General features: G+C 37.5%; 1 protein-coding gene across 6 annotated transcripts; it reads left to right on the top strand.

The window, feature by feature from the left end:
- Positions 1 to 75065: 75065 nt before the first annotated feature.
- MBNL1 (muscleblind like splicing regulator 1) lies at positions 75066 to 232470 on the top strand. Of its 6 annotated transcripts, XM_068972155.1 has the most exons (10): positions 75066 to 76045; positions 190767 to 190937; positions 201745 to 201945; positions 212206 to 212463; positions 213650 to 213703; positions 214569 to 214722; positions 222481 to 222516; positions 223210 to 223304; positions 226338 to 226412; positions 229091 to 232470. In XM_068972155.1, the coding sequence occupies exons 1-9, from the start codon at positions 75872 to 75874 to the stop codon at positions 226392 to 226394; spliced, it is 1200 nt and encodes a 399-aa protein (XP_068828256.1). In that variant the 5' UTR covers positions 75066 to 75871; the 3' UTR covers positions 226395 to 226412; positions 229091 to 232470. The 6 variants fall into 6 exon arrangements, with proteins under 6 accessions (XP_068828256.1, XP_068828271.1, XP_068828263.1 ...); XM_068972170.1 differs by lacking the exon at positions 213650 to 213703; XM_068972162.1 differs by lacking the exon at positions 222481 to 222516.
- The last annotated feature ends 55888 nt before the right edge of the window (positions 232471 to 288358 follow it).

Below are 288358 nucleotides of genomic sequence, written 5' to 3'. Positions count from 1 at the left end.
TAAAGGAGATGGTAATCTTGGCTAACAGATTAAATAGACTTTTATGAACCAGTCAGGAGAGTTAACAACGAGTACAATCTTATAACTAGGGGGGAGCAAATTCGAACAACTAAGATGCAAGTTAATTTTTGGATCACATCCCAGTTAAATTTGGAATCTGTCTGTATTTCCAAAATTAATTGGCTAAAGAGTTATAATTAAATGACTGTGGAGACCAAATAACTTAGAACATGTTACATCATGTCATAGTCAACCTTCCTTCTTTGATGAGTCTCTGCAATTTTAAATAATTCCAACGAGTCATTTTTCTAAAGGTTTTTTGAGTGTGTGTCATGTATATTACATGACTTATATCTCCCTAAGGTGCTTTTCCCTTTCCAGTTTCTTTTATAATATCCCCAACACTTTAACAACCACTCCTTGTACTTCAAAGTTTGATTTTTTAAATGAACTATATGAAGAAAAACTACCTAACAAAAATATACCCAGGCATTAATAGTTTTTTTTATTCTGAGTCATCACATAATTTTTCATCATATTATTTTCTGAACTTACCTTTATTTTGAATTTTGCTTCCAAATTGAAAAGAAATTTGTCATTTCTAAATACATCTTATGCTGCTTCTAACAAAAAATCTTTTCCGAATTTTGATTTCTTGATCATCCTCTATACACTACTCAGAGGATATTTCTTCTGGATTTTGACCACACATCTCCCTTAAACCTTCATTTTCTCAAACAACTTCCTCAAATATTACAGCTCCTTCTTTAAAGATCTCTTCTAGATCTTCTCCTGTTTTAGGAGTCTTACCAGGTTTTGTGGAAAGAAATTATTAATACATCTCACTCCCCTTTAACCTAAGAACCACTAATGATTAATTCCTGAAGTCACATAATTACATAATCAGACAGGTTAATTCCCAAGACTGTCTCTTACAAGTTGAGGCCTATTCTGGTTTGTAGCAAATATTCCATGTGTGTTTCTTAACAATAACAGAAGCTATGGCAGGTGAACTTACTTTGAATGCAGAGCAATCAGCATTGCCATGCAAGGTTGGCTTGTTGTTAAACAATTTCAATGGTTCTATATGTGAGAGACATTTTTTATAAAACATCTCCAAACCATGCATCCACAGGTATTTCAGTAGTGTGGATATATATGGTCTGTAAGAATATGTGCTACTATTGTTCAAAGGTATGTAGGTGATGGTATGAATAAGAAGTGTTATTGAATGTATAAGAGTTTTTGTCATTAAGTATTTTCCCAGTTTATGAATAATAAATATAAAAAGGCAGTTATATAGGAGTCTGCTATATTTTTATGCAATCTATTTCTGAAAAATTTATGTATATATACGTGCTATGCTATGCTGTGCTAAGTTGCTTCAGTCATGTTTGACTCTTTGTGACACTATGGACTGTAGCCCACCAGGCTCCTCTGTTCATGGAATTTTCCAGGTAGGAATACTGGAGTGGGTAGCCATTCCCTTCTCCAGGGGATCTTCCTGACCCAGGGATCGAACCTGCATCTCTTACATCCCCTGCATCCTTAGGTGGGTTCTTTACCACTAGCACCACCTGGCAAGCCCCATATATATGAATCTGGAAGATTATATGTAAAAACTGAATAGTAAGATTCCCCAGTTGATTACTTTTATTACTACCATTCATCAAAAAATCCATTTATATCCATAGTATGTATGTGTACATATATTTTATCTATATCCCTATCTATGTAACTATCCATCCAAAAAAAAGTATTTTCAGGAAGCAAAAGTGCTTCATGTCCAACATTCTGAAAACACTGAAAACCACTGATTCAATTAAGAACACAGAATAAAGCATTTGAGCTTTGATATTTCTGTGAGTTTTCAGTCACTATGAAACATAAGTGACTTCATTTTAAGCCTTCTGAAAGCTGAGTAACTGCTGCTAATTGGCTTTTGGGCAAAACAGAATGCATTAAGGCTCATATAAATGTTTTCTAACAAAAGGCACATTGTAAAGCTTTATAAGATGACCACCAAGGGCTCAGTCAGTAGTGGCCAAATTGATTATTCATACTTGCCATCAAATGTCAGAACTCGTCTCCAAAAGCAAAAAATAGTTAACTTTATTGACAAAGACAGCCACTCCCAAGGAGCAGAGATTAAATCCCACTAAGAAATATTTCTTCTCTTTTAATGCTTACAGTCCTCAAACTGAATCCTCACAACATTCTTAAATGCATATCTCACCATTGCTTAAAACAAACAAACAAAACCAAAGAAATGATGCCAATGTATCATTTTTACGAGAGCTTCCAACATTCAGTTCAGTTCAGTTCAGTTGCTCAGTCGCGTCCAACTCTTTGCGACCCCATAAATCGCAGCATGCCAGGCCTCCGTGTCCATCACCAACTCCTGGAGTTCACTCAGACTCACGTCTATCGAGTCAGTGATGCCATCCAGCCATCTCATCCTCTGTCGTCCCCTTCTCCTCCTGCCCCCAATCCCTCCCAGCATCAGAGTCTTTTCCAATGAGTCAACTCTTCGCATGAAGTGGCCAAAGTACTGGAGTTTCAGCTTCAGTGTCATTCCCTCCAAAGAAATCCCAGGGCTGATCTCCTTCAGAATGGACTGGTGGGATCTCCTTGCAGTCCAAGGGACTCTCAAGAGTCTTCTCCAACACCACAGTTCAAAGGCATCAATTCTTCACTGCTCAGCTTTCTTCACAGTCCAACTCTCACATCCATACATGACCACAGGAAAAACCATAGCCTTGACTAGATGGACCTTTGTTGGCAAAGTAATGTCTCTGCTTCTAACATTACACAACACCATTGTTCACTGAAAGTCTTGTTATAAAAGGGGCTACAGCCATCTTACAGGGGCTGTGGTTTGCTGCAGCCACCATTAATAGCTGTTACATTGTTTTCTCCATTTTAGGTGTGACCTATTCTCACCAACCCTCCTCGGGGGACATTTTTTCTGACCTGATCCCTATTTTGAAACATATTCCTCTGCTGTAGTGGTTTTGTGCCACTAAAGAGGAACATATCCTTTCTTTGTTTCACCATAGAAATAACAAACATAGCTCTCTCCATTTGGCAGAAACAAAGTATTTCACTAACCATATAAAATGCCTCTACTCAGTAATCTGAAATATTCTTACAGAAAAATGTTTCTCACAAAAAAGTTTTTTGTTAATGTAATTCATCTGCCAGCAATGAAAACTCTCAGAATTCATATAATTATTTGATTAAAATCATAATGAATGTTCCAGGAATGAAAAGTAGTATATCTTTAAATCATTCTACATTTATGAAAAGATGGAAAGAAAATGGAATGTTGATCAGAAAAATTTAATTAAGAAGTTATTCAAATATGTTAAACAAATTAAAAATAGAAAAGTATTTTTAAAGTGTTCTGTTTTACTTTATATTACTTATCCAAGGATATTTGAAAGACTATTATTTATATTTTATAATTCCCTAGTTCCAAATATACTTTTTGAGAAACATTTATGGGCAAGAACCTGGGATGGGATCAAAGAAAAGTAAAGCACCTTTTCCCCGCTTTGGAATTGATAATATATAGCATATTTTTTTACTCTAGACTTTTACTATCTTCCTATTTGAGTAGGTCTCAAGTCAAGATACATTAGGAAAAAAATTTTAATTATTTGTTCATCATACATTTGATTCCATCACAGCATTGTACCTGATTATCTAGAAGCAATAATCAGAAATTGGCACAGCACATAAATGCCATGGGAATGTTCCAGATCTCATTTGGGAGAAAGGAACTGCATGGGCAACTTCTTGAAAGAGGTCTGTTCAACACCAAATTATTTCCCTGGCTGCCTTACTTTAAGTGAATAAATGTTTCTCCCCCTAGAGATTCTGACATATGTCCTTATGACTCCATACAAGAGGATTATAGAAAAAGGCATCATTAATTTGACTGGGAAATCAAGAAAGCTTTAAGAATGCTGTAGGTGCCAGATTATTTTTATTGAAGCATTGTTTTGCTTAAGTTATTTCCTGTTCAAAAATATGAACTATGACCCTGTTCTGAGACCTTAAACTTTGACTAAAGACTCAGTTTCAACTGGGCTTCTATTAACTCCTCCTGTACTCTAGGATCTGGTCTACAGTTGTGCTGTCCAATGTTACTGAACACTTGAAATGTGCTAATGTGACTGAAAACTGAATTTTTAACTGTTGTTTAATTTTAGTTATTTAAAAATTAAATGATATAATTTCTATATTGATTATGTATTGAAATGGTAATGTTTCTATATATTGTGTTAAATAACATACCTTATTAAAATTCATTTCACCCATTTCTCTTTAAAATAATAACTAGAAAATTTTAAGTGATAAACTTGGTTTATATTATGTTTCTGTTGCACAATCCTAGTCTTGGATAGTGAAAATGCTTTTGTTTATTGATGATATCTTATACTTCAAGAAAAGAAAACATGCTCCCTCCTCCAGCTTTTCCTTCCTGATGTAAAAGACTCTGTAGTTGCAAGTGACAGAAGTCTAAGAATGTTTTGGCTCAGTAAATGAAGAGAACAGAGACAACGGGGCAGACATAGCTGGAGTCAGCGACTCTGATGATGTCATCAGAGCTCAATCTTCTCACTAGCCAGTCTCAGCAAAAGCAGAGTTTGTAATGTCCAGAAATAAGTCTCACTGGCTGGCTTGAATCCCATGCCCATCTTTGAACCAATCACTGTAGCAAATGAAAAGGCTTAAAACTTGCTTGCCAGATCTTGGTCACATTACACCAACGTTAGAGTGTGAGGACAATCAGTGCCACTCACTTTATCTGGGCCGATATAAAGGATGAGCCTATTCCTCAGAGAAAAGCCATGAAACTTGTCTCCAGAAGGAAAAAAAAAAATCAGTAATGTAGGTACGAAAAAGTACAGATACCTGAAAGACCTGATCGTTCATGTTAAAGGCACTTTTTTAAAATTCTTCAGGATCAGGAGTCCCATTTCAAGACACCATTCCTTACACCATCTTGATTCCTCCTCTCTGGCTTCCTCACAAGCCCCTTTCCCAGCCCTGACTCACATCTCCCATATAGCATATCACATGCAACTCCAAGAATACAGTCCTCTTCCTCTGACTTCCACGACTTCTCCAACTGCAACCATTCCCTGAAATATCCGTAAAATACGAACTGTGATCCTTGATTCCCCTAGCCTAAGGTATCTTCTATAGTTTTTCACTTTTGTATTCCCTCTGAAGTGATACACCTTGTAATATGTCACTTTCAAAGTATCAGTAACATATATAATTTGATTCAATAACAGGACTAATGTAGATATTGAGGGTAAGTTCTGCCTGAGATGGTCCATTTTAAAGGATCAATTTCAGGTGAAAAGAAGAGAAATGAAAAGCAAAGGCGAAAAGGAGAAATACAAGCATCTGAATGCAGAATTCCAAACAATAGCAAGAAGAGATCAGAAAGCCTTCCTCAGCAACCAATGCAAAGAAATAGAGGAACACAACAGAATAGGAAAGACGAGAGATCTCTTAAAGAAAATTAGAGATACCAAGGGAACATTTCATGCAAAGATGGGCTTGATAAAGGAGAGAAATGGTATGGACCTAACAGAAGCAGAAAATATTAAGGAGAGGTGGCAAGAACACACAGAAGAACTATACGAAAAAGATCTTCATGACCAAGATAATCACAATGGTGTGATCACTCACCTAGAGCCAGACATCCTGGAATGTGAAGTCAGGTGGGCCTTAGAAAGCATCACTACGAACAAAGCTAGTGCAGGTGATGGAATTCCAGTGGAGCTATTTCAGATCCTGAAAGATGGTGCTGTGAAAGTGCTGCACTCAATATGTCAGCAAATTTGGAAAACTCAGCAGTGGCCACAGGACTGGAAAAGGTCAGTTTTCATTCCAATCCCAAAGAAAGGCAATGCCAAAGAACGCTTAAACTACTGCACAGTTGCACTCATCTCACACGCTAGTAAAGTAATGCTCAAAATCCTCCAAGCCAGGCTTCAGCAATTCATGAATCATGAACTTCCAGATGTTCAAGCTGGTTTTAGAAAAGGCAGAGGAACCAGAGATCAAATTGCCAACATCCGCTGGATCATCGAAAAAGCAAGAGAGTTCCAGAAAAACATCCATTTCTGCTCTCTTGACTATGCTAAAGCCTTTGACTGTGTGGATCACAATCAACTGTGGAAAATTCTGAAAGAGATGGGAATACCAGACCACCTGACCTGCCTCTTGAGAAACCGGTATGCAGGTCAGGAAGCAAAAGTTAGAACTGGACATGGAACAACAGACTGGTTCCAAATAGAAAAAGGAGTATGTTGAGGCTGTATATTGTCACCTTGCTTATTTAACTTATATGCAGAGTACATCATGAGAAACCCTGGTCTGGAAGAAGCACAAGCTGGAATCAAGATTGCCAAGAGAAATATCAATAACCTCAGATATGCAGATGACACCACCCTTATGACAGAAAGTGAAGAGGAACTAACAAGCCTCTTGATGAAAGTGAAAGAGGAGAGTGAAAAAGTTGGCTTAAAGCTCGACATTCAGAAAACAAAGATCATGGCATCTGGTCCCATCACTTCATGGGAAATAGATGGGGAAACAGTGGAAACAGTGTCAGACTTTATTTTTTGGGGCTCCAAAATCTCTGCAGATGGTGACTGCAGCCATGAAATTAAAAGACGCTTACTCCTTGGAAGAAAAGTTATGACCAACCTAGATAGCATATTCAAAAGCAGAGACATTACTTTGCCAACAAAGGTCCATCTAGTCAAGTCTGTGGTTTTTCCAGTGGTGATGTGTGGATGTGAGAGCTGGACTGTGAAGAAAGCTGAGCACCGAAGAATTGATGCTTTTGATCTGTGGTGTTGGAGAAGACTCTTGGAGTCCCTTGGACTGCAAGGAGATCCAACCAGTCCATTCTGAAGGAGATCAGCCCTGGGATTTCTTTGGAAGGAATGATGCTGAAGCTGAAACTCCAGTACTTTGGCCACCTCATGAGAAGAGTTGACTCATTAGAAAAGACCCTGATGCTGGGAGAGATGGGGGGTGGGAGGAGAAGGGGACGACTCCAATTATTCTTTTCATGTTCCTAGCCCCTAGTATATCTCCTTACACATCAGTTCAGTTCAGTTCAGTAGCTCAGTCACGTCTGACTCTTTGTGACCCCATGAACTGCAGCATGCCAGGCCTCCCTGTCCATCACCAACTCCAGGAGTTCACCCAAACCCATGTCCATCGAGTCAGTGATGCCATCCAGCCATCTCATCCTCTGTCATCCCCTTTTCCTCCTGCCCCCAATCCCTCCCAGCATCAAAGTCTTTTCCTTACATATAGCAGATAATTAATATTGAATAGAAGAATAAATGACTCTCTACAAATCTCCGATATTCCTGGCTGTTTTCATTCATTCATCCTTTTTAATGAATGCAATAAATGTAATATGAATGTGGACCTAGATGTGATTTAATTTGTAAACTTTCTGGGATGTTTTCCAATAAATAAATATACATCCAAAAATTAGAAGAAAAATTTTTGTCCAATTGTGTGTTCTCAAATTAGATCTGGAAATATCAGCATCATACTTATAAGGAAACTTATTTAGCTTCATCCTTTACCTGAGTATACAAATAATCCTCTCAGTCACTACTGAAGTTGATGTTCTCATTCCTTTTTTCAGATAAGGAACTGAAAGCTAAAGATATTTGAGAATAATCAGACAATGCTTTCCTCTTTGATTCTCTAGCTGCACAAACACAAAACAGAAAACATTATATGAATTCTTAAACATTAAGGACATTTCTACAAGTTAAAAAAAAAATCAGTGAATCAGAAGTACTTCTCTCACCATTGAAATCTGCAGAAAGCAACTGAAATATTGCTACTTCTGTACCTTTAAAGTGACCATGAAGATATATCTTAAGAAAAAAATAGTGGCTAAAATCATGGATACATTTATTTTGCTTTAATTAAAATCTATTTTCAGGGATATATGCACAGATGCTTTCTTACTTTTAAGTGGTAATTGTGTACTAGCAAGAAAAAATGAAGGAAACAGAGATTGAGAGTCTTATGATAACTGTGAATCAAAATAATGGAAAATATGAAAGCTGTATATTTCTCCAATCTGTATGATTTTTGACATTTCTTTGGAATAATATTTTGAATATTCTAAGTGCAAGCTATGACAGTTACTTATTACTACCTTTATCAAAATATACTTTCATAAGAAAATGATGTCCAATTTTTACTTTTAAAATATATTTTCTTATACCAGACACATTATTCCTATCTTATTTTTAATGCAAAATATGATGTAATATTGACTCATAAACCTCTAATACATATTTAAATATAGCTTGCAAGTGTGTGCTACTTGGCATGTAGAAAGACCAAACATTTTATTGACCAACTCTAAGGCTTGCGATAAGAGTTGCAATGAACTCTTGCAACATCAGTAGCAATGAACTCCAGTAGCAATGAACTCCAGTAGCAATGAACACCATTAAGGTCTCAATTGTGGTCTGAAAAAACCCTGTCCTACTAAAAGGAACCAGGGTCCTTTAGAGAAATGAGTAAGCTCAGACCTGTGGTAGGAAATGTACAAAATAAACCTGGGTCATCTCACTGTTCCAAAAAGCAAGCATATTATCAACAAATATTAGAGTCATCTCAAAAAGCTACAGTAGCCAATTACCGGAGCATTAAAAAGGAAGAATGATGACAATACATCGAAACAAGATAAATTCAACTCTACAAATCAATAAGAAGTTGACAGTTATCCAATAAAATGTCTAGGATGAAAGAACACACAATTTACAAAACAGGAATTAAAAAGTGAGATACAAACATTACAATACATTCAATCTCCATAGTAATTAGAGAATACAAATTAAAAATATTAAGACACCATTTTCTTGTCCATCAGATTGGCAAATTTTTAAACATTTAAGTATATCAAATACTAGAAAAAGAGCCGAAAACCAGGACATGTTGGAAGCTCAAATGGATAAAGCTTTTCTTGATTGGGCAATTTGGCAGTGATGATTAATATTTCAAATGTATATACATTCCAAAAATTCTACTTTCCCATATCTACCTTAAAGAAAGACTTGCACGAACTTTGAAAGAGGCATTTATAATGCTGCTGACTGGCTACGCTATTTTTAATTGTGAAGAATTTACACAAATTCTATCAACAGAGGGATTAGATATATATGAATCAGTTCAAAAGAATAACTTACAGATACTTTCAAGCTATAACAATAATAACAATTAATCGCACAGTCATGTCCAACTTTTTGCAGTCCCATGGAATGTAGCCTGCCCAGCTCCTCTGTCCATGGAATTTTCCAGGGAAGAGTACTGAAGTGGGTTGCCATTCCTTTCTCCAGGGGATCTTCCCAACTCAGGGATCAAACCTAAGTCTCCTGCATTGCAGACAGATTCTTTACCACCAAGCCTTTAGGGAAGCCCTATTTTCAAGCTGTATTTTTTATAATTTTGCTTATTCGTTTATGTATTTCTGGCTGTGCTGTGTCTTCATTGCTGTGTGTGCTTTCTCTAGCTGTGGGGAGTAGGGGCTACTCTCTAGCTGCAGTGTGTGGCCTTCTCATTGCAGTGACTTCTCTTGTTGCCGAGCAAGGGCTCTCGGTTGTGTGGACTTCAGTAGTTGCAGCACGTGGGCTCAGTAGTTGTAGCTCGAGGTCTCCAGAGCACAAGCTCAATAGTTTTGGTGCGTGGGCTTAATTGCTCAGCAGCATGTGGCATCTTCTTGGATCAGGGATTGAACTCGCGTCTCCTGCATTAGCAGGTGGATTCTTTACCACTGAGCCACTAGGAAAGCCCCAAGTTATATTTTCAAGTTAAAAACCGTCACAGTGAAAAGCATAAGTATGATGTTATGTACATTTAAAAACCCACAAAACTATTTAATTCCATATGTGATATAATATATATAATATACATATATATAATGGCACAGGAAGTAGATCTACAAAAAATATGTATCAAATTGATAGCACTGATTACCTCTGGGGAGAAGAATCATGTTAGAGGGAAATAGAATAGTCTTTTGATTTACCTATATTTTTTATACTATAAGTATAGTTAAGTATTTAATGTTTATTTCATAATTTTTATAATGTTAAGAAAATCATCTTTCAATAACTTTCTAAGGAGGTCATTTAAGGTCCCACTCTATGGGTGAGGAAAGACAGCTCAGAAATAATGTCTGGCATGCCCAAAGTTAAACAATAGAGGTGAAAATTAATTCAGGCTGATCTTACTGCCTCAAGGCAAAATCTTTTCCTCTAGAGCATAAGTAAAAATGATCTTCTATTTTTCCCTGGTCAAAACTTCTTTAGGGAGATACCTAGGTTGGAAACAGGTTTGGGAGCAATACACATTTGCCTATTGAAACCATGGATGTATACTAAGGAGATTTTGGGTAAAAATCTGGGCAGGCCCAGAACAGAATCCTGAGAAATTCCAACCTTTAGTGGATGAACACAGTTAAAGGAACCCTATACTACTACTAATACTACTACTACTAAGTCGTTTCAGTCGTGTCCGACTCTGTGCGACCCCATAGACGGCAGCCCACCAGGCTCCGCCGTCTCTGGGATTCTCTAGGCAAGAACACTGGAGTGGGTTGCCATTTCCTTCTCCAATGCATGAAAGTGAAAAGTGAAAGTGAAGTCGCTCAGTTGTGTCCGACTCTTAGCAACCCCATGGACTGCAGCCCACCAGGCTCCTCCATCCATGGGATTTCCCAAGCAAGAGTACTGTACGAAAATCAAAGAAGCAATTGCTACATAATCAGCACTTTTCACTTTCATGCATTGGAGAAGGAAATGGCAACCCACTCCAGTGTTCTTGCCTGGAGAATCCCAGAGACGGCAGAGCCTGGTGGGCTGCCATCTATGGGGTCGCACAAAGTCGGTCATGACTGAAGCGACTTAGCAGCAGCAGCAGCAGCAGGAGAGGGTGGAGTAAAGAACTCAAGCACAAAGAACACTTCTAGGAGGAGGAAGTGGTCAACAGTGGCACATGTTGCAAAGAGGTCAAATACCAGGGCTTTGAGTTGTCGTTTGGATTTGGTATCAAGATCATTCTATGACTTTGTCAAGAGTCTTGATACACAGCAGAGACAGAAACCAGAATGCAGAGGCATGACGAATAAGGAAGACAGGAAGATTTAACAGTATGGCAGTTTCTCAAAAATTTTTTAAAAAGAAAAGCACATAATCCAGCAACTTTACTTCTAGCTATATAAGAATCCACCTGCCAAAGCAGGAGACATCAGAGATGCAAGTTCTATCTATGGGTCAGGAAGTTCCCCTGGAGTAGGAAATGAAAACAGTCTCAAGTATTCTTGCCTGGAAAATCCCATGGACAGAGGACCTTGGTGGGCTACTGTACATGGGGTCGCAAAGAGTCAGAAACTATTGAGCATGCACACACATACATATACACAAAAGAATTGGAAGTAGAGACAGATATTTGTATGCTCATGTTCATAGCAGCATTATTCACAATAGCCAAAAGGTGAAAGTAACCCAAATATCCATTAGAGAATGACTGGATAAACAAAATATAGTATAGACAAATAATGGAATAATGGTGGTAGTGGTTTAGTCGATAAGTCATGTCCAACCCATGATCCCATGGACTGTAGCCTGCCAAGCTCCTCTGTCCATGGGATTTCCCAGGCAAGAATACTAGAGTGTGTTGCCATTTCCTTCTTCAGGGGATTCTTCCTGACCCAGTGATCAAACCCATGTCTGTCTCCTGCATTGACAAGAGGATTCTTTACCACTAGCGCCAACTGGGAAGCCTTATGGTTGTACAACAATGTGCAAACAATACCTCTGGGATATATGCTTTTAAAAAATGACAAAAGTAGGACTTCCCTGGTGACAATGGATAACAATCTGCCTGCCAGTGCAAGGGACATGGGTTCCATCTCTGGTCCTGGAAGATTTCACATGCTAAGCTCGTGAACCACAACAACTTAGCCCACGTGCTGCAACTACTGAGGCCTGTGAGCCCTAGAGCTCATGCTCTGCAACAAGAGAAGTCACTGCAATGAGAAGCCCATACACTGCAACTACAGAGGAGCCCCAACTCTAACTAGAGAAAGCCTGCACAAAGCAACAAAGACCCAGTGCAGCCAAAATTAAATAATTTTTTTTAAAATTTTAAATAATTGAAAGAAGTCAATGGTGACAACGTTTTCAAAAAGAAAAGTAATAGGGCAGTAAAGTCAGAGATTTTTTGAGATGGAGGAACCTTGAACATATTCACCAGCCTGGAAAGGATTTTTAGAGAAATAGTGATATACATCTACCACCCAGGTAAAAGGGACACAAATATTGAGCTAGCACATTAAAATCATCCGGAGATACTGAGCACTGTGCTTCCAGGAGTAAACCTGGGTCTTTGAGCAACAAATAGGCTTAATGTTTTATAATAACACTCACATACGTAATATTTAAAGTCTCTCAAAACACATAGAATCTAAGCAATGTTAATCACACCGATAATAACTTTTTCTTCAAAGTTTTTCTATAAGTATGTCACTTTTTATATCAAATTTCCTATTGGTGACTCTATGGTGGAGTTTTTATTTGGTTTGATTTCAGTTGGGGGGGGCGGAGGAGGGAGCTTTCTTAGTGTTGTTTATTCATTTATTTTCACTTACTGCAAATTTACATTAAGTATGACTTTAGGTGAAATGGAAAATGTTTCCATTTTTAATCATCCCCTAATTACTTTTTATTGCCTCTTTGAAAATAAGGTTAAGTAAAGCAGCGTGTGATACCCTGAGAGTATGGTAGTTTCTAAAGTTCAGAAAGCAGTTCTTGCAATGTGTGGAGGTCTGCATAATTACTTAATTATTCTTGCAATCCACCCCCTATCTCTTCCCCAACCAGCAAGGGAAGGTGGGAAGGACCGCCACATAAAAATTGCAGCTACCCGTTTGCTTCTATGACCCAGTAACCTGGGTGAAGTGTATACACGAGTATTTCCTTTTATTTGAAGTTAGCAATAGTATATGTGTTGCCCAACTGTTTTTATGTCCTTTTTCAAATATTGTCCCTACTGTCCCATAGATATTTTTAATTAATGCCTATCTTCTTAGAAAATTAACCAGTTAAATGCACAGCATTGCAGAATCTGCACCTGTTTTTTATTCTTGTGGCTGAAGTTGAGAGAGATCATAGCTCATGAATAAGGAACAGTTTCAGTTTTGCAATGCTTTATCTATATGAAACAGGCAACCATTCATGGGAAAGGAAGTTTAAAACTTTTAGGTAAAAAAACCACTATTCAGATTCCAGGAAAATGCCCGTTTACTGAACTTTTTTCTTTTTACAAAATGTCTGTAGTCAGGTTAGCATTTAGGTCATACTCCAAAGACTTTACATTAATTAGCCTTATGAAAAAGTAAGTTTATTCCTCACATATCAGCCTGACAATTTCTTCCACATAGAGCAATATTGTCTGTTTTTCTATGATTATCATTTAGCCACAGAGGAGATGTTTCCTCATGTAAATGAACATTACTTAAGTATAAATTTCTTTAACTTTTCTAAAATTTGCTTACACATATAACTATATACATTAATTTTGTATGTGTACACACCAGTTATAGGCTGTTACCATGATTTCAAGTGTAAGCTTTGTGAAAAATTTTCTGTTCTCTGTAGAATTTATAAAGCATAATGACTGTGGTGTTTCACAACTTCCTCTTTCAGTAGACTATCACTTTGCAGAGGGGGAAAAAAAAATGTGTCTAGAGAGGAGAGCAGAGCAGAGCAGAGAACAGAGTTCTTTGAGGTGCTGTTAGTTTAATTCAGTTCTCTAAGCAGCCCAACAAGCAACTGTAAATAAGACATAGAGGTAAGAACAAAGTATTACTTATTATTTTTTATTTTATTTGGGTTGTTACTTATAGAACAACAAATTTAAATATTGGCCAGATTACAAAGTAAGTTAAATTAAACCGGATATCTCTCTCAAGTGAGTAGTCAATATTTCAAATGAAAATGCTTAGTAAATTTACAATGTCTCAATTTCATACAATCTTTAAAAAGCTGGAAATGTTACAAGTTCTCATTGACCATTCAATTATTTTAACTGCAAAGTTAAATATACTCTTTCTTCATAAGTTTGTACACAGTTTACACGAAAAGAATTTTTATATTAATGATAAATTTTGAGAACTTTCTTCTTTCCCAGCTCCAGTAAATCCTTAATGTTTGTAAATTCTCCTACATATATTGGTTTGTTAATTTTGCATATTATTAGTTGAACATTTTCTGGGGAAAAGGTATTCTTGCATTTGTTTACTCAGTGTGAAAATGTATTATTCTAAAAGGACATTTCAGTGTTATTTTTCATATCATCACATTACAGTGATATTTAAATACTTTAGAAAAGCAATTTGTGGCGTATATGATATGATCTAAAAAAACTAATTCAAGTTTGTCTTCAGATCAGTTTACAGTTTAATGCTTAACAACAGAGCAAGAGCTAAAACAAAGACCATTTGGATTTGTAACTGGAGATCAAACTGAGCCGAAACTGATCTCACTAGGAAATTCTAAAGTAATCTAAATACAATGTAATTTTTTTCCAATTGTTTGTCCCAATTAGAGTAATGTTTACACATATTAACATGAATTAATTGTTTTTAATGCAATTGTATTCTTTATACAACAATTTTTAAATCTTCCTTTTAAAAGCAGTTGGTTTCCCTGTACTTTGGCCAAAATCATTACAATTTATCTCAATACATCTTTAAAAAGAAAAATGCACTTATACACGCATATATATAACATATATATATATTCAAATAATAATACAAACGTTTACTTGACTTGGTTTGCTTTTTCAGTTAGAATAATAGCATGGCTTCCAAAAGAGAAAGTCTATGCTGTTCAATCAATTAATGGATTTAATTTTTACTATTTTGGTAAACAGTACTTTCATGCTGGTTCTACTACATTACCTGGAAAAAAGCTTTTTTAAAAAAACCATTTTCACGTCAAGTGCGGTAACAAGAGTTGCTGTCTTTTGATTATAAGGAGAAAAAAAAGAAACAAAAACAGATTGATAGTGTTATAAATTCAGGAAGTAAACTGTTGACTAAAGTTTGACATTCTTAACTAATTAACATTTTTAAATTAAGCTGATGGTTGTGAGAAAACCAATAAAATGATGCACCTTCATCTTTATGTATCACACATCAATTAAATACAACTACTTCTTATGTTATTTGCAACAATATAATTTTTAATGCCCTTCTCTATTAAAAAAAATGATGGAAATATTATTAAGTGTCCAGAATTTTAAGTATGAGATATTTTGACATCATGAACTATTATGTGCTGTGTGTATGCTATACATAGTGCAGTGTTACACTGAATAGCTGATGACAACAAAGAGAAAACATAATCCAAGGAAATTAGAATCTAAATTGATCACTGCTGTAATTTAGAACGCAAATGAAGGCTAAATAAATAGAGAAAATGCTATCTTGCTGGCAAGACAGATGTGTTGATGTTGTTGTTGTTGAGAATTATTAAAGTCTCTGAACGAACAGCCGCGTCCTAGATTACGGAAAATAAGCTTAGAATATTTTCTGCCTTTGAGAAAATTATACCTACAGAAAAAAAATCAGTGCGTATCTGGCTGTGTTTGCATAAGTCATGCAGATAGTTGGAGGGGATATTCTTGGCATTGTTAGGAAAACAGCTGGATGCATTGCATAGGCTCTTTTTGTCATTAACTTTTAAAAAATATTTACGTATTTTTTATTTAGATTGCGTTGGGTCTTAGTTTCAGCACGTGGGATCTTTTTTTTTTTTGTTTTAGTGGTGGCATGTGGGATCTAATTCTTTGACCAGGGATTGAACCCCGGGTCCCCTGCATTGGGAGCATGGAGTCCTAGCCATTGGACCATCAGGGAATTTCCATTACATAGACTTTTTATTTCACAAACTGTCATTACATAAAACATTCAGACTTTGCCCCCACAGCCAAAGTCGCAAAGAACTGGACATGACTTGGCAACTAACCAATGAACAACCACATCCAAAATTTTTAAGTGAAAGTAGGTATCATACTGTAAATAATTTATTGCTGGGAAACATAAATTTTGACTTTTAAACTATAGACGCATATTTTACTATGTTTCATTAGAATTATATTCATGTGACATACTATACAAGGCATCAGTTTTCACTGAGTCGAATAAAAGTTAAAACTGAATGACTGCTGTATGGCATTGTGAAATTTTATATCTGTCTTAATAAGACACAGTTGACTATGTGACCTGTGGGTGATACTGCTGAGGACCTGTCAGTCGATTGAAACCCAGGGTTGATCCAGCTAATCTCATAACTCCCTGGCTATATCTCTCTTTCACACTATGAACATCCCAAAACTGCCCACCTGTAGAAGAGAATGACTTGCTAACAGAAGACTGTATCCCACCCTGAAGAATATATCATCTTTCATATAATAATTTTACTTTGACACATTATTTGTTTCTGATATAGATAACTGGATTTCCTAAAGGACTTTTGAAACACAGAAATATTTCTTTGTTGTTTGTTTTGCTTTCCCTTCTTTGGGCCATTTCCCCATTTGCAAAAAAAAGAAAAAAGAAAAATAGACACAAGAAAGCTTGTTGCCTGAAAGAGGTTTTGGTTTAAGTGCAAACTAAGAAGAATGGCATGTTTTAAATTCAGAAACAAAAATTCTCTAAATCTAGGTATTGTGAGTCAGCCTTTTAAAAGCAAATTTGTATCCACCTACATCTGTTGATCTTCTATTTATTTTTAACATATATGATTTCCAGAAAAGCATCACACGTAGTGCATTCATATTTATTTTTTTGTTAATAAAACTATGTGCTAAATAAGTTGGAAGATTCTTGATTTCCCAAAAATATGCACTGTGGTAGTCAGTATATTTTGTCTGTGAGATAGAATGTGTATCTCATTTCCATATCTACAAATATAAAGAATAAGGGCAAGCTGTTTTATATTTCTGAATACTCCCACTTAAAACGATATAGTAAATGCAGTCGACTATACACGTCTGCACTGAAATGTAGAAAATAAAAAACCACTAATTTATTGTAAGTCAACTATTACTCCAATAAACTTTTTTAAAACAGTGCTAATTTTTAAAATATTTAAAATGCAAATTATTTGTTATTTGAGCATTATTGTTGTATTTCCAACACTTACCTGCCATCATTGATAATTTTTATTATTTTACATGAACTAAAATCAGGCAGTTATATTTGATGTTTTCCAAATTGCTTCCAGTTTTATTTTTTCATTATTCTATGCATATACAAGAAATGTTTTAATGCTTCAGTATTATTGAGGAAAATGCTAAATTCGCATTTTAAAATCCAAATTTAAAGAAAAATATTCTACTTTACAGATATTTCATTGTAAGCTTTTAGTTTTTTATGTATGTAGTTGTTACCACATTCTCAGAATTCTTCTTTTCGATATAAGTAGTAATATGATCGTCAAAAACATCACCAGTTTGTTCTGATTCTCAAAAACAAAAATAGTAGAATGTTTCTTTAAGTATACCTTAGTTAAATTTAGTTTCACTTTTCATAAGAAAAAATTTAAGCAGATGCATTTATTCTTTTCCTGTTATAGTGAGAAAATCTGAATTAGTGAAGAGATAAAAACATTCTCAGTGCAATTAGGCGGCTTTCTCAGTAAAAATCACATGTCTTATCGCAATGGACTTTTTAAAATGCTCACTAGATACACTTGTTATACTTCATTTACTTAAAATGTATTTATTTAAAATAATTTCAAGCTCAAAAAATGTTATAAAAACAAAAGCAGTATACTGAACTTATTCCCTTATCTAGGTTTACTTAATATTTTACCCCATTTGCTTATAATTTGTTCTCATTCTTTCCATCTTTCTAAGTCTATTTTTTTCTTTCTGAACCACTTGAGGGCAAGTTACAAACAACATGGCCCTTTACTTCACTGTGTAATGACTAAAATTAGTTTCTTATTTAGCAGTTACATATAATTATCTACTTCACAAATTTACATGGATACAATATTTTAATCTCATATTTGTCCATATTCCAATTTTACTGGTTATCTAATAATAACTTTTATGATATTTCTCCTTCCAGTAAAGAATTCAGTCCAACGTCGCATATCACATTGAGTTGTAGTATCTTTTTAGCCTTCCTTAATTTGGAGCATTTCAACATTTCTTTGTATGGAATTGCAAATTTTAAAGAATACAGTTTATCCATATACTTTTTTTTTCTTTTCTTTTTAATAGTTCCTCATTTTACATATTTGGCATTTTTTTCATGATTACCTTGTGATTATGCATTTTCTGCTAGAATACAACACATACAGGTGCAATCAACATCTAGAGGCACGTGATGCTCATCTATGCCACGTGGAGGGTGTTAATTTTGGCTATCTAATCAAGGTGATGCCTAATTTCTCCATTTTATAAGGACGGCTCCGCGTGTTGGTTTAGCATTAACCAGTGCTATCTGATGCAATCTGTACTAAAATGGTTTCCAAATGATGATTTTTCAACTCCAGCACTTCCTGAACATTTGTATCAGTCTTGCACATTCTACTGTAAGCAAAAGAACTCTCTTTTCTCCCACTTATTTGATTATTAACTTATGTTTATCTGTCACTGGTGTGAACACATGGATTTCTGTATTTTCAATGGCTATAATTCATTGCCGCCTTAATAATTTTGGTGCTCAAATGGTCCACGTTTAGCCAATGGAGTCCTCTCTTTTTGACTTCTGATGCCTTGCAACATGCTCTCATCATTTGAGTAAGTATTCTCTTACTCTTTTGAATAAGATGTTCTAGGTTGATCTAGTACCCATCCTGTATCACCTCTGAAATCATTCATTTCTCATTTCCTTTAGTGGGGAATAGTGCTAGAAGCTAAGATTTGGTAGTTTAGTATACTCACTGCCACTGCAATATCTTTGCTTCTTGACTCTTTCTGGAGAAATATATTATTGCATATACATACATAGAGACATGAACACACAAATATGCATTCACAAATCATAGGCATTCATGAATAAAAACATTTGTATAGACACACCTCTGTTTTAGACATCATGAGTTCACCTGATAGCTCTAATTCTAATCTATTCCTTAGATTAGAGGGTTCTTTCTTGCCCTCCACAATTCCATATTTCTGTGCTCCTTCTTCTGCAATGTGAGCCCTGGATCTTAACAATATCAATATGCTTACTCATTTGCTCAATTCTATGATACATCTAAAATAATCTTTAAATTGCTTTACCCAAACCACTACTACAATAAGCAAACCTACTGAAATAGAAGGCAGAGTTTGTGTGTACTTCTCTCCCCCACACCCATATCCCACCAAATACAGTAGTTGTAAATTATTAGATGAATACATTTTCCTTCCTTCCTCTCTCACTCCATCCCTTACTCTCTCTTTTATTTTTCTATTCAGGTTATCATAATATTCATATAAAATAGAATTAGATTATTTGTTTCCATTTGTTTCTGGCTTTTAAGATTTTTCTCCTTTGCATTATTATTGCTTTAGTGTTTTATTTTTCCTAATTTATTTAATATTTTTTAAGTCATGAAGAGGAATTGCTACTTGCTTGGGACCAATTCTGTTAAATAAACCTGATACAACCTAATTGAAATTTTATGACACAATTCAGAAATACTTGTTTGAGTTACTAGTTGAACTTTTCCTTTATATTTCAATTTTATGCAGTCTCAGTTCAGTTCAGTCCAGTCGCTCAGCCGTGTCCAACTCTTTGCGACCCCATGAATTGCAGCACGCCAGACCTCCCTGTCCATCACCAACTCCCAGAGTTCACTCAGACTCACGCCCATCGAGTCGGTGATGCCATCCAGCCATCTCATCCTCTGTTGTCCCCTTTTCCTCCTGCCCCCAATCACTCCCAGCATTAGAGTCTTTTCCAATGAGTCAACTCTTCGCATGAGGTGGCCAGAATACTGGAGTTTCAGCTTTAGCATCATTCCTTCCAAAGAACACCCAGGGATGGTTGGATCTCCTTGCAGTCCAAGGGACTCTCAGGAGTCTTCTCCAACACCGCAATTCAAAAGCATCAATTCTTCAGCGCTCAGCTTTCTTCACAGTCCAATTCTCACATCCATACATGACCACTGGAAAAACCATAGCCTTGACTAGACGGACCTTTGTGGGCAAAGTAATGTCTCTGCTTTTGAATATGCTATCTAGGTTGGTCATAACTTTTCTTCCAAGGAGTAAGCGTCTTTTAATTTCATGGCTGCACTCACCATCTGCAGTGATTTTGGAGCCCCAAAAAATAAAGTCTGACACTGTTTCCACTGTTTCCCCACCTATTTCCCATGAAGTGATGGGACCAGATGCCATGATCTTTGTTTTCTGAATGTTGAGCTTTAAGCCAACTTTTTCACTCTCCTCTTTCACTTTCATCAAGAGGCTCTTTAGTTCCTCTTTACTTCATGCAGTCTACATCTGGTCTAAATTCAGTTACTTTCTTGGGTATTCCAGAAAATGACCATTTCAAATGAGAAAGGAGATAAGTATCTGTGGTACTTGGCCAACCTTATTTGTTTTTCATTCCAGAGATTTTTAAAAAGTTAATTGTGCAAATATCATCATATTTACAACAAATAATTAGATAAGGAAAGTAAGATAAGAAGTAACCATAAATTTGTATAGTCTATAAGCACTGAAAAAAATTCTCATCCTTCCATATAAGTTATTCTAGAATGTTCCTGCTCCCAGACCTCCCCCATATTCTACTCCAGTTGCTTATAACTATGAATACATCCTAATATTTGTGGTAACAAGAGAAAGTAGATTGATGTCAAAAGATTCATTTTCAGTTTCAATTGTCACTTACTGACTGTGGATCTTAAATATGCTATTTGTCTTCCCTCTCCAAATATCTAGTCCCATACAGTACAATTTTTAAAAATCCATACCTCCTTAACATCTGCCAACTTCTGGATTTATACCTCAAAGTTATTATTAAAGCTCTTCACTCAGATGCTAACAGATATGTCAAAGTCAACATGTCCAAAAAGAAAAAAAAATTCTACCTATCCCCTACTTTTCATTTCTCCATCCCCAATCTTCTTTGCTCAGTAAATGGCACCATCTTATACTTAGTTACGTAGGTCAAAGGCATCACTAATTTTTCTCTTTGCTTCATTTACACTCTAGTTATGAGCAAGTCTATTAAATATATTTTTCCAAAATATATCAAAACACTTATCAGGCTCACCCTTTCCACCGTCTTGAGTATCATGTGAGACACTGTCTCTGTACTTGGTGTATCCTCCTAAGAAATTTCTCTTTTTAACTACTCATGCATCCCAGTGCCAACATGACTCTTTAAAACATAAACCAAATTATATAACTCGCTGCTTGAAATTCTTCAGTGGCTTCCTATTTTAAGTATGATAAAATTCAAATTCTTCATGTCTTTTCCTTTACCTACATCTTCGCCTTCAAATCCGCTCTGTCTTCCCTTCATTCACTATGTTCTGACTCCACTCGTTATTTTGCTCCTAGAATATCTTAACTTTGCACATACTTTTCCTTCTCTTTTCTTAGCAAGCTCTTCCCACACATATTATTATGACACAAGCATTCTTTATTCAGATCTCTGCTCAAATGTTCCTCCAAAAAGATGTCTTCTATCACCAACTACATATTTTATTGTAGAGTTCCTACTCCAGTCATTCTCTGTCTTTTAATCTCATTTAATTTTTTTTCACTTTTTAATAAAAATTTTATTGGAGTATAGTTGCCCCTCATTGCTGTGCTGTCCTCCACTGTACAGCAGAGTGAATCAGCCATATGCCACACACATATCCCCTCATTTCCGGGTTTCCTCCCCATCTGGGTCACCACGGGGCACTGAGTAGAGCTCCCTGTGCTCCACAGTGGGTTCTCATTAGTTGCCTGTTTTATGCACATGTGCTCATGCATGCTCAGTTGCTAAGTCATGTCCAACTCTTTGCGACTCCATGGACTGTAGCCCGCTAGGCTCCTCTGCTCACAGGACTTCCCAGGCAAGAATATTGGAATGGGTTGCCCTTTCCTTCTCCAGGGGTTCTTCCTGACTCAAGGATCAAACCTGTATCTCCTGCACTGGCAGGCAGATTCTTTACCACTAAGCAACCAAGGAAGCCCTATTTTATACATAGCAGTGTGCGTGTGTGTGTGTGTGTGTGTGTGTGTGTGTGTGTGTATAATATATGTATACTTATGTGTGCGTATGTATACCAATGATATTTAATACTAAGTAAAATTTTAGTTTGGTTTTCTTTTAGTCAATTATTCACTGTCCATTCCTCCCATTAGAATATAAGTTCCATGAGGGCAGGTCTGTTTTGTTCATGTTATATCCACGGTATCTCAAACACTGCATGGAATACAGTATGTGCTAAAATAAATTATTAAGCAAAATGTTTCAACATTTCTAAGCCTATGCACACATAAAACAGGCATAATGAAAATAACAGCTATCTCCCAAGGCGGTCTGGAAGAGGCCATGGTTATGGTAGGACTCTAAACTGTCATGCAGTTGTCAGGTGGGGATACTTCTGTTACCACTGAGTGAAAGGAACTGAAACCAAAAAGTGGTCCCCGGAGGCAACAAATGGACCAAGAAGTTCTCTTTTTTGGTGTGTGTTGGCTTTTTTCCACTGAGCTGAAAAGAGATGAGCTCGTAGCGGCTGCCACTAGCCTCTTAGAATATGGAGGGGCAGTCTCTGTGCGTTGCCGCCTCACTGCTTCTACACTTTTCCTGTCCCTGCCCTCAACTCCAAGAAAAACACCTGTCCGTTCTTCTTTGGGCTTACCAGGTGGCGCTAGCAGTAAAGAACTCACCTACCAATGCAGGAGACATGAGAGGTGTGGGTTCGATTCCTGGGTCTGGAAGATTCCTGCAAAAAGAACCCACTCCAGTATTCTGTCTTGTGAAGTCCCATGGAGAGAAGATCCTGGTGGGCTACAGTCTGCAGAGTGGCAAAGATTTGCACATGACTGAAGCAGCTTAGTATGCATGTTCATCTTTGCGCTTAGGGTTCATTGCTTTCTTCAAGTCAGATATAGAGCAATCTGCTTCCAGAATACTTTCCCGATGAACCACCCTCATGGCTATGCATATAGTTCACATATTGTTTCGCAAATGTTTTCTGGATCTATTTTTGATCTTGAAGTGGATTATAAAGCTGCTCTAGGAAAATTGTTTTTGGCTTTGGTTTGGTTTTGGTCTGTGCAAAACGTCAAGATTAAGGTTATAAACATACAACTTGGTTCTTGAGACTTTCAGGCCCCAAAGAATAGTGATGATGATGATGATGATGATGATAATAGCTTTATTATACTCTTAGCATCAGTTTTTAGTACCGTTTCATATGACATGGTATGTCACTTTTTAGGACTATTTTTTAGTACCATTTAAAAATATTACTGTATGCCAAAGCCTTCCCACGAGTAATTTAATACCTCACCAACCCTGTGAAATATGTACTATTTTACAGATTTAAGAGAAAAAGGGAGAGAAGTTCAGAGAGAGGTAACTTGATAATGGTAACATAACTGATCATGGTGTGTTTTTCTCTAAGCTGGATTTTTATCATCATGTTGTATTGCTTCTACTATTTATTTATTGAGAAACAAGATAGGCAAAACTGTGGTTTAGATGGTATTAGAAATTTGTAGATTTACATGGTACAACCCCTGCCTGGGAAATCTTACCATCTAGTAGAGGAAATAGTAAAAGAAATGGATTTTGAGACACAATATGAAAAAATGGTATCACCCAAGACATCAAAATAATCAAAAGCTATACTTCTGGGTGAAGTGATGGCACAAGGCTTAGTAAAATAAGCAACTTTAAAATTGAACCATCCACATTTTATTACATGAAAAAGATAATAAATTTAGTGGAAATTTCAAAGAACTAAGGTTTTAAAATTTCAAAGAACTAAAAATATTAATATTTTATGGATTATGATTTATTAAAATGAATTTAATATTGTCATTTTCCCATTTTATGGCCTCACCACAGGAGGTAATTGGTGTCCCTGACTTTGTGGTTCTTCTCAGGAAGTGGGTTATGTGAGGATAAGAGTTTAATTCTTGTGAGAAGACTGTTTTCATTTTGAAGTGTGCTGTGTTCATGTGTTCATGTGTTCATACATTAAGCATCATGCTTTGAGCATTGTTCTAGATGCTGAGGGAACAGTGATGGACAAGACCAAGTTTCCACCCTCACGGAGCTGAACTTCTAGTCTAGTGAGAAAAGACAATGAGTACACCAGTAGACAAGTAAATTTTTTTAAAGGGAATTTCAGATAATGATAGCAGCATGAAGAAAATCCAGCAAAGCAGAAGGACAGAGAGACAGCTGGCCTCCCGAGGTGGCCTCTTTGAAAGTGTAGTACTTAAGCTAAGACTTAAATGCTGAGAAGACTAAGGCACCATGGACTCTGGGAAGAGTGACCTGGAAAGATTCAGGGGCAAGGGCAGAGACAGGAATGAGCTTAGCATATCTGAGAAGTAGAAGGGAGGAGTCTGGTCCTTTGAGGGAAATGAGGCATGAAACTGAGGTGAGGTTGACAAAGAGGCAGGTCACCTATGTTGGAAGTCAAGGAAAAGAGTTGTCCAAAGTGAGCAAATATTTGCAAGGATGTGTGCATGTGTGGATGGGGTGGAGGAATACAATGAATGACTCATTCATTATCTGTGTTTAACACAGGCCAAGGAGTAAACTGTTGTTTGAAGAGAAGCAGGAATTGCTACATAGGTCAAAAGTTTTTTAGGAGATAAATTATTATATTTAGATAAATTTCAGATAAGCTCAGTTTTACCTTCAGAGGTTAACTCCATTTTCTTGCCTTTTCATTTCCATAATAGGTGTGAGTCTGATGAAAGTGAAAAGGTGTCAAATATAATTTAAATTTATCAACTTGAGAGTTTTCAGCAAAATTGCTGTGGATTAATTGACCCCAATCATGGCCACTGAAAATAAATTCACTGATGTCTGGTAATGGGGTCATAAGGCGCTTCATTTCTGCATTGATATGAAGCAGAAAAGACTAGAGAAAAGGCTACATTAGAGTCTCTAAAGACAATAGATGTTCCTTTGTTTATTCTTCCTAAATCTCACTGTCAGTGATCATAGGGACCCTAGCAATATCAACCTGTTCCTCTTAGAAGTAGCAGTAACTTATACATTGCATTTTCTATGGTCATTATGAATTCCCTCTGATTTATTTTTCTCATCTCAAGAGCTTTAAATGACCCAATTAAATAACACTTATTATTACTATTAACATTATTATTAAAAACTTTTTGAGGGAGTTTGGAGGTGGGGTATAATTTGGGAAGGGAATATAAGCTAATTTACTGAGAAAGATATATATATATATTTTTAATGGAGTAAGTAGACACAATATGTAAGAGCAAATGGCCTCCCCCTACACTTAAAAAGTGAATTGCAACTAGTATGGTTGTTTCTATATCTGATTTGGGTTAAGAGCCTGAAAAGAAAATCTACTGTGACTTTGGTCTGAGTATGTGCTAGAAGATTGGCCATGGGTGGTGTGGAGAGGAACACAATGATAATTTCCCCAAGGCAGGCAGACATGATATTGTAGGAGTCAGAAGCTAACTTTTACATGCTCCTGACAGTAGCTAAGTAGAAAATCATTATGCTACTAGTATTGGGAAGTGTGGAGGGTGCAAACGACTTACGTGCTACTTAAGCAATGCATTCCATCCTATCACGTACATTTGTGGGCATGATGACTCACCATGTTATCGAATTAATGCAGTGTGAGATGGTGTGTGGTTTCTAAGTGCTGGTGTGTGAGAGAATAAATATATGCATATCCACAGTGTGTGAATGTTAAGAGACCAGTCCTGAAACATGAAGCCACTCTCTGACCTGTTGCTTACTATAGTTGGGTAACTTAACCAAGAAGCAAATCTACTATGGGAGTTAATGGGATTTCTGCCATAGAGTAGTACACGTTTGTTGACATGAACTAGGATCAAGAGGGGATCACAGAAAAAGCATGTGGGTTTGGGGTGTGACTCTGTTTAGTTAACTTGGGGCTAATAATTTCTCCAGCATTGGATACTAAGAATGCCTTCTCCTGGCCAAGCAGACTCTCCTGCCTTATTTGGCTTTGTTCTTCTGATGGTGACCCATCGTGTTGGAAAAGAATCTCTTTCAAAAGTGTAAATGTTCCTCTTTCTGTGGGTGACATCATCATTCCTGTGGCCCAAGTCTTTGTTACTAAATAGTACTTAGCAACATATAATCATTATTTTCTCCTCTTAGAGTTCTGAGCGTGTTTGTTCTGATGAAGTTGAAAGATACTCTTCCCCCCCCCCCCAGGAGGTAGGAGTAAAATCTGAAAAAGAGGAAGTTATGTCTGAAAGGATCTCTTGACTTGTGTTACTTAAAAGAAGCAAGTAGACAGCTAAAATTTGTACTGTGGCAACAGCTTTGACTGGGTTTAAAAAAAAAAAAATCTTAATTTCACGTATGGCTCCAAAGGAAGTGGTTTCCATGCAACTGTGCCCATAAACTGTTCTTTAAAGTGGTAGATAGATGCCTTTTGCTTGGCTTGGCTTGTCTTTCTTATGATTTTCCTTGCAAAGTGGGTAGGGAAAGTTGGACAAAAGGAAGCTGTTCACTGGCCAATTAAGGAAGATGTTTCTAAAGTGCCTGTTTATCATTCCAGGGAAGATCTGGGATTCCCTTTTAATTACATCCGACCTGTCTATTCAGGGAATCTGTCTTTTCATCTTGTAGAAAATAGCTGTAAATTTCTTAAGACTGTAGTTTGAGTCTAATCCTCATATTTTGAAGTCTAACATGAGTTTATTTTTCCCTGATCCATGTTAGGTTAATTCTTATGAAGTCACTCATGAGCACATTTTTATGAGGTAGGCATTTTAAGTTCACAGGAGACTGAGACTTGAAGAGATTGTCCAGAACCTCGCGTCTAATAACAGACTCCAAAGACTGTCTTTATCTCACAGGAGCCAAGGTCATGGGCAGAACAGCAGTTTTTGAAAAATTACCCCTGTGTTTTCTAACCTGATTCTTCTAAAAGAATGTGGTCCACACACAGGTCATTGCACAAGGTGGGAGAGAAGAGTTTGCCTCGCTTCAAAAGTGTTCAGCAACACAAGCAAAAGGGCAAAGTGGTAGCAGCCAGACTCTTGCCAATGGAAACTGGTGCATGTGTCATATTTGGCATGTGCGTACCTGTTGTCAAAAAACCCGAAGTGTTTTCCCTTTAGTCACCCAGTAAGTTAGTCATAAAAGAGGCAGACTTACTTCAGTTGTCTTCTTCTTCCATCATGGCAAGGAAAAATATCCAAAACTGTGTGAAGTATCATCCAAGCACTCCATTTTTCCTAATAGTCAATTTGTCTGCACCCCATAAATTGGATATTTGGTGCCAGATATGCCCTTTTCCACAAGTTCAAGTCTAATCTGTTAACACTTCCCAGGGCCCATGTAGAATTCTAAGTATTTAGGAACCCTGACAAACTATTTACAGATTCTTCCAACACAGACCTACCAGTATATTGTAAGAATAAACAGACTTCAAAGTCATCACAAGGAGAAAAACTGTTCTGGCGAAGTCTGTAATTTAGAGTATCTTTAGAGAAGAAAGGCTTTATGAAAAGAGAGGCTCAGAGTGGCCAGCCTCTCTTACACAGTTACCTTTTTCTTTATTTAATTGTAAAGACTAAATGACAGGTAGGAAAGTGCTTTTGCAGGACGTGGGCGTCTTGAAGCCATAGAAGGAAGTTACAGTGTGCATGGGAATAAGCCTGTGGGTAGGAGTTAGACAGTGCTGCTCTATTGCTGGTCTAGAATAATCATGCATAAACATCTTTGCGATGGCACCTGAACAGAATTAATAAAACCCTATTAAAGGCACTTGATACATTATTTAAAATAAGAACACATTGCTTTTTATATCCAGGAATAGAAAAAAATTTTTACATCAGGAACAAGGATTTTTAAAAAAGAGCCTGTAATTTTGACAAAACAAAAGATAGCACAAGTGGATTTTCATATGTTAATTCAAAAGTTGACATACTATACTCTAGAAGTGTGGGAGAAACACTAGCTTTGTCTGTAGATATCAGTCTTAAAAGATGAAACCTAGGAAGCGAATGAAAATAAACACCAAAGAACAGAGCAAGAGCAGAACGGTAATGATAAGTCACAGATTTCTTCAAACCTTGCCCTCAGGGGCTGTGTGGTGGACACGGTGCATCTTAACAGAAGTAAAGTCACTGTTGCATGCAAAAACAGTAACAGAATTCTATCTTTCAAATGAGGGATTCGAGCAGTGTAGACACGTAGTTTATACACTATGATGACTCTCACAAGGCAATGAGTCCAGATGTTTGAATTCAATGAAATAAAGGGGAGGTCATAAAGATAATAATTGTCTATCTTTGGAATTTAGAGTCACTTGTTCACATTCTTTTTTCTCTTTCACTACAATTTGCAAATGTGTACTGTTTACCTGTGTGTGTTAGTCTCTCAGTTGTGTCTGACTCTTTGTGACCCTGTGAACCGTAGCCCTCCCGGCTCCTCTGTCCATGGGATTCTCCAGGCAAGACTACTGGAGTGGGTTGCCATTCCCTTCTCCAGGGGATCTTTCTGCCCAGGGATCAAACCCAGGTCTTCTGCACTGCAGGTAGATTCTTTACCATCTGAGCTACCAGAGAGGTCCTATTGCTTACTTACCTGATTATAATTACTTACTATTTCATATCTGTTGCCCCAGTGGGACTGTATCTTTCAAGAGGCTTGGGGTCTAGTGTTGCTCACCCTGTAGCCTCAGATTCCAGGAAAGGCAGAATTATGTCAAGTGCTCAGTGACTATTCATGGACCAGGTAGGAAAGCCAACAGCAAAAAGAGTGAAAATGCCCCAGTTACTGGTGAGCTGATGGCCTATGTCGAGGGGAGTTTGAAACGGGAAAAGAATGTTCAACACTGTCCAAAAATACATGAATTACTGAGAAGGCTGGAGGGGATCAGGTCCTGTCAGCAATTACTCATTGCTAAGCCTCTGGCAGAAATAAGGACATTTGAGGCCAGCCAGGTGTGACCAGAAGGGTCCTTTGGGCTGACTGCACATTCACAAAGATGGTATATTATACCTAATAACACTACCTGCAAATGAGATTCAAATGAGAAATGTCCTGTTATTTATTTGTCTTTATGTTATAACCATGTTAGTTGGTGAGTGAATTCATAAAATATACTAAAATTTGCCGGACCTTTTATTTCTAAAAAAGTCACATATACAATCAAACATACATATATTTTCTTATATATACATGTACATATCTATATGTATTCTAGAACTTATATATCAGTTAAGTTCAGTACAGTTCATTTCAGTCACTCAGTCGTGTCTGACTCTTTGTAACCCCATGAATCGCAGCACACCAGGCCTCCCTGTCCATCACCATCTCCCGGAGTTCACTCAGACTCACCTCCATCGAGTCAGTGATGCCATCCAGCCATCTCATCCTCTGTCGTCCCTTTCTCCTCCTGCTCCCAATCCCTCCCAGCCTCAGGGTCTTGTCCAATGAGTCAGCTCTTCGCATGAGGTGGCCAAAGTACTGGAGTTTCAGCTTTAGCATAAGTCCTTCCAATGAACACCCAGGACTGATCTCCTTTAGGATGGACTGGTTGGATCTCCTTGCAGTCCAGGGGACTCTTAAGAGTCTTCTCCAACACCACAGTTCAAAAGCATCAGTTCTTTGGCACTCAGCTTTTTTCACAGTCCAACTCTCACATCCATACATGACCACTGGAAAAACCATAGCCTTGACTAGACGGACCTTTGTTGGCAAAGTAATTGTCTCTGCTTTTCAATATGCTATCTAGGTTGGTCATAACTTTCCTTCCAAGGAGTAGGTATCTTTTAATTTCATGGCTGCAACATATATATATATATATATATATATATATATATATATATGGATGTGAGAGTTGGACTGTGAGGAAGGCTGAGCACCAAAGAATTGATGCTTTTGAAATGTAGTGTTGGAGAAGACTCTTGAGAATCCCTTGGACTGCAAGGAGATCCAACCAGTCCATTCTGATGGAGATCAACCCTGGGATTTCTTTGGAAGGAATGATGCTAAAGCTGAAGCTCCAGTACTTCGGCCACCTCATGCGAAGAGTTGACTCATTGGAAAAGACTCTGATGCTGGGAGGGATTGGGGGCAGGAGGAGAAGGGGACGACCGAGGATGAAATTGCTGGATGGCATCACTGACTCGATGGAGGTGAGTCTGAGTGAACTCCTGGAGATGGTGATGGACAGGGAGGCCTGGCATGCTACGATTCATGGGGTGGCAAAGAGTCGGACACGACTGAGAGACTGAACTGAACTGATATACACACATATAATTATATTTTCTGTAATCTAATATAAATAAATCCCAAAGTGGATCAGGATACTCTGAAGCTTTGGTACTATTCTCAATTGTGCTCATGATTACAATTTCTTAGAAAGAAACAGGGTATAGAATTTTAAGCAAACAGCAACCTAAGCATTACAGAACATGTAGGATTATCCTCTGTGTGGGCTTGATTGTTTCTCTAGATAGTTTTTTAAGCCCAAACTTTACTGATGCTTATCTGGTATAAAGTATAGCCTGTTTTGATTGCCTAAGAAGCACCTCATCCAACCAGGTACACAACAAAAGGGCCGCGTCACCTTACTTCCTCACAACTAGTCTGACTCCCTCATTTCTACATGTGTATTGGCACCTGTTTACCCAAAAACCTAACTGGACTTGAGATAGAGTTTCCTGCAGATAACATTGCTTCTCTTGTGCCAACTAAACTTGCCAATGGGAGGAGACAGAGCAGGTCCATGCATTGCCACTGATTCTGAGTAATTCCATCGCATAAACTCTAGCTCTGCAGTAGGAAAACTTGACTGTACAGAGGAATCATCTGAGTAAAAATACTGATTTAATTGCAGCCCAGAAATAGATGTTGTATTCTATGGATCCAAAATGCGGCTGAAGTCAAGGGTCACTGCCCTGGTTTCGGTCTCCTCCTTTCTAGGATGGGCTCATAAATGCCATCTCACATGTCTCTCTTGAGGGTTCAAAGAGATAGTGTGGGTAACAGGAGTTCCCTAACATCTCTGAATGCACCAGTTTCCCTTCTTCCTTTATTTCAGGAAGGAAAATAGACAGGGAAGGACGAGGGGGTGGGGAGTCTGGGAAAGTGAGGAGGAGGGATCTTTTCCACAGAGCCCTCCAGTTCTGCCAATTAGCAGTTCATTAGGGTTAACAAGCTATCCTTTTGTCAAAGCAAACACTTTTGAAGGATTAAGCCTCATTCTCACCTTAGTGTGAATGACTTTAATCAGATAATCTCCTATCACCTAGATGGGAATTTGTTGTTAAAGGTCTGGGGGAAGCTCGGAGTGAGTTGCTGGGGCAGCCGGGTGTTCCCTCAGGGCAGGGTGAGGAAGTCTGGCTGTCTGGAGCCCCAGGGTCTGGGAACTAGACTTGACACTCTGTTGGCTTTACATAATGGCAGCATGAAAAATAAGAAAAGCAAACTTCTCCTCACTGTTGCTATTGTGTAATGATTTGTTAAAAGTGGTAGTAGCATCAAGTTGTTTGTCTAATGGCCCTTCAAGACTTTCTGTGTCTTTCTTTCTGCCATCAAACACTTAACACATATGTGCCAGGTAATTTTACCATTTGAAGCTGCTTAGGAGTCTATGAGGAGTGAGGCTTTGCCTAGCTCTACCCTCCTTGCCATCTGCTTAGCACATGGGTTTAATTGACTTATTTCACTTGCTACACTCTTTTTCCAAATGTGTCAGTTCAGTTCAGTCGCTCAGTCGTGTCCAACTCTTTGTGACCCCAAGAATTGCAGCACACCAGGTCTCCCTGTCCATCACCAATTCCCGGAGTTCACCCAACTCATGTCCAACAAGTCGGTGATGCCATCCAGCCATCTCATCCTCTTGTCCCCTTCTCCCCCTGCCCCTAATCCCTCCTAGCATCAGAGTCTTTTCCAAGGAGTCAACTCTTAGCATGAGGTGGCCAAAGTACTGGAGTTTCAGCTTCAACATCATTCCCTCCAAAAAATCCCAGAGCTGATCTCCTTCAGAATGGACTGGTTGGATCTCCTTGCAGTCCAAGGGACTCTCAAGAGTCTTCTCCAACACCACAGCTCGAAAGCATCAATTCTTTGCCGCTCAGCTTTCTTCACAGTCCGAGTCTCACATCCATACATGACCACGGGAAAAACCATAGCCTTGACTAGACAGACCTCTGTTGGCAAAATAATGTCTCTGCTTTTGAATATGCTATCTAGGTTGGTCATAACTTTCCTTCCAAGGAGTAAGTGTCTTTTCATTTCATGGCTGCAATCATCATCTGCAGTGATTTTGGAGCCCCAAAAAATAAAGTCTGATACTGTTTCCATTGTTTCCCCATCTATTTCCCATGAAGTGATGGGACCAGATGCCATGATCTTTGTTTTCTGAATGTTGAGCTTTAAGCCAACTTTTTCACTCTCCTCTTTCACTTTCGTCAAGAGGCTTTTTAGTTCCTCTTCACTTTCTGCCATAAAGATGGTATCATCTGCATTTCTGAGGTTATTGATATTTCTCTTGGCAATCTTGATTCCAGCTTGTGCTTCTTCCAGTCCAGTGTTTCTCATGATGTACTCTTCATAGAAGTTAAATAAGCAGGGTGACAATATACAGCCTTGACGTACTCCTTTTCCTATTTGGAACCAGTCTGTTGTTCCATGTCCAGTTCTAACTGTTGCTTCCTGACCTGCATACTGGTTTCTCAAAAGGCAGGTCAGGTGGTCTGGTATTCCCATCTCTTTCAGAATTTTCCACAGTTTATTGTGATCCACACAGTCAAAGGCTTTGGCATAGTCAATAAAGCAGAAATGGATGTTTTTCTGCAACTCTCTTGTCCGATGATCTCTTTTTTGATGATCCAGTGGATGTTGGCAATTTGATCTCTGGTTCCTCTGCCTTTTCTAAAACCAGCTTGAACATCTGGAAGTTCACAGTTCACGTACTGCTGAAGCCTGGTTTGGAGGATTTTGAGCATTACTTTACTAGCATGTGAGATGAGTGCAATTGTGCGGTAGTTTGAGCATTCTTTGGCATTGCCTTTCTTTGGGACTGGAATGAAAATTGACCTTTTCTAGTCCTGTGGCCAAAGCTGAGTTTTCCAAATTTGCTGACATATTGAGTACAGCACTTTCACAGCATCGTCTTCCAGAATTTGAAATAACTCAACTGGAATTCCATCACCTCCATTAGCTTTGTTCGTAGTGATGCTTTCTAATGCCCACTTGACTTCACATTCCAGGATATCTGGCTCTAGGTGAGTGATCACACCATCATGATTGTCTTGGTCGTGAAGATCTTTTTTGTATAGTTCTTCTGTGTATTCTTGCCACCTCTTCTTAATATCTTCTGCTTCTGTTAGGTCCATACCATTTCTGTCTTTTATCGAGCCCATCTTTGCATGAAATGTTCCCTTGGTATCTCAGATTTTCTTGAAGAGATCCTTAGTCTTTCCCATTCTGTTGTTTTCCTCCATTTCTTTGCATTGATCGCTGAGGAAGGCTTTCTTATCTCTCCTTGCTATTCTTTGGAACTCTGCATTCAGATGCTTATATCTTTCCTTTTCTCCTTTGCTTTTCGTTTCTCTTCTTTTCACAGTTATTTCCAAATGTGTAGGGTTTTTTCCCCCCCTTTATGTCTTCCCCCATACTAGAGTAGATTGTGAGCACCATGAAGAAGTCTTCATAATTTCTATATTTGGAGTGTAAGTATAACTCTCTGTGTGTGGTGCTTAATAAATATTTTTAAACGAATCAAGAAGCAGCAGGGAGCACCCTGATGTCTACCTTAAGACATTAGAATTAATTCATGACTGTATTGCTTAGTTCCCACACTACTAGACAAGGCAACAAGGGAAGAAGAGAAAAAAGATGTGTATACAATACTCCTATCATTTTCATGTGACAAAAGTTCTTATTCAGAAGTCCCTTTAGGACATTGCTTGAGACATGGTTTGAAAATAATTTCTGGAAACAGAAAAGAAAGAAGGAAATAGATGCGGAAAAGATCCAGAAAGAAATAACCCATTTAACGGAGTGAAAAGAGAGAAGAATGTGGAATATCATAGTAACCAAAAGAAAGGAACTTTAGAAATAAATGAGTAGATAGATACACTGGGCATTTAGGAAAAGAAAAATCAATCTTGCTATTGATGTTTAAGGTTTTTTTTTTTTTTTTTTTTTTTTTTTGCATTTAGGAACAAATAGTGCAATGGCCACATTTTCTCCAGATGCTTTTTTTTCTACATAGAACAGAATGAAAATGTAGACATATTTGGATTACAGTCCATGAGATAAATACAGTATAACATTTATACTGTTAGATCTAATAGATACTATTTTAAAATGATTACAAGAGGATTCTCTGCTTACCCACAGTACATCATTTTATGAGATGGTAGAAAGTATTTCATAATAGTACACTAATTATATAAGTATATGCTTATATAATAAGTATATATTATATACTATATTATAACATAATATAGGTAATATGTCACTTTGACACTCTAGCTACCAGTTTCATACTTATTCTTATAACTTTTTTGTTTATTAAAAGATCATTATTATATATATTTTTTCCCCTAATGACAGTCTGTATTAGGAGACATGTGTATATCCCAAACAGAGTGTGCTGCTGCTAAGTCGCTTCAGTCCTGTCCGACTCTGTGTGACCCCATAAACAGCAGCCCACCAGGCTCTGCCATCCCTGGGATTCTCCAGGCAAGAACACTGGAGTGGGTTGCCATTTCCTTCTCCAATGCATGAAAGTGAAAAGTGAAAAGTGAAAGTGAAGTCGCTCAGTCGTGTCTGACTCTTTGCGACCCCATGGACTGCAGCCTTCCAGGCTCCTCTGTCCATGGGATTTTCCAGGCAAGAGTACTGGAGTGGGGTGCCATTGCCTTAAGTACAATACACCTTAGACACATGACTTCAGGATCTGGGATGTAGGCTCAGAAATGCTGTACTATGGGGCAGGAGACTTGACTGCCTGCTGACTATGAGGTTTTGGTCAAGGGTCAGTTCTCCAGTCTTTGTTACCTTTTATGATAACTGAGGATTATAATGAATATGAATGACATGGGAGGTATTATGTTTTATAAAGTTATATTATGAGGTGAAGTGGGAAAAAAGGAGAACACAAAATTGCATTTGTAACACAATGTCAACTGTTTTAAAACATGCATTGAGGAAAACTTGGAAAGAAATAAACTGTAATAGTATCAGTAACAATTTCTGGGAACTGGAATCACTGCTGATTTTTATAATGTTCTATCTTCAGTAATATTGAGTGTTCTATCCTGTGTTTACGGGAGTAAATCTCCCCCCCCCCCCCTCCGCCCCCTACCCCCAACCCGGTCCTCTCTGCAATGGAAGATTCTAATGTTTACTGCATCTCACTGCTACGGACCCTCAAATCACTTTCTCTCAGGTCTTCAGCCATTTGCTGTCATTGCCATTCTGGCCACAGCCCACTCTTTTGACTTGCTTTCATTCTTAGCAGCAGTGTATTTCCTGCATTCTGTTTTGAGATTAGACTATCAGCCTTCTGCACATAGCAGTCAAATGTAATCTAGTCATCTTCATGAAAAGCAAATTCCAATCCTGTGCCAGTTATACCCACATCCCCACCTCTAACATAACCAAACATGCCAATGGTTCCTGCTGGCCAAAATTATCAGGATTGTAGCTATGTATCATGAGTGTGACCTATCTTATTAAGATTCATCAGTTTCTCACTGGACTCAAGGTCTTTGAAGTTAAGCAGCCCATTAGTTTTTAAAGATTTTTTTTTTTAATGTGGACCATTTTTAAGGTCTTTTTTGAATTTGTTACAATATTACTTCTGTTTTATGCTTTGGCTTTTTGGCCATAAGGCATGTGGGAGCTTAGCTCCCTTGACCAGGGACTGAACCTGCACCCCCTGCATTGGAAGGCGAAGTCTTAACCGCTGGACCAACAGGGAACTCTGGCCCATTAGTTTTTATGGGTGATTGGATTTCCAGTCCTAACAGACGCTGAAGATTCAAGGTGCTAGGCCTGCAGTTCCCACTGCTTTGAATGATTTTTTTCCCAGATAGTTTTCGCTGTCTTGAGGACTATGCCTACTTCTCACCATCTCAACCCTTTACCACTTGTCCTGTTTAACACATAGCCTCCCCTCCTTATCCCCTCGGCCTGCTAGCTTTCACTTTGTGTACTTACCTCCATCTGAAATTGCCTCAGAGGTTTATTTGTTCCTTTATTTTTTGTTTACTGCCTATCTCCTTCTAGCAGACTGTAAACTCCTTGAAGGAAGTGAGTGGGCTGTGTTGTTCATTTCTGTAAACCACACTGCCTAGAATAGGACTTAGCACAGTGGATGCTCCATGAACATTTGAACGGTGGCATTGTGTGCAAATGTTTTCTGTTATGGAAAGAAGGGAGGAAGAATGGAAAAATGGAAAGGAAAAAAAGAAAAGAGAAACAAAGAAGAAATAGGGAAGGAAAGACGTATACTCCTCAAAATCTAATGTGGCCCCTCTTCACATTAAACTTGGGGAGCAGTTATGCCTGTATGAGAGCTCAGTTGAACTCAGAGCTTCATATATGAGGCAACTATGTGTTGCCTCAGTGTCTTTAAGCAAAAATGATGAAAATAAATGGCCTGAGTTAGAAGACATTGATGCTAGTTCTTCTCTGACATTGTTCCAACTTATTTATACAATGCTCTGGTCTAATAAGGGAGACGGACTAGATAAGTCTCCAATGTTCCATTCTCTACTATAATTCTGTGGTTCTAAACCTTTAATTCTGAAATGTATTTGCTTTCTAATTCTTTTTTTCCATATGCCAAAATAATTATAATAAAGATTTAGATTCAAGTTTTAGATAAAATAGTCTAATTGAAAAATGCACAATTGGTTCATGCCTACTCAGGGGTGCCAAAAAAATGCACAATAAAATTAATATTTTAATTCAGTTTTAATATTTATATACATTGTAAGACAAGTATGTTGAATTTATATAATGTTTTTACATTTATGTGATTTGCATATTAAATGGTGTATATGTTATATAAGTGATATGTTCTATTACATAACATACTATATATACACAATATATAATATAATATATATATCATTAATATTTAAATACTAGGTATGATTTTAAAACTTACTTATATGTGAAATATATAAAAGTCCTAAACTAAATGTAGGTAAACTAAATTCATATAATTCTATCAAATATTCATATATTTATTCAGATGCCTAAACAGGTTAGAATCCAGGCTACAGAAAAATGCTTCAAACCTCTTCCCTGCTGTAAAACTGAATGGAGATACATTTAATGCATATACTTAAAATGGATTCACCATATGGGAGTGTTTCCAATTCTTCATTGCCTTCCAGCAGCTTGTCTTAACCATCTATATTTAAACATGGGTTAAAAATCACGGCGCCCGAATTTGAATCTTAGTTTTGACACTATCTCCCAATGGATTATTTTTACTTCAGAATAATACAAACAGCATTCCTAGATCTGTGATTCAAGACCTTTTCATATTTCAAGTTTAAAGAGCGTAACTTCTAAGGGTATTTTCATTTAGATGATGAGTTGAGGGGGACGATGCAGAAAAAGCAAATAATATTTAGACGGCTGTGAGAGCTTACTGAGCTATATATAAATGTAGTGTATATGACAACAAACATACAATTTGTACACATACATTTACACAGTGCCGTAAAGACTCCCACTTGAATGAAAAAGATAAATGCTACCGTTTCCTTTGTCTATTTTATTGGTAAACCAGGTAGTTGATGTTATCTCTAAAAACCATATTCCTTAACTATATTTCTACTGGGATTCATTGGTATAATTAAAACTTGAATGGTCTGAAATATTTCAGAAAACTGCAGTGAATATTCTTTCCTTTATCTTAACATGTAGTTTTATTTCATCTAAAATTGTTCTCTATAATTTCCCTCTCCACCCACAAATGACGTTCTTTTTATACTTATAGATGCATTCACTCATGAGCCTATGGACTATAACTACACTTCATAGACGTAAGAGGAACCATAATGCTATCCCAGCACTGAAGGAATATGATTGGTATTCTAAATGGGGAACTATTTACTTTTTATTACTATAATGATTTTTTAATAATTTTCACAATTTGAAATGTGGTTAGCACGCCACTGGTAGTGAAAGCTGACAATGTGATTTAATATTTTTAACATAGGATCCGGTGTTTGCTACAGTGCTTCGAAATGTTGAATGTCATTATTCATGTTATGGTATTATCAATGACAATAAATTAAGCTAAACCAGTGAGAATGAAGTTTTATATCACAATTTATTTGGACTCACTTTGAAGTCCTGGGTTGACCACTGCTTTGTATGAGTTTTCTTAGCCGCCCCTTTTTCCTTTACTAGTGTGAATAACATTTTTTCCCTCTTCTTTGTCATTTACTAGGATGTTTATTCTACTGTTCCTAACATTTAAGGGTCTTTCTTGTATTTCTTTGTACTCTGTGCAGTGGAGCAGAAAATTTGTCTCAGTTTCAATTTCTCTTTTGTTCCCAGAACTTCCCCCTCCTCCAGTGTTGAAGTGGAAAAATAGTTTCCCCTCTTGCACCATACACAGGTTCAAAGTCTTGTTTTTCATCATGTTGCTCCAAACAGCAAATTTTCTAACCCACATGAAGAAGAACACCAAAGCTCTGACTTAGAAGTCTGCAAGGGTCTGAGAACAATTGAAAAGAAGTTTCTGCAACTGGGATTAGCCCTTAAGCGGTTCACTGGTCATTCTGAGGAGGGGCGTGTGGAAGCCAACAAGGCCTCCAACCTGCTCGCACATGCACAGGTGGCCCAGCTCTGAAGTCAGTCTCTGTTGTCATGGAGAATGGAGGCAAAATTAAAAAGCAAGTAGCAAACAATCCAGTAGGGTAAGCCAGGGACTTGGGAGTCTCCCAAGGCTCCTCCCTTCCTCATTCCCTGCATGAGTCATTTTTCCAGTCTGTTCACACCCATTCACCCTTCTTCCATCAGCCTCCACCCCACACTCCCATTCACTCTCCACGCTGCAATACAAGTCCAAATTCAACCTATCTCTTTGCTGATTAAACTCATCTAGAGTATCACAGTTTTCAAAGTAAAGCTGAAACTCCTTGGGTGCACACAGACCTACTTTCAGCTCACTTGCTGCCACTCTCCTACAAGTATCCAGCTCACCTCTAACTCCAAGACTAGCAGTTCCACTGTATTTGCCAGGCTCTTTTCCCACAGAACCTGGATTCACCTCTCTACTCATCTTGATAATTTCTATACCCCCTTTAAGGCACCTGTTAAAACAACCCCTCCAGGAAGCCCTCTTGACTCTACTGGAAAGCACCTTGGTCTTGCCTCCCATCATTTTAGCATTTATCCTTCAGCCAGAATTAATTAGTTTATCTTTTCCCCAGTCCCTTCCCTAGTAGAGGTATTATTCTTGAGGGGAGCGACTGTATGTTGTTATCCATTCTTGAATCGCTACATAGCAGTCTATTGAGGTAGTTGTTGAAATGAATGCTGAATTAGAAGAAAAGAAGTCCTCATTGCTTGGGGTAGCTCCTAATTGGCAGATAGAAAATGCCCATCCCTGTCCTTTGAGAAAGTGTCGGTTTCGTTTTTAATTTGCTTCCACTGGGTGTGCACTTGGGTACTTTTTCATGATTAATACTGAGAAGCGGCACTATCTAATTAATTTATTTATTTGTTCTGGAAGGGAGCAGTGCACAATATTAACTCAGTGTTTTGTGGATGTAGCCAAGGGTAGAGAACTCAAGTCGTTATTAATACCTCTAGAAGTAGTTTTGTACTTCAGCACCTTTCACGATGCTTTTCCTTCTCCTCCTTAAGCCGTCTCCACCATCTTTAAAACAACCTAACAAACTTGTAGAAACATCACACGATAGGTAGCGTTTGCTCCTAAACTGTATTCAAAACATAGAAAAAAGTTTTAAAATTATAATCATCGTTGAATAAATTATTCCCTAAATCCTAAGTAAATTCTGCCCCCGCAATCTCTAAAACTTGATCACATCACAATAGTCCAGGATTCTTTCCGTTCAAAGTGAAGGCAAGTTAAATCTCATTAATACCCAGTGAATTATGATCTGGGGCTGTGTTTTCTTTTGTTCTAGCAATAATATGACTTATTTGCCTCGGACGATTCCAGTATTTCAGAAAATGAATATTGTATAACGAAGGAGGAGTCTCTATTTTCTATATATCATATAATGCAGAGTTGGGGTGAAAAGGGGTTTTACAGTCCAAATATTATTTACAAAGTAGATGGGAAGCTAGTATGTGAGTATTCGTGCTTGTGTGACAGTTTTACCGTAGAATTCCAAAACCGTGGACGCCCTGTTCCTGGAGAAAGATATACAGTAGCAGTCTTGCGGATGTTTTTCCCGTCTATGGGCCATCCAGGTTCGAAATCTGCGTGGTGCATTTTAAAGCGGCCAGCCCCACCAGCTCCTACTGTTTTATCCAGTTTTGGAGACTCACCTTCAGTCTAACCTTGCCGACGGCCTTACCAAGCCCCATCCTCCCGCCGCTTTCAAAAACGAACCTATCTGTCTGCCCAGCCAGTCTCAAGGATCAGAAAGTAGCAGGGGTGCGTCCCGTGGGCACTATAGCTCGGAGGTTACAGTGTTGAACGTATAAGATGGAAGATACCACCGGGAGGCGGCGGGGATGCACCGCGCCAGCGCCGGCTCGGATTTCCTTTTGCTTTCTGCGCCGATGGACGAGTGGCAACCGCCACCCCCGGCGGACTCTTGTTAGGTTGAGGGGCGGCGAGGTGGCGGGGGGCTAAGCCGCCGGGCGGCGGAAAGTTGAAGAGCATTTTTTTTTTTTTTTCCTGTCGCCGCGTGCGTTCCGGGGCTCGCGGAGTCCGCCCAGGGCTTCCTGGTGGGGCTGGGCCGGCGGGGGAGGGGCCGCGCAGCAGCAGCGGAAACCAGACCTCGGCGATAAGAGGCTGCACAGCGACATGCAACAGTCTTTTCACTGCAGCTGAATGAGTTGTGGCGCTCACAATGCTCCCGTGACCGGGAACTGACAAGTTCAATTTTAAATCGCGGGCCTCTTGGAATCATGACTCCCACAATGCCTTGGGCACTCGCTCGGCAGTCTGGCTGCCTCTGAGGGGGGAAAAAAATGTGAGAGGTAAGTTTCCATTTTCCCAGTTTGCTCGTGCTGCTCTGCTGCTCTGCATTGTTCGTACTCTTTCGGGACTGTACATGGCTGAAGGAGGAAGTGAAAGGAGGCTGGGGCCGGTTCACTGCGCTGGATGGTTTCCGATCACATACCATCTCGAGCTAGAGGGACAGCGGGAGGTTGCAGCTGCAGCCCAGCTCCGAGTAGCCCTTCCACGGGCTCTGCGGACACTGTCAGCCCTGCCAGCTTCCCACTTGGCAGCCTAAAACAAAGAAAGAGAAAGAAAGAAAAGGGGGGGAGGGCGGTAAAAGAAACAGGTGCGTGGAAGTGTACTTACAACTTAACGGCCTTTGTCGGGGGAGAGGGGGATGCGAGTCCATCAGACGCGAGCCACGGTTTCTCCCTAGAGGTCCCGCATCCCTGTTCCCGAGGCTGCCATCCAGCCCGGTTTTCATCTGGGCCAAGTATGTGCACGCAAAGGTTAATTCTCTGCTTGCTACCCATAAATTACGCATGACATGTTTAGCTGGCCTTCCTTATATGGAGAGTGCTGTATTTCAGTCCAGTTTGCCTTTTGCCAAGTTTTCAGGGCGGAAGACGCCCTGCATGAGAGGGCTCCTGTTTTTTTTTTTTTTCCATCGTTTTGTAGTGCGTCACTCAAAAACTGTAAGAAAAGTAAGTATAGACGCTCTCTGGGTGGAGCCGCAGTTGGTTGATTGAATTGCTTTCATGAAAGGTTGAAAAGAATGAAAAGTAGTTAAGACTTGGGTTCTGATTTTCTTTTTTTTTTTTTTTTAGACAAAAGCAGGATAAATATGTAGCGCGTCCCCTCCCTCCCCTTCTCTCTCTCTTTTTTAAACGGAGCCGGAATCTGTTATTGGTAGTAATGTGTCATGTGAGAATACTTCGATTCCGGAGCCTGTAAGGCGAGCAGGTATATGGTGGAGTTTATGCTTGCCCGTCTCACAGTACTTTACAACTAGCGTGGTGGAGCTAGAAGAGTAATTGTGTTTTTCAGTCTCTCCCGGGCCGGGGGGAATATGCGGCTGCTACGATTCTGTGGTGTATTTCCGAGGAGTGTGCTTCCCTAGGATTAAGATTGAGTAAGAAGCTGCCAGCAAGGTTATTGGCGCTGCCTTTACTTTGTGTATCTACCAGCCCCGGCACAAGCCCAGAGCAAATGGATGGCAAACTCTGCTATACTCGGAGGAATTTCTTAAGCAAATTAATCCACTGAGAGAGAAGTCATAATTAATGCCTTTGGATTTGCAGGCCCTCCGCAATGTGCTTTGAAATAGTACACCCGTGGACGCGGTGTTCCTCCCTCCTGGGTTTGAACACAGTGTCTGTTTATACACAGAGGGTATTTAGTACATAACTATTCTATACCAGGCTAAGTGATACACTCCCTGTTATCTCTTTGGATTGCTGAGAGCGTTGGTGTTTCTCCCTGTCTTGCTGTTGAGATAAAATATTATCACTGAGACAAGTTAAAATGAAAGTTCAAGGACTGTAAAACTCACCCTAGGAATGCTTAGCTCAATACTTAGAATGGCTCTGATGCGGTGCCCTAGCCAGAGACACTGAATAAAGTTATTTTGTAGGCAGTGAAAGCACAATGTTGTCACTTGTATTTTCGCTTTCTTAAACTTGGTGACAACTGCAGCTCAAAACTGTTTTTTTAGGAAGACTCCAGCATTCTGATCTTCATCAGTGTTGCATGGGGGTGAATTTTTTTTTTTTTAATTACTTACTGTGTTGTTAGGCCTTCTTTCAAAAAATAGACATAGCTTTTAGTTTTATTTAATGGGGGTTTCCTCACAAAAGTGGCCTTTTGTGTTTTAAGGAACAGGTTGGGTCAGCACCAGAAAACCTGTTCAACCATCTATAATTACAGTGTCACTTAAGACAGAATAATCAGGTTTTATTATGACGAAGAGACTCAGAAAACCTCACATATGCCTGGTTTAATTTTTTTTTTTCTCATGGAACTAAGATAAAATTTGTGTGCAGACACACATCTCGTGTGATACTCTTATGCAGCCATGCCAGCAGACTCCAAAGTGTTTTATCCTTTGAGATATTATTGCTTGTGTTTACATTTCCACATTTGGGGCAAACTCAGGCTCCAAGTTGAATTCATTAAATTTTTATTCCAACATTCTGTTCTTCCTCTGGGCACAGAATTCCTATGACATGAAACACTGGATTCTGTTCCAGAACAAGAACAGAGTATCCCAAAGTTTCTCCTGGGACGGGGGTGGGAAGGGAGTAAAATTGTATTTCTGACTGAAGATGAGTGTGTTATTTTGTTATATAAAATTTCCGATCTTTTTTGTAAACAGAAAAAATTGCCCTTGCATTTATCATTGTCGCCATACATTAGGCCTGTATTTGATATATCTATTTATGGAAACAGAATAGCCTTCCTGCACCTTCTGGCTTTCTGTTTGGTGATGGGAAGATGCGGAGGTAAGAGACTCTCAGATCTTGCTTAGAAGAAGCTGAAAAGAATAGGTGATTGGAGTTTCTTGTACTCTGAGGTGTCAGAGTGGCCAGTAGATATGAAGGTCAGGGAAGCAGATGAAGGAAATAAAATATAGTCATTTAAATATGTGGCTCAATAGAGAATCCCAACAGCAATAGCAATAACAGAGGATGTTACATAGGAAAATTTTAAAACGTGAACTTTTAGGCCACAAAGCTTCATGTTTTTGAAATCTAGAACGTGCTGTCCATACGTAGCCACTGGCCACATGTGACTATTGAGCCTTTGAAATGTGGTTATCTGGATTGAAGTTTGTTCTAACTGGATGTTGAACACTTTATACAAAGGAAAGAATGTAAAATACCTGGTAATATTTTTATAGTGATAATATATTATAGTGATAATATTTTGAATATATTAGTTTCAGTAGAATATGTTGTTAGATTAATTTTACCTGTTTCTTTTCATTTTCTTTTTTAAAAATATGGCCACTTGGGACTTTCCCGGTGGTCCAGGGGTTAGGGCTCTGTACTTCCACTGCAGGGCATGGGGGTTTGATCCCTGGTGAGGAGACTTAGGATCCCATGTGCTTTGCAGAGTGGTTAAAAAAAAAAAAAAGTAAAAAGAAAATATGGCTACTAGAAGCTTACAATAACAGATGTGGCATGCATTGTATTTCTATTGGACAGAGCTATTCTAGAGTAAAGCAAGAAAGCGGTATTCTGGGAGAAAGCCTAATAGAATTTACTGGACAAAACACAATAAAAGGGATTTTTATTTTCACAGGCTAAAAAAGTTTATTATACATAGGAATACTTCATCTTTCTTACCCATCGTAACTAAAATTTGAGAAAACACACCACCTAACATCTATTTTTATTTCCTCAAAACTACTGTTTAGTTTAGAGATTTAATGGTGAGGTAGTAATAGCAGAGAAAAGGCTTATAATTAGGGGATGAGTCTTAACACCTCTCAAAGGCCAGAATACAGTATGATTGCTAGTTAGGAACATTTTAGAGACTCTATAGTTATCATTGTCCCAAAGTTACCAAACACAAACGAGTCACTGAAATTTATTTTAAAATAGAGTTTTCAGTAAATAGCAATTATCTTCAAATGCTTAATATATATTTTCCTTTGCTATGACTTTCCTTCCTTAGAAAATAAAAACACCTAATAAATCCAAACAACTCTTGACCGTATGTTAATCAAAGATTAATAAATTCACAAGAAGGAAAGACTTTCACCTGTAGGGAAGTGGGCATTGTTTTGAATACTAGGAAAGGTAAGAATACAATTCTTTGGTAATGTTTTGGGCTTTGAAGAATTCCTATACACGGAGACATTGTCTTTATAATTTGAACACATTCTTGAGAAAGCATCTGACTGGTAAACAAAGCACAATGGCATAGGTCCTGGAAACATTCCTCTCAGATATTTTCATAACTGAAGTACATTTTGTCATACACAGTGAGTGTTAAACTGAAAAAAAAAATCCATATAACATAAGCATACTTTTATTTACTTGAAGGAAACTAAATATATGAGACAGGTTGGAGCCTATATGGGTTCTTCTTTGCTGGGGGAGAAGGGGCAGACTTTATGGAGAATCTCAGAAGAGTTACCTCCCTGCTTGGTGCCAATCTTGAATCTGTCTCCCACCACAAGAAGCATAACTGCCATTAGTGTCAATGCATGTGGAGCCTTTGGGGAACAATGATCCCCGTTAACTTTGTAGATCGTTTCTGATGAGTCATGGAGCAGATTCACTAATGCTTGGAGAATTAGTGATTGCAAAGCAGAGGATTTAAGAAGAGCTATTGACATAGGGCACTAAAAGTCTCTAGACATATTTTATATTTTTAGAGTTGAGGTAGGGAACTTGGGATTTATGTCATGCTTTCGTATTACAAAAAATATGCATTTATATAAACGTTACAGCTATATCCTTGAGAAAACCGTTAACAAATAGTGAGGTAATAGCTTTCTGCATATTATTATTAGTCTTTTAATGATTTCATTCCATTTCTTTCAAATAGCTACTCATATTTTCTAAAAGGCATCTTATTACCTCTGCCTATAACATATATAAAAATGAAAAACCTTTGAAGGATATATATTACAGTATGAGCATTATGTATTTGATACTTTTCCCACTATTTTTGAGATCTTATCCTCAGTTTCTGTGATGATCCTTTGTTAGAATTCAGGATATATTAACCTCAAGATGAAATGTAGCCATATTGGATAGAGTGGAAAATTACATTCCCACTGTGATCAATTATTTTTTTTAAAGTGAAGATGTTTCTGAAATAAGTGTCATGCTTCAAATAGTGCATATGCTCTAAAAGAAAATCTGTCATTTCTTTGGACAATTGTTTTAAGAAATTGAGAGTTGCATCTTTAAATATCCAAAGAGGTGAATAATAGCTAATAAGGTAAATAGTTCCATCAAGTGTGGGTACAATTTGTGTGTGAGTATATGTATATGAATATAAAACTGTTCCCAAGGCAACACCAATTTATTCAAATCTCGATATTAAGTAACATAATGTTATTAAAAAGGATTATAGTAAATACTATGTAATCCAAAGGCTATGTCCATGTGTATCAACTCCATTCCAGTCCCTCTCTAGCTGAGTTCACAAAATATTTCTTCTCCAAAGGATTCTTAAAAAAATCTGTCTTGACACTGGACCTTTACTATATTTTCCACTTTTAAAATAGTTGAACTATTATTTAATTCATAGTTCATATAATTATGAGTGAACTTGTTTTAAAGAGCTAACAAGATTCTTGGATTGTGGGAACACACTTAATCATGTGAAATAAACATTATATGCTGATTTGAGATGTTTTGTAAAGTTGATTCACGGGAAAATATATGTTGTGGCAAAAATAGCAAGCTAGGTTCAGTGAGCTCTACCAAACTTAATCAAGATGCATCTTGTCCTCAAAGAGGTGGCAGTCTTGTCAGGGAAGTTAAGAGTTTTGAAAATAACTGTAAAGTGCAAACCAGTATTTCATAAACGGTGGCTAGGTAACATTGTATGGAAGTTGAGATAAGGAAAGCTCTGACCAATACATGTAATAAATATAACAGTTCTAATGCATAAATAGTGGAAAACAAAAAATATTCTTCATTTTTTGATATTATAGAAATATTATTCTGTTAAAGCAGCATTAACTATATCTATTCAGTGATGTTTCCTTTTATCATGTGTTTATATTTAATATCTAGGCATGATTTTCATACATATACTAGTTCATTTGTTCAGTTCATTTTGCTGGTAGAAATACATATTTTTCAGATGTCCTATAGTAAAATATTGATAGCTTTGGCATTAGCACTACTGTTAAATACCATAAAGTACCAGCTTTTGAAGCTACCAAATAATTACAAATGTATCAGAAAACCACAGTGGGTAACCAGGGTAAACAGTGCATAGAAAATTTCTTCAAGGGAAAAGCTAGGTTGAAAATCTAGGTTAAAAGTAAACTGATAGTTACAAGGTCATTTGCTAAAAAAAAAAAAAAAAATCTGTATATTAAAGTTAAGCAGTGAAAATATTACTAAAATGTACCAAAAAAGTGATTTCATTTAGGGAAAGAGAATGTTTTATACTGAATGAAGCAATGAGAGAAATATATATTAGCAAGGAGATTTTAATCAGAGACAGCCAGAGTATCCAATTTAATGTGACATTGAATAGGAAAGTGAAGAAATAAAAACAAGATATAGATGATGATTTCAGGCACTGGTAGAAGTGTCACAATTGTGAATACAATTTTGTGGGTTTTTAAAAGTAGTTCATAAATATTTTAAGTATGTGGTTGTGGAAGACATGGTAACATTGTGTATACTTACTGTACTCAAAATTCCTCCTTACTAACATTTGTCTACAGTGATTATAACTGAATAGACTCTTCTAGAAAATTGGAAAAAGTGTGGTAACAATAGTATATGCAATGGGAGTGTGAGGAAATCGAAATGGTGAAAGACTTTACAGTTTAATAGTCAAAACATGTCAAAAGCAGGATAAATAACAAGAATGCCAAATGAGGCATTAAGAAGTCCATATTCATATTTAGAACATCATTAAGGATACTTCTTGAACTTAAAACTTAAAAACTATTCACAGCAAGTCAAATATCCAGCAATCTGTTTATCAGCGTTGTTGATCATAGTAATAATGATAGGTTAACATTTTATTTTCTGTCTTATCTGACTATGAGAAGAGAATTACCTTTACAATGACCTTTTAGCACTCTATGTGGATGGCTCCCCTTATCCTAGTAGAAAGATAGTCTGGGATGGGATGGTGATAATCAAGGTGACCACAGATAGAATAGGAAGGCAGATGGCCTGCTGAGGGGGAAAGTTGGTGGAAAAAGCTCTGAACCATTAAGTGACTTTGCAACTCAGTGTTTTCCTAACACCGACTCCCTCACTGATATTTCTGTTTACTAAATTTTAGTTTAAAAAAGCCATCCTATGAAATGATATATCAGTTTCTGTGAGCACTGTGTCTACATTTGTTTTGAAAGTCCAGTGTTTGTTGCAGTGCAGAGCCCACTTGTTTTGAAAAGTGATGCACTTTATAAATACAAGAGGTGATATTGATATTATTATTATCATTTACAAGTTATTACATTTTTATATATTTATTACACTTTGTCTATATCTTAAAAGGAGTAATAGACTTGGGAGATGGGGCACAAAAATCTCACAGTGTATGGATTTTATTTTACCAAACCAGATGTGACTAGGTATGTGGACTGGAAAAAAACATTTACTCTTTCTGTTGTTTAATTTCTACATCTGTACAATTATGAGCATATAACTAATAGTTAATAATATAAGTGCCATTTGCTATACATTTCTTTACAAAATATCTCATTTAATCTTTGTGACAGATGTAAAATGCCCCTTTTGACTTTTAAAGGTGACCAGCATGACTGCTAAACATTTTTGTCATTTTCAGAGTTGTGAGACTTTTTTTTTAACTCCAATTCCATATTTTTAACTTTTTTTTTTTTTTTGGTCTTGCTTGCCATCATTACAAAGAATGGTGATGAGGATAATAGCTTTAACAACGATCACTAACATCTTGGACTACTTACTTTGTGCCAGGGTAAGGTGTATGAGTTAATTTACATACTCCTCAGAACAACCCTATGAGATGGATGCTATCTCAGTTTCACAGGGGAAACTGAGGCACAAAATTAATTGCCCGTTGTTTCTTAACTAAGAAGTGGCACAACAGGGAGTTGAACCAAGGTAGTCCAGTTCTAGAGTTGTGAAAGAATAAAAACAAAATTTAAAAAGATACTTGGGTACTGATAGGAGATTGAGACTGTAGACATTTGGAATAATCCACAAGAGTAACCCTTGCTACAGCATTTGAGGAGATTCCGGAAGAATGGATAGGAAGTTAAGAGGAGAGAGATAAAGGGTCTGCGGAGGGGCAGGTGATAGGGTAGAAGAAATAAGGACTCAGTGGAGAAAGGGAGTTTGGGGCTCCACTCTGGAGGACAGTAGGGGACAGGTAGGAAGTTCATTAGGAGACATTTGCTTTAGCAAGTAATGTACAGGTGTTGTGTTTTAGTGACATTTTTTAGAGGAGAGTAGGACATACATAGGATGAAATGGAAATTGTTGGCTAGAGATGAGGGACTGGAAAAGGACAGTAACAAGGTAATGAAGGGACACGTGTTCTGGGGAAAAAGTCACAGGCTTCAGGTCCACAGGATGTAGCAACTAATTAGATGTGGATATTAAAGGTGATGGGAGATATTAAAGATGATTTAAAGAGTATAGTAAGAATTTTTAAAACTTTTCATCCAAAATCCCTTATTTAAAACTTTGTTAATGTCATCCCTGTTCATCATACTGTTCCTTGTGAGCTCTTTTCATATAAAGAACTATATTTTAAAACATCAGAGAAAAACACTTAAAATTATATTTTATCCGGGACCAACTTGGTTAGGTGGAAGATACCTGTTACATTCTTGAAAACAGTTCATTTCTGTGTCAAGCTCCTTTAAAACACAGGATCCAGTCAATTAAAGAATGGTATTTAAATTCTTTATCCCAAATTGGTCATTCTAAAGTAACCGTCATTTCATTTTAGGGGTATGTTGTTGTTTGCTGGGAAATGTCTTATTGAAGGCTAGGCAGGTCTGGTCCCTTTAAAGTTCATGCAGAACACGGGTGTAAATGATCCCCAGTGATAAACCAGGTGGCAGATAGATACATGATAAAACAAGTTTGCAATGTGCTCAATGTGGCTGACATTTATACTTCTCAGACCTTGCTATTTTAGGGAAGGTATCAATGATACTCTCTTTCCTGGAAATAAAGATCCTCAACAATCAGACACCCTTATAAACAAAATGATTTACATACGGAAATAAATAAGCAGTTGCATTGAGTTAGTAGTTACCTGGAGTTGGGAGGATAGTTATATTTCAAACAGAATAGAAAGCTTTACAGGAGTACTCGTAGGCTTTTTTATATAAGGCATTTATGTGCTTTTTACAAGTAAGTGGCTTAAGAGTTTAAGTTGAGCATGTCAGAGCAATGACTGTATTTAATATACATAGAGAAGTTCTCATGAAATCAAGAGTTTCCAAGAAAAAGATTCCATTTATAAATACTTATCACTTAATTTATTTAGATAGTCTATGTCCGCGGAAAATAATTTTTAAATTGCACTGTATATGTCTTTAAATACAACATGTAGAGCTAGAGAAAATAATGTTAACGGTGTTTCCATTTTGCCTTTTGTTTATATGCCTTTTAGTGTTATGTGAAAACCACACTTAGAATGTGTCTTTTTCTATTATTAGACTTTTTTTTTGCCCCATCTGGTTTTGGCTGTGTGCTATAAAGATCTGGTAAAAATCTATTTTTGTTGAATTATTAGATAATGCTTAGAAAATGTTCATTTCAAAGTAAATACGATTAAATAGTAAGATTAGAAATTCTTCTTTGCCTTCCCAACTCATGGGCCAATCTTAACTATTAAATTTACTCCAAATTATTTTGAGCTGTTATTTGAATTTCATTGCTCAAAAAGTTCAGGAAAACTGCATTGTCAACTTAGTGGCATTCAAATAAGGCAATTGGTCTTAAATAATTGGTATTACATGCCCCATCCAGAAGACTTTGAAAGATTAGATGAGCACAGCAAAAGTGAACAACTGGGAATACAAGCAGATCTTTAACCCAGCTGTGGAACCTCTCTGAGGTATTTCCAAACAGGACCTTTCTGAAAATTAATTAGAAGTAGCCAGAACAATAGTGGAGATTATTGAAAAAAAAATTGAATTCTGCATAATTCTTTCAGAAGGACCACATTTACTGAAAATTGCACATGGGAAATGACTCTCCCAAAGAAATATATTAATGGTTTGAGGACTGGGTTTTTAAAGTAAATATTGTTTTGGAAGCAGTTAATATAGAGACTGTTGTGTCTGTTTCTCAGTAATGGATTAAAGTTTACTCTGTGCTGAGGTCTTTTTCACTTAAAAGGCTATTTTTCTATGTTGATAATAAGGCAATATAGGGAACTCATTCTTTATGTTCTGAAAAATAATCAATTAACAAACATTTGCTGAGCACCTATTAGAAGTAAAGGATTATAGTAGGTCGGGAGAGAAGGTCCCAAAGGAGAAGCACATAGGTTTTATTCTTGTCTGACATATAATTGAGTTGGGGAGAAAGACATGAGAAGTTAACAGTACAGTCAGTATTGACACCGTACAATTGAATACCAAAGGAGGAAATGAAAAGGGGGAAGTCTTTGCGGAAATGAGCGTTTAGGGTGTAGAACCGCTACCCCCTCTGTGGAGGAGGGCACCTGACCCAGGGTAAGCTTAAGCAATCTTTTCAGAAAATGGAGGGAAAAGGTATGAAGAGAATGAGGCTAGCTTCCATATTCGAGCATCTTCTGTATATGAGGTGGTCTTTGCAGAAAAGAACCTGCTCACAGTGCTGCACAGTTAGGGAACGGACTTGTTTGCTAGGAACCACCATCCTCCTGATAGAGTTGAGGAAACTGAGGCTCAGAGAGGTTAACTTACATGCCAGAATTCACACAGCCTGATGAGTAGTTGAAATGAAGCCAGGTATTTCTACACTTCTGAGATAGCATTCCGTCTCCCCTTTATGATTCTGCTGAGAATGAATGTGATATAGTTATGATACAGTAATTTGAAACTTCACCCATAGAATTGACATGACTCAGGAAGGTATAAATTTAATTTAAAAGGCTGGCTAAAACATTTTGTTCTTTTGCTTTGACATTGGATTATTAATACACATGGCGTAGAGTTTGCCCAATTGTTTGTAATCATTGCTTTTTAGGTTTGTAAAAACCAAAGCAAAGCAAAACACATCAGGCCTCCTGTCTTTAGCAGATATGGTAAAGGCATGCAGTAGTGTGACCCATTATAACATTGCATTTGGGCCATCTGGGATCCTCCCAGAGGAAGCTTTGCAGAGATAATGTACTTTCACACCAGTAACATGATGCCATAAAATTTTCACCAAGAAGTGATAGGCCTAGCTCCAGAGTACATGCTAAATTTGTTTATCAAGCTGAAACTCTAATACTTGGGCCACCTGATGCGAAGATCCAACTCATTGGAAAAGACCCTGATGCTGGGAATGATTGAGGGCAGGAGAAGAAGGGGATGGCAGGATGAGATGGTTGGATGGCATCACCGACTCACGACATGAGTTTGAGCAAACTTCAGGAGATAGTGAAGAACAGGGAAGCCTGGTGTGCTGCAGTCCATGGGGTCCCAAAGAGTCGGACATAACTTAGTGACTAAACAACAAGATGGGCATTTTATGCTTTCATGTTGCATCATCTTCACACAATAATCTGCCCTCTCTGTCCCTATGTGGCAGAGCTTATGATACTAAAAAAAGATAAACGATTAATTGAAGACTTGTTGTCTTGGAGCTAGTCTCTTACTAAAAAATTCCTCTCTTCATGAGCTATTTTGAACATACACCAAATAAAATTATGTATTGTTCAGAGAAGGAACATGAAAGAACTCATGCTCTTGCTTTTGGCCTCAAAGGAAAGCACTTATATTAGAAACTATTTACTGAGTGTAGTTGTGCATGTACCACCTCTCATGCTTTATCCACCTATCAGAGGATAAAGGCGTGAGTAAGGTATGTCCTCTTCTCAGAGTAGTTTCAGTGTAGTGATGAAAATATTCACAAGTAATGTGCGGGCAAAACACAGTGGGCATGGAGGAGCCAAGAATAGGCTGCTTGTGGGCAGAGTGTGGAATTTGCCTAAAACCATCCAGTAGACACATTAACTCTTTACATACTTTGTATATTAAATAAAAGACAAAAAAATCAAATCATAATTTGTTAAAATTACATGATTCAGTACTTAAGCTATTTTTCTTTCTGTCTAAGTATTTGATAAATAAGCATGACCCAGATGTATGGTAGACAGATGACCAGACAGAAGAGATTAATTTATTTCAGGTGTCGGCATTTTTATAGAAAGGTGGGGACATATAATTCATCTGAAGCTTCTTCATACTAACTCCTGATTAGGAGATGAAGACACAGTATTGACCTTCAGGTTTCAGAGACTGAAACTTTTGTGTTAACAACAACAACAAAAAAATCCTTAAGAGAGAGATATGCTTTAGGTGTTAACTAATTTAACTTTAGTGACAGAAGGTTTTAGATATATGAGACTTTCTTCCCTTTGGCTTTTCTTTGTGTGCAGAAAATAAAGCTGTATTTTGTAGACTAGCTTCCCAACTCTCCAGTGGTGAAAGTGCAACTGTGCATGGGTTCTATAAGGCCCCATTCAGCTGTGAAGTATTTGTTACTTGTTTTCAGGATTTATTCTGTGTTCTAGGTTAGAAACCAGGATTTTTATTCTGTTGCTTGCCATTCTTCATTTGCAATCATAAACATTTATTTAAAGTCCCCTGCCGAAGAGCTTCATGATAAGATTTTTGGCTGAAATTTTTGAGAGAAATTAGATACGGGTTCTGCTTTTCTGAAGTTTATGGCCCAGAGGAAAAGCTCCATCCATTGCAAAATAATGAAAACACAACAAGAACTACCAAAGACCAGACCTTCAGCAGTTCTAATAGTTATAAAAATAGCTTCTTATTTCGTAGGCACTTACTCATTTTACTTATGTGACTATACGAAGTTGTTACACAGCACTGTGAGATTTATGCATGGCTGGCTGTCTCTGGTTCACAGGTGAGAAATGGAGGCTCAGCAAGGCTCAGGTCACATAATTTGCTCAGGGGCCATGTAGTAAGGTACTGTGTGTACTGAGCTCTCAGCCCAGTTCTGCTGTTGGTCTGTCTGTTTCCATCAAGATGGCACAACTTGAGTCAACAAGCACTCATGGCAGTGTACACTTGAGGCCCAGTCCAGGTTAGTTCTGCAGAGACTTCCTGAAGGAGGCAGGATGTGAAAGGCGGGTTTTGAATCATTATGGTCATAAAACGGCAGAGACCAGGGAGTGGACTCTGACGTTTCCCTGGCTTGGAAAGGAGGGCAGTATCGAATGGCCTAATCTGCCAGGGTGGCTCGCTCAGTATTAGTTCTACTCACACCTAATACCCTCTGCTCCAGCACTTGCCAAGATCAGCAAAATCTACTTTTAGACTCAAAATCATTACCACCTGTGAGTTTCAGGTGTCACTTCTGAATGACATAGCAGTCTGCCAATTGATCCTGTGGATGGCTTGCAGTGGCACAGTTTGAGAAGTGTCTTGAGTCCATAGAACAGTGTTACAAATGCTCTTATAATTTAGTCAACTACATTATTGAAGGCATTAGGGTAGTTCAGTTTATTTCTCCCATCATTTAAAAATAGAAATCTGTTACCAACATTAAAATAAACATTTCACTGAGAATGGTTATTCACTTGGAGATTTCGGTTGAACTTTTCTCACTTTCCCGCATCTCTGCTGCTGCTGCTGCTAAGTCGCTTCAGTCGTGTCCGACTCTGTGCAACCCCATAGATGGCAGCCCACCAGGCTCCCCCGTCCCTGGGATTCTCCAGGCAAGAACACTGGAGTGGGTTGCCATTTCCTTCTCCAATGCATGAAAGTGTAAAGATCCCTAGCAGAGTAATTAGAATATGTCTGTGAGTGTGTGATGTGTACAGACACATATGCTATATCCTATTTACATGTATATTTCATAAAGGACTATGAAGTAAGTAGTCCATAGGTTATAGCTGAAAATGAAACAAATTCATGAAACTAAGGGATGCATTCACCAATAGGGTCACCAAGTTTGTTCTGAAGTATATTTGATTGAAGGCAAAAGAAGAGAGTGGCAGAGGATGAGACAGTTATATACCATCACCAGCTCAATGGATATGAACTTGAGCAAACTCCAGGTGATAGTGGAGGACAGGGAAGCCTGGCGTGCTGCAGTCCATGGGGTCACAACGAATCAGGTGTGACTTAGCAACTGAACAATAGCAACCACACAACATCGTTGTGTGGTTCTTCGCACAGATTATAAGTAGGATTTGTGAAAATACAGTATGCCAAAGACAAAAGAAAAGATACTCTAACACACATGTGTAAATCTAAATTTATTATTACTAATAGTTGTTAAGGTTTGAGATCAAATAATTGATAGATATTGTTATTAAGAATCTTAGTCCCTCTGTCTTAGTGAATTGATTTCTATTGCTTTTTTCCCCTCCTGGTGTTAGACTTTATCCTGTTTGCACAGTAACAATTTTCTGTTGGTAAATGACCTGGCATTAATGGATTTTAAAAATATTTTCCCTTCATGTACCAGGAATTTTCAGGCAAATTTTTTAAGATAAATATTCTATGCTAATATACTAATTTTTTGGCAAGAAAATTAGCACCTATATTTCAGTTCAATAGTTCTGTGATAAATGAAGTGTAATTAAACATTCAGATTCTGCAACATGCACTTAAATATTAATTTGGATTCTTTAAGTTTTAGACACTGCGCTAGGCATTGAATACATAATGGTTAACATAAACAGATGCAGTTATAAAAGTGCAATTATAAAATTTAGACATCTCTCAAATTTCAAATTGGCCATTGCAGGAATAATGACGTATTATTATATTTCTTGTTGCCACAGAATTTAAATAATCTTGTTTATGGAATTAAATAATCTTTTCTGTAACTAAAAGTATTATTTGTAGATGGCAGTAAATATTTATTTTAAAGCCTCTATCAGTGTTAGGTTTACTGTGAGTAAGTAAAGTGTTCTGTTTTCATGTAAGGAAGGTACCATTTTATGCTTAGAATGACTGCTTTCCAAGTAAGCAAGAGAAGTAACATCACAAAGTAAGAAGACAAGGAAAACTCAATTTTGAGTGGCAGCATAATATTGTAGAGTTTAAAAGGTCAGGCTAGTACAGGAGGCTCCAGTTTTGCCACTTAATATCATGCAGAATGTTGTGACAGCCAGGGCTGATACAGCTGAAAATATCTGCAGCCTTGGAAGCCTTGTAAGTTTCAGAAGGTCATTTTGGCATCATAGTAGAAACACTGATTCACAGGGAAGGTCAAACTGGACAGCCAGGCAGGAAGATAGGTTGCTGAACTCAACAGCTGTAGATTTTAGAATTGTTGTCCACTGCAAAAACTGGGTATTCTAATTTGCTGTGGCCATTTATCATTGAAATATTTACAGAGTAACAAGTTTTACTTGATGGGAGGGTTCTGATTTCTCTTCTGTAAAACTTTTTAAGTGTTGCATCTACAGCTTTACCTGATACCAGGCATTTGTTAAAATAATTTTATTTATGTGTATTGTGGACTCCATCAAAAAAAAACAGGATGTTAGTTGCCTTACTATGATAAGCACACATCAAATTGGACTATGAAAAAGACAAATCAGAAGGAAAAGAAATGAAACAAGTACTTGAGATGAAATTGAGAACTGAATTTATCTCTTGGCTTTCTGGAGACTAAAGCGAAAGCTTTAGGAAGTAGAAAAATCCCAAGTTTATTTGTTAAGATCTGTTTATATCCCATGTACAGTCTTATTCTTAGCCCTTAGGGTATTTAGTTAAATATTCTGACTCTGCCCTTGAGTGAAATCTTGGAATGGATGGATTCCAAATAATTAAGAAATGAAGGCTGAATTCTTCATTCTGGCCTTCAAGGCCCTTACTGGTTTGGTTCCAGCCCCAGATTCCAACATTATCTCCTGCCAGCCCCATTGCACATGGTGCTCCACACCGACCAGTTCTTCCAGCGTTCACCTTCTGTGCTTTCTCCTGTCCCAGCCTTGTTCCTTGTATTCCTGCAGCCTGGAGTGCCATTCGTTTTTATATCCAACCAAATGAAACCCATCCTTCCAGGCCCATTTTAGATGTCTTATCCATCAAGAAACCACCCCTGACTCTCTTTTAATCACCAAGCCTTATTGTTATCTCTCAGCACTTTCTTTCTTATGTGCCGTTGTTTGTGTATTAATTTTATGTCCCCAATAAAGCAATAAACTCTTGAAAGTTGGATCCATATAGTCCCCCTAGATCCAGGCTACATATACAGGATCATCCATAAACTGTTTAATATAATCAGTGTGTATATACTGTTTCACCTATGTATTGTTTATCCTTAATATATTTATTTATTTAGTAAGGTTATTGTGTATGTTGGTTATATTTGGATTTCTTTAAAGAAAACATTTTTTTTTCCTAGGGTAGTAGAGAAGAAAGAAAGAAAACTAAAAAAGAGCACTATTAGAGGAGTAGATACCTGCAGTTTTTGTCAAAGGAGATAATTTTGAGGCAGTGGAGCTGAGACTGTAATTTTTAAAGTTGTTTTGATTTTGGATTTTCTTATTAGAAAACAACTTAATATATACCTTTTCTGTGTGTGTGCCGTAAGGTAACTAATTACTAGAGAACAGCTTTGTTAGATGTAAAGAGAAGTATCACTTATGCCATTTCAGACCTTCAATGCTTTCTCCCTAGTATACTTTTCTACCGTATTAACAGCTGTCAAAAAATCTGCTTCTGCATTGCTTAGAAGTGTTTCAGACAGTTATTCCATCTCCTTCACTGCTTTTCAAACACTGTTTTAGTGGCTGATACAGATCAGTCTTCCTGTAAGCATACTTGCTTTGCATATATTCAGTTGTGTTGCTTTCAGAGCAGTCTTCCTTTTTCCTTATGCAGAAGACTTCTGTTAATAGACTTAAGTCCTCGAAAGCTCTGAAGGAAAGGTATGCTCTTCTTGCCCAGAAAGCAGACAGATGAAAATAAAATCATGCCCAAAGATCCTTTTCCTTAATAACTCATCTTTCAATCATTTACTGAGTATTTAGAACCCTGTAATGTATTAATTTGGAGAAGGCAATGGCACCCCACTCCAGTACTCTTGCCTGGAAAATCCCATGGACAGAGGAGCCTGGTAGGCTGCAGTCCATGGGGTCGCCAAGAGTCGGACACGACTGAGTGACTTCACTTTCACTTTTCACTTTCATACATTGGAGAAGGAAATGGCAGCCCACTCCAGTGTTCTTGCTTGGAGAATCCCAGGGACGGGGGAGCTTGGTGGGCTGCCGTCTGTGGGGTCGCACAGAGTGGGACACGACTGAAGTGACTTAGCAGTAGTAGTAATGTATTAATTGGGCTTCCCTGGTGGCTCAGAGGTAGAGAATCCACCTGCAATGCAGGAGACTTTGGTTCAGTTCCTGGGGCAGGAAGTTCCCCTGGAGAACTTCAGTATCCTTGGGCTTCCCAGGTAGCTCAGACAGTTAAGAATCTGCTTGTAATGTGGGAGCCCTGGGTTCGATTCCTGGGTTGGGAAGATCCCGGGAAGAGAGCATGGCAGTCCGCTCCAGTATTCTTGCCTGGAGAATTCCCATGGATAGAGAAGTCTGGCAGGCTATAGTCCAGTTCAGTTCAGTTCAGTTGCTCAGTCGTGTCCGACTTTTTGCAGCCCCATGAATTGCAGCACACCAGGCCTCCCTGCCCATCACCAACTCCCAGAGTTCACTCAAACTCACGTCCATCGGGTCAGTGATGCCATCCAGCCATCTCATCCTCTGTCATCCCCTTTTCCTCCTGCGCCCAATGCCTCCCAGCATCAGAGTCTTTTCCAATGAGTCAACTCTTCGCATAATGTAGTCAAAGTACTGGAGTTTCAGCTTTAGCATCATTCCTTCCAAAGAAATCCCAGGGCTGATCTCCTTCAGAATGGACTGGTTGGATCTCCACGGGATTGCAAAAGAGTTGGACATGACTTAGCAACTAAACAACAATGTGTTAATTACTAGATTAATACTAAGTAGCAGTCCTAAGAAGAAACTGATAAGAGTTAGTGTGTAATTCTCACATTTCTAAGTATACATATTAGTGTCCAGTGTATACCCCATGGACATACAAGGAAAAGAGCATTTTTCTCTCAGCTCTGTGAAGGGGGCCATCTTATCTCCTTCAGACTACACACAGGGCTTGCTCCTTCACTTACCTCTCAGAGCAAATCACTAAGGATGTAGTCATGGCCACTGTACCATACCCAACTCTACACCCAATCTCTCTGTTTTTTTTTTTTTGGCTTCTATTGTATTTAAGGTTGTTGTCACTTCTACGAAGATAGGTATTAAATTGCCAGCATGTGTTGTGATTGGAATTTTAAGTTTTAAATCAGAAGACCTGATTTTGGATCCTGATTGTTCTGTTCAGTTAGCTTAGGAGGCTTGAGTGAGTCAGTCACTTAACCATGCCAGCCTTAATTTATTTGTTCACAAATAAACAAGATACTGTAACCATCCTTTAGAGTCATGGGGAACAAATAGCAAAATGTAGATGAAAGTAAATTGTATACTAGTGAATCAAATATTATCTACTATTGTTGAGTAATAATAGAATGTAAGAGTTCTGGGGGAAAAGTAAATTTTTCTAAGTGGCTTCTCCAGTCAAAACTTTTTATTAAAGAACAAGATAAACATCTTGCAGATATTATATTAAATCAAGAAGAAATGTAGCACAGGCCAACTTCTCAAGAAGTTAATCTCTCCAGGAGTTATTAATGAAGAAACATAGTTTGTAGTTTTGTTGAAGGAAGCTTAAAGTCTTATTTAAGTCTTTTTCCCTCTGTTAACTTTAATACAGAGGTTTTACTTGAATTTAAATAAAGAGCCAGGTATTAGTTATATATGAAGAGCATGATTTGACTACACACACATACATACAAACATACATGCATATCTACACTCCCATACATACATTTTATTTCTTATTTTTATTTTATCAGATTGTAGTAATTAAATGCTTAATTGTTTTTTCTTTTTGCAAGATAATTTTACTCTGTGGAGCCTAAATATCACTGTCTCTATTTATTTTATATATTTGTGTATATATGTATATATTTGTTTATGTATATACATATTTGACATTTTAATGATAGAAAGATATGGGAAGTTTTAAGATTACCAAGTGATTACTTTTTGAATTTATTCAATATACTCTTTCAGATATACTGGGGGACTTTTTATTTTTTTACAGATTAAGTAGCTTTTATATAGTGTGAACTCTTGAGCAGAACTGAAACGTAAGAGGTTTGTGACATAGTAGGATGATATGAGTAGTATCTTAGATGATGTGGAGGAGCATGTATGGTGCCTGATTTAAAATAATATTTAAAAAAATGAATGTAACAGTCCCTTATAAGCAGAATCTAAAAGGAAATGATACAACATTGGTCCATTTGGTGGTGTAACCTCAAAGGTCATTCTGTTGAGAGAAGGACAGACATCTGTGACTTGTGTATAAAAGTCTTTTATTTACTCTGATATAAAATCACCCTTGCATACAAGTTTCTAGTTACCAATGATCTGAAAATAATGAAATATTTAAAAATAAACCTTCAGTTATGACACTGAAAAAAATGAATAGAACAAAACTTTTGCATAACATTTTGCAGGCATGTTGATTTTCTAAAGTAGTTAATAGAATATAATCAAAAAGCATGTCAGCAAATCTCAAATAAGCCATCATTTCAGGGCAGATATTCTGGGAAATTACTGGGTAGAAATGCATTAAACAATTTCTGGTGGAAGTAGTCTTTTAACTTTAGTTGATTATGATTGCCAGAATTTAATGAGATTAAGGGTAGCCTGGGGAGTTTGCTTAAAATGTAGATTACTGGTCTTCTTCACCCTTAGTAGGGCTAAGGTAGGTCCCAGGAATATGTGTTTTTAAGTCACCCCTGGGTGACCGATACAGAGAGTTTGAGGATCTAACTGAATCTTTAATTTCCCAGACAGAACAGAAAGTGTTGCTGTTAATAAACTGTTGGCAGTTACGGGAGTTTATTAGCCAGTTACTGACGCAGTGTGATTTGCCATGGAAAGCCGGTCATTGGTTTTTAAGTGGATATGATGCTGGTAGAAGCACATACAGCTTTAATCACTGTCTCATTAGAAGGATGTAGTCAGCTTTTCAGATCTCCTCATGTGTTACAGCTTTTCTAGAATGCACAGAACCTTATGGGTGATTAAAATACTTAAGGGATTTTCTTTTTTTTTCTTCTGTTTGGCAGAGGAACCAAACCTCACGTTGCCATATTAGTTTGTTCAAAGTGCATTCAGTACATACACTCTTTTGGAAAGTACAAAATCCTAGGAATAGAATCTTGCTCTTATCTCCTGAGAAGTTGTGACTGTATTTATACTCTGACATGGTAAAAGCACATTGTCAAAAAGAGAATAAAAACATTAGAAATGCCCACATTTTGCCAACCAACCATCTTAAGTGTTTTGAAAATCCAGTTTCAGGTTCCTCTTTATTCTGTGAACTGTTATTTAATAACTGAGAAAGAGTTTGAGGAGGCTAAAAGGAGGGGAGAGTGTTTTGTTTTCTAATGGGACACATGCCCCTTCGCAAAATCATACAAGACTATATACCTACCTCAGTTTTTTAGACTGGAAATAATGCCTTCCACTTCAGAACACTCCAGTCCAGGGCAAGAGGCCCTCTGGCCTCAGGAGAAATTACCACACTGGGAAATGTGTCTGGGCCTACATGAGTTCACCAGAGTTCTATTGTGCCTTAGCTAGTTTGATAACGCCTTGCATTATTTATAGCACTTGTCAGAAACGATTTCCTTTAGTCAATTAGTGTCTAACGAAGAAGGGGGGGAAGCAGGATATTTTCTGACATTTGTAGAAATAACATGCAAAAAAAGCATTCCCTTAATCATATGACATTGTGCTGTCAGAGATTTTCCTAATATAACATGTCCCACAGAGTGTTAACTACATGTTTTGTTTTTATTAGGAAGCAAAGAATGGTAAGCTATATATTTGTTTTGATACTCTGTCAACTTAAACATTTATTCAAACCTCTGGCCCCTGTTCTTTGGCAAATAATTGTAAAATATAAATATAGTAATTGTCTTAGCAATAAGATGGTTTATTTTGAAATAACAGGAGTTGAACAACTGATTTTACAAATGTTTCCATCGATTAACTGCCATGTAAGTGCTAGCAACTAAAAATATTTAGCAAAACACAAAGACAAGGCTTCAAGTTCTATATAGGAAAAAGACATATAACTTTTACTCCTTTCTTACAATGGAAATTTACAATATGGTTTGAAGGATAATATCTTTTTTAGGGCCTTACATAGGTTTAATAAATGTATAAAAATGTGTTATTAATTGCTGGTAGAAGTATGTAATGATAAAATGTTTTCTTAGAATAAGTTTGATGTTTAGTTCAAAATTAATATTTGCATATACTTTGTGTCCAAAGTATTTGTATTATTACCAATCGAATGTATGCATAGTTTTGTATATATAATTGCAGTATTGCTTAACATAATGAAAAATTGGCATTTATTTAGGTGACCACTAGTATAGAAATTGATATATAGTAAAGTAATACATAATTGTTAAAAAAATATTTATGTGAATCTCTCTCTATTGATAAGGAAAGGTCATTAACATATTTTGTAGAAAGCAAGCTGAAGGATAATATGCTTAGTATGTTTTCATCATTACTGTAAAAAAATTAAAAAAAATATTGAAACTGTGTATGTGTGCTGTATGTGTAGATGTGTGTTTGTGTGTGATAATACATAGAAAAAGGACTGAACACACCACACTAATAATAGTGGTTGCTAATAATAGTGGCTTGGGGTTGGAGGGGGTTTGATTTGGCAGTAGAAAGATGAGAAATTCTCAATAACCCCTTCTGTATGATTTAAATTTATTAATAGTGAAAATCCATTCATTTGGCAATGTCTAAAACCAAAAACAAAAAGAAAGAAAAATATATGGAGTTAATGTATGTGAGAGTTTCCCAGGTGGTGCTAGTGGTAAAGAATGCACTTGGCCAGTACAGGAGATGTAAGAGACAAGAGTTTGATCCCTGGGTTGGAAAGATTACCTGGAGGAGGGCATGGCAACTCACTCCAGTATTTTTGCCTGAAGAATCCCATCCGACAGGGGATCCTGGCAGGCAATAGTCCATAGGGTCGCAGAGAGTCAGACATGACTGAAGGAACTTAGCATGCAGGCAATGTATGTGATTCATATAAACTAATTGCTAGAGATTTCTGTCTGTCATTTGAACTTATATGTTACTATCTCTTCTGGGTAATAGCCTTATCATTTATACCCATTGGAGGAGGAAATGGCAACCCACTCCAGTATTGTTTTTGGGATAATCCCATGCTTCGGAAGAGCCTGGTGGGCTGCAGTCCATGGGATTGGAAAGAGTTGGACACAGCTGAGCAATTGAGTACTTATACCCGTACTTCTAGATCACGAAAGAAGGCAGAACCATAGTTAACAGCATAAATTGTTAATTTTTTACTTTGAAATAATGTAGATTATAGTCTAAGTGTGGAGGGAGGAAAGCTCAAAATTTAGATAAACTGTTTATTTAACTTGTAATTTGCTTCTGAGCCTTTACATTTCTAGTTTGAGAATTCTTTATTTTCACTGTCTAACTTTTTGCCTTATTTTATTTTACATCTCTTTCTGAATGTGAACTTCATGGGACATGCATTTTGGTGTGTGTCTGCAAAGTTCCTCTGAATGAATGACTCATGATTCTAGATCTGCATTGCGCAAGTAATGAGATTTCAGTTCTTAAGTATGTTAGAAATTTAAGGAATTAGAGTTGTGGCACAAAAGTGTGGTAAATGATTTATGTACAAATATAAATTTAGTTATCAGGGAGACAAATTTTGTCTTTTTATCTGGTTAGTCTTATATTTCTAAGACTTGCAGAATCTTTCAGTGTTTTTCTTTTTTATAAATGAAGCCTTATAATTAATAAATGTTGAGGTAGGCACCAACAAAATATACCTCCCTGTTACCACTGTGGAGCTGCTTGTTTAAATCTTAGGCTTCTGCAAAATAAATTCTGAAGCTCTGGCTATACTGTATAGCAGTTGCAGTAAAACTAGCATAGTTTGTTGTTGTTCAGCATCTGAGAACTAGCTTAGTTAGTATATGTGTTATGTGGAACGTTCCCTAGAAGATACAGCTACATTGAAGTGAAAATATGAGTTATTAATGCATGTCTGTTTTGAAACATATCTTCCTCTTTTTTAAACCAGGGAAAAACAACTGGGTCTTGATTCACTGTTAGTCAGGGAAAGCCTAATTCTTATATGCATGTGAGTGTATGTGAATTTGTGATTTTTCTTTTTTTTAGGAAAGCTCAAATTAAACTGAAATTCTAATATTTTATTGTTTTTAGGAATAAATTCAGTTGGCATTGGTATATGATTAAATGTATATTTGTTCAAAAGGTAATCTTTAAGATCAAATATATAAATCAGTAGAAATATCCCTAGGATTATAACGTTAAACTATGTGGTACCTTTGTGGCTTGAGTATTTGTAAAGTTTGCAATAAAAGATGCATTTTTGATGTGATGGGGATTTTTACTGATTAAATGGAAAAAAGGGGATGTGTATGTATTGTGTTTTGTCATCAGAAGTCCATTAATTCATTTAATTAGGATGCATTCAAATAATGTCCATTAATTCATTTAATTAGGATGCATCTCATATGCATGTTTGATATCATTCATTATATTCTGAAGAATAATTATTTTTAGATCTTTTTGAAGTTGAAGAAATACATGCTCAGTTGTGTCCAACTCTTTGCAGCCCCATGGACTGTAGCCTGCCAGGCTCTTCTCTCCATGGGATTTCCCAGGCAGGAGTACTGGAGTGGGTTGCCATTTTCTCCTTTGGGGGTTTTCCCCACCCAGGGATTGAATCCACTGTTTCTTGGGTCTCCTACACTGACAGGCAGGATCTTTACCACTGGCGCCACCCTCTTTAATACACATAGATTTTACATATTTTTCTCATAATGATTAATAATTAAGCAACAGATTTTGGGCAGTCTTCAATAGAAATAAGCCAGTAAGATATCCCAGGTTGAGCTTACGAGGTTACATTCTAAATCATCTGTTAAGATCAAGTTAGTGTGCTCAGATAGAGTTGATAGTGGGCTTCCCAGGTGGCTCAGTGGTAAAGAATTCACTTGCCAGTGCAGGAGACACAGGAGATGTAGGTTCCATCCCTGGGTTGGGAAGTGTGATAGCTATGATTATTTGATTCTAATAGAGATATGCTTTATTTTTTGGCCAGATTTTTTAAAAATTGTTTTTGTCATTTCTTCACATATTGATTTTATAATTTAGCTAGATTGGACCTACTCAAATGGAAAATGGGCATAGGTTAATTATGGAAAATCTTTTAATGACCACTGGCTGTGAGAATGATTTCTGCCTTGTAAGGGAAGTTGAACATTGAGGCAAAGAGGTTCATATGCAGCAAATTTTCACTGACGTACAGGGTTATATGGGAATATTTCCTTAAGTCTCTCGTTAATCACCTCCACTAGCTTTGTTCGTAGTGATGCTTTCTAAGGCCCACTTGACTTCACATTCCAGGATGTCTGGCTCTAGGTGAGTGATCACACCATCGTGATTATCTTGGTCGTGAAGATCTTTTTTGTACAGTTCTTCTGTGTATTCTTGCCACCTCTTCTTAATATCTTCTGCTTCTGTTAGGTCCATACCATTTCTGTCCTTTATCGAGCCCATCTTTGCATGAAATGTTCCCTTGGTATCTCTAATTTTCTTGAAGAGATCTCTAGTCTTTCCCATTCTGTTGTTTTCCTCTATTTCTTTGCACTGATCGCTGAGGAAGGCTTTCTTATCTCTCTTTGCTATTCTTTGGAACTCTGCATTCAGATGCTTACCTCTTTCCTTTTCTCCTTTGCTTTTCGATTGTCTTCTTTTCACAGCTATTTGTAAGGCCTCCCCAGACAGCCATTTTGCTTTTTTGCATTTCTTTTCCATGGGGATGGTCTTGATCCCTGTTAGTCCTGGGTATTCTTTGGAAGGAATGATGCTAAAGCTGAAACTCCAGTACTTTGGCCACGTCATGCGAAGAGTTGACTCATTGGAAAAGACTGATGCTGGGAGGGACTTGGGGCAGGAGGAGAAGGGGATGACAGAGGATGAGATGGCTGGGTGGCATCACAGCCTCGATGGACGTGAGTCTGAGTGAACTCTGGGAGTTGGTGATGGACAGGGAGGCCTGGCGTGCTGCGATTCATGGGGTCTCAAAGAGTCGGACATGACTGAATGACTGAACTGAACTGAACTGAACTGAATCAACTTCATCCTTATTTTTAAGTTATATGATAATGTTATTAGGGAAGCACGGGTGACTTTGCTACCATTCCTCAAGCAATAAAGATCATATTGAAACATGTTTTAGATGAAGGTATCACCAGCCTCAATAAGAAGCTTGGTGATATTGTTCAGAAGGTATAGAGATGGAAAATTAAGATTTTGACCCCTAGTTACTATGGCCAATAAAATACAACTCATAAAAGTAAACTTTAAAATCAAAGTCCATAATCATAGTTTTGCTCTGGAAATAACAATATCACAATGTATCACATTGCATTTAATGTTCAGAGTTTTGTCATGCTTATTTCACATTGGTAGATTTCAGTTGGGTTAATGAACCATTCTTCCTGAAAACTGCCAGAATAGTTAGATTTTTCTGTCTTTCAGCACCTTGCACATATATCAACACTGTTGATTTTACTGTAGTGTTGTGTTCTGACTTCCTAGTTATTATTTTGAAATATTAAATGACATGGACGGATCAGAAATGACTACCTAAGGGTAACAAGATAACTTCATCTTTTTGTAATATATAGAGTAAATAAAACACTAAATAGGATTAGTATTTTATCTCAAAGAATGATAAAGTAGCATTCATAGTGTTGTTATACTTTCTTATGGAATAGAGGGAAAAGTTAAAAGACTGCCTGTTTGGAATCCTCAAAAAAAAAAAAAAAAAAGTAAATTTTCCTTCTTTAGCCAGAACTGAGGACTGATTCTGTCAGAAATGCATCGATAATTATTTACATGTTAAAAATTTGCAAAACCATGTGTATCTATTTCAGATTATTTCGTGGATTAAAAAGACTTCCATCAACTTCCCAATTAAGGAAGTATAAAAATGCTTTTATGTTAATTAACTTCCTTTCCTTATGCTTTCTTTCCAATAAGTGGTCTTTGATGCTGATTTCATTCAGTTATAAAGGTGACCTATCAGTGAATTAAACTGTGTATCTATTGTTTAGGCATTATAGCTTGTAGCAAATATTTGTAAACTAGTGTTCAGATGTACTAAGAAAAATATTATGCCACAAATGCTGATCCTTGGCTTAGTCTGGACCTTGTGCTGTGTTAGTGGTGGCTGTTTGGTGAAGAAACTAGCTGGCACCTGCCTGCTGTCACAGAGCTTACATTTTAATGGAAAAAATAGGTGATAAGCAGATAGTGAAATAGGTACATTGTAGTATGCCAAGTACTAACAAGTGTTGTGAAGAAGAATAAAGCAGGATAGGGGGCTGGCAAGTCTGCGCTGGTGTTAAGAGGAAGAGAGGTTTGCATACTTTTGACAGTGGGCTGAAAAAGCTTCTAGGAAGATAAACTTTGCTGTAGGGACTGGAGAGGGCACATTTAGGTACAAAACTGGTGGCTCAGGCTACAAAATGTAGCAAGACATCTTGATATCTCCTAATACCTTTTCATGTTTTATAATTTTGGCTTTTATAGGAATCATTTCAAAATTCACTTTTTAATCACTGTCTGCATAGAGGCTTCCTGTTTCGTTTTTGTCTTAAATATAAATCCTTAAAGGGACAGTAGTCATTTTCTAACTTGAAAGTTTATTTGCTTGCTTTTGGAATTCTAATCTTTAGCAACAATGCATCACTTAACTAACTTCCTTCAGTATCCTTCCAGTAAGAGACCACTGGATGATTAGGGAAGCAAACCTTATCACCATCTTAAAGGAATGCTTTGATAGATCTTAGATTACTTGTTTGAGTTGGTGAACATAATCGTCCTTTCCTTGCAGGCAACCTGTCACCCAAAACAATGCAGAGCATCAGACCAGTAGGCCACGTTGCCTATTGCTGTGCCATTCCAGAGGATTTGTGGTTGAAAATTATCTTTTTTCTCAGCAATTTATCTAAAACTTCAGTTATTTGCACATATTCTTTATGATTTTTACCAGTATATTTACTATTATTCCTTAAATTCTTTTTGTTATACTTTACCTTCTTCCTAAGTTACATATCCACACGCTTTGGCAAGCTTGTTTTAGCATTCTGATGCATCTATTAAAATTATGTTGTTTCTGCATCACTGAAAATCACCATGGGTGCTGCCACTAGGGTGCTTCCCCCTCACTGAGAAACACTGATCTTAGCTTTTTGTTATATGGAGTTGAATATTGGTGAAGATTCCATTAACCCATTCAGAACACAGTTTTTTTCCCATGTAATAAACGATTTTGTTACTCTATTTAGTCCCTTGTGAGTAGAGAAATAGCTGTATAGCCTCCAGAAATGCTTAGTTATTTGTTTACCAAAATCTCTGTTAATATTTGGGAAGAGCCATGGGCAAAATTGTGCTGTGAACTAACTTAGTTTACTGAAGTGATGCATTGCTAGTTACAGACTTGTCAACACCAGTGAACCAGGGAGAGAAGTTAACGGTTTTGGACAAGGCGGACAAGGCTCCTCTTCTCGTCAGCTCCAAGCACACTCAGCAAAGTTGGCCATCTCTTCCAGTTAGCTTGAAACTTTCTTAGTAAGTTAAAAAAAAAAAAAGAAACCTCAAATAATTACTAAGTTAACTTCCTCAATATGTAACATTTCATAATCAAAACTTATGAAAAAAGTCCCCCGAATTCCCAGCTAACTACTCTGGCATGTAGAACCAATCTGCCTATAATTGGTCCAGAAGAATTGAAATGATTAGTGAACATTTGTGACTAGGAAGTTTAACCTTGCTCATAGAGGCCAACCAGTTCTCCAAAACAGATTTTTAGTCTTATTCCTTGTGTCTGTTTATCCTGTATTGCACAATGTATGCAGCCCTTAAATAGATATTTATATGAATGCATGCACTGTTAAGGGCTTCCCAGGTGGCACTGAGGTAAGAATCTGCTTGTCAGTGCAGGAGTCTCAAGAGGCTCGAGTTTGATCCCTGAATTGGGAAGATCTCCGGTAGTAGGGAACGGCAACCCATTCTAGTGTTCTTGCCTGGAAAATCCCATGGACAGAGGAGCCTGGTGAGCTATAGTCCATAGGGACACAAAGAGTCAGACACCATTGGGCATGCACATGTAATAATCCACTGTTCAGTTCAGTTCAGTTACTCAGTCATGTCTGACACTTTGCCTCCCCATGGACTGAAGCACACCAGGCTTCCCTGTCCATCACCAACTCCCAGAGCTTACTCAAACTCATGTCTATCGAGTCTGTGATGCCATCCAACCATCGCATCTTCTAACGCCCCTTTCTCCCGTCGTCAATCTTCCCCAGCATCAGGGTCTTTTCTAGTGTGTCAGTTCTTTGCATCGTGGCCAAAGTATTGGAGTTTCAGCTTCAGCATCAGTCCTTCCAATGAATATTCAGGACTGATTTGCTTTAGGATGGACCGGTTGGATCTCCTTGCAGTCCAAGGGACTCTCAGGAATCTTTGTTTTGGACCACAGTTCAAAACCATCAATTCTATGGCGTTCAGCTTTCTTTATGATCCAACTCTCACATCCATACATGACTACGGGAAAAACCATAGCTTTGACTAGACGGACGTTTGCTGGCAAGGTAACGTCCCTGCTTTTTAACATGCTGTCTAGATTGCTCATAACTTTTCTTCCAGGGAGCAAATCCACTGTTAGTAAGAGTAATTATCTGTGCTTCCTCAGGCTTTTTCTTTCTATATTTTATCCTATTTTTGGTTTCTTTTCTTCTGTCTTTATATTTTATTCTTTCCTTTCTATTTACCTTAAAGTAGAAAATACATGTGAATTCTGATATCACTTAAGGAGAAACTGATCTTGGTTCTTGGGAGGACTATGCTTATTTGTATCAATAGACCGTGTCACATGCTTTAAGGAACTCTATAGTTTACTGTTTTGAATTTGATCAATAGGTAAAAGAAGGCTCTTACCTTAAAAACATATATAGGTTGTTAAATTTTGATTCTCACTGAAAACAGTTAAATTCTCCATTTCTTTGTCTTTGTTCAGGGAAGTTTATTATATATTGAAATATCAGTCAGAATTTTACCTCAGGAGACGTTTACCTGTTAGCTAATACCTTTACAGTAGCAGTGCTTCTTTCAATAATTATTTGCAAACAATGCATATTTTTAGGGTGATACATTTGCAAGAATTCCTACAGTCTGCACAATACCCATACACATTTAAATATTATCTCTATATAGAACAAAAAATCTATGACCACTGAAGTATTGGTCCAAATCCTATAAAATCTTAATTTATTAAAATTATGAAGATTTCTGGTCTTCCCTGAAATCATGTTTGAATAAAGGAAAAGATTACAAGATAGCATTCTGATATCAGCAGTTTACTCAAATACATTTTTTTCAAATAAGATATGAGTTCCTTACCCCCAGTTCCCTGTGTCGAAGGCTGAAACACATATTATCAGTGTAGCTGGAGTATTTCATAAAGGTCAGTGTACAATCTGATCGCTCACTTGTCCATGTCTGGCTAATTATAAATATTTTGATTATCACCTCGACTAATACATTTTATAATAGTATTTTCAGCTTAAAAATACGTAGCTATATTTTTTCAGTAATACTTTTTGACTTAAAAGAACTGCTGTGCTACAGAAAATATAATCAGAACACCCATTTGTAAGCATTTTAGTAATTAAGGTATATTTTGTTACCTGAGTACAACTAAGTCTGTAACATGGTAGAAGAGAAAAACAACACTAGAAATGGATTTTGTAGTTGTATTTAGACATAAATACAATACATAAACACTGCTTGGGGTGAAGTTATTCCTGTGTGTGCCATGCCATTGCCTTTCCTTATTGTTTGGATCTCATAGATTGTGATGAAACTTTCCTCAGGGTTGGACACGTCCTCATAAACATGTTTATTTCTAATAGGTTGAATAAAATTATTCTTAAACGTTTTAAAAAACATCATGTTCCAGGGACTGGGTTAAACAACAAAAAAAGTGGCAATAAACACCCTGTTGTTGTGAAATTTATAACCTGGGGGACAAAAGTTCCAAGAGATACAAAGTACTAAGAATATTGTAAAGGGTAGAATGTTTAGCAGAGTTAGCATAGCCTTCTTAGAGAAGAAGATGTTTGAATAGCAGTTTAAACAAGAAGGGATGAAGAAGTATGTGTCAATCCAAAGGTTTAGCATGTAACAAGTTTCAGGGGCTCCCACCTGGATGGTGTATGCTGAGAACCCACAGCCCCTCTCTCCCTGGGAAGGTGGAGGTGCAGGGTGGGGAGAGACCAAAAAAGATAAAATGTGTCGGTTTAAAACAAGGGAAGGGAGAAAGAGGGAGTTGTACAGCATGCTGTTAAGAGGTCAAGTAATGATAAGGACTCCAGTATTCTTGCCTGGAGAGTCCCAGGGACAGAGGAGCCTAGTGGGCTGCCGTCTATGGGGTCGCACAGAGTCGGACACAACTGAAGTGACTTAGAAGCAGCAGAAGCAGTGCAGTCTTTAGATTTGGCTTTGATGGGAGCATTGATGACTGTCGCTGAGCAGTAAGGTAATAGTTGTGCAGGTTACACGGATACATTTTTAAAAGTGAATGGAGGAGGAGGAAGCAAGAGCTCAGGTAGGTGACTCTTCAGACTTTTGTGTGGGAATGATGAATTAGGAACATTAGAGAGAGGTGATGTATAACTAGGCAAGGTCCTCTTCCTCCTGCCATGTCACCCCTTCCATTTTAGAGCTCCGTTAGCACTTTAAGAGCTAAGAGGAAAAGCAGGAATATATATAGCAGGAATTTAGAGAGGAAGAGGACTTAAGAAGGAGCCAGTCAAGGTAGCAGCTTAACCTTGGGCAGTAGAAGAGAAAACTGGGAGACTGAGAAGAAAGATACAAAAAGATAGTTTAAAGATGGGTGGTAGGAAGGCGAGAGAGAGTTCATGCCTGAGAGCTGCTATTTTTATTGTGAAATATTTGTGACATGTAAGATCGTATCCATTATTGATAGTGAGAGGAACACAAAGGAGGAGGGACTTGATAGTAAGGAAATTTTAGAAAAGCTGGTGTCAGAGGGGGCGGTCCAGGCCACGGGGAGGATTCCTAGGCAGTGAGGAAGCCTGAGTGACCCTAGAACCTAGTAACTTATGGAGGCAATAATGGGTATGTGTGTGTTTTCAAGTTTGTGTTTGTGCGTGTTCGTATGTGTTTATAGGGGTGTGTTCCTGCATGTATTTGTGTATTTTTGTGCTGTAAAGTTAATGGCAGTTCTGAAGTCGAAACTGATCTTTTAATTTACCAAAGTTTATACGGCTCCACCTGTTTTCCGTCGCTAAGCCAGACACTTAAGGTTTCTAAGATGTATAAGATTGTTTCTGGCCTTGGGAACATGCCATCTCATGGATCAGTCATGTCAATGCAAATCAGACAGATTGGGGAGCAGAGGTAATTGGGAGGAGGCAGTGTTAATATATGGGTGGGTGAGGATGAAGGAAGTGACGTCTTGATAGCGTCTTGGAGGAAGTGACATGTTGGTAGGCTTCCCAGGTGGCTCAGTGGTAAAGAATCTGCCTGCCATGCAGGAGATAGGGATTCAGTTTCTGGGCTGGGAAGATCCTCTGGAGGGGGAAATAGCAACCCACTCCAGTATTCTTACCAGGATGATTAGGTGGACAGAGGAGCCTGGCAGGCTACAGTCTGTGGGGTCCTAAAGAGTCGGACAGGACTGAGCATGACCCCGAAGAAAAGGAGGCAGTGGTTGCAGAGAGAGACAAAAGAGATGTCGACCACATCGGTGGTGCATACTGACCGCATGAGGCAGTCAAGAAGTTTTGATTGCAGAGCAGATATTAAGGAAGGTGGATAAGTCTTAGAGTTTGTGACTGACCTGGCTTCGTTTTTACGGAACCAGGAATTAGGACTAGAAAATTTTTTGAAAACAAAAATACTTCTGGAGCATCAGTATGAATTTTTTAAAAAATCTTTCTCAAAAGTTGTGGCTTTTTGTAAAAAAATACTTACAATATTTTCTAAACCTAGTATCTGGTAGTTTCTTAAAAAAATGTTAAAAATGGCAGTATTAATCTTAAATTTAAAAAAATTCTGCTATGTATCCATGTTTTATCTATATGTATGTGTATATCTATTCATATTCTGTATTTTAATTTCCAAGTTATACATATGTTATATACCCGTTGGCCATTTTTGGCCCTGGAAGAAGTAATCAGATACTATTTATTATACTGTCATTGCCTCTTTGGAGTGTGAAACTTCTCGAGTTATTGAAGCCTTGTTTCCTTTGGTAGCATTCAGAAGGGAAAAAATAATATGTATGCTGTTCTGTAACTACTAAGCATTTTTGGGAAAGTTTTCCCATTCTGATTGAAAGTAAGTTGTTAAAAGCAAAAATACCCTGCTGTATATAGGGAATGGTCTTGTAGTGCCGAGTTACTAGATCTTTAGGCAATAGGGGGTCCCTCACCCCCCAACCCCCACTCTCTGGCTTCATTTGTACCTCTGAAATGCATCATACTGCCCAAATCAAACTGCTCACTTAATATTTAATGTTTCTGCGATGGAATCACTTTCTCCCTTGAGGTTGACTTCAGATTTGCCAGACACACTGACAACACTGCACTCCTTATTTCCCCCACATGACCTCAGCTTCTGCTTAAAAAATGTTCAAAGAAAGGATGCTTTTGTTCATATCTCGCCTGCCTGTGATATATTGATAAAGTGTCTGCGGGCTGAATGGAATAGTTTTACAGTCGGAGTGCCACTTTCAGTGGAGGGGCAGGACTTAGGCTGGAGAAGGAAGTGAATTGGATAGGTCAGGAGAATGTACCATTTGTAAACACCCCTTTCCTTTTTTATTCACGTGTCAGGACAGCAGGAGCAGGCTGTTCAGTGCCTGTCCCTGTGCAGAGCCAGAGGGAAAGCAGCTTGGAAGTCGGCTGCAATTTTTAAACCTTGCTTTTTATTTCTTGGTAATGATTTCAAGTGCTTGGACTTGTTTGGGAAGCTGTTTTGAAACTAACATGGTTTAGTCCACTAACTGCATGTTGGGTAAATTCAAAACCCACATGCTCGTCCTCTTGCAGTGGAATAAGTCAGATCTGATGGACATTTTCTGTGCTTATAGCATAGTAATGAACGTCTGACAGGCGCGACCTTTCATAAGACAACCCACACTATTGGCTTTCTGCCCAGAATATTGCTGCAACACTATCTGTGATTGGTTATCTCTCTATCATGCATTGCTTCACAAGGGGAAACGGCCCCTTTTTTTAATAAATCTACGATGGCTGGCTGCAATATGCCTCACTGTAAGTAGTATATGTGTGTGTGTGTGTGTGTGTGTGTGTGTGTGAGAGAGAGAGGAGAGAGAGAGAGGGAGAGAGAGGAAGGCTGGCTTGAATATGACTTAGTCTGGTAGCACATGGCAAGGTTGTGATACTGTCTTAGGACATCAGTGAAGAGCTACTTAGTAAATCTTAACCTATCTCTTTTTTCTACAGGTTGGTACTAAGAAGTGCCTTTCCTGACGTCTCTGCTGCTTGGAACCGCTTCTAGAGCAGTCTCTGCTTTTGCCTTGCTTGCTGCCAGCTAGACTGTGACGACAGCACATCCACCCTCCACCTCTAGCCCAGACACCCCCATTTCTACTTATAATCAAGAAAAAAGCTCTAAGTATCTGGCATTGCCCTAGGCTGCTTTAGTTTTAAAAGAAAAGTTTGCTGAAAAAGTAAGATATCTTCTGCCAGGAAATCAAGAAGGAAAAACAAAATCATTTTCTCGATTTTGCTCTAAACTGCTGCATCTGTCTATGCCAAACTAATCAATACCGATTGCACCACCAGACTCCACTGCAAATTCAGCTGTGAGGAGATTCCCTTTCAGACAACTTTGCTGAAAGCAGCTTGGAAATTCGGTGTCAGAGGGTCTGCCACGTTTTCATGCTTGCATTTTGGGCTCCAAATTGGCACTGGGAAGGGGTTACTGAGAGCACAAGGCTGATTCGAGGCCCTACTTTTAAACGTTCATCTACTTACGATCCTAGTATTTCTCTAAAAACCAAAACCTCTTTGAATTAACAGTTTCATGCTGTGAATTTCTAGTGGGAGATCTTTTCCTTGATATTGAGAACACAATTTTCCATGTACTTTTAAAGCAGGGAGTGGGGGAAAAGTATTTTGGAGGGGACATTTTCATCATTTTACAGTTTTATCAGTTCAGTTTTTTTTTTTTTTTGGTTGTTACTTTTTTTTTTGAAGGGGGTTGGGTTTGTTGGTTTCACTGAAAATTTTAACTACCTGTAAAATCTAAACATGGCTGTTAGTGTCACACCAATTCGGGACACAAAATGGCTAACACTGGAAGTATGTAGAGAGTTCCAAAGGGGGACTTGCTCACGGCCAGACACGGAATGTAAATTTGCACATCCTTCGAAAAGCTGCCAAGTTGAAAATGGACGAGTAATCGCCTGCTTTGATTCATTGAAAGTGAGTAAATATTATATTATTTTAAGGATACGCAATAATTGAATAAAGGGAATATGGACATGCAGTCCACTGAGTTTGGAATTATGGATTGCTTTGTTAATAATTATACGGTGTCTTCTTGTTGATGATGTTGGGGTGGGAGACTTTATTGAGAAGCAATAGAGCCAAGTCTGGCCAAACTTTGTTATGATAACTTTTATCTGTCCTTTAATGCTGTGATTTTTTTTTTCTAGAGCAGAAAGTGTGAGCCTACTTTTTTTACTTAGTACTGGCTAAGTCAGTCTAGAGAAATAGTAAATATAGATACATGTATGTGTCAGCATATGCATAGACTGTATATGGGGCTATAGCAGTGGCTAGATGGGGATGGTTTGTTTTTGCTTGTTTGAAAACGTGCTGAACAGTTGTAAAAGAAAAGCAGATTTTGTCAGCTAAACTTGGATAGACTTTTTATATTAATATTTTGACATTATAGATTTCCTTTTTATTATATGAGCATATTATTTTAAGGCCAGGAGCAATGCATTTTGTGGAAAATATAACTAGAAGTAAGGTCTGAACTGCTTTTATAGTATACTATCAGAGGCATAAACTTGGTTGAATGTGAGTTTTATAAATCAGTGGAAACTCTATAAAAAGTATTATTATTAATTGGACCTTTTTGTTTCTAAAATTCAAATGTGAAGTAATTTAGCAGTTTTTTTTCTGTTAGGTCCTGATTAGTATTACTTATTTGTAACAGTATCAGCCAGACTGTAAAACATTAGCTATTGTGGGTACCATAATACTAGCACATTCAGTTTAGTATATTTTGACATTCAAAAATGTCATTGGATTCGTATTTCAGGTATCAAGTTTGAAAGTGAGTCTTTTAAAAGATAGCATACATGTCTTTATTTTGATGTGTAAGGTCAAGACTACATATGTGAAGATTCCTAGGTACTCTCTACATACTTGGTTTAATTGAATTGCCTTTGAATATTAATATGCAGGTGTAATTCACTCTGAAACTTTGAGAAGGAGGTTGTTATCATTTTGACAGATATATAGAAGTGAAGGTTTCGTAGACATATCTTGTCTGATGCAAAAAAAAAAGGTGCTATAAAAATTTTTCTTTAATACCATAGGGGAAAATTAACTGAAGTATTTAACATAGAAGTTAACTCATATCTCACCTCAGTGTTATGAGTTAAGTTGTGAGTTAACTATTTCAGTAGATTGCTTTTTGATCAGTTCGTCCTGCTCACTTTGCTAAAGTTTTCACCAAAGACTCAAGGATATTATCTTCAAAGTAGAATACAAAAGAAAGCATTAACAACAAGAAAAATATGTTAGGTTGTTCTTAATGACATAGTTCTAAAGATCAATAAGCAAAAGTTATAAATTACCCCTGGGCCTTTTTTTCCCTCTTGTTTTGAAAGGCATCCCTGAAGGGCACATAGTAGTTTGTACCATGTGAGTGTGTCATCCTAAATTCTGCCGACTGAATTTAGGTGTAATTAGAGACTGGGACCATAAAACGAGGGGCAAAAGGCTAATTATGCTTGTCAATAACCAGCTTTGTCCGTAAGTAACCCTGTTTTGACCCAATTACTACTAAATCCAATTTTTAATCCCACAGACAGTTGATAGTGTGCTGTTAGCTGAAAAACGAAGGACATTAAACTTAGCTGTGACATTGAGTGGTTTCACAGAAGACCTGCCTCCACGGAATTTGGAAGCATTGTGAAACATTAAAATTCAGTTGCTATTTTCCCCTCTCAAAATATTTTTTTAGTTGCTACTCACTTGTGGCCACAGAACAGTCCCCCTTTGAGCAGAGCGGCAGCATTGCTTAATGACATGCTGTGTGGTTAACAGGATTCGACTGCCACATCAAGGACTTTTTCAAATAACAATTTTAAGATTTTAAATTTACTTTTGAAATGAACTCGTTATAGCAGCTAATCAGTGCAAACGTTGTCCATACTCTTTGTTCTTTCTAAGAGAAATGGAAATTTAATTTATAGCGTCTAAAATGTAGTAAAATATTTCCATTTGAATAAGAAGAAGAAAAATAAACACAAATTTATTTCTGGTGGAGCTTCATCCCCAGAATGACAGCAGCTTCTTAAGTGTTAGTGAAATGACTCTGTTAAAAATTAATTTAAAATTTTTGGAATGTGTTAGTTAGGTATTCATGTTGCAAGAACCATGTTTCATCTATATGTGTGTATGTTTGTAACTAACACATGTGATTCTTGATACAGTATTTAGAATCCTACTTTTTAGGTAGTAGTCTTCCTGTGTTTGACTTTGTGGCTAAAATAGATCAAAAACATATTTTAAAACAGTTAAAGTAATTCTGTGACTCATGCCTGAAGTTCTGAAATTTGGGAGCATTATGAGGTTTCCATGCCAGTAACCGCTGGATCATTTGTTTTGTTTCAGAGAGTAAACGGAAGGAATTTAGAAAACTTGTAATATCCTGACTTCTTTAATAAAATGTGTTCTATGTATTGCTCCAATCCATAGTCTAGCCTTTTGTGAGTTCTTGAGCCCTGAGATGGAGGTAGCCTGTGTAATCTCCTATTTTTAGCAAGTTAGGAAAGCAAACCAAATACTCTCTGAGAGGACCCTGGGAAATGGCTGTACCCTTCAGCTGTGCTGTTTCAGACTTTGGCCAGGCTCCCAGGTGACTTAGGTTTATAGCAGACTTCTACAGAGAGGAGGAGAATTCATTTCATTAAAAACAGAAGTCAAACAGTTCAAGAAAGTATTTATGTGGAAGAAATCAAATTGGCATATTCTAAAGGGAATAGGAAGAAAATCAGCTATGGTAGCATTTTAGTTGCATAGTGGTGATTTTAAAGTTTAAATAATTAACTTAGATGCATTTACTACATGAAAACATAGAGTTCTGTATCCCAGTAAATGTGTTGCTAAATAAAATTGGAATATATAATAATGAGAAATATTGCACAGAAACAAGTCACGAAATAGAAAGATAGCAATAAATAGAACAAAAGCTATAATAATGAGTACTCATTTATAAATTAAATCATGTGTCTTAAGTGCTTAATTTTTCTCACTTAATTTTGCTTTTGCACTTGCAGTATTAATTTACAACAAAGTATATTCATGTTGAGAGTTAAATTTTGTACAAATTCGAGGTTTGAGTGTTTTATTGCTTTAGGTAGTCTGAACATCAGAAAACGTGTTTTATTTAATGCTGGAGAGGGTTTTTTTTCCCTTCCCCTTATGGCTTATAAAAGGGATATCAAAAGAGAAATATGTCAAAAGGAAAATGTCCACGCTGTATGCTGCTTTTAGAATATTATGTTTCAGAAATGATTCAGAGTAGTTAATGGCAAGTTACTTTTTTTCTTTGGTAATAATTTCTTAACTAAAATTAAATAGTCGATATAAAGAAGGCCTACAGGATGTATTTCAATGTGATGCCAAGTTTTTTATATTATCAAAAAAAGTAAGCTTTCACTCATCTGGTCAGCAGAAATACACTATAGCTTATGGAATTTTTGTTTGTTCAAATATCCATTTATCTTTCAGGTGTTAGGGTGAGGGGGAATATAACCTTTAGTTTTTATTTTCTAAAAATCTAGCAAGACTCTTTTACCTCTGAAAAGTTTAGTCCCTTGTTCTCTTATCAAATTAGGCAATTTTGTTTAGGATAATTCATTGTTCATTTTACACATGTTTGTGTGTACAGTTAGCCCAGCTGATCAAATTTATCATAGACACATCAGAGACCAGATTCTACTACGAAGTGCCATGGAATCAAGTGCCAGGTAGATGCGTTTAAGGTCCCTCTGAAGACATGGCATAATATATGAAATAATAAAATTAGCCATTAGAAGACACACAGATAGGTAAACATACAGGTAAATGAACAACTAGAAAACCCAAAGTTAGAAATACAAATAAACCAAGTTTCTGGATCAAGTTTCTAGATGGTTATGTGGGGACAGGCATGAATGGACCTAGTAAAGTGGTCTCAAGCTGTTGACAGATTTTAGAAATCTTCCATTGTTAGCACAGTTTTTATCTTCAGTTTAGCTCCAAATCCTTGTGTAATCTTTCTGTGTGTCTTTTAAACCTGACAAAATGATATCTGCAAGTTTTAGGCTAAACATCTACTTTTGACTTAAAACTTTGATCTAGTAGGCTGTTAATTGGAATAACTTTTACTTAGAATTTGTTGTCATTGTCTTTTGTTAAGGGCACCTGCCATGTGATATTACAACTTTGACAGAGTATTATATTGTGTGTACATGTAACTCTGTAGGTATATATTCAGTGTGTCTTTCAGTGGCAGGTTGACAGGACTTCCTTGTTACCCTCTAATGACTTAAGAGATGAACTGACTATGAGCATAATTTGTGTAGCAATGTGTAGCATGTTAAAGTTTAAGTTAAATTTTCTAAGCAGAAACTTCACAACTTTGTAAAGAACACCCTGTAAACGTGCCAAGTGTGATGTCATCAACTCTGACACGAACCTTTCTTTAATGAAATTCTCAATAGCTGCAGCTGCTTTGGTAATACTTAAAACTTTATTCATTTACCTATTTATATTCTATGGTTTGACTTTTTTTAGAGTAACATTTTTAAAGAGGTAAAGATTTTTAAACTTCTGGACAAATTTCAAGGCATGTTTTAAATCATGATATGTAAGGCACTAATTCTGGAGCTTCTTTTTTTTTCTTCATAAGATTTTGGTACGGTTCTGTTTTTTCTTTTTTGTATTTAATCTTGTTTCATTTTTTGTGTGCGGCAAAACTAAAAACAGTTTAAACCTAAAGCAGTGTGACACTGATAATCGAGTTCAAACTTTAATTGTACTTCAGAACGTACATAAAAGTCTGATTCCACAAATGGCCTCAAAATGATTCCATGTACAAACAGGGCTGTTACTGACTGCTGTTACTGACTTGAAAAAGCCTGTGCAGCATGGGGTAAATCTTGTATTCAGGAAGTGTGTGACATGCGCCCAGTTCACGCGAGAGGTGAGAAATTGAATGTTTCTCAGACTCAGCGCAGACACCTAGGGACCTAGTTTGGGAAGCTTAAATGCTGTCATTTTCCTTGCCAAGGATAAGTAGAGGATTTCAGCTATCAACATCGCTAATCTGTTACCTTTCATGCTGAGCAATGTCTCTGCCTTCCCACAGACTTAGACAAAGCTTCTTATTTTCTTACAAAGAGATCCTATTGAGCAAATTTTGAAGTGTTTTTTTTTTTTTTTAACTTTAGCAGAAACACATTTTGTGCTTGTAGATAGGGCAGCAATTTCTATGTTAACAAGGCCAAAAATTATGTCGGTGAAAATGGGTAACTAAGTAGACGGTCTTTAATTTAGCACTGATGCTGGTTATTTTTTTAAATTAATTTATTTTTTAATTGAAGGATAATTGCTTTACAGAATATTGTTGTTTTCTGTCAAAACCTCAATATGAATCAGCCATTGGTATACATATATTCCTTCCCTCTTGAACCTTCCTCCCATCTCCCTCCCCAGATGCTGGTTAATAATATGCCAAAGCTTCGGTAAAAGCAACTGAAAAGGCTTGTTAGAAATACTTAGTTGCTTAAAGTATAACAGATTGTTAGAGTAGTGATTTCTTGGCTAATTTCACTATAAACAAGAGTAATTTTGGTGAGGACATCTTATTCCAAAATTTATTTATGATAAACTATAGAGTTTTAATACTATTTTTCCTATATAAATAACATCAAGTGCACATCACCTACAGTGTTACTTATACTCTTGTGGCACATTTTTGACATATTTAAACTTTGCGAAAGCATTTGGTTTGTTGTTAGAGATAAAACTTTCTGTATTATAAGGACTTGTTTTGAAAAATTCTAATAGTTATAACTCAAACATTATTATCTGATTGAAAGGCCTTCTCTTGAATACCTTTCAGCCTTGGCCATGTCTGATCAGTATTATTCTTGTTTTATCCCCAGGTTCTTTACAGCTTCTTACATGCCCAACATAAGAACTGTTGGTGAGATCCCTTTTTACATTTTATCTCTAGAGTCATATAGAAATCATTTAGACATTTTGTCCATAAGGAACTACATTTAACATTGAGTAACAGAGAAACCTTTCCTCTATCATGTGATGGTGGTTTAGTCATTCAGTCTTGTTAGACTCTTTGGTACCCTATGGACTATACCCCACCATGCTCCTCTGTCCATGGGATATCCCAGGCAAGAGTACTGGAGTGGGTTGCCATTTCCTTCTCCAGGGGATCTTCCAACCCAGAAATTGAACCCAGGTCTCCTGCATTGCAGGCAGAGTCTTTACTGGCTAAGCCACCAGGGAAGCCCAAGGCATAAACAGATTAAGGATTTATATTTCAGTAGGTTGTCCAGGCCTATGTGATGACTCTGCAGTCATTGGAACTTAGATTTCTTCACCCTTAGGTCCCAAGGAGCACATGTCTTCCAACCATAGGTTTATTTAAAAATTGTAAGATGGCCATTGCAGCTCCAGCCATCATTTCTGCATTCTAGGAAGCAGGAAGAGCCATGGGCAAAAAAGCCACTGCCTGGTCCACTTAGGCTCTTTTTAGCAAAAGTCTTTTAAGCTCTGCCCAGTGATTTATCCTAGTTTCTTACTGGTAGCAGGGAGGGCTGGAAACTGTATTCTTAACTGTTGCCCTGATTGAAACCATGCCTCTGGGTAGTTTAGGTAGGAGGAGGGAAATGGATATTCAGGAGGCCAGTCACTGTGATGGAGAGTTAGAGAGATTTATTTTCCTCCCAGAAAACTTCCAGAATCAATTAACCCCTCTGAAAAGCACCTGGGTATGGGAATGGTTGAAGAGAGATCACTTCTGAAGAGAAACTTGTATCTTCTTATCTTGGTAAACCTGTCATCACTTTTCCTGTCCTAGCTAATGAGAGTTGTTTTTTCTTTTTTCCCTTTCAAATCATGATGTATTTAGTCAATAAAATCTAGCATATAATAATACAAATGGATTGATTTTTACTAATGCAGAATAAAAAATTGTTTGCTTTTTTATTTTTCCTATTGCCAGTACATATTTATATGCACAGTTAAATATTTATAACTGGAATATAACAAGAATGTAAGTCATAAAAAACAGGTCTCAAATGATTTTGACAAAAGAATCTGTATTTACTCTGATCCCTGTTTCTGCTGCTTCTGGAGATATATGTTACTCTCATTTACTCTGTATGAAGCAAGATAAAATCAGTCATTATTTATTAAGAATCATTCTATGATGGTTGGTATTTTCAGTGCTTTTAATTTTTTCATAGTATTAAGTCCTCACCAATACTCTTTGAAGAGTTACCAGTATCACAGCCATTCCTCTTATGGTCACACTGAAGTATAGAGGAGTTAAGTGATGTATGTGAAGTCATTCAACCAGTAAAAGGTGAACTCCAAGCCTGGTAACCTAATTTCACTGCCTATACTTTTAACAACTTTCCTGTAAAACATTACTTCTTAATTTATATATCCACATCCCAAAGATTCAGCAAAGAAAACACCTGAACAGCAGTGCTTTAGAATAAAAATTAATGTGTCAGACAGATTTGCAGCATTGGGCCTAAAGCAATAGATACTCAAAAGTAATTCTATTTTAAGTCAACAAATGAATCAATAAGTGAACACAAAATGGCAGCAAGAATGCTGCCACCAACTTTCAGATATGTTTCTTTTAAATGTATGGCCATGTAGGAAAACATTTTGAATTAATCATCTTAAGTAAGTGGTCACTGTGTAAACCATATAGCTATCCCCCAATGTATTTTTTAAAAAAAAGCCATATTCCAAAGTTTTAATCATTTAGAAAGCATTTTCTCACAGAAGCAGTGTGGTTAAGTCATTAGTCCAACCCTGGGAAGCCTAAGTAACCTATAGGATGCTTGAGTTATAGTCCGGTACAAATAGTACCCTGGAAATTCTGATTATTTATTAAACCCAGGAGGCTCCCCAGAAGCACTGTGAATACCATCTCATCATACATCTTAAGTAATATTAGTCTCATAGACCCCCAACTGCTTTTGTTAAACACTTTCAATGGGAAAAATATATTTCAAGTTTTAGTTTGGGGCCGTGCAAATTCACCAGGGCCTAGTCCAGGAGAAGTGGCCTTTCCCAAACTCCTGGACATATTCTGCAAGCCAGTGCAGTAGGTTTTCTCAGCTCCACATTTGGCCTGCTCTGCACCAGAGCTGGCTTTCAGTAAGGCAGTGGCTCAGAATCATAGGGACTACAGACAGAGTATGGAATGAGGGTTATTCAATATTTGGGAAATACTCAACCCTTAACATTCATTGGAAGGTCTGTTTTAGAAGCTGAAGCTCCAGTAATTTGGCCAACTCATTGGAAAAGACCCTGATGCTGGGAAAGATTGAGGGCAGAAGAAGGGGGAGGCAGAGGATGAGATGGTTAGATAGCATCACCGACTCAATGGACTTGTATTTGAGCAAACTCTGGGAGAAAGTGGAGGACAGAGGAGCCTGGCATGCTGCAATCCATGGGATTGCAAAGAATTGGACACAACTTGTGACTGAACAGCGACAATGTGGAATGAGGGGCTGTAGTCTAAAGTTTCCCCAGGGTGGGAAGACTTTTTTGATACATATCTTCCAGGTAACCTTTCTTTTTTCTAAGGACTCAACCGCTTTCTTTTCAAATGTAGAGGTTTTTGGTCCTGAGTCTTCTCCACTGTGGAACTTCATGTTAATGAACAAATTTCTCCCATTCTCTCTTTTTTTTTCAAAAATTATCAAAAGCATAACTTTGTTTTTAATACCATTTCTTTCTAATTACTAGTAAAAATAGGGAAAAATAGGTGGATAGCGAAAATATCAGATTAAAAAAACATTTTTTGGCCATTGTATCACAGGATATAGTCAAGGGATCAGCAATAAAGAAGCAGATATGACAACAAAGATGTTTAGGAGGTGATAGGGGATGGGAATTTCACAGTTCAAGGAGTGTAACTTAAACACTTGCTATGTCAGAGGAAGATACTAAAAACACAGCCCTCCAGGGACAGATTGCTAAAAGGGAGACCAGTGTATTAGGTGGTGGTGGTGGGGTTCAGAGGCGAACGTCTCAATAGCAATTGGAGGGTCAGTGGAAGAGAAACTTGTGGAAGAGAAACTTAAGGAAGAGAGAGAGAAATGTCTCCAGTGGTTTATCTTTCCTTTTTCCCTCTCTTCCTTCTCACAACTACTAATTCCAAGACCACAGTTGGGAAGAGAACTAGAGAGAATCCCCAATCAGCAAGCTCCCATAGCCACAGGCCACCAGCCTGGGCCAGCTGTTCCTGCATCACTGTTGGTCTATTGGAAACCACCTATATTTTAACACCAGATCACAATTTTAGGCCCAGAAGGATTCTTCTGATGCTTTCTCAGTTTGTTCAGCAATGCTTATATATTTTAACTTGTTCGATTGAGATTCACTATTCAGATCCAAAACTGTTTTCTCAAGACTCCATAGGACCCCAGGCATCTTAAGTTAGAATTTGTTTTGGGAACACATGTAAGAATTAAAGATTTTAAAATTTAATAAAAAAAATAAATAAATAAAAAATTTAAAAAAAAAAAAAAAAAAGAATTTGTCTCTCTGCATTAAATTCAGACATAGGGTAGAGGCTTCTGGTTTTCAGAATCACTTATACTTAAGTCCGGGCTGTTCTTTTTTTTTTTTTAATATAAATTTATTTATTTTAATTGGAGGCTAATTACTTTACAATATTTTATTGGGTTTGCCATACATTGACATGAATCTGCCATGGGTGTACATGTGTTCTCAGATAGGTAAGAAGCATCTGCTATTAATAATTGACAGTAAATTATGCATGCAAAGTAAAACATGAAAAATTACAGTTAGAAAAGCTGGGAAGCTTTTCTATCATTTTCAATTTTATGCACAAGTATGGACATAGTGTTTAGGATCTGCTAGTGACAGATAAATTACATCTGTAATTCATTCTTTTCCATGTTACAGCATTCAGATGATTATTTGCTTTCAAATATCTTTGCCCATCTAATGTTCTAAAATCGTTCATAGACTGCGGATAAGTCTAGTAACATCTTCTAATCCCAGGAAGTTAACTTACCAAATGGGCCAAGTTAAAAGAAAAAAGATTTTGGAGAAAAACAGAGCCAAATTTATCATGCCCAAAATAAGATTCCTTTTTGGTAGATAACATTGCCCTTCATAAAACAATTCTCCTTTAAGGGAGGCAACTGAGAAATAAACCGTGAAGAAAAAAATAACTCAAGAATTCATTTATTTATAAAGGATCCTGTTAAGAAAGATCTGTATTCTGAATGAACCATCTTTCTTCACATTATCTCATATCTCTTCGTGACTAAGTGGAAACTAATGAAATCTAAATCTAGCTATGAGAAAAAGATTATCATCATGGTGTTATTTATTAAATTTTTTCACTATTATGAAATTTCATTGCCAGGTATTGCCTTCCATGAATCATAGCACAGTAATAAATTGAATACAAATGTACACATAAAACACCAATATATTAAAAAAAACTACAAAAACAAAAAAAAACAAACTCATCTTAAACTCAGATAAACTAAACAGTCAGATCCACATTGAAGAAGAGTCATCTGCATTACAAGTTCTTGCATGGTAGAGTCTATTTAAGTAGCTTCTCCAAAACCTTTAAACTATGACTGACATACAGTAACGACATATAACATACACATGGTAGGTTAACTATACAGAACTATAGAGAAACTATATGCTTGTATTAGTAGAATGTGTTTACATTGTAAATGACTTGTACACGATTCATCATATTCCAAAATTCAGCAAGATAAACCTGAATTCGATTGATTCTTAGGTGAGATATGCAGAAATGGTTAATTTTACTCATATGCAGAAATGGCTAATTTTACTTGCCTGACTAGATAATCATCTGTTGATTATGTAAGATGCTGGGGCTTAGAATGATTAGGTAACCTGTGCAAATTTGCACCACCAGGAAGTGGCCAAACTGGGATCCAACACAGGCAAATCCATCTTTAGAGCCTATGCTTCAACCTTCACTCTGAGTTTTAACTCATTTAAGCTGACAGTGTTATGAAGCACTGCATAGCGACTTTCGCATACAAAAATATAGTATTAATTATTAGTGAGTCTGTATATTAGAGTGACAGACATATATACTTAGGCATATTTGTTGAGAAACTGTAGTTACCTGAATTTAAGACAACTATACTTTTAAAACATGCTCACTCCCATGTTTACTTAATTCAGAAAAAAAAAAATCCCTGAATAATTGCTAATAAGGTTTTTTTTTTTTAATTTAAAATGGGAAATTATACTAAATTTTAACTGGGAGTTTGACAGCATAGGAATCTAAAACTTAATCTAAAACTTAGATCAGGAAGAGTTTTAATAATCATGCCAGACTGGAAGCAGTTTAGAAAAGCAAAATCGGCTGCTTTGGGGAAAAAAACAAACAAAAATTTCAGTACTCTTAAGACAAAGCTTGGAAGTGAAGTACAGGGCACCAAATAAAGAGGATCTTTATGATTTTGTTTACATTAAGTATACTTTCTTATTCAAGAAGTTATAATTGATATTTTTCTAATTCATAGAACCATGTGACACTATTTTGTAAACGGGTGAGAGTTCCTTCTTCATATTTCATGAGTTTCAGTGGGCATTTTTAATAATACTAAAAAAAAACTGCTTAAACTTTTCTAAAGTCTTTTAAAATTGTACTATATGAAACTGAAATCTAGATTAAACCATTCACCCACCTCTTTGACAAATTCCTATTGTAGGTCACACTTAAGTGTTTGTGCTAACTTTTAATATTGTGTTTTAAAACTTAGCTTGGAATAATGTTTTAGTAGCTAATTTAATTCTTTGTATATTTGCATAGCACTAGTGTCCAGTAAGAGGAAAGTTTTTTCACATGAATAGTTAATTTTAAAGTCACTCACAACACTGGTTTTAAGGCTTTTGAGTTATTTTTAGTTTAAATAAAAATGTCTAAATATAAGAATCACTGTTTGCGTTTTGTTCATGATGTTGTAAAAAGAGCATGTTTACACTCAGAAAAAACATGGATTTAAAAATATCAAATTTCTGGGCTTCCTGAGTATTTAGTAATTGTTAGTTTACATTGAACTGTTGAAATAAGTATCTCAAATATTAATTTCATTATATGATTTAAAATGCTCTGTGAGAGATATATAATTATTCTCCTACAGCGTTTTGACAAAAGGGAAGAGAAAACCTTTAACATCAACAGCTGGTGTTACAAGGAAGCTTTCCTTAAATGACTAGAAGCTTAATGCCTTTTGGCCATTTTCTTGAATATATCAGCTTTTTCAAACAGTTAGATATGTTTTTACCAAAACTATTCTTGATATATAAAGGAAATCAGTCCTGAATAATCATTGGAAGGACTGATGCTGAAGCTGAAGCTCCAATAGTTTGGCCAACTGATGAGAAGAGCTGACTCATTGGAAAAGACCCTGATGCTGGGAAAGATTGAAGGTGGGAGGAGAAGGGGATGGCAGAGGTTGAGATGGTTGGATGGCATCACCAACTCAATGAACATGAGTTTGAGTAAACTCTGGGAGTTGGTGATGGACAGGGAAACCTGTTGTGCTTCAGTCCATGGGGTCGCTAAGAGTCAGACACAACTGAGCAACTGAACTGAATTGATATAAATTCGCACTTGGTATATAAGTCAAACTTATTTTGTGTTTAGAACCAAATTGATCACAGGGAAAGGTGAGTGGTTTTTCTTGTCCTTTGATTTAATTTCTCTGGGCATTTTCTTCATTAGTTTGCTTTAGTGACAGGTTTTTTTGTTTTTTGTTTTTTCTTTTTTTGGTGTTTTCTGAGTGTCTAGATTGGCCTCTGAGAAGGCAATGGCACCCCACTCCAGTACTCTTGCCTGGAAAATCCTATGGATGGAGGAGCCTGGTAGGCTGCAGTCATGGGGTTGTTAAGAGTCGGACACGACTGAGTGACTTCACTTTCGCTTTTCACTTTCATGCATTGGAGAAGGAAATGGCAACCCACTCCAGTGTTCTTGCCTGGAGAATCCCAGGGACGGGGGAGCCTGGTGGGCTGCTGGCTATGGGGTCGCACAGAGTCGGACACGGCTGAAGTGACTTAGCAGCAGCAGCAGATTGGCCTCTATACTCTTTCCCTTGGGATGAAATTTACAGTAATATTTTATAACAAATCAATATTGGTGCCAGGAGTAATGTTGCCACAGATAGTTTTTACTTGGTCCCGATGCTACCCTGGAATTTTTAATCAAAGTAGCATCTGTATAATAATTGCAAAAAACCATATGCAGAAGTATATAAGTAAAAAACTTTTCATGACAGAGTAAGACCAGGTTAAGTGCCAAAACCATAAAGGCAGCTGGGTCTGGGTTTGATTCTATCAGTTGCTTCCTAGTGACTTTATGCCAATCACTTTACCTCCCTAAGTTTCAGTTTCCTCCTCTATAAAACAAGACTAATGATTCCTTCTTTGAAAGTTTGTGAGGATTGAGGGAAATCACTTACATAATGTACATCACTCCATGCAGCATTTTGAGCAGTGTAAACACTCCATACCTAGTACCTGCTCATGATGTTCTTGTCTGAATGCTGGAATATGGTCACGTTATCATCCCCTTAAAAGAAGAACTTCCCTATGTCAGAAGAGACCTCTCATTATTTTGCATATTGTGCTATAGGTACTTACTCATTTTTTGATTTAAAAATTTAAAAGCGACTTTTATCTGCATGATCACATACTAGCTTATTCATTTACCTGTTATCAAGAGAAAACACCTCTTAACCTCTAGCATGTGTGCCCCTTGACTTTAAGCTGATTGTAGTTGTTGTAGCTTGGTCACTAAGTTGTGTCTGACTCTTTTGTGAACCCATGGACTGTAGCCCTCCAGGCTTCTCTATCCATTGGATTTCTCAGACAAGAATACTGGAGTAGGTTGTCATTTCCCTCTCCAGGGGATCTTCTGAACCCAGGGATTGAACCTACATCTCCTGCATTGGCAGATGGGTTCTTTACCATTGAGCCACCAGGGAAGCCCCTTTGGGGTAAGTCATTGTTTATATCATTGTGCCTGAAAAGCCATTTCCTAAATGCAGGTATCCATGAATGAAAAAGTAGTTGTAACCATCATTCCAAATTTAATTTCATTTGACACTAATGCCTCTTTAGCTCTGTGTTAGTCTAACATGAATAATTCACATTTGATATTTCAAATGTGTATTAGTTATGTAAATTACTTCCTAGAAGACTTACCTTGGACTTTTTTCAAAAATAAAATTGATGTTTATTTAGTAAAGTACCTGTGCAGACTAGAGGGTTAAGTATTAAAGTCTGTTTTTCATGATTTGCTCTATCCCTACTTTGTTCTTTTTATATTTGTATAAACTTACTTAGTTGGTGAAACATCTACCCCTTAACGTCCTAAAAGGTGTAAAGTGAAAGTGAAAGTGAAGTCGCTCAGTCATGTCCGACTCTGCGACCCTGTGGACTGTAGCCCGCCAGGCTCCTCTGTCCATGGGATTCTCCAGACAAGAGTGCTGGAGTGGGTTGCCATTTCCTTCTCCAGGGGATCTTCCCAACCCAAGGATTGAACCCGGGTCTCCTGCATTGCAGGCAGACGCTTTATCCTCTGAGCCACCAGGGAAGCCCCTAAGGCAGCATTTATATCCAAGATATTCCATTTATCACATCCTTGTTTTTCCCCCCTTTTATATTACTCAGAATTGATAGGAGTCCCATTCTAGTCCAGGAAAATGTTCTCTTTCGCTTCAAGATATTTAAAATGTGCTGGCCTAATTCACAAGTTTGAAATTTTTCACTTTGGTTAGAAATAAGGATATATACTTTTTGCAGCAAATGGAGAGAAGTACCCCAGCTCCCTGATATTATTGTCTTTTCTGGACTGGTATAGCTTAGTGGTTTCCTGTGACTAGCTCTGGGTTTTCCTTTGCAGTTGGTGTAAATTTTGTTATATTTGGTTTCAGAATATGAGTTGTGTATTTACTGTTTGATTTATTGAGCCATGCCACTTCCTTCTTGTTAAGGCTATTGATTATTGCCCATTCTTTATGCTGTGTATTGATTTGGTATGTGGCAATGAGTTAATTGCATTACTTGATGTTAAAAGGGGATCAGATATGTTTGAAAGAGATGCTTGTAGCCTGTTTAATTGAGTTGCCTATTTAGGCTTTCAACATGTTGTGAAACAATTAAGAAAAAGTACAGGAGGACCTCTGAGGGTAGAGATCATAAAATTTGTTTTCAGCTTTTAGATGATGCCAAAAATTGTGTAGTAAGTCATTCCTGGCATTAAATGGTCAATTATATTGAGTTAGCAGATGTGTAAGTGCTAGGATTTTCCCCCTGTATTTTGTTTAAAAATGAAAGGAGCTAACACCCTTGGATGCTCGCATTTTATTGAGAAAGGATCACGTCTTTCTAAGAATGCTTTCATATTGAAACCATGTGTTATTGGGTATATGTAGAAATAACAAATGGAATGTGTATGTGTGTGTAGGTGCTAAAATTTGGGGGATATTGCAGAGAGAAAATTAAGCTAAATGAGTAAGCTGGGAATCAACTGAGGTTTTTTTTATCTACTTGTTTATTTCATGTTTCTTAGCTAAAAAATATTTGTCTATGTAAACAATAACATTTAAAATGAGGTGATATTTACTTGTTTTCCTTGACATTAATTGTTTGAATTTTCTGAACTTCAGACAGTCTATACTTAATGTGAAAAAAATTAACCTTCAGAATGAGATCATAGTACCGTGGTCCTGTAATGAATGTTACCTTTTGTTTTAGCAGCTCAATTGGCTCTAATCCATGGAAAAGTTTTTATTTCCCATCAGCTCCAAGGTAGGAGCCAAACCAAAGTTAAAGAAACATTTTCCAGCAGACAAGTTTCTACAGATACTATCAACAGTCTAAGAGTAGGCGCTTGTGCATTCACTGACTCACTCACTCACACAGACACACACAGACATGTCTTACAGAAATATTAGATTGGAAAAATATTAAAATACTGATAATGATAGTAATTCCAGGTTAATAAAGGCATTCCATATTAATCCTTCCTAGTCATATTATAGCCTCAAATTTTAAGTGTGTTTACTTTTTCAAAATTTGTTTCCTTCAGGATGATTGAAAGAGGACCACTTTCTCCCCATGTTTTTTGATCTCTAACCTTTCTGATCTCTAACCTTTTGTCACTTCTGGTTTATTTGCCTAGCATATGATTTTTGAAAAATGAAGTAATGCAAACAATTACGACTGGATTTTTGGAAATGCCTATTAAAACCCTGACCTCAAAGGACCTGCCAGTTTGGAACTTTAACAGTAGAAATGTGAAACCTCAGCACTGAAAGTAGAGAGTGTGTAAGAGATGGTGCCAGCTGGACCATTTTGCTACAAATACCTGCTAGCCCCAAACCTTTCCCTTGCTTAGTGATCCACCAGGCTAACAGTGAGTGAATGAGTGAGTGAGTGAAGTCGCTCAGTCGTGTCTGACTCTTTGCGACCCCATGGACTGTAGCCTACAAGGCTCCTCTGTCCATGGGATTTTCCAGGCAAGAGTACTGGAGTGGGTTGCCATTTCCTTCTCCAGGGGATATTCCCGACCCAGGGATTGAACCTGGGTCTCAGGAACCACTTAATTCCATGTGAGTCAAAAGCTGACATGGCATGCCTGCTGTATGCCAGGTAGCATCTTAGGTACTTTCCCAGGCTTTCTGCACAAAGCAAAAAAGACCTGGAAAGTATATGTATATATTTCCCACCTCTGCTACTTGCCCCACCATCTATATCTACTCAGCTGGAATCTCTAAACCAGGAGACATGGCCAGATACATATTTTCCAAAGCTCTGCTCCTGGTTAACAGCTAGTCTTTTAATACTACTAAGAGGTTCAGGGAGTGTAGTATTTTTTCCACGACTTCTGAATCCATATAGAAGATATATTTTTCTTCCAACAGTAAAATCATCTGAAAGTCTGCACATACTGCAGACTCTGCATACAGAGCTGACTTTGCTTTCTGATTTAGTACTGTGGATTCATTTGAGAGGACTTCCCCAGTGGCTCAGTGATAAAGAATCCGCCTACCAAGGAGGAGATGTTGAGTTAGATCCCTGGTTTGGGAAGATCCCCTGGAGGAGAAAATGGCAACCCACTCTAGTGTTCTTGCCTGGCAAATTACATGGACAGAGGAGCCTGGAGGCTACGGTCTATGAGATCTCAAAGAGTTGGACACAACTCAGCAACTAAAAAACAATAATAAATTTGAAAACGTGACTTTAAAAAAGTGAAATAACCTCACCTACTTAATGTCTTATTCATGGTTAGAACGTGAAGTGGAGTCACTTTATTTCATTAATGTCCCTGCTAGCTTTTGGATACAAAAATATTTTTTTTCTCTCTAAATAACATTCTTTATCCCTAAAAAAAAAAAAAAAGAATTGTAATTAACAAGTTTCAGTTTTGATATGTATCTTCTATTTTGTTATATCTCTTCTATTAATTACATTAAAATAGTTTTTAAAAGAATGCTACTTTTAAGCTTCTTATAATATTTATCAACAAATGTGGAGTTTCAGTGATGACCTAGTTGACCTCATAATTATTTTATTTTTGTAAAATATTTTGTATTTTTGCATATTCTGTTTCATCTCATTATCTCCAAGTAATTGCAAATATAATAATCTTGAAGTAATTCTAATATCTTGTCTTTGAATTTCTAATTGATCAGGGATTAAATGAACAAAATTTTCTTACTTTAGAGGCAGTCCTTAGGCATAGCAAATGAATAGACTAGCCTGGTAGATATAGTTTTATAAACTATCAAGACATGAAAGTGATCCTGAAAGTCCAAATGCCATTTAGAACTTCATGCATAAATTGTATGTGTTGTTCTAGGAAGCAGGGAAAATTGATGGTCAGCCTTAGCCTGTAGTATATTTTGACAGCATGAATGAGTCAAGCAAGCAATTTTCCAGACTGTTTAATAGTACAAAGTAAAGGACTTCTAAGGAAGTCATTCTTATGAGTAGCTGAAAAATATTTTTCTTAGTAACTGTTCTCTAGAAAAACAGATCACCATTGGAAGAAAAATGAAATCTGAAGTTGCCAGCATTCTGAAAGTGATTTAAACACTAAAATGTGTTTACCTTATAACAAAACTCCTTAAAAGGATACTGCTTCATACATTTCCAATTATTTAATGAATGTTGTCTTAACTTCAATAGGAAATTATTTAACACCCTAATGCACATTAACTCCATCACCTTGGCAGATTATTGGTCATTGTATTTTTTTAAACTATTTTAAAAATAAATTTCCAGTAGCACAAATAAAACTGCATCATCATAAAATTAAAGATGAAATGTTTTAAGTTTACCAAGTTGCTTGAAGTGTCTTCCACTGTGTGGTTCTAAGCTGCATTTGAGTGAAAATAGGACTTGATCATAAAGAACCCACCTGCCAATGCAGGAGACATAAGAGATGAGGGTTCGATCCCTGGGTTAGAAAGAACCCCCTGGAGGAGGCCATGGCCACCCACTCCAATATTCTTGCCTGTAGAATCCCATGGACAAAAGGGATTGGCAGGCGACAGTCCATGGGATTACAGAGAGTTGAACATGACTGATGTGACTTAGCATGTAGGCACAGGACTCGACTGGTAGAAAATCATTCATTTGTGGATTTACAGATTCTATTCTCAGTGGTTTGAAAAGATGCATTGTCCAGCAGCAACTTTTGTACCAGTGACAGTGCTTCATGTGAACTTGATGGATTCCAATCACTGGGTTTGTCATTACTACATAGATATTTGGAAGGAAAAGCCTGTAAATCTCATTTCTAAGCCATGAGTAGCTATTATGTCAATTTGAAGAACAGAAATAAAATACAGTTTAAAAAAAAAGACACCAGTCATTCACAGATTCTAGCTAGTTAAGTACCCGTGATTATTATGATTTATTAGTATCAGGTTAATATTTAAAATTTGGAAAATAACCTACTAACCTTATTTTTAGTTGTACTGTTGGAAGTGTTTCTAGCTTTTTTCAAGTAGTAATCTGAAAGAAAATTGAGATTCATCTCGGGTTCCACTTTCATTTGTACTATAGTAACACTTGGCGGGGCAAATAACTCAATAGTCATGCCTCCACTACAATTAAACTTTGTAAACATTTCAAGAATAAAAACTTAAGGTGCTAAGTTTTTCCTTGAAAATACCTGACATTTTTCTAGCCTAAATTTAAGATTTGTTTTCTCTTTACATTTTAAAAGATTGTTCATGGAATGTTCAAGGGTTTTGCATGATATTTAGACAGAATTTCTTTTATCACTTTCAACATTGACCTCCAGTGATCCATAAATTCTTTGGATTGCAGTTAGAAGAGTTTTAGAAATGATGTCTTGCAATCCACTTGCTTTTCAGATTAGGAAACTGAGGAGCCACCAGTAGGGTTAGAGTTTAATCATATTCATAAAGATCCTGAGATTGCCAGGACTCTTAAATATGACTAGTCAATTAGTTATATCAAAAACTGGAATAAGCTGTCTTCATCTTGTGGAAATAGCCTATGATACACTTGGTTGATAACCACTATTAATTAAGGTTGAGTTGGTGCTGGTAACTGCCATCAAGGTGCATTCTTGACTAACACGATGCCTTGATTACTGGCAGTATTAAAGGTTTACATCGTTTTGCTGTTTAATAGTAGATTCTCCAAAAAAAAAAAAAAAAAGGATACCTAACTTTATACCAAAATTTACTAACAAAAGGATGTATTGGATATAATTTAATATCATAAAATACACAATATCCTGTATTTTATGTTCTATATAGCCAATTGATTTTTATAGAATGATTTTTTTAGTTAAACTTTTGCATCTGAAGTCAACCTGTGGTTACAATTGACAGATGAGTTATTAGTTCTCTTTCATTTCTCTTACTCATAAGAGGCCCTTATTATACAGTGATTATCAGATGAGACATACTTCATGAATAACTTTTCTTCTCTACGTTTTCCGACCATTTTATGTATTAAAGAATAAATCACTTTATGCCTGATTTTATAGTTGTTTTTCATGTTTCTTTTTGCCACAAGATGACAAACTCCTTAAGAAGGAGAAGCTTACATTCATCACCTCTCTATGTATAGTGATTTGAATGTCCTTGGCATTCGGTGTTCAGTGAATTGAAAGCAATGTTTCTTCCTGACCATGACTAACAATTGTGAGCAGATTTTATGTGCTTTCAAATTCATTAGAGAATTTTTTTTAAATGTACTAGGACTTTTGTTGGATAGTGACATATACCTCTTTTTAAACTATTTCTCTAAGGAATCTGGCACCTTTCATTATGATAGGGCTCATCCAGTTAAATTGCTCTGGTGCCCTAATAGACTGTTTATGTTCTGTTGATGTAAATCTCTTGAGCAGGCCTTTATTTGCACTTCTGCCATGTTTTGTATGTTATCTTGTGCAGGCAGCACTTGAGGACCCGGTTGGGCTTCCTGATAACGATTGTTGTATGGACAGCCCATGTCCCAGAGGGGAATGGTAATTGGTCAGAGCAGTGGCACAATACACAGTTATTCTTGTAACAATATTAACTCGCTGTTAGTAAGAGTGATTTGTTGGGAAAGTATCACATGTAGATAGAACAGTATTAATTTATTCTTCAGAGGTTACGTGGGGAGAAGCAATACCACCAGGATACCAATATCATCACTGTTTGTTTTTCCTTTTCCTTTCACTCTGCTGAGATACTGAGAAGAGCATTGATTAATGTCGGTGTTTCTTGTGTGGGGGAACATTCTGGGGTCCAGACTGCAGCTATAACTGTCGTTTTTATTGTAGACCTAATAATAATAACAAAGACACATGATATTGTCAGTAGATCATGTGACTCTGATGCTCTTAAAATTCTCCACACTTTAATTTTAGGGAAAACCAAAAGGTTTTGTCTTCCAAGTGTGAAACCTTTATGCTGTTACAAGTCTTCAACCCAAGCAGAACAGAGAATCCAAGCTTCCCCAAAGTATAAATGCCTAGGTCCTACCACTTGTTCACTTGCTCATTATTTCTTCCCTTTAACATTTCTTTTAGGAGCTGTATGACAGGAGCTACCTTAAAAAGAACTGAGAAGTTCTAGTGAGTCAGAAGTGATCCAGACTGTGTGTCGATGCCAGTAGTCCTAGCAATTAAGTATTCGATTGAGGGGAAACCTCCATTTATCCACTTTGAAGAGGATCATCAGGAGGGATTAAAAATTTAGTACTTCAGGCTCATTAAGGGTTAGAGTGGAGTAATTATGTAGCTGGTAACAAATGCTACAGTCTCCACTTGAACAGTAAGATATGTTATTTCTTGAGACTTACTGGCCCTCTTCAAGGAGCTTCACAATTTGTAAATGTTGTCTTCTTGGAGAATAAGTTCTGCTGACCCATTATTTTAGATTTGGTGTGCCTTTTTTTTTTTTTTTGCAAAGTGTGCTTTCAGAGAAGGTAATACTCTTAAAGGAATATGGGCTCTGTAGAGTGTTTCCCTGTGGCATAAGCAATGCTTGTTGTCTTCATCAGTGAGCCTCTTCATACAGGGCTCAAAAGAGAACACCCTCCTACTACATTTACTGTGTTTATTGATGATTATGCTGCTAGTTTAATTTCCTAATCTTGCAAGTTGAGAAGTAATTAAATGCTCTTGAGACATTCTGTTGAGCCTGGTTTGCCATTCTTCATCACCAGAATTTTAAGAAACTTTGTTTTTAAATCAGCAAATCTGTGTTTCTGTTTTTCAAGTCTTCTTATTTGTATAGCACACAGGAACATGTTAATTTCAAAAGAACACACAGTTGGATCTACTTTTAAATTATAATTGGAAGAGTTTGTGATAATTTGTTTTACCTTAAATTTTATTATTACTTTTTAATCTGAACATATTATCACCTAGGATAATCTCTTAATCCCTAACTTAAAATCTATCCATTCTGATTTTAGATATGATTCTAATAAAACAGGTAATATTGCCATAATTCAGAACTATAAAACATATACATTACTTACACATACACATTACTTACTCGGTGATTTTACTGCATAAAAATACAGTTCAGGAAAGAAACATTAGAACTCTGTGGTGCTCCTAGTGTAGACAGACCACTGTAGTTAAGTTTTTACTTCCATTCCTCTATCTGGAAGCTGTTTGAAAGCAGAGGCTGTGCCTTAGTCATTAGAATCTCCATTGCTCACCCATAGGCCCAGTACGTGGTAAGCTTCCAGTAAATACCACTTTACTTGTATTGACTTTGAAATGGAACAAAATGTGGAATACCAGCTATAATAGTAGCTCTTGATCCATGCCATAACCTTTCTTGCCCCCGCCCTTAAGGTTTACAAAAAGCAGTTAAACTAATTATAACCATTATAGTTGTAAATCAGACCACTCATTTTTTAAAAATTAATTTTTATTGGAATATAGTTGTTTTACAGAGTTGTGTTAGTCTCCTGTAAAGCAGTAGACCACACATTTCATTAAAAATTGACATAGACACCTCTTTGACAGGCCTGTTTCATTCAAAGAAATGAAAACTAGAATTGTATATAGAATAGCAAAATCACTTGAATTTTCACTTCTCAACTTAATATCACAAAGATAAAAATACACACCTGTAGTCTCATCCCAGTCTAGTAACTGGGCTGAAAAAAAGTCCATTTAGTTAAGTAGCCAAATTGGTTGTTGGAGTTATTTTATGTACTAGGTAGCAATATTGCTGATTGATTTTTTCATTTTTAATCATTTATTCTGTGAATTTTTCTCCCTAAGGCAGTGAACTGAAAAAGTGACATTTTTTTCTGCTGTTGATAAGCATTATGAGTAGAAATCAATAGTTAAATTGACCCAATAAAAGATGCCTGGGACCTACTATTGAGATGATAACATCAGAAAGCAACGTATATAGACTCTAACAAGGCCCAGAAGCATCCTTTGCTTTTGTTTTGCATATGTATTAAGTAGCATAAGGCTTCCCTGATAGCTCAGTTGGTAAAGAATCCGCCTGCAATGCAGGAAACCCTGGTTCGATTCCTGGGTTGGGAAGATCCCCTGGAGAAGGGGAATGCTACCCACTGCAGGGTTCTGGCCTGGAAAATTTCATGGACTGTATAGTCCATGGGGTCTCAAAGAGTTGGACACAACTGAGCGACTTTCACTTTCTTTCAAGTAGCATAAGACAGTGCTTATGAATTGCATTCCTTTTTCATAGAGAGTCTATATATGCCAGAATTCTGTTCATTAATAGATAGGCTGCAGTCCATACCATGTGCCAAAAACAGGTATATACTTGCTTAAAGTTTGCTAGACCTCTGTAACACATTAGTGTAGAATTTATCTTTTTTACCTTGCCAATCACCAGCTGCTTCTCTTTGACATTGTGTTCACATTCTGTGTGAAAAATAGATTTTATATTTCACTTATAATTTATCTAGGTATATTTATTTATTGGACACTTGTTAAGTGATAAAGAAACTTTATAAGGAGAAAGGATCAATATATTAATAATTCTAACTCCCTTTATATACAAATGCAAAATTCATCTAACTGTGCTTATTCAGTCAGTGCTGAAGGAATATTTTCAAATCAATGGTGTATATAACACTAATATTAATAATATGAACTCCTTTTCTACATATATCTGTATGTTCTTTAAATATAGATAGGATACATCTAGATCTGTGAGTAATTGGCTTTTTTTCCTCCTTTATTCTGATCAGTGTCATAGGTAATTTGTAAAGCACATGGTATGCAAAAACAATCCCCCTCTTCTCTTTTTGGTTGTCATGACTGTTGCTGACCAAAATCAAATAATTTCTCTAAACCATGCTTTCACTTTTCCGCTTCTCTAGTCAGAAATAAATCCTCTGTGTATTCCCTGAGGGAGGAATAATTTAGCAGGGAATCACTTAATAATCACTGTTCATTAATCACATAGAAAGAATCCTTTTTTAATGTCAACTCTGTCATTCATATAAAATGTATGTTTCCTTGAAGAATCTCTGTGAATTACTTGTTCATTCTCATTGCTTTTCATATATTTCATTATACTCCTTAGGAGCTCATTCGTTTCAATTATAAATTGAATGTTGCTTATGTACAGAGTCTGTGACTAACAAGAGATAGCAATGGCACCTTTTCTTTGATTTACTTGTTATCTTCTGGTCATATGAATAGCCTGTTGATTCAGCTCTCTCCCTGCATAGCTTGTTGAAGGCTGCAGGGAGTGGCATGGTGGAGATGGCTTCCTTAAGACCTCTTCCTTACTCCAGGTTAAGTGACGTCATATTGGCAGCTTAAACTTGGCCATGGTGGGAAGATTTACACTGTGGAAATTGGCAAATGCTACAACTCCCTCCTCAGAAAGCCACTTATTAAACACTTAGCAGCACCCACTAGTTATAGAATTATCTCTTCTTTTTTGAACAATTGTTTGACCATGTGGAATAGCCATGTAGAAATTTCCTTTCTTTCTGTCCCATTTGCCAGTGGAGTGACTGAGCAAATTACTTATGCTTCCTGTATCCTGGTGTCCTTATCTGTAAGAGAGGGATAATAATGGTACCTGCCTTGGGATGGATATGATGTTGAATAAGAAACATACTTTTATCAGTCTAATAGCAAAATGCTTGATGTACAATGAACACACAAGTAGTATTACTATTTACCTTTCTGTACTTTAATTAATAGGTATTTATTGATTCCTTACTAAGTGCCTCATATTTTTCTTAGTCCAGTGGGTCATTGATTGAGACTCAGTGCCTCTAACCATGAGTATGACCCACTGGTTAAAAGCCTTCCTTTTTTGCTGTCCCAACCTAATGTCTTCTCTTTTTTTTCTGTTTTTCTTCTTAGAGCTTTTTTCTCCCTGTATGAGTTTTGCAGACTTTCTTCATACGTAGATTTAGTTTATACATGATCTCTTCTAAGAAGCTTCTCCTCAAACCTGCCCTGGTCATGCTATTGTCCTGCCTTCTTGTTTCTGTAATGCACCCAGTTCATATCTCCATCACTGTCTTTGGCACATGAATTCTAATTACATGCATCTTCCTCCCTCTCTGGATTTCAGTGCATGACATGTGACCTACCACCTTCGTATTTTTGTCACTTAATGAAATACTTGTTACATAGTAGAGTCCATCGAAAAGAATGTCTGAATGGTTGTTGGTTGAGGAATACTAGACTTTGCTCCTAAAGACCTTATTACTTGGTTGAAGAGATGATAGTATACCCATGTGACATGAAGGTGAACAAGAAAGCATTTTATAATGATATCTGTATTTGTTTGAAAGTGAAAGTCACTCAGTCGTGTCTGACTCTTTGTGACCCTATGGATGCAAATTAAGTTTATAATTTATTTTCATATATACATTTTCCTGAAGTAGGAAAGGTCATTTATTTCCCTGTTACAGATTTTTATGTTCATAAATATAAATGAATTGAGTTAGGTCAGTCAGATCAAGTTTTAAGAAGCAGCACCTAGCTTGTCAACCAGGTTTTGCTTTTGTTCTATTTCTGAATCAGAAATACAGAAGAAAGTTTGGTTATTCTTATAAGCAATACTTTGTTTTCATTTTCTTTCCCTTCTTTGGGAAGCTTTAAGAAATTACTATGGTATTATCCTCCAATTAAACAAATAAAAACTAAAAAAAATTTAAAAACAAAAACAAAAAAATTTTTATAGTGATATTTAAGCATATACAGAATTAGAGAAATATTGTAACACCGCCTGTGTATATATCAATCAGCATTTTGCATGCATGCATCCATGTGAACATTTTCGGAATACTTTGTCTGTCTTTTTTCATTTATTACTTTCCATGTACCTTTTGTCCCTGGCATCTTGTTTTTTGTTCCCCTGGTATCTTTTGAAACAAGTCTCAGACATTCTTATCAGTTTACTTATAAGTATGTAGGAACTTTATGTATTTATAACTTGTTTTAAATATAACATATTTATGAATCTATCAATATTGATAATAATTTCATTGTATCACTTAATTCCCAGTTTACATTCAACATTTTTGCACATCACAGCAAATCTTTTATACAAATAGATTGCTCAGATGAGCATCTAAAAAATACGTATTTGGATTTTATGTCTTTCAAGATTCTTTTAATCTGTGATAATTCCTGCTCCTTTTCCCCTTCATGCTTTATTTGTTGAGAAAAATCAGGTCATTGTCCTAGAGAATATTTGAGATTCTGAATTTAGCTATTTGCTTCCCAGTAGTGTCATTTAGCTTGTTCCCCCATCACCCTTATTTTCTGTAGACTAGAAATTAAAACTAGAATTGAATTTGATTTTAATGCTACTACTTATTATTTGGTGAGAATATTTCCCAACTGGTGCTGTGTACTTCCAGTTACATCCCATCAGGAGGGAATAAATTCATCTCTCTCCACTTTTAATGATGTTGAAATCTACCAGTAAGTTCAGGTGAACTTGGTCCAGTTCCTATAAAGTTCTCCGTCACATCTGGATCCAGTGGTTTCACTCCACTGCTGAGCATTTTCATAGCACCATGATTTTGTTAGGGATTGTAAAGCAGTGACTTTTAATTATATTATTCTTGCTGCATTTATTACCTGAAATTTTTCTGTGAAGTGCTTTTCCATTGTATCTAATTGGCAATTCCATAATACAACTTATAGCATAAGATGATGGAGAAGGAAATGGCAACCCACTCCAGTATTCTTGCTTAGAGAATCCTGTGGACAGAGGAGCTTGGTGGGCTGCTGTCCATAGGGTCGCATGGAGTTGGACACAACTGAAGCAACTTAGCATGCATGCATGCATTGGAGAAGGAAATGGCAACCCACTCCAGTGTTCTTGCCTGGAGAATCCCAGGGACAGAGGAGCCTGGTGGGCTGCCATCTATGGGGTCACACAGAGTCAGACACGACTGAAGTGGCTTAACAGCAGCAGCAGCAAAAGATGGAGAAATGCATGATTTTTTATTTACCAGTATTCAGAATCAGATGTCTAATAAACATCTAATAAATAAATAAACATCTAATAAAAAAGTGAAATACAGTTATAGATATATTCAAAGTATTCTAAGATATTTTAACAAAATTTCCCTTAGGAAAATTCTTTGAATATTTTTTTCTTATTTTTGGATGAATGCATTTTGATAACATTACTTCTCATGGAAAGTTCCCCTCCCTTTCTTTTTGTTTACTGTAAATATACTGCTATCTGATTGAGGCTGTTCTCTCAGAAGTTATTTGTTGCTCATCTTTTTTCTTTGGTAAGCACCTGGTTAGGCTAGCTACTTAGGATGTAGACACTGGCCCAGCTTTTTCACAGAATATACACTTTGGGTTTGTTTCCTATTCATAATATGATGCTATTAAAAAAAAAATGTGTCTATGAATCTGTTTTTGCTTACTCTCATATTTGGTGTCTTATATTATACGTTTTTAACAAATAATATTTTTAGTTGATTTTAGAGACCCTGGCCCTAGTCTCTGAAATAAAAACAGTAAAGAGATTTGAAAGTTGTTACTGCTGACCCAAAGAAAAATTAAGTATCTGCATATAGGGCACTCTATGTGACAAATGAGGAAGTTTTTATTTTTATTGTTTGGAAAGGTAAGAAGAGGGGATAATGAGGACCTTAAGACAAAAGACAAAAGTAAATGCTTGAGATCCTGTGCTGTCTTAACTTAAGCAAGTATTTGAACTTAGTTTGACTTCTGTTTTCAGGAACTGAGGGTGACATTTTATGGATGTCTTTATCTCCTATAATTAAAATATGTTTTGTCAGGATTTTTTTAAACGTGTTTTAGATGTGAGAAAATATATATCTAAATCTTTGTGAACATCTTGTATGAATAGCCAGTGTAAATGGTACTAGTAAGACCCTCCTTTCTCTACAAGATTTGTGTTTCAGTTCAGTTCAGTTCAGTTCAGTCGCTCAGTTGTGTCCGACTCTTTGCAACCCCATGAATCGTAGCACGCCAGGCCTTCCTGTCCATCACCAACTCCCAGAGTTTACCCAAACTTATGTCCATCGAGTTGGTGATGCCATCCAGCCATCTCAGCCTCTGTCGTCCCTTCTCCTGCCCCCAATCCCTCCCAGCATCAGAGTCTTTTCCAATGAGTCAACTCTTCGCATGAAGTATTGGAGTTTCAGCTTCAGTATCAGTCCTTCCAATGAACACCCAGGACTGATCTCCTTTAGGATGGACTGGTGGGATCTCCTTGCAGTCCAAGGGACTCTCAAGAGTCTTCTCCAACACCACATTTCAAAACCATCATTTCTTCGGTGCTCAGCTTTCTTCACAGTCCAACTCTCACATCCATACATGACCACTGGAAAAACCATAGCCTTGACAAGACGGATCTTTGTTGGCAGAGTAATTGTCTCTGCTTTTTAATATGCTGTCTGAGTTGGTTATAACCAAGGAGTAAGTGTCGTTTAATTTCATGGCTGCATTCACCATCTGCTGTGATTTTGGAGCCCCCCAAAATAAAGTCTGACACTGTTTCCCCTGTTTCCCCATCTATTTGCCATGAAGTGATGGGACCAGATGCCATGATCTTCGTTTTCTGCATGTTGAGCTTTAAGCCAACTTTTTCACTCTCCTCTTTCACTTTCATCTAGAGGCATTTTAGTTCCTCTTTCCTTTCTGCCATAAGGGTGGTGTCATCTGCATATCTGAGGTTATTGATATATCTGCCGGCAACCTTGGTTACAGCTTGTGCTTCCTCTGGCCCAGCGTTTCTCATGATGTACTCTGCATAGAAGTTAAATAATCAGGGTGACAATATACAGCCTTGACGTACTCCTTTTTCTATTTGGAACCAGTCTGTTGTTCCATGTCCAGTTCTAACTGTTGCTTCCTGATCTGCATACAGGTTTAAGAGGCAGGTCAGGTGGTTTGGTATTCCCATCTCTTGAGTGCACAATTGCACTCATCTCACACGCTAGTAAAGTAATGCTCAAAATTCTCCAAGCCAGGCTTCAGCAATATGTGAACCATGAAATTCCAGATGTTCAGGCTGGTTTTAGAAAAGGCAGAGGAACCAGAGATCAAATTGCCAACATCCGCTGGATTTGTGTTTAGGAGACAGCAAATACAATATCATGTTGAATTCACCAGAAAAATATATTATGCATATCTGAGGTTATAATTTACATTGTTTTGCTAGACATGTGCTGTTAATGTTGTAAATTTTGGGTATTATTTAAATAACCATTGTAATTCAAAGGCTTCTCACATACTTTCTCTAGAACAGAAACTCTTTTTTCATGTTCAGATAGTATGAAATAGCTGTTATGATTACTTGAAATTAGGGTAAAAGGCAGATTCCTGGAATATCGTTGAAAATACTTTTTTGCAATTGAAAATCAGGAAGATAGAAAAATTTTAGAGTTGGCTTATAAGTCTATGCTAACATGTTTTATGATGTATGATGTTGCAGAGAAGTGCTGAGAGGCAAGAGATGTTTAAAAGCAGCAGTATTAGGTTTGCTTTGCTAGCACCTTATCCGGAAATTTGAAAGACAAAAGACTAAACCCTTTAATTGTGGTATCTGGTAACTGAGGATTAAGCTGAATTTAACTTTGAAGATAAGAATTGATATTTACATTATGTCGATGGAAACAATAGCTGTATTTTTGACTTGAGGAAATTGCTTAATCTAAATAGCATGAAAGTTGACCAAAAAGTGTACTCATCCATAAATATTGACTGTTTTAATCTGTTGAAAACGGAAGGCTAACGTCAAGTATACAGTAGTAAACTTCTAAAAGGAGTTGGTGAAAAGTAAATGTTATGCAGCACGAAAAGAATACCAGGGGGAAAATTGACAGAGAAGAATAACAGGAAGATTAGTCATTTCTGGAAGGAAAAAAAGGTGGGGAATGGGGAAAGAAGTATTTTAAACAGGAAGGGGGAACTGGAAGTACCAGTGCTAACAGACAGATAGGAGTTCATTACAGGGCAGAACTGGACTTTTAAAGAAAGGGATAGTACTGGTCACATTTAGTTACAACATATAGTGTTTATGTCAATAACAAACAAAAATAAAATGGAGACATTTTCTGTTAGGGATTCAGAGAAATAAAAGAAATGATGTTGAAATAAAAAAGCGATATTTACTCCTTGGCCAAACTGACCTGGCTTAAGTCACACAGCAATGTCCAACTGCATAAAGAAAATGGATTTCTTTTAAAACAGGCGAACATTCTACTGTTTTCAAGTGTTAGGTAAAACAAAAACATTCTGGATGTCTTAAAATAAGTGTGCTACTTGGTTTGAAATAATTTTCACTTATTGTTTACTTATCTGACAACTGAAGAGGTAACAATCTCCAAATACTTTAAGAATTGTTTCTATAAATTCTCAAAAATATAAATTTAACTCTATCTATCAGATGAAGTATATATGTATGTGTAGCAGTCCCTGTAACAGAAAACAAGAAAGTTAACATCACAAGTGGTGTGTGTGTTGGTAGAATCCTATTAATCCTTCATTTCTGTTAGGGTCATTCATGGAACAGCTTTTGCTGGACACGTTTTCCAGTCTCTCTGAATGTTCTCATCTGTCAAAGAGTAATAATAATATATCTGCCTCCAAGTTGTGTAATAAGAATTAGATGAATTGGTAGACACAGACCTGGAAGTGGCATTTTGTCTTTCTACTTTTAATCCGATATCCAGATATTGAAACACAGGCTTGTATGACATATTTCCAACTAACCAAGATGGGAAGATGGATAATTGTAGTAGAAGCTCTTACTGATGCCTTGATGCTTAAAATGTCATATGCTAGGTTATATATGTATCCGTACTTGGCATATAAAACTGTTACTTCTGTTGGTCATCCCTCAGTAACTGCAATAAACAGTAAATTATATAAAAAGTAGTTTTCAAGAAAGTAGATATCTCTAAGGTTGTATAATCACAGCATCAGGACAAAATTTGTGTATTCTCCTATTTAGAAAAAATATAAATGCAGAAAGTGCTTTTACATACAAATAAGCATTTACATATAAATGCTTGTGTATATTGAAATAAAGATATCAAATTTTAAAAGATTATCTAACTAATGTAACTTTAGAGACCCAAGACTACTGTTATTTTAGGTAACCACGTGGGACATATTCTCTATCACTTCATTTATAGAAATACGATATACAGTCAGGTAAGCATTTCCTGTTGATTTTATGATAAATTGCAATACTTTCATAACTCATGTACACACACTTCCTGAGATAAAGTCTGATTCCAGCCCAGAATAACCAGTTTGTACGAACACCAAATACTACTAAAAAGTTTTCTCTTTCTCCCTCTCGCTTTCTCCCCCTTTCTACCCTTACCCACATGCAGACAGATACTCTTTCCATATACACACACACCCAGCCTCCCAGGCATAATTTCGTAGGAAATGTTTATTTTCCCAACTACAGAAAACAAACCTTATCTCAAACACTGAAAGTCCTTCCTTTTCCTGGTTTGGAAACACTAAGTCATACTTGGAGATTTTCTTTAGCCAGCATTTAGGTTTATTTCAAGCTTAAAAAGTTGTGAGGATAAAATCACTCAGAAATTTCTAATGCACAATTAAAGCTTTTCACTTTTAGGTCACCAGTACATATCGAGCTGACTTGTGTTAGTTAAGGATTGATTACAGTTGGTACGTTGTTTAATTTCCAGAAGAAGCTGGGAAGCTCACTGCAGCTCTTCCTGTTTGGATCTGTGTACGGGCTAGAGTTGGTGGTTATTAATATATTTCTTTGCAGATAAAGCCAGGTTCACGGAATTAAAGAGAGTCGACCTAGTCAGAGTTGATGAATAAGAAGCTATTAATTTAGTCATCCACAAACATATATTTATTGTCTGACACCTTTCTAAAAGTAAAGTGTGTTAAAACGATCGGAATCATATTTCTGAGTTTTTAAGTGCAGTCATTGACAGCAAGAAGTAAGGACTGTAACTTCAATAGATAAGACAAAGAGTCAGAATGACTATATATATAAAAATATGTTTATTTATATTCATATGAAATTCAGATGACTGCATCAGTGAGTCATGATCTTCCTAGTCTGTCAGTAGTGCCAAAGTCATAAAATCATTTGTTATGTTCTGTCTTATGTAAAAGCCCATGGAATTATTTTATTTTTTCCACCCAGAAAATTCCAGAATCTATTTCTAAAAATCTTGAATAACTTGTTTTAATTCAATGTTAACATTGGACATTGAGATAAGTTTAAATCTTGTTGTCAGCAAAGAGAAAAATCAAGCTTATATGGATACAGTCTATAATTCCAATTCCTAAGGATTTCTGCAGAGAAGGTAGTTGTCTAGAAATATGGTAAAGAATTGTCATCTTCCTTCTGTGGAAACTTTTGATTGTAAAAATAATTGAGAGTAAATAGGCTCTAATGCATCACCCCAGGCTGTGACACATGGGTATGTAAATTTCTTCCTGCTAAATGCCACCAAATGGCTGCATTTCTTACAGCTGGTGGCTAAGTTCTGATAGAGGGTAGATACCTTTTCCATAACTGTATTTTCTCTCTGAAGTTTTCATGGATTCTTATGGAAATTTATATCAAGTTAAAGCCATAAAAAGCTAAAGTTGGCCAAAATTTGTCCAGAGAGTTAGACTTGCATCCAAATTAATTGCTTGGTCTCAATATTCTTATTGGTTTCTCAGACTTATACATGGCTCCCTAGCTGCTTGATTTGAGCTGTCTGACATTCCCCAGATGGCTCTGTGTCCTTAAGAGCTGATTCAGAGAAGGTCATTTCAGCTGCTGAATATTCAAGGAAGTATCCTGGTTGAAGGTTGGTTGCAGCCAGTGTCTCAAGGGATGAACCTTGGATTTCTGAAGCTTTCTCTGAGCTCACAGTTATTGTCTTGGCCCTACACATGATCACATTTATTTGCCAGCGAGGGACTAAAAATAAATATGACTCTCAGCAGTGGTAATCCCCCCAAAAAGAATGACTGACACTGTGTGGATAATAATGTAACTACTTTGTTATTGGCTCTGAAGATATGACACATTGGAATAAAGTATGAAGCTGAGTTTGTCCTTTTTAAAATCTGAGAATAAAACATTTGTAAATTCCTTAAATTAGTAAGCATCATTAAGAAAAATGATAGAATTGTATATTGTGTAAGCTTATCTACTTGTTAGTTGCTCAGTCATGTCTGACTCTTTGTGACCCTATGGGCTGTAGCCTGCCAGGCTCCTCTGTCCATGGAATTCTCCAGTCAAGAATACTGGATTGGGTATTGTCCATTCTCTTCTCCAGGGGATCTTCCCGACCCAGGCATCGAACCTGGGTCTCCTGCACTGCAGGCAGATTCTTTACCATCTGAGTCACCAGGGTATAGGACATTATGTACTTCATACCTACTTTTTTGAAAAGGAGCTGCGGTAGATGATCCTTCTCCCACCAGGGTTCTGGCCAGAGCTGACATTTCTTATCTCCTTTATTTAAGAATCTAACATGTAATCAGCTTTCAGGAGGCAATAGAGGGTAGGTGTAGGCACAGAACCACTTCAGGAACTACATTCCCTGAATCCAGAGTTTACATCTGCTGTTTACAATTCCTATGACCTTTGGCAATGTCCTTAACATTCATCCTCCGCTAAATAGGAACATATTTACCTTCTTGAGTTGTTTTGAGTCTTGAAGAAGTAAAGGACTTAATGAAATTCTAGGGTACCCAATAAGTACCATATACATATGCTCTGTTTACCTAAACTTTGTAAACCAGAGCTGATACTGCAGTTTTCACAACATGTTTAAGAGCTCCAGGCTGGAACTATCTATAACCTGGGTTCAGTGATCATTTTTGAGCCCTGTGACTTTAAACATGTGACATACTTGACTGAGCCTCAGTTTTCTCATTTGCAAAATGGGGCAGTAATAATACCTGATTTTGTTGCTGTGAAGATTAAATGGAATAACACATGTAAAGTAATGAGTACCTGGCACTTCTTGGGTATGCGGTATGTGTTAATTACTGTTCTGATGTTTACTTTGATGTTTAAGTGAACATGTGAAATACTGATACATGAGCAACATGTGATACTCAGAATCTGTATATGTAGAGTTTCAGTTTTGCTAATGAGAATTATTGTTATTTACTGTGCAGAGAATACATGTGTTGGTGTTTATAATTATTTTCTAATAAGTAAATAACATTTACTTATTAGGAGAATAATAATAAGGTGTTTTTCACTTACCCTTTGTTAGACTATTTAGATTTTTTTAAAAATTTTAATTTTTTTTTAATCTGTGAGATTTGAGCTCTGGATAAATTAGTTAAATAAAGTAAATGTTTTGTTAGTGATTTACCTTCTATGTCCTGACATATTCTAGCCACTCATTAAGTTGAGCGCCCCTGGGAGGAAAAGCAACTCATCAATAACATAATGGGAATGAAAGAGAGAAGCAGAGAAGACATTGCTTCTTCTGTAAAATAAAGTTCATGAGTCCTGATATTTCCCCATCTGTCGGGAGTGTTGTAAAGATTATGAAAACATTAGCGTTTGTAAAATGTAATTCTATGCCAGAAAGGCAAATAGAGTATTATGAAAGAAATGACCAAAGTTGCATGATGACATTTATTTCATATGGTAACATCCTTTTTTTCATTAACAGGAAATGTTAGGGCAAAGTACCTGCTTCTTAGGAGTGGGAAAGGTAAATGAAGATTGAACAAAGATTCGTCAAGTCTCCTTTATGATAAACCTTTAAGACTGTGTTTTCCATAGAATTAGAAACGTGGAATTTCATAGTAAAAGTATATTTATCACCTTGTTTGGGGAGCAGATTTTAAGCATGATCACAGGAAAACACCTGTTTTGACACTCTGTGGGGAAGGCGCAAACATACGGGCAAACTCTGTCTAGGTGTAGAGTAAACAAGAATGCTTTGGCTAGCATCCTGCAAGGAGTCGGGTCTAAATGGTCTGCTCCAGCTTCTGCTGCTGCTGCTGCTGCTAATATTGCTGGGAAGGACAAGTGGCTGACCTGGCATATCCTTTACTCTTGGTGCTGCCCCAGTCACTCAGGAAATGTTTAAGGGAACCTCCTGGATCCTTTTCATGGCACCATGGCAAGAAGAAGCAGTATCTTATCTATTGAAGATAAAGCATGGAATTGGCTAATGGACGCTGGTGAGTGAATAAGGCAAGTGGGGAGCCAGTTTACTAAGATACCTTTTGGGCAGACCCGCTCTCTTGAGGACTGAGGTGGCGTCCCTGGGAAAATGGCAGCTATAGTTGGAATCTCAGAACGTTGTTAGAAATAAATCATAGTTTTAACACTGGTGACCTGATCCATGATACCATATATGTTCCATTAATAAAATTCATATTTATTCCCAGCTTGACCACTTGAAAGTTCTAATCCTGAAGTTTGTTAGCTGTCTCAGTATATGGAGTAGATGTTATTTCTTAGGCCCTATTTAATCTTCATTCTTGTTTTTCACTTGACCCACAGTGATTTTTTTTTTAATAACTTTTCAGTATATGAAATAAATTATTTTTCCTTTCAAATCTAAATGAGCCACTCCTTTTCTCAACACAGTAAGAATATAGAATTTTAAATTAAGAGACTATATATTACATATAATTCTTGTCAGGAATATTCTTTTCAATTCAAGATAATTATGTAAGGAAATTAGTAAGATACTGTTCATATTAGTCAGATAGTTGCTCAGGATGAATCTTTGACATTAGCAATAAAGAAATTTCATTGCTAATGTATTTAATTGCCAATATAAGATAGTTTCCTTGAGTGAGTTTCTTGATTGGTAAAATGAATAATTTGAAAGAGCTAACCCACTCCAGACCTCTTGCCTGGAAAATTTCATGGATGGAGGCACCTGCTAGGCTATACAGTCTATGGGATCGCAAAGAGTCTCACACAACTAAGCAACTTCACTTCTCATCTCAGTTTTTCTCACTCTAAAATTTTCTCATGCTAAAATTTCCTTTCTCCAAAGCAGAGGCCCATTTTTGATAATCCTGCTATGAGATTCGAAATACATATATATCTCTTCCATCTTATAATTTACATCAAAAGTGAATATGTGCCATGTGCCAATTGATTAATAATTTGCCTGTATCTTTCATGAAAAGATTGGAAGATACAAGTGATACTTGGAAATATCAAGTTTTCATAGAGGTGTAGACCACGTTTTTCCAGAATAATTAATCTATGATTAATAGGTATTTAATAAAAAAAACTTTGACAATCAAATTTAGGAATTTATTCAGAGCATAGGAAAGACCCTGACAAGCCATGACTTTAATGTCATTTCAATTTTTAAGAACTCTATTTGACCATAACTGCCTTTTCACATGGGGCGGGACTATTCAGCCAATAAATGTATATTGAGTACCTACTGAAGGAACTAGCTGCCCACTCCAGTATTCTTGCCTGGAGAATTCCATGGATGGAGGAGCCTGGTGGGCTACAGACCATGGGATCATAAAGAGTTGTCAATGACTGAGTGACTAACACACACACTACACCTACTATGTTCCCAGGTTAACGAGGTGCAGGAATACAATTGTAAGCACCTTTGTCAAAAATTTTTTCCTTTGTGATGCTTATCAATAGGGAAACAAACATCGGTTTAGGTTATCTAATCATACTACTTTTAGAAAGATACTGTAATAGCAATATCATGTTTATTTTTAAAAAGCCACTCACTACCAATTTTTCTATTTTCACTAACAATCCTGACATACTGTTCTGTCTGAAGAGCTTATGATTGAATGGACTGTACTATTTTAATTGGCAACATTAATTCAGTTTCTTGTCTTCTCTTCCACATTTTTTATTTGTATTAGTTTTTGTTGTTTAGATTATTGAAATTGATTTTCATGAGAGGGATTGAGAAAAGAGGTCAGAAAACAAACTGTAATTGATTTTAAAATATTTTATTTAAAGTCAGACTTACTACATTGAAAAAAGTCAGCTTCCATTTGGTTTCCACCATAGGGACTCACTTCATCTTTTCTTATGCAGACCTATCATAGTGACATGATTGTGTCTTAAAAAATTAAGCGTTAGTTCAAACAAACATCTGTGTCCACTTAGGTACTGTTTATACAATAAAATTATTTTTAAAGGGAAATTCATACTCCTCATCCTCTTACACAATCTCAATTCTCTTAAATTTAAAATACTAGCTGCCTGGGCAGTACTTACTATTTTGTAGTATAAGATTATTTCATTTTATAAAAATATCTGACCCTCACACAACTGAGGGACTTCACTTTCACTTTTCACTTTCATGCATTGGAGAAGGAAATGGCAACCCACTCCAGTGTTCTTGCCTGGAGAATCCCAGGGACGGAGGAGTCTGGTGGGCTGCTGTCTATGGGGTCGCACAGAGTCGGACACGACTGAAGCGACTTAGCAGCAGCAGCAGTGACTTACTGGACATAAGTTTTGCCCAAGCACATGCTGCTTTTATTGCACATTATTAACATAATACATATGACATAACCACATGTATATGAGACTGGGGATGGAAGTCAGCCTTTCCCAACACACAATATTTGAGTTATTTGCCACCAAGTAAATAGATTACGAGTGAGCGACTGAGCTGAACTGAACTGAACTGAAATAGATTATTATTACTCTTATAGTTAACTTGGACTTAAAGATATATATATAAAAGCAAATATCCAAAGTCAAGATTGTACACACAAAACTTCCATTAGGCAGTAGTATTTCTTTTCACTTAATTCTAAAACAATATAAAATATTATGCATGGTTAATTTGCTTCCCATCTTGAAACAGTGACAGTTCCTAAATGAGTCTGATCATTTTAATTTTGATTCATATTAGGAATTATTGAAGTTCTATCAGAGTTTATATTTAGTTTCTAGCTTGATTTTATCCAGCTCATTAAAGCAAAATTGTCTTAAGGTCTATCTCCTGTAACTGTTTAATATTTAACATTCACTTGGCTCCTCAAGATAAGTTCCTGAAAGTTTGTGAGCAGTTGAAGAGCTGTGAATAGTGGTTAACAAGCTATAGATATCTCCATGAAAAATAGAATATTGTGAAGCCCAGATTTAGGAGAATCTCAGTGAGTAGTTATCCGACAAAGTTAAAAAACTACTGAGTTAAGCTCATTTTTCTTTCTGCCTCCTCTTTTTTCTCTTTTTTCCATCTCTGCCTCATCTCTGAACACTCTTGGTTCACTTCTTTTTATTCTTCTTATCTCATTGAATTCCTTCAGTCTCTCTCATCTGATCATAATAGAAAGAGATGTGTTTGATGAAACATGTATTTAAGAAGCAGTTTTAATGGTTTCTCAATTTAAAAAATCAACTGGGTTTAACCTTCATGCTGTCTTCTCATTTTCTCCTCTCATAGTGGATAACTTTGCCTTTTAATCTCTGTAAGCTTGTGGATCAGCACCCTGTGACTTTTTTGTATTTGTAAATTCCCTTATCTTAATATCAATGTTATAATAATGTGATTTAGGAATTGTATGCCACTTACTAGATTTTTAAGCTCAACTCCAGTAGACATACTGTAATGTGTCTTCCTTACTTTTCTTTCTAGACCTAGAGCTCCATCTCCCCCCTCAGCTGTGTTTTTGGCTGTATGTGGGATGCTAGAATGGCCTATCTTCGTGTATTTTGTTGCACTTCGCCATCGCTTCTTATGTTCTGTTGGTGGATTTTGGTGATTCTTTCCAAGCGCTTCTTGAGCTCTGTGCTAGTTGTTCCGTCCCCTTGTTCCCTTAGGGTCTTGTGCTGTGTGGCCATGTCTCCACTTCCTTGGCCCTGTCCATTGACAGACCCTTGGGTTCCCCGATGGCTGCCTCTGAACCCTTGTGAGGGTGGGAATATTCCTCCCCCTGCTGCTACAATTGAGCGCCCTGTGCTGGGTACCACGTTGCCCTCTACACCTGCTTTCAGTTGTTAAGGCTTCCCAAGCTTTGGCTGCGGCTCAGTGATCCTGCTGTCAAAACCCTCAAGCTTTCCTAGCCTCGACACTCAGTGGTAGCAGCAGGTGTTGGGATCTCTCCAAGCCCCTAAGACCCTGGGAGCAAGAGAATGGCCGTTTGACATAGACCTCAGGAGTTTTCAAAGCACCAAGAAACCTCTGCAGAAGATATGTAAAGGTAAGATTCCGATTTCTCCAGGAAGCTGCTCTAGATGCTAAGACAACCTACAGCCGTTAACTTAATGTAGACTCCATAGGTAGGCTATCCTTGGGCAGCTCTGTATCTGATGATAGAACCAAAGTAAAACACTTCTTTTAGGAATTTGGTGTGATAGTCACATTTCTATTTGATTTTATTTAGATGAAACTTGACGCTGAATAGATTTTTAAAAAATGCTTTTTCCATCCTTTGAAGTGGAATTTGTGAAGGACCTTTTGGCTTTGTGTATCTTGTCAGAGAATCTTGTTGAGAGTGGAAACAGTTAAAAATAAAATAGAAAGTGTCTATTTTTTAAATGCCTGTATTTTATTTACCTCTCCATTCATGTTGAAATCCAGAAACATGAAATGGTAATTTCCTCACAGTTTTCAAACTCAAATTCCAAAGTCCATAGTTAATTCAGAAGGAATGAGAAGGGCAGCTCAGTTCATGGCAGTGCCAGGATGCATTATTGTCCTTTGTCAAAAATTACTGCTTGTTGTTCTAAATGTAGCCGTCTCTTTTCTTTTAGAATTTAATTTCGTTTATTTTTTTTTAAAGAGATCATTTTCCTGCCGTTATTTCTTGGGGGAAGAGTTTGCTCCATTTACATGTAAAATTCTGGATTAAGAATACTGTGGGGGTGTGTGAGGGATGGGAGAGAGCACAGCAGCATGTTGGAGTGAATGGCACAAGTCATCTCTTCAGCATTATAGCTTTTTTAGCAGCTGTTACTTATTTATAAACTTTATTATTTATTTTGCCTCCATTCATGGACATTATTCTGGAAAGTGTCATTAAGACACTTCTAATATGAGGTCGTTGGCTGCCTTACTATCAATTCATGCCTTCTTTTTTCCTCCCTTTGTTTTCTTCTCAATAAGGACTTAATCTCTTAATTGATTCCCTGTAGTTGAAATCAAGGCTATTATTAGCTTACTGTCACACTGAAACACTTTAATCTCAATAATCAAAAATGTAACAGATTTTAAAAATCAAAAAGAAGTTTTGACCAATAGCTGTACAAAATGAAATAGAAGACTTATCTTGATGGTGCTTATTTTAGCATGTGTATTTTTAAAACTAAAAGATGTTCCACCAAATATTTTATTTACAATTGAAAATATTCAAGTTTTATTCCCTCTAGACTTTGAAGCATAAGGAAGTGGAATGTTCTGCTGTCTTCCAGTACTTCTGATTGAGTAATTGATTTCACATGTGAAAACAGAAGAGAAATTTTAATGCTTTGATTCTTAACGTTTATAATTTTGCAGTTTTAAAAAATGTATGGCACCGTAGAAGTTAGGAGTTTGCATTATTCTCAAGTTGGCTTGTAGAATGCTTTTTTCTGTTTTATTATCTAGAATACTTATATTCTACTGGGGCAAAAGATGAAACAGAATATACATATAAAATTATATATATGTATAAAATTTTAAAATGATCTAATTAAGTGAAGACAGAATGATAGATTGTACTTATGGCCATTTGTAAAATGTCCTTACAATTTTAAAATTACTTTAAAAGCATTTTTAGTGGAACATAATCAATTAGTGATGTTCATTGTGTTTAACGTTTTATGAAGAAAGTAACTGCATGTAAGCAGGACACAATCTAATAATATTTAGAATTTAGTGGTTGATTTTTAAGGCATACAGAAAAGACACAAGATATCCCAAATTAGTGGTGTCATTAAGATCTTAGCAGTTAGCTGAATAGAATAAATAATAGTAATAAATAAATTGAATAAATCATAGAATGACTGTTTTGGAGATAAGGAAACAAAGGACCAATAATTCATAATTTCTTAAGCTCAGAGACAAGACCAGAATTCAAGTCACTGAATTCTAATCAGTGCACTTGTTTGTATGTGATTCTGTTTCTTAAAGTTGCAGTACGTTTGAAGGGTCAGAGCAATGTCAGCAGAGCAATGAATGAATTCTAGGACTAGAAGAGATATTCTTCAGTATTTAGAATTTCTGAGCATGGCTTGTAAACCTGGTTTTAGTTCTCCAGTGTAGCATGATTGGGGCCTTTAGAATTTCTTTTTTATTTCTGTCTTGTTTAGTGTGGCTTTCATTATATTAAGAGTTTGAAAAGCACATTGGAAGGAAATCATTGAAATATTTTTGTTTAATGAGAGTGTAGACCTTCTCCCATCCCATTTATTTCAGTTTATGATTCTGTAAATTTGACAATCTTCCAAAAATTTCAATTCTTAAAGTTGAAAAGATCAGACCTGTATGCAGCTGTAGGCAGTATATTTTCTGTTTCTAAGCTGAAAGTTTAATTGACTTCCATTGTTTGCAAAATTAAAAAAATTATTCAATTTGCAACTTTCAAGATATCTATTTATGATATCATAAAGGTGGGGAGAATACTCATTCTCTGTAATACAGTAATTGTATTTGTGTGAAATTATTTGATATATTTATTAATTAAATGCATTCTGGTTGCCTGACTTGAAATTATTACTTCAAAATTCAAATTTCTCGCTGATTTTACCACACTGCTGTCAGCACATGGGGTTTACCAGGTGCCTCAGTGGTAAAGAATCCGCCTGCTGATGCAGGAGACATGGGTTTGATCCCTGAATCAGGAAGACCCCCCTGATAGAGGGCATGGCAACCCACTCCAGTATTCTTGCCTGAAGAATCCCATGGACAGAGGAGTCTGGCAGTCCATGGGGTTGCAAAGAGTTGGACATGACTGGGCACACACATAACACACAATATCATCACTTAATATGACCTTGCTTAGGCTCTTTTACTATGATTCTTGGGCAAGTATAATTGTAATCCAATCCTTTTCCAAGATGCTCACTATCCAAGACAGACCTAGGGGAAAAATGTGTGCAAAACTAAGAATATAAACTCTGAATACTCCTTTAAGAAGGTTCAGTTTGAAAAATACTGAAGTGCTAGAGTATTTTGGAACAGAAACTTATAATGCTTACTTTAGAAAAAAGTATGAAGTACGTATTCACTGAAAGTCTTAAAAGTCAGGCTAGTTCAAAAACTAAGGTCTATTTAATCCCAATCATAATGATCCCTGAGTATTTACACTGTCACTCAGCTCATAAGACTCACGCCTCTCAATTCCCACTGGTTTCTATTTCCCATCTATTCCTTGTGCCTTCTTGGAGAGTATGAGAGTTGTGCAGACTCTTGGGCTATGAGCAGAACATTTATAATTGACACTGAGAAGTGTCAAATGTATATAAGCCTTTTATGACATATTTCCTCAGTTGTAATAAATAAATCAAAGTCCCCAGTCTTGTTAGACATATCTGTGTAAAAAAGAAAGGAAAAAACAGAGCTGAACTTGGTTCAAGCAAATAAAAGAAAGGACAGATCTAGGGATGGTCCCAGATACTGACATTTTTGATACTTTAGGGGGGTTTTACGCTGTTCAATATCCTTTTTGTTGTGTGGAAATGAAAGCTTAATTATTGAAGGTTAAGATATGTCTTTAATTGTAATTTATTGACTACCTACTACTTCTAGTCATTACAATAATTATCTCATTTATTCTTCACAGAAACACCTGGAAGTGTGTAGTACTACTTTACCTTTACAAATGAGGAAACAGGCTAAGAGAAGTTGAATAATCTGTTCAGGATACCATAACTGGACCCAGGGATTCCAACTCAGGACATACAGCTCCAGTGTCCACACTCAGAGATCCTATTAATTGTAAATTCTGGCAGTGAGTGCTAGTTCCCAAATTCAGTCCTGCCCCTTTTTATGACCTAGTGCCACTAAGGTGTTCCTTTTTAAACCCCCTCCCAATTCAGTCTAGGCTGCCTATCATCACTGGCTATTTGACCTTGAACAGGTGACTTACTATCCTCTTTTAGACATAGTCCCACTTGCTCTGAAGTAGGAGTAATATTATCTCTTTGTCTTTTTATGAAAATTTAATTTAATGAGAGTGTATGCCAGGCACTCAGCACAGTGGCTAGCATATAGAAAATAGCTATTGAACTGTTGATGCTATTATGTAATTTTCTCAAGGTCACACAACTAAGAAGTGATTGAGTCAGAATTCAGATCCAAGTTTGTAATACTGAGAAACTAAACAAGAGCATGTACACACATACACACTTTCCACAAAGCAACAGCGATAACAACAGGATAACAACCGCAGAGCAAAAACTCATGCTTTCTTCAAACTCTGATGCTACCTCTTATGCCTAACCATACCTTTCATGATGATTGAATCATGATGTCATGAATGCTGTTGGGAAAAGTAGCATGGTTTAGTGGCTCAGGGGAACCTAGAGGTAAAGCTTTCAAAAAATTGGAATTCTAGCTCCATTGCTTGCAAATTATTTGGTATTGGGCAAATTACATAACCCATCTACAGCTCTTTATCTCAATATGAAGCTAATAATAGTACCTATTGTATTGGGTACAGTGACAAGTTTATGTAAATTAAAGAACTTTAATAAATGCCTTTCATTAATAATTAATTGAGATGTACATATTTCTTTTAAAATATGGCATGTTCACAGAATGAGATCATGGTTATAAAAATCTGAGATGGGTTGGATCTTGATAATTATATGATCTGCCATTTTCCCAAGAATCAGTATGTTTTCACTGTCAGTAGCAAGCCCGTAGAGAAAGATGGGGGAAAGTCATCAAAGATCAGAACTGACCCAAATATGGAGTGGTTTTGCCATCAGGAAGGTGGATGAACTGCTCTCAATTGGGTAATATTAGTGACTGGCATCATGGTCACCAGTTGGTGGGAATATGTGGGCACAGTCTGGTTAAGCAGATGGTAGGTAGTAACAGTGTTCTTTCCCTTTTGAAACAGAACAGAAACCACCAGGTGGGGTTAAGTCCTGGAGAGAGAGTATTAACTTGGACTGAGTGTCAGAGGTTAGCCTTGAACACTCGTCAGAGCAAGGACTTCTGCTCACATGTCTAACCTCCTTTACTAGATTCTCAACTTCTTGAGGTCAGAGAGGTTTATTATTTTTCTTTACAATGCCTTGTACAGGCTCTGGGAAATAGTGGACACTCTGTGCATGTTTGATAAGTAAAGGAAAGAATAGATGTTCTAGAAATGGGACAGAAGAACTCATTTAAGGGTATAGCAGCCATCAAAGGGCCTGGAATGGAAGACTGTAGTTGCAGAAGCCTAGCCTGCCCTGGGACAGTTGTTGTTATTTAGTTGCTGAGTCATGTATGACTCTCTTGCGACACATGGACTGCAACCTGCTGGCTGCCTCGTTCATGCAACCTGCCAGGCTCCTCTGTCCTTGGGATTTCCCAGGCAAGAATACTAGAATAGGTTGCCATTTCCTTCTCTAGGGGATCTTCCTGACCCAGGGATTGAACCCACATCTCCACTCCTGCATTGCAGGCGAATTCTTTATCATTGAGCTACCAGGGAAGCCTCACTCAGGGACAGAGAGAAGGGTTAAAGGCAGATCCTAGGGGTGCACCAGGGAGCTGAATGTATGTGATCTTTGTAATGACAGGTTTGGGGACCTAGTAGAATTGAGACTGTCATTGTAGCCTGATTAATGAATGCAGGAATAAAATATTCCCACTGTTTATAAAATTTTTCAAGCTGAGGACATATTTAAAAAATTAAAAGCTATTGGAATCAATTTATATTCATTTTTCAGACAGTTAAAGATGATATTTCTGGCATTAAAAAGCCAATTTTCATGCCAGATTTGAAGAAAAATACATCTGTAAATGTGTCATTAATGTATATGCCCTTATATAAAGAAGTTATCAAAATACAATTTTAGATATATAAAGTTGTAATTTGTAGTGTATGAGTAAAATGAACTTACGCAGATGATGTGGAAAGTCGGAGTATAATTATAAAAGTTGAAATATTTGTGGGAAATGGTCAGTAAAATTTTATTTAGTATAAAGTTTACTCCTTTTTTGATGTCTATTCTCCAAAATAATGATAAAAGCATCTTTCAATCAAAGTTTGTACTAAAAACATAGTGAAGTGAAGCAAAAGTCACTCCGTCGTGTCCGACTCTTTGTGACCACGTGGACTGTAGCCTGCCAGGCGCCTTTGTCCATGGAATTCTCCAGGCCAGAATACTGGAGTGGGTAGCTGTTCACTTCTCCAGGGGATCTTCCCGACCCAGGGATCAAACCCAGGTCTCCCTCACTGCAGACAGATTGTTTACTGTCTGAGCCACCAGGAAAGCCCAATTAAAGACATGAAACACGTTCAAAAGAAAAGTAACTCTTCTTTAGCATAACAATTTACGTTGATACTTAAATTGCCATGAAGGTGTTTTTAGGTAAACCAAACAGATAAGCCTATTATTTGGTATGTGTAGATCAGACACATTAAATTACATTCACACCCAGGATATTGTGTGCTACCACCTGGAGGATGGCTGTTTAGAAAACTTCCGCTGAGAGTTAAAATCGGGCCAAATGTTTCCTGGAACATTTGTGTCTCTTTAATTTGAAAAAGACCATATGTTTCAGTAGTGCTTCTATAATATTAAGATAGCTGGACCTTTCCAGGGTATCTCAACAGCAAACTCTTAAAGCAAGGGCAAACTTATTACACATTTAAAAAATTTTGCTTTGGGTCTGAAAGTGGAAAAATCATCACCAGCACAAGTACATTATTTTGTGGAAAGAAGGGTCCGTCCCTGCTTTTATTTTCAAATGTGCCTATAAACTCACCTCTTCCCAGTCTCTCTGTATACATAGAGATGTTTACAGAGATGTATGCATAGAGGTGGTATGCATACACACACCCACACCCACAGGTACTCGCACGTGCACATGAACACTTTGCTTATACCCTAAAGGATTTACACCAAAACAGAAATTGCAAGATGTTATCTCTATCATTCTCTTCAATCATTTGCTTGTATGACTGTGCATCCCTGAATTATATGTGGGCCTAGCATGCTATTTGTTTGAGGAAATACCCTGGCAGTGCTTTTTTTTTTTCCTGTTTCTCATTTCCTGATGGATGCTTTTAGTTGATTTGGTCAATTCATCAAAGTGAGTTTTAATTAGGTAGTAAGTTTGAGATATTACTGAAACTGTATGTAGTAACTAACAAAAGTTAAACTCATCATAAAATCTTTTACACAGGAAATAACTTAGATACCTGAGTGTCAGTTTCACTTCCCAACCGTTGCCCTGCATATGTTCTTGGTAGTTTAATCTGTTCTGTTTTATCTTTTTAATATTATAAGAGGGAGTGGTAGAAATAAAATTAGTGGGATCCCTCCCTGAGGAGGATTTTAAAATTGGAAATAAAAGTGTCAATGTTAAGGGAGAAAATGTAAATAAAGTGAGCGGCGCTCGATAATCATCACCAGTTGCTACTCTTGATTTCCTATCTGGCAGTTGGCCTTTGATATATGAATTTTTTTAAAGATATTTATAATTAAAAAAAAAAAAAAGAAGGATTTCCCTGATTGTCTGTTGGCTAGGATTCCGTACTTCCAATACAGGGGGCTTGGGTTCCATTTCTGGTTGAGTAACTAGATTCCACTTGCTGCAACTAAGACCTGGCACAGCCAAATAAATAAATATTTTTAAAAATGTGCTGCATGAAATAAGTCAAACAGGTACTAAAAAAAAAACACTTTTTATTTAGATGGACAGCTGTATAGTTAAACCACTGTGTATTAACATATGTGTATGTGTATCATTTATTAGATGTAATTTGTAGAAACTCCGCATTTCTACATAGAATTGCAAATATACTGGTACAGCTTGGCAGTTAGCAGCATTGACTCTGGAGCCAGATAAAGGTATAAACCTCACCTGCACCACTGACTTACTCTATGTGTTTCCTTGTGTAAGTTATTGGACCTATCTGAGTTTCAGTTATGTCATCTTTTTATAATAGATAATAGTGAAACTATAAGATTGTTTTGAGGATTAAATAAATTAATAAATAACTTAGAGCAGTGCATGGCATACACTGGATATTCAGTAAGTCGTTATCTTGCTTTTCTTTTGTTTTGTGATTTGTTTCTAACGAAACTGATTACTTAGCCTCCTATTTTATGAGGTAGGGGTGATGGGAACTGACAGTCTGAGAAAAGAGGTAAAACTGAAAGTTGTGAGAGTGTTTCTTAGCCAAGAGGTCAACTGTGTGTTAGTTGCTCAGCCATATCCGACTCTTTGTGACCCCATAGACTGTAGCCCGGCAGGCTACTCTGTTCATGGAATTCTCCAGGCGAGAATACTGGAGTGGGTTGCCATTTCCTTCTCCAAGAGGTCAATTGCCAGAAGCCAAATTCATGTGGTAGTGTGGAGTCCCAAACTGACAAAAGCTTATGAATGACTGATGGGAGGGAACTGCACTTAAAACATAAATAATCTGAAGTTATATCATTGGGAGACGGGGCTTAGCAATGCTGCCCTTTTGGACGATTTAGAAGGTATCCACATCAATTCTGCATTTCAGTGTCTTATAGTCAGAAAGTTTTACCAGTATCTGTTTAAACTGTTGTTTCCTTATTTTTTTAAAAATTCATACCTTTCACATAAATAGGTTAGACATTATTTTAAAGAAACTTTTGGTTATTTCCCTTCTTTTCTTCTTGCTTTTCTCCTTATTGTCCCGTCATTTTCCTGAGAAGAGTTTATTTTACCATGGATAAATGCAAGAGGTTATTTATTTGATGGAATAAACCTGATGACTCTCAGAATGATGCTGTACTGTGGGATAACCACACTTGCCTGGGATAGTTCCCATTTCGGCTTTTCTCCTAGACTTTGCTTTACTGCGCTGTGGTTAGGAAAGTAGAGTCTTGAGTTCTGTTTTCCGAGTTTGCCTAGGCTAATTAAAGCCACCATGGTCCTCTACAACAGTAAGTGAAGGTTGCCCAAGAGGAAAATACAGAGCACCTTCAATTAAAAGCATGAAAATAACAAAGGCTTTAGAAGCTGCTTTCATGATTCCTGACCCTGGGTAAGAAACTTACGACCCAGCTTCTACAAGGGTTGTGGGGACACCCTGTCCTGTGCCCCACATGAAATCCCTGGACAAAATCGCTTTAATTTAGAAAATATGTAGTCTGTATTACATTTTCAAAGATCAGGGTTGAGGGCTTGAACTTGTACTTTCTTATGTATTTAGAGTTTTGAAACTGTGTTGATTTATTTGCAAACCTGTAATGAACTGTCATATAACAAAGGACACCTAACTGTGCCTTATTAAGATTGCTACATGGAAATAGACCTCTTTAAAAAGGACATCTCAACTCGGAGGAAAGTTTAATTTTAGTTTCAATTTAGAACCTAAGTTATTTTGAAATGTCTTTACAGGGGTTGAAAAATGACATATTGAAAAATAAAGTTATTTTTAAAATGCTAATTCAGTTAATTATTTTTAGTAACAAAACCACAAATTAAATTAAAATTATCTTTTAATTATTTTTGTTATGAATTTCTATTCCAAAGACATTTTAAAATTAAATTTTCATGTTTAGGTCTTTCAGTAGACCATTTTCCCCCTGTAACTCAAATATACCAGTTCTTACGGAGTCAGGTCAGTTTTTGCTTTGTTTGTTAAGTTTTCGGCATCTTTTTACTGAAGTATAGTTGATTTACAGTGTTGTTTTAGTTTCAGGTGTATAGTTAAAGTGAAGTCGCTCAGTCGTGTCTGACTCTTTTGCGACCCTGTGGACTGTAGCCCATCAGGCTCCTCCATCCATGGGATTCTCCAGGCAAGAATACTGGAGTGGGTTGCCATTTCCTTCTCCAGGGGATCTTTCCAACTCAGGGATCGAACCCAGGTCTCCCGCATTGCAGGCAGACATGTGATTTGGTTACATATATGTTGTTCAGTCGCTAAGTTGTGTCCAACTCTTTGCGACTCCATGGCCTGCAGTGCACCAGACTTCCCTGTCTTCCACTGTCTCCCGGAGTTTGCTTCAACTCATGTCCATTGAGTCGGTGATGTGGTCCAACCGTCTCATCCTCTTTTGCCCCCTTCTCCTCCTGCCCCCAGTCTCTCCCAGCATCAGGGTCTTTTCCAGTGGTAGTACATATATATGTATTTGTCTATGTTCTTTTTAAAATTTTTTTCATTACAGTTTACTGTAATATATATTTACTATAAGATATATATACTATAAGTTTCCTGTGCTGTACCATTAACCCTTGTTTATCTGTTTCATATATGGTAGTGTGCATCTGTTAATCCTATATTCCCCCTTCGGCATGATTCCCTCCCCCTTCATTTTGGTAAGCGTAAGTTGTTTTGTTTTTTGCATTTTTCAATGGAAGCCAGGAACTTTACAACAAAGAAGACTACGAATCATTTGAGACTGAGTTACAAAGCCCTGGATTCTGACTTGCTTATTTAGTGTATTGTGACGTTTCTATTTAATCACCATTTTGCCTTGTGTGTATCGTGTGTCCCTGGAAGCATACCCACCTTGCCTCCCTGGACCACATGAAATCTGATAGGGGTAATACATAGCACAGCATCTCTTGCAAACTCGACTTTCATCTTATTTGGGAAATAATTCATTTATCTGACAAGCAAAATAATTGCAAGTTCAAAAGTATTTACCATGATTAGTAAATCTTTGCCTAAATCCTGACCACTAATGGTACACTTGTATATTGCTCTCATGAAGATGAGTATTGAAAACATAATGATTTTTTTATAATTGGTAGTACAAATTTTAATCTATTGAAGAATTGTGAGATGGAGAAAAAATGAGTTCAAACTCTTCTTTTCCTTAAAGTTAAGTAATGTGAAAAAGTCAAGATCATATTTAAAATTTCTTTTACGGTTTTGAGACTTTTCCGTTGCCCAAAATAATTTTACAAAAGTGAAGGTGAATATGGTGGTAAGAAAGTTAAGGTTTAGAAAATAAGCATCTGCCCTTAAGGAGAAAATGGTTTTTTAACAAATGTAGATAATATAAAATTTGCTATATCAACAATATCTATTGTTTCCTCAAACAGCTGAATAAGCTAATGTGTATTTATTGAATAAATAAATGTGTTTAGTGGTAACACTCTCCTCTTCCTGTTTATTATTTTTAGAAAACAATGCTTATTTTAAGGTATCTTAAAGAATTCATTGAAAGAAAAAGGTGAAATTCCTCATTTTCTCTTGTGGTGGCAACAACCAGTTGTTACAGTATGATGAGAATGTCTTAGGTTATAAGATATTGCTTATGTAGGTTGAATTATCCTACCTGAATTTATAGGGTTTTTGGGAATCAGTAGAGGAGAAAACACAAATAAGCAAAAAGGCAGTTTGTCCTATTCTAAAAATAAATATTTGTCCATTTAATTACATCCTCAATAAGATAAATAGAAATGGATTAAGAAAATTACAGTAGTTTAGAAGAAGTTAATGTGTTCTCTATCCCTGTTTTTATTCGATTTTGACAATAATTGTGTTAAAAGGACACCATGCACTATGTATTTTTAAACATTTAGCCAGCCACAGTAACATCCAAAAGTATAGAATATTAAAAAAAAAAAAAAGCAGTGGACTTGATACTGTCATGGCAGGGTTTTAACTCTTGTAAATCAAGATAGGGGAAACAAATTAAATGTCAGTATGAAGTTAAGGCTTTTTGCAAGTCTTGGGACATTATGGAGAGCATAATAAATCTAATAAACTTTCCTACAACGTGGGAACAGAAAGAGTAGTTGCAGAAGTGCACTGAGGTGGGAATGTGAAAAGAAAGGAAGAGCCTCTGCTGATAAAGGAGCAAGCTCACATCAGCGTAAGCACTGGCTACGGTGCCTCTCCTGGGGCTCATTCTCCAGGAATGTATCCCTTGTGCTAAATAGAGCACTTATGTAAACACACTCTGTAGACATTTGAAAATACTGGAATAACAGTTCTTCAGGGGTTACTACGTAATTATTTCTAGCTGTTGTATTTATCTTAGTGCCAATTTATAGAGCTAGTCTTTGACGTATGTTACCTACTGTGTCTTGTTTCATCATTTGAAAAAGTACATAAACAACATTTAAGAAAAATGCAAACATCAGTGACTTTATTCAGTGAATAAAACAGCTGGAAACTTATTTCTTATTATTTTGTAAATGGATAGTTGAATGTAACATTATATCCATGGCATGTTGAAAAATAAAAAAGGAGAGAGAATAGAAACTTGGCCTTCTGAATGAACAGCTTTTTAAAACACCAGCTTTTGATTTTATCTGAGCTTTACTGGAGAAAGTTTTTACTATCTCTGCAAGGCCTAGAGGAAATCACTGAACTAGAAAAGCTGGATATCATTTCTGACTAATCTCTTAGTCATCCTAATAATAGGAAATTATTTAGTTCCTATTTTTCATAGTAGTCCATCTTGAACAATAAAAATCACATAGCCCACTCAGAGATATTTCAGGAAAATGGATGTGATGCTTTGAAGAAATACTTACTTAAAAAGAGGCACTGTGAATGTTTTGCATTATGCTACTGTTTATCACTTATTTCTCAAAGTGTATCCAGGGAAGTTAGCTGAAAATGACCTTGTTGTTTATAGTTTGGATGATTAGGGTTGAGGCATTGTCATTAGCCAAGTTAAGAAATAATAGGTGTGTTTGGTTTTTTTTCAGAGAGAATACACAGATAACTGATTTGGTTGGGGATGGTTTGAATTTACAAAAAAGCACCTGAAAGTCACTCACGTAGAATTGATAGTGTTGTGTTACAGAAGAGTGCTGTGTCATACTCAGAGGATGTACGATAGGCAGAAAGGATAGAAAAAAAATTTTTAATGCATCTCTCTATAATCTGCAGTCAGATGGGAGAAAAAGCAAGAAAGTGACAGAGAAAAAGCAAATTAATAAAATTTGGAGAAAGGAAAATGATACATTATCAAGAAATGCAAAAGACTAAAGAAGGAAGTAGTTAATGGCACCAGATGATAGAGAGGACAAGACATGAGAGAAGGACATTGATTCTGGCAGTTAGAAGGGCACCAGCAACTATTGAGAAGGCAGTTTGACTAGAGTTGGGAGGGGAAGAGGTAGAATCCTCATTGCAGACCAGATTCCAAGAAGATGAGTCACTCGTACGTTGGAAGATATGTATGAGAACAAGTTTAGACAACTCTATCAAGATAATCAGCAATAAAACAAAGAGAAGTGGGTGTTAGCTGGAGAGTTCAGAGCAGAGAAGATTCTTGTAGAATAGTGGAGGTTCCAATAGAAGCATGTTTTTCCCACTAAAGGAAGATATACGAGTCCATGGAGAAGAAAAGAATGCTCATTAAAATAAGGATAATGGAGGGTGCAAGAGATCAAAGAAGTTGAAAGAGTAAAAAAGTGGACAGGAAGGTTGATCTTAGAAAGGATCTTGAGCCAAGCAATTCCAGGTTCTGAAGGTTGTGTTGAAGGAGGTACTCAGCAAAGGAGACCTCCTATCACCTCGGTACCTTCGGTTCTATCTTGTTTGTTGTCTGGATGACTCGCAGCCTTGTTCACACTCACAGTTATGTATTGCTTTTTAAATCCTTTAGTTTAACTCGGCTTGCCTTGTAGTCTCACCATGACTGTAAATTTTGTGAGGACATGGACATGAATATATTGTTTAATAACCATATATGCATTGCTTAATAACTCCCTTTTCATGCAGTCCATAATGTATTTCAGTAATCCCAAAAGCCAGTGCTACCAGGGGATGTTTTGCAGCCTGGTCTGTCCATCATAATACAAGGTTGAAGGGTAATTAGCGATCTAGGTGAACCTTAAAAGCTGTTTCTAAAACCAATCCTCATTTTCAAATGAATGGGACAGATTATTAATATGGTACTTTTTCCGTCTTCTGGTTAAGAAAGTTACAGCATAGCAAAACATAACTAAGGTCTCAGAAATGGATACCTCCAAAGCCAGATAAAAATTTTAACCATAATTCATTGTAGAAACTGGAAATATCTAAGGATAATTATGAAAAAAAATTATGCAAAGTTAATGGTTGCTAAATGCTATGGTCTACACACTGTTATATCAACTAAAGATTAGATAGTGTCCTTCACTTTGGTCTGATCCACACTGTAGTCACAAATCCCTTGATTTGAATAGTTAAATTATGTTTTCTGATTGTTTCTTGGAAAAAACAATTTGATGCAAAAATTAAAAAGGAAAAGTTGTCTTTTCCCATTTAGATAACATATGGTAAATATGTTTCTATTTGTTTATACTAAGTATATTACTATTTGTTTCATGGCTGCTGTTTTTTACATAAATTAACAATGATTTTTTTTTTTAAGTAGAGCTTTATAGACACAGATTATGAACTGAGTACTATTTTCATGATTTTACACTAGCTACTGAAAATAAAATACCATATCCATTCAAATTGCTAAATTATATAAAGCTGTAAAGTTTATACTGAAAGCCACTTGATTTTATTCCTTCTGAAAATACTTGGTTTTATTTCTCTTCAGAATAAGTAGAGAAGGAAGAACTGAGGAGTGAATCAATAAATGAATAAACCATTGCCAGTGACAACTTTCATATACTCATTTTGCCGTGTTTTTATTAACATTACCCCAAATCGTATAAACACACTGATTGATGATGACTATTGTGCAGTTGCACAAACATCTTATTTTCTCCTGAAAGGGCCTAGAAAAACTTGAGAAGGTCCTTTAATTGCATTTGTATTTTGTTTTTTTTTCTCTTTTCTTTTTTAAATTATGAGTGTATAGTAGTAGTAATGTTAGTCGCTCAGTTGTGTCCAACTCTTTGCAACGCTACGGACTGTAGCATGCCAGGCTCCTCTGTCCATGGGATTCTCTAGGTGAGAATACTGAAGTGGATTGCCATTTCCACCTCCAGGGGATCTTCTCAACCCAGGTATCGAACCAGGGTGGGTCTCCTGCATTGCTGGCAGGTTTTTTACTGTCTGAGCTACAGGGACGTCCAGGAAACTTGGAAAATCCAGAACAAGGTTATATAGTTCCACTATATATTACAGTTATTGTTTCAAGTAGCTTAATTAAGATTTTTAGCTGGAGTTTTAATACCAAACTCTCAAAACTTAACTAGAATGAATATCCGGAAAAATAGAGGGTTATAGTAGATCTGAAAAGCATGATGAATCAATTCAATCAGTTCAGTTCATAATTAAGATTTATATGATTTTCACTCAATAGTAGGATACAAATTCTATTCAAGTTCCCATAGACTAGGAAACAATAGAACATATCCAGGGACATAAAACAAGGGGCAAAAATTTCATGGTCTTAAGGTATTGGAATCATACAGAATCTGTTCTCTTATTATTGTGGAATTGTGTTAGAAATCAATATCAAAAGAAATTTGAAAATAATCCACTTATTTTCAAGCGCACTGTGACATTTACCAAGAGAAAGCTTGAACTTAGCCATTGAAAACTTCAATAAAGTTAGACTGAAAAAACATAGAGGGTGACTGCAGAGAGGAAAGCATTTAAATGAGAAATTAATATCAAAGATACTTAAAAAAAGCAACAACCACCTGTATTTGGAAATTAAATATCCACTATTAAATGATGGGTGTATCTACAAAGCCCTAACAAAGAGAATTAGAAAGTACATGTAACAGAAAAAAAGTGAAAAGAGAATTTACTGGACTTTTTTGCATGTAGCTGAAGCTCCTCAGTGCAACTAAATGCATTTGTATTTTACACTCAAGCAGAGTTTCAGAGCTTTGCCCTGGCCTGTGTCTCTCAGGCCGCGTCAAACTGCCTTTCCATCTAGAGCTCCTCTCCAGCCTCCCTGCAGGTTTTTTTTTTTTTTTTTTTTTTCCCATCATACATCCAGTTATCTCACATTAGTGCTTTCTCATCATTCTGTTTTCTCATAAAAACCTCCTCACCCTTGTTTTCTTAGTTAATGACTTGTTCTTCTAGACTCAACTCCGGGGACAGTTCCTCTGGGGAGCCTCCCTTGGTTTTTCCATTCCCCCAGGCTCGAGTGGTGATCCCATAGCATCCGATACTGTTGCTCTTGTAATGTTTACTGATCTGCATCCTCTGGGAGGCAGCAGGGACTCTGGCCCTTAGCTTTGGATCTACAGTGGCCAGCACCACTGTGTAAATGCTCATTTTGTGTTGCTTGAATGCATGTACAAATAGCTGTTTTGTTTTGGACCTTAAGCTATGTTTTATCTTTATTTGTTTCGGGGTGAGGAGTGTGTGGGTATAAGCTTTTGGGATTATGCAGTATGTTACAAAATAAATTAGTGTAAGTTTGGTTTGTAGTGAGTAGTTTACAGGAATATAGAACTAGCACCTGCAGAAAACTCTGCCCCATTTAAAATTAACACATAGAGAGATTTAAACTTTGTCTGATAAACTTTTTATCTTTAATCTGAGGATGCGTAGATAGGCTGTGATTATCCACAGCAGCAGCAGCTACAGTAAACAGACCATCCCAATTTCAGTAGCTTATCTCAACCAAGAGCTGTTTTTCTTGCCCTGTAAAGTCAATGGTGCAGTCCTGTGTCCAGCAGCTCAGGAATTATGCTCCATTTTCCTCCCACATGTGGCTTCTGAGGTGCCTAAAGTTTTGGCAGAGAGAGTCTGGGAAAGAGCATTGCCTTCTGGTCATCACTTTTCAGAATTTATACCACTGTTTATGCTCAGGGTCTCTGGGCTAGAGTTGGTTACATGGCACAACTTAATTGCAAGAGAGGCTAGAAAATGTAGCCTTTTGGAGCACTTTGAGAAGAGAGGCTAGAAAATGTAGCCTTTTGGAGCACTTTGAGAAGACGGTGCACAGAAGTTTTGCTTTGTCCTTCATGTTCCTGTTCATGGGAGTGGGCAAGAAGAGACAGATAGATGAGTAGGAAGTAGATGCCCGTGGGTTAATTCAAGAGTAAGACAGTAATTCCACAGTTGTTTATTGAGCCCCTTGTTAAATCTCATGTGTATTATCTCTCAAAGAAGAGTGTCTCAGTAGAGCCTCATCTTTTTGGCTTGTGATCTGTTTGAGAATCTGATGAGAGTTGTAAAAGTGCACACCAGCACTTAACTCTGAAATCTGGGGGCTCATGAAACCTTCACAGCCCACCAATCATTGTCCTGTCAGTGTTGAGAATGCCCAGACAGCACTCCTGGATGGGTGAAGTATTACAGATTAGAAATCAGCACAAATGTAATCTTTTCCTGTCTTAGGTGAACACTAGGAACCTTTTAAAATTAAAGCTTGATCCCCTCAGATTGAATGGAGGAGGTAAAATAGTTGCAACTTGGATATAGAGTCATTCAAGGAGAGAGATGTGATAATAGACAAAATTGTTTATAAAAGCATATTTGAGAGTCAGGCAGCTGATGGGGACTGCAAATTCCTTTTATTCATGGTCTCGCTTGCCTGTCCATCCTATATGAGGCTTTAATGAAAAATGGATTAAAATTTTCAGTTTTTTATGACTGTATTACAGACAAGTCAGTGCTTTGCTATTAAAAGATATACTTGAGTTTAAGGATCATACAGATTAATGAAAATACTGAAAGGGATTGCCATAGCTGAAATCTCTACTCATGGTCCCTTTGTTCTTTAAAGTTATAATGCAAATCTGTTAAATTGGAGTTTTATATTCTCAATTCCTTCACTGTAAGTTTTATGTTTTTTTACCATATGAAAAGTAAATGCCCCCAAATTCTTCATTTATAGAGTGAAGCAGGGCATGTGTGTACTGAGTAAGTTAGCATCAAGTTGATACGTATTTAATCTGAAGTCCAGGCAGAAGATTTCAGTCAGTAAACTGCCAGACTCAGGGAGGAGACCTGCTGCTCTGAGTGAGTGCTGTCTCTTCACTCGTGTCCGATTCTTCGTGATCCTGTGGTCTGTAGCCTGCCAGGCTCCTCTGTCCATGGGATTTTCCAGGCAAGAATACTGGGGGTGGTTGCTATTTATTCCTCCAGGGGATCTTTCTGACCCAGGTTTCGAACCAGCATCTCTTGCGTTTCCTGCATTGCAGGCAGATTCTTTGTCGCTGAGCCACTGGGAAGCCCTGTATTTAATTAGGGGTTTAGAATGATTTCTTTTCAAAAAGTGATACTTGTTTATGCCCAGTTTTTCAGAGGAAAATACTGAGGTTCAAAATGTTTAAATGGTTCTCTCCAAGTTTGCATCTATAGAATTTCTTTACCTGTCATTTTAGCAGTCTTCTCAGTAGATTTTATTTATTCCATCAAAAGTCTAATTCCTGACAAACCAAGAGGCATAAATTCTGTGTCACGTATCATTGTTTCTCCAGAGCCTTGCACTTATCTGGGCACTCAGTCCATGTTTATGGAGTGAAGGAATGAGCAAATGACTAAATGAAAGTATTACAAATAAACAAAAAAGAATGACACCCCATCCAAGTCTGACTGTCTGAGAGGCAAAGTAGCATCGTAGAGACTTTCCTTGGTTTAAGTACTAGGTCGACCTGGTACTACATCAGGGAACTTGGCAATAACATTATCTACCTTACAGTGTGGATGTGAGGATTAAATGAGTTTATATATACAAATACCAGGAGCAAAGCCTATGTCCAGTTTAAATGTTGCTTTATAAATTTAAGCCCCAAGGGTTATGTTCTGCTGCTGCTAAGTCGCGTCAGTCGTGTTCGACTCTGTGCAACCCCACAGACAGCAGCCCGCCAGGCTCCCCTGTCCCTGGGATTCTCCAGGCAAGAACACTAGAGTGGGTTGCCATTTCCTTCTCCAAGGCGTAAAAGTGAAGTCACTCAGTCGTGTCCAACTCTTCGAGACACCGTGGACTATACCCTACCAGGCTCCTCCGTCCATGGGATTTTCCAGGCAAGAGTACTGGAGGGGGTTGCCATTGCCTTCTCCCAGGATTATGTGAGTAGGACATAAATATTTAAATTTTTGACTAAAATCAGACAGAGACAGTGAATAAAATTTGACATGGACTCAATAAAAGGAGGCAAAATATTTTAAACTTTGACTTATTACTGTGCATTTGATAGTTTTGGAAATTGAGACTAATTTCAGATTTTAGTTTTAGCATAAAATATTTAAGTGTAACTTATTTAAGATAAGTTGAAGTTTAAAAACAAGTTTTGTGAGACTATACAGTTAAACTTCTCTTGCAGATTTAATTTTCTTTCACTGTCAAGTGAGCATTCAGTTAGAAAGATGTGGTCATTAATTAGTGAGCAGAACATGAGGAACTGCTAGGCTAACTAAGTTATTAGATATAGTCCAGAACTTTGACTAATGTACTGAATATAAATATTCACCTATTGTTTTATGAAAGAATGTGTATTTTGAAGCCAATTTAAGATGAAAATTATTCACTAACTGTGGCTTTATTTCCAAGAGTTATTTAGTCTGCTTCCAGGCAACTTCATTATTCTGATTTGTTGTTCAGTCACTAAGTTCTGTCCAACTCTTTGTGATCCCATGGACTACACTGTCCTCTGTCCTCCACTATCTCCAGGAATTTGCTCAAATTCATGTCCGTTGTATCAGTGATGCTGTCTGACCATCTCATCCTCTGCCGCCCACTTCTTTTGCCTTCAGTTATTCTGATAGATTGAATCGAAAGCACAGAGAGGAGAAGCAGCACCAGATACTGTGTATTTTTGCCATGTGTTGGTTTAAGTCATCCCCAAATACGGGGGAGTGACTGTGGGGCTTGTTCGTTTAATATAGTACCTGTGCCCCTGTGAATTAATAAACAACAGTAACAGAAGTGGCCATCATGGCCACGCAGCTACCAGAGCCCAAAAAGAGCCTGCTTTTTTTAAAGAATATATTTAAAATTGCTTCTGGCTCCAATTTCATGACACTTTATGTGTCATGAGAAACAGCAAGAATTCCAGAATGGTGTGAAATGGAAAGACTGTTTTCAGTTGAATGATATTCCTTGTTATCTAGTACAGCAGAGCCGCCTGGGTTGGTGATAATCACGAGGCAGAGCATCAGTTTTCATGGTTTTATGAAACCATTTTCTGATTCATGAAAATGGGTGCTAAGAAAGACAACAGTCTCTGTGACTTATGCTTTATTACACTCAGAGGCAATTTTAATAGTCTCAAACTAAAATAAACCGATATCCCAGCACACTTTATATATAGACTGTCCAAAGAATTTATTACTGTGTTCTTTTCTGAGATGGATTAATGTCCTTCTCAGTTTTTGTGTGTCATCAGCAGCATTCAACTGTTGTGAGAGAAGCCTCTGATCTCTTTAAGATAACTTTTCCAGTATCTGCTTCTTAAAAGAGACAGTGGACTTCTAGAATATACATAGAAGATGTGCTAAGGAAGCTACTAGTAACCCAGGTTTAAAAGGACACTCGTAAAAGGTGGCATGGTTTCAGATATTACGCAGATACGTCTCCCCTTTTCTCTGTATTTCTTAAGGGTTAGAAGTTGAGCTGTTCATGATCCCTGTTCTAGTGGAAGAGGAGCCATCTGACAGGGCATGTGTCTTGAAGTGTATGCCTTCTAGAAAATTGAAATTAATTGTGTGGAATAAAATAAGATACTGTTCCCTTCAGAATATTAACTTTGTTGTAGAAATGATTTTCGTTTTAGTTTCTAAAAATTATAGAAATATAATTATTTTTGTTCTGTAGTCCCTAGAGATGTATATACGTATGCATGTATGTGGTGTATGTGTTTGTGTGTGTGCACATGTGTATGCTCTTACATTTCCCCCAGTATATTTTAATGCAGAGTCATACATTTTTCTTGGGATACTACCATGCTTATAACCTCAAATGTAGTGAGTCCTTTGGCAGGGAGATAGCTGAGGAATGAGAAGACCTGGTTCTGTCTCCAAATTCACCATGTACTTATTGATGTGGCTTTGAGGCTTCTCTTTACACATTTCCTAAACGAGGCTCGTGCAGTCCTGAACTGGGAAGTATGCCTTATCTGTCTCTGCAAGCTGCTAGGAGAGTGTGTTCGTAGAAAGCCCAGTACAGTACTTTGCTCATAGAGGCCCTCAGGAATGGTAGATGTGATTAGCAGTATTATCTTCTGTCCTTAAAAGTGATGCAGGGGAGGAGGTGGGCGAGCTTTCAAAAGCCCTGATTGTCATCAGGACCACTGCTGCTCACTAATTCTGTGATACTTGGCCAGACACGTCACATCTCAAAGCTGGTTTCCTTACCTCTACAATAAGGTTGTAGCACCTGCCTTGAGGATTTCAAATGACTGTTGTGAGGATTATAGGAAATAATAATTGCTATACAAACATAAACAGTGGTAGCTTTTATATATATCTTTGGTGCTAAGTTCCTGTCTCTGAGAAGGGAGCCTTGTAGGAGCAAGGAAGTCACCCAGAGAGTGAATGTGGGAGGGATCCTTAAAGACCACTTTTGTTTCAGTAATGTGATAATTAGGGTTCTCAGGGTATGAGTGGTGTGTTTTCTTGGCTCGGTGGTGGGGAGGGAGGTGAGGTGGTGTGGAACAGGAGAAAGGAAGCATATGTGGAAAACAGAGTTGGAGAAATTGAATCTCAAATGGTGCCTTTCCTTCCCCACCTTTTTTCTTGCTTCTGTATGAGCAATATTAATCAGGAAAGTCTAAGCTACCATGAGATAATATAGAATGAAGAAAGTGAGATGCAGAGTTAAAAATAAGGTTGGTCCGTGGTCAGTATGTCAAGATATGGGTGATGGCGAAGGAACAAGTAGAATTCATAGCGAAATTATGAAATGAGGGAAATTAGAAATGTGGAGGTCTCCAGGGCTCACAGAGCAGAATACACTTGAGAAATTAAAATTAAAGATAGAGGTGCGTGTGTGTATGTGTTAAGGAATGAGTATTTATGTAGGCTGTACTGAAGAAAAACAGGATTTGTTAACTTTAGAGTGTTAAATTTCATATGCCATACCAATGAGGATTGTTTTTGGCATCCCATGACCAGTCAACATGTGTATAAAGAATTATTAAACTTAAAAAAACAGTTATGATTCAGGGAGCTTTAAAGTCATATACAAGTTTATTCATGATGATGTATAAATGTATCACTATCTGATACATTTTATTAAAAACATTCTTATTCATTTGAATTTAAACAGAGGTATTGATGAAGATAGTAAGTGTAGTATTCAATCACAGGCATCTTAAAAATTCTATAAGCCCATTTTATTAAAAAAAAAAAAAGGAAAAAGACATGATTAAAGAGAAAAGTAGAGTTGAAAGTTACCTTTGGGATTTAAGTGACTTGTCAGAATAAAGAATAGAAAAGACAGCAAAAGCTATTTGAAAAAATACATATTTCATTCACTTTTAAATATTCAAGTTCAGTTAGTTTTCTTCTTAAATGGATGTCTTTCCTTTGCTTTCAGGAATGAAGAGAATTAATTGAGTTATCTAAGTGATGGCATTCTCTCTCTTTTTTTTTTTCTTTCATTTTTGCTTTTATCCATTTGATACAACATACTTTGCTTCTTTTATGTTTATGGATTGCATTTAAAAGTACTGGTTAGCTGTCTTTTCTGTAAAATGAATTGAGTGATCCATATTGGTTAATCTCTGAATTATAAAAGGTATCTCCTGCAGACATAAACTGCAGACATAATTTATGGAAGGGTATCAGTTGCTTAAGTGTTGTTGAATCACGAAGTCCTGTCAAACACTTTTACAACCCCATGGACTGTAGTCTGCCAGGCTGCTCTGTCCATGGGATTTCCCAGGCAAGAATACTGGAGTGGGTTGCCAAGGGATCTTACCGACCCAGGGATTGAACCTGCATCTCCTGTATTGGCAGGCGGATTCTTTACCACTGAGCCACCTGGGAAGCGTACATTAACAAATGTTATTTGTTAATTTTCCTTGAAGGGAAAACGTGTTGACTCTCTCAGAAATTACATTTAATACTTATAAACAAAGACTAATTATTCCCCTGGTGATTAAAACTTTATCTCCCCAGAATAACACAATTTAAATGTATCCACATGTTCTGTCATTTGACTTCAGCTACATGCTGGTTCAATTGGTGAAGAATCCACCTATAATGCAGGAGAGGCAGGAGACCTGGGTTTAATCCCTAGGTTGAAAAGATCCCCTGGAGGAGGACATGGCAACCCACTCTAGTATTCTTGCCTGGAGAATCCCATGGACTGAGGAGCCTGGCAGGCTACAGTCCATAGGGTTGCTTAGAGTCAGATATGACTGAAGCACCTGAACATACTCTCACATGCATAAACATGAAATGGTTGTTGCTTCCTTCTTAGTTGACATTAGTGGGAACCATATATATTTTTACCTTATCACTTGGGTAGGACAGATGACATTAAAAGTTTCAAATCATTTGTTTTATGAGATCAATTCAAGCTGATTTGCTTGCTAGCAGATTGCTGAACTGAATTATTCTCCATGTCTCATGTACTTTTTATTTAAAATAGTGTTCAGTTAATTTTTTTCAATTATTACTTATCATGAGATGCTTAATTGGATTCTGACTGCCTAGTTGGGATAGATGAATCCAGTGGTATCCTGGAAAATGTTTAATAACTTGCTTCCTCAAAGGGAAAGAAAAAGCAAACCCCCTTGATTTGTCACATTTACTGGTTTCTGTGGTTGAAATACTCACACCGTGACTGATTTCAGATTACCAATGTAAGGTCACTGAATATAGATTTAAGAAGAGATGTACATAGTCAGCTAAAGCCTGCCAGTGCAAGCAGGGGCCAGCTTACCCCTGGAAGGTGTAGTTGCACAAAACTAAAATTTCCATTCTACAACTTGAGGGAGGTATGAAGTGAAAGATAAAGGGTGGCTCTAGACATCTCTGGGGCCTCCCCGGTGACTCAGTGGTAAAGAATCTGCCTACAGTGCAGAAGACATGGGTTCGATCCCTGGGTCAGGAATATCCCCTGGAGGAGGGCATGGCAACCCACTCCAGTATTCTTGCCTCGAGAATCCTATGGACAGAGGAGCCTGATGGGCTACAGGCCATAGGATCACAGAGTTGGACATGACTGAAGTGGCTGAGCATGCATGCATCCTTGCTAGACATCTCTGTTGGTATTAGTGAATGTGATGCTCCACGTGAGCTTAGCTCTGTGCTCCAGCCTGTTTCTTTTATTCAGATAACAAGTTCCTCAAGTAATTCACAGTGAATTAAAAAAGCTAGAAGAAGGTTTGGACATTTAGTATATCCTGCCTGTACAGTACCTACCTACCTCAGATCCGACTCATACTATAAAACTCAGAGCAGAATAAAACTCAGAGCATGTTCCCAAGAGAGAGTTGGAAAATTATCATCTTATTGCCTCTGGAAAACATTGGCCTTTTCTCTCTTTGTTCAGCTTCTCCCAAGATACCTGCTTGTCAGATTTTCAGTTGATTCTTTTGGCTTTGTCATGGCAACCAAGTACCTTGGCCAGGGCCCTAATGATTTCCAAATGTTTTATTATCTCTAGTTTCTGATATGCTTATTCTGTCACTTTTTTTAGTATCTTTGCCCTAATGTTTCTTGAATAGGTCCTTGGCCTGTGCCTATAATCAGATTAGTATTCCATTACTTGTCTTCCCTACCCCAGTATATCTTCCGTATTTACTGGAAGTCAGTGCAGCTCCAACGTTATACCATAGCATGACAAACCACAACAAAAGTCCTGTACTCAAATCACAAACCCTGGTGATTATAATTAGGGATAGCTGAAAATCATACACCATCCAATAATTATGTGTGGTAATATTGATACAAACTTTAACTTTTGAAAATTGATAGGATCCAACATAATCCTTCCCTGCTTATTCACTCATCCTGGCCTATCCTTTCCTTATCACTCTCTGCCCTTCAAGATTCATCTCAGGAACCACCCTTTCTGTGAAGCCTTCTCTAATCCCCTCTGCTCCCAGACATAACTTGGACATCCTCTCATCTTCATTTCCTTGGGGCTTCCATAGTACTGTTTTGACCCTTCTGTGAGTACTCATGAATTTATTATAATTGCTGGTATTTTCCTCCCAAAATTTTATTCTGAAAAATTACAAACGGAGCAGAAATTGCTGTACCAGTGTCACGCTGCTGCTGCTGCTAAGTCGCTTCAGTCGTGTCTGACTCTGTGCGACCCCGTAGACAGCAGCCCACCAGGCTCCTCTGTCCCTGGGATTCTCCAGGCAAGAACACTGGAGTGGGCTGCCATTTCCTTCTCCAGTGCATGCACGCATGCTAAGTCTCTTCAGTCATGTCCGACTCTGTTCAACTCTGTGGACAGCAGCCCACCAGGCTCCTCTGTCCACAAGATTCTCTAGGCAAGAATACTGGAGTGGTTTGTCATTTCCTTCTCTAACCAGTGTCATAAATAGCCATATACCATTCAAATAGATTTCCCAAGTTGGTTTATGTATTCATACACATTTTCCCCTGAATCCATAAGGAAGTAAATTGCACATATCCACTTCTTTTGTTAGTCAACCCTTACTGAAATCCTCCTGTCCTTGGATTAATTTTGCTCAATAATTTTTAGAAATTTATTTCTCGATTTGTTCATTCATCTAGTATTTAGGAAATAGCTACTAGGTTGCAGACGCTGAAGGCGAACTTTGAAGATTTCAGTGAGGAGATAGTTTGACTACAGAAAATATCTAATTGAGGATGGCTAGGTTATAAGGAGAGCAGAAAATATTACCATTATCAGTGGAGAAAGGAACCCATTACCCACATCTGTGAATTTGCCATCATTCGTCCATTCACTGAACCAGCCACTGATACTTATTGTCTGTTTTATACCAGGCACTGCCAAGGGCTCTAAGTATTCACAGAGGAGGCTTCTTACCTTTGAAGAGTCCGGGCTCATAGCAGACAGAGAAGATCGTCTGATGCAGTGGATTATGCTCACTGATGGAGGTCCTCAGAGTACTTTGGAAACAGAGGAGAAGGGGGGCACATCAGGCTTCCTGAATGGTTCTAGCGATGCTTGAGTAGTCAGTTGAAGGATAAGGATAAGGAATCAATGAGGCAGATAAAAAGCACATTTGTGACTAAAACATCAGTATATTTCGTGTCAAAGAAGCACGAAAAAATATGGGATGTTCCAGGAACTGCCATCAGTTTGGTGTAATTGCTGTGGCAGTTGCCAAAGGGCAGTTATGAGAAAAGGGGAGGCACAGGGCTGGAGGCTAAAACCCAGGTTATGAAAGACTTTGTGAGTTCCACCAAAGAGCTGGATCTTTACTTAAAAGGTTGAGGCAGCTAGTGAATAACTCAGGTGGGATAGTGATGGTTACCAGATTTGTATTTTAGTAAACTTGTCCTGAAAACGATTATGAGGAGGACCGATCTTACTGTTTTTAATTTGGGGATCGTACTGTTTTAAATATTGCTGTAATAGGAGGTAACTCAAAGAGCAAAAGTGAATAAATGGCAGGATACATAATTATTGTGTATTTAAGAAATTAACTGAATAATGGATACCTCAACCAGTGTCTCTTAACCCAAGAGCCAATTTTATTTTCTTTCATACATTTTCTTCTAAGATAATGGGCATCTAAAAAAAATGCTTTTAAAATGTATTGCTTACAGCAAAGAGTTAGTAGTCTCTGCAGTTAATTTTGCTGCGTAACAGAGAGAGGGAGAGAGAGAGAAGGAAGGCATCACTATAATTAGACACCTGGGTTTGCGGGGACTGGATGTCATTTAAAGCATTTTATTCCTTGCTGCAAAACTCTTTTGGTTGAGTAAATGAGTAGGAATTAATCAATGAAAACATGACGGTAATTCTGGAGATTTTATAATTGATGTAATGTTTTTGTTTATTGGGCTAGTTCCCCCTGATTGACTTGCAGATTGCAGCAGCTCTGACAAGGCACCCGTCGCTCACATTTCAGGTCTCTGCACCCTGCACTGCGGATCTACAGCCAGATCGATGGGCCCCAAGATCATGTCTGAGATTGCATCAATAGGGATCACTCGTGCAGCTGTTTCAAATCTCTGACATAGATTCAAGAAACATAACCTAGCTGTATTCGCTTAAAATAGCACATCGCGTTTGTTTTAAACTCCTGCAGTCAGATAGCAGAGTTCTTTCTTTAAGGATAATGCTGCAAAAGAGTATATCAACTTGAGCTTTGAAGGGCATGTTGTTAAGACTTGAGTTCTGAAGGGAATCTTGTTAAATAGACTTTCAGGCAAATCAGAGTTTCTCTCCTCTGCGCTATCACCAGTGTGGATGTGATGAGTATTTGTAGTGGGGTCTGCCGCATGTATTGTGGGATGCTTAGCAGCAGTCTTGGACTCCACTCTCTAGATGCGAATAGCAGTTTCCCTCCAAAAACCAAACAGTTCTGACAACCAAACTTGTCTTCGTATATTGTCAAATGTCTCCTGGTAGACAAAATTGCCCCTGCTTCAGAACCACAGAGTAGACACTTAAGGATTAAAAAAAAAGAAGTAATTCAGTGAACCTTCTCATGGTCTAATTGTATTTATTCATTTCTCAAATATAGACTACTATACTTATATATAGATATAGATATGTAAAATATTTTGGTGTTTTGCTGAGTGCTAATTTAGAGAGCATTTCAGATGAACAAATCTGAAATATCTGTAGAATTGTCTAAATATGTGTGGTTTCCATATTTTAAAATTAATATAGAGAAAAATCAACCAACCACAGAAGTGTGTATCAAATTTGTAGATGAAGTTTGATAACAGGGTCTATATTTTTACATAATAATAGCAGGATTAGAATTAAATCTGTAAGAATATAACCAGAAAAGATAGTTCTTTTAAATCATGGTTTATAATATTGGAGTTATATGTTTGGGGATTTCATTTTTATGTACAAATTTAGTAAGTCTTCAATTTGAAATATGTTATTACTAGTATTTAGAAGTAGCATTGAGAGACATAAATTTAAGTTGCTATGGAAATGACACAAACCTAATACATTGAAAGCCTAATCTTCATTTAAATGTTAACAACTCAGTGTTAAGTTTATAGAATGAGCCATAGGATAACAGGGCAAAGGCTGTTGAGGGAAGGATTTGGTAGGGAGGCACTATTATCAATAAATTGAATAGAGGTATTAGAATTCTTCTAGCTACATTTATAGAAGACCAATAAGTTTCAAAGAAAAGGAGGATGAAGAAGTAGATGTAAGAATAAGCCCAATGAAATTAATTTCTGTCTTAGCCCAGTATTAAAATAATATTAAAGTATTTATAGAAGTTTTAAAAATAAGTTTTTACTGAGTGCTGACTATATATCAGGCTTTGTGGTGCCATGCTCGGTTGCCTGCACTAATATGATTCTGTTCATTCTGTAAAACAGCTCACTGAGGCAAGTATTGATAGTCCCATTTTAGAGATGAGAAAACTAAGAATTGCTAAGTATATTTCATATAGTTGGTTAATATCAGAACCAAAGATTGAGCCTAAATGCTACAACGCCTCTGCTCCCATTTTTTACTGAATGTGTTCAACGAGCAGCTAAACTGTGCCAGATACTTAACACTGAAGAAAACATATGTCGGATCCTGTCCTTTTACGGGTAATAGTCTTCATCAGATTGCCTTCATATTTCATTCTTTTTCATGCTTTTTCTGAATCATAATCAAGAATGAGATTCATCCATCACACAGCTGATGGCCCCAGGGAACATAACCTTTGCTGAGGCAGTAAATACATTCCATCAAAACTTTTTCTATGACGAGAATATCTGTCAGGTGAATATTTTGTTCCCACAATGTATTATAAACTAAAGATGCTGTTATTCTTCATGTCCTGAAAGAGTTCCTTCTTTTTCAAATTTGATCACTTAAGTTGTATAAGTGATAGAGACTGTAACATCTTTGTGTGCATACATCTTTTATATTTAAAATTCCTTCTAACAAGAGACATCTGTGTACAAGGTAGCTATAGTGTGACTTACAATAACTTTGTGTTTTTGTTATCTCAGTAAGAGATCACTTGCAAGGAAACAATGTACCTTTTGTGATTTCTAGTAAAACACTGCAGGCTTTTTACATGTCTAGCATATGTACTGGAGAAGGCAATGCCACCCCACTCCAGTACTCTTGCCTGGAAAATCCCATGGACGGAGGAGCCTGGTAGTCTGCAGTCCATGGGGTCACGAGGAGTCGGACACAACTGAGCGACTTCACTTTCTCTCTTCACTTTCATGCATTGGAGAAGGAAATGGCAACCCACTCCAGTGTTCTTGCCTGGAGAATCCCAGTAGCATATGTACAGCATGGCAGAGGTCAGGAAGGATAAATTCACTACATGCTTGCTGCCACTCGCCACTCCAGAAACTGGCTTCCACTCAGAACCAATGTGGAAGTTGAAATCTATCTGACATCGCAGATGATATATTAACCAGGTATGTCCACTAAAGTGTAAAACAGAAGCTTTAACTGCAGTATATATTTATGGTCCAAATGACTCATTAGTGAACAGACTTCAATGTAAAAATCTTAACTATCTTTAAAACATTTTATTCGGAACATATTTATAACTATTTTCCAAACCCAGTCCTGGCAATGTGATTTTGTTTCTTACAAAATATTTTAAATTTGTTACTTCTAGTTTTGATAAATCTTTCCAACTTGGGGGAGGGAGTCGGGGGGAGTCCAACAGGGTGAGAGAGATTGCCAAAGAACACAAAGTAGATCTGTCATTATAGTGATTAAAAGGAATCCAGTTCATTAGTTTGTATCATGTCCTGCCTTTTTCTTGGCATAACCACTTTTGAAGTTGTAAGTGAAGATCCAGGACAGACCGTGTTTGGAACTTGCCTCCAAGTATGCTAGCAGTTCCATGGAAGTGGACTGCTCTGTCTGAATGCTGAACTCTTTCATCACTCTTGAGTTCAGCCTTGTGTAACCCATGTTTCTTCTGGGAAGCTCCTTAGATGATGTCACTAAATCTGTACCACCAATCGTAGGATGATTGTGGCTTATTTAGAAAACATTTAACTATGCTGCTGCTGCTGCTGCTGCTAAGTCGCTTCAGTCATTTCCGACTCTGTGCTACCCCATAGACGGCAGCCTACCAGGCTCCCCCGTCCCTGGGATTCTCCAGGCAAGAACACTAGAGTGTGTTGCCATTTCCTTCTCCAATGGATGAAAGTGAAAAAGTGAAAGTGAAGTCGCTCAGTTGTGTCCAACTCTTCTCGACCCCATGGACCGCAACCCAGCAGGCTCCTCTGTCCATGGGATTTTCCAGGCAAGAGTATTGGAGTGGGGTGCCATTGCCTTTATCTATTCTAGAGATTTGAAATACATGCATGTCGTTTCTTTAGTTGTTTAGTCGCTAAGTTGTGTCTGACTCCTTTGCAACCCTGTGGACTATAGCCCACCAGGCTCCTGTGTCCATGGGATTTCCCAGGCAAGAGTACTGGAGCAAGTTGCTGTTTCCTTCTCTCCAGGGGATTTTTCTGACCTAGGGATCCAACCTGTGTCACCTGCATTGGCAGGGGAATTCTCTACCACTAAACACCTGGGAAGCCCAAGTCTGTGGTAGCTGTTCTGAAAAGTACTTTCCTACTCCAGTGGGTCTTCCCTACCCAGGGATCAAACCCGCATCTCCTGCATTGCAGGCAAATTCTTTACCACTGACCACCTGGGTGGGAAGATAACACCTATAAAATGTGTATTGTGATAAATTTTCTGAAGTCATCCAAAAACTGTGCTGTTCAGCGGTTTGTAAATTTTGAAAGTAAAATGGGTATGTAGCCCATACAATTTTCTGATAAATCTTATAGTTTTGTGGTTCTTTTCATGACTTGGTTAACTAGTGAAAAATTACTAGATGACTTAACTTTTCAAGTCTTAACAAACAAAGATGAAATGGCTGAAGGTTTACTATTCTCTCATTGCTTCAGGATGAGGCAAAATAATTCCTGTATTAATGCTGCCATCTTTCATTCTCCCTTTCATTTTCAATTTTTTTTACTTCACATTAGATGAATGTAATTGAGCCTTTAAGCTCATTTTATCTTCCCTAACTAATGTAAAGATTGTTAAAAGATATTTTGTGTGTGTGTGTTAGTCGCTCAGTCGTGTCTGACCTGTGACCCCATAGACTATAGCCCACCAGGCTCCTCTGTCCATGGAATTCTCTAGGCGAGAACACTGGAATGGGTTGCCATTTCCTTCTCCAAAGATATATTATTAGAGATTAAGTTGATGTTGTTAAGCAGTTATTTTTTTTGTTGTTGTTGTTCAAAAAATAGAAATAGAATTTGAAAATAGAGTTGAGAAAACTTCGCTTAATTTTACTTTTCCTTAAGAACATTTTGTGAACGACTAATAGAGCCTTGAGGTTGATATAACAGAGATACATCATTATAATGATACAATTTTGTGAAACATTTTTTAAAAGGCTGAAAATTAATGCAGTTTTGTTTTTCCCTGGAAATTTCAAGATAGTTTCAAGGGACTTCTGAGATATTCTGTTAGCTTAAAAGAGGAAGAAATCTTTATCACTTATATATGATTTTTGTGTATGTGTATATATAGGGGAGTCATTGGAGGAGGTGGGAAAGATGTAAAATTTTGGACTCAAAGATATATAAGAATCTTTCAAAAGCATAAACAAAGCATCCTGTATCAGAGCAAACATTTATTTAAAGAATGCTGAATTTGCTACCACTTAGGAAGGTAAGATCGACATTGTATGACCAAACCTTTGTTTCTTTATCTGCAATATTAGGCAGTTGACAAAGCTATTTCTAAATTCTATTCCAGCTGTGATTCCACAATTATTCATTAACTGCAAAGTTTTAAAAAAGGAAGGAGAAAAAGAAAAGTATTCTAGTGTTCACCATGGAGCATAAAAGCTGTTAACTAGGCTTATAATTCTAGCCAGAGGGTTTGTTGTTATTTGAATACTGAGTTAACAGCTTTCCAACCTTGAATTTAATTACCATCAGAAGCATCTTATTCTGGTCTTAAAAGACCAATGTATCTCTGATTTCAAGACATAATTTTTAGAGAAAGTACACATCTTTTATCACATGTACTTTATACCAGTTGATTTTTATAGCGCTTAATTTTATTCTACTTCAATCCGTTTTCCTTATTTTACCGTGTGAGTCATCTTGCTGAGCTCTGCCGAGTATAATGTAATATCCTCAGCACCTAATAAGCTGGCAGATACCTTTCCATTTGAATGTAGATGCTACGGAAAATCTTAACTGAATTTGGCTATAATGCTTCACTTACTTTTAAGTGGCCCATTTGGAGGATTAATGAAGGGCTCTTTCAGTTTATTATTGTATTATAGAAATGTAGCAATCTGATGCTTTGGGAGGATAGAATATGGCAGGTGCAAGACTGAAATTTAAATACGTAGGCATAATGAAGAAATAAATATTATAGCCAATTAGGAAGGTGAGCAAGCCTTCAAATGTCAGTCATCCCTTGTTGTTTTAGCATTCCTTATGAAAATAAGGGACATCAAAATAATTGCCTACTAATGTCAGTTATTTTGGATGATGAATTAAGACATTTTCTTTATAGATAATGTCATTTGTCCTTAATGATCAAGTAATAGCTTGAAGAATATTAGACATTAATAGTTCGAGGTAGCAAAGATAGACTTAAGTCATACTAAAGTGCTTTGGTTATTTAGGAAAAGAAGTGATTTAATGTAAAAGTCCATGAGTATCTGTTTCTAAGTTCTTTTAAATGATGATTTTCAAATACAGAAGTGGAGAGCATAATATTCTATAATCTAGTGTCAGCAGTTTTCAGTATTTGTTAATCTTGTTGCTTCTGTCCTTCCACTTGGGATGGTGGGAGTGGTCTTGAATATTTTAAAGCAAATCCTAAATGGCATATCATTTCTTGTGTAAATGCCTTAATATGCATCATTTACATATAAAGACTTTTTTAAAGATGAGGATCAATTTAATCTCTTCTTCTATGGAAACATTTAAGTTTAAAGTTGTTAAAGACAGCTGTGAATTAGAATAGTCCAGCTATAGAAAGAGTGCTTAGAAAAATCAGCTTTTATTTTAAATTTACTATGCACAGTGATTTATTTTTCAAAAATTATCCAATATTTTAAAATCAGTGAAAGACGATGTTTAGTTTTAGGTCTTTTTTTTTTTCCCTGGTGGAAGAGAGAATAGAATAGAATATCTTTGGGATAGAAACCTACCACTTCCATTTTTTATGGCCAATGAGCGCATGCAGTGATCTGATAGAAACAAAATACTCTGGAAGACATCTGTACCACTTTCTGTGATCGTGTCAGTCACCAGCGTCTCCCGGCAGCACTGCAAGTGAGTACTTCCCGGCTCTATTATAAATCATTAAGTAGCCACACTACGGTGGCTCTAACCCATAGAGCTGACAGATTTGCCTTGGCATTTCCCTTACGTGGCATGACCGTTCAAACCAGGGTGTCAAATTGGAGTCAAAGGAAGGCGGCTGAAAATAGGAAGGGTGTGACTGCCAGGAAAGTGAAGTTGATGTATTACTGGTGGAATAATCTACATAAAATTCACCAAACAAGAATGAAGTATTCAGTGTTTATCTGAACATGGAAAAATAGAGGAGGGCTTCAGGGATGTTGGAACTGTTAGTGAATCAGGTCATCATCACCCCATCATCTACTGCCCACCTCCCACAGATCCTTTGCATTGTATTAGGTCAGAGGAGGGCTTGTGAAGTGGGAGTAATTATATTTCCCGTGGACAAAGTAGAATTGGCTTCATCGTATTATCTGTTGGAACATGTCTATTATTCTTGTATCTTGTTTATACGACAAAGAAGATATCTTTTAGATATGTACGTTATAAAGAGTTGAGGTTATTAGCTCCTTTTGAGAATAGTTGTGTTCTGCAGTGAATACGTAATGAGTTTCCCCCAAAGGAATTGTTTTTTTCCCCTCAAGTAAAGCTTCAATGCTGAAAGGCTCCTCTTGGCAATCTGTTTATAGCTCTTCTCACAATGAAGTGTAGAGAATTGAAGATTAATTCCATTGAAATCAGAAATGCACTGCAGTCTGCGGATTATCAGTTAGTCAAGATAAACACCACTGATTACCCCTGAATTATGCATATAAATATTTACAACATCCTGGGTAATGAATTCATAAAAATAAATAATAATTATAATAATAGAGACCTAGTACTCAAATTTCCATATGTTTCTCAAATCCTGAAAGGAATATTTTTCAGTGAATTAATACTATGGTATAATTTAACAGGGAAGAGAAATATTTGCATTGCAGCATTAGCCACATTTATTTCTTTTTAGGCTTGAGAACATTTAAATTTAGATATCAACCATTTGTTTTCTAGAGAAATTTCCACATATTTTTATATCCTTGTTACAGGGCCCTTCAACATATTCAGAGAGTAATAGTTTGAAGTATACAGAATTATATTTTACAAATATTTTCTAAATTTCAGAAATCATTTTAAGTTAATGACTAAAATATTTACAATTAAAGATATATGTCCCCCCACCCCCCAATTAAGATTGTATCCTGTTAAACTGTTCAGATAAATAGAAATATTTGACTCAGATGCCTAAGAAAATATTCTCACATACTGTCTTGAAGGAATATAAATTGAACTGCACTTTATCTCTCCTGTTGCAATCTTTCATTTAATACAGTTCTAACTTTTCAGCTGGAATTTCTTAGAGATTCTATGAAAATGCCATTGTTACTTGTGGTTCACACCTGAAATATGAAGCTGTTTTCGAAGGAGAATGAGATGTTTATGGTAGATAAGACTTGCTGACTAATAGTTGTTGGAAACTTTCCATTTGTCAAATTGTTATGTAGATGATCATATATTAGATCTAGCTGAGAGGAGAGCCAAAACCCGAGGAATCTAAAATAACACTTCGTTGGCAAATGGTGTGTTTTTAGGAATAAGAGCTGGTTGTGAAGAATACAGAAACATCATATGATTTGTTCCAGTTACGTCGATTAGCAGTTGATCCAAGGGGTGCAGCCCTGTATGTCTTCATGGAGAATTCTGATTCTGCCACTTCACCGTGGGGTCTCAATGGTCAATGCCAGTCCATCTTCTCCTGGACATATTTCCCTGTCCTTCATGTCCTTTCCCCCTTATCCTCCCATTCCCTGTCTTTCCCCATACTCAAAATGTGATTTGGGGTAGGGGTTGTGGTGGGTGATTCATGTGCCAATTCCTGCTGCTTTAACACAAAACCCAAAAGCCACGGCAGTGAGAAAAATACAGCAAGAACAGTGAGGTTCCAAGATTTGCATTGTGAGTAAGAAGCTATTAATAATAGTTATATTTGTTCCGTTTGTCAAAGGTTTCTTCCTTTTTGATGACATTATGCCATTTTTAACAGGACTAAGCTTAGATATGATGCTTTTGAACATCAGATTGGCCAGTGTTTGTTCTTATATGGGCCTTTGAATCTTGATCGATTTAAAAGTACCTGCTCCTCTCCTGTTCGATAATGGCAAAAGACTGTCTGCAGAGACTTGACCTTGGAGCTGGTGTAGGAGAGACACTAGTTGGTACAGTAGTTAGAAAGCCCAAGTTAAGAAGTTCAGACCCTGGCACCTCCATTTCTCAGCCACATGACTGTTAGCTAATTACTTAACCTGTTTTTATTTCAGTTTCTTCATCTTTTATTTGGAGATGTTTAATGGTGCCTCCTGAATAGGATTGTAAGGGCCTAAAAGAGCAAATAGATGAGAAGCACTTAGAATAGTGCTTAGCATTACATTATCGGATAACAAATGTTAGTTGTCATTATGTGTCCAAAGTCAAATTATTGATGGAAATAAAATGTATCCTCTGATTATACATCAGTGTATTTGGAAGTCACATTCATGATTCAGAATTTTGGCAGTTACTTTAGAATTATTTAACATTGAGTAAATTATGTATCTTCTACAGTACCTTAGATTTCAAATCTGAAAATAACATTAGTTAATATTGTTTGATAAAATGTACAGCTATCAAATCCTGAGAACCAGGACAGAGTATTTTAAGAATATTTCTCCTGCTCTTGCTATTTAAATGAGATGTAGAAATGCAAGAGTTCCTATATTTATCAGTTTTGATTGTTCCGTTTTACGATAGCTAAACTCACATGTTACTACTAGGAAGTAGGTATAATATAATACTTGTTTTTAATGCTGCGACCGCTCCAAATGTATATAAATATTTAATAGTATATTCCTTCCTGAGTGAAAGTCGTTCAGTTGTGTCCGACTCTTTGTGACCCCATAGACTATACAGACCATGGAATTATCCAGGCTAGAATACTGGAGTGGGTAGCCTTTCCCTTCTCCAGGGGATCTTCTCAACCCGGGGATCGAGCCCAGGTCTTCCGCATTGCAGGCGGATCCTTTACCAGCTGAGCAATCAGGGAAGCCCAGTTCCTTCCTGATATTTACATAATTAGATAACTTTTGGCAAAACCATTTAAAATGTGCCTGTATCATTGCTATTTCCTGTGAAAGATTTCTTCCTTGAAAAATTTGGAAACTTCTTATAATTCTAATAATATTAAAAGATCATGCCCAATATTTTGTTATATCATTGTTTAACTAGTTTTAAAACTGTGTGTTGGTAGGCTGAATATCAAGTATATTTCGATTTATAATATCCTGCATGTTTAACACATACTGAAAAACTTAAAAGTAGTCTAGAAACAATGGTAATTAACTATAAAGATTTGTACAGGAGGGCGGCCACTGGCATTTCTGATTAACCTTGAGTTTTTCATTGAAGATGGTATCAAATTGATAGAACACTGGTGCAGGAAGTCCTGAACATGTAGCTCTCTCCTAACTATGAATATGGTTGTTTCTGAAAAATTTTATCAAAATGTCTCATTTTTCACCATGAATCATTAATATTGAATAATTACAGCATGTTCCCTTGCATTGAAATCAGCTGAAGATGCAGAGTGGCTTTTCTTGGATGCTTAAATATTAAAAATCATTTCAACTTTCCTTTCAAACTATTGTTTTGATGGTACTTTATATTTTTGGCAACATGTTGTTTCCTTTCCTGGGATCATTCCAGATTGCTCAGAATTGTCTTCATTAAATTTATTGGAACACAGATTTTTCTAAATGACATTTTAATAATTGCTGCAAATAAGCAGAGAAGAACCAGGAGGTTGTATTAGGGTTTTTGTGGGTTTTTTGTTTTTATGATTGTTTGTTGTGAGGTTTTAAAATTTTGTTTTGTTTTGGCTTTTTGTTTCTATTTTTTGGTCCAAGATTCAGATGAGAATGGTTTAATATATCCTGCCTTTTCTCCACCTAAATTGGTGAAGGACCCCCATTTCTTCGAGGTACATCTAGGCTAATGATATAGAATGCTTAGATTAGAAGATGTATACTTTCTAAATGTAAAATAACTTGAAACCACAGATGGCTGTTCCAGCTGGGATAAGTTTGTATTCTAGACCACAGAGGTCTCTTATTAAAGATTTCTGAGAATGAAGATTTTTATATTGTTCAGCCGTATATTTCAGATTGTATAACCTTGAGATCCAGAAATTTTCCTTTACCATTCATCACTTACTGTGTTTTCTGTGTTCGAGAAGGCTCCTTTTGTTACAAATCTGAAGTTTAAAAGATGCGTCAGAAAGTATAAAAATAGGAAGTGCCCACAAAATTCACATTAACAGTTGTAGAACATATTGGTCCTTGAATGCCTAAAATACAGTGCCTGAAATGGTGAGAGGAAGAAAGACAGTGGGATAATTTAAGAATCTGACACTCTTCTTACCTTCCACAAAGCTCAAATCAGACACTTTTCTTGGATCTAAATCCTTTAGGTCTTAGGGTCTAACTGGCACTGAGCCAGATAGAGAAGAAAGAGAAGATAAGGGGAATGGACAGGCAAGCAAGAATATAGATGAAAGAACATTCAGATTATTCGTTGTGATTACTAGGTATAAGCATCTAAGGAGGTTTTGCAAAAGGTCGTATAGCTTTTGCCTTATCATCCTTGCCCCGAAAGCCTTGGCTAAGTATATCCTGAGTATTGTAAGTCTGGATAAGTAATATTTCTGATGCCTTAGTACATTACATTAAGCCCTTCATATGGAACTTAATTCCCTGGTGCCTCAAGTGGTAAAGAATCTACGTGCAGTGCAGGTGACCTGGGTTCAATCCCTGGGTTGGGAATATCCCCTAGAGAAGGGAAGGGCCTGGAGAATTCCATGGACAGAGGAGGCTGATGGGCTACAGTCCATGGGGTTGCAAAGAGTCGGATACGACTGAACAGCTAATACATGGTACTTAATTACATTTTCACATGCTATATTTTATTTTTTTAATTTTATTTATTTATATTTAATCAGTGGAAAATTGCTTTACAATTTTCTGTTGGTTTCTGCTGTACAACAACATGAATCAGTCATAATTATATATATATATATCCCTTCCCTCCTGAGCCTCCCTCCCCTCCCCCATCCTACCCCTCTTAGGTCATCACAGCGCACCAGGCTGGGCTCCTTGTGTTATTTAGCAGCTTCCCACTACCTACCTGTTTTACACATGATAGTGTATCTATGTCAATGCCACTTTCTTAATTCGTCTCACCCTCACGTTCCCTGCTGTGCCCACAATCTGTTCTCTATGCGTATGCATTAATGTATGATATTTATTTTTTTCTTTTTGACTTATTTCACTCTTTATAAGAGGCTCTGGGTTCATTCACCTCATTGCAACTGACTCAGATTCATTCCTTTTTATGGCTACATAACATTTCACTATATAAATGTACCACAACTTCTTTATCCATTCGTCTGTGTCCATGGACATCTGGGTTGCATCTGTGTCCGGGCTATTGTAAATATTGCTGCAGTGAACACTGGGGTTTACGTGTCTTTTAGAATTGTGATTTTCTCAGGGTATATGCCCAGTAGTGGGATTGTTGGGTCATATGGTAGGCTTATTCCTAGTTTTTTAAGGAATCTCCATACTGTTTTCCATAATGGCCGTATCAGTTTACATTACCACCAACAGTGTAGGAGAGTTCCCTTTTTTCCACATTCTCTTCACCATTTATTGTCTGTAGAGTTTTTGATGATGGACATGCTGACTGGTGTGAAGTGGTACCTCACTGAAGTTTGGATTTGCATTTCTCTAGTAGTGAGTGATACTGAGCATCTCTTCATGTGTTTATTGGGCCATCTGAATGTCTTCGTTCGAGAAGTTTCTGCCCATTTTTTTGGCTGGGTTGTTTGTCTTTCTGCTACTGAGCTATATGAGCTGCTTATAGATTTTGGAGGTTAGTCCTTTGTCAGTTGCTTCATTTACAATTATTTTCTCCCGTTCTGAGAGTTGTCTTTTCATCTTGTTTATAGTTTCCTTTGCTGTGCAAAAGCTTTTAAGTTTTATGAGGTCCAGTTTGTTTATTTTTGTTTTCATTTCCATTAGAAGGTGGGTCAGAGAGAATCTGGCTGCGATTTATGTCAAAGCAGGAGTGTACTGCCTGTCATATGCCATATTTTAATATGGTTTTTACACATTTTCTTGGAATGGGTTTAATTTTTAAATGACTTATGAGTGTTTATGCAGTTTAAATGTGTGTACAACACTTCAAATATATTCCACTTCATATTTCTCTAAGCATTGAATCACTATTTTTTTCCTTCTGAATATTGATGTTTTTGTTTGACACTACTTAGGAAGATTCTGAATAATGAAGATATTCCTAAAACAATTCCAAGTTAAGATTTTACAAATATAGCAAGTTCTTACTCCATACCATTTGAGAGGTATATAGTAAATAAAACAAGGGGGTGGAGAGTGGCAAGGTACAATAAACTGGTTCATGTCAGAAAATAATTCCTTGTTTTTAGACAGATCCAGATGGCAAAAATCTTACTTCTTTCCCCAAACCAAGATTTTATACCAAATGTTTTTGTTATAACAAGTTTTATTCTTATATTACATTTAATTAAAAGGCATAAACTCTGCCCATATTCAAAATTGTCTGTGACAAAGCTGGGCTCGAAAGATGAACACATCTGGATTTGGGGAAATGTATGCAAATATGGCTATAGGTGGCAGAATTTTATAGGTTTCCTCCCTAGGATTATAGGTAGGTAGATAGATAGATAGATATACACCTTAAACTTCAGGCTGGACATAGAAAAATCCCATGGCATATTGAATTTGTATGTGACCTAACTTGTTATGAAATAAAAATAAAAGCACACTGTTTTCTTAAGAAACATTCCTGTTTATAGTTTGAATATTTAAAATTTTAATACAACAGAAAAAGATGAAGACATTTGATTTGTTCCTTACTTAAGTATTATAGCAGAATGTTCAGTGTTGTTTACTAGAGAATCACTTGTCAGAGAATTCACTTTGGAGACAATGTAGTTTATTATAGCAAAATTTAATTTGATTTAATTTTGCTGTTGCTCTTCAGTCACTAGTCGTGTCCTAGGCTCCACTGCCCTTCACTGTCTCCTGGAGTTTGCTCAGACTCCTGTCCATTGAGTCACTGATGCTATCTGTGCTCTAGTGCTTCAGTCATGTTTGACTCTTTGCAACGCCGTGGCTGTAGCCATGCTCCTCTGTCCGTGGGATTTTCCTGGCAAGGATTCTGGTGTGGTGTGCCATGCCCTCTTAGAAGGCATCCTCCTGACACAGGGATCGAACCCGTGTTTCTTGTGTCTCTGGAATTACAAGCAGATTTTTTGCCACTGAGCCACCGGGGAATCCCTGTGCTGTCTAACCATCTCATATCCGTATTTCTATGAAAATTGGCCTTCATTTAATATGCAAATAATTATTCTTTCCACTCATATCTGTTCATTCTCACATGTAGTTCTATGAAAGGTGTATTTTATATTCTCTGATTAAGTACTTAGTAAAGTGAGAAAAGACTAAAATTTGGCTTCCTCTAAAATGTTTAGGTTTGTTTCAAAATAATCAGCCCGGTCAAAGAGTTTGAAGGGGTTACTTATTTGATGTCAAATAATTGTTTGATTGACTTATTACCTTGTTTTTCAACTGCTCTTTTGACACCCTAATCTGCATCAGTACAGAGATCATATTTTCTGAGGCCAGGAACATATTTGGTGTTAAGTGTATTTGTGAATTGATTTAGGAACAACCTTAGTGTAACTCAAGCAGTCATAACACACTCCTTAGTTACCCCAAGGAAGGTATATTTAGACTTGTTTAGTAAGCAGAGGTGGTAATGTTTAATCAAGTAGGCAAATATAAGTATGAAATAGTTTGCCTTTAAACCCACTTGGCAATAGAAAGAGTCCAATGGAAAACTAGCTGACTGCTCTCACCCTGTTTGTCTTACGCACTAGTTAAGCGGAATGCCTCTCAGACAATGATTGATTAAAGGAAAAGAAACATTTTTCTTTCCTAAAGTCGTAATGGAGACTCTGAAGTATAAGAGTACATCATGAATCAGTGATAGAATCCTTGTCCCTTGCTGTGATATTTTAGGCCTCATAGCATTTTTAAGAAGGCACGAAACGTGGAGAAATCATACATTGTGTCAGTAAGAGGAAATAGATCATGGAAGTAAAACTTATCCTGCCCTTTCCCTAAAGCTTCAAGTCATTTGAAGCGGGAGACAGAAAATGAAACTTTGAAAATCCAAAGTAAATGGATTTTATTTTCTAGATGTTTTTGTAGAGGCTCTTTTTCATTTTTCTAGTATTTCTCCTGTCCATGAACTTTACTGGGTATGTCCTAGGCAAGTTGGCAGAGTGCATTATAGCTCCATATTTTACAATTTGAGGATACTTGGGAATTCCCTGGTAATCCAGTGGTTAGGATTCTTCTCTTTCACTGCTGTGGCTTTGGGTTCCATCTCTGGTCAGGGAACTAAGATCCTGAGAACTGTGTGGTGCAGCCAAAAAATTTTTTCTTAATTTTATTAAAAAGAGAAAGATACTTGTCCTTAATGACAAAATGTAAGTAGAAGTTGGATAGCTGTCCTGTTCTGTTCTCTCTTACTGCATCATGCTAAGTTACTTTAGTCGTGTCTGACTCTTTGTGACCCCTTGGACCCCTGCCAGGCTCCTCTGTCCATCAAATTCTCCAGGCAAGAATACTGGAGTGGGTTGCCATGGCAGGGGAGTCTCTTACTTTTCTTATTTTTTAAATTTAGTTTTTGTTATCCTAATACTTTCTGCAACTTTTCTTTTTCTTTTTTGGTCATAGCATTTTTAGTCCTGTAATGTTGCTTTACTTTGTATGCCAGTCCATACTTAATATGGGTATTTCCATGTATTATTAGTCTCACCGTATCATCTCTTTCAAGGAGTGATTCTCTCTTGAGAGAGTGGGACCATCCTTCCAGTCTCAAAGCTAGGAGAAGGGAGGATCTACCTTTCTGATTCCATCTCTGAACTCAAGGAGCCCAGAAGACAAGGGCTGTCCTGTAAGGTAGTATCAGCATGCATTTGTTTGTTTGTTTGATAGAAGTTTCTACCCAAATTTCTCTTAACATCTCCTCTTATTACCCATTTAAAGCCTCACAGGTAGACTGCTTGCAGAGAATGATTTTGTGCAAATGGACTTGCTTTGGATCCTTAGACGAGACCTGTTTTCTGTCATCTGTAACAGCTACTGTGACAGTGGAGCTTGGAATTCTACCTTAAACCGAAAAGTCTTATAGAGTTCACAGAACTCCTGAAGGAGTTCACAGTTTCAATGGGGGTATTCAAAGGCCCTAATAGTTTATGTTAATTCTACATGTGCAGTTTCCTGGAGAGTGAGTCCATAGCATACAGGGGTGTTTCTGACCCTCCACAGCTGAAGAATTGTTTATATGCCCTGTACAGAGCCAGAAAATACTCTGAAAATAGCAAAAAGATCTGAAAACTTTGGCTATAGAGAAATACTGTTTCATGAATAGAGAATACATTGAATTAGATGAGAAGAGCTGGTGTAAAGCAGCCATTGTAACAAGATCAACAGAAGTTCGTTATCCCTGTGGAATAGCTGCCTTGGAGCTAATTCCCAAGCGAGCACCCTCAGGTAGTTTTTGGAGGAATCCTCTGGGCTGTTTTGCACTGTATTGACACTGAGGCCGAGAGAAGAACACTTCTCAGAATGTAGATGTGTTATGGTATGTTTCCAGGTCCGTTTGCCTTGAAAACTATGTTGCTGTCATGTTGGAGAAATAACACCTAACAGAAATGATGAATTTGGAGAATGTACCTTTAATCTGTGACTAAGACAATTAGTCATGTCATCTTCACTCACCTCAGATTCCTGTTGTGTGTATTGGGCATTCAGCAGATCTCTAGCCTCTAAGTAAAATCCAGAGACTTAAGGGAGTTTGAGATTTACTGTTTATTAGATTTATTATATATTTAGATTAACCTATTATTTAAATGATTTCAGTAACAAAGTTACTAACATTTCAGTTATTTTGGTAACAAAGTGATGAATGGTTTCATGTTACTTTTTAAAATGTAAAATTTAAATAATTTGTATTCGAATGATTAAGGCCTCATATGCTTAGTGTACAACAGAAGTTTATAATGTTTAATTCTAAGAAAAGTGACTTTTGGGAGCCGATGGTGAAGGCTGTAGGCTATAGCAAAGTCTGCCTGGAAGAAGTATTTCTTGGAGACTCTGTACCAATCATTACACTTTCTATCCATTTTTAGAGCGTTTTAAAAACTTGTAAAACAGTCTTTTTCATGTATAAAATAACCCTTTATTCCCAAGGATGCTGTATTTTTGTCTTGCTACAGAATTATAGAAAAATAGAAAAAATGAAAGGTACAGTCTGAAAAGAATCCAAACTAAATTCAAATTGATTTTTAAAGTTACATTAAAAAGAATAACACTTCATGGTCAGTTGGAAAAACCTTAACATTTCATGTCATTACTCTCTAAACAACATATTTTAGAAACAGAAACCAAACAATAGATTACAGTCATAGGAATATAGCATCCTCTCAGGCAAGCCTGATACAGTGCTAGTTGCTAAACCAAATCAGAAAGGCACTGAAGCAGGTCATTTGCAATATTCACTGGCAGGTGAGGAGTTTGTTATGATACTTGCTTTCCAACTTTTTGTTTTCAAACTTGAAATCTAAATCTGCAAAGGACATTCTTGCTTGATCAAACATTCTTTTGCATTGCTTTGGAAATGTCTAATTGTAGAAATCAATGCTGTCAGGAGTTTGTAATTCCAAACTTTGAACCATTAGATAGGCTGTTGTCCTCAGTTGACTAGCTGTTTATCTTACAGATTTGACTCTTTACTGGGCATGTCCTCTTTGAACTTATTTAGATAATTATTATTTACTCTTTAGGCCTGACAAGAAGATCAAATAACAATGGTGTAATATTCAGGATTATTTATACTTCATGTAAAGCAAGAGAGGTTGCACATCTCTGGTAGAAATCTCAGAAAGAGAACTCTATTTGGTAACAATATAGAGTTTTGAGATGCAATCTGCATCTATGTTGTAATTTGGAAGACCAACAGCTTAAGGTTTTTAAAAAATGACTGTAGGATATTTATATATACATGCTTTTTTTCAAGAATGTATCTCCGTCTTGTATTTAGACCTTTCTTAGATTAAGTTCTTAAAGAGACGTTGCTGCCTTAAATAAGTTAAGACTTCCTCTAGTTCCCTTTGAGGGCAGAGAGAATGCCCATAGGGGAGGAAGAAAAGAATTGAGAGGGCTAGTACTCTTCATGTATTTTTCTCTTTTTCTTTTTTAAATTTTCTTGGCTGAACGTCATGGCATGTGGGATCTAGCTCCCTGACCAGGATTCGAAACGCCAAGTCTTAGGCATTGAACCTCCAGGGAAGTCCTTCTCATGTACTTTTTAATGTTTTAGTTCAGGTCTTTCATAATTAAAGTACCCTCCTCTTTCTTAGCAACTACTTTCTTTCATCTTAAGTATACTCAATTAAAATCTTCATCAACTTCCATGGTATGAAATCATACCAATTCTGGAAAATGGTAAACAGTATTAATGCATTAATTAAATAGTCTATTCAATGTCTTTTCTACTAATGAATGAATATATATTATATTTCAGAATTTTCATCAGTCATAGGATGATTTCATTTTATACATAATGAATCAAGTCACATCATGATAGACTGATCCTTTGGAAAAAAGACAAATTTTAAATGTCACTTGCTTTTTAGAGTGATACTGAAATGCATACATCTGGGAACTGCATGATAGAATTTCTACAAAACATTAATATTTATCTTGTGGGTCACCACCTGAAGACTAATAGCACTATGTCCTGAATTCTTGTCATGGACTGTGTTAGTAAAACAGTAATAAAAGTGATAGAGTAGTTCACTATTTTATATCCTGTGGCTGGTTATGGTCATCTGGCTAGAGTCTAACCCATATTAATCCCCTGAGTAAACAGTCAGGAACATTCAATGATGTACTTAAAATACTTTTTAACATGTGGTATGTAGAGTGTTTAGAATGTCAAAGGATCCTTTGTAATGATCTTCCCCTTGAGTAGTTCAAAAGATATTTTTAAAGTTATGTTTCAAAGAGCACAGTGTTTGAAGACTTTCAGAAAATATAAATCTAGTAGAGTACTTGTCGGGGGAGGGGGGGAAGCTCCATTCTCGGAAAAAAAAAAAAATCATCCTGCACACTAAAATGATATATTAGTCAAATAACCTATGAAAAACTCAAGAAAACAGAGTATGTGTTCATTTTTGCTTAAGAAAAAGAACTTTTATTTTTTCACGAACAAGAGAATGCATTTGGTGCTCCCTTAGGGAGCTACATTCTTCTGTATAATTGTGTTTTTCACATTTTATGTTCAAATGGAAATGACTGAAGAGAAAGCATAACATGTTCATTTTTTTTTCATAGAACATATTAAGTCCTGTTTCTATGGCAACAACTTTTAATTGGTGAATCCCATTCTGTCAGTACTCTCAAGCTTATTTTTCTTGGGTACATTGAATTGTTAAAAGTGCTTCACAAAGTAAAAGTTAGATTTGGCATTGTTCTTTGGCATGAAAGATGCTCATGGTCAAGATTTATTTTATTAAAAGATTTAGCTGTAATATACGTGAGCTTCCCTGGTGGCTCAGTGGTAACGAATCTGTCTGCCATGCGGGAAACACGGGTTCAAGCCCTGGGTCAGGAAGATTCCCTGGAGAAGGAAATGACAACCCACTCCAGTATTCTTGCCTGGAACATCCCATGGATAGAGGAGTCTGGCGGGCTACAGTCCGTAGGGTTGCAAAGAGTTGGACAAGACTTAGTGACTAAACAGCAGCAACAATACTTGCATAGTAGGTTGCTGTAGAGATAATAAAATTTATCTCAACACTCTGTTGCATGTCAAAAAACCTGCCAAGGATTGGTACAGACACACAGGCTTACAAACTAAGACTAGCAACTTGTGTTATTTCACATGGCTGAAGTAGTCAGCTATCTTACCTGATTGAACAAACAAAGTTTGAAAAAAAATATTTAAATCCTTTTGGGTTAGTTTCAAACTTTTAAAACTGTGTATCTGTGGTTCCTTATGGCCTTGACTTGAATAGTATGGAGTAGATTGATTTATTAGAAACAAACATAGTTTGCAGCTTGCTTCTCATAAATGTTATCTCTTGAATCAATGTGGTACAGAATTTTGAAGCAGGTATTTGCTAAGTTGGATTCGACTGCTGCAGTGTTATAAAAATAGATTAAGTAAACAGACACAGCAGGCCAATGCAGCTTGGATTGTGAACTCTTCTGAGACCCAGTATAACTTGAATAGTTTATACGTCTAGAGAGAAAGAAATATGAATCCCTAAGGTAATTTTAATATTATATAATAAAGGAAGAACTATTTTATAGCAAAGGATCAGGTGCTGTATCTATTATAATTATTTCAGGGAGATTTATCCAAAAAGCTTCAATTTTTAAAGCTATTCTAGTCTGCTGTGTATTTTTTTTTTTTTTGGCTTTGCTATTTTTATATCACTGCAGTAGCATAACCCTGCACCAAGCACAAGACACCAGTGCAGTTGGTGTTGACTGTGAAAACTGTTATTAAACGAAAGCTAGCAAAAGCAAATCCTTGGAAAGAAAGTTGTCTACATTGAAGACTCGCAGTATTAAATTTGTCTTCTAAATATTAAAATTTGTAAAGAGTAAATGATACTGTGTAACCCCTCCTTCAAAGCTGTGACTTCATATAGTTAAGAACTAAAATATGTTTAGTCATTCTTTTTAATTATTCTCCACTATTGCAGATTTTCTGTAAAAGTGTTCCTTTCTCATACACCATCTTTGTCTCTTAAATTTGTTCTTATTGCATTCTTGGTTAACAAATGACTTTGTTCTTTTCTTCAGAAGTCTCAGAAAGCATTTATGTCTGAATGGTTCAACCTTATCTTGTTAAAGTGCCAGTCTGCCCTTCTAATCTCTGTATGTTCCCTGAGCATTGTGAGTCTCGTAATGTAATATAAATTACATTTATATAGGAAACAAATTAGGAATGTTTGCTATCTGTCTTTATGTATAGTCAGTTCAGTTCAGTCACTCAGTTGTGTCCAAACCGCAGCACACCAGGCCTTCCTGTCCATCACCAACTCCCAGAGTCCACCCAAACTCAAGTCCATTGAGTTGGTGATGCCGTCCAACCATCTCATCCTCTGTCGTCCCCTTCTCCTCCTGCCCTCAATCTTTCCCAGCATCAGGGTCTTTTCAAATGAGTCAGCTCTTTGCATGAGATGGCCAAAGTATTGATTTTTCAGCTTCAACATCAGTCCTTCCAATGAACACCCAGGACTGATCTCCTTTAGGATAGACTGCTTGGATGTCCTTGCAGTCCAAGGGACTCTCAAGAGTCTTCTCCAACACCACAGTTCAAAAGCATCAATTCTTTGGCGCTCAGCTTTCTTTATAGTCCAACTCTCACATCCATATATGACCACTAGAAAAACCATAGCCTTGACTAGACGGACCTTTGTTGAAAAAGTAACGTCTCTGCTTTTTAATATGCTGTCTAGGTTGATCACGACTTTCCTTCCAAGGAGTAAGTGTCTTCTAATTTCATGGTTGCAGTCACCATCTGCAGTGATTTTGGAGCCCAGAAAAATAAAGTCAGCCACCGTTTCCACTGTTTCCCCATTTGCCATGAAGTGATGGGACCGGATGCCATGATCTTAGTTTTCTGAATGTTGAGCTTTAAGCCAGCTTTTTCACTCTCCTCTTTCACTTTCATCAAGAGGCTCATTAGTTCTTCGCTTTCTGCCATAAGGATGATGTCATCTGCATATCCGGGGTTATTGATATTTCTCCCGGCAGTCTTGATTCCAGCTTGTGCTTCTTCCAGCCCAGTGTTTCTCATGATATACTCAGCATATAAATTAAATAAGCAGGGTGACAATATGTGTGTAAATATACACATACATGCTTTGTGTAGATTTGACTTTATCACATTTGTCTCTAGTAACTTAGGAAAAGTGAAAAGGTATTATTAATTTATATAAAGAGTGATAAATCAGCTACCAAGGCCATTCCATAAATGGAAAAATAGATATTAGGTGGCTTACAGCTCCTTCTATGATGCCAAGTTCTTTGAACCACAAGCCTTGAACACTGTTTTATGGGCCAACTGGATTTCAGTAGACCCTATATGTTCTTACAGTGTTTGAGTATTTGGGAATAGTCCCAAAGATTGATGACATGTAATTGTTGGTGTTCATGCTTGGGAGGAACTGTAAGTCACTGTGCTCTAAGTGGGCTTGATGCCTCAGCTGGAGAGGATACCCAGTTGGCTACCCACCTTAGTATGTCCCTGTTGACTTCACATACAGAGTGGCTCTGATGAAGTGGGGCATTTCTATGTTTGGGGATTTACAGTGGTCTAGAGGACACAGTTGTGCTTTGGAGTATCAAAGGTCTTTTCTTATCAGGGATGTACAAATAGAATTTTTAAAGTGGAAAAAATCTAACAAAGATTAGTTATCATTTTCAGGTCTTCAGCTCTTTTAATTCTGAAAGTCTCAGTCTCATAATTGAATGAAGGAATATTCTTCTTTTATTGCCTTTCAATTGCTATACTAAGAGCATCTGTCTTGGTCATGAGTGCTTCTGATTTGCAGTTCATTTCTTATATCTGTCTATTTGCAGCCAGTCCAGGGTTTATGACTTTGAAGATATATAACTAGATACGCTATGCGAAATGGTAGGACAGAGGAGACGCAGAATTTTGTGGGAAAACACCAATGATTCTGCTTCTAGGGCCTACCAGTTGAAAGTTAGAATTCCTGGAATTCCTGGGTCGGGAAGATCCCCTGGGAAAGGGAATGGCTACCTACTCCAATATTTTTGCCTGGAGAATTCTATGGACAGAGGAGGCTGGCGGGCTACAGTCCTTGCAGTCACAAAGACTGGACACGACTAAACGACTTAACACTTTCGTTGTTGTTTAGAGACTAATTCACTTTCATTCAATCCTTCCAAGTTCACTATTTCATAGATCTTGAAGGGATTTTACAGATCTTGAAAGGGATTTTAATCTCCATGTATGCTGTTTTGTATATGTGGATATGGATCTCCCTGTATATACACATACCCATATACATATATATATATATATATATATATATATATCTTCACTTCTCTTATATATATCTCTTTCTAGACACACTCAAACACACAAATGTTAATCAGTTTGAGATCATGTTTTTGGAAATAAAATGCCATGCCTTCTTTCTTGTAGTGGAGAAGCACCCCCAAGTATCAGGAACATGAATACTGGGATACTTGATTTGGGAAGGGGATGTCCATAGGACACAGACAAGAATGCTCTTGTCCTGTAGTTTGGAGAGGCAGAGCACTTTGTAGAATGGCTCTCCTTACCAAAACAATGAACTGAGGCCCACTCCCACTTTTAAACACTGTCTGTCTCCTTTATCATTTTTAAAGGAACTTCACCATATAATATTATACATAAAGGTGATCTTTCTTAGAGAAATTTAAGTCTTTCCTAGAATGGATAATGACAGCCCTAAGTTTGAAGTGTGAAGTCTTCACAGCTAGGAGCAGATGCGTTATGTAACTGCTTCAGCTACCCTTCACAGATTTCTGACATTGCCCTTCACATTCCTGACCGTCCCACATTTCCATTTTTTCTTCCAGTTTCTCATACCTGTACACCTTCCTTCTTCTGACCTTGTCATTAGGATTTGCAAACTTGGTTCACACAACTTGCCGGAAAATCACATGGGGAAGTCAAATGCCTCTTACAGCTCCAGAAGACTTTTGGAGGAGGAAAGCTGACCATGTTGAGGGGCTTAATTTTGTATATTTCCTTATCCTTGGTGCATCTACCCTCTGCCAGCAATGGTTTTGTTTGCACAGCATTTTGCTAAACGTATGCCAGGCATTACTGCAGTGTTGCTTTCTATACCAAACACCTTGGCATAATTCAAGATGAAAAACAGAATGTATGTGAGAGATGAAAAAATCAGATTTGATTGCTGAAGTGCTGACATCCAAATTGGTAGCAGTGAGAAGTAACACATTTGCCTCAGGCATGCCTGTCTGTGTGTCTCTCCCCCTCCTACTCCAAGTCATAGGGAATCCCATTTAAACATTCTTAGGAATGCTTTCCAATTTTACTTTGGTGGGAAAGGCTGAGTTTTCAAGGAATTCGTAATAAAGTATTGACATTTTCTTAAGCTTCTGTTGTTTGAATTGCAAACTATTTTTGAGTTTCTTCTATTGAACATGGGTTATAAGTACAGGAAACATCATTGAGTCTTGTCATTTTGGAAAAGGAAATTTATATTATGGAGAGGCAGTTGAGATTTATAACTAGCAAGTACTGGCATAAAGACTTCTTTTTTCTTCATATGATGCAACATAAACAGAGATATCAACAAGAGGCTCCTAAAGATAGGCCTTAAATTTTTAAAATACTTGAATGATACTGTATTCATATGAATATGTAATTCACTTCTTATTGCTCTGTAATGCTTCTGTTAAAAATTTCAGAGCATCTTTCTGAGAGCTAAAATTGATATGAGACCCAATGCAGTGGTGTTAATGGGGACAGAGTTCAACAAATTGAGCCTTTTGTACATATTTACATTTCGTGTGCTATTTCAAAACTCCAAAAATGAATGGAATGCTTTTGAAAATTGGCATACTTCTACTTCTGCCTCTGAATAAACAACTGCCCCAGAATTTCTGTTTTTGTTAAGTAGCAACAAGAAATAAAAAAAAAAATTGAAGTGTTAATCTTTAATTTTTGAATAATATATCTTTTTTTAGCATTTCTTCTTAACTGATTCCCTTCTATTTGGGGCACAGTTATATAATAGCCTTAATTGGGTGAGCTGTCATCTCAGGGTGGGAAAAATACACACGAAGAAAGAACATGCATTATAAAAGTAGCCTTTCAGAATACCTCCGTGCTCTGCCAATACCGTCACATTCTTCTGAAAGGGATACTCTCACTTTTTTGCGGTAAAGTAAGGGAAACTTCTTAAAGATGCAAAAATATTCCTGAAATTCATCTGAGTAGAAAAACCCAAAGCCCCGGTTTTTTTCTGTTTTTAACAGGAAACATGCCTTCACAGATGGTCTGTTGAATTTTCTAGCATGTTAATGTGGTATATAATTTATTGTCTTAGTTCCTAAGTTCTAGACTGGTCCTATCTTATCTCTTTAATGATACCTCCCTCTTAAAAGGAATTTGCATCACTTGCTTAGATGCTGCAAGAAGATAATATAACTCCTCTATATAAACATTCCTGTCCTTCCCACCTAACACTTACTCGGCCATCTCCCCGTCTTAGATCATTGCTCCCTCAAATCCCTTCTCCACTTGTGCCTGCGTACCTCTGAGGTCTGAGAAGGGAGCAACATGCATTCCCACTAGAATTCACATGGAAGGTGCTTATGGCCCTTGCGTGGCTTTTAAATCTGTAATGCAGCTTAGAATCACAAATTATCTTGTGGCTACAATCTTATCTATCCTAGAGGAGTTTTTGATATCCAAAACTGATTCCAGGTTCCAGAGTGCTTTTCTGTTTCCGGTTTCCTTTTTTTTTTATTTTTTGAAATTATAGTTGATATACACTGCTTCCAGTATATAGCAGAGTGATTCAGTTTTATATATATATAAATATATATATGTATGTATTCTTTTTCAGATTGTTTACCATTATAGATTATTGCAAGATATTGAATATAGTTCCCTGTGTTGTAACAAGGAAGATCTTGTTTATTTCATTTATAGTAGTGTGTATCTGTTAATCCCTAGTTTCTAATTTAGTCCTTCACCCCTCCTCCTTTGGTAACCATGTTTGTTTTCTGCATCTGTGGGTCTGTTTCATAAAGAAGTTCATTTGTATCAATTTTTTTAGACTCCACATAGAAGTGATATCATATGATACTTTCCTTTGTCTGACTTCATGTAGTATGACAGTCTCTAGGTCCATCCTTGTTGCTGCACACCGCATTATTTCATTCTTTTTTATGGCCAAGTAATATTCCCATGTTTATGCATTGTATGTGTATTCACACATCTTCATCCATTCATCTCTTGTTGGACATTTGGGTTATATGCCAGTGTTCATAGCAGTGCTGCTTACAATGACCAAAACATGGAGACAATTCACTGTACTTTTAATGGGCACAGTAGTTATAGCCCTTTCATTTTCTAAGATTTGAACTGCCACAGAATGGCGGCAGTGAGCTAGAAGTCTCTGGAATCCTAGTGAACTAGTAGGTAAGAAAGCCACTGATGACTTACCTTTTCAAGAGAATGAATGGGGAGGTAGAGCATGCATCCTGTCAGGGTTGAGAGAATGTCCTTCAACCATTATTTATATCTCTTCTTAAGGATGCTGCCCATGAAATTAGCTTCCACTCATTTCTCCTCCATCCAGTTCTTTTTACTAATTAGAATTACATTTTGTCTTTCTTCTACTCTGTGTCATCCAGTATGATAAGTTAATAGACACCCAATGTATATTTATTAATACTATAAAAATAGTATATTAGCAAAATTGTGGATACAGTTTCCAATGTATGTGTAGTTGTTGGCATGGTGAATTTGAATATTAAATATAGCTCTTTTCTTAAAAGAGTCATTTCTTAGTCCTTATGGGTATTATCCCTTATAATAGGAGGTATGAAATTATTTAAAATCATTTTTCTAAGAATTTCAATGGAAAATGGTGTCTAATTTATAGAGCTTTTCTAACAGTTATTGAGAGTAACCAATTGAGTGTGAATCTGTTTTTAACACTGCCATTCAGGTCATCCTACATGTGTTTAGAAGATGAACCTACAGTTTTTAAAAACCAAGATTATCAGCTGGATTTTCTTCATAATTTTCTCCAAAGTGAGAACCACTGAGACCTTTGTAGTGGTAACACAAATACTTTGGAGCAAAATTGAGTTTTTCCCAAAGGTCAACAGAGACAGATTTGTTTATGATTTGCAAAGTGTCATATTAATTTGTGTGAAATTCATAGTGTAACTAAATACATACTGTGGTGACAGTTAGAAGAAATCTGTTTGACTGAACTTATATCCAGTGAAAAGAGTCCTCTAAAGATTGTTTTTTTCACTGCTTCATTTAAAATACCACTGACTATTTAAATTTGAACTTGATATTGTCTTAGTTCTAAACATAGCCTGCCAGATATGTTTATACAGTACATATGAATCAGGCAGATGAGTCTCTGTTGCTTTAATTGTTCTGTGACTTTGTACAAATTATTTAATATCACAGGATCTCTGAATCCTCATCAGCATGAAATCGGTGGTGGAGGTGGAGATTCCAGTACTCCCATCATAGAATTATGGGGAGGACTATGGGAGATCTAGTCTTTCCTTTATTCAACACTCTGTGACTCACTTCAGGCTCAGGGAAGCAAGGCCCTGCCCTCATGGATCTTATATCCCTAGTGTTGTTAGTCAGTGAATAAGGAAACACGTAAATAAGCAACCTGATTGCAGGTATGACTAGTGCTGTGAGGGAGCCTGGCTCTGGGAGGGCTTTAGTTGAGTTGGTTATGCCCACTGCCCTGTTTGTAAGAGCATAGACAATAAATGGCAAACTTTCTTCTCTTCATCATTTATTTAATTCCCTTACCTTGTATTTAACTCTTATGTTCATAATTTGTATAAAAAAAAATGTGGATAAGTAATAGTTTTTATTTTGTGAGAAATGTTTTTATTTTCATAAATCTAAGGTTGCAAAGCAGACTTCTTATTTCTTCAGGGTTAATAGAGTGACTTGGTCCAGTTTCATTTCTTCATAGGGTAATAAAAATTATTTTGAACTCAATTATCAAGTAATAGTCTTGATGATCATTTAAGTCTAGTTTCTATTCTTCGCCACCTTGGTGTGTACCGTCCTTCACATTTGTGTCCTAACTTGATGTTTTAGCCCACTTGAACAGTTTAGTGCAAATGTTTTGTCTTGTATTGTTAGGAACCATGTACCCATCAGTCATTACACTTGGACTTAATGAGTGCAGTCTTTCTATATCCTTAAGACGTAGGCCATTTTCACTATGCAGGGTCTTCCTGAAATTCAGGCAGTCTCAGCAAAGGCACTTGGTGGATGGGTTATCTTGGCTTTTTTGTAGATTTCTTAACCAGGCTTCCACTTAACTTTGTTAAGTTACTTCCGCTTAACTTTATTATTTCTACTTAACTTTGCCTTAACTCTCTCACCTTACCTCTTTTGAACAAAGCCTTCCTACCAGCCAGGTTAGTTTATCTACTGTCTTTGTAATGGCCTGAAGTTCCCACTTGTGTGGCATTGCTTGCTACTGTTTTACTTAGCAGAACCTCATGGCTTTTTGGATTCCTGAGAAGCCAGGTCTGCCATAAATCCTTAGACTTGGTAGCAGACCTGGATTTACATTTTATTTGCTCTTTCTATGATCTTGGGCAAGTCATGAAACTTTGGTGGACTTTAATTTCCACATCACACTAATGGAGTTAATGCCCACTACTCCTGTGGTCATTGTGAGTTGATTGAACCGCTCCCCAAAAGTGCTTCGCTCCTGGTCTTTTTTTTCCTCTGCACTTGGTCCCCCTTGGTATAACAGGACACTTCATAGTATTCATTATTTATTTTCTGACATATACTCTGTGTTACGATCTATGGTCAGTCCCATTCCACATTTTCTTTTCTTTTTTGATAGGCAAGGAGATGAAAGAAAGATGTAGGTTAAAATTCTCAGAAAGAAAGTTTGGGGATTACCTGCTTATTTTAATGAACTATGAACTATCTGTACGTTTGTGTGAGCAGTTTTTTATTTCTGAAAACTGGGGTATAAGAAATAGCTTACGGTGAATTAAGAAATGCATTTACATAGTGGACCCATAATAATTAAATGTTCAAGGAAAACACAGAAGGTATAACATGGTTTTGGCTATTACTGGAAATAACAAAAGGAGAAATAACAGAAAGTAAAGCTACAATAAGTCGTGGTTGGCAAGACTGTTCAAAATGAATGATGTCATCTGAAAGTTTCTTCACTTCAGAAAATCTTGGAGATAAGAACCTTGACATTCTGAGCAGTGCTCAGACTCATGATCGATAACGTGTTTTAGGCATAAACAGTAGGCCACTGATAATTTGTAAACTTTTGCTTGAATCTATTTAAAGTATTTCTTGGTCCTTACATAGTTCTCGGTTTAATCTTCCTTAAAATAAACTCGTTGACTAATACATGGTAAATCTTTTCCTGCTGTGTGTTCCACGTGCTCTGGTAACCTCATTGACTCACTTCTGTGGAGTCTGGGGCACCTGTCCCCCACCCCACATAAGCTAATATGCTTTAGCAAAACTCTGGCAGCTTATAACATAGAGTACTGATTTTAGAAGGATTACTTTTTGTTTGTATAATCAGTCCATTTGATTATCAGCTGCTTTTTTTTGCTATTCTAACAACTGTTAAAACAGTTGTGGGAAAAACCCACATTTTGTTTCATTTTATTAGTAATCCCGTGAGCAATGAATGCCTCAAAATGTTTGCCAAGCTACCCTGTCGGGCCTCCCAGGTGTTGCAGTGGTAAAGAATCCACCTGCCAATGCAGGAGACATGGGTTTCATCCCTGGAGAAAGAAATGGCATCCCACCCAGTATTATTGCCTGGAGAATTCCATGGACAGAGGAGCCTGGTGGGCTACAGTCCATGGGGTTGCAAAGAGTAGGACACAATGGAGTGACTGAGCATACCTAACTTCTTGACACTTCTAAGTAACATTTTCTAATCTGAGTAATTCTGATTTCGATTATTACTTACTCTTTTCTGATGTGACTGTAGTATGGAGTCTAGTTTTTATCTGGGAATGAAGGAAGCCATGAAATAAAGTAATGGCCTAATGATTGAATCTGAAATTTGCTACTAAGTAGCAAGAAATTGGAAAATAATCATGCTTAATGTGGCTGTTAATCAATAAATACATTTTCAAAACATTAATAGATTTTGAAAAAGCACTGTTCTAGCTGTGTTTTAGAAGTTAGACATACAGTTAACATATATGTATGTATATTACACGTCCAGTATATGTGTGTGTATATATATATGTATCATACATATATTGGGCTTCCCAGGCAGTTCAGTGGTAAGAATCCACCTACCAATGTAGGAGATGTGGGTTCAATCCCTAGGTCAGGAAAATCCCCTGGAGAAGGAAATGGCAACCTGTTCCAGCATTCTTGCCTAGAAAATCCCATGAACAGAGAAGGCTGGTGGGCTACAGTCCATGGGGTCTCAAGAAAGTTAAACATGATGGAGCGACTAAGCACACATGTATATTATTTAATATATATTCTACTTGATAAGACTCATGTATTTCTTTGCTCATTCAGTGAGTTAATACCTATTATGAGCCTGTCACTATCCTAGATGTTCTTATTTGGGGAGTACAGCTGAAAAATAGACAGTCGTGGTTTCTACCCTCATTCCTGGTCTAGTGAAAGACAAGGGCAACTGCCAGGCGATTATGATAAAGTGTAATGAATGCTCTGGAGCCAACTAAAAGAGCATTAAACAAAGACTTGAAGTTTATAGAACTTCCTGGAGGTGGTGACATTTAACAGGAGTCTAACTGACTGGAAATTAGCCAGGCCAAACAGAAGAGATGAGGGGAGGGTGAAGTATTTGAATAACTGGATCTACGTGGACAAAGTAACATCTTGCCCAAGGGACTGGATGTAGTTTAGTTTAATCCGGCTGGGAGAGAGAGGAGGAGGGAGAGAGAAAGAGTGTGCTTTAGGATGGTGTGGGGTGGGGGACTGTGGAAAAGATGGGATGCTGATCTGGAGAATGGGTAGGTCTGTGTTAGCTCTTGTCTGGACTATTAAAGTAATTACCTAATTTGGTCTTCTTTCCCTAGGCTCTCAGCCATATCAGTCCCCCTTAGCTCCTGTCTGATGAAATCATGAAACACAGTTTTGCCAACGTCGTCCTTGGTCCCCTTCAGAGACTCTGTCTAGCCTGTAGGAGGAAGTAGACAATCTTTAACTCAGTTTTTAAAAGGGTCCCCAAGCTGGACTCACTTTGCGAACTGTGTTTCCCGTGACTCTTACTACTGATCTATTACTTGTCACTGATGCTGCAGATTGTGCTCCTCCCTCTACCTGAATATCTTTTCTAACTCGTCATGTATAAAATTCTCTCTCTTGTTCAAAGCCATTATCTGACTTTTCTCAGTGGAATCTCTCTCGTTTTCCTTGAAATTGTAAGAACTCTTCATCTGAATGCCTGTTACCATGCTTTTTGTCTTCTTTCTGTATATTCGCGCTTTTTATGTGCCTGCTTTATTTCCCTGAGTAGACTGTGTGTCTCATTCATTTTCGGTCTCCTGTGCCCTGCAGCACTCGGTACATGAGTGGTTTCACCAAGCAGATAAATGGTGGATCAATCAATCAATAAATTAGTTTTTCTAGAAGATAGTAAGGCTTGGTATGAAGCATATTTTAGTCAAGGGCACTTATTTTACTTTTTTGCCTCATCCATTCATTGCCTATCTTCTAGCTTATTTTTCAGGTTGGATAGGAGACAATGAATCAGTTGCTCCATTGTGCTTTCTCTGTTGCCTGCGTGTGCGCCCAAGATGATATGCCCAAGGGAACACAAGGCAGTAGCTGTTTTTGTGTCCACCCTTGCCCTGAACACCCTTTCTCCCACTGTCTAGGAAAGGAGCCGCGAGGAGACAGTGTAGAAACACCAGTATCTGTTAACAGGCAGATAACATTAGCTGTTATCTTGAAGTCATTGGCAAACACTGGTTTTAAAAGACCTGCGGAAAGGGTTGTGATGGATGTGTAAATGAGAATGTATTAGTAGACAGAGGTTCACCAGTGGTCCTCAGAGTGGCAGCCATTAGAACTGTCTGAGAGCTTTCCTGGGACCCAGCCAAAATCAATTAAATCAGAATTTCTGGGGATAGAGGCTGGGCATAGGAATTTTTAATTTGTCATATACTGCCATGATTAAGGGCTTTCCAGGTGTTGCTAGTGGTAAAGAACCAGCCTGCCAATTCAGGAGACATAAGAGATGAAGGTTAGATCTCTAGGTGGAGAAGATCCCCTGGAGGAGGGCATGGCAACCCACTCTAGTATTCTTGCCTGGAGAGCCTCACGGACAGAGGAGCCTGGCGGACTGTGGTCCACAGTGTCACAAAGAGTCGAACACAACTGAAGTGACTTACCACGCACGCACACCATGATTAAGGACCATTGGCTTAAAACTTAAAATAGTGGTGTCTCAGTGGTGTGGTGACTTGGACACCGAAATGTCCTTCTTGTCTCCTAAATTTCTTATTCATTCTGCAAACGTACTGAAAATGCTTAGATTTCAGCCTGTCTTTAACAACTTCTTAATCTCGAGGGATAGACAGACTTGTAAAAATTACCTGTGATACAATTTGACAGGTGCTGAATTCACCACTGTGAGTTTATCCTACCTGGCAAGAAAGTGGCGAGGAGGCAGGAAGGGAAAAGGAAAGAGAAAATGTCCACGGAAAGGGACATTTGAAAAGGGTCGTCTCTCATCATCAGATTTAACCTAAGAAAATTATTCCATGTTTTTATCAATCCCTGTTAAAATAGTTTCCTGATGGTCAGAGAAATGAGCGTTGGTTGATTTGTCCTTGGGCATGGGCGAAGCTTTCTCACAGCCGCTTGGGAGTTAAGTTCCTTCGATGCAGTTTCACAGATGAAGGCACTGTGCAGGCTTGGAGGTGAGCACCTACCTGAGGCCAGCATTGGTGGCTGACAGAGCTGCACTGAAGCCAGGGCTCCCTGGCTCCTAAAGAAGTGGTTTTGTCCCCGCTGGACTGAACATTTGCCATCCTTAGCCACTGGAGGCTTGTGGGAGTTAGTTCATTCAAAGAGATTCTAACTTGACCATGAGCTGAAGGTCTTTGTCAAAACAGGGGTTGAAGGAAAAGGAGAAGGAATGCTTTCAAGCATGTGTGAGGGGAATTGGGGGTTGCACGATTCCAGGGATGTGCTGGGTGTGGGAAAGGGACTCAGGACTGTCCGGTCACCTAGTACCAGCACCTAATCAGAGGCTGTTACACTGTGCTCTTATCCATCAGTCACATCATCCCTAGGATGGTATTCTTCTGGTTTTATAAAAGAGGAAGTTTAAGTAGAGTGAGGTTGAGTAATTTACTCAGTCTTACTGCTAATAAATACCAAAGTTGGCTTTAGAACCAACAACCTTGTAATTCTAGTTCACATGATCGTAACCTTTGAGCCTGGGGCTCTACTCCTCTTTTAAATCACTGGTTCCTGGGATGGTTTCTGTGTGCAGATCACCAAGGCCTGCAGAGGAGGAGCTTTCACACTAAAGGCACAGAGAAGTCCGACAAATGGCCATATTGTTTCTTTGGGTTGGAGCAAAGTATAGACTTGTGTTTGGATGATGGTATTGTATTAATAGTAAGTTACTAGAAAATGGAGCAAATGAGACTAGGGGGAAAGGAGAATATAATTGAATTGAGAGAAAACAGGGCTATAGGGTATGAGTTGACTGGCTGAAGATGTAGAAGTTTGGGTGAAGATGCAGAGGAATGTTTTTGACAACTACTTTATTGGAAGAAGGTTTTTTATATAATTTTTTTTTTTTTAAGCTGAAGTATGGAGTTCCCTGATAGCTCAGATGGTAACGAATCTGCCTTCTATGCAGGAGACCCACTTTTTTCTTAATGGATTGATTTAGAGTGTTGATTTCTTTTTTTTGTTGTTGTTGTTGTTGTTTCTTTGTTTGTTTTTCCTTCCTTTTTTTGGTGTCTGAAGGATTTTTTAATGTAAACTTATTTATAGTTGATGAGCGACTTCACTTTCACTTTCATCCACTGGAAAAGGAAACGGCAACCCACTCCAGTGTTCTTGCCTAGAGAATCCCAGGGACGGGGGAGCCTGGTGGGCTGCCGTCTATGGGGTCTCACAGAGTCGGACACGACTGAAGTGACTTAGCAGCAGCAGCAATGTTGTGTTAGTTTCAGGTGTACAGCAAAGTGATTCAGTTCTACGCACATGTATCTGTTGTTTTTCAAATTCTTTTCCCATTTAGGTTGTTACATAATATTGAACAGCGTTGTGCTATATATAGTAGGTCCTTGTTGGTTATCCATTTAAAATATAGCAATGAGTACGTATCTATCCCAATCTCCCTAACCATCCCTTCCCCATCCTTCCCCTCTGGTAATTAGAAGTTCCTTCTCTAAGTCTGTTTAATAAATAAGTTCATTTGTATCTTAAAAATTTTTTTTTTAGCTTCCACTGTGTAAGTGATATCATATTATATTTCTCTACTCTGGACAGAATATATTCTGAAATAAAGTTGGCAAACGTTTCTTGGGCGTGTTGACCTGGACTGGGCTTGGGGCGCAAGGCTGAGGCACAGCCCCCTCCTGGAGGCGGTCAGCTTGGGAGAAAGACATGTAATTAGTTCACAGTAAAGCCCTCTGACCCTCTTGGGAGGAAGACAGACATGTGCAAAGTGCCAAGGAACGTGAAATGACTGTATCTACTAACAACCACCTGCTGTAGCCAGAGGTAGACAGTGTCAGATTCTCAGATAACGTTGCTTTACTCACTTAATGCACCCAAGCCCGGTGTTTAGAAGATCCAGGCTTTCAGCCTAAATGTTGATGATGTGATAGCAGGAGAAAAACATCATGTGACAGCCGCCTGTGCTTTTCCCTCTTACGTTCACATTCTGGCTTATTATAAAACAGTGTTGCCATGGCTGGCATTCCCGTGAGGCTCAATATCTCCGTACTTTTCATCTTAAATAAGCACTTCAGAATATCTCCGCAGCTTCTGATTGCTGTTTAGAACAAGCACCTTGTAATGATTAAGCTTTTCAAATGCCAAAGTTTAAGTCACGACTTCTGCCTTAGAAACTCATTTTACAGATGTCTTGAAAGAGTTCCATAGTTCATAGGCATCTCTTTTATTTATGTATTTATTGTTACAATGGATCATTTTCCAGAGAGCTATTTGAGGATAGTAGAAATATAATGAATGATTTCTCTAAATTCAGAGACTTTCCTGTTTTATTCCCATCAATAATTTTTAAGTAACTTTTGTTGATGGTTACTCTTTTAGATGTTTGGAAACCTGCCAGAGAAAGCCAGTGAAAGTCTCTAGGGGTGGGAGTGGGGGCAGAGGAGGAGAGAGGCTCAGATAACCTGTGTTGTAATACTGCTTTTTTACCTCAAGAGCTTTTTTTTTTCATCCTGCGGCCTGTGTTACTGCAGTCAGCATCCAATAGAGACGTATTCTGGGCCCAGGAGCCAACTGTCTTGCTCCTCGAAGCAGCCTGAAGTCTGAGGGAGAGCTGATGCTGTGCACAATTTTAGCAAATTGTCGTGGGGATGCTGGGCGGGGAGACGCGGGGTGGGTGGAGTGCTTTCCCCACGGGGACTGAGGCACTGGCATTGAGCACATTTTGTTCAAGTACAAAGGTGATCTGTCTGAAGGAGACAGTGGTCAGCAGCAGTGAGCACCTGTGTGACCTTACTTTTGCTCCATGCTCTGTCATTGTTTATGTGAAGCAGTAGCGTTTAATGGCTGGACTTGAGGCTGAATCTATGAGGTCAGGAAGCTAGTGACGTTTGTTTTCAGTTAGGGAATCCCAGAGTTTTTTATAATTTAAGGCTTATCGTAACTAAAAACAAATGTTATCATTTTAGAGATGTAAAAACAGGGTTTGCTTTCCTATATTTGTGGGGATATAGGATCTAGAATAAAACAAATAAATCTTTCATATAAATACAAAGTAATGGTGTGTTCTCCAACTGACTTCACCAAAAAGTTTTACCTCTTTGATTTCCTTTAGTTTCTTTAAATTGCTGGATGAAAATCTTACCCCTTAAAACCTCTTCCTATTATTATCTAACTTTATTTTTCACTTTTAATATATATATATATATCAGTTCAGTTCAGTCGCTCAGTCATGTCCGACTCTTTGCGACCCCATGAATCGCAGCACGCCAGGCCTCCCTGTTCATCACCATCTCCCGGAGTTCACTCAGCGTCCATTGAGTCAGTGATGCCATCCAGCCATCTCATCCTCTGTCGTCCCCTTCTCTTCCTGCCCCCAATCCCTCCCAGCATCAGAGTCTTTTCCAGTGAGTCAACTCTTCTCATGAGGTGGCCAAAGTACTGGAGTTTCAGCTTCAGCATCATTCCCTCCAAAGAAAGCCCAGGGTTGATCTCCTTCAGAATGGACTGGTTGGATCTCCTTGCAGTCCAAGGGACTCTCAAGAGTCTTCTCCAACACCACAGTTCAAAAGCATCAATTCTTCGGCGCTCAGCCTTCTTCACAGTCCAACTCTCACATCCATACATGACCACAGGAAAAACCATAGCCTTGACTAGACAGACCTTAGTCGTCAAAGTAATGTCTCTGCTTTTGAATATGCTATCTAGGTTGGTCATAACTTTTCTTCCAAGGAGTAAGCGTCTTTTAATTTCATGGCTGCAGTCACCATCTGCGGTGATTTTGGAGCCCCCAAAAATAGAGTCTGACACTGTTTCCCCATCTATTTCCCATGAAGTGATGGGACCGGATGCCATGATCTTTGTTTTCTGAATGTTGAGCTTTAAGCCAACTTTTTCATTTTCCTCTTTCACTTTCATCAAGAGGCTTTTTAGCTCCTCTTCACTTTCTGCCATAAGGGTGTTGTCATCTGCATATCTGAGGTTATTGATATTTCTCCTGGCAATCTTGATTCCAGCTTGTGCTTCCTCTGGCCCAGCGTTTCTCATGATGTACTCTGCATAGAAGTTAAATAAGCAGGGTGACAATATACAGCCTTGACGTACTCCTTCTCCTATTTGGAACCAGTCTGTTGTTCCATGTCCAGTTCTAACTGTTGCTTCCTGACCTGCATACAGATTTCTCAAGAGGCAGGTTAGGTGGTCTGGTATTCCCATCTCTTTCAGAATTTTCCACAGTTTATTGTGATCCACACAGTCAAAGGCTTTGGCATAGTCAATAAAGCAGAAATAGATGTTTTTCTGGAACTCTCTTGCTTTTTCCATGATCCAGCGGATGTTGGCAATTTGATCTCTGGTTCCTCTGCCTTTTCTAAAACCAGCTTGAACATCAGGAAGTTCACGGTTCACGTATTGCTGAAGCCTGGCTTGGAGGATTTTGAGCATTACTTTACTAGCGTGTGAGATGAGTGCAACTGTGCAATAGTTTGAGCATTCTTTGGCATTGCCTTTCTTTGGGATTGGAATGAAAACTGACCTTTTCCAGTCCTGTGGCCACTGCTGAGTCTTCCAAATTTGTTGGCATATTGAGTGCAGCACTTTCACAGCATCATCTTTCAGGATTTGAAATAGCTCCACTGGAATTCCATCACCTCCACTAGCTTTGTTCATAGTGATGCTTTCTAAGGCCCACTTGAGTTCACATTCCAGGATGTCTGGCTCTAGATGAGTGATCACACCATCATGATTATCTTTATATATATATAAAATGGGTCCTCTTTTCCTATAGAAAGTCACCTTTTCTTTACATGTGATCTGTCTAAATCACAGAGGCCAGGTTAGTGAAATCCATAGAAAGTCTTAGAACCTCTTGCCTCACTGGGACTCTTGTTGAAATGGATGATGTGAAGCAAGAGTTTAATTTTTTGGTGTTCAGTTGTTTTCTTTTTAGTTTTCAGAGAAAGTGAAATTTATAAGAAAGTGAAATTTATTTTTTTTCCATGACACATTGGAAATATAGGTATACCTATGGCTGATTCACGTTGATGTTTGACAGAAACCAACACAATATTGTAGAGCAATTATTCTTCAATTAAAAATAAATTTAACTATAAAGGTAAAATTAGTTTCTTGTATTGCAGAACATCTTTTCCTTTTCCAGAATTCAAGGGGGCTGAAGCTTTCATTGGTGCTGACCTCTTCTGGATAAAGTCATATATGTTTTTAGTGTGAGCAATGTTTAGAAAAGCAGGCACATGGAACAGTGATCAAGTGGTCATTGGTACAAAAACACGCCTCTAACGTAATGGTCAAGAGTACTGACTTTGTAGTTAGACTGTCTGTGTTTAGTTATGTGTCCTTGAGCGAGAACCTCTGTCCTTCCCATTTGAAAAGGTGTTTAAAGATGGAGAGCTTTTGCTTTATCAGTGCACTAGAACTCTCAAATAGGTCTATAAAGAACTGCTTAAACAAGTCTTCCAAGGGATTGTTAAGGAAAAAATTATGTGTGTTTGACTCAAGAAGTTTACCTCTTTTTTACCCTCAGGAAAGCCCTAGAAATATAATAGAGACAACCATGCTGTAATCCACCTAATCATGGTAGGATGATGAATCGGGTACTATTTGTAAAACATTTTGTATTTCTCAATTGAAAGGCATGCGCTACAAATAGAGCTCTAAATTTTATTATGTAAATGTTCGTGCTTTTAATTATTAGCCAAGATTGAAGAGTGTCTGATTTGGATGCCATAAAACTTCAGGATTGTTTCTGCTACAAACAGTTTAGAAGTCTGGCAGTTGCTGTACCACAAAAATAATGAAGCGATTGAAAAAATAATAGAAACATAGTGATCTGGCATTTCCAACTTTATGATGCCATAAAAAAGCAGCCAACAAATGTTGGACTGTTTAATGATACTGGCACCTAGCAAATGTCACTGGGCTTTTACAAGGTCATGGAGACTCTGGTTTGGCTCAGGGATGCTGGCCAGACCCATCTTTGGAGCCCAGGAAGACTGTGGAATAGTGACAGACAATAGGTGCCAGCTAAACCCTTTATAGCACTTCATAGATGGCTGCACACTGTTGTGGGACTCTCTGGCATAGAGGAGGCCAGGAGTAGGAGGAAAAAGTGAGACTGTTTCTTCTTACAGCATCCTATCAGAAGCAACTCTAAATATAAGATCCTTGTGGGCCCTCTCTGAGGAGGCTAAGATTTCTTCAGATGACTATCAGCTGAAATTGTGCGCTGATACAACTGTTGCTGTCACAGTTGTATGTATATCTGATCTCTCATAGACAAAAGCTGCTGGAGAAAGGAGTGGTGCTTCGGTTACGAGAATGTGTGTGTGGTCTGTTGCCTTTTCCCCTTTCTCCTCCTCCTCAGAGGCAGCTAACTCGACTCTCATGAATTACATAATACTTATCTAGACGTGTAGAGTTTCAGTTATGCCGTATTCAAGATGATTAATGGGAGTTGTGCAATTAAAGCTCCTGAGTTCTCTGGGAAAAAAGTCATAGTATCCTGATGTTTGAGTTAAAGTGTGTTGCTGTTGCGTCAGCATTGAGGATATTTTGGGGTCTTGTAAATGTCACTATTGGTTTTCATGTCCAAGAGTCGTCGTCATCAAACTTAGGAATGTTCTACAAAATAGTGCCTAGAACATTTGAATGCTGGAGAGGCCTCTTGAAATAGCTAGAAAGTCTAACCTAGAATTGCTTCTCTAAAGTCAGATTAGACTTGGGTGAGAAAAATGTAATGCCCAAGAAACAGAGTCTGTTACATCCTTTTATGTCCTTTCAAACCATGGTAAAATTACAGATTTAAACTCAATAGATTGTGTATATGTACATGTATGTATGTTTATATATTTTTTGGTTTTGCTGACAGTCTTAGTAGTTTTTAAGTCACAGTGTATATACGAACATGAACGTTTTATGGGATCAGGAAAAGGAAGAAAAAAAAATTTGCGTTATTTTTTTGTTTGAAAATACTTTTGATCTGTAGTAATAAAGAAATTAGGAATATTTCAGTGAAAATACATTTATAGATTTTTGCTTCTTTTTTCTCTTACTGGTAGGAAAAAATTCTCCCAGCTCTTATATTGACCTAAAGCTCCAAGCACTTGTCCTTATGTTGATTGGAAGAAGAAATAGCAATTTACACCTAAAAAGTTAAGCTTTAAGTATTGATGTAGTGTTGCTGTATTTTACTTCATGTTAAGTGTAGGAGACTAGAGATTAATTTCCCAGAAAAATAAGAGGAGAAATGATTCCTTTCTTCATGTTCTGTGGGGATGCTAAGCATTTGTTCCTGGTGTTACCTGAAAGTCCAGTGAGGAAATTAAAATAGATATTGTGTTTGTTTTAAAGAATATTTGCTTGCCTTTTTAGATGGCAAAACTGAAATAAGTACAAGGGTGCACCTATAATATGGCTTAGAGGGTCATAATACTTGAGAATAAAAAATGAATAGAAAAATTCCTGTTAATATGTCAGTATTATCTATTTATCATGTAGTATATCATAGTATTTAAATATAGCAAATTGATGGTTCTGACTTACTAACAATGTATATACTGTAGTTGACTCTTGAACAACATAGCTTTGAATTGTGTAGGTGCACTTATACGTGGATTTTTTTCAATAAATACTGCTATAGTACCACAATATCCGCAGCTGCTTGAATTTGCAGATGCCAAACCACCCATAAAGAGGGCCAACTGTAAGATTATATTCAGATTTTCAACTATGTTAAGGGAGGGGTTGGTGTCCCTAACAACCACCCCTTTACCAGACTCCCTGTGTTGTTCAAGTGTCAACTCATTGAGATGTAGTATAGAATCCTATTTGTAAAACAAAAGAAAACAAATAAACGATAACATCAAATCAGTGAAATCCCCCTGGAAACTAACAAAAAAAAAATGAAGATATCTGCTTTGACTACTTTAGGAATTTCTTCAAAATGATAGTTCCGTGCCCCTTTAAGTTTTATTCCATAACTTCCTAAAAGTTCTCATGTGTTTTTTCAAATAAAGCATGAAATAAAAATTTTAGTCACATACTTAAGTTTCTTAAAATTGCTGCAAAAGCAAAGTTTGACTTTGTAATACATATACTGCTCTTGGAAATAGGTATACAATTGGGGTGAATATATATGTGTGTATATGCATAAGCACATTTGTACACATGTATTCATTTTCATCAGAGAAGGCAATGGCACCCCGCTCCAGTACTCTTGCCTGGAAAATCCCATGGACAGAGGAGCCTGGTAGGCTGCAATTCATGGGGTCACTAAGAGTCGGACATGACTGCGCGACTCCACTTTCACTTTTCACTTTCATGCATTGGAGAAGGAAATGGCAACCCACTCCAGTATTGTTGCCTGGAGAATCCCAGGGACGGGGGAGCCTGGTGGGCTGCCATCTATGGGGTTGCACAGAGTCAGACGTGACTGAAGCGACTTAGCAGCGGCCGTAGCAGCATTCATTTTCATATGATTAAAAACAACATTATGCAATGGGTCCTCCAGAATTCCAGGTGGCAGTCAGAAATACTTTTCTGGGTTCTTTGGCTACTTAATTTATCTTTCTCAATAGCTTCTTTTTCAAAGGAGAGAGTATGTGTCTAGCTTTCAGTTTTTCTGAAAAGACTTTGTAGGGAAATAAAATCAAGAAAATGTGGCTTGTCCTTAAAAAAAATAAGCATCTTCAGTATTTCAGTTAACAGGTGAATGGATTGATATGATTTATGTGATTTCAGAATGTATTTAGTTTCTGATATGCTATAGTCTTTGTTTTTATTTTAAATAAAATAATTTCATTTATGACCCAATCAAAATGTATTATTATACCCAAACAAAACTCACATATTCATACTTTGTTAATATTATACCCAAACAAAACTCACATATTCATACTTTGAAAATTTTTAGAAGCTGCAGCTACTAGAATTCGGCAAAATTAAAAGGAACATCACCCCTTTAGAGTCATGTGTTGGGATAGTATTCCTTTTAATTTTCCCAAATTCTAGTCATGTGTTATAGTACAAATCTGTTATCTTATGTTTGAGGAAATTTCCAGAATAAAGAATTCTACCATTTAAATTTAAGAATGAAAATATTTAAAGCTGCTGCTGCTGCTAAGTCGATTCAGTCATGTCCGACTCGGTGTGACACCATAGACGGCAGCCCACCAGGCTCCCCCGTCCCTGGGATTCTCCAGGCAAGAACGCTGGAATGGGTTGCCATTTCCTTCTCCAGTGCATGAAAGTGAAAAGTGAAAGGGAAGTCGCTCAGTCCGACTCTTTGCAACTTCATGGACTGCAGCCCACCAGGCTCCTCTGTCCATGGGATTTTCCAGGCAATAGTACTGGAGTGGGGTGCCATTCATTGCCTTCTCCATATTTAAAGCTACTAACACATAAATTTAGATTAGCTGTTTTAAAATTATCCTTGCCCCTTTTACTAACTGAATGCTCATCTCTCTCTAAAATCATATGTTGAAGCCCTGTCTCCGGTATGGCTATATTTGGAGATGAGACCAGGCCTCTAAACAAATAGTTAAAGTTAAGGTCCTAAATGTGGGGCCCTGATCTGAAAGGATTAATGTCTTAATAAGAGACACCAGTGAGAGTGCTCTCTATGCATACATGCACCAAGGAAAGGCTATGTGAGGAAATAATAAGGTGACTGCAAGCCAGGAATAGAACTCTCACTGAAAACTAAATTGTCCAGAACCTTGGTCTTGGACTTGTAGCTTCCAGAACTGTGACAAAATATGTTTGTGTTCTTTAAACCACCCAGTCTATGGTATTTTGTGTAGTAGCCTGAGCAGATTAATATAGCTTTCATTAAATTCCATTAGGTACAAAGCAGTGCTTAACTCTCAACTGAAGATGGTTTTACCTTCCCCTGGCTCCCAGGGGTGTTTGGGCAATATTGAGACAATTTTCGGCAATTATCAAGAGATAATTTTGATGGTCATAACTGAGGGCAGGAGTGCTAGAGGTGTCTAGTAGGCCAGGCCTGCTACTAACAGTCCCCATATCAAAGGCTTATCTGGTTTCCAGTGTCAGTAGTGCTGAGGTAGAGAAACCTTGAACTACTTTTTAGGATGCATGTATTTTTTCAGCTGACAGAGGTCCTTTATGGAAACAAGTGAATCATAAAGAGCTATACATAAGACCTATAATATCCTGTATTTTAGATGCAGTTAACTTATTTCTAATATTTGCAAAAACCAACAAACTAATTCCTAGAGCTAAACTTAAATTTTATTCACTTAAATGAAAAAAAAGCATTTAGCATATATATGTAAAATAAATTTAAAAATAAATATTATGTAAGTAAATTTACTCACCCTTGTCTTAGAATTGATCATTGAAAAGCATGACAGAACCATAAAAATCATCATTTTGGAAAAGTGTGAAACAGTATTTCTTGACTGCCACTTACTCTCCCACATTGGCAGAATTTTTCTGAATATTTGTGTTATCTTAGCTGGGAAAAAAAAAAGGTCAATCAAAAATCAGTAACAGTTTTTAGTAGGAAGCTACCAAATTCTTTTGCCAGTGTTTCTGGCCAATATCTGAGCAATGAATATCTTTAGAAAGTGCTTCAAAACATTTGCATATCTCAGCTGTTGCAAAGAAAATATTACTTTTAACAATTGAAATATCAGAAAACCAGTATTTCCAATGAAAGTTGGAAAAGATTTTTGAGTGTTAGCTGGTATCCTTACAATTTTTTCATTGATCCTTTCTTTTCAGAGTCAGCCCAAATATGACTGAGTAATTTTAATTCTAAAACATAGTCACCATTTGGTAACTTAATGAGATGTCTTTTTGTATTCTGACCTCATAAGTCACTGTATTTCTTTTATTTTAGGTGGAAGAAGTGAAATTAAAAACAGGAAATTTGTTTCTCTAGTTTTCAAATATAATTTTGATTTTTTTGTTTTGTTTTATTACATTTGGCCAAGTTCCAAGTAAGATGTTTTATTTTTGATTGTTAGCAGGTTCTTAAATATTGAAAATAGCTAACAAATAGTTTTCTTATGTCTCTAAATCACCACCTCTGTTTTATTCAGTTTTCTCTTTATTCTACAATTTATACTTCATTGTATGCATCATATATCATTTTTAGATATGTATTATATATGCTCATACTATGTATGTAATTATTTTAAAGTATACTTTATTAGTGGAGAAGGGAATGGCAAGCCACTCCAGTATTCTTGCCTGGAGAATCCTATGGAGAGAGGAGCCTGTAGGGCCACAGGCTGTGGGGTTGCAAAGAGTTGGACACGACTGAGCAACTAACATACATACATACATACACTTTATTAGACTATAATGTTTAAAGATTAACTAGACATTTATTTTGAGGCTCAAACAGTAGTGTATATCTTCTTTTGGAATCACACTGTTTGTACTGATTTCAAAAGCTAATAAGAAAACTCTTCAATTCACAATTTAATAATTTGTGACTTCAGAAATTGAGGATTTGATGATTTGATCTCTCTGTTGGCCTCAAATGATCTGTGATGACCATTATTGCTGTATATAAGCTTTTAAGACAAAGGGGACATTTTTTACTTTTCTTGAACAGGTTACTTTTATTTCAAGATGTAGAAAAATTATTAGAGGAAAATAGACTCATTCTGGATCAATATTTTATTGAACTTCCTTCATTTCCTTAAAATATACAGCATATGCATTACAAGGATATCTTTGGAATCTGTATTGTTAACTTATAAAAAGTCTCCTTGAATGGAGTCTAAGGTATTTACGATATAAGCTGAATAGCATCAGCTGGCCAGCTCACTGAGAGTAAGATTTCAGTGCAGTCAACAAAAGTAAACCACAGAAACGTAGCGTTGTGAGAAATGTATCAGAATGGCATTTTTTCTTAGTGGATATGCCAATATAGAATGATGATTAAGGGCAAATTTATATTATAGTTTGGATGTATGTCATGCACTGTCATGGAGTTTTGCTCCTCATATTATTTATAGTACTTTTAACCGATAGGGTGCTGGATTAGGCAACCGCTTATTATTGGGCTTCCGTTGTGGGTCAGCTAGTAAAGAATTTGCCTGCAGTGCGGGAGACGTGGGTTCTATCCCTGGATTGGAAAGATCCCCCGGAGAAAGGAAAGGCTACCTGCTCCAATATTCTGGCCTGGAGAGTCCCATGGACAGAGTAGCCTTGGTCTATACAGTCGCAAAGAATCTGACACAACTGAAGCATCTTAGTTCCATTCTATCTGTAGCAATCATAACTTTACAAAAACTTATGCATGTTTTTGCAGTAATGCTGCAAGTCAATTTATTGTATCTTGGAGTAAAATCTCTAATGATTTAGAGCTGTAGCTCCTATACGAAAATTTGTGTATGTGAGCAGAAGATACTGATTGACTTTCTGTTTTTAGATGGTTTAGAATATATTCTCAGCACTGTACAGAGTTTAGGATGCCAAGTGCATTGAATCTCTACACAGATCTTCTTTCCTCAGTGAAACTTGGAGGCCTCCTATTACCTTTTCTTCTTTTATTGTGGCAAGCTGTATTTATTGTGTGTTCAAATTGCTGGCCTCTGAATAAAAGCATCACTAGGTTAGTACAACTCAGAGTCAAACTCATTGGAAAAGACCCTGATGCTGGGAGGGATTGGGGGCAGGAGAAGGGGACGACAGAGGATGAGATGGCTGGATGGCATCACCAACTCAATGCACGTGAGTTTGGGTGAACTCTGGGAGTTGGTAATGGACAGGGAGGCCTGACATGCTGCGATTCATGGGGTCGCAAAGAGTCAGACACGATTGAGCGACTGAACTGAACTGAACTAGTTTTTATTCTATTATCTTCATTGTCTCCATAATGGAGTTACAGTAGAATTCATCTTTAAGCATTTAGTTAGAAATGTTCTTCATTCATTCTGCAAATGCTTATTGAGGTACAGGCCTGGGAACTTGGAGATGGATGAACCTGGAGAAGTACCAATGTCATATTTACCTTAACTCTCCTTCGAAGAGTTGCCACTCATGGTTTTCCTCAGGGCTTAGGCAATTCTGTAGAAGAGGATGTTTATTTTAACTTACTTTTGACCTTTTTATTTGTCAAACCACAATTATTCAGCAGCACAGTCAGCATTAAACAAGTTTTGACCTTCTTAAGGAGCTAAGTTTATCTAATATCCATTGCGGAGGCTACTTTGTTATTTTTTCCACAGATGTCAATGAAAAATTCACATGGCTTTGCAGAATTGTAGTTTATAATGTTTCCTGCTATATCAGAATAACCTGGAGTACTGTTAAAATGTAGATCCCTGGAACCCCAGGTCTGTTGCCACAAACTGTGTGAAAGAGGCTAGTTAGTGTGCATACCTTCTCCACAAAATGTCCTCAGTTGATTCTTTGGGCCATACATAGCTTTTTGAGAGTAAAGCTCCAGTGCACTCAAATCAAGCTGAGCATGGAACGGGAGCTATGTAAGAAATGTAGTAGAATGACATTTTTCCTGAGTACATGTAGTGAAGACAAAAGGAAAACCAAAGGGCCTGAGTTTTTATTAAAAGTTTTGAAATGCAGTAATACAAAATATATGGTGATTTGTACGTGATTTCTTTCCTTTATTGTTTCAATATAGGCTGTGTTTGTAGGTTGGAGGGCCCTAGAGGTTTGTGTTCCAGGGAGGCCTTAGGATGAAGAGAGGGGAAGACCAGTGTTCATGTTCACAAGGCTGCTTTCAGTGCCCAGGGCTGTCTCTGTGTTATTTATGTAATTTGTGAAACTATAGAAAGTGATCTGAGTGAACTGACATTAACTGAATCCTCAGAGTGGATATAACCCAGCTTATCTGTACTTAAATAAGTCCAATCTTAGTAAGAAATATGATGTGGAGATATTGATAAGCAGAATTTTTCTTAGAACCAAGTTATTCTTTGTACTGAAAAAGTAGATTTTCTCTAAAATACCCAAACTCGGATATTTCTGATATTAGACCATGTGTCATCCATGGTTAGCCAGTCATTCACCATGGTTTGTCTTGTGACTTGAAGTGTTGTTTTTGTGAAGGCTGTTTTGCATTCAGATGCTTTTAAGCTAATAACGTGCTCATGATCTCAACAGGTATCAGGCATGGATTTCCTATGGAATAAATCAGAGAGATGTACATGTTACTTTACTTGTGAATGTATCGATAGCTGTGATTAATGGTATAAAATTTACTTTCATGCCAATATTTTGTTTTTCTGCTAATGTGTATACAATTTAAAATGTGCTGGGGGGGGGGGCGGTAACAGCAGTTTTTGACCTTCCCCTTGTTCCTCTGAGAGTGCTGGACAGCGCCGAGGGTGTGACATATACATTATCTTTTTTAATCTTCAAAATAAACTTACAGTGTAGGTTATATAGGGGTTCCCGCATAGGTTATATAGAGTTTCCCTATATAGCATAGATTATATAGGGTTTCCCTGTATAGCGTAGGTTATATAGAGTTTCCCTGTATAGCGTAGATTGTATAGGGTTTCCCTGTATAGTGTAGGTTGTATAGGGGTTCCCTATATAGCGTAGGTTATATAGAGTTTCCCTGTATGGCGTAGATTATATAGGGTTTCCCTGTATAGCGTAGATGATACAGGGGTTCCCTGTATAGCGTAGGTGATACAGGGGTTCCCTGTATAGCATAGGTGATACAGGGGTTCCCTCTATAGCGTAGGTGATACAGGGGTTCCCTGTATAGCGTAGGTGATACAGGGGTTCCCTGTATAGCCTAGGTGATACAGGGGTTCCCTCTATAGCGTAGGTGATACAGGGGTTCGCCCTATAGCGTAGGTTATATAGGGCCAATGCAGAAGACATGAGGGACTGGGGTTCTATCCCTGGGTAGGGAAGATCGCCTGGAACCAGTGTTCTTGCCTGGAGAACCCCATGGACAGAGGAGCCTGGTGGGCCACAGTCCATAGCGTTGCAGAAGTTGGACACTACTGAAGCGACTTAGCACACATGCACGTAGGTTATATAGCAATTTTAAAATGAATGAAAAGCCTGAGGCTTACAGATGTTAGTTTTTTATGCAGCTCATGTAGCTGATTAGTGATAGAGCTCAACCTCTGCCCCATGTGCTGACACCTGTAATGTCCTTGCTCTTGTCCACGGTTCTCTACTGCCTCCTAACTTGAAATATTATTAGTAATGCTTTATTACATAACGCTTGTTAACAGAGCAGGTAGTATCCTATGATATTAGCCTGTGGATAAACTTATTCCAAAAAACTTAATCAACATAAGCCAGAAATAGGTCATTAAAATTAGAATTCTGACAGATTTTCTCACAAACGTCAGTTTTCTGAGTCAGTTTACAGTATAAGGTCAAATTATGGTAAACAGGTAGATTTTTCTTAGAAAAATCAAAGAAAGCTCAAGAAAGTGGTTGATGACTTCAGTTAAGTCCTTTTTTACCCTCACAAACAGTTCTAACTAAATTTATTGGTGAAAGAGATTATGAGGTAATAATTAATGAGATAAGTTGCTATCAATATGACTTGACAATACTGTATTGAAATAAATGGGTCTGTCCCTGACAATATTTCATAATACAGCCTTTTATATATATTTTGATGAGAAGAATCATCCCAAAACAAACTTACATTCATATTTATTAGTTCATGGTAACTTATTTTGTTTCTCCATTTTATGCTATAAGTTTCTGAAGGGTAAACATATCTCTTCCTGTTGTTTTATAATTCTTAATGGAGACTAGATTTATTGCTGAAAGGTTAAAGGCTGCATTTTTTCACCAATATTTCATTGTACTTACTGATCTCTGTATTCAGCAGGAAATATGTAGGAATTTCCTCCCTTTCATCTATACATTTCTTAATATTTAGACTCATAAAGCTTAGTAGTAATTTTAACTTCTTATGAGATATGTGTAAAGGTGTTTTACTGAAGATACAGTGTGCCTTGAGTCCTGTAAGTTTGTTTCCTTACAATTCAGTACAAGTAAAAATAGATGGTAAAACTTCATGATTCTTTTGGGTTCATTAAAGTTGGCCAGGAGACATTAAGGAAGGAGCCTGAGATTTTTATTTGATATTCTGTGCTTATATTACCCTAGCAGTTTGTAGATTTTTAAACTTGGATTTAGAAATATTAAAGCTAATATTTTAATACAGGAACTTCTCTAAGCTTGAAACTTTTTTGAAATGTCTTAATACTTCATTCTGATAGAATTTATTACTTACTCAAATCTGTTTTAAAGTCATTGGATAATACACTGTGTGAAAGACTCGTGGTAGATTCAAGATAGGTTTATATTATTATGATTTTTTTTTTTAAGATTTGTGGATTTTATGTTTTTAAGATGATGTTTTCTGCTTTCATTACTTAGGGTCGTTGCTCCAGGGAGAACTGCAAATATCTTCATCCACCCCCACACTTAAAAACACAATTGGAGATAAATGGGCGCAATAACTTGATTCAGCAGAAGAACATGGCCATGTTGGCCCAGCAAATGCAACTAGCCAATGCCATGATGCCTGGTGCCCCATTACAGCCCGTGGTAAGTATGTTCTTAGTTCTCATTCCTGAAGTTTGTCTTGCTGAGTGCTCAGGTTCAGTGTTAAATTGGTGATTACACTAGATCAAGTGAACACAGGTAACAATATCAGTTACCTAGCATTTTCCAGCAAAAATATCAGTCAAACCTTGGAAACAATTTCCCTAGGAACAATTTTTACACGATGAAGTTATTCATCTTCTGGCTAAATCATGTGAAAATTCACATGACAGAATGTTTAACCCCTCAAATTCTCTTCAAATTAAATCCTGTGACTTGCAGATGTGTAATGGTCTTTTTTTTAAAATGACCATTAAACTCATCAGTATACTCTAGGTGCATTTTCGGGCTACCTTTTAAACACTAATAGTCATTTTGAAAATCGGTGTAAATCATCTTTAATTTTGAGTAAGTGTTTCCCTTCCCTCTCTCATTAAAGAGAGTCTGTATAGTTCTTTCTTGAAAAGGAGCCTTCATTATTCTTTTAAACTTACTATGAATTGAAACTATTTGGTAGTTACAGATGCTAGGAAAATTCTGACAGTGGTGAATCCATATCATAGATCTGGAAGTCTCATCAGAGAACTAATCAGGAGAGGCAGAAACTCCATGGACTTTTTAGGGAAAAAAGCTAAATTTTATAAACTCTAGGTGGTCACACAGATTTAATGTTTACTGAACAGTGTAGATAGATAACCTATGATTCTGAGCATATTTATTTATTTTTTTGTTTGAATTTGGGGGGGAGGGTGTATGTGACATATGACTTTTATAACCTTTACTCACACTTATCCACAAAAATGTTAAGAGATTAATATCATAACTAAGTTGCAAAAGATGTTTTGGTATTAATTTTGATATAGTAATTTTGTATTTAAATGCATGTTGAAATTTGCAATAATTGGAATATTGCTGTCACTGACTTAATATGCAATATTATGGGGTCCTAGAAACATGAAGACCCACGTTTTTCTGATATGGCAACTGTAGCATGTGTGCTAACTAATTTTTTTTCCTAATAAATTTTAACACCTGAACTCAATGTAATTATTATTCTCTCTTAGAACTTAATGAACCAATCATTCCAAAAAAGAGGGGGGGATTGCATTTCGAGGTGGGAGGGATCTCCAAATCCAATCGGCAGTGATACCAATTATCAATACTATACAGTTGAGGTGAGAGAATGTTATAATTCTGTTTTCACTTGATATATTTTTTTCCATTATTGGGAAGTCAGTTAACAATATGATATCTTAAATTTGCTTTTGTGACATCTGTTAATTTCACATGTCTGTGTGGGGATAGCATGAAGATTTCCATTTGGTTTAAAAAAAAGTCTTCTCTTTCTCTGTAGCATAAAATATAGGACAAGAGTTCTCTTATACTTGACTCTCACATGGTTCCAAAGATGTGATAAATCCTTGGCGTGGCTGCTGCTTTAATTGATATAGGATCTTTCCTTGGTGTGAGATACTTTGTTCTACTTAAACGTTTAAAGTGTGCTTACTGGCAGGCTCCTCCCTGTCAGTGTCCTGTAGCACCTCTGACATCAGCAAGTGTGGTTCCCAAACGACAAGGACAGGTCGTGGCAGGGAGCCCCTCACTGTGAAGGATTGGCTCGTCTCCTGATGCAGTCCTTGAGTTTTACTCTCAAGGCCGTTTCAGGGTCATTATATGCGTAATCCTGTGACAAACTCTAAACAGAATTTCTGCTCCTGTCTTTGAAATACTGTTAACAAAATATGTGTTGTTTATGAGATCACTAAATTGCAGATTTCTGAAACCAGAAAAATTACCTCATTTTGTGGTGTTTTTGTTGGAAAATTCTCTGCTTAGACAAAGCATTTATTTTTATTAGTTGTGAGCCCATTCAGATTTTATGTTAGTTTTCCTTGATATGACTAGATTTGAATGTGGAATTATCCTTCTGCTAAAGGCATCCTGAGATCATAGTCTAAAATAGACTCCATTTAGAGTGACATTTTTGTAATGAGTATAGAAGTCATTTTAATTATTCAATTTTGAAACATTTGGGCTTTTAATGACTGTAGAGAAGGCTTTACTCCAGGAAATTTGCTTTCAAAACCCCACCTGAGACTCTTTGATCGTTCTTGTAGCAAGCCATGTTTTGATGAAGATAATGATACGGAGATTCAGAAATAATGAGAGGGTCATAACCAGTTGCTTTCTGGAATTTTAGTGCTGAGCCTACAAACAGGAATTACAACAGGGCTGGAAGGTTAGGAAATATGGAAAAAGGTTGCCACTCAAAAGAAGATGGCCATTAGAATAGATGGTGGTGTACAAAGATATGGTATCAATTTGGATCCAACCCACAGAGTGGTAATATCAGGAGATAATACTGTGAGCAGATTTGTAACCTAGGCAGTATCAGGAATATCTTAAGTAGTGGCAGGGTTTTTAGTCAATTAGGTAAAGCATCTTAGTTCTCTATGGCCAACCAGTGTGAGCCCCAAACCATAACTGGAGGAAACATGAAAAGAGGAGGGAGCTATGAAGGTCTAATCAATTTCATAAGCATTTAGTGTTACTCCTGACGTGTAGCAGAGATTTAAAAAGATTGCTAATAAGTGAAAGGACTAGTGAAGGAATGAGTTTCCCAAACATGGGAAAAACAGAAATTCACAGTAGTTTACCTACCCCAGACGCCAAAGGAACTGTAACTGGGAACCAGAACACAGTCCAGTTATAGAGACTGTAGCATAGAATGGGGTAGTCAGGGACTTCATGAGAGTACTGTGGGGACCAGGAAATAGCTAGCATGCCTCTGAGTTTAGTTTCTCATTTTCTCACAAAGTTTGCGAGAACTAGGTCTATAAATTTAAGATCTCCAGGACACGACACGATCTTGGAAATGGTGGGATTTATAGGAGAGTTTCTTGTTTTCATGGACTTGATTATGTTGTAGTGAAATGTGCCAAACCATGAATCAGAAAGAGAATATAACATTGGGGGAGGGGGTAGTAATTACAGTACTCTGAGGGCATTTAAGGAGTTCAGCACTTTCTGTATCATCAATCCTCACAACCATACTGTAAGGTAGGGAATATTATCCAGCTTTAGAGATGAAGACTCAGGGGTTCAGAGATTTACTAGTTTGCCCAAGTTACATAGCTAGTGAGTCGGAGGGCCACGATTTTCACCCAGACTGTTCAGGTTCTGGCATCCCTGCTGTAGAAACACTAAGTGCAGACGTGAAACCAACTTTGGGTCTTTGGTTGATTCATTAAAAATCCCTGACTTTCTTCAAACATATAGTGAAAAGTTTAATAAGACATATTACTTGCAAAGTCCTACCAACTATATAATTATTCCCATTTCATAAGATAAGAAAATAAGTAGTTGAAAATAAGTAATTAAATCTGTGTGTCTACTTCCTTAAATTTATCATAGTAAATCATCCAATAATTGTATTGTCATTTCTCAATCACTAATACAAATGCAAATAGTTTGTTGTATGATTTTTGAAGATACATAGAGGACCTAGAGAATTTAATTATCCAAATTAAAAAATAATAATTTTGGATTTTTTTTTAAGTCTAAATAATACTTTTAAAGTAGATTTAAAAAGTGGACAGAGAAGCCTGGCAGGCTACAGTCCATAGAGTGACAAAGAGTTGAACATGACTGAGCAACTAACACACACACAGTACTTTAAAAAATACTATTACTTTGTCATGCACTCTCTGATACAAGGTAATCTAACAATAAATTGCTAAATAGCCAAAAATAGACTGCACCTAGGGTTTCACAACTTGGAAGCCTCTCTTATATTTCTTTGGTCCATCCCAGAGAGATGCTTTTCAGAAATTCTGTCAATTTCAGGTTCTTGGCATTGCCCTTGAAAAGGTCTGCGTCAGCAGTGTTTTGAGGGACTGTAACTGAGATCGGACATGACTGAGCGACTGAACTGAACTGAACTGAGCTCTAGAGGCCCTCTAGCCATGCCCGCTCTGATGCCTTTCCCTGTGTACCCAAAGGTTGGCCTTGACTATCCATAATTTCCTATGGTAGCTGCCCTGAAGGTACACACACTGGTCACTTAGAACTGCAAAACTCATGTCGAAATCCCTATGCATTTCATGAATTCAAAGTAATCTCAGTTCAGTTCAGTTTAGACACTCAGTCATGTCCAACTCCTTTTGACCCCATGGACTGCAGCACACCAGGCCTCCCTGTCCATCACCAACTCCCAGAACTTACTCAAATTCATATCCATCAAGTCAGTGATGCCATCCAACCATTTTATCTTCTGTCGTCCCGTTCTTCTCCTGCCTTCAATCTTGCCCAGCATCATGGTCTTTTCCAGTGAGTCAGTTCTTTGCATCAGATGGCCAGAGTATTGGAGTTTCAGCTTCAACATCAGTCCTTCCAATGAATGTTCAGAATTGATTTCTTTTAGGATTGGTTGGTTGGATCTCCCAAGAGTCTTCTCCAACACCACAGTTCAAAAGCATCAATTCTTCGGTGCTCAGCTTTATTTATAGTCCAACTCTCACATCCATACATGACTACTGGAAAAACCATAGCCTTGACTAGATGGACCTTTGTTGGCAAAGTAATGTCTCTGCTTTTTAATGTGCTGTCTAGGTTGGTCATAGCTTTTCCAAGGAGCAAGCATCTTTTAATTTCATCGCTGCAGTCACCATCTACAGTGATTTTGGAGCCCAAGAAAATAAAGTCTGTCACTGTTTCCATTGTTTCTCTGTTTGTCATGAAGTGATGGGGCCAGATGCCATGATCTTAGTTTTCTGAATGTTGAGTTTTAAGTCTGCCTTTTCACTCTCCTCTTTCACTTTCATCAAGAGCCTCTTTAGTTCTTCACTTTCTTCCATAAGGGTGGTATCACCTACATATCTGAGGTTATTGATATTTCTCCCAGCAATCTTGATTCCAGCTTTTGCTTCATTCAGCCTGGCATTTTGTGTGATGTACTCTGCATATACGTTGAATAAGCAGGGTGACAGTATACAGCCTTGATGTATTTCTTTTCCAATTTAGAACCAGTCTGTTGTTCCATGTTCAGTGCTAACTATTGCTTCTTAGGGACAGAAGAATTCAGAGTTACTTAATTTAGCTAAAGTCTTAGAAGCTCCTGTGCTGCTCCTGACAGCAAAACTTTGCCTTTGCTGTCACTTCATGTCCAAGCATTTTTTGTCAGTTGATTGCTGAAAGCTTTAAAGTTGTCATTTGTCACACTTCCAGGAACACCTGGAAATTCTTAAATTGTTTTTTAGAGCTTTACTTTCTAGATTTTCCAACTAGTGGCTGAGATAAGGCTGCTTTATCCCCAAGTACTTCTGGTAAAATGTTTCTGGGTCAGCCACCCCGAGTCTTACTGCATCCAACCTGCCCATCTTACTGCCTGATGCTGTCAAGGAGCCTCTGCTTCTTCAGGCAGCTTGAGAATGGGCCCTGAATCTTAGGCACGAGCCCGTGTTTGTTAATGCCTTTCTGTGTGGAGGACTAGAAGTGAGTCTGCTCTTTTAAGTATTTATTACTTCAGGAGAACTCGCTTGAAGGATAATGTGAAATTCAGAATAAATGAAGTGGTCATATGATTTGCGCAGTCAGCAAGTCAGTCTAGAAGCGGAGTTTAAAACAATATTTCTCATTTTATTCCAGTCATGTGCTACCTTCTTAGAAAAAAATACACTGTGATGTGAATTTGTTGATAATTCCCATAGCTTTTGGCTCTTTTTATATGCAAAATAATTGTTTACAGAGACTGTTTATAGCTTTTGTACAGAGTTGTACCTACCCAGAAACATGGCTTTGTACACCTTGATTGTGAGCTGTTAATTTTTTTAAAAGCTTTGTTTTTCCCTGCTTAAAAGTTTGATCTTCACAGACACATGCACACATACCCATAAAATCTAGAAAACTATTGACTTAAAATTTGTGTTCTGTATCCCAGAACATATTGATTATGTATTATCTATTTTATATACTCCCTCCATTTTATTAAAAATAGCAAACATTGTATGCAACACTGTTTCATACAGTGTTTAAAATAAAATAAATTAGGACCCCCATGATATTTGTAAGATTATAGCTTGGTAACAGTATGTTAATGAAGCTTAGTTCAATATATTAAAAAAGTGACAATTGAAAATAAATTTTAAACAAGCATAGTAAATAAATTAATGATTAAAAATTGAAATTGAGAGAAAATAACAATAAATCTTTTTAAACTTTCAGATATGTGTACTAGAAAATATTTAATGTATTTGTTAGTTAGTTTTTGTGGCAGAGAAAAACAGCAAATCCATAAATATATTTGTTAAGCAAATATTTGTAGAGACCTGTGTAGATTAGTGGACAAAGCACAGTGCGTGGCTGCACTCTGAGAGCCCAAGTAGAAGAGATGGTTAAGGAAACACACTTAGTGATCAGTACTGGATTCTAATGATGAAGAGTTACGTAGGAACTGAGGGAAGGAAAATACCTTTCATAGTTGGAGCTGTGGATGAATCAGGACAAACACCAAGAGAAAGAGTCCTGATTCTTGAAGCCTAATTACTTATTAAGCATTTGGGCTTGGCAGGATCAGCCTCTGTTGTGGAGGGAAACCCATGTTCAAAAGCAGGGAGCCATAAGGAAACATGTGTTCTCAGAGACCTCATATAGAATCTGAAAACTGGACCCATTTCTGTTTTTAAATAGTAGAAGGCTGCATAGTATATGGAATTGGACTTCCCCAGGAGCTTAAAAAAATACTGTTGCCTAGAAAATTCTGATGAATGGAGAGTTTATTTAACCAGGGTATTCTGGGCTTCAGGTTGTCCAGGTGATTCTGTTGGACAGCCAACATTGAGAACCACTGGTTTTAGAACCACCTGGAATCAAACACCGATGTGCAAGTCCTAGGTCTTCATGTACTTATTTGTGACCATATGCACATAGTCTCTGTGAACCTTTTTCCTTATTTGATAAATGGAACTAATAATATCCACTTGATAAGGCTATAATTTATTCACCCTTTCTCTCATTCTTTCATTCAAATTCTTATTCAGTGTGTATTTACTGAATGCCTATTGTATACCAGACATCATTTTCAGTTCTGGGAACTTAATAGTGAACTAAATGTGTCTCCCCTCCTCCTTGACATAAAAGCAGTAGAGGTTTTGCTTTTGTTTGCTCCAAGGAATTTATTTTCTACTATTATGAGGATTAAATATAATAACACAGGTAAAGCGCTTAGCACAATACCTGGCACACAATAAATAGAATTATTGTAATAATCATGTTTGCACACATTTAACTAGGGTCCTAAAGTGAAATTGAATAATGTTTTCATTCATAATAAAGCCTGATTACCTTTAATGGAATCAAATGTCTCATTTAAAACAAACAAATGATTAGCCTATAAATGCACCAGCATTAGTAAGATTACAGTTTGTTTTTCTCTGCTGAGGGTGTTCACTGGCAAAAAAGGCAATCATAAAGCAACCTTCCTTAAGCCTTCTGGGAACAAAGATATCTGTAAATTATTATTACAAGGATGTAGTCAGGATCAAATGCACCAGTTACATAATTATACATTTTTCTGTGGATACTTAGGAGAAAATAGGATGCTACTTTATAATAGCATTGCATTAATATCAGTTTTTGTGATTCTGCTGAACTCTGCAGGATGGCTTTTGTAATAGAGAACTGGCAGTGCCACAGTTCAGGAGCTTCACTAGTCTGATTAGGGCCCTCTGATGGGGCCAGCAATGACCTACCTCCAGCAAGGTGCTCCTCGAAGAAGAAATATAACGAATTTACAAAAGCTCAGAAGAAATGAAGGGATGTTGCGCTTGATGGGGATGTTTTTGGGGCAGCTTTTGGAATCAAATTTCAAAGTATAGAGCTATTATTATTTATTGTCTGTCTGTTTAGCAAATAATGCTACTTATCTGGAGAGGGAGCAATTTGAGATAATGATTTCTGCATGGTTGATGTTTTAGAATTTTGAAAGCTGCTACTGATTTTACTTGGGGACAGTGCCCTAAAGTTCTTAACATTTGCTGAATTGTCAGAAAGTCAATTCATGTGACAACTCTATAGAGACAATCCAGTGGAAAAATTGTTGCCAGTTAGTAAGATCAGTATTTTTATCCAATGAAAGTATTCTTTTATCTGTAACATGGAACTGCTATTTTATATGTATTGCAGATTATAAATTTGTTTTATTCAATGATATTTAACAAAGCTGAATTTTATTGGCCACTGACCTTATTTTCTTAAAATTTTTAAGAATGCTTTCTTCCCCCTAGATAAGTTTGCCAATTTGACCTCTGCTTCTAAATAATTTTAGTAGATTGTGCAAAGTGACATAAACATCTCAATTACTTTCTGAAGTTTACATTTAAAATACCCTCTCTGGAAATGCATATTAATTCATGGCAAGAATTAATATTGACTGACTTCTGTTCTCCATATTCTAAACTAGTTTTTTAGTCTACTGTGCTAAATTACTTATAATTCTTAAATATCCAAGAGAAAAATTATATTGCTGGTCTGCATGTGGCTGAAAGTGTCACACATTGCATTTGATTGTATGTAACGGTATAAGTTTAATCTGAATAATTCTGAATAGAGACCCAAGTTGAACATGTATTTATTGTACAGGTAAACTCTTGCCTTGCTGCTGCCTTGGCAGCCGATAGTCAGTGGAGCAACATCGAATCAACTGCTATTTGAATAAGTAGCTGTTGATGGACTTGAGAGATTGCTCTGGGCCCCCATTTCTGGCAGGTTATTGGTTGTTAATATCTGGGACCCCTGCAGTTTTCTGTTGTCAGTGGGTAGCTGCCTTAGGCAGAGATGAAACTGGGAACTAGAAGTGTTACTTTAGGCTGTTTCATCAAGAGCCATCAACCTGACAGGGCAGCTCACCATGGCATTCAGACCAACACATTGGGAGGCATAATTATTTTAATTTGAAAGTGTCTGTGGACTCTATGATATACTTTTTCTTCTCCCAAGTGAATCAAAAGTTGTATTAACTTTTCTCTATTACACGATCTTGTGCTTAAGACTGTATATGATAACTGCAAACATGTTGTCCTAAAACAGTTTGTGACATCAAAGGAAGGCTGTCAGAGATTTTCAACCCCAGCACTATTGACATTTAGGACGGATGAGTCTGTGTTATTAGGGGCTTTTCTATGTGATGTAGGATACTTACCAGCATTATTTGCCTCTCCTCATTAGATGCGATAGTGCCCCCCAGCTGTGCAACCAAAAATATCCCCTGCTGTTGCAAAATATTCCGTGTGAGATACAATCACCCATAATCGAGAACCACTGCCTTAAGAAAAAAGGAATACTTGAATTCTGTGTTATTCTTCTAAATACAGGATGAGTCAGAGCCAAGTTAGATAAAGAGTTTATTTTATTTTTTAAGATATTTCTGAGTTATAAAAATTATTTCTGTAACATATACATCTTGATTGCATAAAACTTTATTCTGTAAAACTCCCTTGAATACTAAGTAAACTCTTGGATGATCTGACTTCTTATTCCTATCAGAGGGAAGAAGTATCTACATTCTCGTGTCCCTTTCTTTCTAAAAAAACTTTCTATGATTCTGTTCCTTACTGCAGGTTAAAGATAACAAACTGTTGAATATTACCTTAAAGAATAGGATCCATTTTGTCCATTTGTTTTTGTGTTTTTGAAACAAACATTATTATTTCACATAGATTAAACATCAAGAATAAAAACTCCATTGACTTAGGAAGTTGAAAATATACCATCAGTAAGGTGGAAAATTGTGTTAGGTTATGCTTTGAAAAATGAAAAAGCACATTGTTAAAGTAAATTTAAGGTAAATTATTTAATTTTACTCAAGAACAGATATATCTCCTGACATACAGATTTTCATATCAACAAATGGAAACCATCCTCATATATTCATGAAAGCATTTCTGGCAGAAAATTCTATCTTATAGCATTTATTCAGTGTTACTATATGTATTTCCTTGAACAATCATAATGTACTTCTTTAAGAGTATTCTTTTCAGACTTCATTTCTTCATAGTAAGCTGAATCTGTTGTAAAGTCTCTCACAAAGGAATAAGAAGCTGGTGGAACATCTATTTCCCCAGGAAAACGTGCAACAAATACATATGCCAAATACTTTATCTTATGTGCTCAAAAGAAATGGTGTCATCATCACCTTTCATATATCCTGAGATTTATTCACAGTTTACATTGACTGTGAGACTCTGTTATCCACTGGGAGTTCTGCTTTATTTATTCTAGATAATAAGACACTTGCAACCTGTTAACAGTTGTAAACAAATCTTTCAAGTACATCTGACATAGCAATTATGAAATGTGTTTTCTTAGACAAGTATCTAGGATTAAATCAGGACAAAGGTGGAGTTTAGCTAACTACAAGAAGTTTCTGTATTGAATGGTTGAGCTATTTTTCAAAAAGCAATTGCATGTATTGTAGACCCCAGGCTTCAAAATCCCAGTGGAAAATTTCCTAGATAAATTACCCATTATATTTTAGAGAAACATAGATTTGATGAATGCTTATTTAAGAAACATTCTTAATCTAAATGAGAATTAATAAATGTACAGTTAAGTGGAGAGAGGGAGAGGGAGGGAGGAAGGGAGCAGAGGAAGAATGGATTTTGGATGGATGCATGGAAGGATGGATGCATGGAAGGATGGGTGGATGCATGGAAGGATGGATGGGTGCATGGAAGGAGGATTGATATATAGTGTAGGATATTGACTTTGAACCAAGACCTGCCTATTAAATTTTACCTTATATTTTATTTTTCAGCCAATGTTTTCAGTTGCACCAAGCTTAGCTACCAATGCATCAGCAGCCTTTAATCCCTACCTGGGACCTGTTTCCCCAAGCCTGGTTCCAGCGGAGATCTTACCGACTGCACCAATGTTGGTTACAGGGAACCCTGGGGTCCCTGTACCTGCAGCTGCTGCAGCTGCTGCACAGAAATTAATGCGGACAGACAGACTTGAGGTAGGAGTCATGGGTATTTTTATGTATTCCATTCTAAAATTCATAGTGTGCTCTTTGTTTTTTTATTTCTTCAGTGGCTATAAAGGTTAAAAGATAATTTAGAGATTTTGGTTCAGTGTTTGGAGCATTTTGCTAGAATATGGATATGCTATATTTTATGAAAGTAACATTTATAGAAGCCACAACATCCATATGTAGAAAAGTGGGTAAGAACTTGGACCCTGGGATCAGACTGCTTTTTACTTGGTTCCGCCTCAGTTTTCTTATCTTCAAAATGAAGAAACAATTTTATCTCAAAGAGTTAGACTTAGCTTCCTAAATGTTTCTTGTTACTGTTGCTATTAACAAATTCTGTCAATCCCCTGATACTTGTTCTCATGAACTTGTTATTAAGTTACTACATACAAAGTGTTTAAATAATTTTTATTGTAAGTTTCCTCATAACCCTCACAATGTTTCAGCAGGAATGACAAGGCACCTTTGTGAAATGCGCTGATAAATTTTTAATTGCAAATTGGGTGATACTCTGTCTTCGAGTCAAGGATAATCTGATGTATGTGCTTTGCTATTGCTGCTTGAAAAAGAAATTAAAGATATAATCTTACATTGAAGTAGTTGAGAATTTCAACTTGACTGTAAATTAGTGGACTTGGTAAACTCTAAATGGGGAAAATGGCAGCATTACTGTACACTGAAGCTCTCAAATCTGGCTTTGGTATCCAAATACAGAAAAAATGAGCTTTTCCTCTTTTCCCTGGTTAGGATGAGGCAATATTTAGTTCTAGAAGTTTTGCATGTCTTAATTACAAGAGAATGGCAAAACAAGGCCATTGTGTGAACATAATTGACACTAATAATTTATCAATTTAGCAGGAATTTATTTAATCAGTACCACTTTCTGTTGATTAAGTTTCATTGCATGCATTACAAAGGATCTCCGATTTCAGAGTACTTATTAACTGCCACCACCTTTCTGATGGTAGTAGCAATAGTTGATAATTATTGGATATTTACTCTCTACCAGCCCTAGCATTATCCCTCCATGTGCAACACACATTTAATGTTCAAAGCAATCTTATGAGAAAGATACTATCGGTAACTCCATTTAACAAGGCAATAAACTTGAGAGAGAGATGTGATTTATTCAAGGTCACATGGGTAGAATCTTCTGGTGGGGCATGATATTAAACACTGTTTTTACTCCCCTTCCCATAAAGTGATGGTACAAACAAGAGCAGGAAATTTGGGCTTGTATGTTCCCTTTAGAGTTTTTGTTTGTTTGTTTTAGGCTTATTTTTAACCTTTCATTGAACATGTTGGAAAAAGCTCCTACTTATAGGAGTTCCATAAGGAGAACTCAGGAAGGATGTTGAGACCTGATTGCATGCCCTCTGTGAACCAAGGACCCTGCCGTGTGCTAGAGATAAAACCTTGACTTGCGGGTGGTTTGTCATTGCATAGTTTTTTTTGCTCATTAATAACTAATGCTATTTGCAGAGAAATTTAGGAGCAAATTTAGGAAGTTTTAAATATTTAAAAATTATTAGATGCTCAATATGTGAATCCCCCCCCCCAACCTTTCAGAAGCATATCTTAAGGTTCTTGATTGTTTAATGGGAACCAAATAGGCAGTTTGAGATTAACTTGATTGAATTAATTTTTAATAGGAGATTAAAACTGAGATTGTCTCTATTTAAATCTCTTTCAAGGAACCTTTTAAAAGGCTGATTGTGTATTCAGAACTCTTTTAAACTAATTCTTCCACAATTTTAGGTAGACTGTAATTGGTTATATTCTGTATGATGTTTAGTTAAAATGAAGACTTCCGTCTTTCATTTGGTTTTGTTTTTCTTTTGCAAGGAGCTACTGCAAGTATTTTTTTGTCTTCCTTTCTAGTAGTCACAACACATGGCTCCTGTTGTAATGACTGTCATTTCCTTTTAACCTGAATTCCACTTATCTCAATGCCTGATAGTAGGGCAGCTTCCTATCTTATTCTCATTCGCAGGATCTGCTTCAGTGTCACAGTTACAACCTGTTAGGATATTGCAGTGTGATGCTAAGGGGCACGTCTTTCTCCTTGGCATTGTGATTTCAGACATTCCTGTCTTCAGGCTCTTCCCTCTCATGCTCATTACACCATATCTTGGGGGTCTAAGAGACAGGGCAGTAAGTGCCAACACTTATTTACATATTTAGTTGTTTGGGATTTAAATCTGTGCTTGATTTTTAACTCATGGAACTCCCAAGTACATTTTAGAATTTTTAAGTTATTTTTGAGGTAAATAAATTTTGAATCAGTTAAAATACTGGCCAGTTCTTCTTGCCACTTCCTTTTCTTTTTTTACTACAAAATAGGAAGTGAAGAAGTTAAAAACAGCATAGATTATCATCCTTCTGATTCTTTTGTTTAGAAGAACTAACATATAGCACCCAATGTGATGCTACAAAAAATGTTGATACTACAAAAAATGGAAAAAGAGGAACCCAAAGATTAGTGTTGGTGATGTTGCTAATTAAGTGAGTAAGCATAGGTCAAGGTTTTTTTTCCCCCTAAGTGTCATATTTCACACATATTAACCTAGGGGATTATACCAGATAATCTCTATGACCATCTCCAGTAAGGTGAAATTTAGATCATTTTCTTGCATTTAATGCCAACTACAAATTATTGAAAAGGTTATTTATGTGTGTGTGTGTATATATATCCACACATGCATAAGTTTTCTGTCACTATCCATACTATCCATTCTTTGTTGGATGTCTTTTAAAAGACTTTGCAGCTGTGTACTCTCTATGGTGTAAAATCAGTTTTCTCTAAAGAGGAGCAAACCTCTTAAATATTGGTCACTGAAATGAGTCTTTTAAAAAATTCCATTTTGTGATCTTGGGGTGCCTTTGTGTAATTTCTGAGTGGCGGTTATTTTCAATGATATTTTAACAAATTGTTAAAATCTGTATGTGCTAGAAAGGACTGAGGTTTTTAGTCATATCTGCTTTACTACAAAGAATTGGTAATTAAGGAAATTGTTTATTTTCAAGATACACAATAATTTTTTTATGGTGCCAAAAGGATCCATGAGTGCACTTATTCTCTCCTTTATTCAGCAATATCCAATGAAGAACTGTGGACCATATTTCAAGTAAAAACTGTTGTGAGGAATATCTTGAGACATCAAAAGGTTGCCTACTGTTTCATAACAATAAAACGTCCCCCAGAATAGTGCCAAGCTCATAAGTGATGGCCTAGTAACTTGTTCAATGAAGGAATAAATGACTCAGTCAACTAGTTAATTAATTAATCCATGCCCTTATTCAGAGTTTAGGGTAATCTACCAGAGGAGATAAAACAAGACACATTTTTAACATTGTTAGCATTATCCTTGGAAACATGTTTACATTTTGAACATTCCAACTACGAAATATGGCATCTTGTTCATGCCCCTAATCCTAGAGCAATAGTTTTCAAGCTTTAATGTGATTAGAATCACTTGGGATGATTGTTAAAAATGAAAAGCCTGGGGATTCTCTGGAGGTCCAGTGGTTAGGACATGGGCTTTCACTGAGGAGAGTGCAGGTTTAATTCCTGCTCAGGGAACTAAGATCCTGCAAGCCACAAGGCACAACCAAAAATTAAAACATAAAAAATTGTTTTTAAATGTGGGGCCTCATCCCCACAGGCTGATCTGGTGGGTCTCCAGTGGGGCTCTCAAATTCTTTTCACAGATGATCTGGGTGATTCTAAATGCAAATGGTTTATAAAATACTGTCCAGGGGATGTGAGCACCTGTTATTTAAGTATTAACTTTTTTATCATTTACCTCATGTAGTTACTTGTGATTCTGGATTAAAAATCTGTCTCCTCAAATGCATTTAGCATTCTGTATTTTGTGAAGTTGCTGGGAACAACGTGGTACAGCATATTGAAATATGTTAAAAAAACAATGATGATTTTAGGGGGCAATTTATACCACATAACAGCATTAATAAAACAGAGAACAAACCAGTGGCCACATACTTCATATGCTGATGGAGACACTAGATTGCCATTAGGTTAACTATATTATTTTTATATTAATAGTCTATGTGACATATTCCAGCAAAGGTGGGCAAACTACTCGGCTTCTGATATTTTCAGTTGGAGTTGTTTCAAAATAATGTATTCATTTGCTGAAAGTTTTATTCTACTGAGGCAATCATGACATGAGTTTTTAATTCAGGCCACTGGATATTGAATGCTTCCACTGCTTACTGATACAGAAGAGTCTAGTGGCTTTTTTCATATAGGTATAAAAACATATGGTACCTACTGACTACACAGACAAAAAAAGCATTTAAAGCTAAATGTGGATTTAAGTGATGGTGAAAGGATGCCTCCATGACAGCATTATAGGCATTTAATGGATTTGTCATGGTCTACTGCATATAAACGACACTCATTTCAAAATGAGATTAGAAAAGCAAATGCTTTTAATAATACAAGAAAGGCTGATAGAATTACTTTACTTTTGTGTTTTTGTCTCGAGTATTTAGCTACTGCTTCTGTGATATTTTAATTTCTTTAGAAAATCACCAAGAAATATTAAGAGTTTAATGCACATGGTTCTATGAAGTTTAAATTAAAAAAATAATTGTAATAAGACTTTAGAATGGATGAATAATGTAGTGTAATAAGACACTAAGATGGTGAACTCATGTTCCCATTTAAAATTCCTAGTCTGTGATGTCTGTAATTAGTTTGAGTTTTGCTTTGGAGACGATATAGTTGCAAGTTGTTTCTTTAGTTGGTCATTCTGATATCTTCAGATTTGATTTTTAAGTTACTTGAAATCAAATGACAAATTCTTACCTATATTATCTATAGAAATGTGCTTGTCTTCACCGGCTAATGGCAGTAATGGTGGATTTCACCTTTCAGATTTCAAAGAAAAGTCCCAGATGATCTTAGCAGAAACCCTCTAGAGTAGCATTATAGATGTCTTTTTCTTCATTGTTTAAAAAATGAGATTCAGATAGACCAAGCTTGTTCAATTATCTGGTAACAAACTGAAACTAGATATCACATCATTAGATATTTATCTTGGGAATGTAATTATACAAGCAATTAACCAAGATCATTTCCCCTAATCATCACACTTTTAAGATATGGATATTTGAATTCTTTTTGAAACATAGATAATTTCTTCATATTTGTATATTCATGACCTATAATGCTATGGATTCTTTGATAAAATAATTGATTATTCAGTATTTATGTTTTAAAATGTGTGTTAGCTCAAATTTAATAGAAAATAAAACATCCATGATACTTAACTGTTGAACAACAGGTATATATGTATCTTTAACTAAGCTCCTTAATATTAGTCATTAGACTTCAATTGGGCTTTCCTGGTGGCTCAGTGGTAGTTAAAAAAAAAAATCCCCGCCTGCCAGTGCAGGAGACGTGGGTTTGATTCCTGGGTTGGGAAAATCCCCTGGAGGAGGAAATGGTAACCCACTCCAGAATTCTTGCCTGGGAAATCCCATGGACAGAGGAGCCTAGCAGGCTGTAGTCCATGGGGTTGCAAAAGAGTCAGACACAACTGAGTGACTAACACTTTCATTTCTTACAACCTATTATTATTTTGACCGATTTGAAATGTTTGTCATATTTATAAAAAATTGAGATCACATAACAGAACTGTTTATTTTAACCAGATTTGTATAGTATGTTTTAAGCTATCTATGTATTATTTTTTCAGTATTCATGATTCCGTAACTAGTAAATAAAAATACTAGATAGAACCCAAAATTTCTGTTTTCAGACTCTGTCCTCTTTGCATACTACCACTGCTATTTAATTAACAAAGAAGGTTTATGTAGAATTAACATAGATTTCCTTAGGAAGTTTTTCTAATTGCTTTTCCTTTTGATTATTTAAAGTTTATTAGCCAAAGATGTTTTTCTGGAAATGAAATTTACTACTTTAATGTTTTCAGTAAATATTTTTATCAAAGTGATGATTTTTACTGTGAAAGTAACTTCTTAGCCTTTATGTATGAAAGTTTACAAAACTTACATGATTTCCAGAGCAAGTCTTATGTTAACACTTACAAACATCCTTTTTGATTGAAGGTTGTTAGCTAGTAGATGGAATTATTTTCATCTAGGTTTTAAACCACTTATCAAACTGTAAAAGTAGTTGTATTTGTTGACCCACTAATACCATTTCTACATATTCATCCTTATAGAATGATTTTTTTGGTGTGATCTTGAAGGTAGCCTTTGCAACATTATTTGTAGTATGGAAATATTGGAAATAATCTAGATGTTCTCTGAAAGAGTTACTTATTCTGTGCCTACCTATTGGATGGAATTTGATTCAGTCAGCAAAAATAATCACTGTGGACACTATTTAGTAAAATGGCAAAAAGAATGTTTACATACATCAGCAAGCAATAACAGATCACCAAGTAATAACCATACTCTAATTACAACTATTTAAGAAATACTTTAGTGCAGAAGATTAGATGGGAATAGCAAAAAGGGCCATAACATTGTTAGGATTTTCAAATTTAATCTTCGTTACAAATTCTCTATACGGTAAATTGTGCAACTTTCTTATCCTGATTTGAGTTGGATGGTTAAATTTGTTGAAATTTTGTCTGTCAACTAGAATTTGCAAATGCAGTACCAGACTAAGACATTTCTTTGAGAGAGCAGCACACCCTACAGTTTCTCGAGTTTATCAGAGAAACCAGGCCAAACTCATATTCATCAGTCAAGAAACAGATCTCATTTTATTTTTAATGAAAAACTTTATTTAGAAATGAGATGTATTGATTATTAGAGAAAAATCTGGGTGAAAAGCTGTGGGAGGTTTGTTCTGTTGAGATAGGTCTCCAGTAAGCCAGATGTACACCTAAAGCTTGGCAGCATTCTTTAGCCCCTCTGGGCCTTTCGGCTCGCACCAGTACAAGTTTACACAAGAGATTTTCTGTTTCTTCTTTATATTTTTTCAAAGGCAAGAATAATTGGAGAAAAGCTATTTCAGTGTAGTTCTTCTATTCTGTTTCTCTTGTCAGGAGAAACATTAAGCTGGATTAAAAACAAAAAAAGTGAAACAGTCACTTTAGGACAAGATTCTAAGCTGACTGCTAGTTATCAACTCTGCTTAAGTGCTTTTTAGAATTCTCCCTAAATGAATCCTTCAAGACTGTAAAGAGTACAAAATTGTACTAAACCAGTTATTAGCTTACACAAAACACACATACTAACTTATACAAAACATACATATACATCGGTATAAAGCAAATGGACAGGGACCAGAAGAGGTCTTAGAATGACCATCTTTATGCAACCTGATGGTAAGTAAGTTCATATTCCTGAAAATAAAAAGAACATTGAGACAGACAGAGAAATAAAAAGTCAAAATCAGCCCAGCATTCAGGTTTTATTTGGGGGGACTGATGCTTAAATTTCTGGCACAAACACTGGCGTAATTGCTTTTGGAAAATAACAAATCTTTGATTTTAGTAGTTATTCAGGCTCCTGCAGATAGACTACCTTTAGATGTTATTTCTTGTCATTGTGGCAGAGAGTAAGAGAAATTGGAAAGGGTGTTGGTTCAGCTGCCGCCAGATTCTTTGTGAGCATATTCGAGAAAGCAAAAATTACTGAGAAGCTAATAGTAGTAGTGTCCGAACAACAGTTTAATGTTGGAAGAGGCTGAATTGACATAGATTTTTTAAACAGAAAAGTGGCCTTTTTGCTTATGCATAAGTTTTACATATCTACATGAAAAGTTCTTAATCCGTATTTAAAATCTCCTCGTACTTTGAGAAGTCTAATTTAGTAAGTGGGGATTTGTGGTTTAGAAAGCAGCACAGCTTGATTGCATGCTCAGTGAGAGTGGAGGACAAGAATTCCGGAAAACAGCTTAACCACGTTTCCTTTTCAAATTATAAACTCTTCGATATCCTTGTTTTCTTCTATTCCAGAAGATAAATGTAATGATAAAAAAGTAGCATCTTTTGTAACTTTCTAAGTCGTCTTTTACTCCTCATATTTCTCGGAGTATCTGGCACAGAGTAATTATTTAATAATTTTTTAAAATTATATAAATTGGAGTGATGAGTAGAGTTGACTTGGCTATGTAGATAGGATGCATTTCTTTAGCTTGAGGTTTCTAAATGGTACAAGATGCTCTTTTTTAACGTGAAGCATGATACAAATTATAGAGGCCTTTTTAAAAGGAATCATTTTCCTCAATAATGGGTTATGTATATAAAAGGAGGAAACACCTAGAATTGAATGAAATCATTTTTTGTACGTAAATCCAAGAAAATCTTTGTGTTTTAAATCATAGCAGAGTTTGCCTTGTTTTTTTTTTTTCTTCATGAATTCCAAAATAGAGTGTTCAGGGACTGTATCTGTTCCGTTTGTAAAAGATTTGTGAAAAACAAAAAGGAAACATCCTTAAAGCATAAAGTAATATGAGCATAAAAATATCAAAAGGACTTTCTGTGTTTAGGTGGCCCTCTTGTGGTAAAAAGGTCAAACTTTCCTGAATGAAAGTGCTGGCAACTTTTTAAAAAGAGCAAGCACCTTGACAAGCTATAAAGTATGTGCTGTCGCATCCAGCTCTTTGCGACCCCATGGACTGTAGCCCACCAGGCTCCTCTGTCCATGGAATTTTCCAGCAAGAATACAGGAGTGGGTTGCCACTTTCTACTCCAGGGGATCTTCCCGACCCACGAATTAAACCCACATCTCCTGAATTGGCAGGCAGATTCTTTACCACTGTGCCACCTGGGAAATCCCCAACAACCTTTAATAGTAAGAGGTCTGAATCAAGCAAATGGATGTAAAATAATCCATTTTCACCTTTTCTCCAGGGACCCTATTCAAAATTAGTAGATATAAAACAAACAGATAACAAAAACTAATCCTTTTCCATCTGCTTTACATTCACTACCCGGTGAATAACTAATGATCAAAAATATAGCTCTTAGAAACATTTTACAAAAAAGCTATCATTTTACTTTTTACACTTTAACTTTTAAATTATTTCTGATTAGCATAAAATTTGCAAAAATAGAACTGAGTCCCTGCATCTCCTTCACCCAGCTTATCTAAATATTGACAGGTTACATAACCATGTTACCGCTTACAAAACCAGAACATTAACATTGATATGCTGCTATTAACCAATCTACAGACCTTAATCAAATTTCACCCATTGTCCTACCAATATCCTTCCTCTGACTCAGGATTGTTCAGTCTATAACAGTATCTCAGTCTTTCTTTGTCTTTCATGACCTTGACACTTTGGGAGAGTACTGATGAGTCATTTTGTAAAACATCCTACCATTTTAGTTTGTTTAATGTATTGTCATGATTAAATTCAGGTTATGCGTTCTCAGCAATAATACAACAAATGTGATGTTGTAACCTTTTTTCAGTGCATCATATCAGTAGATATGTGATATCATTATGTCTTTATTACTGGTGATATTAACTTTGTTTGGTTAAGTGGTGTCTATAGAGTTCTTCACTACAAAGTTACTATTTCCTCCTGTTTCCTAATAAGTAAGTGTGGCCTTCCATGATGGCTCAGTAGTAAAGAATCCACCGGCAATGTAGGAGTTGCGGGTTCAGTTGCTGGGTTGGGAAGATCCCCTGGAGAAGGAAGTGGCAACCTACTCCAGTACTCTCGTCTGGAGAATCCCATGGGCAGAGGAGCCTGGTGAGCTACAGTCCACGGGGTCACTAAAGAGTCAGACACAACTAAGCAATTGAACAACAACAATGAATAAGTATATCAACTTTATTTAAATTAGATGTTTTACCATAGTTAGTATCTTAAGTGCATTTTCTTCCTCATGGACATTTTATTGAAATGGGGCTGTAATTAGTATACTACGACTTCCCTGTAGCTCAAACGGTAAAGAATATGCCTGTGAAGAGGGAGACCAGGGTTCGATTCCTGGGTCAGGAAGTTTCTCTGGAGGAGGGAATGGCAATCCATTCCAGTATTCTTGCCTGGAGAATTCCATGGACAGAGAAGCCTGGCAGGCTACAGTCCATGGGGTCGCAAAGAGTCGGACAAGAGTGAGTGACTCACACACACACAATGTTTTCAAGTTATTTTGTGGTTCCTTTGCAAATTCTTTCCCCCTTTCACCTGTAGCCTTCTGTCACCACTCCTGCACTTTAAATCTTGAGAAAGTTTCCACTTGTCCATAATGACTGACCTTCGTGCACTTTATGACCCCATAGGTATGTCGAGAGTACCAGCGAGGCAATTGCAACAGAGGAGAAAATGATTGTCGGTTTGCCCATCCTGCTGACAGCACAATGATTGACACCAATGACAACACAGTCACCGTGTGTATGGATTACATCAAAGGGAGATGCTCTCGGGAAAAGTGCAAATACTTCCATCCTCCCGCACATCTGCAAGCCAAGATCAAGGCTGCCCAATACCAGGTCAACCAGGCTGCCGCAGCACAGGCTGCAGCCACTGCAGCTGCCATGGTGAGTAGAGACCTTAGCTCAGTCCTTGTGAACGGTCACAGAAACAGTGAACAGCTGTATCTGACAACAAGCTATTCATTTATTAACCTTTTTAAATTTTTTATTTTTTTTTTTGCTGAAGATATGTTTGTTCAGGTATCCCAGATAATACGTAATGAAGTGACCATTCAGAGAAGTGAGGGTAACTCCTCAAATGGTTCAGATTGCTCCTACCCTTGGCCTAATTTTTAATACTCTGTCTTACTCTGGATATAGGGTTTCTGAAATTTCTGCTTTGTACAGAACACCTGTCTCCTTTTCAGTTTAACGATACTGCCATTTCTGGTCCTCTTATTTCTGTGTGCTATCTAATCAGCCATTGTTTTCCTTCGGTGTGTTCTTCTGCACATCAAGGCTCTTCTCTACATTTATCTTGCTTTAACCATAACAAAATCTGAAACTATTTAGGAGAATTGCTTCAACAAAACTGGTTTTAGGTTTCCGTACAAGATGTTGAGCAGTTTGCGTATCTAGATTATCTTGAACTATATTGTGGCATAAACAGACCTGTAAAACTAGAGATGTTTGCCTATGCCATTACATAGAGAGGAGAAAGCAGGACTGAAGGAAGAGTTAGAAATGGATCATTTAGAACAGATAACTAAACTATAATGAAGGGAAAATTTAACGTGATCTAATAGCTGATTTTGATGAGTCCAGTTTTGTTCTTTGCTTAGCTGTTTTAATGTTGTCCTTTTTTTTTTTACATAAATATATGACTTAATTGTTAAATTATTCATGAAAAAGAACCCTGTGTGGTATTTCGTAGCACAGTCAAATAGTCACGGAGAGGTCTTTTCTGTGTTTGTTTATGGATACTTGAGCAAAAATACAGAAGGCAGACTTTCTCCTCTTCTCTTCCTTCCACTCTCTCTTTTTTTTTTTTCTGTTAGAGTATCTTGTTTGTAATTAACTACGAAGAGGAGTTATCCTCCCAATAACAACTCAGTAGTGCCTTTATTGTGCATGCTTAGTCTTGTTATTCGTTGTATATGGCATTCCGATGATTTGTTTTTTTATTTGTTTTTTCTCACCTACCCAAAAATGCACTGCTGCCCCCATGATGCACCTCTGCTTGCTGTTTATGTTAATGCGCTTGAACCCCACTGGCCCATTGCCATCATGTGCTCGCTGCCTGCTAATTAAGACTCAGTCGGCTGTCAAATCACTGAAGCGACCCCTCGAGGCAACCTTTGACCTGGTACTATGACCTTTCACCTTTTAGCTTGGCATGTAGCTTTATTGTAGATACAAGTTTTTTTTTTTAATCAATTTAAAAATATATATTCCTTTTTCTGTTATAAAGTTGTAAAGTACAATGAAAACTGAGTGTGGTTTCCTGACAAAATTAGTAGAAAGACTAAACAAGTCCCTGGACAGATGTGGTACAATGAAAGAATCCAAAAACCCAGCAGCCCACATTCAGTTTAACTACATTGTAGAATGTTCTAATGAAGTATTTGAAGGACATTAAAAATGTATTTTTGGACTGTATATTTATGTACCTGTTTGGTTAGCATGGCTTTAGTGATAGAATTACTGACTTTTTAATATTTATAGTTCAGTGTTTTAAGAAAAAAAAAACTTGCATGCTCTGGGACATGTGCATGTTCAGGTAGATTTGGGGAGGAGGGCAGAGTGGGGCTGGGTTTTATTTTACCAGTTTCGGTCACTTCGTACGATTAACTATTAACATTGCTTATACTTGTCAATCCTCATGGAGCTCGCAGTGCAGCTTTTCTTCTTTTCCCAAATCAATGGCTTCTCCCAGAAAGCCTGAAGCATTATGGGACTTAAAACACTTTAACACATTATAACATGTGCTCTCATACTAGTGGGGTTTTTTTTTTCTCCAAAACAAAAATAATGCTTCCTTTAAAGCTTTTATCTTGCTTTTTTTTTTCCCCCTTTAAATTTTTGTTTATTGGATGTTTTTCCCTCGGGTAGTTAAGTGCTCTGCTGCTTGCTTGCTCATGCTTCCTAACAATTTTAGCCTTCAACTGATTTTTCTTTTTTCTTTTTCTCTTTTTACTGGTATTTGTTTTTTATACTCACTCACTAAACAGGGAATTCCTCAAGCTGTACTTCCCCCATTACCAAAGAGGCCTGCTCTTGAAAAAACCAACGGTGCCACAGCAGTCTTTAACACTGGTATTTTCCAATACCAACAGGCTCTAGCCAACATGCAGTTACAACAGCATACAGCATTTCTCCCACCAGGTAAGGCGTTTGAGTTTGTTAATAAGTAAATCTGATAATGCATGTAGATTGCTATTGGTAGAGCAGATAAGCCACGCCCCTAGTCATTTTTAACCGTAGAGCAGGTGGAAGGTAAGATGAAAAGTTGTCTCAGGTCTCTCCTATGATTTTCCTTAAAAACTAAGAGTTTTAGCTTAACGAAAAATGGATGAGAAGTCAGTGATATTTTGTATATTTATTTGTATTTGTGTAATTTGAAATGAAATAGAGTTCTCTTTTTTTTTCTCTCTTTCCTCAACACTGTTACATGTCTGTCAAGCTATTTTATGACCCTTTCCTGCTGTAAGACCCCTTTGCCTTCATGATTCCAGAGTTCATTTGAATTATATGAAATTACACTTCAGTTTTGGTTTTTATTTTTCAGCCTTTTTGTTTTCAAGGTGGAGAATAAAAAACTGACTCTGTTCCAATCTTATTGGTACCAATCAGTATACATCACTTAAAGTTTTTGCTCCTGAGCTAATATTGAAGTAGCCCTAAGTACCCAGTGAAGTTTACATTTATAAGTGAGTTACACATTTGTGGTTTCAGTTGATTTCAACTTAGTAACATAAACATACTCTAGAACTATGCACAAAGATTTACAATTTAAAAACATAAACTAATCAGTCACTTAATTACCTGGAAATTTATTATTTTTACTTACTCTTCATTTGCTTCAGACAATACATATTACATTCCTTATAATCTAGAATTTAAGTAACCAGAGACTCTAATCTTATTTCCTCTTCATCTCTTAATCTTTCTTAAAAATCGCCGTGTGTTAAGAGATTCAGTTAATAAAATAATTTTATTAATTAAATTGATAAATTTATGATTAGATGTGTATGTCAAAGATACAGACCCATTAGTATGTTATACTATGCTAACAGTATTTACAGTGCATTAGGTTCAAAATCGGAGAAGGCAATGGCACCCCACTCCAATACTCTTGCCTGGAAAATCCCATGGACGGAGGAGCCTGGTGGGCTGTAGTCCATGGAGTTGCTAAGAGTCGGACACGACTGAGCGACTTCGCTTTCACTTTTCATTTTCATGTATTGGAAAAGGAAATGGCAACCCACTCCAGTGTTCTTGCCTGGCGAATCCCAGGGACGGGGAGCCTGGTGGGCTGCTGTCTATGGGGTCGCACAGAGTCGGACATGACTGAAGTGACTTAGCAGCAGGTTCAAAATACATTGAGGAAATGTGATAATTTGTTTTTTAATAGTGAGAATAAATTATATTCTCATTAGTTTTTACGGCCAAGTACAGCTTTTTATACAGTGCCTCTTTGAAAACTAGCCATCCATGTGTAGACTATGTAGTAACATTCAGTGAACTAGAATAGAATATTCCACTAATTGAAATAACCTGCCTTAGCACCACAGATAAAGTTATATTTGTACTCATGAAATAGTATCTATCAAGTTGCAGTTTGTCCATTTTAGAATAGAAATTAAGTCATTTGATCTTTGGGTATTTGTTGTACTCTGAAGGAAAAGTCACATTTCTTTTAAGTTTTATAAAATTAAAAGTTTTTTCTCAACATATGTATGTTTTCAGAGATTTCCAGAAATAATTTGTTTTGCTTTAGTATAAATTTCCATCTCCCCGGATTTATGCTATCTCCAACAAATAATCTATCAATTTTTCTATAGTCAGATCACTAGACAAAGTTTCAAGGAATTATAGGTAACTACTGTGATCTTTTTGAATAAATTAAAAACTGTTTTTGTCAGTTTATTTCACTAAATGAAACATTACTACTAGAAATGACAGTTTCTTTATTTAAAAATCTAAAAGTGAAAACAAATTTAACTTCTTCCATATGTTACTTAAAGAAATCTAAAATAATCTCTTTTATCAAGTAGATTTTGCTTCAGTTTCTCCAACAACATTCACATGACTGAAGACTTTTCTAAATAAGTATAATCATTAATTGTATGACATGTCTGACTCTGATTTATGACCATAGTCTCTCTATGGAATGGGTTTTAGTCTGTAGATAGGATAGAGCAAAAGAGGCTAGGTAAAATTCAACTCTGGGAAAACCAATACATACCTTCATAAATCAGAGTCATACTTACCTCTCTGTCTAGAAACTAAGCATTGTTAATTTAAATAAAATGTGCCATAATATATTGAAATATGCTGAAATTTTAAAGATGTTTGCATTTTTTATGATAAATTTGCATCAGAAATTTTTTTTATATTTATAGTCAATATGTAATTATTGCAATAGTAATATCAAGTAAGGATTATTTGTAACGCGGTTTTAAAGAGCTTGCAGATTAACTTTTTGTCATCACATAGAAGTAGGTAGTGCCTCCTTCATTCCTTCAGAGTATTTTTAATCTCATAGGTACTTATGTGCCACAATGACATTAAAAAGTTATAATGGATAGCCCATCTATACTCCTGCCAAACCACTTTATCATACAGCTGGGAAGGAAAGAAATCTAATGTAGAAAATATAAAAACCCAAATACCTTAAAAGCCAGGCAGGAAATATGAACAAGTGAAGCAAGAAGTAAATTTGAAGCTGCGGAGTCTGGGAGGTGCAGGAGAGCTTAGGCCTAGTTTGAAGGGAACAGTCAGTGTTCAGACAGCCTTTTGTTGCCTTAGAAGACTATTTGCCGGGTAGGTTGTACCTGTTGTGCGCTGGACACCCTTCGTGGCTCCGTATATGTCATAGCCTTTGTGACTATGGGGTGGTTGTATACAACTCAATGTGATGGCTCTGGTGTCCAGTATTGCTAGATCTTATGATTTATTTCCCAGATACTCTGGACTTTTGAACAGTTATATGTGAAATCTGTCCATTTTTAAATATTGTCAATGAATTGTTGAGAACTACAAAAAATCTATCCTACCATAAATTCATGTGTCATCTCTTGTGATATGGGGGAAAAGGAAGTTCATTTTCCAAAGTCTAGGTTATTCTGCAGACCTATAGATGGATTCTGTGATCAGAGCATCCTGTCTAACCACAATATTATAATTTGGAAGTTATATTCCCACTCCAGTACTCTTGCCTGGAAAATCCCATGGACAGAGGAGCCTCGAAGGCTGCAGTCCATGGGGTCGTGAAGAGTTGGACACGACTGAGCGACTTCACTTTCACTTCTTACTTTTGTGCATTGGAGAAGGAAATGGCAACCCACTCCAGTGTTCTTGCCTGGAGAATCCCAGGGACGGGGTAGCCTGGTGGGCTGGTGTCTATGGGGTTGCACAGAGTCGGACACGACTGAAGCAACTTAGCAGTAGCAGCAGCAGCAGAGAAAGGAAGCTGTTTATTTTTTGCAGTTTAGAGTTTTAGAATTCTGTAGTCTGTTGCTTCAATAATAACATCAGGGATTATTAGGTCTATTTCATTGATATTACAGTGAAGCATGGTTGGCTAAATCTTTGGAGCAGGTAACTGTATACAGAACAGGTTGTTAGCAAAAGATCAGGATTGCATGGCAAGCCACCTAACTAGTAAAGAAAAATTAGTATATACCATAACTTTTAAGAACAAACTTGGTCTTATGTGGCCTTTACCCATCTATCCATTAATCCATCCATGCATCCATCCATGTATGCATTCATCTGTCCATTTATCCATCCATCCTTGTAACCATCTATCTGTTCTTTCTGTTCCTACCTCCTTCTCTTCCTCTTTTTCTTCTTTCCTTCCCTGTTTTCCATCCACCTGTCCTTCTTCCTGGGCTTCCCAGGTGGTGCCAGTGGTAAAGAACCTGCTTGCCAATGCAGGAGACAAAAGAGATGCGGGTTCGATCCCTGGGTCAGGAAGATTCCCCTGGAGGAGGCCATGGCGACTCACTCCAGCACTCTTGCCTGGAGAATCTCATGGACAGAGGAGCCTGGCCGGCTACAGTCCATGGGGTTACAATGAGTCTGACACAACTGAAATGACTTAGCACTGCACATCCTCTGACTCACTCGTTCATCCATCTTTCTGTTCATTCAATCAACTACATCTCAGGGCATCTCCCATCCCACTCCCACCTCTCCCAAGAAAGTTTTCTAGCCTTTTGCTTTTATACCCTCCATCTCATTTAAAGATAAATATAAGTAATTTGGACCATGTTCACACTGAAGAAATTTTTATTTTTTTTAAATGGATAGTCCATTTTTTTTTACCTTTACCTGTTAAGACTAAATTTACTATTCATACAGAGTATATGTAATCTAATGTCTACTTATGTTGTAGGTATAAATTTCATGAAATAACACTTTTATTTACATCAGTTTTGTTTTCCTGAATTTATGTTAAGTCCAATTCTAAACTTCAGTTTCAGTATTGGATAGATGTATCAGGCACCACTGAAATTCCAGAATTCCCATCCTCACATCTCCTCTTCTTTCCCATCTCTACTCGAATGGTGATCCTATGCTGTCCAGTAGTCTGAGACAGGTTACCCAGTCTCCATTCTTCAGTCAGCACCGGCCATTGCTGATGTAATCATTGTCCATGCTTAGAAGATCCCTTGAATGCAGGTGCTCCAAGGCTTCTGTGCCTGCCTTGGGTACCAGCATCCTTGCCTAAGCTCCTTAGCCTCCCATGCAGCCCATTCCCTGGAAAGCCTGCTTCTGGCAGTGCTGCTGTGAAAGAACACACCACCAGCCCAATTACCGAGGGGCCCTGCACGCTTCTCATCAGAGTCTGGAAGAATTTTTTTCTCTCTGCTTTCCTTCACCTTTTTTTTGCCCGCTTGGCATCCGCAAAAGCATACTTCTCTTCCTAGCATATTGCCCTCAGTCATTGTAGGCTTATGATTTTTAAAAACCTAAAAATAAGTTTGCTTTCAACAGCTTCAGCTTCACCTTGAGCAAACATTCCTAGAAAGAAGAAAACAGAAGTCCAGAAAACTTTCCTGAGGGGTTGGAATAAGAGGAGAGAAGCAGGGGATGGGGTTGCTTTTACAGAAAGAAAAGAAAACAAAACTTTCAATTATCACTTTTAGTATGATTAATGAAGTTAATAAAGATGGTTTATTTGAACCTTAGCATAGTGATTATAAATCTGGCTTGGAAGTTTAAATACAGTCTACCATAAGTTATACTTAATTTTTTTCATATATAAAAAGGAGATAATACTGGTAATTATTTCATAAAGTTATGTTTAAGTTAATTTTAAGCATAATATAATAAAACATCTTCCTAAAGCGCTTTTACAAACAGGTCTAAGAGTTTGGAATAAAGCCAGGAATGTAGTAAGCACTGTTTTTTCCTGAACTCAGTAGAGACACAAAATATAATGCAACAGATTATAAAAATAAATTATATGAAGCTGTTTCTTCTTTAGACATCAATTTTAAGAATAATTCAATTGATTGTGAGCTTTTAGTTCTAAATGATATAGAGCATTTTTAGAAGGCTTTAAATCAGCTTTTTACTCCTATCATAATACACCTAAATAAGCTTGAATTACCACATGTAAATGCAAACCTCCAACAAAATCCCTATAGTTTTTTTCCTCTCTGCTTTTTTCCCTTCTTGAACTGATTTGAACTACACATACATCTCATTGGTAAACTACTTTCCTAGTTTTATTTTCTGAATCTTCATAAAAATTAACTTAATTTCAATTTAAAAATCATGTAATTAACATCTTGCATTCCTCAGAAGCACACCATTCTGCTCTGCAAATACCTTTGTAGGAGAAATTTGAAATTGACAAATTCATTCACTTAAATTTTACCTTATGCTGAAAATTGAAGAAAAAATTTCAATTGGCTATTTATGCAATCATTCATAAACCAACCAATCTGATGTAAAGATGGCTATTATGGTCGTTTCCAAAGTGATTTTTGATTTCGGTAAGTGGGTCCTACAGCATTATGTCTTCATATTTGTGAGTTACTGCACCCTGGCTAGTATTTTCATTGCTGCCTTATGTTTATTTCCTGCAAATCCCTCTCAAAACTGTGTGCATTGGTTTTAATGGTAATGAGGAAGATAGCTCAAACTGAAATTCAAGTCCTAAAAGCTTTAGGGTTTGAGAGAGACAGGATAAGGTTAACTCATTTTCAGCATGTGCAGCCTTCCTTTTGCATGGGATGAAGCATATAGACAAATTGCAGCATAATAATAAATAATATATTTAAAACTTACCCTGGACAGTATTTAAAACAAATATTTCTCAAATTCCACATTATTCTTTTTCACTCACCTTTCATTCATTCTTTCCCAGTCTTCTGACCCAACTGTTGGAGGATAATGATGTCATAGAATCTAGGATATTAAAGTTTGCTTTCCCTACTGTCTCAAATTACTGGTCTCAGTTATCACTGATTTGTTTTTGTTGTCTTCCACAAGGCTTTGACTCAGTAGTGGTAGCAAATGACAGAGATCTTCAAGTGTCTTAATAAATAATGCTTATCAGTGTAATACTACTCCACCTGAGAGAATGGCTCCCTAGCTCTCTTCCCGAGTTTAATCATTGATCATTGTGCCCACAGTCTTAATTGTGATAACAATCTAATTGCAGCTGTTACAAGGATGCCAGTGAAGTAATCTGTGCTTCTCAATGGCAGCTTTGTTTTGTAGGGCCATCTCTGACAAGACGCAATTGGCAGATTTTTTCTAACAAATGTTCATCCCAGATGCTGCCAGTATGTAAATAGGATGTGCCAAGATTTAGATAGAAATATAAAATCATTTGATATTTTAAAACCTAGGAGTCTAAAATAATCTCATAGAAAGAACAGTAATTCAGTATATGGGAAAGTACCCTGTGCTTGGTAAGATAAGGTAGATTTTCCAATGTTTATATGGCACAGAGAACAGGCACTATCTATGTAATGCTGATTTTAACGTTGTGGTGGAGCGATTGTGAACATCAGTGCCAACACCCCCTATGCAATGTATATATCTTCATTATCCCCCATTGAGGGTTTTTATTCGAATCTAATTAACCGTTTTTGAATGTGAAATTTCATAGAACACTTGCCATTCTGAGAAGTCTTAAAGGTTTAAAATAGCAAGGAAAACCAGTCTGCTTTCTCAGATACCTTCTAAGTAAATCAGTTTGAGACTTTAAGAAAGTGTGTCCCATCTAAATGTTTTCTGTACATTTAAATTCCAAACTAAGGCAGTGCAGAATTTCAGTTTCTCCTTATGCCTTATTTTTATTGCTTGGTATCCCTCCAAATAAAATTCCTATACGATGGATCACAACCCCTTGCATTTCTGTGTGGTTGCTGCTACATTGAATAGGGAAATAAATAAAACTAAGGGAATGAAATGAGTGCTTTGGTTTCATTACATTATTAAGTCAGCTCTGTGCGTTGAATTATTTAGCCTCTTAGTAAATTTCTCTTAATTATTTAACATGTGCTCAATTCATATGTTAAAAAGTCAGAAATAGCAAAGCCACCAGATGGCCAGTAACCAGATTAAAACAAAACAAATTGCAGTATTATTTTTAAAAGAATTAAGCAGGTTTCCATTTTTTTTAAAAAATTAACTTTTATTTATAGGCAGCAATTAAGAGAAACAAAGTGTACCAGCACACAGTTAAACTGGCTTTTATTCTTCCCTTGAGACTAGTTCTAATTGATCACTATGCTATTGTATGATTTGATTGTGCTGACAGTTACATGCCACTGTTCCCATAATAACAATTTTTCTTCTTTGTTCAAATGAATTTCCTAATTACACGTGTGATGGGATGTTTTAATTCTTTTCCCTTTTCAAATCCACCTTCCTGTTGCAATGCATGATGGGCAGGCTCAATATTGTGCATGACACCCGCTACAAGTGTTGGTAGGTGCCAGCTTTGTTTCTTGATTATCTTAAACCTATGGTGCACCTCACAGCCCCTCAAAATCCACTGCTGAGTTTAACTTTTATCTATTGGGCAAGTCCATTTCCTTTTTACTAACACCTGTCAATTAAATGCCATTTTCTATTTAATTGACATGGACTCACATAAATGTTTTCTTTACACACAAGTTTCCTTTAGTCACCTTTGGTGGATTTTGATTGGACTATGAGTTCTGGTGTGTTAAAAAAAAAAAACTATCTCATAAAAGTAATATATTGTATATTTTTATAATAGTAAATAAGAAAACATACTTTTATTCAAAAACAGATAATTGTATATATGAAGTAAATATCTGTATTTTGACTTAGATTTTGAATGTCTAACTATGAACACTATATAAAATTCTTGGTGTTGACTTAGCAAATTAAGCCTGTTTGTGTCAATTTTCTTGATTTGATGGTAACAAGCTTTTTTTCCCCTTTTTTTTTCTCTTTCATCCCCCTTCCCCCTCTCTCCTTGGAATGTTGTCCTGCTTTGCGCTGTGATTGCATGTCACTCGCTGGTGATGATGTCCCGTCACATGGCTTACTGCTGTGATAAATACCATGCCCAATTATCTCCTCCATGTTGCCATGGTTTCCATATTGCTACACTCTTCTGTATGTTTGCTTATATGATTTTCCCTCCGAAAGTTCCCATGGTGCACGGTGCTACGCCAGCCACTGTGTCCGCAGCAACAACATCTGCCACAAGTGTTCCCTTCGCTGCAACAGCCACAGCCAACCAGGTTTGCTAATTTACAGCTTTGTTTCTTAAAAACCAACTCTAATAGGGCTCAATCCAACAGCCCTTGCGCACGTGGATTTCCCATTGAGGTCAGTGGGGAATCGTGTGTCCGTGAGGGCTGTAGAGGGTGCTTTAATAGCATGGGGTTTCAAAGATACCTCTTGTTGGCCTACACATTCTTTCTATGATGAGCAGCAGAATGCTTTTATGCCATTTATAAGTGCTCCAAAGTTGTCGCAGCTCCATTTCTAAAGCTACTAAAATGATATTTACACAAGCAATTCTCAGTTGGTCTCAAATCAAAATCATGCAGGTATTTTGACCAATCGAAATTATATCAGGTAGTGTATACAGATGTTGAACTATAGTACTGTACACCTGAAATTTATATAATAAAAAGTAATTTTAAAAGTATAGGTGATTTTAAGGGTTTTGTTATAAGCATTGGAGATATATATATATATATATATATATATATATAGTTTCTTGCCTAAATTCTTAATAAAAAACAAAATATTTAAATGTGCTATATATGCCACAAACAACCACTCTTGTAAATAGAGTTTGTTATAAATTCATTAGTTTTATTTGATAAGCAGATTGCATACTCAAAATAAGTTAAAATAAGTAAGTGTTCAAGTTTTGATTCTCAATGATTTAAGTGAAAAAATAAAATTCATAAGTTCTCTTACTTCTGTAACTACTCAGCATAAATGTTAGAGGGTTATGAAGGAAGAAGAAGGCACCAAGTATAGCAATTAGAGTCATTCTGTGCTCCATACAAGCCTATGGAGTGACAAATACACAGGGTTGTTTTTTAAGTAAAAGGAATATGTTTCAGAAATTTAAATTTCATAATGTAATTTTTCAAAAGAAAATAATTATTAAAATATTTAGAATTTAAAATCTGCATGGATTCAGCCAGCATTTTTAGCTCCTATTTAAAATTATAGTCTAGAAAATACTGGTTGAATCAAAATCAAATTTATGTAAAGTAGTTTTTGGCTTGAAAGTATACATAGATTTGTTATGAAAGCAAGTTCAATAGGGTTATCAGCATATGGAATATCTAGAGTCCAATCAATTTCAGATAATTCACAGACCAAGTTAAATATAACCAAATGAATCTCAAAAACAAAACAAACAAGCAGTATCAGATGGATATCAACGTGTTGCCCCTTTGGGAAAAGAAGACCAATTAAATGCCATTTGAATTTGCAGTTATCACTGTAAGGAGGAGCCAGCCTTGTTTCTGCAGTACGCCATGTACCATTGAAGAAGAACTATAAACTATAAGTATAGTCACTAAAAACTTTCAAAAGCAGCAGGCCAAAATGGATGTATTTTAAAGTTTCAGACAAGCTTTAAACATTTCTTGGCAAAGAATCATTAGTTTTTCTGAAGTTTGTCAAAATAGCCTTGGATTTTTGCTAACACATCAGACTCATTTACAAGAATGCTAGATTGTGCATATGTGGCATGTTAGTAATCTATGGCAGAAATTTCTTAATGGATTCAATGCAATCTATTTATGGTGCAGATCAGTGATGCTGAACTCTCTTGTGTGTACCATGCATGACTATAGAATTGCTGGTGTAAGCAGAACTACAGCAAAGCAAATTTCAACATGCCCTTGGCCACCTTGGTTGTAGGGGACACTTTACTTTTTGCATTGTGCTGTGACCATTTCATGCATAATCTTGGGTCTTCATACTGTTCGACAACCAGAAGAAAGAAAAGGGAACGGATATATATATACACACATATATTATATCTACATATACATACATATGTATATGCCTACAGTACATTAGCGATGCTGGAAATAGCTGATGCCACAAAATGCAGCCTGCATGCATGCAGAAGTTTATAGCTGGCCCTTCATCTGCATCGATTGGTGTTGAAGGTCCTTGGTATGTTTCGACAGCCCCATCCTTGATGCTTCTACACTGTTGGGTGCAACATCCTGTCCTGCAGCAGCAGGAAAAATGGTATGAGAAGCTTCATTATGCTTGGAGCACATTTTCGTGCCATTTGCCAGTGCTGTAAAATTGTGTAAAGATGTCAGCTGAGAAATGGAAATAAAATAGAGCCATACTAATTTACACTCCAGACTGTGGATTGTAATACGTTGAGGTAGTTAGTCTAGGACATCTAGATGGAAACAGCAACAAAATGCCTTCATGTATGCGATTTCACTCTTCTCCCATCAACCTTGCTGAAATGAGATTAGTGCCAGTTTAGAGAGGAAAAAACCTAAGTATAGAGTAATGAAGCGCTTTGCTCACGTTTACACAGCCAGAAATGGGTCACTAGGGGTTGGACCTGTGCCGTGTTGCCTCTCCCAGTATAGCAGTCATCATTCTGGGTAGAGGAGAATTGGGCTACAAATTGGAAAATGTTGGCTGTTGGGATGATTGAAACAAGTCACCTCTATATTGGTTCCTTACTGTGTTTTCTGTCAAGTTTTGTAATTTTCTTGCCCGTTTAAAATGCAATAAAATGTGCAATCCGGATTCAGGAATATGTTCTGAAGTAGACTTACATGCTTTTATCCGGTTCTTTTGAAATACTCCTTAATAATTATTACCTGGTATTTTTAACTTGGAAAAAAAATGTTAGATATCATAAGTTGAATGAAAATGTAGAAATTGGTTGCACAAAAAAAGGCAAGACATTGCCTACTTTGCTTTCTAGAATACTGAATAACTGAAACCACAGGTGCGTGTGTGTAGGCCAACAAAAAGGGCTTCTTTCAATTACTGCTCTGCATGAATTTTTGATAGTTTTACTTCTCTTACTTCCTAAAAACTGATAACATTTATAGAATAGTATTTAACACAAAGATTTTAAACAATGAGTTGCTACTTTGGCATTAAGTTTACATTAACTTACTGTTATGTTGATCAGATAAGGACTGTCACCTCACAGCTGAATTTCACTTTCTTAAAAAATTTAATATTAAGATGTTTTCATCTCTTGGTTGTTTGCTTGCTTGCATGGATCATTCATTAAATAATCTTTTATTTGCTAGATACCCATAATATCTGCCGAACATCTGACTAGCCACAAGTATGTTACCCAGATGTAGAATTTTCATCACTAAACAGTAAGTTCATTATGTAATATTGAGTGTATATTCATGGTGGTTTTCTTTTAAAGATAACAATTGTGTAATGCACTTAAAAAATTTTGCAAAATTTCAAAAAATGTATTTATATAGAACTCACAATTTTATCTTAGATGGGTTTTGAGGAATTTTAATGTATGAATTTATAAGAAATATGCTAATGTCATTTAAATATGCATAATATTTAAATGCATAAATGAGGATATATACATTTTTAAAAATTTTGTACTAGAAATAAGCACAATCGTGAAGGAAAAATACAGCTTAAAACTAAATAGAAGGTGTAGATCAGGGACTGGCAAGCTTTTCCTTCAAAGATGAGATAGTAAATACTTTTGGTTGTGTGGGCCATAGGGCTGCTCTGCTGATGTAGCATGAATGCAGGCAGAGACAGTGTGTAAATGAAAGGGTGTGCTGTGTCCCAGTTAAACTTTATTGGTGGTGCTAGTGGCAAAGAACCCACCTGCCAATGCAGGAGACATAAGAGACACAGATCTCTGGGCTGGGAAGATCCCCTGGAGGAGGGCATGGCAACCCACTCCAGTATTCTTGCCTGGAAAATCCCATGGACCAAGGAACATGGTGGGCTATGGGTCATAAGGTCACAAAAAGTTGGACACACACAAAAATAGGCAGTAGGCAGTATTTAGCTTACACGCAATAGTTTGCTGATCCCTGGTATAGGTCAGCATTTATTTTCTTCAAAAATTTCTTGCTAAATCCTAAATGAGAACATGTACCCAGTTTACCCCATGCTTCACCACAGCGGGGTCATTAGGATATAAGGAGCCTGATTTAAATATATTCATGCATTCAGATATGCACACACATACACACACACGCACACATCTACCTGGATATTTGCTCAAATAGTTTGAAAGTCTCGTGGTTTCTTTTCAGACACATTGACTTGCAAAGATGACCATGTTTCATCCTTTTAGAACATGTTTTATTCTTATACATTCATACAAGTTATCTACCTGCTCAGAATTATATTAGGTATTTCTTTTTATATTTAAGAAGAGATACAATGCTTAAAACTGAATCTGGTAAATAAGACGAGTGATCATTCTTTCTTTGTTGCTTCCTTTCATTCATTTATCTGTGCATTAACACATTTATAAAGGATTTTTTGTGTTAGCTACTCTGTGTTAGTTACCAGGTCAATGAAATAAAGATCGACAGTCAATGAGACGATGATGGAAATTTTAGCACTCTTCATTAAAATAAGAGAGCTGTGAACAAATTCCTCTAGGAACAAAGATGAAGGAGCAACTCTTCCTAACTGAGTCAGAAATTAAGTGAATTTGAACAGTGAAGGTTGATGCAGAGAGAAAGGAGATATCAGAGGCTTATAGAAGAAGGGACAGGATATTGAATCAGGAGATAGTGTTAGGAAACCAGTTCAGAGGCCCTTGTAATAATAATCCATAGGAAGAGCTTGTCAAAGGATGAACTCATACACAAGAAGACAGACACAACTTGAAATAAAGGAATGATAAACTCAATCCGAGAAGCACTACCAAAGCATGCTGCAATCATGAATTAAATGACTGAAACTGATTTTTATTTCATAAGCTCTCTCAGTGCAGTTCTGATAATAAGGTTTATTATTCTGTACAATATAATAGTACATCACTTTGTAGTACATAGGTTTGGGAGTAGAGTTCTTCTTTTGACATGTTAAAAAAAACACACATTTCAACCTTTTATAGTCAGTTAGGTATGTATATATGTAAACAAGTTCTGTTTCTTAGCAATAATTCAGGTTCAGAAAAAATACAAAATGGCTGTGGAGTTCATCAGTTAGCAAAACAGTAGATATGTCAGTATTGAAACTTAAGCTCTTTAAGGTTCTGTTTATTTAACAATACCTATACATTTTCATGAGAAGCTGCAATATTTAGAATGGTTTTTGAGTGGAGCCAGAATGGTGATTTTTTTTAATTCTCAAGTTGTATGAAAGCATAGTTGAATATGTAAAGATCCTATGGGAACAAATTTCATGTAACAGCTGGAATTATTAAGTCAGAAGTACATTGTAATATCAGTTCAACCTGAATTTGTCAAGAGCATAAGGAATGATTTTTCTTTTTCTTGCCTTTAGGAGAAAAAATCCAAACTGCAAATTATCCAAAGCAGTCACTTAGAGTATCATCGTTTTTTTTTTTTTTTTTTTGGCAAACACATACTGTGCTAATCCAGCATCCACATAGAACAAATTGTGTTTAATAGGACTGTTTCATGGATTTTAATTTTGTGGGCCAAATCATTACTTCTGAAACCTATTAAACTTTAGAAAGAAGTAAAGTGAGTTGTAAATTCTGTCCCACAGTGATAGTGCTAAAAAGAGCTCTGCTGTATTATGCCCCTTGATTCTGCAAATGTGTTTTATACTTTAAGATGTGTATTGGCTGATATTTGTTCAGAGACTACAATTTTATGAAGCTGTGAGTGTCATTTTATTCTCAAAGAGACAATAAACACATTTTGGTCCTTTGTACCTGCGATGTGTTTTTTGTTTTTATATGAAGGTGCTGCCATTCCTGTGTTCACTCTTTAAACCAAGAAATACAGTTTTCATGTTGAATGTATATGGGAAACTGCTGTTAGATGTTGTCTGTTTTAACAGAAGGTTATCTCTTTTTCCCTTGTAGATCGTACTAAAGAGGAAAGGACAGTGTGCTTGGTTAGAGTAAAGGACGAGGTCATTAGCCATATTGTATATACCGTCAAGCAACCACACACAAAAACCCCTCAGCCACAAGACATCCACATACTGCATGTTAACCAGAAGAAAAGACAACAAGGAAACCCACTGCACACTGTTGCCTATACACTTTGTACATTTAATTGATATTTGTGCTGAGGTGATACTCCTGTCTAAAAGAACAACATTGTCTTTCTTTTCTAGCACAGAGTGATGCATTCAAATATGCAGACCTAATTAGTTTCCTATATATTCATGCCATCTTGAAAAGACAGACTATGGTGTAACCATGATTCTATTATGTATTGGTACGTCTGTAGACCAAGATATAATTTTTTAAAAATAAGTTTATTTCTTTCAAGGTTTACAAATAACAAAGGTGCACCTTGTATTTAAAATTGCCATTATAGATGAGAGCGTGCATGCACAGTCATTTTTGTTTGAGTAATATTTTTAATGTAATAGATTTTAAGATGTGGTGAGGGAGGGATCTGACAGAGATGAATGTGCCAAGCAAAACCACAACTGTGTATCTTTTAAAGCACATCATGGCTTTAAGTACCATGTTGTTAAGGATTCTCATGAAGTGCCATAGACTGTACATCAAATTAGAGTATTATTTCTTCAGTGTTATTGTTTTCAGAGCCACATTTTGTTGCTTATTTGCTAGTACTAATCAGTCAAAGGGCACCATTCTTTTTTTTTTTTGGAAACCAAAGCTGTCTCAGAAATGGCCGATTTAACTTTACAGTAACAAAATAGACAGCACAACACAGACTCTCTCAATACAGATAAACTCACACATACTGGAGATTATATATAATAGATATATATAAAAATTATTTTAATGCATTGTAGTGTAATATTTATGCCTACTATACTGTATAACATGTTATTCAAAAGGGATATGCCATTTCTGAGACACGATAACAAAAAAAAGTTTGAGGAAATTATTTTGCTTCTATTTATAGCTCTGTCAAAAGTCAGAAGACTCTAAATGCTTTGCAAAAATGGTTTCACATTTGCTTAAATGCTTCATCACAGTCACATTTAAAATAGTGACTCTAAACAAAGAAGAAAGCAGCACTGTCATCAGATGCATGATAAACCAAAATATGAAAATGGGAAATGTTTAATTAACCTAGTCATTGGGTGGGTTAAGTACATGGGTGAATTTTATATGTGATTTGTTTTGTTTTGTTTTGTTCAGATTTACTGCTTATAGCCTTAGAAAGCCTTTTACAAATTAAAAAAAAAATAGATGTGCATTCAGTTTTTAAGAATGGATTCATCCAAAGGAATTCCTTTTTTGTGGTTTGGATGTTGCAGCTAGTAAAGGATATTTTTGCTCTGTTCAGCAGTTCTGAAATTGCTGAAGTAGGGGCCAGGTCACTGGTAGTTCTAGTATGGAATGGGAGAAGTGAAAGTTCAGTTCTAGAACTTTCCATACTTCCAAGTTTACTGCAAGTTTTTATGCTTGAGAGAGATGCTTTCTAATATAAGACTGATGTGTTGATTTTACTGATTGTACTGTACATCTATTAAAGCCTTAGATTATTACATTACGGGTTGGAACCCATACCAATGTAATTTCAATCGTGTTAAGAGAGTAATGGTGACTCCACATGTTATTGTAGTTAGTTACATTATAGAATATTACTTATTTTTCTTGTTAAAGTGTAGTTTTTCATTTCCTACATTTATTAGATTTCATTTTCTATTAACAATTGAATACCATTTCAGTTTATAGACTCTTGTTTTAGTAGATTTTACCGATGAACTTTTCAAAATACAAAAAAAAAAGTAGTTTTTTCCTTCATAACATACTCAGTTTTGAATTACATGTAGTGTCATATGAATATTCGTATTGTTAACTAAATGATTTATATTTTACTGATTTAATATTAAAAGTGTAAGAATGTCAGTCATTGTTAGTTCTTGTCTAGTTTTCATTAAAGAACAAAGATCTTTTATATGGATATCTTATAAATATATAATCATTGCTAAGTAAGAAGTTAAGTTGTTGCTATCGCAACAATCCTGGCAGACAATTGAGTAATATTTTGATGATTTATTTTGTTTGTAATTAGTTATTATAAGAAGATCTAGATCCTAGATATTAGAATAAAATTTATTTTCTACTGTATCCATTTCAAATGTTAAAGTATTGTTTAATATTTTTGAAATCCCTGAATATCAGGCCTTGTTATAAATAAGCTGCATAATCAATAAATAGAACAAGGGACTTTTTGTTGATAATCCAAATACTCAAAGTTTACGTAATGAGAATTATAGCGTGTGTGCAAACTCTTGAGGGTTGATTATGCTGCAATTTAGCATGTTGGAACGTCTAGAGAGAAGGTTGACTTTTTGCACTTCTGTATATAGTCAAAAGAGAGAAACCTGTATAATAGTAAGATCTTATTTTGAATAAAAACGTCTATAATTACAAGGAGTTTTGTTAAGGCTAATAAAATGACAGACTGAGCAAAATTGCTTGCAAAAGTGGCACAGAGTTAGCACTCCATACCCCTTCAAACATGTTGCTTTGCTTTTTTGTGGACAGCTTGTAGTTTGCCAGGATTTTTTCAGCTGGAAAGATATGCCATCCTTCCAAGATCTCATGACTGACAAAAACTCCATTGGGCCAAATCTGCCTGAAGATCATTACCAAAAATAGCAGGTCCTTCAACCATTAAGGTGAAATCATGGATCAGATATTCCTTACATTTTTCAAAAACTACTGCATGTTTAAAACTTCAACAAAACAACAAAAAAAAAGAGAGAGAAAGAACTATACTAAGGACATATACTATTCAAATCAGTTTCTGCCAATTTCAGTGGTTTACTGTTCACAAAAAAAAAAAAAAGAAAAAAAATCTTCAAAACAAGTATTGACTTTCACAAAATTTCAACCATAAACAGGCAAACCAAACAGCACACCGTAGCTATAGTTGTTATGTGATTGTTTTTTAATTGCTGTAGGAGCCTGTTCTTTCAGCAGGTGAAAAAGGTAAAACACAGTTCAATTTTCACGGTTTTAATTTTCAACTCAGAAGCACTCAAAAAAGCAAATGTGATAATGGGCACTTGTTTACTGAATTAGTGTATCCAGCCTTCACTCCAGCTGGTTATAATGTTGCACTTATCAGCAACCCTACACTTTCATCTGCTGAAAGGACAGGTGTGCTTGGTTTTACTATTATGTAATCACAACTTACTTTCTGCTTGTAGTTGCTTAAAATTATGTATTTTGTCTTGGGCTGCAATTTGTTTTATGCTTATTTTATTATTACTGCAGTAGTTGACTTTGCTGTATGGAAAAATAAAGTGAAATTGCCCTAATAAAACTTCTCTTTCTTAAGTATGTTTGTGTACCTGAGATTGAAGTGTTATTATTTTTGCGCGTTTCATGCATTCATGCATGTCTGTCTCGACAAACAATGATATGGAAATTCATCGTCAGGTGTTAACTGGCGGCAAATGGGGCCTTGACTCTTCTCCCCACTAGCCTCTCATCCTCACTGGGAAAATCTGAATCATGTATTGCCACCCACTTCCCAGTGCTTTTGAAAAATCTTCTCCTTTCCTCTGACACTTCAAGGCTGTTTGATGTATTTTAGGTTCAGGAGGGGAGAACTCTTAAGGGGAAAAAAAGAAATTCTCTTTATCAATTCTGAATCACAGTCTTTCTGTAAATGGAATTTTATTTGCCTAGCTACCCCAGGAGACTGGCACTGGAAATCAGGCAATCTGAGAGAATATTTCAATAATGAAATAATGATGACTTGATTCAGAGGGATAAACGTTTATGCACACACACAGCTGACACACAGGTCGTGAGATGACTCACTCTTGAATGTTTGTGTGTGTGTGTGTGAGAGAGAGAGAGAGCTTTTTAAATGGTGAATTAAAAATTCAGTTGAAGTGAGACCTGGTCTCCCATATGGTTTTGCATTTTTCAATTTTCACCTATAGTGAAAGCCAAAGTTCCAGTGTGAAGAAATTTGCTCATTCATTGAGTGCTACTTTGTGTTACTGTGGTATTTGGTCAGGGATGGCAAATTCTCCTTTGTAGTCAACGCTTGTTTTCTAAAACTTACTGCAGAAGAAAATAATTAATACAGTTCTGTTATGGGTTGAGTTTTGCATAGCATTTCTGTTCTTTTCAGTGGACTCAACTAATTCAAGCTACTCAAGACAGTAGCTGCCCTGGGGTGACTGTCCAAAGCAGGGGTTCACAACATTTTTGAGTAACATCAAAACATCTAGCTCCTCTCCAATTAGAGTACTTTTGGGTATCTTTTAATTGAAAAAATACAGTATCAAAAAGCCATTGTACTATTTTTACTAATCACAACAGCGTATACATGCATCTGAAAAATGGTAATTTGAGCTACTCATTCTCCAGGCAGTGCTTATTGTTCAGAAGGAATTATTACTGCAGCAACCGCTAGGGCTCCTCAGCTCACAGGATGGGATCAGGTTAAAGCGTCTGCCTGGAATGCGGGAGACCCGGGTTCGATCCCTGAGTCGGGAAGATCCCCTGGAGAAGGAAATGGCAACCCACTCTAGTACTCTTGCCTGGAGAATCCCATGGAGGGAGGAGCCTGGTAGGCTATAGTCCATGGGGTTGCAAAGAGTCGGACATGACTGAGCGACTTCACTCACTTCCCTTTCTTATTTCATTACAGACCCTAGACGTTCATGGAGTTTACACTTTGGAATGACCCTGAAGTTCAGTGACGATCTAAATTTTACTGAGGCACACCTCCATACAGCAAATAGCCACTTGACATGTCAGCGAAGCTGTGAACCTGTGGGACAGTCAGTAATGAGATTTTGCTTTTTTTTTTTTTTACTCCATTCACTGATGAGTCTGAGGCAGTCACCTTACTATTTGAAATAGTCTTAGATGGGGAAACAGTGGAAACAGTGTCAGACTTTATTTTTTGGGGTTCCAAAATTACTGCAGATGGTGACTGCAGCCATGAAATTAAAAGATGCTTACTCCTTGGAAGAAAAGTTATGACCAACCTAGATAGCATATTCAAAAGCAGAGACATTACTTTGCCGACTAAGGTCCGTCTAGTCAAGGCTTTGGTTTTTCCTGTGGTCATGTATGGATGTGAGAGTTGGACTGTGAAGAAGCCTGAGTGCTGAAGAATTGACCCTTTTGAACTGTGGTGTTGGAGAAGACTCTTGAGAGTCTCTTGGACTGGAAGGAGATCCAAGAGACTCAAGGAGTTCAGCCCTGGGATTTCTTTGGAAGGAATGATGCTGAAGCTGAAGCTCCAGTACTTTGGCCACCTCATGCCACGAGTTGACTCATTGGAAAAGACACTGATGCTGGGAGGGATTGGGGGCAGGAGGAGAAGGGGACGACAGAGGATGAGATGACTGGATGGCATCATCAACTTGATGGAGATGAGTTTGAGTGAACTCCGGGAGTTGGTGATGGACAGGGAGGCCTGGCGTGCTGCGATTCATGGGGTCGCAAAGAGTCGAACACAACTGAGCGACTGAACAGACTGACTATATATTCTGGAGAAAAATGTTATTATTCAAGATTTGGAAACTTTTGACAGAACATATCCATTTAAAGTATTCAAAGTCTGTTGCATAACATCATGAAGAGATACAAAAATGAGAAAATGTAGAGAATTAAATGTTAAAGGATTTGTTTTGACTTCCTTTGACCTTTCAAAACAACACTGGGCCTTGTTGAAGTGACTCTAAAGTGGCCTTGGGCCATGACTGGCCATGGCTCAGCCTCCAGCACATGGTCCTCCCATGGCTGGTCCATCCTATGCAGCACTTGGGGTGGGTAGTAAATCTGAAACTACTCTCAGATTGTGGCTGTGAGGCCATGCAGGGCCACAGCTTCCCTCAACTTCTTAAGAGCTGGACTTGGTTCTTAAAGGGTCTCAGGTACTCTGAACCCTACCATAGCAAAATACAGGTGTGTGCTGGAGCTGACCTGGGCCAGGACCCAGTGAGCTAGCCTTTGAAGCCCTGCAGCCAAACACCCTCAGAGTTGCCTGCACTTGCTCTGGGTAGCTGTCATCCTCAGCTCTTCTATCCTACCCTCCACCTCCACCTCACCTCCACTGGGGGGTGCTGAGGTAACCAAGGCAGCCAGAGCTACTCTTGTGTGTCTTCTGAGAAAGCAGCCCCTTGGTTCTCTTTTATTGTTGTGCGAGCTGTTTTTTTTTTTTTTAATTCATGTGATATTTTTCTTTTGCTAATTAAATGTTAGGGAAAACATATCGCCTGCTCTTGAGTGTACTGTTTTAGGGAAAACAGCAGTGGCAGATTAGAACACAGATAAAATCTGCTACTATTAGTGACTGTTTATGTCTTTCAGAAACAATTTACAGAAGCAAGTGTGATCTGTTTTTTTCTCCCTAGTTGGGTTTCATGATGACAAAACAGAGGATTTCTTTTTTTAACAGATAAAGAATAAACCTGAAACTTCATTCACAGTGGTGGGGAGCCACTAGGCTGTTATGTAAATTGTAACTGCCACTCTTAGTCACGTTGGCCCCTTGTTGGAGCTTGGCTGTTGAGTCTCTGCTCTTGGAATTTAGCAGAGCCTGATGGTTAAATTAAAAGACGCTTACTCCTTGGAAGAAAAGTTATGACCAACCTAGATAGCATATTGAAATGCAGAGACGTTACTTTGCCTACAAAGGTCCGTCTAGTCAAGGCTATGTTTTTTCCAGTGGTCACGTATGGATGTGAGAGTTGGACTGTGAAGAAAGCTGAGCGCTGAAGAATTGATTCTTTTGAACTATGGTGTTGGAGACGACTCTTGAGAGTCCCTTGGACTGCAAGGAGATCCAACCAGTCCATCCTAAGGGAGATTAGCCCTCGGATTTCTTTGGAAGGAATGATGCTAAAGCTGAAACTCCAGTACTTTGGCCACCTCATGCCAAGAGTTGACTCATTGGAAAAGACTCTGATGCTGGGAGGGATTGGGGGCAGGAGGAGAAGGGGACGACAGAGGATGCGATGGCTGGATGGCATCACTGACTCGATGGACATGAGTCTGAGTGAACTCCGGGAGTTGGTGATGGACAGGGAGGCCTGGCATGCTGCAGCTCATGGGGTCACAAAGAGTCGGACACAACTGAGTGACTGAACTGAACTGAACTGAACTGATGGTTGGGTTAAACTGTGGCTTCAGGGGGGCCTGTGTGATTCCATTTGCAATGGGCATGGTTCACTGGAGGGAAGTTTTAACCACTGCAATCACTGCTTGTGCCATGGTCATAAATACATCGCCTAGGAAATAAAAAAGCATCAGTTGCAGGGCAGGAATAGAGATGCAGACTTGGAGAACACACTTGTGGACACAGCAAGGAAGGAGAGGGTGGGATGAACTGGAAGAGGAGCATTGACATATACACATTACCATGTGTAAAACATAGCTAGTGGGAAGCTGCTGTATAACATGGAGCTGAACTCCATGCTCTGTGATGACCTAGAGGGGTGAGAGGGAGGTTCAAGAGGGAGAGGATATATATATATGTGTGTGCTTATAACTGATCTACGGTGTTGTATGGCAGAAACCAACATAACATTGTAAAACAATTCTCTTCCAATTAAAAATAAATGAAAAAGCAGTCACATTCTCCATAGGAAGATTTCACATTTGTGTGAGTCCTCAGGCCAAAGTGCCCAGCTCATTAAATCTTTTCTGGCACTAGATACACAGTTGCTATACAGAAATATCTCCCCCCATCCCCCACCCCCACCCCATGCCAAATTAAAGGTGAAAGGCAATTGCTTGGACCAGGAAAACTGTGACTGAGACGGCCCATACAGACAAGATCATTCACAGGAGACACCATGTTCATAAGGGGTTGTAGAAGCTAGTGGTCGTGTGGCTTTGAAGGTCTAGAAATAGGGCAGCAATCATCGGAAGTGCATGCATGAACTTAAATGTAGAGCAATGCTGTGCCAAAGAACCAGAAATTTAGCCAAGCAAATCTCCAAATTCCATTTAGAAGAGCACAGAGTACAGTAGTCTAGAGGAGAGTATAAACTTGACTAAAGTCATATGGTGAGAATGGCCAAGCTAAGCAGAAAACTAGACCCATAAGATAACGTGACTTTAGCTTTAGGCTGAAGGTAGAAAGACACCTGAGGAGCTAGAAGTCTGCAGCAGAGACTGAGCAAAAGAAGCCTTTGTAATGGACAACTGGAAAACTAACAATCAATATCTAGGTGGGGTGAATGGGGCTTCAGTAAAAAACCTCAGTGCTTGCCCTGCTTTACTTTGCCACTGGGCCTTCCTTTCACAAATGCAACCGATTTCCTGACATGGGCTTAGGTGAACTCTGAAGGTGAATAGAAATAGTAATATTTAGAGGGTTAAGGAACGAGGCAGACAGAAGGGCAGTTTTGACAAGTTGTGCATGGAAGAGATGGGTACTGCTCAGGGACACCATCATCACTAATGCTGGTTAAGCCACAGAAATAGATTATAACCTCCTAAAAGATAATTTTTATCATTATTATTTTTTAAGGTGCTCAGTTGTTTATTTATTTGGTTATACCGGGTCCTAGTTGCAGCATGAGGGATCTAATTTTCTGACCAGGGATCAAACCTGGGGCCTCTGCCTTGGGAGCACGGAGTCTTAGTCACTGGACCACCATCAGGGAGGTCCCTGAAATGGTTATTTTTAAGAGATGCATTGGAAACTTCCTTAAATTCATAAAAATCAAAGCTACTCATCAGAAATGTTCCTGAAGTGCTGGGAAGGCACTGCAAGTGATTAAAATCAAGGGCTCTGTAATCAGACCATCTGGATTCATATCAACTTTTAGGCTCTTTGACCTTGGCCAAGCTACATTGCCTCTCTGGGATTCAAATTCCCCCGTCATAAAACAGAAATAGCAAGAGAATATTTACCTTGCAGTGTTGTTAAATGGCTCCAGATTGAATTATCTGGGGGAATCTTTTTAAAAGTATTGATGTTTCCCTCTTCCACCATTCTGATTTAATTGTTATGGAGGCAACTACTGGGTTAACATATAAAATTTTAGCATAGAGCCTGACATGCAGCAAGAAACTATGATTGCTATTTTATTATTATCCATTTTTCAAATTACTTCACCTAATCTTTCATTTTCCTCCTAGTCCTTATGTTACACATCCCTTTCAAAGCAGTCATGGAACATACTCTGTGTTGTCTCTAATTCTATCTTTCCTGTTCAGTAGTGAAACTTTATCTTCCTGTTCTTTGCAGCTACAACAGGTCCTGCTCATTGTTGCAAATATAATGAACACTTCAGAAATAGAATCAAGTGCTTTTTGACTCACTCTGAACATTTTAAATTCATGATCCATCATGATATGATCACATACCATACCTAATCTATGTCAATTTGAAAGTGACCGTTTAGTCATAACTAAACTTAACTATTTGAATTCCCCCTTTATTTAAACAGTGTTCAAGATCAAGTTAGAGAATGGATGCCTTAATCATCATGAAATTTGTTCTGTTAAACAATGTATTTAAAATATTTTACTGTATTAATCAAAATATTTCTAATTATATTTGAGTGGCACTACTATATTTCCTTATCATATTTCATCACAGGTATATTTTAAATGCTTAAATTAACACTGACTCGGCTTTGTAAACATATTATAAGAATCTAGCCAGGCACCATGCTGGGCTTGAGATGCAAGGCTGCGTGGCAAGAATCTCACAGTGTAATGACTAAAACAAGATGTATGGGATCCTGAATACAAGCTGATCTAGTATTTCCTGCCTCCCACATCTGCCTCTAGTCCTTTAACTGAACCACAACATAATGTGGAATAAGATTAAATGAAAACCATCCTAGTTCTTGAATCGATACTATGACTACTCTAATCATTATCCAACTCATTTTATCCTTAAAAAGTAACCTGAATATTGAAAAAATATTTATGATTAGGTGTGTTTATTGCAGCATTTTTTCATAATATTAGGAAACAAGAGCTGCTGCTGCTAAGTCACTTCAGTCGTGTCCGACTCTGTGCGACCCCATAGACGGCAGCCCACCAGGCTACCCCGTCCCTAGGATTCTCCAGGCAACAATACTGGAGTGGGTTGCCATTTCCTTCTCCAATGCATCAAAGTGAAAAGTGAAAGTGAAGTCGCTCAGTTGTGTCCGACCCTCAGCGACCCCATGGACTGCAGCCTTCCAGGCTCCTCCGTCCATGGGATTTTCCAGGCAAGAGTACTGGAGTGGGGTGCCATTGCCTTCTCTGGAAAACAAGAGCAGTCTTTCAATATTACAATAATTATTTCAATAGTTAGGAAATAACTATTACAAGCTATTGCAATTGTTGTTTTTCAGTCACTCAGTGGTGTCCTACTCTTTGTGACCCCATGGACTGCAGCATGCCAGGCTTTCCTGTCCTTCACCATCTCCCAGGGCTTGCTCAAACTCGTCCATTGAGTCGGTGATGCCATCCTACCATCTCGTCCTCTGTCGTCCTCTTCTCCTCCTGCCTTCAATCTTTCCCAGCATCAGGGTCTTTTCTAATGAGTTGACTCTTCACATCAGGTGGCCAAAGTATTAGAGTTTCAGCTTCAGCTTCAGTCCTTCCATTGAATATTCAGAGTTGATTTCCTTTAGAATTGACTACTTTGATCTCTTTGTGGGCCAAGAGATGTTGAAGAATCTTCTCCAACACCACTTCAAAAGCATCAGTTCTTCAGTGCTCAGTGTTCTTTATGTTATGTATTTTAAAAGGATTTTTTTAAAAAAGCATTAAGTCACATCAGTTCAGTTCAGTTCAGTTCAGTCACTCAGTCGTGTCCAACTCTGCAACCCTACAGACTGCAGCATGCCAGGCCTCCCTGTCCATCACCAACTCCCGGAGTTTACTCAAACTCATGTCCATTGAGTTGGTAATGCCATCCAGCCATCTCATCGTCTGTCATCCCCTTCTCCTCCTGCCTTCAATCTTTCCCAGCATCAGTGTCTTTTCTAATGAGCTGACTCTTCACATCAGGTGGCTAAAGTATTGGACTTTCAGTTTTAACATCAGTCCTTCCAGTGCATATTCAGGACTGATTTTGTTTAGGATTGTCTGGTTGGATCTCCTTGAAGTCCAAGGGGACTCTTAAGAGTCTTCTCCAACACCACAGTTCAAAAGCATTAATTCTTCAGTGCTCAGCTTTCTTTATAGTCCAACTCTCACATCCATACATGACCACTGGAAAAACCATAACCTTGACTAGACAGAACTTTGTTGGCAAAGTAATGTCTCTGCTTTTTAATATGCTATCTAGGTTGGTCATAACTTTTCCTCCAAGGAGTAAGCGTCTTTTAATTTCATGGCTGTAGTCACCATCTGCAGTGATTTTGGAGCCCCCAAATATAAAGTCTGTCACTATTTCCCCATATATTTACTATGAAGTGATGGGATCAGATGCCACACAGGATAGTGAGTGTAGTGGTAGGATTGTACTATTATTATTTTTTAATTTGGGGGTTTTCAAATTTTCTAAGTGTCTAGTAAATAATTTTTGCTTTTCATTTAAATTGCTTCATATTTTTTCCTTTTTTTCAACAATAAATTCATTTATACTGTTTCTTAGATCATGTACCCATTTGACTATACTGGGTTTGCCCAATTCAAAATATTAAAATGTATAATTACATGCATTTACATATCACTGTTAGTTTAAAAGTATATAAAATATCTTGCTGGATCAGTGAAATATGTATGTTGTTTTAGGGAAGACTTATTGACTATGCCAAAGCTTTTGACTCTGTGGATCACAATAAACTGTGGAAAATTCAGAGAAAGATGGGAATATCAGACCACCTGACCTGCCTCTTGAGAAACCTATATGCAGGTCAGGAAGCAACAGTTAGAACTGGACATGGAACAACAGACTGGTTCCAAATAGGAAAAGGAGTATGTTAAGGCTGTATATTGTCACCCTGCTTATTTAACTTCTATGCAGAGTACATTATGAGAAACGCTGGGCTGGAAGAAGCACAAGCTGGAATCAAGATTGCTGGGAGAAATATCAATAACCTCAGATATGCAGATGACACCACCCTTATGGCAGAAAGTGAACAGGAACTAAAAAGCCTCTTGATGAAAGTGAAAGAGGAGAGTGAAAAAGTTGGCTTAAAGCTCAACATTCAGAAAACGAAGATCATGGCATCTGGTCCCATCATTTCATGGGAAATAGGTGGGGAAACAGTGGAAACAGTGTCCAGACTTTATTTTTCTGGGCTCCAAAATCACTGCAGATGGTGACTGCAGCCATGAAATTAAAAGATGCTTCCTCCTTAGAAGGAAAGTTATGACCAACCTAGTTAGCATATTGAAGATCAGAAACATTACTTTGCCTACAAAGAGAGGGCACCCTTGTCTTGTTCCTGACTTTAGAGGAAATGCTTTCAATTTTTCACCATTGAGGATAATGTTTGCTGTGGTTTTGTCATATATAGCTTTTATGATGCTGAGGTAGTTTCCTTCTATTCCTGCTTTCTGGAGAGTTTTTATCATAAATGGATGTTGAATTTTGTCAACGGTTTCTCTGCATCTATTGAAATAATCATATGGTGTTTATATTTCAAGTTGTTAATGTGGTGTATTATGTTGATTGATTTGCAGATATTGAAGAATCCTTGCATCCCTGGGATAAAGCCCACTTGGTCATGATGTATGATCTTTTTAATATGTTGTTGGATTCCGTTTGCTAGAATTTTGTTAAGGATTTTTGCTTCTATGTTTATCAGTGATATTGGCCTGTAGTTTTCTTTTTTGTGTGTGTGGCATCTTTGTCTGGTTTTGGTATTACGGCGATGGCAGCCTCATAGAATGAGTTTGGAAGTTTACCTTCCTCTGCAATTTTCTGGAAGAGTTTGAGTAGGATAGGTGTTAGCTCTTCTCTGAAAATTTTGGTAGAATTCAGCTGTGAAGCTGTCTGGTCCTGGACTTTTGTTTGCTGGAAGATTTCTGATTACAGTTTCAATTTCCATGCTTGTGATGGGTCTGTTAAGATTTTCTATTTCTTCCTGGTTCAGTTTTGGAAAGTTGTACTTTTCCAAGAATTCTTCCATTTCTTCCACGTTGTCCATTTTATTGACATATAGTTGCTGATAGTAGTCTCTTATGATCCTTTGTATTTCTGTGTTGTCTGTTGTGATCTCTCCATTTTCATTTCTAGTTTTGTTGATTTGATTCTTCTCCCTTTGTTTCTTGATGAGTCTGGCTAATGGTTTGTCAATTTTATTTATCTTCTCAAAGAACCAGCTTTTGGCTTTGTTGATTTTTGCTATGGTCTCTTTTGTTTCTTTTGCATTTATTTCTGCCCTTATTTTTAAGATTTCTTTCCTTCTGCTAACCCTGGGGTTCTTAATTTTTTCCTTTTCTTGTTGCTTTAGGTGTAGAGTTAGGTTATTTATTTGACTTTTTTCTTGTTTCTTGAGGTATGCCTGTTATGAACCTTCTCCCTAGCACTGCTTTTACAGTGTCCCATAGGTTTTGGATTGTTGTGTCTTCATTTTCATTTGTTTCTATGCATATTTTGATTTCTTTTTTTTATTTCTTCTGTGATTTGTTGGTTATTCAGCAGTGTGTTGTTCAGCCTCCATATGTTGGAATTTTTAAGAGTTTTTCTCCTGTAATTGACATCTAATCTTACTGCATTGTAGTCAGAAAAGATGCTTGGGATGATTTCAATTTTTTTGAATTTACCAAAGCTAGATTTATGGCCCAGGATGTGATCTATCCTGGAGAATGTTCTATGTGCACTTGAGAAAAAGGTGAAATTCATTGTTTTGGGGTGAAATGTCCTATAGATATCAATTAGGTCTAACTGGTCTATTGAATCATTTAAAGTTTGTGTTTCCTTGTTAATTTTCTGTTTAGTTGATCTATTCACAGGTGTGAGTGGGGTATTAAAGTCTCCCACTATTATTGTATTATTGTTAATTTCCCCTTTCCTACTTGTTAGCATTTGTCTTACATATTGTGGTGCTCCTATGTTGGGTGCATATATATTTATAATTGTTACATCTTCTTCTTGGATTGATCCTTTGATCATTATGTAGTGTCCTTCTTTGTCTCTTTTCACAGCCTTTGTTTTAAAATCTATTTTATCTGATATGAGTATTGCTACTCCTGCTTTCTTTTGGTCTCTATTTGCATGGAATATCTTTTTCTAGTCTGTATGTGTCCCGTGTTTTGAGGTGGGTCTCTTGTAGACAACATATATAGGGGTCTTGTTTTTGTATCCATTCAGCCAGTCTTTGTCTTTTGGTTGGGGCATTCAACCCATTTACATTTAAGGTAATTATTAATAAGTATAACCCTGTTGCCATTTACTTTGTTGTTTTGGGTTCGAGCTTATACACCTTTTCTGTGTTTCCTGTCTAGAGAAGATCCTTTAGCACTTGTTGGAGAGCTGGTTTGGTGGTGCTGGATTCTCTCAGCTTTTGCTTGTCTGTAAAGCTTTTGATTTCTCCTTCATATTTGAATGAGAACCTTGCTGGGTACAGTAATCTGGGTTGTAGGTTTTTCTCTTTCATCACTTTAAGTATGTGTTGCCATTCCCTCCTGGCCTGAAGTGTTTCTATTGAAAGATCAGCTGTTATCCTTATGGGAGTCCCCTTGTGTGTTATATTTCCTTTGTTGCTTTTAATATTTGTTCTTTGTGTCTGATCTTTGTTAATTTGATTAATATGTGTCTTGGGGTGTTTCGCTTTGGGTTTATCCTGTTTACTCTCTGGGTTTCTTTGACTTGGGTGACTATTTCCTTCCCCATTTTAGGGAAGTTTTCAACTATTATCTCAAGTATTTTCTCATGGTCTTTCTTTTTGTCTTCTTCTTCTGGGACTCCTATGAATTGAATGTTGGGGCATTTAACATTGTCCCAGAGGTCTCTGAGGTTGTCCTCATTTCTTTTAATTCGTTTTTCTTTTTTCCTTCCTGTTTCATTTATTTCTACCATTCTATCTTCAACCTTGCTCATCCTATCTTCTGCCTCCATTATTCTACTGTTGGTTCCCTCCAGAGTTTTTTTTTTTAATTTCATTTATTGCATTATTCATTATATATTTACTCTTTTTTATTTCTTCTAAGTCCTTGTTAAAAGTTTCTTGCATCTTCTCAATCCTTGTCTCCAGGCTATTTATCTGTAACTTCATTTTCTTTTCAAGATTTTGGATCATTTTATCTATCATTATTTGGAATTCTTTATCAGGTAGATTTCCTATCTCTTCCTCTTTTGTTTGATTTGGTGGGCATTTATCCTGTTCCTTTACCTGCTGAATATTTCTCTGCCTTTTCATCTTGTTTATATTGCTGCCATATTCTGGCAGTTTGTGGTTCCTCTTTATTGTGGAAATTCCTCACTGTGGGTGGGGTTGGATGGGTGGCTTGTCAAGGTTTCCTGTTTAGGGAAGCTTGTGTCGGTCTTCTGGTGGTTGGAACTGGATTTCTTCTCTCTGTAGTGCAATGAAGTGTCCAGTGGTGAGTTTTGAGATGTCAGTGGGTTTGATGTGACTTTGGGCAGCCTGTATATTGAAGCTCCAGGCTATGTTCCTGTGTTGCTGGAGAATTTGCGTGGTATGTCTTGCTCTGGAACTTGTTGGCCCTTCAGTGGTGCTTGGTTTTAGTGTAGGTATGAAGGCTTTTGATAAGCTCCTATTGATTAATGTTCCCTGGAATCAGGAGTTTTCTGGTGTTCTCAGAATTTGGACTTAACCCTCTTGCCTCTGGTTTTCAGTCTTATTCTTACAGCAGCCTCAAGACTTCTCCATATATACAGCACCAGTGATAAAATATCTAGGTTCATGATGAATAGTTTCTCCACAGTGAGGGACACCCAGAGAGGTACACAGAGTTACATGGAGAAGAGAAGAGGGTGGAGGGAGATAGAGGTGACCAGGAGAAGAAGAGGGGGAATCAAAAGGGGAGAGAGCAAGCTAGCCAGTAATCACTTCCATATGTGCTCTCCACAGTCTGGATCTCTCAGAAATGTTCATGGAGTTACACAGAAAAGAGAAGAGGGAGGAAAGAGACAGAAGTGGCCAGGAGTATAAAAGGGGAAATCAAAAGGAGAGAGACAGATTCAGCCAGTAATCAGTTCCCTAAGTTTTCTCCACAGCCCAGAACACACAAAGGGATTCACAGAATTGCATAGAGAAGAGAAAGGGGAGAGAGGAGATAGAGGTGACCTGGTGGAGAAAAAGAAGAGGCAAAAGGGGGAGAGAGCAATCAAGCCAGTAGTCTTGCTCCCAAGTAAAAATGGGTACTGAAGATTGGGTTCTTAAAGGTACAAAATTGATAACAAAAACCAAAAAGCAAAGATTAAAAATCTAGAGTAGAGGTTAGAGTCTAAAAAATGCAATATTAAAAAAAACACAAAATTATAAAATATATATATATATATGAAGTTTGCTTTAAAAATAGGGTCTTTTTTATTGCAAGGTAATAGGTTATAAAAATGAAAATTAAAGGAGTAATAGAGGACTTGAAAATTAAAAAAAATTTTTTAATTAAAAAATGATAATAGTAAAAATACATCTAGGACTTTCTTTGGAGCTGTTGTGGACAGTGTGGGGTCAGTTCATTTTTGGATAGTTCCTTGATCTGGCTTATAGTTCTCAAGATATATAGGCCCCTTCCTATGTAGTCGGTGCTAACTACAGGTTTGTAATCTATTGCACCTGTCACTTCCAAAGCAGTTCCCTCTGTTTATTTTAGCTTCTTCTGTTTGCTGGTCTCTTCAGTGCCTAATTTCCACCCTGACACAAAGGGATGGTTGTGGTCACTTTTTTAAGGCTCACTCATTCAGTTGTGCTGTGGGGAGGGAGGAACACTGCCAACAAATATCACTGGCGTGTGTAGGGAGTGCTTGCAGTGTCTCCGTCACACTGGGTTTGCCCCTGCTCACAGCGTGTGTACTTTCCCAATCTACACTGCTCAGGCTCTAGGTTGCTTTGCTGGAAACTGTCTGAGGTGGGCCCTGGGTTGCATGCACTTCCCAGGTCTAAGCTGCTCAGGTTCAGGTTCTCGGGTACTCCACAAAGGCGCAGACTTGGTTGGGCCTGCATTTTGTGCCCTTCCCAGGTCCAAGCAGCTCAGGTGACCAGGTGCTTGGTGAGCGCATTCACCCCCAGTTAGAGGCTGTGTCTTATCACCTCCCCGGTCCCAGCCACTCAGTTTTCTGGGTGTACGAACGGACGCGCCTTCTCACGTGTGCCGTGTGTCTCTTCTGGGGAGCTGATCTCTGGCTGTGACCCTCCCAGTGGATGTTGACCATCCAGAATCCCAAGTCTTGGTTAGCAATGAAGCCTGCTTGTAGTTTAGTAGAGGATGCCTTTCTGGGGCTGTGATTGCCCCCTTCCAGCTCTGGCTGCCCTCACCTTCCTGTCTCCAGCAGGGGATGGGCTGGTCCACAGCCGGCTAGCTCTGCTCATTCCTTTGTTCTGTGAGTGAACCTGGCAGTGTCTTAGGTTAGGGCTTTTCGTGGGATAGCTATCCCTCAGTCTGGGTTGCTATCTCAGATTGCCCTCGGGGCATTCAGGCCCGGTCCTTACCATAAGCAATGCAGCCCGCGCCTCCCTGTCCAGTCCCCACTTGCTAGCGGCAGATGCGATCATCTGGGCTGCTTCTCCGCTGGGAGTTGCCATTAGGTACATAATCTGTGGGGTTTAATTATTTATTTATTTATTTTTCCTCAGAGGGCTACGTTGCCCTCTGAGATTCCAAGGCTTGCCACAGACCCGCCAGTGAGAGTGTTTCCTGGTGTTCGGAAATTTCTAACACTCCCTTCCCAGGACGGATCTCCATCCCTACCTATTTTGACTCTCTTTTTATCTTTTATATTTTGTCCTACCTCCTTTCAAAGACAATGGGCTGCCTTTCTGGGTGCCTGATGTCCTCTACCAGTGTTCAAAAAATTGTTTTGCGGAATTTGCTCAGCATTCAAATGTTCTTTTGAAGAATTTGTGGGGGAGAAAGTGGTCTCCCCATGCTATTCCTCTACCATCTTAGGACCGCCCACCACAAATGTCTATTTTAAATCAAAAAATCAATCAATTTATTTAAGTGGTCTCCTCACTTTCCTTCCCTCAGTTCAGTTCAGTTGCTCAGTTGTGTCTGACTCTTTGCAGCCCCATGAATCACAGCACGCCAGGCCTCCCTGTCCATCACCAACTCCCGGAGTTCACTCAAACTCATCTCCATCAAGTTGGTGATGCCATCCAGCCATCTCATCCTGTAGTCCCCTTCTCCTGCCCCCAAACCCTCCCAGCATCAGAATCCTTTCCAATGAGTCAATTCTTGGCCAAAGTACTGGAGTTTCAGCTTTAGCATCAGTCCTTCCGGTGAACACCCAGGACTGATCTCCTTTAGGATGGACTGGTTGGATCTCCTTGCAGTCCAAGGGACTCTCAAGAGTCTTCTTCAACACCATAGTTCAAAAGCAGCAATTCTTCGGCACTCAGCTTTCTTCACAGTCCAACTCTCACATCCACACGTGACCACTGGAAAAACCATAGCCTTGACTAGATGGACCTTTGTTGGCAAAGTAATGTCTTTGCATTTCAATATGCTATCTAGGTTGGTCATAACCTTCCTTCCAAGGAGGAAGTGTCTTTTAATTTCATGGCTGCAATCACCATCTGCAGTGATTTTGGAGACCCCCAAAATTAAAGTCTGACACTGTTTCATTTCCCCATCTATTTGCCATGCAGTGATGGGACCAGATGCCATTGTCTTTGTTTTCTGAATGTGGAGCTTTAAGCCAACTTTTTCACTCTCCTCTTTCACTTTCATCAAGAGGCTTTTTAGTTCCTCTTCACTTTCTGCCATAAAGGTGGTATCATCTGCATATCTGAGGTTATTGATATTCCCCCAGCAATCTTGATTCCAGCTTGTGCTTCTTCCAGCCCAGCATTTCTCATGAGGTACTCTGCATAGAAATTAAATAAGCAGGGTGACAATATACAGCCTTGACAGACCCCTTTTCCTATTTGGAACCAGTCTGTTGTTCCATGTCCAGTTCTAACTGTTTCTTCCTGACCTGCATATAGGTTTCTCAAGACACAGGTCAGGTGGTCTGGTATTCCCAACTCTTTCAGAATTTTCCACAGTTTATTGTGATCCACACAGTCAAAGGCTTTGGTATAGTCAACAAAGCAGAAATAGATGTTTTTCTGGAACTCTCTTGCTTTTTCCATGATCCAGTAGATGTTGGCAATGATGATCTCTGGTTCTTCTGCCTTTTCTAAAACCAGCTTGAACATCTGGAAGTTCATGGTTCACGTATTGCTGAACCCTGCTTGAAGAATTTTGAGCATTACTTTGCTAGCGTGTGAGATTTGTGCATCTCACACATGAGAAACGCTGGGCTGGAAGAAACACAAGCTGGAATCAACATTGCTGGGAGAAATATCAATAACTTCAGATATGCAGATGACACCACCCTTATGGCAGAAAGTGAAGAGAAACTAAACAGTCTCTTGATGAAAGTGAGAGAGGAGAGTGAAAAAGTTGGCTTAAAGCTCAACATTCAGAAAACAAAGACAATGGCATCTGGTCCCATCACTTCATGGCAAATAGATGGGGAAACAGTGGAAACAGTGTCAGACTTTATTTTTTGCAGCTCTTAAATCACTGCAGATGGTGACTGCAGCCATGAAATTAAAAGACACTTCCTCCTTGGAAGGAAAGTTATGACCATCCTAGTTAGCATATTGAAGATCAGCGACATTACTTTGCCTACAAAGGTCCGTCTAGTCAAGCCTATGGTTTTTCCAGTGGTCATGTATGGATGTGAGAGTTGGACTGTGAAAAAAGGTGAGCGCCAAAGAATTGATGCTTTTGAACTGTGGTGTTGGAGACGACTCTTAAGAGTCCCTTAGACTTCACGGAGATCGAACCAGTCCATTCTGAAGGAGATCAACTCTGGGATTTCTTTGGAGGGAATGATGCTGAAGCTGAAACTCCAGTACTTTGGCCACCTCATGCGAAGAGTTGACTCATTGGAAAAGACTCTGATGCTGGGAGGGATTGGGGGCAGGAGGAGAAGGGGACGACCGAGGATGAGATGGCTGGATGGCATCACTGACTCGATGGATGTGAGTCTGAGTGAACTCTGGGAGTTGGTGATGGACAGGGAGGCCTGGCGTGCTGCGATTCATGGGGTCGCAAAGAGTTGGACATGACTGAGTGACTGAGCTGAACTGAACTGAGATGAGTGAAATCCTTCCCTCAGGATACTCTAAATCATCAAAATTGGTTCTTACATATTTATTATAGTTTAGTGGAAAAAACAACAAAGTGTCCGGGACATACCTTAGGAAGATTTGCTAGCAAGGTAGGTTTATTAAACAGGGAGATGAAGTGCTTTCCAAGGAGATGACATAGGAGCAGAGACCTGAATGGATTAAGGCAATAACCATTTCTCTGGAAGCATTCACTTTCCAGCCATGAATCCTGCTGAAAACTGACTTGTCCCTTTAGCTAGATTAAATGCCACTTTTTAATTGTTGTTGTTCAGTCACTAAGTCCTGGCCAACTCTTTCGTAACCCTATTGGCTGCAGCCTGCCAAGCTCCTCTGTCCATGGAATTTTCCAGGCAAGAATACGGGAATGGGTTGCCATTTCCTACTCCAGGGAATCTTTCCAGGGATCGAACCTGCGTCTCCTGTATTGCAGGAGAATTCTTTACCACTGAGCCGTCAGAGAAGCCTGCCATTTCCTTTTGGTTCAGTTCATTTGCTCAGTTATGTCCAACTCTTTGTGAACCCATCCACTGCAGCACGCCAGGCCTCCCTGCCCAACTCTTTGAGTTTACTCAAACTCATGTCCATTGAGTCAGTGATGCCATCCAACCATCTCATCCTCTGTCATCCCTTTCTCCTCCTGCCTTCAATCTTTCCCAGCATCAGGGTCTCTTCAAATGAGTCAGCTCTTCGCATCAGGTGGCCAAAGTATTGGAATTTCAGCTTCAACATCAGTCCTTCCAATGAATATTCAGGACTGATTTCCTTTAGGATGGACTGGTTGGATCTCCTTGCAGTCCAAGGGACTCTCAAGAGTCTTCTCCAACACCACAGTTCAAAGGCATCAATTCTTTGGTGCTTGGCTTTCTTTATAGTCCAACTCTCACATCCATATATGACTACTGGAAAAACCATAGCCTCGACTAGATGGACTTTTGTTGGCAAAGCCTTTTCCTTTAGAAGCATCGTTGTCTTCCTTTCTGACACCATGAAATCCACATTGGTTATTTCTTGCTTTACTTGGTCAGGGCTGATTGCTTTTACCTCCGCTTCAGTACTTATCCTTCCTGCCATTATAGGAATAATATCACACATTGAAATCTGCCCTAAGAAAGGTATTCTGTTATCAGGAGTAGCAGGTCTTACTCATCTGTGTGTGGCACTCTGTGCCTAGCAATGCTATTGTATTTAGGAAGTGCTGGTTGAATGTTTGTTTACTTGAATTTTAATTAAATGTATCTCTTATCCTCGCTGAAAATGCAGATCAGAAACCTTTTATGGAACTCTGCTTTCAAGCTATAAAAACAATGCAACCACTGAGTCTCTAGAAAGATTGATGGCTCTTCAACATCTTCCATTGTTTGAAAAATTGAAGAAATGAGCTGGTATTTCCCAGACCACAACTCACTTTAAACTCCTTGAAATGTACCACTAAAGAGATTAATTTAGAGAATGTTTAATTAAAACTTTCCTCCCTCCTGGAATACAAAAATGTGATTGCTTAACTCGTTATCTATGGAGAAGAGTCTGTAGGAAGGAATATTCTGGTAGGGGTGGTATAACTTCTGCATATACTCTTATAAGGGATTTTTTTTTAAAAGTATACTTGATTTACCATGTTGTGCCTATCTCTGCTGTACAGCAAAGTGACTCAGTTATACCCATAGAAACAAACATTTTTATATTCTTTTCCATTATGGTTTATAATGAGATACTGAATATAGTTCTCTGTGCTATACAGTAGGACCTTTTTGACTTTTTTATCCATTCTAAATGTAATAGTTTGTCTCTAGCAACCCTAAACTCCCAGTTCACCCCTTATAATAGATCTTGGTGAAGGAGAGAACATACCTTTAGAGTCTTAGTACATTCTTTAAAGTATTTCTAAGTCTAAAACTGAGAATCTGTTGCTTTGCATGGAAATGCCTTTATCATCTGCAGAATTGTTTTTACTTATGCACTTGTTTCTTTTCCCAGGCATCACAAGCCTGTGTTAATTAACATCAACAGTGGTGCAAAGGAGGAACATAAACCATTTACTTGTGAACAAATTATAGGAGTTGCAGTGGAAATTGATTTGTACAGAATATACAGCTACAGCCTGAATATTTTAAAATATATTTATCTTGCTTTAATTAGTTCTTCCTTCTTATTCTTCTCTGTTCCCTTTACATTATTTCACAAGGTGCTGAGCATTGATCACTATTTTTGGCACTTTTGGTTCCCAGCAGAACCTTCCTTATGAAAAGGTATAGTGAACAATTCTTTCATCTGATGTGACTTAAAAGGGTCTGGGAAACTGTTTCATTCCCCTACAATTTCACCACCCTTTCACCTGTAATTATTAACCTTTGAATAACAGATAAAATCTTTCATTCCATAGTTAACAAGATTTAAATACTTTAAGAGACTTTTTGGGGAAAATGACTTATATTCATGTTACTTTATTTCTTTCCTCTCTCTCATACGCTCTTTTTCTTTGTTCCTCCGTGTTCTTTCTTTGTTAGGAATTTAGAAAATGCTAAATTGTGGTGGCTCAGAGGGTAAAGCATCTGCCTGCAATGCGGGAGACCCCAGGTTCGATCCCTGGGTTGGGACGATCCCCTGGAGAAGGAAATGGCAACCCAGTCCCGTACTCTTGCCTGGAAAATCCCATGGACAGAGAAGCCTGGTTAGGCTACAGTCCATCGGTCGCCAAAAGTCGGACTCAGCTGAGCGACTTCACTTACATACTGTGCTCCAGGTGGCGCTAGTGGTAAAGAACCTGCCTGCCAATGCAGGAGACATCAGTTCAGTTCAGTTCATTTCAGTTCAGTCCCTGAGTCGTGTTCGACTCTTTGCGACCCCATGAATCGCAGCACACCAGGCCTCCCTGTCCATCACCAACTCCCGAAGTTCACTCAGACTCACGTCCATCGAGTCCGTGATGCCATCCAGCCATCTCATCTTCGGTCGTCCCCTTCTCCTCCTGCCCACAATCCCTCTCAGCATCAAAGTCTTTTCCAATGAGTCAACTCTTCGCATAAGGTGGCCAAAGTACTGGAGTTTCGGCTTCAGCATCATTCCCTCCAAAGAAATCCCAGAGCTGATCTCCTTCAGAATGGACTGGTTGGATCTCCTTGAAGTCCAAGGGACTCTCAAGAGTCTTCTCCAACACCGCAGTTCAAAAGCAGCAATTCTTCGGCGCTCAGCCTTCATCACAGTCCAAGTCTCACATCCATACATGACCACAGGAAAAACCATAGCCTTGACTAGATGGACCTTAGTCGGAAAAGTAATGTCTCTGCTTTTGAATATGCTATCTAGGTTGGTATAACTTTTCTTCCAAGGAGGAAGTGTCTTTTAATTTCATGGCTGCAGTCACCATCTGCAGTGATTTAAGAGCTGCAAAAAATAAAGTCTGACACTGTTTCCACTGTTCCCCCATCTATTTCCCATGAAGTTATTGGACCAGATGCCATGATCTTCGTTTTCTGAATGTTGAGCTTTAAGCCAACTTTTTCACTCTCCACTTTCACTTTCATCAAGAGATTGTTTAGTTCCTCTTCACTTTCTGCCATAAGGATGGTGTCATCTGCATATCTGAAGTTATTGATATTTCTCCCAGCAATGCTGATTCCAGCTTGTGTTTCTTCCAGCCCAGCATTTATCATGATGTACTCTGCATAGAAGTTAAATAAGCAGGGTGACAATATACAGCCTTGACATACTCCTTTTCCTATTTGGAACCAGTCTGTTGTTCTATGTCCAGTTCTAACTGTTGCTTCTTGACCTGAATACAGATTTCTCAAGAAGCAGGTCAGGTGGTCTGGTATTCCCATATCTTGAAGAATTTTCCACAGTTTATTGTGATCCACACAGTCAAAGGCTTTGGCATAGTCAATAAAGCAAAAATAGATGTTTTTCTGGAACTCTCTTGCTTTTTCCATGATCCAGCGGATGTTGGCAATTTGATCTCAGATCATGAACTCCTTATTACCAAATTTAGACTTAAATTGAAGAAAGTAGGGAAAACCACTAGACCATTCAGGTATAACCTAAATCAAATCCCTTATGATTATACAGTGGAAGTGAGAAATAGATTTAAGGGCCTAGATCTGATAGAGTGCCTGATGAACTATGGAATGAGGTTCATGACATTGTACAGGAGACAGGGATCAAGAACATCCCCATGGAAAAGAAATGCAAAAAAGCAAAATGGCTTCCTGGGAAGGCCTTACAAATAGCTGTGAAAAGAAGAGAAGCGAAAAGCAAAGGAGAAAAGGAAAGATATAAGCATCTGAATGCAGAGTTCCAAACAGTAGCAAGGAGAGATAAGAAAGCCTTCTTCAGCGATAAATGCAAAGAAATAGAGGGAAACAACAGAATGGGAAAGACTAGAGATCTCTTCAAGAAAATTAGAGATACCAAGGGAACATTTCATGAAAAGTTGGGCTTGATAAAGGATGGAAATGGTATGGGCCTAACAGAAGCAGAAGATATTAAGAAGAGGTGGCAAGAATACACAGAAGAACTGAACAAAAAAGATCTTCATGACCAAGATAATCACGATGATGTGATCACTCATCTAGAGCCAGACATCCTGGAATGTGAAGTCAAGTGGGCCTTAGAAAGCATCACTACGAACAAAGCTAGTGGAGATGATGGAATTTCAGTTGAGCTCTTTAAAAGCCTGAAAGATGATGCTGTAAAAGTGGTGCACTCAATATGCCAGCAAATTTGGAAAACTCAAGAGCGGCCACAGGACTGGAAAAGGTCAGTTTTCATTCCAATCCCAAAGAAAGGCAATCCCAAAGAATGCTCAAACTACTGCAGGAGACAAGAGATACAAGTTTGATTCCTGGGTCAGGAAGATCCCTTGGAAGAGGTCATGCCAACTCACTACAGTATTCTTGCCTGCAGAATCCCATGGACAGAGGAGCCTGAGGGTCTATGGTCCATAGTGTCACAAAGAGTCTGACACAACTGAAGTGACTGAGTGTGCACACCATCCGTGCCATGTGCTGTGCTTGCCACTGAGAATAATACAATTAATCCTAATCAGTTTCCATGCTCAAAGACTCCAGAGAAGAGTTGGCAAGATAATGTGCCCACAAAAAGCTGCAATTCAAACTGATAGAGAGTTAAGTCCCTTCAGTCATGTCTGACTCTTTGAGACCCTTTGGACTCTAGCCCCCTGGGTTTCTCTGTCTATGGGATTCTCCAGGCAAGAATACTGAAGTGGGTTGCCATGCCCTCTTCTAGGGGATCTTCTTGACTCAAGGATTGATCTCATGTGTCTTATGTCTCCAGCACTGGCAGGCAGGTTCTTTACTGCTAGGGCCAGCTGGGAAGCCCTCAAACTGAACTGACAGACTAAAGGACCACACAGATTGCTGTGGGAAAGGAGAGGGCAAGATGGCTGATCTCTAAGTGACCCCCTCGACAAGCTTTATCATGCTCACAAGACAAAGAATACTACTTTATTATTATTATTTTTTTACTACTATTGGGTAATTGCATAATACCCAAACCTTAAATTTGTAAATCCAAAGTGTGATAATCAACTGTATTTTGGCCACACAAAATCTGATGATACTCTTCCTTTAACTTGACCTGATTGACTTGTTGTCATAAATGTGGCTTTTAATTCTCTGATTTGATTCTTTAATTCTCTGATTTGCCAATACCAAGTGCATACCCACCACATAGGTGGGTAAATGGTTATGCTATTTTAAAATAGATACAAGAGAAATTATTAAAACTCTTATTTCTTTGCATTTTTCTAAAACTCTGAAAGATAGGACTTGGTTGTATATTAGTCTTATATCAAATATGAATGCATAACTAGGTCTCCACAAGATTCAAACCTCTATTCACTCATTAGTCTTAACATTTTCTTTATTATCCTCTAAAGTTCTTATCAGTAGAAAAAGGATTGATTAAGATTTTATTTTATTTTCCTTCTCTGTCTCATTCTTTGGTGGGAACATTTCCCATAATCCTAATGACAAAAAACTCTGGATAGTCACTGCTTTACCTGTGTCAATCCTTGAATTACAAATAACATGTCCTCAGGATTTCCCTGATGTTTCAGTGGCTAAGACTCTATGCTTCCAATGCAGAGGGCATGGGTTCAATCCCTGGTCAGGGAACCAAGATCCCATAAGCTGTGTGATGGAGCCAAAAACAAAACAAGACAACACAAAATGTCCTCTAATAAATGCAAAAGACTTGAACAAACAAATCAGTTATTTTGCATTTTAGGAGTTTCTGTCAAGGCTATGTTTTTTCCAGTGGTCATATATGGATGTGAGAGTTGGACTGTGAAGAAGGCTGAGCACTGAAGAATTGATGCTTTTGAACTGTGGTGTTGGAGAAGACTCTTGAGAGTCCCTTGGACGGCAAGGGACCTGTCCATCCTAAAGGAGATTAGTCCTGGGTGTTCATTAGAAGGACTGATGCTAAAGCTGAAACTCCAATACTTTGGCCACGTAATGTGAAGAGTTGACTCATTGGAAAAGACTGATGCTGGGAGGGATTGGGTGCAGGAGGAGAAGGGGATGACAGAGGATGAGATGGCTGGATGGCATCACTGACTCAATGGACATGAGTTTGAGTGACTCTGGGAGTTGGTGATGGACAGGGAAGCCTGGCGTGCTGCGATTCATGGGGTAGCAAAGAGTCGGACACGACTGAGTGACTGAACTGAACTGAACTGAAAGATGGTTAAGTAATGAATTACTAGGGTTTAACATTTTTAATTAAAAAAAATATTTACAGAGTAATTACTTTGAACTAAGCATGGGTCATGGTGGAGAGGTCTGACAGAATGTGGTCCACTGGAAAAGGGAATGGCAAACCACTTCAGTATTCTTGCCTTGAGAACCCCATGAACAGTATGAGAAGGCAAAATGATAGGATACTGAAAGGGGAACTCGCCAGGTCAGTAGGTGCCCAATAAGCTACTGGAGATCAGTGGAGAAATAACTCCAGAAAGGATGAAGGGATGGAGCCAAAACAAAAACAATACCCAGTTGTGGATGTGACCGGTGATAGAAGCAAAGTCCAATGCTGTGAAGAGCAATATTGCATAGGAACCTGGAATGTTAGGTCCATGAATCAAGGCAAATTGGAAGTGGTCAAACAGGAGATGGCAAGAGTGAACATCAACATTCTAGGAATCAGCAAACTAAAGTGGACTGGAATGGGTGAATTTGACTCAGATGACCATTATATCTACTACTGTGGGCAGGAATCCCTTAGAAGAAATGGAGTAGCCATCATGGTCAAAAAAAGAGTCTGAAATGCAGTACTTGCATGCAATCTAAAAAAACAACAGAAGGATCTCTGTTTATTTCCAAGGCAAACCGTTCAATATCACAGTAATCCAAGTCTATGCCCCAACCAGTAACGCTGAAGAAGCTGAAGTTGAATGGTTCTATGAAGACCTACAAGACCTTTTAGAACTAACACCCCCAAAATATGTTCTCTTCATTGTAGGGGACTGGAATGCAAAAGAAGGAAGTCAAGAAACACCTGGAGTAACAGGAAAATTGGCCTTAAAATACAGAATGAAGCAGGGCAAAGGCTAATAGAATTTTGCCAAGAGAATGCACTGGTCATAGCAAACACCCTCTTCCAACAACACAGTGGAAGATGCTACACATGGATATCACCAGATGGTCAAGACCGAAATCAGATTGATTATATTCTTTGCAGCCAAAGATGGAGAAGCTCTACACAGTCAGCAAAAAAAAAAAGACCGGGAGCTGACTGTGGCTCAGATCACGAGCTCCTTATTGCCAAATTCATACTTAAATTGAAGAAAGTAGGGAAAACCACTAGACCATTTAGGTATGACCTAAATCAAATCCCTGATGATTATACAGTGGAAGTGAGAAATAGATTTAAGAGACTAGATCTGATAGATAGAGTGCCTGATGAACTATGGAATGAGGTTTGTGACATTGTACAGGAGACAGGGATCAAGACCATCCCCATGGAAAAGAAATGCAAAAAAGCAAAATGGCTGGCTGGGGAAGGCTTATAAATAGCTGTGAAAAGAAGAGAAGCGAAAAGCAAAGGAGAAAAGGAAAGATATAACCATCTGAATGCAGGGTTCCAAACAATAGCAAGAAGAGATAAGAAAGCCTTCCTCAGTGATCAATGCAAAGAAATAGAGGGAAACAACAGAATGGGAAAGACTAGAGATCTCTTCAAGAAAATTAGAGATACCAAGGGAACATTTCATGCAAAGATGGGCTCAATAAAGGACGGAAATGGTATGGACCTAACAGAAGCAGAAGATATTAAGAAGAGGTGGCAAGAATGCACAGAAGAACTGTACAAAAAAGATCTTCATGACCAAGATAATCACGATGGTGTGATCACTCATCTCCAGCCAGACATCCTGTAATGTGGAAGTCAAGTGGGCCTTAGAAAGGATCACTACAAACAAAGCTAGTGGAGGTGATGGAATTCTAGTTGAGCTATTTCAAATCCTGAAAGATGATGCTGTAAAAGTGGTGCACTCAATATGCCAGCAAATTTGTAAAACTCAGCAGTGGCCACAGGACTGGAAAAGGTCAGTTTTCATTCCAATCCCAAAGAAAGGCAATGCCAAAGAATACTCAAACTACCGCACAATTGCACTCATCTCACATGCTAGTAAAGTCATGCTCAAAATTCTCCAAGCCAGGCTTCAGCAATACATGAACCATGAACTTCCAGATGTTCAAGCTGGTTTTAGAAAAGGCAGAGGAACCAGAGGTCAAATTGCCAACATCCGCTGGATCATGGAAAAAGCAAGAGAGTTCCAGAAAAACATCTATTTCTGCTTTATTGACTATGCCAAAGACTTTGACTGTGTGGATCACAATAAACTGTGGAAAATTCTTCAAGAGATGGGAATACCAGACCACCTGACCTGCTTCTTGAGAAATCTGTATTCAGGTCAAGAAGCAACAGTTAGAACTGGACATGGAACAACAGACTGGTTCCAAATAGGAAAAGGAGTACGTCAAGGCTGTATATTGTCACCCTGCTTATTTAACTTATATGCAGAGTACTTCATGAAAAACACTGGGCTGAAAGAAGCACAAGCTGGAATCAAGATTGCTGGGAGAAATATCAATAACCTCAGATATGCAGATGACACCACCCTTATGGCAGAAAGTGAAGAGGAACTAACAACCCTCTTGATGAAAGTGAAAGAGGAGAGTGAAAAAGTTGGCTTAAAGCTCAACATTCAGAAAACAAAGACAATGGCATCTGGTCCCATCACTTCATGGCAAATAGATGGGGAAACAGTGGAAACAGTGTCAGACTTTAACTTTGGGGGCTCCAAAATCACTGCAGATGGTGACTGCAGCCATGAAATTAAAATACACTTCCTCCTTGGAAGAAAAGTTATGACCAACCTAGATAGCATATTCAAAAGCAGAGACATTACTTTGCCAACAATGGTCAATCTAGTCAAGGCTATGGTTTTTCCTGTGGTCATGTATGGATGTGAGAGTTGGACTGTGAAGAAAGCTGAGTGCCTAAGAATTGCTGCTTTTGAACTGTGGTATTGGAGAAGACTCTTGAGAGTCCCTTGGACTGCAAGGAGATCCAATCAGACCATTCTAAAGGAGATCAGCCCTGGGTGTTCTTTGGAAGGAATGATGCTAAAGCTCAAACTCCAGTACTTTGGCCACCTCATGCAAAGAGTTGAATCATTGGAAAAGACTCTGATGCTGGGAGGGATTGGTGGCAGGAGGTAAGGGGACGACACAGGATAAGATGGCTGGATGGCATCACTGACTCGATGGACATGAGTTTGAGTGAACTCTAGGAGATGATGATGGACAGGGAGGCCTGGCGTGCTGCATTTCATGGGGTTGCAAAGAGCCGGACACGACTGAGCTACTGAACTGAACTGAACAGAACTGAACTGAAGCATGTGCTGGCACTGACCATATGGAGACAAGCCAGTGGAGGACAGTTCAGCTGGTGAGAGAGATACAAAGGCAGTAACATGAGATGCCGGAGCATTTAGTGGATAATGCAACTGGTAGCAGCGGATACAAAATATAGCTTAGAGTGTTCTGGAAAGTTCCTCTAGGAAGTGCCAACAAAGGCGCTGATGTATCTAGGCAAAGAGGTCAGAAGATCAACCCAGGCAGAAAAGGCCACCTTAGCTAAAGCACACAGGAGATGAGAACAAGGCATGAATTGTAAGGCTTTAACAAACCGGAAGTTATCACTGGAAATGTGAGCAAAGAATGGTCAATGGGAAAGCTGGAGAGAGGGGCTGGAATGGGTCGTAGACACTTCAGTGTGGTGTTGCTACTTTCAGAGTGTAGTTATGGACAAATGGGGCCTTCTGGTTGCCACTGGCACAAGATTAGGGAAGACAAAATCAGAAACAGTAAAACCAGCTGTTGGTTATGAGACACCATGATGCTTAGAATTAAGGTAATGAATTCCTAGGGCCTTCTAGGAAACACTAAGTTGGATTAAACATGCAAGAGACTTATTGGGAGGGGACCAGAAAAAGTGTCAAGAAGAACAAACTGTCCTGTGGACCTGACACCTGTGAAAGAAAGAGAGAATGAAGGAGGGAAGGGTAGGAGGCGGAGGAGTTAACAGACTGTAACATGATTCCATGGCAGTTCCAGCCAGGACAACAAGGAGAAACCAACCCAGGACTATTAAAGAAGCCCTGAGTCTTGCTGTAATTCATCTACTTTTATCTTTTAATTGTAATTTTTATTTTTGTGTGGGTGGGAGGCTTTATTTCACTATGTGTGGGAGGGGGTGGGAGTGGGGGTGCTGGACAGAGGGTAGCAGGCAAGGCTGGAAAGGGCTGCCCCCAAGCCTGTTGGAAAAGAGAAACTGAGGCTGTTCCTGCAGAGACCTAACCCAAGAGGGTGGGGGTGGGAGTGTGACTTGAAGGAATGAGAGCCCCCTCCTTCTTGGCTGGACCTGAGGCCCTGTATCTGGAAATGCCAGGTGACTCCAACCGGCTGACCACCAAATATCCCACAAGGGTGCCTGGTCCATGCTGTGAAATGGGGTTTGGTGGAGACTGCTGGTCCCTTTGGGGGCATGGCTCTCTCTGTGGTCACAGCTGCCAGGAACTGACTGCCTCACTTTCCCCCTATAGGATCTTGGTCCCTTCTCTGATCTGGACCAAGAGATCCCCAAACTTTACTCCCTCCAAAGTGGAGGAGAGGGCCAGATCAGAGAGAATAGTGCACAGGAAGCCTGAGAGACTCTGGGAGCACAGGGTGGGGTCTGCTGTGCAAGGAGGTGGTGGCAGGTGGCAGCCACCCGGCAGTCAGTTCCTGGCAGCATTGCCCACAGAGACAGCCACGCCCCCACAGGCAGCAGCAGTCTCCCCTAAAAGGCTCTTCCATGGGATGGGCCAGGCACCCTTGCCAGGACACTTGGTGGCCAGCAGGCTGAGGTTGCCCGGCATTTTTGGGTACAGGGCTGACTCTGTGCTCAGCTGAGTGGCATTCTCCTTCACTGGTTTTGAGAGCTTGTTGTGTATCAACTTGTTTGAAGGTTCCAGCTTCAGGGGCACCCTCAGGATGAGGATGGCCATGCTCTATTCATCTCAGGGGCTTCAGAAAAATACCTTGATGTCACCCAGGTACTGGAGCAGGAGACCACAAGTGTGCAGGGCTGCACTGTGCTCTAGCTTCAGCTGCAAGGCTGCTAAGCTGTTCAGACACTTCTAGAAATTTCTAAGAAAAAAGAATGACAACCCCTTAGGAAAATAAACAATGGACTTATTATGTAGGTAATTTATAAACATGCACACACACACATATATGTATACACACAGACACACACATATGAAAGGCTTCACAGTGTCTCATATGGTAAAGAATCCACCTGCAATGTGGACGACCCAGGTTTGATCCTGGGTAGGGAAGATCCCCTGGAGGAGGGCATGGCAGCCCACTCCAGTATTCTTGCCTAGAGAATCCCATGAACAGAGAAGCCCGATGGGTTACAGTCCATGGGGTTGCAAAGAGTTGGACATGATTGAGTGAATAAGCACAGCACACACACACATATATAAAGCATAATCAATGCAAGCAAAAGCAAAATGAGAGACTACTACAAACCCTCCCAAATGGCCAAAAATGAGAATGTCTGACCATATCAGGTGTTGGCAAGGACATGAAGTAAATGGAACACTCATAAGCTGCTGGGTAGAATATGAATCAGTGGACCACTTCAATAAAAGATTTGGTATTACAGAATTGAAGACCTACATACCCTATGACTCAGCAAATTCACTCTTAGGTTTATATCTTGTGATGCCTGTAAATGCATCACAAGACATGCATAGAAATGTTGATGGAAGCATTAGAGTTAGAAACAGTCCTAAATAAGAAGTGACCCAAATATCTGTCAACACTGGGTTGGATGTGGAGTTGGTGATATATTACAAAAATGGAAGAACACTGAGCAGTTAAGAGACATAAATCATAGCTACCATGCTAGAACATAGATAGAATGCACAGAGTGTTGGCTGAATGAAGCCAAACATAAAAGAAAGCATATCCTGGGACCCCATTTATACAAAATTAAAACCCCAGCAACACTGTAGTGCTTAGAGATGTATACTTAGGAGTTAAAATGTAAAGGAAAGCAAGAGTGTAGACTGTGACTGAGAAGGGACAGCTAGGATTTTTATAAAGATGTGGGCCATGGTTTATTTCCTGAGCTGAGTGATAGTTACACAAGTACTCATTTTCTTATAATGCACTAAGTTGTACATTTGTGTTTTCTTCTTTTTCTGTATATTCATCATAGTAGTAGTAGTAGTGAAAGTTGCTCAGTCGTGTCTGACTCTTTGCGACCCCATGGACTGTAATCTGCCACACTCCTCTGTCCATGGGTTTCTCCAGGCCAGAATACTAGAGTGGGTAGCCATTCCCTTCTCCAGGGGATCTTTCCGACCCAGGAATCGAACCCAGGTCTCCTGCATTGATGGCAAATTCTTTACCAACTGAGCCACATTTCACAATAAAGAGATAAAAAGCCAGAAAGCAAAAAGGAACAAAATAAATACCTTACTCCCCCCCCCCCCCCCCCCCCCCCCGCTGAAAGGAACTTATGAGGCAAATTGAGAAGAAAACAGAAATATCTCTTAACATGGAAGGTTCATGCTGGGAAGCCAGAGTTAATTTTAATGGGTATCAAATTTAAACATACAAGTTTTTGGATTTTTTTCCTGAAAAATAAAATAAAACAATTTTTTGAGCTGCAGAATATTTTTCTTACCAAGAAGTTTTAATAAATGGGAAAAATAAATGTCGAAAGAAATGCTTGATATCTGATTAATGATTAACTTCACATCTGATTAATTTATAAATAAATAAACAGAGGAAAGTATATTCTTCTTCAGTTTGACTATTCCCTTAATACCGAATTAATATCACAAGTGAGACAGCAGAAAGCAGACTTAGGAGAATGGATAGAATAATATAAACCACAGCAACAAACCACTCACCAAAACTATGTCCTCCGTATCCAGGAAAACTGAGGACACAAAATGATTTAGTATTTCCTATGATCCAGGAAGCATGAACCATGCTATTCATGAAACCTGAAATAGAAATTAATTGCAGAGATATGTGTCTTGTTTTTCTTTTTTTTAAAAAATACTCAACACATTTTGGAGTCCATGCTACATGATGTGTAATAAGAATTAAGAATCCAGAGTCATAAATCTATGGTCACGTTTATCTCCAAAAATTTGTTTGTTGAGATTACATTCTCAAAAAAAGAGAAATACCCCAGATTGTTCACGCTCACATTTTCTTGATAAACGAGTTTCTTGTTTGGATTCTAAGGTATTTTTTAGGTTGTTTCTTATCATTTTGTTTCTGTACATTTTTTTTTCTTTTTAACCAGCTGCAGGAACTGCGGACAGAGCGCCTTTCCAGCAGATGTCAGTGTTGGTATTTGATGTGATCTAGGAAGCCCTCTAAACCAGACTTGACCTTGAAGATAAGAGAGTACTGTTGGTCCTCAGTTCTTACGAAGTGTAGAAAGGTATTCTGAAGAATTCTGTTCTTTCGTGGGTGGAAAGTATGTGGCTGTAGGTTAGGATATAGGTATGGCTTCGACAGTATTCTTCCGCCCTTTGAGATTTAATTTGTTTTTAGTTATACATAAATAATGGGCTTCCCTCATGGTTCAGATGGTAGAGAATCTACCAGCAATGCGGGAGAACTGGGTTCCATCCCTGGGTCGGGAAGATCACCTGAAGAAGGGAATAACAAGCCTGGTTCTCCTAGAACTCCAGTCCTCTTGCCTGGAGAATTCCATGGACAGAGGAGGCTGAAGGCTACAGTCCACAGTGTCACAAAGAGTCAGACGTGACTGAGTGACTGACACGATTTCACATACGTTTATTCTTGTTCTTGTGGCTCAGTTGGTAAAGAATCCACCTACAATATAGGAGACCTGGGTTTGATCCTGGTTTGGGGAGATCCCCTGGAGAAGGGAAAGGCTGTCCAGTATTCTGGCCTGGAGAATTCCATGGACAGTATAGTCAACTGGGTGGCAAAGAGAGTGACTTTTACTTCATTTCACAACTGAACAATTTTTACTTCACTTCATTCTTCTTCTTGCTCCAAAAAGTATATTCATTATCTATTCTTCTCTCAGAATTCCTTCCCAGAAGGATATTTTTTCTTTTTGGCTTGAAGAGTTTCAATGTGTTTATCTCAGAAAAAAATATCTAGCACTTCCTAGGCATCAAAGAAAGAGAACAGTCTAGCTGCCTTAAAGAAAGTCTTGTACTCATTGGGGTTAAGTTCTGTCACAAGGTTTGAATGACTTAGCAAGAAAGCACAGAAGACAGGGGAACAATGCTAACAATGCTAACAAGATGGGAACAAGGACAAGAAAACTTCACTGGGGAAGGGATTGGGAATCTTGAAGGATAAATATGAGCTTTTCAGGGAAGGGTTTTCAGAGAGGAGATGACATGCAAACTTTCAGTGAATGTTGGTCATGCGTATAATCTCAATACTAGTGATTTTGGAGCATAGCCCCGATTCTTTAAGGACTATGTGTACTATATTCAAGTAGTTAAGAATAAGAATTCTTAAAACTCAACAATGACCAAACAACCTAATTACAAAACGGGCCACAGACTTTGACACCACACTAAAGATGTATAGATGGCAAATAAATATATGAAAAAAAATGCTCCACATTCATGTCATTAGGGAGATGCAAATTAAGCCAACAGTGAGATCTAGTACACACCTATTCGAATGTCCAAAATTCAGAACAATGACAAAGACAACTGCTGATGAATTTGTAGAGCAGTGTGAATACTCTTCCATTGCTGATAGGAATGCAAATGGCACAGCCATATTGGAAGACAATTTGGCGGTGTCTTACAAAACTAAACATACCCTTACCACACTTCTGCCTTTTCTATAATATCCGTTCTCTTACCAAATGACATGATGGTGATGGTAAAAAGATTAGTGGGTTGTCAAGATAGAGTGGGAAAGGATGAACAAGCAGAGCAAAAAGGATTTTTAAAGCAATGAAAATACTCTGCATGGTATCATAATGATGTATATATCATTATGTGGTAGTTTAGTCATTAAGTCGTGTCCAACTCTTGTGAGCCCATGGACTGTAGCCTGCTAGGCTCCTCCGTCCATGGGAATCTCCAGGCAAGAGTACTGGAGTGGGTTGCCATTTCCTTCTCCAGGGGATCTTCCCAACCTAGGGATTGAACCCAAATCTCCTGAGATTCTTTACTGACTGAACTATGAGGGAAGCCTATATGTCATTATATGTTTGTCCAAAGCAAAAGAATATGCAACTCCAAGAGTGAAATCTCAAGTGAACTATGAACTTTTGGGTGATTATGATGTATCAGTGTAGGTTCATCCTTGGTAACAAATGTACCACTCCAGTGAATAATATTGAAAACGGGGGAAGCTGTGTATGTGTGGGGACAGAGGGCATATGGGCAATCTCTGTACTTTCCTCTCATTTTTTATTTGTGAATCTAAAACTGCTCTTTAAAAAAGATAAACACAACAAAACAATGACTTAAAGAAAGCTAAGATTTTACAAAAGAGAATTTCGTTGCATAAGATATTGTACCAGAAACAGTGAATTATGTAATTGGAATTATTCCCAATAATTATTTCACAGTTTTCTTACCTGTTAGTTTGCTCTATGTGTATTTGGATAAGTTCTGAAAAACTTTTAATACACCTTTAAATTCTTATTTCCTTACATTCAATTTCTAATTATTCATAATGAGAGTACTCTATCCACTTTACCTCTCCTGGTTTTGGTTGCATACCACCTCTCCACTATACAAGCCTGGGTAAGCCTCCACTGTCGCTCACCATTCCTTCTCACTCAAAATAAGAATGTGATTGGAATTTTAGGAGTCTAGTGATTTTCCAAGAGGAAGTCATCTTTCCTTTGCCATGATAAAAGTGAAAGATGTGAACACAAATAAGTTTCATTAGTCCTGGATGGATTCAATCAGCTCATGCTGTAGCGAGGCACTGAAAATTCGCTCCAAACCCTTTGGTTTAAAATTTGAAAATATGAATTAATGATCACTCAACACATGTAACTTGTTTGGTAGATGAAATCATTTAATGTGGAGAATATAGAAAAATAATGGAAATTAAATTATTGGGAACCTCAGTTCTAAAAGCTGATATAATTGGGGTGGGGGTAGAAAATAGGGGATTTATTTTGCCTTTTCTGCCATTGGCTCTGAGACAGAAGACCTGGGTAACAATCCTCATTTCTCTCACTCTGGTACCACTTCCTCAAACAGCATGTGTGCAAAAATATACCTTTATTTTTTCCTACAAAATAACTTTCTTCAACGCCCTGGGCGGGGGGACCTGGGAGGATGCGGGTGGGGGTGGGGTAGAGTCCTCATTCTGCTTGATGGAAAAAAAAAAACATAAAAACACAGCTTTCTTGATTCTAGTCACTTCCAGAAAAACATAGTCCCTTTAGAGATTGAGCTTTCACTGCCAGTGCACACCAACATCCTTCTGTGATGACTGCATTCCCAACCTGGCAGGCCATCCTTGCACATATTTGCTGCTCATCCTGGCTGAAGAAACTAACTCCACACTCATAGTAATTATTCCCTCTCTCATTCACTTTCTGTATGTTTTCGTCTTAAAAAATTTTTGTTGCAATGTTACTTTCAGGTACGTATGGTTTCTCTTGAACAGAGAAAATCTAGTTACTCTTGCATGCCCCCCTGTGGTGCCTAGAAACGACAACTTATTTCTAACCACAGATTTCTGGATTCCACACCATTTGTTGGGAGGACATCAGCAAAGCTGGCAATCACCAGAGTCTATAAGGAACTGATGATTCACAGTCCTTCTCAGCTCTTGAATCATCTTCAAATGGTTCTGAGATGTCCTACAGCTAATCCAATGTCTATCCTGGGGTGAAGACGGGAAGCAAGGCCGAGAGAACAACTATGGTCAACTTAGTCTCGATTTCCCTCACTTTATACGCTGTCTATTGTCACCCTGCTTATTTAACTTCTATGCAGAGTACGTCATGAGAAACACTGGGCTGGAAGAAGCACGAACTGGAATCAAGATTGACAGGAGAAATATCAATAACCTCAGATATGCAGACGACACCACCCTTATGGCAGAAAGTGAGGAGGAACTAAAAAGCCTCTTAATGAAAGTGAAAGAGGAGAGTAAAAAAGCTGGCTGAAAGCTCAACATTCAGAAAACGAAGATCATGGCATCTGGTCCCATCACTTCATGGCAAATAGATGGGGAAACAGTGGAAACAGTGGCTGAGTTTATGTTTGGGGGCTCCAAAATCACTGCAGATGGTGATTGCAGCCATGAAATTAAAAGATGCTTACTCCTTGGAAGGAAGGTTATGACCAACCTAGATAGCATATTCAAAAGCAGAGACATTACTTTGTCAACAAAGGTCCGTCTAGTTAAGGCTATGGTTTTTCCTGTGGTCATGTATGGATGTTGAGTTGGACTGTGAAGAAAGCTGAGTGCCGAAGAATTGATGCTTTTGAACTGTGGTGTTGGAGAAGACTCTTGAGAGTCCCTTGGACTGCAAGGAGATCCAACCAGTCCATTCTGAAGGAGATCAGCCCTGGGATTTCTTTGGAAGGAATGATGCTAAGGCTGAAACTCCAGCACTTTGGCCACCTCATGCGAAGAGTTGACTCATTGGAAAAGACTTTGATGCTGGGAGGGATTGGGGGCAGGAGGAAAAGGGGACGACAGAGGATGAGATGGCTGGATGGCATCACTGACTCGATGGACATGAGTCTGAGTGAACTCCGGGAGTTGGTGATGGAGAGGGTGGCCTGGTGTGCTGGGATTCATGGGGTCGCAAAGAGTCAGACATGACTGAGAGACTGAACTGAACTGAACTGATACAAGCATTATTTGGTCTGGACCTGGATGGAAGTAGGGATAACTAGCTCTGGCTGATAATTGGTTACATCCTAAATTAACTTATCTTAAACTTTGAAGGTGGGCTTCCCTGATGGTTCAGTGCTAAAGAATCCGCTTGCCAATGTAGAATATACAGGTTTGATCCCTGGGTCGAGAAGATCTCCTGGAGGGGAGCATGGCAACCCACTCCAGTATTCTTTCCTGGAGAATCTCATGGACAGAGGAGCCTGGCAGGCTATAGTCCATGGGGCTGCAAAAGAGTTGGACTTAGAGAGTAAACAACAGTAACAAATTTTGATGGTAGGTTTTATCAAAAAGCTAAGGAGTTTTTATTTTTTAATCTTTCCTCTGTTTCAAATGCCCCTTTACTGAGCAAGATAGATCATATATCTTGGACCAAAAGAACATCTCAAAATTGGCTTTATACCACAACTAAGAGCCTGTACATAGCAATGAAGCTCCCTCGTGCTGTAACTAAGACCAGGTACAGGGAAAAAAAAGGAAAATTGGCCTAGACACGGGTGAAGTTGAAGTTGTAAGGATAATCCTACATTAGCAAGTTAAACATTTGCAGGGGCTTTTGTAATTCAGTTATATTTGGCATATATCTGGCGATAAATTTTGTAACATATATAACAAATTCTCCATAAAATGTTTTATTTCCTGCAGTGAAGCATCCTTAGAACAGGAAGAAGAAACGCTCTTTTCTTTTTTGTGTGTGATAGCTTCTTTGGATCATGTGTATCTGAGTATTAAAAAGAGGGATAGAGAATACTGTAAGTATTAAGTATAAAGGATACACTTGAGACATACAAACCAAAGAGTCTTAAAACTTGTTTTGCTATCAGATTGATGTATTAGTTCAGAAGATATGTATTTTAGAAGTGGAGAAAAAATATCTTGCAGTTTTAGTATCAGCTGGAAGTACAATTGTACCATCATAATAATAGGTACTACATATGAAGTGTCACAGTGAATTAGGCACTTTTTTTTTTCTTAAAATCATTTCATTAAAATTAATTCTCACAACTAAACTATTGAAGTAGGTGCTTTTATGTCCATCCAGAAGATGAGGGGATCTGAGGCACAGAGGGCATATTAGGTTGCCATTTATAATATTAATAATTAACCAAAAATTAAAAAGAGGTCTGACTCCAGTGATCTTGAGAAAATCTTAGGATTTTTAAGACAAATATCACTTGTCTTATTTCAAACTATAGCTAGCCAGGTTTATAACTCTTTTATTGTTTTTTAACATAAACTTGTTCAAAATTATTTAAATCTACAAAAATTTAGGAATCTTGCATCTGATTTACTCTGTCAGCATTAGTTTGGGTTAAAGGATATATCAGGAAGTAAAAATCTGTTTTAATATCAAATTCACTTTTTTCAGTCAAGGAAAGAAAAAGTAAAGTGCTTAATTATGAACATTCATCAATTCATTGGGATTCTTTAGCACAGTTTGCAAGGAGCTACTTCTCATTATTTATTTATTTTAATTCAAAAAATTTTCATTGGTATATAGTTGCTTTACAATGTTCTGTGAGTTTCTGCTGTATAGCAAAGTGAATCAGTCATATATATACATATATATCCCCTCACATTTGGATTTCCTTCCCATTTGGGTCAACACAGAGCATTGAGTAGAGTCATTTAAATTGTATCAATTAAAAAATTACTTATAAAGGCTAATTAATAAAAAAGAAAACAAAATCATCATTGATCACTGACATAAGATTTTAAGTTCAAGATGATATTTTTGATTTTATATGTGAAACCAATGTTTATAACTTTTTTTGTATACAATCATCTCCTAATATCTTGGCAAATTTGGGTGAGGCTGACTCATTTTAATCTTGAATATTTTCTGGTATTGGGCAGTCCTATGAAACTCCTTCATGATGCAAAATATTTATTTTCTTCCATGAAAAGTTGGACAAGCTTTCTAAAACCATAAATCCTAGAACTGGGGAAAAATAAACCTTGAAATTTATATTTGAATCATCCAAATTGCTTATATCCTAACTAAGACACAACTAAGCAACTAACACACACACACAGCTAAGACAAAGCTCAAGCAATTACACTGATCAGCTAGTCCTCTTCAGTAGGAAGCTCGTTGGAAGTTAGATTAAGGGAATGGTCTGAAGCCTCCAGACGTGTCACTTGTGGTAAATGCTCAGCAGTGATGCCCTTACAAGTGAGGATCAGAAGCTTAATGTTTACAAGTTAATTCAACTCATGATGCAAAGTTGACACTATCATTAAAGTCATTTACCTCTCAGTTCCGAATTTCATTAGGGCAAGTGAGACGTGAATGCATATCATAGGAATAAACAGAAATGGTTCTGGTTTGTTTCTAAGAAAAGAAGTTTAGAGAAAAGAGAATTTCAATACTTTCTGTTAGAATTCCACTTCATGAATTTTATACAAATGATAACATTTAATTTAGAGAGATTTTTATCCCCCAATTTTCAGCTTCATTTTCCAGAAGGGACTATCAGAATTTCTGAGTCTTCCAAGTCTAAGACAAGTTTATGCAAAATTTCCTTATTTACATCAAGGAAACAAGATCAGCATACCACGTGTCAGTACTTGTCTGTGTGTGTTGGGATGTGTGTGTGTTTACTAGATTATTGAGATTTATAATTTTATATAATCAAATGGGGACAGCTTTCTTCTGTTATAGAGAAAAAGCTTACGTAGGCACTTCTGCCTGTTTAGAGACGTGGCAAATTCCAGTCAATGAGGAGAGTCATCTACACTTGCTCTCTTTTCTTGAGTTTTCAAACTTTTTAAATAAATGTTTTAAAATGACACAAAAGCAAATGTCTTGTGGAAGCAGGACATTTTTGTTTTAGCTGTTGTTTCAGTAGCGTAGAAGGACTGAATTTTTCATCTTGATGAAACTCAAGGGAAAAGACACAAATAACCTTGGGAGGTGAGATGCAAGCCAGAATCACAAAGGAGCAGGAATTATGAGCCACGTGTGGTCACAGGAACCTAAGTCCTTACTATGCACAGAAATCTTACGGGAAGATGTGAAGGAAGCTACAGGGAGGTGAGTGCACTCACATCTGTGCTATGTGTTTATGTACATGTAGTATTGTAGTATGGAGAAGGCAATGGCATGCCACTCCAGTACTGTTGCCTGGAAAATCCCATGGACGGAGCCTGGTGGGCTGCAGTCCATGGGGTCGCTAAGAGTCGGACACGACTGAGCGACTCCACTTTGACTTTTCACTTTCATGCATTGGAGAAGGAAATGGCAACCCACTCCAGTGTTCTTGTCTAGAGAATTCCCCAGGGACAGGGGAGCCTGGTGGGTTGCCCCCTATGGGGTCGCACAGAGTCGGACACGACTGAAGCGACTTAGCAGCAGCAGCAGCCCCAGCAGTATTGTAAAAGCCTGAACCCCACCTCCACCCCCGCCTTTTCTTTTTGGTTTTAGGGGGAAAAGCCCCAGTTTATTATTGTTTTAAATTAATTTATTTTAATTTGAGGATAATTACTTTAAAATGTTATGATGGTTTTTGTCATACATCAACATGAATCAGCCACAGGTATACGTGTCCCTCCCCCACGCCTCCAACATTCCTCGCCACCCTATCCCTCTGCGTTGTCCCAGAGCCCCGGCTTTGGGTGCCCTTCTTTGTGCATCAAACTAGTACCGGTCATCTATTTTACATATGGTAACGTACACGTTTCAATGTTATTGATGTTTGTCCAGTGATGGCTTTTAAGCCTCTCCCCTTTCCCCTTCGGACTCACATTTGGGTCAAATGACAAGAAAGCCTGCTGCTCCCTCTTGTGGCTCCTGTGGGAAGTTCAAGCCACACACAGGAATTCCTACAGCAGCCCCACCTCCTAGTCACCCCTTCTCTCTCAAGTCACTTTTGGACGTGCTTGGGAGGCATCTTGCTCTCTTCTTAAAGCCTCATTATTCAACAAGTCCCTTCAACTTTTTCGGTGCTTGTATGGCATCATCCGTCTTAATATGCAAACCAAATTTTAGGTGTAGTCCCTTTCCCTATATGAAGTGACCAAAACCAAATATGGACATACATTTAGAGTATACATAGATTTGGATTGAATTTATACAGAGGACATTTTCTTATAAATCTACTATCAGAAGGAGATCTAGATCCGAGTAATCTAGATATCTGTCCCATGTCCATGTTTAAGATACACATTGAATGAACAGTGAATAGCTAAGCAGCTACACATCATTTTGGAAATTAAAACATTTCTGAGGAGAGAGTTAATTACTGTTAAAGTAGCACCTAGGACATGAGTTTTTACATTTCAGTGGAATTTTAAAGCCCTACCCATGGCTACAGAGTATAAAGAAGAGTATTAGAGGGCTGCATCAGGACTGACATGAGTTCTTGCACTGTGGGTTTCCAGTCAGAACTGAATCAAGAACAGAAAAGGACAGATGAGATAAAATCAAGTGTTGATGAAGTCTATATACAAAAACTGAGTTCAGAAGTATTACAGATGGAAATCCTAAGGGTTAACTCTGTTAACTCTGGTGCAAGGTAGACAGAGCTTATGGGCCAAGTATTCTAATCAGCTGGACTATGACATATGTGGGTTTAGAGACACGTGGGCTTTATGCAGTGATGAGGAAATGTAGGTGAGTCACCTGTTCTACACAGGACAGCCGAGAAAGGTGCATTCACATCACTTTTATGTCATCAGTATCAGTGTAATTTCTCTGGAAAAGATGAAAATTTGAGTCTATACAAAGTGGTTTTTCTGGATCATTCTACTTCTAAAGAAGTCTTGGAGGTTGAGATCCTTGGATAGACTATCCAATTTAAATCTTGGGCTCTCAGAGGAAAAGAAAGATTCCTTCTAACATACAATGAAGTCTAGCCAACTCTCTTAGGAGTTATTAATATTTCATAGCTGTATAAAGGTTCAGCATAAGCAGAAGGAAGAATTGTATGCAGGGAATAATTCTGACAGATTACAGTTTGAGGTCTTGTTAAAGGTTATTAAGTGTTATGTCCTCTAAACGATTTATCCATCACAGCAGAAACAGAAATACCAAGCAGCCTGAACAAAAATTAGCACTGCCATGTTAATCAGATGAACACTGGATTTTTTTTTAAAAGCCCAAACAGATAATACTTATAGTATAGGAAACAACACAAAGCATTTTAAAATGATAAAATAATTCAAAACTCTCAGCCTTAATTATATCTAGTTAACCCACTTAATCTCTATATACCATCAATATTCTTTCTGGCATCTCTTAGTGAATAAAGGAAATTTAAGTTCATTCTAGTTCCTAAGTGCATTTTGAAAATTATACTGTACTTGAAGGTAACAAATGCAGTAACTTCAGTTATACTGAGAAAGGTTGTGATTATGTGAGAAAGACCTAATGGCTTAAAATTCACCTGCAGCAAGCTAAAGACTATGAACAAACAGGACAGTAGAACAGAGATGTGTTTCAATGGGCATCTCCTTAAACAAAATAATGAAATCAGGTACAGTTATCAAGGACTTTAGAAAACAAATTGCTTCTGAAGAGGAAGTGTTGATATCATATAACTGTGCCTATATTAGTATTGGATGAAAAGGGAATAATCCACCATCCACATCTATTTTGAAGGTATAACATTCAGGTAATGAGAAGAAACAAAAATCAAGGCTGTAGCTAATTATGTGAAGAGGATGGAGCCAAAAAGTACAGAAGATTACTTTTCAGGGAGGTAATTAGGCTTGTGGGAGTCTAAATCCAATCTTGCTAACGGTATGAGATTCTTTTCTCTTTTCTTCCATCAATTATTTAAGACTGTTTCAGGAATATACACAGTGAATATAGTCAAGGTACAGAGATTTTGGAGGACAGGAGATTGTCCTGAGATGGACTAAGAGTAATTTAGTCTACACTGGAAAGTTTCCAATGTATAGGTACTTATTAGAAGTTCTAAAATGGATTATTTTCTTCCAATTAAAGTCTCGGCAATAATTAAGTAGCTTAGTAACTCTCAGGAGCGACAGAACCTGAGCAAAATCATTTGGAGGCATTTGATGTACTACTGCACATTTCAAATCAAGTCTTGGAAACCAAACACAACAGCATCTATTGAGCTTCTATTATGTACCGAGCACTCTGTCTGGTCCATTACATATATGATCCCATTGAATCCAAGGAAAGCTTTATGAACAGAGTTTCTAAAGATGAGGACATTGTGACTTTGAGAGCTTAAATAACTTTCTGTGGTCACTCAGGGGATTAATGGGTGCCTGAAGATTAATGGAAGGCCCAGCTCTCATGGTCCCCTTTGTTGTTTCACATGGATAGAGATATGTGTGTGCTTAGTCATTCAGTCACGTCTGACTCTTGCAACCCTGTGGACTGTAGCCTGCCAGGTTCCCCTGTCCACAGGATTTTCCAGGCAAGAATATTGGAGGGGGTTACTATTTTCTCCTCCAGGGGATCTTCCTAATCCAAGGATTGGACCTGTGTCTCCTGTGTTTCCTGTATTATAGGCAGATTCTTTACTGCTAAGTCCGTGGACAGGCTGGATAAAGATGACAGAAGCTCTATAATTCCAGCTCTTCAATCATTTTGAGAGCTAAACTTCATACCATTTGGGGAGTGTTTTTGGTCACAAGGCTAAAGCTAAAGGTCAGAAATATGACAGTATGGATCAGATCATTCTCTGACAGCTCCTGTGTGACAAGTTGCTTTTATAGACACTTCTTTCAATTGGTAGCTTGGAGTAGTTAAAGTATGTGGGATGTGGGGTCTAGTTTGGGCTTGGACATCAACCAGTTGTCTAATCTTTATCATTTACCCTCTCAGAACATTTCTTTCGTCACCTCTGAACTGGTAATGATGATGGTACCTATTTCACAGGACTGACAAAAAGAATTAAATGAGATAGTGAAGGGACTTCCTTGACAGTCCGGTGGTTAAGACTCAGCAGTCTCAATGTAGCAAGCATGGATTTGATTCCCGATTGAGGAACTAAGAACCCACACGAAGACAAACAACAAAAACCAACAACAATGAGATAATGAGTGTATTCAGCACCTAGACATAAGCTGATTTCTATGAGCAAAAAGCAGGATTGCTGAACAGAAGATTACAAGGGTAGATCAATAAATCATTAAAAATGATTACAAATATTTCTTTGTTGCTTGGCATCAGAGAAATCTATAAAGACCTCATTCCTAAAGACAAAGAACATAAAAATAAAATTTCGAAAGATAATGAAAAGAATAAAAAAAATTAAAAACATTTAAACCTAGTTAATAATCAAACAAAGGTACAATGCAATGATTCTGGATTCCATTTATTTTGTACTAAATCAATCACCCTCAAAAAAATACTCAGTGATTTTAAAAGTAAAAATAAAGTAATATATTTTGGAATAATAATATTTTTCAAAAAATAGAAAAAATAAGGTTAATTTCAAATTATCAGTTCTACTTCTGGGAATTCCCACTAAGGAAAGCATGAAAAAAATAGAAGATCAACAGAGACACAAACTTTTATTATAGTATTATTTAATTACCCAACAAAGAAAGCCTGGGAATAAATTACCCAACAAAAGCATTGTTTGTAATAGCCATGGTACTCTCGCTTCTTGGCATATTAGGTTCCAATTAAAATTAAGGTTATGGAGAAAATATGGCATTGTGATAAGGTTTAGAAAAAAAAGAAAGGGTGACATAAGTTTTGTGTGTTGATTAATTAAAACCAAATGAGAAATAAATGCCCAGGAAAATAATGGTTGTAAGAAAATTCAAAAAATTAAAAGACGCTTACTCCTTGGAAGAAAAGTTATGACCAACCTAGATAGCATATTCAAAAGCAGAGACATTACTTTGCCAACTAAGGTCCATCTAGTCAAGGCTATGGTTTTTCCTGTGGTCCTGCATGGATGTGAGAGTTGGACTGTGAAGAAGGCTGAGCACCAAAGAATTGATGCTTTTGAGCTGTGGTATTGGAGAAGACTCTTGAGAGCCCCTTGGACTGCAAGGAAATCCAACCAGTCCATTCTGAAGGAGATCAGCTCTGGGATTTCTTTGGAAGGAATGATGCTAAAGCTGAAACTCCAGTACTTTGGCCACCTCATGCGAATAGTTGACTCATTGGAAAAGACTCTGATGCTGGGAGGGATTGGGGGCAGGAGGAGAAGGGGAGACAGAGGATGAGATGGTTGGATGGCATCACTGACTCGATGGACGTGAGTCCGAGTGAACTCCGGGAGTTGGTGATGGACAGGGAGGCCTGGCATGCTGCGATTCATGGGGTCGCAAAGAGTCGGACATGACTGAGCGACTGAACTGAACTGAACTGAAGAAAAATTCAAAATGTTCATAGTTGGGTTAGGGTGATGGAATTTGGGATTATTATCCTCTGTTTAAAACATAATTTCAATATTGACTGTATAATACTAAAAAAAACCTGATTTCATTAAAACAATATGAGTGATAGTGGTAAGATGATAACTGTACTGTCATACATTGCACTAGCAACTCTTATGACTAACTCAATTTTCTTTTTTTTTTAAATATTTATTTATTTTATTTGGCTATGTCAGGTCTTAGTTGTGGCTTGAGGGATTTCGATCTTCATTGTAGCATGCAGATCTTTTTTTTTTTTTTTTTCAGTTTCTGCATGTGGGATCTAGTTTCCTGACCAGGGCTTGTACCTGGGTCCCCTGCATTGAGTGTGCTGAGTCTTAGCCCCTGGACCACCAGTGAAGTCCCACTAATTCAATTTTCTGACTTCAGAACAGTATTTATTTATTACTGTTTTTCAATATGAATATAGCCAAGATAAAACAAGAACCAAATAATAAATTGAATCTTTTTGGACATTTTTTGCTTATTGTTTTATAATTGTGTGTGAGTGTCTGTGTGTGTGCTAAGTCGTTTCAGTCATGTCTGACTCTTTGAGACCCTATGGATTGTAGCCTGCCACGCTCCTCTGTCTATGGGATTCTCCAGGCAACAATAGAGGAGAGGGTTGCCATATCCTCATTGTTTATTTTTAATCAAATAAATTCTTTCTCAAAATGAGTCAAATATTTGACATAGGATGAATCATACATAGGTATCATTGTATCACCCATTCAATATGCCAAAATTTACCCGAAATGATGGATATCTGCAATTTCATACGGCTATGGGCACTGGCAGTTTGTTTTCTCAAAGTCTAGACATAATCACTTGTTTTGGGGAAGATTCTTTAGAAGAGACAGTGGCAATATGAGTACTGCTATATTCTTGCCCCCAAAAATGTTTCTTTAAAGTACATTTGACATCTCATTGACAGAATCATTTATTTTTTCTTTTTAAAGCCACAGGGAAGCCCTTTTAAAGCTACAGTTATTACTAAATATTTGGAGCTTTTTGCTTTTTGAGTAATGTTGTTCCTCTCTAACTCACTACAGGACTTTGAGTGAAATTGATACATACACATTACTATGTTTAAAATGAATAACTCTGCTCAATGTTATGTGGCAGCCTGGATGGGAGGGGAACCTTGGGGAGAATGAATACATGTATAGACATGGCTGAATGCCTTTTCTGTCCACCTGAAACTATCACAACATTGTTAACCAGATATATTCCAGTATAAAATAAAAAGCTTTAAAAATAGTAAAAGTGCAAATGGAAGAATGTAGAAAAAGTACACAGGCAAAAATTTTAACCAGAAAGGGCTTTGCTTCATCAGAGTCCCTTTCTAGTAAGAAGGGATGCTCTGAGTCTATGATAACAACATCTAAAAGAATCAGAGGTTTGAACATTGTACAGGAGGCAGTGATCAAGTCCATCCCCAAGAAAAAAAAGAAATGCAGAAAGGCAAAATGGTGGTCTGAGGAGCCTTTATAAAGAGCTGAGAAAAGAAGAGAAGCTAAAGGCAAAGGAGAAAAGAAAAGCTATACCCATCTGAATAGAGTTCCAAAGAATAGTTAGGAGAGATAAGAAAGCCTTCTTCAGTGATCTATGCAAAGAAATAGAGGAAAACAGCAGAATGGGAAAGACTAGAGATCTTTTCAAGAAAACCAGAAATACCAAGGGAACATTTCAGGCAAAGATGGGCATGATAAAGGACATGGAAGTGGTATGGACCTAACAGAAGCAGAAGATATTTAGAAAAGATCTCAAGAATACACAGATGAACTATACAGAAAAGATCCTCATGACCCAGATAACCACGATGAGCCACGATGTCACTCACCTAGAGCCTGACATCCTGGAATGCAAAGTCAAGTGGGCCTCAGGAAGGATCACCATGAACAAAGTTAGTGGGGGTGATGGAATTCAAGCTGAGCTATTCCAAATCCTAAAAGATGATTCTGTTAAAGTGCTGCACTCAACATGCTAGCAAATTTACTCAGCAGTGGCCACAGGACTGGAAAAGGTCACTTTTCATTCCAATCCCAAAGAAAGGCAATGCCAAAGAATGCTCAAATTACCACACAATCACATTCATCTCACACACTAATAAAGTAATGCTCAAAATTCTCCAAGCCAGGCTTCAAAAGTATGTGAACCATGAACTTCCGGATATTCAAGTTATATTTAGAAAAAGCAGAGGAACCAGAGATCAGATTCCCAACATCCGCTGGATCAGAGAAAAAGCAAGAGCATTCCAGAAAAACATCTACTTCTGCTTCACTGACTACATGAAAGACTTGGTGTATATCACAACAAACTGTAGAAAATTCTTAAAGGGTTGGGAATACCAGACCACCTTACCTGCCTCCTGAGAAACCTGTATGCAGATCAAGAAGCAACAGTTAGAACCAGACATGGAAAATCAGACTGGTTCCAAATTGGGAAAGGAGTATGTCAAGCTGTATATTGTCACCCTGCTTATTAAATTTATATGCAGGGTACGTCACACGAAATGCTGGGTTGGATGAAACTCAAGCTGGAATCAAGATTGCAGGGAGAAATATGAATGACCTCAGATATGCAGATGACACCATCCTCATGGCAGAAAGTGAAGAGGTACTGAGGAGCTTCTTGATGAAAGTAAAAGAGGAGAGTGAAAAAGTTGGCTTAAAATGCAACATTCAAAAAATGAAAGTCATGGTATCCAGTCCCATCACTTCATGGCAGATGGAGAAATAATGGAAACACTGACAGACTTTATTTTCTTGGGCTCCAAAATCATTGTGGATGGTGACTGCAGCCATGAAATTGAAAGATGCTTGCTCCTTGGAAGAAAAGCTATGACCAACCTAGACAGCATATTAAAAAACAGAGACATTATTTTGCCAACAAAGGTCAAAGCTATGGTTTTTCCACTAGTCATGTATGAATGTGAGAATTAGACCATAAAGAAAGCTGAGCACTGAAGAATTGATGCTTTTGAACTGTGGTGTTGGAGAAGACTCTTGAGAGTCTCTTGGACTGCAAGGAGATCTAACCAGTCAATCCTAAAGGAAATCAATCCTGAATATCCATTGGAAGGACTGATGCTGAAGCTGAAGATCCAATACTTTGGCCACCTGATGCAAAGAACTGACTCATTTGAAAAGACCCTAATGCTGGGAAAGATTGAAGACAGGAGGAGAAGGGGTGACAAAGGATGACAAAATTGAACTAAACTGAAAAGAATAAAATCCAGTGCAATTTAGCATTTACTATGGGTTACATGCAGTGCTAATCATGGTGGACAGAAGCAAAGATGGGTAAGAAACAGTTTCTGGCAACAAGTATATATTCTAATAAAGAGCAGAATACATATAAACAACAAAAACATAAATGTGACTGGATTCCACTGCTTTTAGTTATCAGTTCAGTTGCTCAGTTGTGTCCAACTCTTTGTGACCCCATGGACTGCAGCACGCCAGTCTTCCCTGTCCATCACCAACTCCTGGAGCTTGCTCAAATTCATGTCTGTTGAGTCAGTGATGCCATCCAGCCATTTCGCCCTCTGTTGTCCCCTTCTCCTCCTGCCTTCAGTCTTTCCCAGTATCAGAGTCTTGTCCAAGGAGTCAGTTCTTTGCATCAGGTGGTTAAATTATTTGGAGCTTCAGCTTCAGCATCAGTACTTCCAATGAATATTCAGGACTGATTTCCTTTGGGATTGACTGGTTGGATCTCCTTGCAGTCCAATGGATCCTCAAGAGTCTTTTCCAACACCACAGTTCAAAAGCATCAATTCTTCAGCGCTCAGCTTTCTTTACGGTCTAATTCTCACATCCATACATGACTAGTGGAAAAACCATAGCTTTGACTATACAGACCTTTTCTGGTAATTGTCTTTATTGGTAATGTCTTTGCTTTTTAATATGCTATCTAGGTTGGTCATAGATTTTCTTCCAAGGATCAAGCGTCTTTTAATTTCATGGCTGCAGTAACCATCTGCAGTGATTTTGAAGCTCAAGATAATAAAGTCTGTCACTGTTTTCATTGTTTCCCATCTATTTGCCATGAATTGATGGGACCGGATGCCATGATCTTAATTTTTTTTGAATGTTGCATTTAAAGCCAGGTTTTTCACTCTTCTCTTCCACTTTCATCAAGAGGCTCTTTAGGTCCTCTTTGCTTTCTGCCATGAGGGTGGTTTCATCTGTATATCTGAGGTTATTGATATTTCCCCCTGCAATCTTGATTCTAGCTTGTGTTTAATCCAGTCTGGCATTATGCATGATGTATTTTGCATGTAAGTTAAATGAGCAAGGTGACAATATATGGTCTTGGCATACTCCTTTCTTGATTGAACCAGTCCATTTACTGTGTCCGATTCTAACTGTTGCTTCTTCATCTGCATACAGGTTTCTCAGGAGGGAGGTAAGGTGGTCTGGTATTCCCATCCATTTAAGAATTTTCCACAGTTTGTTGTGATATACACAGTCAAAGTTTTTCATGTAGTCAACGAAGCAGATGTTTTTCTGGAATGCTTTTTCTATGATCCAACGGATGTTGGGAATCTGATCTCTGGTTCCTCTGCTTTTTCTACATATAACTTGAACATCAGGAAGTTCATGGTTCACATACTTTTGAAGCCTGGCTTGGAGAATTTTGAGCATTACTTTATTAGCGTGTGAGATGAGTACGATTGTGTGGTAATTTGAGCATTCTTTGGCATTGCCTTTCTTTGGGATTGGAATGAAAAGTGACCTTTTCCAGTCCTGTGGCCACTGCTGAGTTTTCCAAATTTGCTAGCATATTGAGTGCAGCACTTTAACAGAATCATCTTTTAGGATTTGGAATAGCTCAGCTTGAATTCCATCACCCCCACTAACTTTGTTCATGGTGATCCTTCCTGAGGCCCACTTGACTTTGCATTCCAGGATGTCAGGCTCTAGGTGAGTGACATCGTGGCTCATCGTGGCTCATCGTGTTTATTTGGGTCATGAGGATCTTTTCTGTATAGTTCATCTGTGTATTCTTGAGATCTTTTCTAAATACCTTCTGCTTCTGTTAGGTCCATACCACTTCCATGTCCTTTATCATGCCCATCTTTGCCTGAATTGTTCCCTTGGTATTTCTGGTTTTCTTGAAAAGATCTCTAGTCTTTCCCATTCTGCTGTTTTCCTCTATTTCTTTGCCTAGATCACTGAGGAAGGCTTTCTTATCTCTCCTTGCTGTTCTTTGGAACTCTGCATTCAGATGGATATATCTTTTCTTTTTTCCTTTGCTTTTGATTCTCTTCTTTTCTCAGGTATTTGTAAGGGCTCCTCAGAGAACCATTTGTCTTTTTACATTTCTTCTTCTTGGGGATGGTTTTAATCACTGCCTCTTGTACAATGTTACAAACCTGTATCCAAATTTATGCTGGGCTGAAATTCTATAAAATCTTTTTTCCTAAGCATTTGGAGAAAATTTAAAACATACGCTATTTTTCTTGCTTAAAGTCACTCCTAAATATATAAGTAATGTTTTAATTCTCTTAGAAAATTTGGGAAAAGGGACAGATAATGAACAAAATCACCCAAAGACTTCTGGTGGTCACCAGAATGTAGTAGGCATGCCTTTCTTGTGGATTACGGGCAATGAGTCTGGACAAAATTCCTAAAACACCCCCAAACCAACAACTACTTGAAAACTCTTAAAATTAACACAAACAGATTGAAGAAGGAAGATCTAACTTTAAAAATTTGACCTTCGCAGCATCAATTTCTTGGTTATTTACCTCTTTTTTAATCTCTATGCCTTGATGAAGGGCAGCTTCAGTGTGGAACTCTGCACTAGGTATAGGCAGTGAATTTTATAGAGAAAGCCTGTCTTGCTAGCCAGAGGAACACGAAAAGGGACTCTAGGGGCAGCCCCCATTGTGCAAAACTGCATCAGTGCAGGTAACTAAAGCTCCTAAAAAGTAAAACAAATCAATTTCCAAGCCAGAGAAATAGGAAAAGGGAGCCCTGAGAATCAGAGACTATGCAGAAAACTGCTGCTTGGAGAAAACTGAAGATGAGTGCCTCCCAGTTACATGTATGAACTGATACTAGTTCTCCGCTTGGCCCTGAGCTGTCCAGATGTGGGATAGACCAGAAGCAACATGGCAAAGGCTTTGACAACTCAGCTGATATTGGAGCTCTGTCCATGGAAGATAAGACAGAACTTCAAGTTTCAGCATAATAGGAAAATTGCCTTGTGAATCAACCACCACCACCACCACCACAAATCAATATTCTCCAGTGGACTGTTACAGGATCGTCTTATAACATGATATTAAAAATGTCCAGGATACAATCCAGAAATATTCAACATGCAAAAAACCAGGACATCATGAGAAATCCTCAAGGGAAAAATAATCGACAGATCAACACATGGAAACTCCTACACGAACCAGATGTGAGACCTAAAGCAGCTATTTCCAACTTCCTTCCTTCCTTCTTTCCATTCAATTTTTGTTTAATTTGCTCTCCATTTCCTATCTTTCTAAGGTGAACATAGATACTTGGTTTTAAACCCTACTTGTTTTGTAGTATAAATATATGAAGCTATTGTTTTCTCTGTTTCAGCTAGCGTCCACAGATTTTGTTTTGCTGTTTCCAGTATTATTCAATTCAAACTGGCACTGAAGCTGGGAACCTAAATAATCTTTTTCAAAGGATTCTACGTCCAATGATACTTGGAAAGGCCATCTCACTAGACATCAGCAGACATGGGTTCTAGTTCCACTTCACTTGGGCAAGTAGCTTGCCTACTGCAGATCACTCTTTCTCTCCTAAAACCTAAGAAATTGAATGAGATACACAATAACTTCAGTCAATCAAGTTCTTTTTATCTCTATGGTAAAATAAGTAAACAAGACCTCCACTAATTTATGAGCTCAGTGATTGTTTAAGCTAAGAGTTCCTCCTGTTTCCATGTTCCCATTAGAGAAGCCATTGTCTTCCCAGATGTTCTCAGGAGTTGAATGAAACATTTTATCAATTGTCTCTGAGCTTTCTACATTCTGTTTTCAATTTCAGTGCTGAAGTGGTCAATAGGCACATTACTCTCAGGGTGAGTTTTGCAATGTTCTCTAATTTTCTAACCAGAGTGTCATTTATTTCCTTAGTTTGCTGTCATTCCCCCCCCCCCCCTTTCTTAGTATCTCTGCTATCACTCAATTCTAATTTCCAATTCCTCCTCAAGAGTTTTATATCAGGTTGCCTTGTTCCAAAATAAAAGAAAAAAAATTACTATTGTCTGTTTTGGGTCAGAGTATTTTTACTTTGTGCACAATTCAAAAGATGGATGCTGTGCTGTATTTGCTCTGCTGAATGGCAAAGTCAACAAAATAAGAAATATGTCAAGTAAAATGTCAAGTGTTAGCAAGAAATGGAAAATTAAATGGTGAATAAAATGTAGAAAAAATTCTGTCACAAATGGACTCCTTACAAGCTACCAATAATAGTTTTGTTATTTTTATTGCATGTCATCTATGTGGAAAAGTAATATTATCTTGCTAAGAAATCTAGCGTGCTCGCTGCATCCATTTTCTTTTCATTCAATTACTTACTAAATATTTTTTGGATTGGGACCATATGCCACAGAGCAGTGAATAAAACAGTCTCCTCTACTCATTATTGCCATCAAAGTCATGGGATGATGAAACGCTATATTTAGAGTTGGCATAGATAATCGGATTCAGACTTGGTAAGCCTAGAGCACAGGAAAACAGAAGTAAGTGATTCAAGGATAAACATCTTTTCAGGGTGATAATATGACAGATGATATAGAAAAGCAAAGATCAGAGAATATCAGATAATTTGCTTTTCTATTTTTCCTACTGAATTAATAAGATTATTTGTAATTAAATGTGTTAAAGTATTATTACATTACAAAAGAAATACCTATGACAAGGACTTCCCAGGTGGTCCAGTGGCTAAGACTCCATGCTCCCAGTGCAGAGGGCCTGGGTTTGAACCCTGGTCAGGGAATGAGATCCCACATACTGCAACTAAAGATCTCAAGTGCCACAACTAAGACTTCGCACAGCCAAATAAATAAGTATTTTAAAAAAGAAATACCTGTGACAGTACAATTGAGAGTTTTACATTTAAATCACATTTTACATTTAATTGAGAAACCAATTGCTTGATGTCCTATTGTCAGAAGGTCAATACCACCTTTTATTTATGAAATATACAACTCTTTTATAGCAATATAATTAATACGAATTTGATGAACCAAACCTTTTAACACTTGCTCACCTGAATTTATGTGTAATAGTCATTGAGATTTAACATGTAGGAATTTTATACTTATATAATCATATTGTGTGTGACTATAATCAATTTATTAAAGAGTTTAGAATACTTATTTTGAAGTACTACTCTGTTTCATAAACTAAATGATGCCTTTCAAATTAACTTACTGGAAAGAAAATTTCAAGTTTATTTTCTATTAGCTGTTATTCTATAACACTTCAATTTGGGGGGTACCATATATTACATGGTGGAGCTTCCCTGGTGGCTCAGTTGGGAAGGAATCTACCTGCAATGCGGGAGGCTTGAGTTCAATCCCTGGGTTGGGGAGATCCCCTGGAGGAGGGCATGGTAACCCACTCCAGTACTCTTGCCTAGGAAATCCCATGGACAGGGGAGCCTGGTGGGATGCAGTCCATGGGGTTGCTAAAGAGTCAGACACAATGTAGTGACTAAATTGCCAACCACCACCACATATATTGTATGGGGAATACCATATTTCTGAAGCTAGATTTAGAAACAAAGTAGATTGTCTCTCATATAGACATAAGAGATTTATAGATATGACAATCATCCAACATTATAAATGAGTGTATTATGAAATGTGAGAGTGCTAGAATTTTTTTAAAGGGTGGACTGCCTATTGGATAGTTTATGAATATTAGGTTGAAGATAAGCAGAATCCAAGCCCACCTTTCAAAATTCGTTATCACCCAATTCTTTTTATGTGGTGGTGGGGATGAAAGGGAACGATAATGTTTTCTAGATAGCAAAGTGGAAAATTAGAAAAAGAGATGTACTTTTGAGTAAGAAGCATTTTTGAGTTAGTGTAGCCATTTTTTAAAACAGACCACTGATATCAAAGTAGATTACATTTACATGAATATGCATATTTTAGTCAAGTGGCTTTTTATAGTTTTAATCTTTACTATCATCAATAATATGTCATGTAATAGGCTGAAATAATATTGATACTAGTTATATTGATGTTGAATAGATGACTGTGTTGTCACAGTTTAAAGCTATTGCACTGCTAGATTTATACATAATTGTAAGTATTACTAATCTCAGTAAAATACTTAAGATAAATCATTTATTTTAAAAGAAAGCTGGTAATGATGACCCTATATGAGAGACAGCAAAAGAGACACAGATATAAAGAACAGAGTTTTGGACTCTGCGGGAGAAGGAGAGGGTGGGATGATTTGAGAGAATAGCATTGAAACATGTATATTACCATATGTGAAACAGATGACCAGTCCAAGTTCGATGCATGAAACAGGGCACTCAAAGCCACTGGGAGGTGGGAGGGGGGTTCGGGATGGGAGGACACATGTACACCCGTGGCTGATTCATGTTAATGTATGGTAAAATCCACCACAATATTGTAAAGTAATTAGACTCCAATTAAAATAAATAAATAAATTTTTAAAAAAGTATATGCTATACTCATGTTTCAATACCTACATCCTAACATCTGAAAAAAGATAACATTTTTCATGTTAAATGTAGGAGACCAGGCACATGCATTTGCCCCTTTTTAAAATTTGTTTTTGGCTTCCCAGGTGGCTCAGTGAGTAAGGAATCTGCCTGCAATGCAGGAAATGGGTTTGATCCCTGGGTCAGGAAGATCCCCTGGAGAAGGAGTGGCAACCCAGTCCAGTATTCTTGCCTGGAGAACCCCATGGACAGAAGAACCTGGTGGGTTACCATCCAAGGGGTTGCAAAGAATTGGACACAACTGAAGCAGCTGAGCATGCACACATGCAAAATTCGCTTTTTTGAAAAAATAAGATGTATGAATAAGAATCAACTCATAATGGGAAAGAATTGTGGAGATTAGGATAGGAGATGTCATCATGAATGACAAACTTAACCCTATTTCTGCAAAACATAAGGAGGATGAGGCATCACAAACTGGACAAATGAACTCCCGAGGTGCACAGTGAGCTTTACTCCCATAAAATAACCTGAAGATGTATTCTAAAAAACTGGAGCACAGCTTTGAAGGAAAGCTATCTCTATGTAGGTTAAATTTCATCGCTTGGAAGAGTTTGAGTCAAGAAGACCGGTGTCAGATGTCTTCAGCCTTTTGGTGCTCACGCCTACCCTGCCTTGCCCCACAGAGATGAGCAATCACTCAGAATCAGAAGGTCCTTGTAAGAAGATGACTTACCTTACAAAAACCCATGCCACTTGCCAAATTTTTTCAAGGAGCTAATTCTTTGACAATTGCCTTCTCTAGTTATTGGATAAAAAAAAATTCCTACTAGAAAGATCAGTCTTCCTAACACATATCTTCCTGGAAAATTAGTCATTTCATTCATATTTTCATAGAGTTTGGTCAAGTAGTAAACTTTAATACTTTTGATTTTCTTTGATTCTTACCTTATCTTCATTCATTTTTATATGTTAATATTCATTCTTTTTATCCTTTTCTTTGGGTTAGGCTAAAGTTGTAACTTTTTGAGTTAAATAGTTATTCAATTTAGTTACCACCTCAAGTCTCTTTCATTTTTACAGTCAATTTCTGTATTTTTATGATTTCCTTACATTTTTCTTTTTGTTGAATTTGGCATTTTTTAAAGTATCTTGAATTTCTTCTAAGTTAGTTTGTATATATTCTTTCCTCTTGATTTCCACACATATTTAAAACTACAAAATTTCCTCTGAGTGCAGTTTTAGACAGTGCCCCATAGTAATGAATGATATTTTTCTAGATATTCTGAAATGAAGTAAGGGCTTGATATTCCAAGAACTTAAAAGAAGTGAAAAAAAGATTGATTTATTTTTCATCCACTTGATGTTTTATAGTTAAAAGAGGTAAATCCAAAGCTTTCTACCATGTTTGGTTTTTTATTTTGTTTTTCTTTATAAATTCTGATGCTAACTCATGCATGTTTCTGGAAAATAAACAGAAAGGATGATCTATAGTAATATTTTCTTCTTATTAAAATAATTATGTTGATCTTAGTAATTATATCCAACATTTGTAACATTATATCAGTTCCATGTACCAGATACTATTGTAAGCTCAGTGTGTACATTAATTCTGATTTTGCACAGGAGAAGTGAGAAAACTGAGTCTTAGAGGTTATATAATTATGCTGAGTCGTACAGATAGTAAATTAGAAAATGTAGACTCTAGCCTAGGTCTCCAGCTCCAAAGCTAAAGCTCATACTGTACATCAATTATGTGTAAGGAAAAGAGCATAGGAAGTAGAGTCAGACAATTTATATTCTAGCCCGATCTCTGCAACAGTAATCTGGTACTGGTCACTCAAACTGTGTGGCACTAAGTTGGGACTGTACTAAATATATTCAAAAGTCTACTAAATTAGCATATGTGGTATGATTTTTGATTTGCTATTCTAGGAATGGGTTTCCCTGGTGGCTCAGTGATAAATAATCCACCTGCCACTGCAGGAGACGTGGGTTCAATCCCTGGGTCAGGAAGATCTCCTGGAGAAGGAAATGGCAACCCACTCTGGGTTTCTTGCCTGGGAACTGTATGGACAGCGGGGCCTGGTAGGCTACAGTCCATGGGGGTTGAAAAAGTTTCAGATGTGACTTAGTGACTAAAGAACAACAATATTCTAGGAGTGGGGATGCGTTTATATACTCCAAATAATGCTGTTAGGCAGTGGCATCATCTGTGGTATTGTTAGCTGTGACTAAGAGGACATTCCAGAGTCAGAAAGCAGAGAAAGTCTACCTAGCCTCATTAAATTGACACAGTTAAATCTATACTGTAATCAGTTGCTCTAAGCAATCATTACCTAAGATCTATGCAGACCTAGAACCAATGCTAGACTCTCAGAAGTCCTAGTAGTCAGCTGGCATCAGAAGGGTTTA

This window comes from Capricornis sumatraensis, chromosome 1 (assembly GCF_032405125.1).
Source record: "Capricornis sumatraensis isolate serow.1 chromosome 1, serow.2, whole genome shotgun sequence".
In the NCBI taxonomy this organism is placed as follows: domain Eukaryota; kingdom Metazoa; phylum Chordata; class Mammalia; order Artiodactyla; family Bovidae; genus Capricornis; species Capricornis sumatraensis.
This window is presented reverse-complemented; position numbering and strand designations above follow the sequence as displayed.

Coding starts and splice junctions, on each gene's coding strand:
- MBNL1 (XM_068972155.1), top strand. CDS start 75,872: ATGGCTGTTAGTGTCACACCAATTCGGGACACAAAATGGCTAACACTG. Junction 201,946..212,205: donor TGCGGACAGACAGACTTGAG/GTAGGAGTCATG, acceptor ATGACCCCATAG/GTATGTCGAGAGTACCAGCG. Junction 223,305..226,337: donor CAACAGCCACAGCCAACCAG/GTTTGCTAATTT, acceptor TTTATTTGCTAG/ATACCCATAATATCTGCCGA.